The sequence below is a fragment of the Trematomus bernacchii genome, unplaced genomic scaffold (assembly GCF_902827165.1).
Source record: "Trematomus bernacchii unplaced genomic scaffold, fTreBer1.1, whole genome shotgun sequence".
NCBI classification, from domain to species: Eukaryota; Metazoa; Chordata; class Actinopteri; order Perciformes; family Nototheniidae; genus Trematomus; species Trematomus bernacchii.
In genome coordinates, this window is record NW_022987851.1 from 4645660 (window position 1) to 4933403 (window position 287744).

The 287744-nt window shown below is 41.8% G+C and overlaps 15 protein-coding genes and 12 non-coding genes across 35 annotated transcripts; 13 read left to right on the forward strand and 14 right to left on the reverse strand.

Annotated features, from left to right (window-relative positions):
* Positions 1 to 3541: 3541 nt before the first annotated feature.
* Positions 3542 to 8366, reverse strand: LOC117468991 (serine/threonine-protein kinase pim-2-like). The gene is made up of 8 exons (XM_034113382.1): positions 8351 to 8366; positions 5154 to 5558; positions 4799 to 4893; positions 4662 to 4709; positions 4312 to 4533; positions 4041 to 4218; positions 3769 to 3942; positions 3542 to 3633 (listed from the first exon to the last, which is right to left on the reverse strand). The coding sequence occupies exons 1-8, from the start codon at positions 8364 to 8366 to the stop codon at positions 3542 to 3544; spliced, it is 1230 nt and encodes a 409-aa protein (XP_033969273.1).
* Positions 8367 to 13869: 5503 nt separating this feature from the next.
* LOC117469049 lies at positions 13870 to 13988 on the forward strand. Its single transcript, XR_004554530.1, has one exon. It is a non-coding gene; the product is annotated as a 5S ribosomal RNA (ribosomal RNA).
* Positions 13989 to 14352: 364 nt separating this feature from the next.
* On the reverse strand, positions 14353 to 14471 carry LOC117469056. The gene has a single exon (XR_004554537.1). It is a non-coding gene; the product is annotated as a 5S ribosomal RNA (ribosomal RNA).
* A 593-nt stretch (positions 14472 to 15064) lies between these two features.
* LOC117469057 lies at positions 15065 to 15183 on the forward strand. The gene has a single exon (XR_004554538.1). It is a non-coding gene; the product is annotated as a 5S ribosomal RNA (ribosomal RNA).
* Positions 15184 to 15757: 574 nt separating this feature from the next.
* LOC117469058 lies at positions 15758 to 15876 on the reverse strand. Its single transcript, XR_004554539.1, has one exon. It is a non-coding gene; the product is annotated as a 5S ribosomal RNA (ribosomal RNA).
* Positions 15877 to 16469: 593 nt separating this feature from the next.
* Positions 16470 to 16588, forward strand: LOC117469059. Its single transcript, XR_004554540.1, has one exon. It is a non-coding gene; the product is annotated as a 5S ribosomal RNA (ribosomal RNA).
* A 363-nt stretch (positions 16589 to 16951) lies between these two features.
* Positions 16952 to 17070, reverse strand: LOC117469050. Its single transcript, XR_004554531.1, has one exon. It is a non-coding gene; the product is annotated as a 5S ribosomal RNA (ribosomal RNA).
* Positions 17071 to 17664: 594 nt separating this feature from the next.
* LOC117469051 lies at positions 17665 to 17783 on the forward strand. Its single transcript, XR_004554532.1, has one exon. It is a non-coding gene; the product is annotated as a 5S ribosomal RNA (ribosomal RNA).
* A 567-nt stretch (positions 17784 to 18350) lies between these two features.
* Positions 18351 to 18469, reverse strand: LOC117469052. The gene has a single exon (XR_004554533.1). It is a non-coding gene; the product is annotated as a 5S ribosomal RNA (ribosomal RNA).
* Positions 18470 to 19063: 594 nt separating this feature from the next.
* Positions 19064 to 19182, forward strand: LOC117469053. The gene has a single exon (XR_004554534.1). It is a non-coding gene; the product is annotated as a 5S ribosomal RNA (ribosomal RNA).
* A 363-nt stretch (positions 19183 to 19545) lies between these two features.
* LOC117469054 lies at positions 19546 to 19664 on the reverse strand. The gene has a single exon (XR_004554535.1). It is a non-coding gene; the product is annotated as a 5S ribosomal RNA (ribosomal RNA).
* A 580-nt stretch (positions 19665 to 20244) lies between these two features.
* Positions 20245 to 38519, forward strand: LOC117468794 (uncharacterized transmembrane protein DDB_G0289901-like). 2 transcript variants are annotated; one of them, XM_034113085.1, is made up of 3 exons: positions 20245 to 21229; positions 37552 to 37641; positions 38217 to 38519. In XM_034113085.1, exons 1-2 carry the CDS (start codon positions 20484 to 20486, stop codon positions 37610 to 37612), a joined length of 807 nt encoding a protein of 268 aa, XP_033968976.1. In that variant the 5' UTR covers positions 20245 to 20483; the 3' UTR covers positions 37613 to 37641; positions 38217 to 38519. The 2 variants fall into 2 exon arrangements, 1 of the variants encoding a protein (XP_033968976.1); XR_004554517.1 differs by having other exon boundaries at positions 20246 to 21254.
* Positions 26303 to 26421, reverse strand: LOC117469055. The gene has a single exon (XR_004554536.1). It is a non-coding gene; the product is annotated as a 5S ribosomal RNA (ribosomal RNA).
* A 25334-nt stretch (positions 38520 to 63853) lies between the features above and the next one.
* Positions 63854 to 68678, forward strand: bckdha (branched chain keto acid dehydrogenase E1 subunit alpha). Its single transcript, XM_034113029.1, has 8 exons — positions 63854 to 64176; positions 65229 to 65405; positions 65503 to 65589; positions 65662 to 65770; positions 65957 to 66118; positions 66210 to 66416; positions 66510 to 66651; positions 67703 to 68678. Exons 1-8 carry the CDS (start codon positions 64063 to 64065, stop codon positions 68058 to 68060), a joined length of 1356 nt encoding a protein of 451 aa, XP_033968920.1. The 5' UTR covers positions 63854 to 64062; the 3' UTR covers positions 68061 to 68678.
* Position 68679: 1 nt separating this feature from the next.
* Positions 68680 to 72378, reverse strand: b3gnt2l (UDP-GlcNAc:betaGal beta-1,3-N-acetylglucosaminyltransferase 2, like). 2 transcript variants are annotated; one of them, XM_034113030.1, is made up of 2 exons: positions 72096 to 72378; positions 68680 to 70202 (listed from the first exon to the last, which is right to left on the reverse strand). In XM_034113030.1, the coding sequence occupies exon 2, from the start codon at positions 70084 to 70086 to the stop codon at positions 68830 to 68832; it is 1257 nt and encodes a 418-aa protein (XP_033968921.1). In that variant the 5' UTR covers positions 70087 to 70202; positions 72096 to 72378; the 3' UTR covers positions 68680 to 68829. The 2 variants fall into 2 exon arrangements, with proteins under 2 accessions (XP_033968921.1, XP_033968922.1); XM_034113031.1 differs by having other exon boundaries at positions 68680 to 70206; positions 72096 to 72269.
* Positions 72379 to 72418: 40 nt separating this feature from the next.
* napab (N-ethylmaleimide-sensitive factor attachment protein, alpha b) lies at positions 72419 to 79767 on the reverse strand. The gene is made up of 11 exons (XM_034113032.1): positions 79552 to 79767; positions 78096 to 78178; positions 77872 to 77988; positions 77500 to 77546; positions 77318 to 77395; positions 77152 to 77207; positions 76595 to 76679; positions 76394 to 76498; positions 76246 to 76314; positions 74351 to 74401; positions 72419 to 73591 (listed from the first exon to the last, which is right to left on the reverse strand). Exons 1-11 carry the CDS (start codon positions 79647 to 79649, stop codon positions 73490 to 73492), a joined length of 891 nt encoding a protein of 296 aa, XP_033968923.1. The 5' UTR covers positions 79650 to 79767; the 3' UTR covers positions 72419 to 73489.
* A 1736-nt stretch (positions 79768 to 81503) lies between these two features.
* Positions 81504 to 96388, forward strand: bicra (BRD4 interacting chromatin remodeling complex associated protein). 3 transcript variants are annotated; one of them, XM_034113033.1, is made up of 14 exons: positions 81504 to 81583; positions 85007 to 85052; positions 85150 to 85195; positions 86015 to 88069; positions 88270 to 88458; positions 89564 to 90175; positions 91497 to 91689; positions 91783 to 91880; positions 92361 to 92495; positions 92608 to 92657; positions 92752 to 92900; positions 92990 to 93084; positions 93179 to 93284; positions 93377 to 96388. In XM_034113033.1, the coding sequence occupies exons 2-14, from the start codon at positions 85012 to 85014 to the stop codon at positions 95170 to 95172; spliced, it is 5565 nt and encodes a 1854-aa protein (XP_033968924.1). In that variant the 5' UTR covers positions 81504 to 81583; positions 85007 to 85011; the 3' UTR covers positions 95173 to 96388. The 3 variants fall into 3 exon arrangements, with proteins under 3 accessions (XP_033968924.1, XP_033968925.1, XP_033968926.1); XM_034113034.1 differs by having other exon boundaries at positions 93182 to 93284; XM_034113035.1 differs by lacking the exon at positions 88270 to 88458 and having other exon boundaries at positions 93377 to 95172.
* Positions 96389 to 96837: 449 nt separating this feature from the next.
* Positions 96838 to 104406, forward strand: ehd2b (EH-domain containing 2b). 2 transcript variants are annotated; one of them, XM_034113036.1, is made up of 7 exons: positions 96838 to 97219; positions 98193 to 98639; positions 98734 to 98910; positions 99859 to 99974; positions 101749 to 102161; positions 102252 to 102416; positions 103052 to 104406. In XM_034113036.1, exons 2-7 carry the CDS (start codon positions 98419 to 98421, stop codon positions 103598 to 103600), a joined length of 1641 nt encoding a protein of 546 aa, XP_033968927.1. In that variant the 5' UTR covers positions 96838 to 97219; positions 98193 to 98418; the 3' UTR covers positions 103601 to 104406. The 2 variants fall into 2 exon arrangements, with proteins under 2 accessions (XP_033968927.1, XP_033968928.1); XM_034113037.1 differs by having other exon boundaries at positions 99859 to 99956.
* A 2206-nt stretch (positions 104407 to 106612) lies between these two features.
* Positions 106613 to 109286, reverse strand: nup88 (nucleoporin 88). Its single transcript, XM_034113038.1, has one exon. The coding sequence runs from the start codon at positions 109233 to 109235 to the stop codon at positions 107019 to 107021; it is 2217 nt and encodes a 738-aa protein (XP_033968929.1). The 5' UTR covers positions 109236 to 109286; the 3' UTR covers positions 106613 to 107018.
* Positions 109191 to 113068, forward strand: psmd8 (proteasome 26S subunit, non-ATPase 8). Its single transcript, XM_034113039.1, has 7 exons — positions 109191 to 109385; positions 110285 to 110357; positions 110490 to 110592; positions 110685 to 110850; positions 111452 to 111552; positions 111973 to 112084; positions 112340 to 113068. Exons 1-7 carry the CDS (start codon positions 109206 to 109208, stop codon positions 112475 to 112477), a joined length of 873 nt encoding a protein of 290 aa, XP_033968930.1. The 5' UTR covers positions 109191 to 109205; the 3' UTR covers positions 112478 to 113068.
* Positions 113069 to 118606: 5538 nt separating this feature from the next.
* On the reverse strand, positions 118607 to 118678 carry trnap-agg. Its single transcript has one exon. It is a non-coding gene; the product is annotated as a tRNA-Pro (tRNA).
* Positions 118679 to 120605: 1927 nt separating this feature from the next.
* Positions 120606 to 125375, forward strand: spred3 (sprouty related EVH1 domain containing 3). The gene is made up of 6 exons (XM_034113316.1): positions 120606 to 120890; positions 122754 to 122919; positions 123046 to 123214; positions 123314 to 123375; positions 123485 to 123643; positions 124365 to 125375. The coding sequence occupies exons 1-6, from the start codon at positions 120880 to 120882 to the stop codon at positions 125373 to 125375; spliced, it is 1578 nt and encodes a 525-aa protein (XP_033969207.1). The 5' UTR covers positions 120606 to 120879.
* A 3668-nt stretch (positions 125376 to 129043) lies between these two features.
* dhx34 (DEAH (Asp-Glu-Ala-His) box polypeptide 34) lies at positions 129044 to 143132 on the reverse strand. Its single transcript, XM_034113347.1, is given in 17 exon segments — positions 129044 to 129346; positions 129473 to 129617; positions 132074 to 132250; positions 134171 to 134431; positions 135599 to 135705; positions 136640 to 136742; positions 136818 to 136991; positions 137763 to 138020; positions 138111 to 138212; positions 138538 to 138731; positions 139117 to 139150; positions 139152 to 139292; positions 139380 to 139597; positions 140234 to 140336; positions 140432 to 140686; positions 141228 to 141539; positions 142129 to 143132. Coding segments are annotated over 17 exon segments (3420 nt in total). The 5' UTR covers positions 142813 to 143132; the 3' UTR covers positions 129044 to 129194.
* A 538-nt stretch (positions 143133 to 143670) lies between these two features.
* st14a (suppression of tumorigenicity 14a) lies at positions 143671 to 157105 on the reverse strand. The gene is given in 20 exon segments (XM_034113159.1): positions 143671 to 144609; positions 144957 to 145093; positions 145500 to 145771; positions 147103 to 147286; positions 147457 to 147579; positions 148090 to 148206; positions 148306 to 148402; positions 148404 to 148414; positions 148503 to 148607; positions 148690 to 148823; positions 148908 to 149020; positions 149115 to 149218; positions 149847 to 149989; positions 150598 to 150832; positions 151375 to 151410; positions 151579 to 151745; positions 152631 to 152701; positions 152815 to 152945; positions 153683 to 153842; positions 156685 to 157105. Coding segments are annotated over 20 exon segments (2541 nt in total). The 5' UTR covers positions 156727 to 157105; the 3' UTR covers positions 143671 to 144450.
* A 1078-nt stretch (positions 157106 to 158183) lies between these two features.
* aplp2 (amyloid beta (A4) precursor-like protein 2) lies at positions 158184 to 216829 on the reverse strand. Of its 3 annotated transcripts, XM_034113322.1 has the most exons (18): positions 216531 to 216829; positions 187026 to 187199; positions 184534 to 184663; positions 178693 to 178805; positions 176194 to 176414; positions 175765 to 175970; positions 175242 to 175409; positions 173339 to 173472; positions 172388 to 172462; positions 171957 to 172115; positions 170395 to 170523; positions 167455 to 167554; positions 166602 to 166784; positions 165904 to 165939; positions 163639 to 163721; positions 162694 to 162771; positions 161124 to 161279; positions 158184 to 160226 (listed from the first exon to the last, which is right to left on the reverse strand). In XM_034113322.1, exons 1-18 carry the CDS (start codon positions 216600 to 216602, stop codon positions 160125 to 160127), a joined length of 2319 nt encoding a protein of 772 aa, XP_033969213.1. In that variant the 5' UTR covers positions 216603 to 216829; the 3' UTR covers positions 158184 to 160124. The 3 variants fall into 3 exon arrangements, with proteins under 3 accessions (XP_033969213.1, XP_033969216.1, XP_033969215.1); XM_034113325.1 differs by lacking the exon at positions 175242 to 175409; XM_034113324.1 differs by lacking the exon at positions 165904 to 165939.
* Positions 216830 to 228828: 11999 nt separating this feature from the next.
* On the forward strand, positions 228829 to 248038 carry prdm10 (PR domain containing 10). Its single transcript, XM_034113326.1, has 23 exons — positions 228829 to 229167; positions 230314 to 230448; positions 231299 to 231460; positions 231555 to 231614; positions 231703 to 231807; positions 233715 to 233889; positions 234358 to 234599; positions 235112 to 235312; positions 236368 to 236440; positions 236542 to 236659; positions 237532 to 237646; positions 237732 to 238004; positions 238837 to 239181; positions 240628 to 240783; positions 242191 to 242370; positions 242451 to 242561; positions 243154 to 243354; positions 243443 to 243586; positions 243677 to 243847; positions 244277 to 244414; positions 244968 to 245172; positions 245280 to 245377; positions 246433 to 248038. The coding sequence occupies exons 2-23, from the start codon at positions 230374 to 230376 to the stop codon at positions 246619 to 246621; spliced, it is 3537 nt and encodes a 1178-aa protein (XP_033969217.1). The 5' UTR covers positions 228829 to 229167; positions 230314 to 230373; the 3' UTR covers positions 246622 to 248038.
* A 620-nt stretch (positions 248039 to 248658) lies between these two features.
* Positions 248659 to 256253, forward strand: si:ch211-151h10.2 (uncharacterized protein LOC567699 homolog). Of its 2 annotated transcripts, none has more exons than XM_034112955.1 (9): positions 248659 to 248893; positions 249885 to 250137; positions 250229 to 250293; positions 251870 to 252008; positions 252993 to 253096; positions 253182 to 253356; positions 254927 to 255010; positions 255101 to 255196; positions 255272 to 256253. In XM_034112955.1, the coding sequence occupies exons 1-9, from the start codon at positions 248769 to 248771 to the stop codon at positions 255599 to 255601; spliced, it is 1371 nt and encodes a 456-aa protein (XP_033968846.1). In that variant the 5' UTR covers positions 248659 to 248768; the 3' UTR covers positions 255602 to 256253. The 2 variants fall into 2 exon arrangements, with proteins under 2 accessions (XP_033968846.1, XP_033968845.1); XM_034112954.1 differs by having other exon boundaries at positions 248661 to 248893; positions 249882 to 250137.
* The last annotated feature ends 31491 nt before the right edge of the window (positions 256254 to 287744 follow it).

Here is a 287744-nt window from a genome sequence, read left to right on the forward strand (position 1 = left end):
AGCACTGTATTCGCCATGATACAGACAGTCTGTGGTTTGTACTTGTTTAACTTTTGTCTAGTTTCTGAACAGATATGAGGAGCTGTGAGCTTGAGTGCTAACAGCTAACGGCTGATGTTGTTTTTCTGTGGTTCTCATTGAAGATGACGTGACGGCTCCGCCTACACTGCGTTACTATAGTTACTGCCCCAGCTACTAAACTGTAATGGAAACGCAGAATAAAGTGAGCCAGTCCTCATCCCGAGCAGTCGCTGTCCATGTACGGCAGGGATATCCTCTCCCGCATGGACCACATCATGGCCAGCATCACCTCCACATTTGGTTCCATCTTAAAGATGGACTCAACCAAAAAGGTAATATATAATGTGACTGTGTATTTGATTTCCATGTTTGTTATACTCTCCTATAAACAATAGCATTACATATATAGTTTTTATTATAAATGTGTTCGATTATAAATCTATAAACATTAACTGCTATAGATAATTTCTAATAAATGCCTACACTTAAACATTGCTGTTGTCACATTCCAGATCAAAAGGCATCAAAGCAAGGTGGAGCAGCTCTTCCCTGCTCAACCCTCTGGCCCTCAGATGGAGCTGCAGCTCTTCCCTGCTTCACCTTTGGGCTCCATGATATTTACTCCAGTGACCTCACAGGTTCCTGTCCTGGTCGCTGTTCCACCGGTTCTGAATGCCAGCCTCTCTCTGCTTTTCCTGCTCCTAGTCCTGCTCCTGCTCCATACTGTGTGGAGCAGGAGTTAGTGTTAGTTTTAGTGTTAGTAGTATTAGTGTTAGTTTTTGGCTGTATGAACAGCCAAAAACTAACCCGCAAAGTACTGCACAACACGTGCAGAAAGTGTGGGAGGTTTGGGACAGCGGATACTGGACACAGCCAGTACTACATTGTGCCAAAGGAAATACAAAAATGTATATCCCCCCACCAGAGGCATGGACACTGGACACTTATTTATGTATATAGTTTGGTGTATAGTTTGATATTTATTTATATATATGATATGTATTTTAAGTTTATGATAATGCTTATTATGTTAAAACTCATTTAGAGTGTTATTTTAATTATTTTTGTTATACTGCACCTTACTTACTTTTAAGGGTTGTTTTACATTTTATTATGTTGAACTAATTTAAAATAAAGGTTTGGTTCTTTCAAGTACCTAGTTACTGTCCAATAATTCAGTTGAGTGCTATGTTTAGAATTTCTAAAGGTTTTCTCTGTTTAAAAAAACCAATACCTTCTTATTGCAAATTTAATGTAATGGGTATGGCTTAATTATTTATCCACAGCACAAAAACCATGAGCTTCAATACAGGTCCATATTGGTTACTTAAAAACTATCCCTGATGGAAAAAAAGAAAATGTGTAAACTTGAAAGAAGTAGATAAGTTTGATTTAATATTTATTAGAAATATATATCATAGAAAATTGTAGTAGGAGGAATGCACAAACCAAAACAATGGTGTACTCTTTTGGCAGATAATATGGACTGCATCTTAAGGCCCGGACACACCAGTCCGATTTTGGGAGTCAGAGGCCGTCAGAGGCCGTCAGAGGCAGTCGGGCATTCGCGGCGCCCTACTCAGGTTTGTGTGTCCCGCACCGTCGTCTCTTTACGGCACCTTTTCACACTTCCGGACGCCTCCCGCGGCCGATTCAACATGTTGAATCGGCCGCGGGAGGCGTCCGGAAAGTCATGTACATTTTGCAAGAAGAGGCCATTATTCAGATAGTGTTTCTGTCTGCCCCTCTATTCTTTCTCCCATTATCCTCCACAATCTGCCTAGAAGTATTTTAACGTTGTAGCTGTTCAAGATGGTCATTTTAAAATGTGTTAAAAATATACTGTTAGTAGTTAAACCAATAATAATGTGCGGCTGCTACTGGCAGTTATGTAGGCACATTTTTTATTTTTTATTATCGCTGTGTGATTAAAAGAATAAACACAAATAGCAGGATAGGCAATACAAAACTTTATTTCGTACCTTGATACTACAGCCATTGATAACACAGCATTAGACATATTTGGCAAACTCTTTTTTTATTGTATTACACACTATTTTTATCGTATTGTAGTCGATTGTTGACATTGTACAGTTCTTTAGACATATTTGCTATATCTTATCCCACTGAAAAGGCACTGCACCGACACCGTTAAAATATTGGCATAGTTCATCCCTGTGCTGCTTGGCTCGAGCTGGATTATTGGTGGTGTGTGGCAGGGTGGCCTGCCGTAGTTCAGGGTCTTGTCTCCATCTTCCTGGGACAGTGCCATGATCGGGTCCTTCCTGGTCAACAAATCCCGCCATGGATGCGCTACAGTTCTCTGTGCGCAGGAAGTTGTGCAGACCACAGCAAGCCAAAACAATGGCCTCCACTTTGGCAGTGTCTTGAATGTTTATGGTGGTGAGAAAGACCCGAAAACAGTTGGAAATGGCTCATCTGCCACAATGGAGTAACAAACCGCCTGGCCAGACGCTGTGTTTGTTTGTTTGTTTATATCACTCAGTCTGTTCTTCTTCTCTTGGTGTATAAAAGGCAGTCTGTCTTCCGGTTGTTGCCTCTTTTGAATGACGAATACACACTACCGCTGCCTGCTGGTAAGGACAGTTATTGCCACTCGTCGACTGAAGTATTTGCGGTGTGTTCGTAGGCTTTTACGTCGACGAAGCTGACGTAAAAGTCGGGACGCCTTCGGTACGCGTTCTTTGGTCTCAGGTGGGTGTGTAGCGGCCTTTAAAGATTTGAAAAAATTGGGAATGGGATTTTTTTCATTGGATTTTAGAATATTGCTGAAAATAAAATCTATGTTGAACACATGTTTACATTACTTGCATGTTTTGTTCACCAGGAAAATCTCCACCGCTTCATTATTTTTTTATCATAAACGCAAAAGGGAAAAGATAAGCTCAGTCTATAAAGAAACTCCATCAAGGTTGCCTGGTTGAGCGTCACCACAGCTAAGCTAAGGACTCGGTGCGATGATTTATTTAATTTTTTATAGAAGGCTTCGTTTTTATGACACATAGAAGCTTTGGAAATTCAGCAGTGGGGTATTTACTGACGTGTTATGTCATAGAACAAAATGTGAACATCTTTTCAGCTAGTATTAAATACAGACCTTATTTTGGGCGTCTTAAAACTAATACAAAAAGCCTTTCACTTCGAGACGTTGGAAATGGAAGTAGTAAAAGGCTAACTGATTTATAGGTTTTAGGACTCATTCCTGCACTACTCTTTTTCTTTTGTGTGCTCGAGTTGGTGCTGCTCTATTCTTAGTTCTCTGGACTGAGGTTAGACTGAGCTAGAACGATACTTTCATATCCAACCTTTAAGGTTTGTTTTAAGCTGAAATGCTGATGTAAAAAATATGTTTGTTTTATATTTTTGAAGCATTATTAAAGATACAATTCTGGAGGTGAGATGAATGAAAATACATACTGATTTTTAATATATATATATATATTTAATATATTTCGCGGCCCATCTGTGTTCCAGGACAAGCCCAAGCGGTGGTGGAGGATTATTTGAACCACGGGTGCGCCTGAATCTGCTTAAGGGTGGCACGCTCCTTCGGGTTCACTGCCAAGCACATTTTCATTAAATCCTGGCAGTCTGAGAGAGAAGAAGGAAGTTAATATACAAGGTTAGGTTGAATTGGCTAATGATCTAATGGACCCTGGAAGGAAAACAATGTGAGCAGTATAAGAACCAAAACTCAGATACTGTGTTGACAGGGCATCATCCTACCTTGGGACAGCTCCTGGTTGAGTTCAATTTTGTCACAAAGATATTCAGAGGTGGTGAACTGTTTGTCCCCATCCAGAAGCTCAAACAGGACCGCGCCCAGTTGCCAGACTGTGGTGGGGCCTGCCTTGTATTTCCCCTTAATGAAGAGCTCTGGAGGAGCGTAGGCAGAGGTTCCTACAATACACAGACAAAGGGTGAGGAGAAGATTTAGATAAGTCATCATCCAGATCACCAGCTGAATTCAGGACGAGAGCAGAAGCCAGACGTCGTACCAGAGAATGAGCTGAAAGGCGTTTTCCTCACACGGCAGCCACAACCAAAATCTATGATCCTCACTCGGGGTTCATCGGATCGAGTCTCAATCAGAATGTTCTCTGTTTTGATGTCCCGATGAAAGACTCCGACAGAGAGCATTTGAATGGATGCCTCCACCAGCTGCTTCATGATGTTCTGGTTAAGAAATTCAGAGACACAGTAGGTTAGCACAGCTTGAAGGGAACACCGTAAACTGAGACAGTAATATACACCGCTCAGCTTAAGTACCTTAGCCTGGTCCTCGCTCAGGGCACCACCGTTGTCATTAAGGTGGTTCCAAAGGTCCACAGAAGAGACTGGTCTCTCCATGATGAGAAGAACCTCCTCATCAAAACTGTACCAGTCGAGTAAAGAGACGGCAGCGGATTTCCCCACTGTCCCTGGTCCATCTCCAGCTCTCAACATGAGGAGCACCTCCTTGGGGATCATGTAAATCTTCCCATTTAGGATCTGAAATACACAACATTCAAGTCAGGAATCGTTCCCGTTGAAAACTGGTTTGAAGTGGTCTAATTACTTGGAATGAATGCTCCACTGCGACTAACAAGAACGTTCAACATTGACTTCAAACCACTCACCGTTGGTTGAGTCTCCACATCAGCTTTGGGGATGTGTTTGATTGCAACCTATGGGACAGAGTTACCAGTACTTTGGTTAGTGCAGGAAGGAATGACTGTTTGTATGTGTGATGGGAAAATATGTATGGCAAACTTACTTGAAAATGATCAGTTCTCCTGTTCCCAGCATAAACAGAACCAAAGCCTCCTTTTCCAAGCAATCCAAGTTGCTCGTACTTGGCTTCAAAATTGGCTACACACACAAATATAGATGTAAGTCTTGCTATACTGTACATGGAGAAAACATCTTACTTTAGCCCATCGTTTAAACTAAAGCCAGGCGCTATGGTTGTAGACAGTGGATGTTAACCTGGTGGTTAGTTAATCTTTATTCCTAACATGTTAAATCTTATTTTGTTTAGTGAGAAGTTATGTGACTATTTATTGACCAAATGTCAGCCAGGATTGATATACTGTACACCAATTTACTTTCTTTCACACCATCTAGCTTACCTCTGATGTTGTTGACGAATTGGGGCGTGCTCCCATTGTGTTGTTGGGAGGTTGAAGAGCTGCTGGGACTGGGGGAGACTTCAGAGCCGATCTCCCTTCTCCTTGTATCTGGAGTCTGTGATGCTGGCAGCTGCTCAGCACTGGCCCTCTCCAAACTCTTCTCCACTACCACCTTGGTGGGTTTACCAGAGTTAGAGTCAGTGTTTCTACCCTTCTGCCTTTTGTTGGGGATCACTACTCTACTGCTGGCCTTTCTCTTGGTCACATGGACCTCAACAGCTTTGCTGGCACCACGCCTTTTTGTGGATGACTTTGAGGGTTTTTCGCTGACTTTTCTCTTTTTGGCTTTAACCCTATAGTCTTCCCCAAGGCAGTTTTTGGTTTTAGTCCTGTCGCCATTGCTCTCTACAAAGATACAAACCCATATAACATCCACTTAATGTTGATATTGGACAATAGAGAACCGCAGTGACGCGTCCTAAAACCCGGAAGTAAACTCCTTCCGGTTCCTTCATCAAAAACGCAATTCAATTTCTCCATAGGATTTTGGAAAATAGCTCGAAATAAGGTCTGTGGTTGACACACATTTAAGAGACGGATCACGTTTTGTGCAGCCGGATAATATCCACATGTCTACCCTACTTTTATAATTTCGAATCATAAATCTAGTCGCCAGAAGCAAAATGCTAACGTTATGCTATAAACGAACTACAGCAGGGTCGCTGCTTCAACGTCACGCCAACTTAAGATCCATATTCAAACATACAGATTCTAAATGGTACAAGTTGGTTCAAGCAGAACAGGGCAAACAAACTTAGCGGGAGTGTTTTACGTGTTCGGTGTAATGACGTAAAACGGCCTGGACAACTTCTGTAGTCCTATTCAGCCACATGTTAACAACCATCGTTTTTCAGACACGTAAACTCTTCAAAAATCACCAGCGGGGTCACTGCTGATGTATTTAATGTCGTAGAACAAAACGTGATCTGTCTCTTCAATTTGTGTCAAACACAGACCTTATTTCAAACTATTTTCCAAAATCCTATGGAGAAATTGCATTGCTTTTTGTCGAAGGAGCCGGACGTGGTAAAAATGCTAACTTACTTCCGGGTTTTAGGACGCGTCACTGCGGTTCTCTATTACAACAACTAATGTAATGTTAAGGTGAATTGAGCAAAAGTTAAAAAAATGTGAATTGAGTGGACAAAACATGAAGTCTGATCTTCTGTATGTCTGCAAGGTAGATTCTCTTCCTGTCCATCACGTTGACCTCTACGCCTTACCAGTGGTGGTTAAATACTTTTCTTTTTACTCTATATTTATTCAAATACTAAAGTCTTTAGTATCTTTGCAAATTGCGATTGTGCATTTCAAGTATTCAGGTGTGACATTACAATCATGCTTACCTGTAAATGTAACAGTTATGATATCACAGTAACATAAAATGTAGTATAACATAATCCCCCCACACTGCAAAAAAAGCTGATCAAGTCATTTCTGTGTATAATTAAGTCATAAAAAATGTGTTTTAAATAAGTGAATAGGTGTGACTGAAGAATATTGTAATAACATCAACTTGTTTCAAGATGTATCTTAACACACATCTGTATCTTATAACAAGACAGATTAATTAAGACAGATTTCAAGCAAAACTAACTTTATTCCTACAATATAAAGTGTTTCTAGTTATTAATTTTCTGTACACTGGCACGTTTTCTAAGTTGTTTCAAGGAAGACACAATAAACTAAAGAAAAAATGACTCTAAAATCTGGCAGTGCATTAAATCAGGATGTCAAACTCACTTAGATCATTCTCTGAGTGCAGAGAACGATTCGTTTTTAACCTCTTAGGCCTCATTTTGTTTTGCGAAGCTGGATGAAAACTAATATTCTGCTGTGGATACTGAGAAGTTGTGTTTCTCTACTGATCTGGTGTGTGTGAGTGAAGGTAGAACTCTGGGTGTTCTGAGGCCATGTGTTGGCATTCTGAGAGCCGGGTTCCGTCATCACCATGACAATACATAATGAATTCTACTGAGACAAGCAATTCTTTCTTTTCAAAATATTTTTATTAATTTTCTTGTTCAACACAGAATTCCCACAGATGGGCCGAAACAGTATCACAATGCAGTGAGTTGTGCAAACATGTAGCATTACATTAAAAAAAGTAAAGACATTTTATAGAAAATAAAAAAATTAGAAAAGCAATTCTAAAAACTATTAGTTGCCAAAAATAGAAAAGTTGAAAAAAACTAATTAATAATTTGTGTTGGGTCCAACCAAAGATATCAAAATAGCAGTGAATCCTCCAAAACACAAAATCCATGAGATAACAACGGACACATTGAGACGATAAGACTTCAATGTAAATATTCTGTAAGGTTTTTATTTAAATTTGAGCAGCAGCAAAACAAATTAAACACAACATTGACCCTATTTTGGGATTTGTGCTGGTAAACTATTGCCTTATTACACTCCAGCAGACAAAGGAGTTAAGTCTAAAACCAGAATTGCCACGTAAATTCTGAAGAACTCTACACCACACCCATGTATTTAGCTAGTTCAGAGAGAATAATCAACATTGTGCATAACAAGATAGAATCATAACACCTCTATCAGCTGATATGGTGATTACGGTATGGCCGTAAACAAAAATTGGACCGGCACTAAATCATAATCACGATTATTTGGGTCAATAATTGATATCACGATTATTAAATACTATTATTCATTGACTTTAAAACAAATACAAATAATATTTTGAACAGTATCTTTTTAACTGTTGATTACCCTGAACGTATAATTCAACTGAAAAGCCAATACAAAAATAAATAAAATAAATGATACATTTAAATATATAATATCAAAATAAATACAAATATTTTGGAGCGCACTTCCACAAGCTACTAAACATATATAAATATGATAAATACAAATAAATGAGACCAAAATTAATTAGATCAAATATGTTGCAGTGCACTGTCACAACCTAGCAAAGCAAAATAATTGTTTTTTTCGATTATGTTGTTTTCGTAATTGTGGCAGGCCAAAATCGTAATTGCGATTAGAATACGATTAATTGCACAGCCCTAACCGGCACACATGTTATTTATAGCTGCTCAAACGCCGCTGATAACCCTCAACCTTCTCAGCTACAGCTAAAGTACAATCGATGCTCTTTTACTACTGTCAATCACCTGTTTGGAGCCCCATGTTTGCAAAAAACTGAAAGTTGCCCATTACCTCTTGAATCATGACTTTTATCAACAATGCATTCATATAAAATAGAGCGTCTCAGTCTTGGTGTGAATGCTTGTTTGGTGTCTGGCTGAAAGTTCAATTCAAGCTTTTTTTTGCAAAGTGCTGGAATCGGCTGCCATTTAAGTAAGATCTGCCCAAACCATGGTCCGTTCTGAAAGGGGGAACTAAGCTAACGACTTTTAATCCGTTTCTATGACAGTTTTGCTCCGTTTATTGATTTTGGTTGTACTTTAATAAAACTTGTCTGGACTTCAAATCATCATATTTCAAATCTTTCTCCTCGCTTTCTCTTGCCCGTAGTTTAGGCTCCAAGCTTGAGTAAAAGAGGATAGATTGTATTTTAGCTGTAGAAGAAGGCTGCGTTATCAGCGGTGTTGAAGCTGCTATATGTGTGCCGGTTCAATTTTCGTTTACGGCCATACCACCCTGAATAAGGTAGATGCAGAGATAGGGAGAGATTTAGGAAATTATATTAGATTAAAAGAAGAGCTGGGTGAGATAGAAATGGGGAAGTGCATGGGGGCAATTATAAGGAGTAGGGCGAAGTACTTGGTGGAAGGGGAGAAATGTACAGGCTTCTTCCTGGGCATGGAGAAGAGGAAGCAAGGGAGCAATTATATTAAACAGTTAGAGGGGAAAGGGGGGGAGATGATAACGGATTTGGTAGGGATAGCTAGTAGGGTAGAGGAATTCTACAGTGATTTGTTTAAAGAGGAGGTGGCTGATAAGAGGAGTATGGAAGCAGCAATAGGTAGCATGGAAAGGAGCCTGAGTGATGAGGGGAGGGACATGTGTGAGGGGGAAATAGGGATAGGGGAGATAGAGCTTGCGATTAAAGGGTTAGGTAGGAATAAAAGTCCAGGGCTGGATGGACTGACAGCAGAATTCTACGTTGAGTTTAAAGAGGTTCTGGTTCCTATTCTGCACGAGCTGTTTAAGCAGCTGGGAGAGAGGGAGGAATTGCCGGCTGACATATCAACGGGGATGATTAGCATTTTATACAAGAAGGGAAATAGAGATAAGTTGGAAAACTATAGGCCACTGAGCATGTTAAATACAGACTACAAAATTCTGGCACGGGTGTTGTCGAACAGAATTAAGAGGGTGATTGGGACAGTAGTGGGGTGCACACAGGCATATAGCATACCAGGGAGGGACATTAGTGACACGGTGAGTAGCTTAAGGGACACTATTGAGCACATGAAGGGAGGGAAGGGTGGAATAGTCGTCAGCTTAGATCTTAATAAAGCTTTTGATAGAGTGAACCACTCCAGGGTTTTAGAGAGAGCGGGTTTTGGGAAAGGGCTAATAGGGTGGATTAAAAGGATATATGCAGGGGCGGCAAGTTGTGTTAAAGTTAATGGGGTGATAACAAATGTATTCAGATTAGGGAGGTCAGTCCGGCAAGGGTGCCCTCTCTCTGCCATGCTCTATGCCTTGTCAGCAGAACCGCTTGCAGCTTTATTGCAGAAAAATAAAGAGATAAGAGGAATAGAGGTGCCAGAAGGAAAGATGAGTCTCCTGTTTCAGTACGCAGATGATACGACAGTAACGGTGAGGGATGAAGAGAGTATGAGAGGGATTTTTGATAGTTTAGAGGTATATGGTGGGGCGTCAGGGGCAAAGGTAAACATAGAAAAGTCAGAGTTTATGGTGCTAGGGAGGGTGAACGTAGGGAGAATAGATTTGGGGCTTAAAGAAAATAAGGATTATTTTAAAGTGCTGGGGATACATTTAGGGATAAAGGACAGGGAGGGCAGGGATATTCAGTTTGAAGGAATAATGGAGCATAAGGAAAACGATGACCTTTTGGAGAAGAAGGAAGCTAAAATTGAGAGGGAAAATTATAGTAGTGAACGGGTTAATAATGAGCAAACTAATTTATGTATTGAACGTTCTGGATGTTCCTGAGAGGGTGCTGAAAGAAATAGACAAAATAATAAGTGAGTTCTTATGGGATGGAAAGGGAGTGAAGATAGCAAAGGAGGTTTTGGAGAATGGATATAAAGATGGGGGATTGAAGCTAATTAACTTAGAAAGGAAGACAAAAGCAATAAGAATAAAGATGATGATAAGATACCTGAGCGTCAAGAATGACAACCTATGGAAGGTCTTTCTAAGGGATGCTCCTATAAGTATCTTGGTGTCCATCTAGATCAGGGGTTTTCAAAGTGTGGGAAGGTGAGCCTCCCCTCAGAGAACATAAGAACAGCCGCACCATATTATTGTTGTTGCTATAATGCAGGGGTATTATTATCCAGTGGAATGCCCTTACCTACTGGCCTAGTTAAATCAAAGTGGTTACTTATTTTTGTCTGGGCAGTGTAGTTTTACACACCATCTTATTTGACTTTCTCAGGGCAGACCCCCACAAAGAAAAAAATATATGTACACACGTAAGGTCATCATCTTAACAGTTTTTTATGCTCGAGTCATCGGTGAGCAGAGCATCAAGTTGGCATGCCTATTACAGCTGAATGCGGCGATTACCATCTTGTTCAGCAAAACGCCTCACAAACGTATTAAGATCCAAAGCTTTAGTGCGTTTTGATTCAATGCTGAGTACAGCCAAACTTGACAGTCTCTTCTCTGTCATTGTAGACCGCAAATACCTTATTCCTTCCGTGTACTTGGGTCCGAATGCTTCTCGTTTTCTGCCGCCCGTTCAATTGAAATCGCCGCCAATCACATTTCCTCGCTCGCGCCAGGGTTACAAGGCTCGCGTCTTGTGCTGCATTCACTTGCACTCGGACATCAGGGATTTTCTCTGATAAATGTCCGATGAGCCACAACTTTTATTTCAAAACAAAGCTGCCAACTGGGGTGGCCAGACGCTGTCTCCTCTCTCACTTTAGGTAACTTCACTAAAAATCGATCCATGTTGCCGCTCGCATAAAGTTAGCTGAAGTTAACAAGCTAGATTTCACTGTTTCTCTTTATTTTTTTCTCACGCTGCGCCTCCCCTGAAGCTCTCTGGCGCCCCCCAGGGGAGGCGCGCCTCACACTTTGAAAACCGCTGATCTAGATAATACACTCAGCTGGAAGGCGCATGTTCAAGGTCTGTGCTCTAGACTTCAGCAGCGGTTGTACTTTCTGCGTCGACTCCGGGCTTTCGGAGTCGACCAGAAGTTCATGTTACTGTTCTATCATGCAGTGTTGGAGAGCATCATTAGGTATGGTATCACTGCCTGGTATGGTAACTTGACAGTGCAGTCAAAGTCACAGATCGCTCGCCTAGTACAGACTGCTATGAAGATTATGGGGGTTAAAAAACACCCATCTCTCCAAAACCTATACAAGCAGTCGATTATCAGACAGGCAAAACAAATTGTGTCTGATCCCACCCACATACTCCACCCAGAATTCCAGCTCCTACCTTCTGGTAGAAGATTCAGGGTTCCCAGGAGCAGGCTGAACCGCTATAAGCACTCATTCCTACCTATGTCGATTAAGCTTCTTAACATTCACATGAAATGATATGTAGTCAAATGTAATGAAATGTACTTTTTTTAATGTTGGCCATGAGGGTTGTGCAATAGGTCGCCATTGTCAGTATGTACGTGTGTGTATTGTGTTTGTTCAAACGGTGTATGACTGATGATATGTGTATGTCTCTTAATGTCCACTATGTTTGTATATGTACATGGATGCACTGCAGGACGGAGTCCAGAACAAATTTCCTTACAGGGACAATAAAGTATATCGTATCGTATCGTAAGCAAGTGTGGCGGATGTGGTGAAAGTATGATTTTTATGAAGATGGGGAAAGGGAGGATGAATGAGTGAGTTTCAAAAGGAGGTTTTGAGTGCATGGGGAGAGTTTTTGGTAAATGTGGGGTATGACTGCGTGAATGTAAGGCAAGTGTGGCAGCAGCCAATCTTCCTCAATCCTAGGATTAAGGATGAGAAAGGTTCTATCTTCAATTTGCCAATGTGGAGGGTGGGATTCAGACTGGTGAAGGATTTGGTTTACGAGTATGTTCCTGGGTTCATGAGGTCGCAGGTCATTGTGGATGAGGTGAGGGAAAGAGATTTGGTGATGGGTTTGAGGACTGCTGAGAATGTGATGGACAGTATAAAAGAGGGGATGCCGGATGAATGGAGAAGGATGGTTGTGTGGGAGCAGGCGGGAAGAGATGAGAGCAGGGTTGAATTATATGTAGGCACGGGGGAAAAAAGGATCACCCTGGGGAAAATGAAAACGAAAGGAATCTATGAGATGATGAGGAAAGAGTGTGTAAGGAGACCAGCCGCTGAGAAAGTGTGGGAGAAAATAATGTTGAGATGGAGGTGAGGAAAATATGGTGGAACTTAAGGGTAAAGGGAAATAGCCCTGAGTGTGAGAATTTTGATTTTATGCTAAGACACAATAGAGTTTATAATAACTTAATTGTGAGCATGTTTGACAGTGGAGTGAAGAGGGAATGTGATGTGTGTAAAGTAGGTGTAGAGAACTGTATGCATGAGTTTGTGGAATGTAGTGAATTGAGGGGTTCATTCGAAAGAATGAAAGAGATGTTATACAGATGCTGGGATGAAAAGGAAATAAAGAATATGGACTGGAAGGAACTGTGGTTGTTTGGATGGACGGGGAAAATGTGTGGCCATAATGTAAATGTTAACCTGCTGAACCTTGTATTGAGCCACGCCAGATATGCAGTAAAGCTAAGGAGGAATGTGGCGCATTATGAGGGAAAAGTAGTCAGTGTCTGGGACCTGATGGTGAAGACTATGAAGAGAGACATCAAACTGTTGTACATACAAATGGGAAAAGAGGAGTTTGTGGGAGAATATGTGGAGGGATGTTCATTGATAGAAGAGGAGGAAGGGAAGTTAAAATTCAATTTTGAGATGCAATAAAGAAAATGTTTTATTGTTTTGGTTTTGGATGATGATGGATTCCTGTAAAAGGGGATCCTTGTTGTTTTAAAAAGAAAATGTGATAAAGTGTAATATGTATTTTAATAATAAAAGATAAAAAAAAAAAAAACACGCCCGATCACGCCCGATCTCGGAAGCTAAGCAGGGTCGGGCTGGGTCAGTACTTGGATGGGAGACCGCCTGGGAATACCCGGTGCCGTAAGCTTTTTTATTTTCTTCCTTCTGGCTGAAAGTTCAATTCAAGCTTTTTTTTGCAAAGTGCTGGAATCGGCTGCCATTTAAGTAAGATCTGCCCAAACCATGGTCCGTTCTGAAAGGGGGAACTAAGCTAACGACTTTTAATCCGTTTCCATGGCAGTTTTGCTCCGTTTATTGATTTTGGTTGTACTTTAATAAAACTTGGCTGGACTTCAAATCATCACATTTCAAATCTTTCTCCTCGCTTTCTCTTGCCCGTAGTTTAGGCTCCAAGCTTGAGTAAAAGAGGATAGATTGTATTTTAGCTGTAGAAGAAGGCTGTGTTATCAGCGGTGATGAAGCTGCTATAAACAGCATGTGTGCCGGTTCAATTTTCGTTTACGGCCATACCACCCTGAACACGCCCGATCTCGTCCGATCTCGGAAGCTAAGCAGGGTCGGGCCGGGTCAGTACTTGGATGGGAGACCGCCTGGGAATACCCGGTGCCGTAAGCTTTTTATTTTCTTCCTTCATCGGCAGAGGTCCCTGCACATTCTTTTGAGGGTTAGCCAATCTCCAATCTATCATCCAATCGTGATATTCCATTTCCATTGTGAGATTGGACCTAAGCCAATCACGTCACGGTATCGCAATGGACAGAGCCACTCACGGCACTGCTTCTCTCCGAACCCGCCCCCTACGCCCTGTTGATTGACAGTGGTCCTTTTTTTTGTTTGGCTTTTAAATAGTTATTAAAATATCAATATTTGAGCAAATTGTTTATCAGAGCAATAGTTAACTTTGCATTGCCCTCAGTCTGTTTACAGCTGTAGTCAATTGAAAGGGCAGCGCCGTCTGCTGACCAAGGAATAAAGTAAAAGCTTACGGCACCGGGTATTCCCAGGCGGTCTCCCATCCAAGTACTGACCCGGCCCGACCCTGCTTAGCTTCCGAGATCGGACGAGATCGGGCGTGTTCAGGGTGGTATGGCCGTAAACGAAAATTGAATCGGCACACATGCTATTTATGGCTGCTCAAACGTCGCTGATAACCCTCAACCTTCTCAGCTCCAGCTAAAGTACAATCTATGCTCTTTTACTACTGTCAATCACCTGTTTGGAGCCCCATGTTTGCAAAAAACTGAAAGTTGCCCATTACCTCTTGAATCATGACTTTTATCAACAATGCATTCATATAAAATAGAGCGTCTCAGTCTTGGTGTGAATGCTTGTTTGGTGTCTGGCTGAAAGTTCAATTCAAGCTTTTTTTTGCAAAGTGCTGGAATCGGCTGCCATTTAAGTAAGATCTGCCCAAACCATGGTCCGTTCTGAAAGGGGGAACTAAGCTAATGACTTTTAATCCGTTTCCATGGCAGTTTTGCTCCGTTTATTGATTTTGGTTGTACTTTAATAAAACTTGGCTGGACTTCAAATCATCACATTTCAAATCTTTCTCCTCGCTTTCTCTTGCCCGTAGTTTAGGCTCCAAGCTTGAGTAAAAGAGGATAGATTGTATTTTAGCTGTAGAAGAAGGCTGCGTTATCAGCGGTGATGAAGCTGCTATAAATAGCATGTGTGCCGGTTCAATTTTCGTTTACGGCCATACCACCCTGAACACGCCCGATCTCGTCCGATCTCGGAAGCTAAGCAGGGTCGGGCCGGGTCAGTACTTGGATGGGAGACCGCCTGGGAATACCCGGTGCCGTAAGCTTTTTATTTTCTTCCTTCATCGGCAGAGGTCCCTGCACATTCTTTTGAGGGTTAGCCAATCTCCAATCTATCATCCAATCGTGATATTCCATTTCCATTGTGAGATTGGACCTAAGCCAATCACGTCACGGTATCGCAATGGACAGAGCCACTCACGGCACTGCTTCTCTCCGAACCCGCCCCCTACGCCCTGTTGATTGACAGTGGTCCTTTTTTTGTTTATTTTGTTTGGCTTTTAAATAGTTATTAAAATATCAATATTTGAGCAAATTGTTTATCAGAGCAATAGTTAACTTTGCATTGCCCTCAGTCTGTTTACAGCTGTGTCAATTGAAAGGGCAGCATCGCAATGGACAGAGCCACTCACGGCACTGCTTCTCTCCGAACCCGCCCCCTACGCCCTGTTGATTGACAGTGGTCCTTTTTTTTGTTTGGCTTTTAAATAGTTATTAAAATATCAATATTTGAGCAAATTGTTTATCAGAGCAATAGTTAACTTTGCATTGCCCTCAGTCTGTTTACAGCTGTGTCAATTGAAAGGGCAGCGCCGTCTGCTGACCAAGGAATAAAGTAAAAGCTTACGGCACCGGGTATTCCCAGGCGGTCTCCCATCCAAGTACTGACCCGGCCCGACCCTGCTTAGCTTCCGAGATCGGACGAGATCGGGCGTGTTCAGGGTGGTATGGCCGTAAACGAAAATTGAACCGGCACACATGCTATTTATGGCTGCTCAAACGTCGCTGATAACCCTCAACCTTCTCAGCTCCAGCTAAAGTACAATCTATGCTCTTTTACTACTGTCAATCACCTGTTTGGAGCCCCATGTTTGCAAAAAACTGAAAGTTGCCCATTACCTCTTGAATCATGACTTTTATCAACAATGCATTCATATAAAATAGAGCGTCTCAGTCTTGGTGTGAATGCTTGTTTGGTGTCTGGCTGAAAGTTCAATTCAAGCTTTTTTTTGCAAAGTGCTGGAATCGGCTGCCATTTAAGTAAGATCTGCCCAAACCATGGTCCGTTCTGAAAGGGGGAACTAAGCTAACGACTTTTAATCCGTTTCCATGGCAGTTTTGCTCCGTTTATTGATTTTGGTTGTACTTTAATAAAACTTGGCTGGACTTCAAATCATCACATTTCAAATCTTTCTCCTCGCTTTCTCTTGCCCGTAGTTTAGGCTCCAAGCTTGAGTAAAAGAGGATAGATTGTATTTTAGCTGTAGAAGAAGGCTGCGTTATCAGCGGTGATGAAGCTGCTATAAATAGCATGTGTGCCAGTTCAATTTTCGTTTACGGCCATACCACCCTGAACACGCCCGATCTCGTCCGATCTCGGAAGCTAAGCAGGGTCGGGCCGGGTCAGTACTTGGATGGGAGACCGCCTGGGAATACCCGGTGCCGTAAGCTTTTTATTTTCTTCCTTCATCGGCAGAGGTCCCTGCACATTCTTTTGAGGGTTAGCCAATCTCCAATCTATCATCCAATCGTGATATTCCATTTCCATTGTGAGATTGGACCTAAGCCAATCACGTCACGGTATCGCAATGGACAGAGCCACTCACGGCACTGCTTCTCTCCGAACCCGCCCCCTACGCCCTGTTGATTGACAGTGGTCCTTTTTTTTGTTTGGCTTTTAAATAGTTATTAAAATATCAATATTTGAGCAAATTGTTTATCAGAGCAATAGTTAACTTTGCATTGCCCTCAGTCTGTTTACAGCTGTATCAATTGAAAGGGCAGCGCCGTCTGCTGACCAAGGAATAAAGTAAAAGCTTACGGCACCGGGTATTCCCAGGCGGTCTCCCATCCAAGTACTGACCCGGCCCGACCCTGCTTAGCTTCCGAGATCGGACGAGATCGGGCGTGTTCAGGGTGGTATGGCCGTAAACGAAAATTCAACCGGCACACATGCTATTTATGGCTGCTCAAACGCCGCTGATAACCCTCAACCTTCTCAGCTCCAGCTAAAGTACAATCTATGCTCTTTTACTACTGTCAATCACCTGTTTGGAGCCCCATGTTTGCAAAAAACTGAAAGTTGCCCATTACCTCTTGAATCATGACTTTTATCAACAATGCATTCATATAAAATAGAGCGTCTCAGTCTTGGTGTGAATGCTTGTTTGGTGTCTGGCTGAAAGTTCAATTCAAGCTTTTTTTTTGCAAAGTGCTGGAATCGGCTGCCATTTAAGTAAGATCTGCCCAAACCATGGTCCGTTCTGAAAGGGGGAACTAAGCTAACGACTTTTAATCCGTTTCCATGGCAGTTTTGCTCCGTTTATTGATTTTGGTTGTACTTTAATAAAACTTGGCTGGACTTCAAATCATCACATTTCAAATCTTTCTCCTCGCTTTCTCTTGCCCGTAGTTTAGGCTCCAAGCTTGAGTAAAAGAGGATAGATTGTATTTTAGCTGTAGAAGAAGGCTGCGTTATCAGCGGTGATGAAGCTGCTATAAATAGCATGTGTGCCAGTTCAATTTTCGTTTACGGCCATACCACCCTGAACACGCCCGATCTCGTCCGATCTCGGAAGCTAAGCAGGGTCGGGCCGGGTCAGTACTTGGATGGGAGACCGCCTGGGAATACCCGGTGCCGTAAGCTTTTTATTTTCTTCCTTCATCGGCAGAGGTCCCTGCACATTCTTTTGAGGGTTAGCCAATCTCCAATCTATCATCCAATCGTGATATTCCATTTCCATTGTGAGATTGGACCTAAGCCAATCACGTCACGGTATCGCAATGGACAGAGCCACTCACGGCACTGCTTCTCTCCGAACCCGCCCCCTACGCCCTGTTGATTGACAGTGGTCCTTTTTTTTGTTTGGCTTTTAAATAGTTATTAAAATATCAATATTTGAGCAAATTGTTTATCAGAGCAATAGTTAACTTTGCATTGCCCTCAGTCTGTTTACAGCTGTGTCAATTGAAAGGGCAGCATCGCAATGGACAGAGCCACTCACGGCACTGCTTCTCTCCGAACCCGCCCCCTACGCCCTGTTGATTGACAGTGGTCCTTTTTTTTGTTTGGCTTTTAAATAGTTATTAAAATATCAATATTTGAGCAAATTGTTTATCAGAGCAATAGTTAACTTTGCATTGCCCTCAGTCTGTTTACAGCTGTATTCAATTGAAAGGGCAGCGCCGTCTGCTGACCAAGGAATAAAGTAAAAGCTTACGGCACCGGGTATTCCCAGGCGGTCTCCCATCCAAGTACTGACCCGGCCCGACCCTGCTTAGCTTCCGAGATCGGACGAGATCGGGCGTGTTCAGGGTGGTATGGCCGTAAACGAAAATTGAACCGGCACACATGCTATTTATGGCTGCTCAAACGCCGCTGATAACCCTCAACCTTCTCAGCTCCAGCTAAAGTACAATCGATGCTCTTTTACTACTGTCAATCACCTGTTTGGAGCCCCATGTTTGCAAAAAACTGAAAGTTGCCCATTACCTCTTGAATCATGACTTTTATCAACAATGCATTCATATAAAATAGAGCGTCTCAGTCTTGGTGTGAATGCTTGTTTGGTGTCTGGCTGAAAGTTCAATTCAAGCTTTTTTTTGCAAAGTGCTGGAATCGGCTGCCATTTAAGTAAGATCTGCCCAAACCATGGTCCGTTCTGAAAGGGGGAACTAAGCTAACGACTTTTAATCCGTTTCCATGGCAGTTTTGCTCCGTTTATTGATTTTGGTTGTACTTTAATAAAACTTGGCTGGACTTCAAATCATCACATTTCAAATCTTTCTCCTCGCTTTCTCTTGCCCGTAGTTTAGGCTCCAAGCTTGAGTAAAAGAGGATAGATTGTATTTTAGCTGTAGAAGAAGGCTGCGTTATCAGCGGTGATGAAGCTGCTATAAATAGCATGTGTGCTAGGTTCAATTTTCGTTTACGGCCATACCACCCTGAACACGCCCGATCTCGTCCGATCTCGGAAGCTAAGCAGGGTCGGGCCGGGTCAGTACTTGGATGGGAGACCGCCTGGGAATACCCGGTGCCGTAAGCTTTTTATTTTCTTCCTTCATCGGCAGAGGTCCCTGCACATTCTTTTGAGGGTTAGCCAATCTCCAATCTATCATCCAATCGTGATATTCCATTTCCATTGTGAGATTGGACCTAAGCCAATCACGTCACGGTATCGCAATGGACAGAGCCACTCACGGCACTGCTTCTCTCCGAACCCGCCCCCTACGCCCTGTTGATTGACAGTGGTCCTTTTTTTTGTTTGGCTTTTAAATAGTTATTAAAATATCAATATTTGAGCAAATTGTTTATCAGAGCAATAGTTAACTTTGCATTGCCCTCAGTCTGTTTACAGCTGTGTCAATTGAAAGGGCAGCGCCGTCTGCTGACCAAGGAATAAAGTAAAAGCTTACGGCACCGGGTATTCCCAGGCGGTCTCCCATCCAAGTACTGACCCGGCCCGACCCTGCTTAGCTTCCGAGATCGGACGAGATCGGGCGTGTTCAGGGTGGTATGGCCGTAAACGAAAATTCAACCGGCACACATGCTATTTATGGCTGCTCAAACGCCGCTGATAACCCTCAACCTTCTCAGCTCCAGCTAAAGTACAATCTATGCTCTTTTACTACTGTCAATCACCTGTTTGGAGCCCCATGTTTGCAAAAAACTGAAAGTTGCCCATTACCTCTTGAATCATGACTTTTATCAACAATGCATTCATATAAAATAGAGCGTCTCAGTCTTGGTGTGAATGCTTGTTTGGTGTCTGGCTGAAAGTTCAATTCAAGCTTTTTTTTGCAAAGTGCTGGAATCGGCTGCCATTTAAGTAAGATCTGCCCAAACCATGGTCCGTTCTGAAAGGGGGAACTAAGCTAACGACTTTTAATCCGTTTCCATGGCAGTTTTGCTCCGTTTATTGATTTTGGTTGTACTTTAATAAAACTTGGCTGGACTTCAAATCATCACATTTCAAATCTTTCTCCTCGCTTTCTCTTGCCCGTAGTTTAGGCTCCAAGCTTGAGTAAAAGAGGATAGATTGTATTTTAGCTGTAGAAGAAGGCTGCGTTATCAGCGGTGATGAAGCTGCTATAAATAGCATGTGTGCCGGTTCAATTTTCGTTTACGGCCATACCACCCTGAACACGCCCGGTGTCGCATGTGTGGGAGCGGGAGAGAAATGTTTGGTGGAGAACCGAGTGAAAAAGTGAATTAGCGAAGGATTTCGCGGAGGATTTTGTGCTGCAGACCCCCCCAAACAGCATAGCTGTCGGGGGGGACCATTCCCGAGAGAATACGAGGTCTGAAATCGAAGATATACGGAAGAGGAGCAACGTGAATTCTGGAATGCGGGCGTCACGCAGCCGGAATGCGGAAATAGAAACGGAGAACAAAACGGCGGTGGAAAACACTAAATCGGCGGTGGAAAATAGAAATGAAGGTAGCAAAGAGAAGATGAAGATAACTGTGGAGGAAAAAGTTGTAAAAGTTGCAAGTGGAAAGAGTTTGTGGACAAAAGAGGTGGCGGGTCCCGCTGATCACGGCACAGCTGTGTTGGAAGCTAACGAGAGGAGCGGGAACGACAAAGCAAAGATGAATACTGAAAAAGAGGAGTTGGACGGGGGGAAAGGAGGTGATTCAAGAGAGAATGTGACGAGGAAGACACTGACGGAGACGGAATTTGCTAAAAACAAAAGAGAAGAAGATCCCAAGAGTAAGGAGGGGGCGGGGCTGGCTGTCTCCGGTGGTGCAACTGATGCAGCTACGATAGCTAAAATGAGTAGCAGAGAAGATGACGGAGGAGAAGAAGCGTCAGCAGGGAGGAAAACTGATAGGAAGATAAAGCACTGCACGGAGGAGAAGGAAGAAGCCACGAAAGGAGACGGAGGTAGCAGCGGTGGGGTGACGGCTGGTGAGGAGAGGACGGGAAGAGGTGACACGGGGGAGAAGAAGGGAATCATTGTTGGAGCTGGTGGAGTACATGGGGGTGGTGGGGCTGACGGAGGAAACACTGATGGAGATGTCGGAATATATGGGGGTGATGAGGGAAACACTGATGGAGCAAGAAAGGACAAAAGGAAGAAGAAGAGAAAGTAAGGAAGAGGAGGATATCGGCGGGTGAGCTATATTTGCAAGAGCTAACTGTGAAAGTTTCTGTGGAAGGTGGAGTCAAAAATCTGACGGTGATGGACATGTTGGTGGGGATACAAAAGATGTGTGGGGTAATTTTGGGGTGCAGGGAGAAGGGGGGGAGGGAATACGAGATTACTATGAAAGCGAGGGAGGGAATGGAGAGTCTTTTGGAGGGGGTGAGGGTCAGGGGTGTACTGGTGAGTGCAAGGGAGCTGCTACGAAACGAGGTCACTGTTTCCTTTATGAACCTGCCAGTTTATATTGAGGATGATGCTATCCTACTGAAACTGAACAACTGGGGTGTGAAGCCTGCCTCGAGAATAATAAGGCGATGTGTACCGGGGACTAAAATTGCAGATGGTACCAGACACTTGAGGGTGGTGTTCAGCGGGGATGTACACTCACTCCCGTACTCTACAAAGTTTGAAGTTGCGGGAGGGGAGGAATGAGAAGGGACAGGAGCCCCAATAGGATGGAGATGCGCTCTCATTCTCAGAGGGGACGGGCGAGAAATATGAAAAAAAATGAGAAAAAAAAGGGAAAAAATAAGAAATAGAGTTTAATTTGTTATTTCTCCTCCTTTATGTATATGCTATGGTGACTTTCTGCTCCTTTAAAGGAAGAGGACTGAAAACAAAGGACAGAAGGGACCGAGCTTTATTGCTATGTGCAACTGACATTATATGCCTACAAGAGACACATTGGGATGAAAGGTGTGTGGATGATGTGAAGAAGGGTTGGATGGGTGATGTTTATGTGAATAATGGGGGGTTTGAATGCTAGAGGGGTTGCGATTTTAATTAAAACTGGGGTAGTAGAGAATGTGAGGAAGGTTGATGATGATGGTGAGGGGAGAATGATTGTTGTAGAGTTTGATTATATGGGGGAAATGTTTAAATTAATTAATGTACATGCACCGAATGAGGAGAAGGAAAGGAAGGTGTTTTTTGAAGGTCTGGATGGGAAATGTGGGGGAAATTGTATGGTGGTGGGTGATTTCAATGTGTGGTGTGGAAAGAATGATGTGGCTGGGGGGATGCGGTTTAAAAATGATGCTTCAAGACGTGCGCTTGAAAAGATGATGGGGGAGAATGGGTTAAGGGATTTGTGGAGGGAGAGAAACATGGATGAAAGGGTGTTCACAAGGAAACAGGTGGTGGGAGGTGTATTGAAGCAAAGTAGGATAGATTTGGTGTTATGTAAGGGGAGTATGGGTAGTCAAATTGGGGAGTTCAAGCATGGGATAAATAGTTTAAGTGATCATGTTATTCTTAGGTTTAGTTTGGATGATGGGTGTAGGGGGAGGGGTGTGGTGTTTGAATGCAATGTTGTTAAAGGATGAGAGTTATAAAGGTATGGTGTATGAATGGATAAATAAGCAAGGAAGTATGGATGGAGAGGATGAGGGGGAGTGGTGGGAGGATTTGAAAGAAAAGATTAAGAAAATGAGTATTAAGTTTAGTTGTAGGAGGAACAAAAAAGGGAGAGAGAGGGAGGAAAAGTTGAAGGAGGAACTGGTTAGAGAGACAGAAAGGATAGAGGAAGAGATAGGGAGAGATTTAGGGGTATATAATAGTTTAAAGGATGAGTTGGGGGTAATAGAAAGGGAGAAATGTATGGGAGCGATAGTTAGGAGTAGGGCTAGATATTTGGTAGAAGGGGAGAAGTGCACAGGTTTTTTTTTGGGGATGGAAAAAAGGAAACAGGGGAATAATTATATTAAACAGATAGAGGGTAAAGGGGGAGAGGTGATATCAGATTTAGTGGGGATAGTGAAAAGGGTGGAAGAATTTTATAGGGATTTATTTAAGGAGGAGGGGATTGATAATGAGTGTCTAGAGAAGGCACTGGATAGCATGGAAGCGGTGTTGACTGAAGAGGGAAAGGATTTATGTGAAGGAGAAATAACAAAGGAGGAGATAGAAGCAGCAATTGACGGCATGGGGAGGAATAAAAGCCCTGGGTTAGACGGTCTAACTGCTGAATTTTATGTGGAGTTTAAGGGCATATTAGTGCCGATATTGCAAAAGCTTTTCAAATGCTTTGAAGAGAGGGACGAACTGCCGGACGGTTTGTCAACAGGGGTGATTAGTATTTTGTTTAAGAAGGGGAGTAGGGATAAGCTAGGGAACTATAGACCTTTGAGTATGTTAAATAATGATTATAAGATTTTAGCACGGGTGTTGTCTAACAGGTTGAAGAGGGTAATTGGTGTAGTCGTGGGGAGCACACAAGCTTATAGCATACCGGGGAGAGATATTAGTGACACTATTTGTAGTATAAGGGATATTATTAATTATATGAAGGGGGGGATAGGTGGGGTGTTGATTAGTTTGGATTTAAATAAGGCTTTTGATAGGGTAAATCACGATTATTTATTTAGGGTTTTAGAGAAAGCGGGGTTTGGGAGGCGTTTTATTGGGTGGATTAGGAGGATTTATAGGAAGGCGGTGAGTTGTGTTAAGGTTAATGGAATTGTCACTAATGTTTTTAAGTTAGGGAGGTCAGTCCGGCAGGGGTGCCCTCTCTCGGCAATGCTTTATGCTTTGTCAGCAGAGCCGTTTGCGACATTGCTGAAAAAAAATGAGAAAGTGAAGGGGGTGGAGGTGCCAGGGGGGGGGGGTGAGTGTAGTTTACCAGTATGCGGATGACACAACAATCACGGTTAGGGATATGGAGAGTGTGAAAGGGGTATTTGAGAGTGTAGAAGTGTATGGAAGGGCATCAGGGGCAAAAATTAATATAGAAAAGTCAGAGTTTATGGTGTTAGGGACAGGTATAGTGTAGGGAGAGCAGAGGTGAAGTTGAGGGAAAATAAGGATTATTTTAGGGTTTTGGGTATTAATTTGGGTTTGAAAGATAGAGAGGGGAGGGATGTGCAATATGAGGGTGTTTTGGGAAGCATTAGGAAAACGTTGAGGTTTTGGAAACTGAGGAAATTGAAATTGAGAGGCAAGGTTATGGTGGTAAATGGGTTAATTATGAGTAAGTTAGTTTATATTATGAATGTGTTAGATGTGCCTGAGAGGATAGTTAGAGAAATAAATAAAATAGTAAGTGAATTTATCTGGGATGGGGAGGGGAGTAAGGATAACAAGGGAGGTGTTAGAAAATGAGTATAAGGATGGGGGGTTGAAGTTAATAAATATAGAGAGGAAGTTAAAAACAATGAGGGTCAAAACAATGATCAAATATTTAAATAAAAAAGATGATCATGTGTGGAAAGTGTTTTTGAGGGATAGTAAAGGTGGGGGGTGTGGGGATAGTGGAATGTGTTTCAAGAAAGGGTGGATGAGTGGGATGAGTGATTTTCAAAGGGAAGTGATGAGTGCATGGGGAGAGTTTTTGGTGAATGTTAGGTATGATTGTGTGAACAGGAAACAGGTATGGGTGCAGCCGATATTTCAAAATAAAATTATAATGAAGGAAGGGAAGGTAATGTTCAATTTGCCAATGTGGAGGGCGGGATTTAGGGTTGTAAGGGATTTAGTATATGAATATGTTCCGGGTTTTATGAGGGCACAGGTGATTATTGATGAGGTGAGAGGGGGGGATTTGTTAATGGGGAAAGGGACAGCAGAGACTTTATTAGAGAGTATAAAGGAAGGAATGCCGGGGGAGTGGAGGAGAATGATTGAAAGTGAAAATGTGGGGAGTGTGGAAGGTGATGTGGTGTTGTATGTGGGTGAAGGGATGAAACTGGAGGATTTGAGTGCAAAAGGAATTTATAAAATGTTTGGGTTGGGAAGTGTGAGGAGACCAGCATCGGAGAAAGTGTGGGAAAAAGTGGTGGGTGGAATGGATGTGAGAAAGATATGGTTGAATCTGAGAGTGAAAGGTAATAGTATAGAATGTGAGCAGTTTGATTTTCTTTTAAGACATAATAGGGTTTTTAATAATTTGATAATAAGTATGTTTGACAAAGAGGTGAGGAGAGAATGTGATGTATGTAGAGTGGAAGTGGAGAATTGTATGCATGAGTTTTTTGAGTGTAGAGAATGAAAGGGTTTTTTTGGGAAATTGAAAGAAATGATATGCAGATGTTGGGATATAAGGGTGTTAAAATGTTTGGAATGGAAGGAGCTGTGGCTATTTGGTATGAATGGGAAAATGGATGGATATAATGTTGGTTTGTTGAATATGTGTCTAAGTCAGGCTAGATATGCGGTGAAGATAAGGAGAAATGCCGCCCATTATGAAGGAAGAATTGACAAAGTGTGGAATATTATGAAGAGGAATATTAAGAGGGATTTGGGAATGTTATTATTACATAAAGGGAAAGATGTTTTTGTGGTGGAGTTTGTGGAAGGAAGTGATTTAATTCAAGTAGATGATGATAAGCTAACATATCATTTTGATGAATGATGGTATGGTGTTTTGTTTTTGTTTATTTTGAGAAAGAGTGTTTACAGTGATTTGTATGAAATTTTGTTTTGATGGAAATGTTGTGGTGGTTTTTGTTTGGATATTAGTTTAAAGCATTGGGGTCCTTTCTTTTTTTGGGGATCAGTGATGTGATTTGAATGTAAAGTGCAAACTTTTATAATAAAAGATAAAAAAAAAAAAAAAAAAAACACACCTGATCTCGTCTGATCTCGGAAGCTAAGCAGGGTCGGGCCGGGTCAGTACTTGGATGGGAGACCGCCTGGGAATACCCGGTGCCGTAAGCTTTTTATTTTCTTCCTTCATCGGCAGAGGTCCTTGCACATTCTTTTGAGGGTTAGCCAATCTCCAATCTATCATCCAATCATGATGTTCCATTTCCATTGTTAGATTGGACCTAAGCCAATCACGTCACGGCATCGCAATGGACAGAGCCACTCACGGCACTGCTTCTCTCCGAACCCGCCCCCTACACCCTGTTGATTGACAGTGGTCCTTTTTTTTGTTTGGCTTTTAAATAGTTATTGAAATATCAATATTTGAGCAAATTGTTTATCAGAGCAATAGTTAACTTTGCATTGCCCTCAGTCTGTTTACAGCTGTATCAATTGAAAGGGCAGCGACGTCTGCTGACCAAGGAATAAAGTAAAAGCTTACGGCACCGGGTATTCCCAGGCGGTCTCCCATCCAAGTACTGACCCGGCCCGACCCTGCTTAGCTTCCGAGATCGGACGAGATCGGGCGTGTTCAGGGTGGTATGGCCGTAAACGAAAATTGAACCGGCACACATGCTATTTATGACTGCTCAAACGCCGCTGATAACCCTCAACCTTCTCAGCTCCAGCTAAAGTACAATCTATCCTCTTTTACTACTGTCAATCACCTGTTTGGAGCCCCATGTTTGCAAAAAACTGAAAGTTGCCCATTACCTCTTGAATCATGACTTTTATCAACAATGCATTCATATAAAATAGAGCATCTCAGTCTTGGTGTGAATGCTTGTTTGGTGTCTGGCTGAAAGTTCAATTCAAGCTTTTTTTTGCAAAGTGCTGGAATCGGCTGCCATTTAAGTAAGATCTGCCCAAACCATGGTCCGTTCTGAAAGGGGGAACTAAGCTAACGACTTTTAATCCGTTTCCATGGCAGTTTTGCTCCGTTTATTGATTTTGGTTGTACTTTAATAAAACTTGTCTGGACTTCAAATCATCACATTTCAAATCTTTCTCCTCGCTTTCTCTTGCCCGTAGTTTAGGCTCCAAGCTTGAGTAAAAGAGGATAGATTGTATTTTAGCTGTAGAAGAAGGCTGCGTTATCAGCTGTGTTGAAGCTGCTATAAATAGCATGTGTGCCAGTGTTATGCCGTAGATTGAAGCCCTGTTCGCGGGGAAGAGCAAAGGTGACGTCATCGCCTGTATTGAGCGTTCGCCTAGTTTTCTAAGCGGAAAAACGAAAGATACTATTTACTTTCTCTCTTTTGAATGATATATTTCCCATCAGATTAAACAGCAAACGGCTGAATAAATAATGTGCATACAATTGCGTGGAGGCTCGTTTTAAGGACACTTTTCAGATCTGTCACAATCTTCGTATTGGAACAAACTTCCGTTTTTGAGTCCACTCTGTTATGTTCCTCCTTCCTACAGAACAGACAATGACAGGATAATATGTCATTTGTCAGTATAGTCCTATTTTTTAAAACCTTCTCTGTTGTTTAAGTGTCTGATAACCACGAATAGTAAGCAATGATATAACAGTAATTATATAACATATGTCAGACACTGTGTTATTTTCAATCAAGCCTAAAAGATGATAATGTGTTCAAACTGGCTTCACTCGCTTGAATTGCTCCTTTGAATGTAATTTTCCTCTGTGCTTTCCTACTCAACACATGTTTGTATTGTAATGCCACTCATATTTTATTTTTTATTGTATTTTAAGGTGACATTGAATGCTTTGAAAGGTGCCCTAAAATAAAGTGTATTATTGATCTTATATCTGTGCCTATATCACACTATTAATGTTCCTTATTTTAGACTAGGTTAATCCTGGTGTCAATAGGGAAGATCTGCCTGGCCCTCCCTGGCCCTCCCACGGCGCCGGGCATGATGGGGTAGAGGAGTTCTATAGGGATTTATTTAAAGAGGAGGAGGCCGATAAGCGGAGCTTGGAAATGACCATAGGCAGCATGGAAAAGAGCCCGAGTAATGAGGGTAGAGAAATGTGTGAGGGGGAAAGGGGAGGTTGAACTTGACATAAAAGGGATAGGGAGAAATAAAAGTCCAGGGCTGGATGGATTGACAGCGGAATTTTATATTGAGTTCAAGGAAGTTCTGGTTCCCATACTCTATGAGCTGTTTAAGCAGCTGGGAGAGAGGGAGGAATTGCCGGCTGACCTATCAACAGGGGTGATCAGTATTCTATATGAGAAGGGAAGTAGGGACAAATTGGAGAACTATAGGCCTCTGAGCATGCTAAACACGGATTACAAAATTCTGGCACGGGTGTTATCGAACAGGTTAAAGAAGGTTATTGGGACGGTAGTGGGGTGCACACAGGCCTACAGCATACCAGGGAGGGATATTAGCGACACAGTGAGCAGTATAAGGGACACTATTGCGCACATGAAGGGGGGGAAAGGTGGGATAGTTGTCAGTTTAGATCTAAACAAAGCGTTTGACGGGGTGAATCATTCATATTTATTTAAGGAGTTAGAGAGAGCGGGTTTCGGGAAGGGGTTTGTTGGGTGGATAAAGAGGATATATGCAGGGGCTGTCAGTTGTGTCTAAGTTAATGGGATAATTACAAACGTTTTCAAATTGGGGAGGTCAGTTCGGCAAGGGTGCCCTCTCTCTGCCATGCTTTATGCGTTATCAGCAGAGCCGCTTGCAGCTTTGTTACAGAAAAATAAGGAAGTAAGAGGAATAGAAGTACCAGGAGGGAGGATGAGTCTGTTGTATCAGTATGCTGACGACACTACATTAACAGTGAAGGACATGGAGAGCATAAAGGGGATTCTTGAAAGCTTACAAATATATGGAGGGGCGTCAGGGGCAAAGGTCAATGTAGAGAAGTCTGAGTACATGGTTCTAGGAGGGGTGACCGTAGGAAGAATAGATTTGGGGCTAAAAGAAAACAAGGAATATTTCAGAGTGCTGGGGATACATTTAGGGATAAAGGACAGGGAGGGCAGAGACATCCAGTATGAAAGAATCACAGAGAGCATAAGGAAAACGCTGACCTTTTGGAAAAGAAGGAAGCTAAAATTGAGAGGAAAAATTATAGTAGTGAACGGGTTAATAATGAGCAAACTTATCTGTGTTGAACGTTCTGGATGTTCCTGAGAGGGTGCTGAAAGAAATGGATACAATAATAAGTGAGTTCTTATGGGATGGGAGGGGAGTGAAGATAGCAAAGGAGGTTTTGGAGAATGGATATAAAGATGGGGGATTGAAGCTAATGAATTTAGACAGGAAGAGAAAAGCAAGTAGGATCAAGATGATGATAAGATACCTGAGCGTCAAGAATGACCACCTATGGAAGGTCTTTCTAGGGGATGCTCTGAGCAAGTGTGGCGGGTGTGGTGACAGTGTGATTTTTATGAAGATGGGGAAAAGGAGGACGAATGAGTGAGTTTCAAAAGGAGGTATTGAGTGCATGAGGAGAGTTTTTGGTAAATGTGGGGTACGACTGCGTGAATGTAAGGCAAGTGTGGCAGCAGCCAATCTTCCTCAATCCTAGGATTGAGGGTGAGAAAGGTTCTATCTTCAATTTGCCAATGTGGAGGGTGGGATTCAGACTGGTGAAGGATTTGGTTTACGAGTATGTTCCTGGGTTCATGAGGTCGCAGGTCATTGTGGATGAGGTGAGGGAGAGAGATTTGGTGATGGGTTTGAGGACTGCTGAGAATGTGATCAGCATGATGTGATGGATAGCATAAAGGAGGGGATGCCGGATGAATGGAGAAGGATGATTGAGGGGGAGCAGGCGGGAAGAGATGTGAGCAGGGTTGAATTATATGTAGGCACGGGGGAAAAAAGGATCACCCTGGGGAAAATTACAACGAAAGGTATCTATGAGATGATGAGGAAAGAGTGTGTAAGGAGACCAGCCGCTGAGAAAGTGTGGGAGAAAGTCGTGTGTGAGATGGATGTGAGGAAAATATGGTGGAACTTAAGGGTAAAGGGAAATAGCCCTGAGTGTGAGAATTTTGACTTTCTATTAAGACACAATAGAGTTTTTAATAACTTAATTGTGAGCATGTTTGACAGTGGAGTGAAGAGGGAATGTGATGTGTGTAAAGTAGGTGTAGAGAACTGTATGCATGAGTTTGTGGAATGTAGTGAATTGAGGGGTTTCTTTGAAAGAATGAAAGAGATGTTATACAGATGCTGGGATGAAAAGGAAATAAAGACGATGGACTGGAAGGAACTGTGGTTGTTTGGATGGAGGGGGAAAATGTGTGGCCACAATGTTAACCTGCTGAACCTCGTATTGATATATTACACAGATATGCTGTAAAGCTAAGAAGGAATAGGTGCGTTCACACCGGAGTACTTTGGTGTACTTTTCCCACAATAGTTCATCAGAACTACGATATATTTGCGTTCACACCAAAAAGCCCCAGGAACTAAAGTAGCTCAACTTAGTTCGCGAGACTCGCTTTTCAGTCCCTGCCACAGAGCAGGGTCTTTCGTGGGAGAAAGTAGTTCGTACGTCTGATTGGCTGTGCGGAATGCAAACCACGCCCGTTTGACTCAGAATTTTTTGTTGTAAGCGGCCATTGTATTTCCTCGCTTCGCAGCACACACGAAGAGATTCCTTTTGTGAAAGCAGTTATTATAGCAACACTAAATAAATCAATTGGAGCGGTGGAGTGATGAGGATGAGGATGTGTCTGCGCTTCTGGCGATTGACTCGTAGGACGCGAAGCGCCACATTCCGAAGCTTCTACTGAATGCAGTTTCTGTGGCTCTGCAAAGTTAGCAGACCTGGCAAAGTCATGTCGGGACGACTACCAAGGTAAAATAAAATACATGCACTGCACTGTTTTAATCTGCACAATACTGGTCTTAGATGTACTTTTATTTGCTCAGTAGATCGAGGTAGCCATGGTAGAACTTGCTAACGTTAGGTCCAAGCCGGCTAATAACATCTAGCTAGCTAGCTATTCTCATCCATGCCCGCTATGAACACGTTTTGACTTGTGAATAAGTGTGCAATGTTCTGTAATTTGCTTCACTAACTCATGGCACTAATCGTGTGTTTCAGGCGAGGTGTTTCTCTCAGGATTAGAAACTAGTAGAAGTAAAAAGTGATCAGAAAAATAAGTAGTGGAATGTACTTAAGTACAGTAACGAGGTATTTGTACTCCGCTACTTCCTACGTCTGACCAACGTGTATCTCTATATTCAGAGCACCCAGTATAAGACGGTGGAGCGGGTGGTGCAGACTCTGAAGAACCTGTGCTGTGCTCTGGACGAGACGGAGACCCAGGCCATCACTGAGGCCGTCAAAAGGCTGAAACACTCCGTCAACTTACCCCAGACACGCTCCCCCAAGGTGGGCTAACACTCTGCTTCACACGTTCATACAGAGCGTTGTTTACATGTTAGGAAGTGTTTGTAAGATCAACTTGTTTTGCTTTGCAGATGGGGTCCACATCGTCTGGTCAATCGTCAAATGGTACGTACACACAGTCACACTCCACCTCCACTTATTTAATTTAAATGTGATTGTTGCAGCTTATCATGTCAATGTGGTGCAAAGATGCATTACAGACAGAAATAACTTTTAAATAAAGTCACTGTCAAGTGTCTAAGGCTATTTAAAGACTATGTGGCTTATTCTATTACGGTATGAATCATTCAAAGCTTCATAGCATCATTAATGCTTGCATTAAAATTGTAAAACGTTTAATTTGTATCTATTTGTCCCTATCATGTCCTGAGAGCCCTCCATCCCCCAATTGCTAGTGCCTTCACCATTTAAAATGTTAATAGTCAAATCAAAGGTGTTCCCTGTGTTCCTCCTGTTGTGTGCCTGCAGAGACAGATTTGGACAATGTTGTGTCGTTGTTGCGATTAAACTGATCTTGTATCTTGCATATTTCACCTTAGGAAAGTGGGCACGCGATGACAGCTTCCTTGACACCATCATGGCGATGGCCCGCCGTGCCATGGTCAGCAAGGAGAATGAGGACCTGCGTGCCAAGGAGATGCACGACGAACGGCTGCTGCATTCACACAAGGCCCAGGAATCGAGGTGGAGCAACAAAATACCTTTCAGGCTGGGCTTCTGGCAGTGCTAAGCGAGCTGATTAAATCCAACAGGCCTTCAATACAAAAATTAAGAAAAACTTGTCGTTGATAAACTGTACAATGACTTGTTGGGAGGCATGTGGTGCAGTGCTCTGGTGCGTTGGTGTTCGGATCAGGGGAGCACAGGTTCAAACCCCACTGCAGTCAGGATGTCGTTGTGTCCCTGGGCAAGACACTTCACCCCAAATTGCCTACACCTGGGAGAGTTCATTTTGTATTATTGTGATTATATATATATATGCCACTGTTATTAATACTGACACTTCACTTTGCACTAAGGTGTGTGCTGCTGAGCCTATCTATTGTTATTATATATATATATATATATTGCCACTGTTATTATATTGTTTTGATACTGACACTTATTGATCTGCTGCTGATAAATAAAAGAGAACCTACATTGCGATTAAACAGAAAATGTATCTTGCTTATTTCTCCTGACACTTTATCTTTATGGTGACCTGTGTAGCATCCTATACATCACATGTAAGTGATTATTCTGATACCATCATGACACCATGAAACTGGCGAAGCTTTATTTATTGTGTCCCACCCCATATATGTGTCTTTGAAAAAGATCATTCAATTGTATTTCAAAATGGCGTCCATCAACACAAACACTATTTATAGAAAGATAAATGGTTAAGTTTGTAATTAACAGTGTTGTGAGTTCAATATTTTAATTAATTATAGTAAGGGAACATAGGAGGATATATAATAAAGGTGTTAACTGCTGAGCCTATTTACTGTGCAATACTACAGACATGTTAGTGGTATTATTTCTTATCTAACTCTTTCCTATGGTCAGACAAATCAGAAGTCATTTAAACAATTTGAGATTGTTCTTTTTGTTTCTCAATTGATTTTCCAGAATATGCACCACCTAGGCAGACTTTATATCACAAATAAATGAATGACATGTACTACAGTAATTGATTATATTGATATTGCCTACTCAGATATAAATGTGTATAAAATGAAATCAATTCAAAGTTTCTTGCTGCTTTTAATGCAATTCATGGCTGCAGGGCAAACGTCCAAAATCCTTATTCTACAATCATTTAATCAAGACACTTGTGTATATTTTACTTTAATTTGTAATAAACAAAAAAATATGAATGGTTGTCATCAAGCTGGGTCGCCGGTAAGGCAGTCCATTCCTCCCTGTACTCATCACCACGACGCTCACACAGGTTATGCAATACGCAACATGCTGCCACCTGGATTTTGATATTGTCCATGTTGCAGTCGTTTCGCTTCAAGCACCGCATATCTGGAACACATACAAAGACACAAATTAGCCCGACATAACTCCATAAATCCTACATTAGATAGTATTAATGTGATTTACTGAACGTACCATTGCTGTTCTTTGGGCGTGATAACGGTCATCATCCTCAGCTGACGAAACATGTCCATAGCGTGTGCTTGTCGCCGTCCAGTCCTTTTGTTAAGGCTTCTTAACCGCGATCTGTATTTGTGGCTGAGTTATTGGCTTAAATAACTCAGCACCAAAACCACAACTTCAGTCAACTCCATAGCGTGTCTGACTGAGGTCGGAAGGTAAACAGAAGCATACAGCGGAAGCGGAAGTTTTCTTTCTTCTTCTCTCGGTTTTTTGGCGGATTGCAACTTTAAGGTGCATACCGCCACCTACTGTACTCGCCGTGAAGTTGTTTGCAGCCTGCCAGGAAAAGCTAAGCAGAAGAAGAAGAAGTGACGTCAGCGGCTCATTTGCCTAATCCCCCCCCAGGAACTCATTTTGGTGTGAACGCGATCTGCTTTAGTTCATCAGAACTAAAAGAACTCTCATGAACTAAAGTTCTCAGGAACTACTGTGGGAAAAGTACTTGGTGTGAACGCGCCTAATGTGGCTCATTTTGAGGGGAAAATAGTCAGTGTCTGGGACCTGATGGTGAGGACAATAAAGAGAGACTTAAGACTTCTGTCCATACACATGGGAAAAGAGGAGTTTGTGGGAGAATATGTGGAGGGATGTTCATTGATTGAAGAGGAGGAAGGAAAGTTAAAATTCAACTTTGAGATGCAATAAAGAGTATGTTTATTTTTGTTTTGGATGATGCTGGATCCCTGTAAAAGGGGATCTTTGTTGTAAAAAGAAAATGTGATAAAGTGTAAATATGTGATTTCTATAATAAAAGATTAAAAAAACACGCCCGATCTCATCCGATCTCGGAAGCTAAGGAGGGTCGGGCCGGGTCAGCACTTGGATGGGAGACCGCCTGGGAATACCCGGTGCAGTAAGCTTTTTATTTTCTTCCTTCATCGGCAGAGGTCCCTGCACATTCTTTTGAGGGTTAGCCAATCTCCAATCTATCATCCAATCATGATATTCCATTTCCATTGTGAGATTGGATCTAAGCCAATCACGTCACAGCATCGCAATGGACGGAGCCACTCACGTCACTGCTTCTCTCCGAACCCGCCCCCTACACCCTGTTGATTGACAGTGGTCCTTTTTTTTGTTTGGCTTTTAAATAGTTATTAAAATATCAATATTTGAGCAAATTGTTTATCAGAGCAATAGTTAACTTTGCATTGCTCTCAGTCTGTTTACAGCTGACTATGTTTTAAAAATGCGCTTATCCAGAAAAGCCTGGTTTGGACACTTTACGGGCAGAAGAAACATTTCTATTAAAGAAAGAATTATACATTTCTGTACATTTATGCCTATAATAGCTACTAACTTGAATTTTTATTAAAATTAATTAATCAATTATTTTTTATATTTTATTGTAATGTAGAGACAAGGCTTTTAGTGATATGTAAAAAAAAAAAGAAGAAGTCTAAATATGATATTTGGCCTCAAATCATCTGAGGCCTGGCGCCCCCCCTGCGATCTTTGGCGCCCCCCAGGTTGGGAACCACTGCCATAGACTGTATGTTTGTACACTGTACAGCAGGGGTGGGGAACCTCCGGCCTCCGGGCCGTATACGGACCGCGAGACCATTTGGTACGGCCCTCGAGGTAATTTATAAATACTTGCAAAAAAGAAAATAATTAAATAAATCTAGACCGCAAAATAATTAAACAAGCGAGTGCCTTTTTTTCCGGGCCAGGTCAGGGTCCTTGAACACAACACAAGCCTAACGTGTCATCACGTGGTATATGTCTCGTCTGACAGGGGTGTAGTTCTGCCGGAGAGCACCAGAATGCCGCTCCGGTGTTGTGTCAAATTATGCACCCCCTGGCCTGTCAAAAAAGCACCCCCCTAAAAAATATGCTTCTATTAATCCCACCCTCAAGCACTTTGGAGGGTATATTTGTAGGACTAGTACCAACTAGAGAATGCAATTCCTGAAGAAATTGCTAGTGGGAATGCTTTGTGCTGAAAAGCTGACGCTAAACTGCTATGCTGAAATGTAATGTGTAAGAAGAAAGTGAAGAATTTAGATAGAAATGATACATGAACACTGGGGGCTTGAATGTGTGATGAGAGAAGAAAAGAAAGTAAAAAGGCTTGGTAAAGCAGCAGAATATTTGAACTGCAAACTTTTGAACTAAGTTGATGGCGAATGATCTGTCGCCATGCCAACGGCATTTGATGACATCCCATAATACACTTAGATGCGTTGATGGCTGCATCATTACCAAACCTGTGAAGTTTTGGGCCGTTTGGAGCATTTTCACTGAAGTTATGAGAAAACCATGTTTCATGGCAAGCATTGTGTTGCCACGGCAACGGCATTTGAAGAAATCTCAAAACTGTCCCGTAGATGTCTTCACGGCTGGACTGTTAGCACACGTGAAGTTTGAGCACTTTTTGAACATTTTCATAGGAGTTATAGCGACATCGTGTTTTATGGCGAGATCTCAGATTTGGTGTCAAGCTTAAAACGGCATATGATGACACCCCATAATTGACGTAGAGCTGTTGAGGGCAGGACCATTAACCATTATCTGAAGTCTGCTGATCTGAGCATGTCAGTTGGAGTTATGACATCATCGTGTTCCATGACACAGGTGTTTATATTTGAGCTAACGACTGTCCAGAGATCAAAGGTTTCCATGGTGATGTGCAGTAATCAGTGAGAGGAGAGCATTTTCATTGTTCTGAATAATAATAATAATAATAATAGATTTATTTTGTTAGCGCTTTTACAGGTGCTCAAAGACGCTTTACAGATGTAGTGAAAATAAAAGAATAAATATACATAGTTAAAGTTAAAGTCAAATAATACAAAAACAATCACACATTAAAAGCCAGATTCTGTGAGTTTTCGTGAGTTTTTTGAAGGTGGTGAGGTCAGTGCAGTCTCTGATGGGTTGTGGGAGTGAGTTCCAGAGGGAGGGGGCAGCGACGGAGAAGGCTATGTCCCCCCCAGGTCCGGTGATTGGTGCGGGTGGGGATGGATAGGAGATTGGCTTCTGATGAGCGGAGGCAGCGGGAAGGGGTGTGGTGGTGCAGCAGGTCTGTGAGGTAGGGGGGGGCCTGATTGTTGAGGGCTTTGTAAGTAATCAGGAGGATTTTGAAGTCGATTCTTTGACGGACGGGGAGCCAGTGGAGGTTCTGGAGGACGGGAGTGATGTGGTCTCGGGAGCGGGTGTGGGTGAGGAGGCGGCAACAGAGTTCTGGATATGTTGGAGTTTATTGAGGAGGTTGGATGGTATGCCGTAGAGCAGTGGTTCCCAACCTGGGGGGCGCCAAAGATCACAGGGGGGGGCGCCAGGCCTCAGATGATTTGAGGCCAAATATCATATTTCTACATTTTTTTTGGCTTCTGTGTGAGGTTGGTAAAATAAGGTCATCCTTGTACGTTAGATAGTTAGTTTGCTAGTTAGGTTACTGTATGCATTGTTAAGGTTAATTTAAATTCGCTATGCTCTACTATAGCATAAAATAGACTAGCTAACGTCAACGTATTGTTGAAGAGAGGCTTAGTGTATATTAAATCAACCTCATAATGAAATGTGTGTATCTTTAAAATATGAACGTCACATTTCAAGATGGTCCAGAAATAACGCTCCCTTAGATATTGTAATATGGTTTGTTGAAATGGAGTTATTTATTGCAGCTAACCGCCTATCCGACGAACGACCCAAACATTGTTGTTTTTAATATTAGTACCAATGCCTCTTTTCATTTTATTATCATCACACTTGAGAAACAGCCTTATCTGTAGAACGGAACATGTAACTTAATGCCTGCATTTGATGAATAGCGTAGTCAATGCTTTAGTGACAAGGAAATGATTTGTTTAAATATTAGATATGACGTTATCTGTGACTTCAGTGAAAATTAAGCTTATCCATTGCATTGCATTTGTTAAATAGGTTTGTGTCTTACCCTTACGTGTGTGATACATATGAATATGGCATATGAAAACAAATGAATTTGACTGACTCATGAAAAACTCATCCAAAGTAACAGTAAAATAAAAAGGACCTACACAATAATACTCAATCAAACTGATAAGATACAGTATAAGGACTGTGATATCCCGCCATTTCTTAAGTATAACAATACGATTATGACCTGTTTTTAAAAGAAGATAAAAAGTTGTTTGCATGTAAAGAAGTCTGTAACCCACGCATGTAACTTTACATCTGTTTGTTAAAGTGTCCTTAAGGTGATCCAGACATGCTGGACCAGAGGAGGAGAGACAGATCTGGACTCCTAACAGCAGAGAACTTCAGCACGGATTCCAAGGTACATATACCTTTTTCATAATTTACAAAGAATGCATAAAGTTATTGGTTTTAAAAAATAAAGTAATGACTCAAATACACTGATATACATGCCATTAAACATGACTAAATACTAGATCACCTACACATCAGTGATGTTGAATGTACTTTCTTAGCAAAAGGTTACATTTACACTTTACAACATCACTTTTTTGTTCAACTTTCACATTTCAATGTATTTAAGGCAAATATTATTGAACATAGTGAAAGCGGCGACCCTTTGTCTCTGCATATTGACTGTAAAAAACATGTTAAAAGTGATTCTTTCAGTGAGACAACCGAAAATAGCAAGCTTCTACAGTTGCACTAAGTTTTGATAACAGTTAAATATTATTTTAATAATACATTTATTTCAATGTTGATGAATTTAGAACGGTTTATTCATAACCTGATTGTTCATTCATTACACTGTTGAATTTAAAAAACACATTCAAATAAAAAAATCGTTATATTTATAGCCCCTGAACAAACAAACACACCTCTTTCTTAAATAACACACTTGGTCTGCAATAATATGTTTTTTGATATTTCTGTTAGGAAAGGACATGCCTGAGAGACAGGACTGCTTCACCATTTTCTCTTTCTCCGAGGGTCCAGAAGAACATCCAAGAGGGAAAGGAAAAGCTGATGTCATGAGATTTAAGACCAGTACAGGACATTCACTAAGAGACACTTATATTGTAACACAAAGACCTGCACACTGAATAGTTTTGTAGTCTAACAAATAAAACTTGATTTGATTTGAACAGGAACTTAATTTTTGTGTTGTTTTGTGTTTTACGTTGCACCTCAGAGACAGTGTGATTATTGTCAGGCCTATAAAGTTTGGCAAAAAAAAAAGTCAGCTGATCAAATGCATTTGCCTCACTTTATGAGCTTCACAATACTTGTGCCTTGTACCACAGAGTTTGCAACGTCACAAATAAATGGTGCCAATCTTCAGTCAGATGTGAATGTGTAATTTAACATTTTCAGTAAGATTAACGGACAAAAGGAGTACATATACAATGTGAACTAAAAGTTATCAAGCATGAACCATCACAATTTTTTTAAATAAAACGAAATAATATACATAAGTTACACTAAATGTTAATCTGTTAATTGATTAAGTAAACACATTTGGTCAAATAAAGTGACAGGCTAGGCCTGTGCAGGTGGTAACAGCTGTGCCCAGCATGGGCTAAGTTCTGTAGGTGCAGCTGGTGCAGGTCCTCCTCCCTCAGGCCTGGTCCTCCTCGCAGGGAAAGACCCTCAGCCCTCTCTGGCCAAACCAACAGACAGGACGTTCATAAAGCTGAGGTTTCCCCCAAAGTCTCTAATCACCCATCCTGTGAATATGAGAGGGGAACAAATAGTGTAATAGATGCTTTGGACAATAAGAAATATAAAGTTAACTGTTGAGTTGCTCAGATTTTAAGATTGACAATGCTACTACTGTATTACTAATATCTCACATCTGAGGGTTTAATAATACAAAAAAAAGGAGAGGCACCGTAAAATAAAGATTGGTCTTTCAATAAATTGTGTTGATTTTGTCTTTTGAATTGTTTGTCTAAAGTCAAGTAGCTAGAACTGTTACTTATAGTTTGAATGATAGTCTGGTTATAATGTTTGGAGGAGGCATCACAGGTAAGAGCACCATTTGTTGTGTTGCATCCACAACAAATGCACACAGATTGATGTGTGTGTATTTATTTATCTACTATTTCTTGAATCATTACTGTCAGTCCAAAACAAGAGATTTTGTTTTAGTAACTTGTTTTTAAAACATTATCTCTTTTCCACTACACTATCTTGAATATTTTAGTTTTTACATCACTACATTTATCTAACAGCTTTAACATTGTAAAGGTGTCACTTCGGACTCTGGGTAATTATGACAGCATGTCCTACTATTTTGAGAGTTTGAACAAACCAGACCTTCATCTATTAATGTAGAAAATAATCAGCACATTAAAGGTGGGGTACACTGTAAAAAAAAAACTCGTAAAAAAACGGTCAAAGTACTGGCAGCAGCGGCTGCCAAACAAAAACCCTTAAATTAAAGTAAAATACTTTAACTGAAATAAAGTGAATAAGCCATTAATTTACGGGAATTGTCCTTAAATATTTTACAGGAAAACACTGTAATTTTACAGATTTATCCTCTCTTTTTACAGTCAATAACCTTTAATAAAAGTACATTACTAATACTTTAACGTACAAATACTCTAATTTTACAGATTTATCCTCTCTTTTTACAGTCAATAACCTTTAATAAAAGTACATTACTAATACTTTAACGTGCAAATACTCTAATTTTACAGATTTATCCTCTCTTTTTACAGTCAATAACCTTTAATAAAAGTACAGCACTAAATCTTCTACGGGCAAAAAACACGTAAAAAAACGGTCAAATGACTGGCAGCAGTGGCTGCCAAACAAAAACCATAAAATTAAAGTAAAAATACTTTAACTCAAATAAAGTGCAAAAGCAATTAATATACAGAAATTGTCCTTAACGATTTTACAGGAAACTTTCCTCTCTTTTCAAAATCCATTGTCTTAAAATGTTACATTCAAATACCTTAAATAAAGTTCGGATGAGAAAAACTGTTTTTTACATTTTTTTTTATTAGATTTGTATGATCAAACACTAAAATAAATACAGAACCTAAAGTTCTACAGGTAGAATACTGTTATTTTACAGCTTTTTTCTAACATTTTCCAATCAAAGACATTCAATGAAAAGACATCACAAAATGTTCTGTCGGAAACAATTACTCTGAAAACTTAAAATATGAAAACTAATGAATACAGCATTTCATATTTAAACATCATACTTATAAACAGTAGAAACAAAAAGTAAGTTGAATTTTTTTAAGAGTACTTTGAAACATTCTCAACTGAAAATAACAGAAATTACAAAATGGCAACATATGTTCACATTGTCAATTTGAAGGAGCAGTGTGCAGGATTTAGTACGTCTAACAATGGGGATGTAGGTTCCAACAAATGGATAACTTGTTCACTCACCCTCCTATCCCAAGTTTGTAGAATGTATATTGGCTGCAAAAAACTTGAGGCCCAATCATGTTTCCTCTGTCCATTCTGCGCTACTGTAGACGTGGCAGTGCAACCTAGAGGACAAAAAGATCAGAATCAGAAACAGGTTTTTCACACGTATGAGGAATTTGACTAGGTGTCGTACATACACATATAAATAAAAAAAATTAAATAAAAAAAAGTACACAGATAGCGAACTATATTAAGAACACTGTAATAAAAATATAGTAAGATAGCAATAAAATAAAGCAGTAATATACATCGAAATAGAATGCAATAAATTATAGAATATAAAATATGTGCACTAAGCAATATTTAAACATTGCATTATTTACCATCCTGTGATCTCCATTATGTAATGCATAGAGTCTGCGTTGTGGATGAGGTAAAGTGTCAGTGGGGGGGCCTTGTTGAGGTGGCGAGAGGTTTTGGTCCTGGTGGCGAGAGGTTTTGGTCCTGGTGGCGAGAGGTTTTGGTCCTGATGGAGAGAGGTTCTGGTCCTGATGGAGAGAGGTTCTGGTCCTGATGGAGAGGTTTTGGTCCTGATGGAGAGAGGTTTTGGTCCTGATGGAGAGAGGTTCTGGTCCTGATGGAGAGAGGTTCTGGTCCTGATGGAGAGAGGTTCTGGTCCTGATGGAGAGAGGTTCTGGTCCTGATGGAGAGAGGTTCTGGTCCTGATGGAGAGAGGTTTTGGTCCTGATGGAGAGAGGTTCTGGTCCTGATGGAGAGAGGTTTTGGTCCTGATGGAGAGAGGTTTTGGTCCTGATGGAGCGCAGCCTCCTGCCAGAGGGGAGGGGGGTGAACAGTTTGTGTCCAGGGTGGGAGGGATCGGCCACTATCTTTCCTGCCCGCCTCAGGGTCCTGGAGGCATGCAGGTCGTGGAGGGATGGCAGATTGCAGCCTATCACCTTCTCTGCAGAGCGGATGACACGCTGCAGCCTGCCCTTATCCTTGGCTGTGGCTGCAGCGTACCAGATGGTGATGGAGGAGGGGAGGATGGACTCCATGATGGAGGTGTAGAAGTTCACCATCATCGTCTTTGGCAGGTTGAATTTCTTCAGCTGCCTCAGGAAGAACATCCTCTGCTGGGCTTTTTTGATGAGGGAGCTGCTGTTCTGCTCCCATTTGAGGTCCTGGGCGATGATGGTGCCCAGGAAGCGGAAAGACTCCACAGCAGTGACTGGGGAGTCACACAGAGTGATGGGGAGTCATACAGAGTGATGGTGAGCCACACAGAGTGATGGGGGCGGGCGGGGCTGCGTTCTTCCTAAAGTCCACAACCATCTCCACTGTCTTGAGAGCGTTGAACTCCAGGTGGTTTTCCCCACACCAGGTCACCAGATGGTCCATCTCCCACCTGTAGGCAGACTCGTCCCCACCAGAGATGAGTCCGATGAGCGTGGTGTCGTCTGAACTTCAGGAGCTTGACAGACTGGTGACTGGAGGTGCAGCTGTTGGTGTACAGGGAGAAGAGCAGAGGGGAAAGAACGCAGCCTTGAGGGGTACCGGTGCTGATGGTCAGAGACGCGTTTCCCCAGCCTCACGTGCTGCTTCCTGTCTGTGATCCACCTGCAGCTGGGAGAGCTTGTCCTGCAGCAGAGCTGGGATGATGGTGTTGAAGGCAGAGCTGAAGTCCACAAACAGGATCCTGGCGTAGGTTCCTGCTGTGTCCAGGTGCTGGAGGAGGAAGTGAAGTGATAACTATTAGTAAACCATAATGATGGATGTTATTATCAGCAGCTGCCAATAGATCCCCTAAATCTTGTATGATGGACACATGGACACACACACACACACACACACACACACACACACACACACACACACACACACACACACACACACACACACACACACACACACACACACACACACACACACACACACACACACACACACACACACACACACACCACACACACACACACACACACACACACACACACACACACACACACACACAACACACACACACACACACACACACACACACACACACACACACACACACACACACACACACACACACACACACACACACACACACACACACACACACACACACACACACACACACACACACACACACACACACACACACACACACACACACACACACACACACCAGAGTTCCCGTTAGCCGGTAATTACCGGACAATGACCGGTAAAATATGCTGAAGTCCGGCAAATCTAAATCTCTCCGGTCAAAATGTCCGGTCAAAATAATTTTCCCTTAGCGCAATACCGCATCAGTTGCGCCACTTATGTGACAGACAAGAATAGTATGTGACAGACAAAAGAGTATGTGACAGACAAAAATTGTCAATTCTAATGTCTAACACTTAATGTGGAGAAAGAGATGTCCTGTATGGGTTGATTGTGCGTTGATCTGTTGGTAATGCCTCGGGGTTCCGGTGGGCATGTAAACAAATGCATAATGCTGCGCTATACTTTGTGGCCTCATCCGGTTGCATAGCGACGCTTATTGTTTAGGTGTCTTTTAACAAGCAGGTAGTCATATCATTAGCTAGAACTAGCTAGATCTGATCGATATGGACATAAATGCGAGTAAAGTCTAATCTGACAGGAGAGAGAGATCGGCTGCTGCTGACGAGTCGACACGCAGCTCTGCATGATCCCCTGCAGCGGCGAGCAGAGCAAAACACACTTCAGGTTAGAAAATCACACGTAGCTATTTTAATTACCTCTCAAACTACCTAAACTAGTTATAGATATGTTTAGTTTTACTGTCGGGGTCACTCATTACTGGATCCGCGAGCTGCATGATACTGACGGGCTGTCAGGAGAAGGAGAGAGCGCTCCGTTTATTATTCCCGCGTTTTTGTAAATTACTGTACACTTTTGAATAATGTAGTTAATCTACTATAATTAGTTTGTTTAATGTCGAATCATATCAATTTGTTTTAAAGCTCAATAAATAACAAGAAGACCTTTAACCGGCACTTATCTAATTTTGTCCGGAAGATTTCAACTTTAAACGGACATGTTGACCGGCAAAAAAATATTCTAACGGGAACTCTGACACACAGCGGCCACACACACACAAACACCACACACACAACACACACCACACACACACACACACACACACACACACACACACACACACACACCCACACACACACCACACACACACACACACACACACACACACACACACACACACACACACACACACACACACACACCACACACACACACACACACACACACACACACACACACACACACACACACACACACACACACACACACACACACACACACACACACACACACACACACACACACACACACACACACACACACACACACACACACACACACACACACTTGAGAGCATCCCAAGGGCATTGATTATTTCATAAGTTTAGAAGGGGGGAACATAGTCTGACAACAGTTAGCTTTTGTTAATTTTACCTCGAGCCAAACTTGTGATACTTGTTTCTGAAATCCCTTTCTCTTAAAGTGAATAAAAAAACAAAAAAAACAATGGAGCTTACCCTAAAACTAACCACTGGATTGCTTGTCTAACATGACCTAGTCCATGTTAGCGAAGTACAACTGGGATTTCGAGGGGGAAGATATGCTTGGTTGATTCTAATTTTTACTTTCTTACTTTTTGAATACAAATCATGTTTGTATCACTACACTTCTCGTATTCTTTTGCTATGTTATTTCATGCATGGCTGAGTGTTTATTTACTATACATTTTCAAAAATAATTAATTTTAGCAGTGATTTGGACCAAGCATGTATGATGTAGTAATACAACAAGTATTTTAGTTCATACAGTGTGACATTAGCTAGTCATGTTAGCTTGTAATATATAGAGCAGAGCTAACTAGCAAGTTAGCCGAACGTTAGCGGTTAGCTGTTTATGCTATGCTAGCAGTTGGCTACTGAACATTAACAAACTGGATTCCGCTGTAAGAAAGCTGTGAAACTTTACATTAAACTTGGCGACAACACTGTGACGCCCCGCTGCATGTTTATGTGTAATTCTCCCGTGTTGGAGACGAGAGGGTGGAGCGGCAGCACTGCAATAAGCTGTAAGCTAACGTTAGCAGCCACCTTGTTAAACCAGGTTTGGGCGCAACATCTTGCAAGAAACAGCATCTCAGGGCTTCTTAACATTTAACAACCTATTAATGATGCAAACTCAGCTAACTAGAAGAAGAAACGTAACCTTAAATAAAAAATAAAACATTCACAAACTAAGGATTATCTAAATACATGTTTAACTCCATTACAGTTGCAGGACTCACCAGATCTCAAGTCTTCTGTTCTTTGTTGACGTCCCGATGCTCATATTTAACGTGTAGATGTAAAACGATCCCGATATTAATCCATTAATCCATAAACTCCTGCAGCTCCGAGCCGGAGCTGGAAAAGCGCCGGTGTGAAAGGGGCAGACAGCTGTAGCTCCGTCCGCAGGAGGAGACCCGCTCTAACTGACGTGAATGTTTCAAATGTGAACAACAGGCGCGGGCAGTTCTCATTTGCAGGTTTCTTCGATGACGTTTATATTAACCAATCAGGAGTGTTGTGGACTCATTCCAAACATGCCTGACTTGTCTGCCGTGTTATGGCTTAATTCCAATTCAAGTGCCGTAGCTCTGGCTGTCGGCCAGAATCCGAAAACCATGCACATTATACTGCATGAAAGACTAAGGCTTATTACTGTATATTGACCAATGGGAAAAAAAAACACAGCAACAGAACACATAAATAAAACAAGGATAACTGTGACTTATTGTTGAGTAAATAACATAATAACATAATAAAGTGTGTGTGTTAAACCTGGGTCCTCCCTGCAGAGATTTCTCCACTTTCTAAGATTTTTATTTTTTTTAATGATATTGTCAACTGTAGATGTTTACAATATAGTAAGTTAGGAATTTAATGAAAACATATTTATTTACTTTTGTTTCAACATTGGATATTTTGTGTTTGTGGTGGATTCAATCGAATATTGAGAAAATGATTTATGTAAAAATGTTTTTTTTGTTTGACGCTTTTTTTTACAGTTTTATGTTTACCTTAAAATTACAAAGAAATATCTTAAAGTCTTATAATAGTAATACACTTTTATATTACGAGTTACATATTTAATTACAGATAATACTTTTTATTTTACGTACATCTGCATGTATTTTCTGAAAGTGCAAAAACACTGTAAATATTATATAGTAAATTTACTGTAAAAAAAAATGAAATAATCGTTATTTGTTGTTATTGTCAAAATACTTAAAATAATGTTTTGGGTTGTTAATTTATAGTTAATATCTGTCATTTTACAGGATTTTGCAAGTTATTTAAAAAAACATGATAATTACTATAAAAATTTACAGTTATTTCCTGTAAAATTACGATCTTTTTTTACAGTGTAGGAAAGTTTGAGAAACCGGCTCAAGATACACTTTTTGTTATATTCCATGGAATGCTCTTAACATCCCGATAGCAATGAATATCTTAAGTGCTTTGACAAAAAATCCATAAAAAAATGTCATCTGTGGAAGCCGTAGTACTGTAAAAAAAGCACGACCAATCATTTTAGCTGGCCCGGCTAAAATAACTAGATGGCCTACCTGCCTGTCAGCCTTCCATCTGTGCACAAACTTATCTCGTGCCCTCATTGGTCATGTGTGCGTTCGTGTGTGTTGGAGGAGGGGCTCTGTAAGGAAGTGGCAGATTTTCTCCGGTTGTGTATTTTCAAATTCTTGCGATCTCGAGCCGGTTTCTCAAACTTACCACCTTTAAACCATTATGAAAGTAATCATTAGTTAGCTCATTGTTCAAAATGAGCTCCAACTACACACAGTTAAGTCAACTCTTGCATCGGTAATAACAATAAAACAAATGATATAATATAATAGTATAACTTGTGTCTACTTTAAATACTTTAACAACACTTTCCTGATTATACTAGCATACTTTTACTAAAGTAACATTAACATGTTTAAATGCAGGGCTTTTGTAAGAGAGTATTTGTATAGTGTAGCATGGTCTACTTTTACTGAAGTAAATTATCTGAAAACTACATTAATTAGCGCATTTTAATTAAGCCTAGTTAACGCCTAATTTGCATATCAATGTGGCGATTGTGATGACGTTATTAGATACACATTGTACTGTATTCACTTTAAGTGTCTCCCCTTAAGTACAGTACATTAGCCTGTATGCCCATGATAAATTGTCTTAGCTAAACCTTGACCTAACTTATCCATTAGCTAGCCTACCTTAGTTAACTATATTTGTTATTGTTTGTTTGTTTGTTTATTTATTTAAAGGACAGTGCACATTAATCCACATTGCTGTAAATGAGCCAGTATTAGCCAGCAGGCTAATTTCCAACTGTTGTCCATTGTCTTTTAGCTAATTAGCTGTAAACTCGAGGCACTGGCAGTTTAGTCATTTGTTCATCACCACTCACCTTCAAACAAGCCAAGAAAAGCCGGCATAAGATGGCACAGTAAAGTGGGAGGCGCTGCTACCTGTCTGTCTGAAGTGACTGCCGATGTCCGCACCGCTGTGCAGGAGACGTGGAGGGAGGGAGGGAGGGTAGAGAGAGCATCGGAGCTTCACAGTCTAATCTCCCGACCTGATATTTAAATGTTGTATTCAATCAATATATTTTTGGAAAGGGAAACTGTGTGCAAACAGCAGTAGATATATATTCATTTATAAAAATTAACAAAAGGGGAAAAAAATGGCACTTTCTCTGGAGGAAGAAAAAGGGCAGGGGCTCAAGCCCACTTTGATGTCTATAGGCGCGTTCACACTGCAGTACTTTTCCCACTTTATTTCCGATATAGTTCCGAAATGGTAAATGTAGTTTTCAGATAATTTACTGAAGTAAATTATCTGAAAACTACATTAACCACGATTACTTCTCACAACTTATGGATGTTCTTACACCCACTTTATCCAAGTCAATTTGACTTATCTAACCGAAGTGATCGTAACGTTACTTTGCAAACCGTCACCCCCCCACACACACACAAAAGGACACGGTAACGTTGTGATTCATTTAAATTAATGATAACTACGGAGCTTGCTAACAGCAAGGCACAAGGCTACATCACTCATTTAGCTAGCTAATGTAAGATACAAATGCTGTCGAACCCTCCCTCACTGCTTGTAAAATAAAGAGCACAAACTGACTACTTATTCGAGCCCCGCTGTTCTCCGTCATTTTTCTCCCGGGTTGTTGTGATCACATGACTGACAAAGCTGTGCTCTGATAGGCCAGAAGTCGGTTCGATTGCATTCAGGCTCGATTGCTTATCCTGTCTGGGTAGCCCGGATGATTTGCATCGCAATTTTGGACGTCGAATTTTAAACACCGAAATTGTGCATTCGAATTTTTTTTACTTGAATTTTTGGGATCTGAATTTGAACATTCGAATTTTTTTAACTTGAATTTTTACATTTTTATTTCACATAGGTAAATTCGGAGCAAAAAAATTCAGATTCATAATTTTCAAAGTAATTATTTTCAATGCTATAAATTCGGTGTCTGATAAAATTCAAATACTTCTGTCTCTTGTTTGCTTCCATACTATTACAGGCATAAAAAGACAGAAATGTATAATTCTTTCTTTAATAGAAATGTTTCTTCTGCCCGTAAAGTGTCCAAACCAGGCTTTTCTGGATAAGCGCATTTTTAAAACATAGTCATTGTCCATGCCGGTTTCAGATTATTTGTCACAGTTGCTCCGATCAGATCGGTTTCCTCCATTTTGTAGATTATTTACGACTTTTGAATCCACATAAACACATCGGCAAAATCCGGCTTACTTTGAGCATGAGTTTTAAACAGTTTAATCCCTTTGTGAATTGTTTCCACTTGCGACGTCCTTTAATTTCTTCATACAGTGGGAATCCAAATTAATTAATCCTGAGTCCAATAACCATCAAAGTCACTCCAATAGTGCTCCTTAATTACGCTTTCATCCTCCTTTAACAAAATACTTCCCATTCATCCAGTTTGTGACAGTAGTTGTAGCATTTTGGAGACTTTTAAACTTTAATTACCGCTGTTGCGCCCCCCCCCCCCCCCCCCCCCCCCCCTTGTGTGTGTGTGGGGGGGGGGGGGGGCGCAACTTCCAACAGGAGTCATTTGGGGGGGCTCTTGGGAAAAAAGGTTGGGAACCCCTGCCGTAAAGAATGCTATTGCAGTAGTCGAGTCGTGATGTGATGAATGCATGAATCAGGGTTTCAGCAGCAGAGGAGGAGAGTGATGGGCGGAGACGGGCAATGTTTTTGAGGTGGAAAAAGGCGGTCCTGGTGATGTGATTGATGTGGTGATTGAATTTGAGCTGACTGTCGAAGATGACTCCGAGGTTGCGGATGTGAGGGGGGGAGATAGAGTGTGGCTGTCAATGGTGAAGTTGAAATTCTGGATGGCTTTGGTACGGGATGGGGGGGCGATGATGTCTGATTTGGCACTGTTCAGTTGGAGATAGTTTGTTTGTATCCATGCTTTTATTTCTGAGAGACAGTTGGTGAGAGTGGAGTGTGTTGTGGGGGTGATGGTATTTGTTGAGATATAAAGTTGGATGTCATCGGCGTAGCAGTGAAATTGAAGGTTGTGGCGACAAATTATTTTGCCAAGGGGGAGCATGTAGAGGATGAAGAGGAGGGGGCCAAGCACCGAACCCTGGGGGACGCCTTGGGACAGAGGAGCAGTGGACGAGGTGCAGTTGTTGATGTTGATAAACTGATGTCTGTCAGTGAGGTAGGATTTCAGCCAGGAGAGTGCAGTGTCGGTGATGTTGAGTGATGTTTCGAGGAGGGACAGCAGGATGGTGTGGTTGATGGTGTTGAATGCTGCGGTGAGGTCGAGGAGGATGAGGATGTTCAGGTTGCCGGAGTCAGAGGAGAGGAGGAGGTCGTTTGTGATTTTCAGAAGAGCTGTTTCGGTGCTGTGTTTTGATCGGAAACCGCATTGAAATGGCTCAAAGAGGTCATTGGAGCTGAGGTGGGATTTAAGTTGTGAGGCAATGACAGGTTCAAGTATTTTTGACAGAAAGGGGAGATTTGAGATGGGCCGGAAGTTGGACATGATGTCAGGTGTGAGTCCAGGTATTTTGAGAATGGGTGTGACAGCAGCCAGTTTGAGAGAGGGGGGGAACTGATCCAGATCTGAGGGAGGAGTTAATGATAGTGGCGATGAGTTGGGAGATGGCAGGGAGGCTCTCTTTAACAAATTTGGAGGGCATTGGGTCAAGTGTGCAGGTGGAGTTAATTCCAGTCATGAAGTCGGACAGTTGCATGGGGGTCACAGGGGAGAAGTGGGACAGGGGCTGTGAGGTGAAGGGGGGGGGGGAGCCAGAAGGGGAGGTGGGGGGTGCTGATGAGGGTGTCAGATTGCTGTAAATGTTGCTGATTTTGGTTTGGAAAAACGAGAGGAAGGAGTTGCACTGTTTGGTGGTGAAGGATGAGGTGGCATTGTCACAGGGTTTGAGAAGTTTGCTGATGGTGGAGAACAGACGCTTGGGGTTGCTGGAGCCAGACTGAATGAGTTGTGAGTAGTAATTAGACCGGGCTGCTTTGAGTGCATTACTGTACTGCTGGAGATAGTCTTTGTAGATTTGAAGATGGACTGTTAGTGTGGTTTTCTTGTGTTGGCGTTCAAGTTGACGTTTCCTTGATTTCATTTGGCGGAGTTCGGGGGTATACCAGGGGGCGGAGTGTATGAAAGAGACATTTGTTGTTTTTGTGGGGGCCCCAGTTCATTGAGACAGAAGGAGAGGGTGCTGTTATAATAGTCCACAAGTTCAGATGGGTCTTCAGAAAGTGGGGGGGGGGGGGGGGGGGGAGACAGACATCTTGCAGGTAATGGAGGCAGTGATTGCTGAAGGTGAGATGGATTTGAGATTTCTGTAGGTTATTGTGCGTTTTTGCTTTTGGGCGGGGATGGGGATGTTGATGTCCATGATGATGGCCAGGTGATCAGAGATGTGGAGATTGAGACTCAAATCAAATCAAATCAGGTTTTATTTATATAGCACATTTAAAAGCGATTTTTGGTCGAGCCAAAGTGCTGTACATGTAATAAAAACACATTACTACAATCACAATGAAAGACAATAAATTACAACAGATATATATAAAAAATAAAATGAAAAAAAACACAAGGAAAAGTCAGGAGTCGTGCTCCGCTCTAACTAGAAAGCCAGAGAGAAGAAGTGTGTTTTTAGTGTAGATTTAAAAACCCCTAGGGTCTGGGCCGACCTCACATGGAGGGGCAGAGTGTTCCAGAGCCTAGGGCCAGCTGCTGCGAAGGCTCGGTGCCCTCGGGTTTTAAGCCTGGTCTTGGGCACTACCAGCAGCAGCTGGTCAGCAGACCTTAAAGCTCTGGCTGGGGTGTAGCGCTGGAGGAGTTCAGCTATATAGGCCGGAGCCAGCCCATTTAGTGCTTTAAAAACAAATAAAAGGATTTTAAAATCAATTCTGAACCGAACTGGAAGCCAGTGTAGTGAGGCCAGAATAGGGGTGATGTGGTCACGCTTTTTGTGGCCAGTCAGCAAACGTGCAGTTGCGTTTTGGACAACCCGGTATCACGGCAAGACGTGAACATGTGACGATCTACCATGCTGGGAGACGTGAATATGTCACGGTTTCGTCCCTTCAAACGTGACAGTTACACAGTATTGTTAACATGGCCCAACCAGTGGAGAAATACCCGGAAGTGCCAAGCAAATGGTCTACCACGCCTATTGGTCGGTTTTTATTGTCAAAATGAGATGTTTTTAATTTATTTTTTAATCGTCACACTTGATTTCGCCGATTTTCTTGTTGCCCTAGCTGGTCGACACCTCTTTTAGCAGAAACAAAGGCTACATTAATGTATTAAATCGATGTTAATCCATGTGTGTGGATCATAGACTGGTGTGGATGTGGAATTAACGGACGTGACGTTGTGTGATTGCGTTGCCAGGCAACGCAATTTACAAACTCTTCAACTACAACCCTAATTATATTTTAAAACATTTTAGAATGCCTCACGAAATACTTTAATGTAAATTAAAATGTAAATGTGAAGGGATGTGTGTAATGTGATGATTGACATTATTCACCCACGGATCTATGGGTTGGGGGTATTGTTCCGCACGGACATTTTAGTTAACCGGACTTACTGTTGATGTGAAATCCGAAAATAAATACGTTCTACACCATAACGGTGCACAGCTGATATAAAAGGACTTGTCGTTTTTAAAGATATTACTGATTTTCTTTGAATATAAGAATGTAAATACTGAGTTGAGAGAATAGTCAGGGGATTTGGGTGATGGGAGACACATCTATGGATTCAGAATTCCAATATCTTACTGTTAAATGACGGATATACCTTTCTGTCTGTGATGTTTTACAAATCAGATATTATAAGTAAAACATGTGAAATAATATAGCAATATCCTGTACAATTATGTGAAAACGTGAATAAAACTACACATCTTCAGATGTTATACATACACAAGTGTCCTACACTAATAATACAAAGTTATTATGGCTGTGTGTACCTTGTGTGCACCGCCTAGTGGTTAAAGCACGTTATTGAATTAGTTGTGTATATGATATGTCAATGAACCTTAGAAAATCTTGAAAGGGATATGCAAAATAGCCATCATATACAGTCTTTAATTAACTATTAGTAGAGAATAACGAGTAATGAATATACTTTATAGGGATCTGCAGATAAATGTTTAGTCTTCTCAAGCAGCAACTATCAAATATCTCTCCTGATTGTTGGCACTTGACAATCACCTTTCCCTGAATTTTACTCAGGTGTAACTAAAGCATACCTGCCAACCCTACCGATTTGGGCGGTAGTCTACCGCTTTTGACATGTTTCTACCGCCTACCGACTTAGCTGACTCTCCCTACCGATTTTCAATCTTCCCAAACTATAACAAATAAAAATGACACTACATAGACACTGGACTCGACTTTTGGCGGACACCGTTTGCAGCGTGTCTGTGATCCCATCATACAAACAGTCCTCTGTGTTTCAGTCGATCGCGAGATGTGTCTAAAAATAGAACAACAATATTCTGTTTTATCGTTAATGTCCTAAAACATAATCTTCCTGTGCCAGAATAATGCACTTGAACGCATCAAAGCTTTGTGATTGGCGTGACCCCATGTATCGGGCGTGGCTGGTAGGCAGTGGGCACTAGTTTGCTGTGCAGTCCGCACACACAAGACCACAATTATGGCAGAAGCAAAAGAGCCCAAAATATATAATTTTCACTCTGAGTGGGGGGGAGGATGATTATTTTTGTATCTATTCCAATTCAAAGTCTATCTGTCTCATCTGCAATGCGAGCGTGGCTTTATCGAAGAAGGGTAATTTAGGAGCGGCATTTCAAAACAGTGCACAAACGCTACGAGACGGAATTCCCTCCTAATTCTGCCCTACGCTCCCAAAAGGTGAGGGACCTGAAAGGACAGCTAAATGCACAGCAGTCCATTTTCAGCAGGCCCAACAACAAGAGCAAGGCTGCTACCATAGCATCTTATCGTGTCAGTCACGTTCTGCCAAACACATGAAGTCTTTCAAAGACGGCGAGGTTGTGAAAGAAGCATTCCTGGAGGCTGCCGACGCGCTTTTTGGGGACAGTACAAATAACAGTAGCATTTCAACAGGTTTTTGATATAATAAAAACTCAAGTTAGATTTTAGTTTTTAGTTTGTTTGAACTTATTCATTATAATTATTGTACAAAATGGTATAAGAATGCAAACTTTAAGATCTGTTCTGTTTAAATTGATTATAGTCTATTATCAATTCAGGTTAAGAAACTAGTGTTGCTTGCATCCTATTTTAAAGGCATTTCTTTTTATACTCTACTAAAATGCAAAAAAAAGAAAAGGGTTTGATTCTATTAATTTTGTCTTTTTTATTGCACTTTGGCAGCAGATTCCTGTGTAGCTTCAGATCTGAGTTGTCTTATTAGTAAAACTAATTTATACTTTTGTAGCAACACTATTTTTATATAATGGCAAAGAAAGGGTTCAGAGTCTTTTCTTTTTTTCCTGTGTCATATGTGGCAGCACTGTTCAATGTTTCTTGAAAACATTACCCACTGTAGTATGTGACGTGTGAATAAACTCCAACTCTGTATCAACAACACTGTTGTGTAACTTCAGTTAAATACTTGTGTGTGTGTTGATTAGAAAGAGGTAAGATAAAGGATCTGCAGTATTTTATGAAGTATTAATCGTACAAAGGTCAGTTTTATACAAGTAGAAGTGTGTATTTACCTGGTAGTCGGCTGTCAGTAATGGCTACGCCTCTCTATTTGGACTGGTAGATCTCGGCAGACTGGCCACTTTAAAAGTAGCTCTCGGTTCAAAAAAGGTTGGGCACCCCTGATCTACACTGTCAAGGTTCAAGGTTCTTTATTGTCAAACTAACATAGCTACAGAGTAATTATGTCGTTGAAAATCTTATGTCACAGGCTTCTCCAACAATGCAACTGAAAGAGGACCAGAAACACATTAAAAATATAATAAAATGTGGAGACTTTGGGATATTTATCTCCCATTCTTTTACTTTTCGGGCATTTTACAGACCAAACATGTCGTTGATGTCACTGTTTAGTGTTTACCAAACTACCACTTTTTCTGAAAAATGCATAAAATGATGCAATATATGTTAAATACATGGTTTATACATGTAATTACTGGGGTTCTGATTACCTAATTTGGGCGTGCACATTTGCCACGCGCAAACCTACCTCTTTTGGATTTGGAAAGGTTGGCATGTATGTTATTGTTTCAAAGGCATGGCCAAAGGTTTGCCTTCTGGACTCTGGAGGCCAGAAGCTTGCTCGAGGGAACCCTTCAGCCAGTGTTCAGAGTGCCACGACAGAGTGCCAGAATGGATATCTCCCAGGAGAAGGTGGTCAACAGCAGACCAACAGCAGATTGAAGAATCCACAGTGTGGAAATTGTGCCCAATAAATGTATTCTGCACTGAAATGCCTCTCGGTCAAATTGCATGTTTATCTTTTGCAGCCTGGTGCATAAACACACTAACAGTTGTTTTTCAGTAATCTAGCACCTCTTCAAAGACACATTTGATTTGATTTATTTTAAACGTGTCTACATGTACATACAATATACATTTACAATTATAAATAGATGATATCATTATTACTACAATATATATATATTTACGTTGTATGTCAAATTTGATAAGACAAATATAAAAGACTATCTTTTTACATCTGACATACAAAATACATTTGATATTAACAACAAATTGTTGTTGTAAAAAATAAATAAAATAAACAATAATAAATATAATAATAATAATAAAAACATATTTTCATGCATGTAAATGTCTACTTTTGCGATTTTCATGCATTTTTAGATGGTTAATAACAAGCATTACAATGTCTACTTTTGCGGTCATCCAATCCGCTAGGCGGCGATGTTGCAAAACAACTAGGGTCCTGGGAGTGCGGTCCTGAGAGTGCGGTCCTGAGAGTGCAGCCTCCGACGCTGCAGCTTCATACTATTGCCCACACGAGCCGCGGAGTTAGGGTGGAGTTAGGGTGGAGTTGGGGTGGAGTTAGGGTGGAGACAGAAATGTTAGCTCAGCAGACTTTGGGGAGCATCTAGGTAGCAGCCTGCTAGGTCCGATAATGCTAGCTAGCTAGCGGGCTAGGGACCGGTGAGCAGGAAAGAGCCAGCAGGTAGGAGATGACAACACAAAGATCTGTGTCGATTCGATGATCTGGACTAAAGAACAAGATTTGGGGCGGAGGAGCGGCGAACAAACAACGCCAGCACCCTCGGCGACCCGGGAAAACATCGATGAGACATCGTGAATGAGAGATAAACTTCTTACATGTGAACGTTTTGTTGAAGAACCGTAACAGATATCGGTGAAATTTCAAAGCGTGAAGCATGTCAAGGAACTTGAGCATCTGAAGTGTACTTTTTGTGTACTTTCGGGTTAATAGTGTGGCCTTTTTGGCAGATTAACTAAAGGTGTGGGGCTGAATTTACAATGGGGTTTAATGGAGACATGTTGAACGTTTTTGTCACTTCATGCCCTCAAGAGGCATTTTTTTTAATTTTTCAAGATACGAGATGTTTTCCTACGTTTCTCATGAAAAATTATGTCTCAGGAATGTAGGGTTTGGGAATTATGGCAGGTTTAACCTGTTCCACTCTGAGCCTGTTTTTCAGGTCTCAGGCTCGAAAATGACATTCCCAGAACAAATGACCATATCTTCCCTTCTAAAAGGGTTAAATTAATAATCTTTTCTCAAAGTAATGATAAACCTGTGAGTTGGATGTAGAAGTGTCAGAATCAATATAAATGTTTTTTATTTTAAAGAAAATTCAGATTTTACATAGTAAAAAACTGTAAATTATAGTGTCCGTCCAAAAATTATTTTTTACAGATAGTGAAAACTACCCTTGGATGATGGGTTAGTAGACTAAAAGCTTTAGGAATCCAAAGTACAACATATAATAAGTACCCTGTATCAAGATTGATGCAAAACAAGTGAAATTTGACCTTTTTAGAGAGATTTAGCCAAAAACTGGGCCATCTGGGGTCATTTGGGTGGATTTGACCTATCTCTGGCCCCCCTTGCTCGATCTGGTTGGTTGACATACCCTTGTGACCGTTAGAGCCAATAGAATCGAAGGAGGATACTCACATAGACACACATTGTAAAGAAAAAATGTTGCCGCTTCGCGTGTGGAAAGCGAAACTAAACTGGAGGAATGTCTCCTTCTGGAGTTTGGAAACTAAAACGCAGTTGTATTGCTTATGGATTATCAGAAATAATTTCAAAGAAGGCACAGACACATAGGATGAACCTATGGATTAACTGCAGCATCGTTTTTTTATCGTTTTAATGCCATTGAAGACCACTTTTGACCAAGGTAAGATATATTTACGTGTTTAGCTTCTTAGCTCCACATGTGATGATGTACGCTTTCGTTGATAGCGTCGCGAATGTTTATCACTGAGTGTTGAGGTGGGCACCGTTAGATTCAGTGTCTCCAGGACACCAAAAAATAGTGTTTGGTTGTGCATCTAGGATAAGTAATAAGGGAGTTCTGAGTGAGTTTATGTGCCTTTGTCGGTCCCGTTTTTTCGATCGAGGCTAATTCAGAGGCTGAGTGCTAGCATTGTGGGTTTTTTTTGAAAAAAAAAAATTAAAAAGATCAGTTAGCTGAGTTTCTTCCCGTTACATGGATATAACACATTCATAGTTTTATTCAATATTAAGATTCCTTAGACGTTGTTTCCTGCAAATGACGCGTTTATCCGCCCGGTACCGGGGGGAAGGCGTGAAACAAATATGAAGGCAAAATTAAATCTGTCCTCCACTCTAGCTGTGACATCACGCACTCTAAAATCTGAAGAAGGCCTCAAGGTCTGAACAATGTTTAATATCTCTAAATGTACGAATCAAATTTAAAAGTTGTGTTACACGAATAATGTCAGAAAGATGTGTAACATTTTAAAGTTGGAATGAGGTTTCTGAGTGAAAGTATGAATTAGCAGTTGAAGAAGGAGCAGTTGAATTGTTGAAGTCTGAAGAGTTTCTCCATTGACTTCCATGTTAAAAATGTGATGAATTATGGGATGTATCTCTGGAATTATGAAAGTTATGAATGATAAAAGTAATAGCCATCGATTCCCGACCGAGCTGAACGTTTTGATGTTTGAACGGAGTTTCTGCGATGTTCAATGTAAGAAGAGGCGCAAAATAAAGAATTTTGTGCGTAGCATAACAGATAGTTTGAATGCTGTGTCAGCATTCCCACTAAATAAATACATTTGTATTGATTTTAAGATCTTTTGATAGTTCATACAATCATACGTATTGGGATCATTTGTATTAATGTAGACCGGAGGGAGAGGGTGACGAGCATAAGTTTCACTTTCCTTTTTTATTTAAATTCCAACTTTGGTCATGAAGAATATGTTTCTCTGTTGTCCACGTTCATAAAGCATAAAACAACAGCATCAGAGCACGGTGCAGAGTCTCTAGATGAGTTTACAGTAGTCCGTCGTTCTTATTATACATCCATTGTTGTAGTCCGCTGTATAGAAAACTGTAGGTTCCATAGTTTCCCCACAGCAGCAGACGCACATTTATGACGTCCGCTGGCGCATCATAAACACGTCGGATAGTGAAAGTGCAGTCGGATTCTCTAAAGTACCGCAGTCTCTTCTCCTAAATCCTTTTGAATTCTCCTATCCACTATCCCTTAACCCCGTGACGTTTCACACAGAGGTCAAGGGATAGACGATAGGGATAGACGTTAGGAGCTGATTGTTGGACTATTCGACTGCAACCCTGCTCTTTTTCGTTTCTTCCCCTTTCTTCCCTGCAGGTAATCAGCAGTTGATCAGTACGCCTGTGCACCTCAGACTGAGGCTGATTGGATCCCCTCACCCTCAGCTGGCCATCAGCAGCCAGGGCCAGTCATAAAGGAGGCAATGGAAACCTTTCCTCTCTCAGACCTGGGCCTGCTACTGACTCCAGAGCCTTTTGTGATCTTGTTGGATTTGTTGATTATTCTGTGACCTTGTTTCAGTATTGTTAAATGAGTGTGTGGAGGGAGGTGCGGGATTTAGGTACGTTTGGGGTACCCTCCACATCTCATGTTGTATAGGTAAAATGTGTTAGACACACTAGGTTAGTAGATTGTAGCCAACCCTGTAATTGTTTTGTTTCCTTGTAGTAGACCGATAGTGAGGGCTTTTTCTTTGAGTTTTGTTTCAAAGAGAACATTTAGAGATGGGCCTGGTTTCGTTATATTATTTCATTTGGCACAATCTCCTTTGTCTCCTCCTCCCCCTCACCTAACTTGCATGTTTTGGGGGTAAGAATAAATACACTTGTGTTCACTTTCACCCTGACCCTCTCAATTGTATTGGTTGTTGTTACTGTCTCCATTCCCCCCCCCCTAGAGTTATTGAGGAAGGTAACATTCATAAACAATCTAGAAAAATAATGAAAATGCACAGAACGATAGAAAAAGTTAAGGTGGTTGTCTCCCTCTGGTGCTCTTGATATGTCATAGCAGGCACGTGCACACATAAGGTGCTTTCACACCGCAGTACTTTTCCCACAAAGGTTCATCAGAACTTAGTTCATCAGAACTCTTTAGTTCTGATGAACTAAGTACAGATCGCGTTCACACCGGAATAAGTCCCTGGGGGAGGATTAGGCAAATGAAGCCGCTGACGTCACTTCTTCTTCTGCTTTGGGTTTACTGGCAGGCCGCAAACAACTTCACGGCGTATACTGCAGCCCAAAGTCCCCGGAGTTAGGGACTGCTGCTGGGAGCTTCTACTGAAGCCTTCCGAGTAAATCGCCAGAACGCCGACACCTCATCTCCACCGCTCCCATGTTTTCTTTTGTGTTGCCATAAGTTAGTCTCTCTGTGTTTCTGCGCTGGGCTAATGCTAATAATGCTAATGCGAGGATAATAAAATGGCGGCTTCACAAAACTTTTTGGGAGTTTTACGGGGCGTGGTTTGCATTCCGCCCAGCCAATCAGACATAGGAACCTTTTTCTCCCACGAAAGTACCTGCTCTCTAGCAGGGACGGAAAACTGACGGAAAAGGGGGTAAAAAGGTTCTCATGAACTAATTTTAGTTCCGGCTCTTTTTGGTGTGAACGCGACATTTCGGAACTATATCGGAAATAAAGTGGGAAAAGTACTGCAGTGTGAACGCGCCTATAGACATCAAAGTGGGCTTGAGCCCCTGCCCTTTTTCTTCCTCCAGAGAAAGTGCCCTTTTTTTCCCCTTTTGTTAATTTTTATAAATGAATATATATCTACTGCTGTTTGCACACAGTTTCCCTTTCCAAAAATATATTGATTGAATACAACATTTAAATATCAGGTCGGGAGATTAGACTGTGAAGCTCCGATGCTCTCTCTACCCTCCCTCCCTCCCTCCACGTCTCCTGCACAGCGGTGCGGACATCGGCAGTCACTTCAGACAGACAGGTAGCAGCGCCTCCCACTTTACTGTGCCATCTTATGCCGGCTTTTCTTGGCTTGTTTGAAGGTGAGTGGTGATGAACAAATGACTAAACTGCCAGTGCCTCGAGTTTACAGCTAATTAGCTAAAAGACAATGGACAACAGTTGGAAATTAGCCTGCTGGCTAATACTGGCTCATTTACAGCAATGTGGATTAATGTGCACTGTCCTTTAAATAAATAAACAAACAAACAAACAATAACAAATATAGTTAACTAAGGTAGGCTAGCTAATGGATAAGTTAGGTCAAGGTTTAGCTAAGACAATTTATCATGGGCATACAAGCTAATGTACTGTACTTAAGGGGAGACACTTAAAGTGAATACAGTACAATGTGTATCTAATAACGTCATCACAATCGCCACATTGATATGCAAATTAGGAGTTAACTAGGCTTAATTAAAATGCGCTAATTTGCATGCAGTTACCAAGGCATTGCAGGTGAAAAGGATAAAACAAAAAAACATATCACCTCACAACTTCCCCAGATAGTTACTTACAGTACGTCAAGTCAGTATTTTCCCCTGAAATGTTATGTTTAAATGCAGATTAGCTTTAAATCTATAGATGAATTCAGACATGGTAGTAAAACGAACACCATTTATATGTGTTTCTTGGAAGTTTTATTTCCATTAGAGTGAAAGAAAACATGGAAGCAAAATAGACCAAAATAACAAGTACATGAAAAAACGATATTTTTGCCTGTAATGTCCTTAAACAGTAACTTCATAATTTTGATTGTTGGCTGCTCATTTAATAACTATTAATTGTTTGTTGTCTGCTCTTGTGCTTAGTGAATAATAAAGAAGGCCATTGTCTCTGTGTTAGCTGATTATTTTGTAGAATTCTGTTGAGTATTAAACAATTGTGTGAGTGTGAGGGTATTAAAATTAATTGGTCAGTAAGTCAGAGATGTGCAACTATATTTAACTTTTTGTTTTAAAACACTTTTTTATAAATGATTATGGGAAGTGCCCTTTTTCTCACTTGAGCACCCGCCCCCCAAAATGTCTGTGCACGTCCCTGTGTTATTGAGCTCTGTGACTTATTGGTTCTACAATAGTTCAGATAAAAAGTAGTGGCATTTAGAAAAACATTCCGTGGTCGATGTAGGCCTACTGTGAATCTTTGAGTAAAGGACAATAGTTAAGGTTCGAGATAGAAAAACACTGGACAGCGCCCGTGGTTTCGATCCCGCGGAGGGACAGAGAGCAGTTTCAGATAGAAAGTTGTTCGAAGTAACCACTGAGCTAAACCAGTGCGAATGAATCAGCAGGAAATAAGCATTATGAAGCTGACTCTTGTCTTGTGATGTTTCCGCGGTGTTTCCCCGGAAATTATTACATTTGCATTCCCCTTTTAACTTATTTTTAAACATTTGATCCGAATCTTAACCTTAAGCGAGATACATGTTAAAAGGACACATTAAGTGTTGGTTTTGCTCTTCTCAACTCCGACACGATCAGGCTTAGCCTATGCCTTTATTTAACGGATACAACCACTTTTGTATGTTACTGCTCTTGATTTGTCAAAGTATTATGCTGTGACTTATTGGTTCTACAATAGCTAAGCAAGAAGTACTGGCATTTAGAAAATCATTCTGTGGTCGATGTAGGCCTACTGTGAATCTTGAGCGTAAATGGCAATAGTTAAGGTCAGAGAAAGAAAAACACTGGACAGCGCCCGTGGATTCGATCCTGCGGAGGGACAGCAATTCGAGAGAGTTTGTTCGTAAGTAACAAGTAACCACTGAGCTAAACCAGCGCGAGTGTTACTGTAGGAAACAAGCTATAAAAAGGACTCTCGCGATGTTTCCGCTGTGTTTCCCCGGAAAGTATTAGATTTGCATTTATTTAATGAACCTTTTACATTAAAAACATACAAGCCGTGTTTAGTATAGCCTACAAAGCCGACAAGACCAGGGATCATAATCGTCATCCTTTATACTCCCACTGGTTATAGCTCAGTGGTTACTTCGCACCATAAATCTTCAGATTTCGGTTCTGTCCCTCCATGGGATCAAACCCCGGGCGCAGTTCAGTGTTTTTTCTCCTCCTCAACTTCTGTCTTTCGTTTTGTTAAAAGATTATCCGTGCATCGGCCTGAGATCACTCTTCCCGGCTACGACTACTTGCGGAACCACTAAATCACAGAGCAGCCCGTCAGCCGCAATGTTATGACTGTAACAGGGCACTCATATCTTGCAGTGGATATTATCAGATGACCACCAGAAAGAAAAGCTGGGTCTTTCAGTGAAAGAGGTGATGGTGATGTGTGTAAACTGGCTCTTCATGCAACCACACATATTGTATTATTACAGAACTTCATGCTACTGGACAGGAAGTCAGAGATCAAAGGTTTAATTGATTCCCACAGACTTTATTTGCAGTCTTCTATATATGCTCTTCTTTCACTATTCCTGTGCAAATGTAAGCAGCTCAGCTTTGATTGGTGGCTTGTCATCCCTCTTTTTGTTGATGACATTGCAGAGGTTTTTAATTGTGTATAATCCATTTAATCAACAACTGTAGGATGGCATAAAGTCAACTCACTACTAGTAGGTGAAGTACATGGGGCAGAGCTGAAGTTGTGCAAAGATAGACCTCAGCTAGTATTTTCTTTATTCTGATCACATTGCAGCAAGGAGCATGTTTGACCCACCCTCGCTCCCTCAACCCAAGCTGCCATTATGACTTGAGTTGTTGAGTGACATGAAGACCTCTACTATGTGATCAATATAAAGAGGGATGAATGAAGTCATCAAACATCAGGACTACTATATTTTCTTCACCAGGAGTGACGTAAAGTCACCCAACAGCAATGAGACAAATAAAGCTGTGATTGGAAATCAGTGTATCTCCCTAAGGAATTCTGTAAATGACAATATTTGCATTAGAAATTTGGAAGGAATAATGTAAGTACTTAATAGAATAATGAAAATGTTCAAATGGACTCAAACACGTTAAACCAGTGATAGCCAATTACCTGTTGCTCATACTCTTAATGCAGTAATCAGTAGTTTTCACCACAATATATCTTAAATTCTATAGGGTGTCGAAGTAACATACAGTTGCTGGTTTAGCAACATTGTTCACGAGTAGTATAATTATTGGTACTATAATCAGTTCATTACTGATGCATAAATTATTCTAATTCAAATATATCATATAATTGTGAAATATGCCATTTTGCAGAATGAGAACTGTCAATTTTGTATTTTAAAAACATTTTGAATGCATGACTGTTACTTGTAACAGTTCCCGCTTTTTTAGAAGGTCCAAAGATGAGCTGTCTTCTTAACAGACAAAGCAATGCGGAAAAGATGATCAGGTATAATACCTAAAAAAACCTGTTTGACTGCTTCAGGAAACAAGCAATTCCTTGATAAGACAAGTAGTAGGATTAACACCAAAATAGATCTGCCTTTCCTTCTAAGAGATAAAACTGTAAAGGCAACTTCAACTAATTTGGTGTGCATGTAAGCCATTAGGCCTCTATACTGGCAAAGCATGACCCAGAAAAAAAACGTTTATTAATTAAGCTCTTTTCAGTACTAAACATTACAAAGAAAAAGAGTGGAATGTAACTAAGAACATAAATTATGCACTGTACTTAGTGCAGTAGTTTTGACATAATTGTGCTTTTCTCGAGTATTATCATATCATGTTCTTTATAGTCAATTATTACTACATTATATTTTTTTCACAACTTTGGATATTTGTTACTTCTTACACTAAAGCTTTGTGGTGTTTATATGACCACATCACTTATTATAATAAAAAAAAACACAATATAGGCCTACATTAATACTGAATGGGTCATTCTGCATGAGTACTTTTATTTAGGGCTTTTATAATATGTTGATGCTTATATTAAGTACTTTTACTTCAATAATATCTTTAACGAACAACGTTTACTTGTACAGAGTATTTCTAAACTTTGGTTGTTTCAATTATCTGAGTACCTTTCCACCAAAGCCCTACGGCGCTGCTTTCCACCTGTGTCGGTTCCCCTGTTAAAAGCATTTTGGTGTTGTTGTTTTTTTTGGTCCCGTTGACTTTTAATTTGAAGGTGAGACCGGAAGTCAAGGTTGACTCGAAACGGCCGTGTAACAATTTGACCTGGCTTGTGTGGTTGTGGATGTGAATAGCAGCGCAGCAGACTAAAAAGGGGTCAAACCTGTCTAGTTTTGTTGCACTGCTCTCATATATTTACTGTAGAGTTTGGCATTCCTGAAAAACTAGCGCACAAGCTAACAGCTGTGGACTGATGGCGGCTGTGAAGAGTATGAACAAACTGTATGGAGTCTGTGTCCATGCTGCTCGTCGGACGGCAGGACTGAAGGCATCCCGTCTGCTTCAACACAGAGCCTTCAGAGTCGGTGTAAGTATACAAAACAATGCTTTATTGTCGTGTAAGGGAGCGGGCGTTAGCTTAATAACAGGAAAGGTCGCTTTAGCAACCACAGGATTGTCGGAAGAAGGGATCTCATTTTAGCTAAAAAGGTCAAACAGACGATGCTAAGTTAATATATCACCCACGAAATATCTAAATCTAAGTAAAACGTCTGAAGTTGTTATGTTTGGGTTAGGATTTGAGCTGTTTGACTAGAGTTGGGGAATGCATCAAGGATTCACCAAACGACTAGCGTGACTTTTTCAGTTATCGCGAGACGTTGTGTGGCAGCTTACTTTAGCTTAGCTGACAACCTTGCAGGAACTAACAGTGCGTTAATTATACGCAGTGTTATATAACGTTACTGTGTCTTCAACGCAGTCTTACGAGGTCAAACTAAAGGGTGTCCGCATTTATCTGGGTTAAAATGTAATCAGCAGCTTGACTGGGATGGTGTTTGTTGTTGTGACTTTAAAGCTGCTAGCCAGATACCTAGCTGGATAGCTTGGGCTAGCTGCATTCTTATTGGTGGAGCAAAGGGGAGTGAGGAGAGAGCTTCCGTCATCAAGATCAACTAGAAGTAGAAATATATGTTATTACAACTGGTATTGTCAGCTCCCATGGAATACAAAAAAAACATTTACTGGTCTTATGTGTGCTGAATCTGCTCTATCTATGCCCATACCCATGTCAATAACTTTTTAATTTTCGATTTCTGACGATCTGATTTATTAACAAAAACATTTTATCTTGTCAACAGTTACTTAAGTATTCAAATCAAACCTGGGTACCACTACTATACTAGATTAAAACAGGACATTTAGCTATTTCCAATTAAGTCACTTTGCATCATCTTCACATCATGCACAAATCAGTTTCCTCAACAAAGTCACAACAAAGCAGCTCCTTTTTCCAGCTGGAAGACATTATTAAGAGAAATATAAATCCCCTTTTGTGGTTTCTATTTTAAAGAGGGCCTTGCTTTGCCACATACTTAGTGATGTTTTTTTAATAAATATGGCTTGTGTTCACTCTTTCAGGCCGTGCAACGACAGCAGCCCTTTGACTCATCACCGGAAAAACCACAGTTCCCTGGGGCCTCAGCAGAGTTTGTGGATCATCTTGAGTTCATCCAGCCCAATGTCATCTCCGGGATCCCAGTGTACCGGGTGATGGACAGGCAGGGCAACATCATCGACCCCTCTCAAGACCCTCAGGTACAGTCAGCCTGCCTACAATCCTGGCTAATAAAAATGGCACTGTGACCTCCACTTCGTTAACTGTTGGTTCTTTGTGTACTTCTTCCCAACTCAGCTCTCCAAAGAGCAAGTTCTGAACTTTTATCAGAAGATGACTCTGCTGAACACGATGGACCGCATTCTTTATGAGTCCCAGAGACAGGTAAGCGTTTCCTCTTACATTTCCTCATGGAACAGCGGAAGAACATTTTTGTTGATTTTATTTCTCTTACAGGGTAGGATTTCTTTCTACATGACCAACTATGGAGAGGAGGGGACACATATTGGTAGTGCTGCTGCACTTGACCCAGAGGACATAGTCTTCGGTCAATACAGAGAAGCTGGTAAGAATCAGACATCATTAAAAAAAGATATATAATAGTATTTTTAAGATAAAGGTTAACTTTTTTTTAAAGATTTGAGAGATCATAGCAATCACCTTTTGCATGTTCTTATGCTAGTAATACTAAAGTTATGTTTTTTTCTGGTCTTGCGAGTAACAGTGTTATAACTCCTCTTCTGCCCTGCAGGAGTGCTGATGTACCGTGGTTTTCCTCTGGATATGTTCATGGCTCAGTGCTACGCCAATGCTGATGACCTTGGCAAGGGCCGTCAGATGCCTGTCCACTACGGCTCTAAAGACCTGAACTTCGTCACCATCTCCTCTCCTCTGGCCACTCAGATTCCACAGGGTGAGCTCTCTACACCTGTTCAACCTCTCTTGTCTGTTAGTGCATACATACACCTGTACATGTTTATTAATGCTGGACGTTTCCGTTTCAGCGGCCGGAGCTGCATACGCTCTAAAGAGGGAAAACATGAACCGTGCTGTCATCTGTTATTTTGGTGAGGGAGCGGCCAGCGAAGGGGACGCACATGCAGGCTTCAATTTCTCCGCCACCCTAGAGTGCCCAATAATATTCTTCTGTCGCAACAACGGCTACGCAATCTCTACCCCCACCAACGAGCAGTACAGGGGAGATGGCATCGGTACGAAGCCTTGATGTGATTAACTGAGTCATCCGATTTGAATTACTGGGGGGGCTCTCATGTAAATACGTTTTATTCTTTCTGTTTGACCAGCTGGCCGTGGTCCGGGTTATGGCATGCTTTCCATCCGTGTCGATGGCAACGATGTGTTTGCTGTGTACAATGCTACAAAAGAGGCGCGCCGTAGGGCTGTGGCTGAGAACCAGCCCTTCCTCATCGAGGCAATGACCTACAGGTTAGTTATTGTTGGAACTATCTGAAACCATTCTGTATTTTTAGACTGTCTCATGAAGTGACTTAAGCCGACAGCTCATGATTCTGACTGAGTTATGATTTTGAGGTTTGTCATTACTGTGGTTATTAGAAATGTTTTATTTGCTACTTTAATATGTAGGTAATGCTGAATTTACACATTTTACAAAAGATGTACAATATTTCTAAAATATATATGTATTTAAGTTGGCTTCTTTCTTTTTTTTACAAAAACAGAAATCACATTTGTCTCTTTATTCCATGCATTCTTTATCCATGTAAATAACCCGGTGCCTGCATTACCCACAATACACTACTGCCGTTTGATTGGAATTTTGGGTGTGTTCAGTTCAGTGACAATTTCTGTAGCCTTATGCTAGCTTGAAGGAGAAATGAGGTTACAGATGTTTGGAAAACATACTTCTAAGCTCCCTCTGGTGCCACAAAAGGCTTTATAAAGTGCATTTCACACATGCAGTTTGTTACCCTCTAATACCTGTTAACACACAGCACAATGTGTTGAGCTGCCAGTGAATACACAAACTTACAGAAGTTGAGGAATCATAGGCAAGTAGAAAATATCTTTATAACTGTTCAAAGACATTATTTATTTTTCAAATTGAGACAAAACAAGAAAACACAGTAACCTGTTGAATCCTCACCTCAACCAAATACATGACTTTATAGAATAGGGAAAACAAAATTGCGGTTATGGAAATACATTGACAATCGGTGTATAGATTTAATATTTAAAAACAGGTTGTTGGTTTTTTCTGCATTACAGCAGTAACTTTCTGCCATGATTTCTTAATCTTTAGCTTACTGATTATATTACATTTTAATTATATTTGAGTTTCATTAATTTCCACAATACCAAAACATAATGAAAAGTAATGTTCGATAAACCAGTGTTTAAATATGTATGAAGAGAAACATTTTAAAACCTTACATCTTTTTCTGTAGGGCTTGAATATATAAAACATACACACCCATTAAATGCTAATAAAAGCTGATATACTTGTTTGCCCCCTCAGAATCGGCCACCACAGCACCAGCGACGACAGCTCAGCTTACCGCTCTGTGGACGAGGTGAACTACTGGGACAAGCAGGACCATCCCATCTCCAGGCTGAGGCATTACATGACGGCCAGAAACTGGTGGAGCGAGGACGACGAGAAGAGCTGGAGGAAGCAGTCCCGCAAGACGGTGATGGTGGCCTTCGAGAAGGCCGAGAAACGCCTGAAGCCGAACATTGAGCTGATGTTCACCGACGTGTACCAGGAGATGACGCCCAATCTGAACAAGCAGAGAGATGCCATGTGGAGGCACATGAAGCAGTACAAAGAGCACTACCCCTTTGAGCTGTTTGATAAAGAACCAATTTCACAGTAAGGATGGTGTGATATATTGTTGGAGTGGGTGAGGACTGGGATAAACCAATGCACACCTTCTACTGTATTCATGAAATTATAGATTTGAGGTGTAATTTCTATCTGCACAAATAAGGAAAAAGATTGTGTTTTAAAACTAAATTGTACTTCATGCCTCTGGGTTTGGTGCCTTAAGTTAATAGATGTACTGCCGGTAGTAAAGCTCTTCTATAAATGCTAATCACACTTTTGTTTCAGTTATTCTTCGGTCACCTATGTACTATTTAAAAAGTGCAGCAAAAACACCTGGTGCAGTTTGAATGCTAAAAAAACATTCAAATCGAGCAATAAACAGTTTAAAAGTTTAACCCCTGTTGTTTTCACTCTCCTGTTACAGTTTTTTCCAGTGATCAATGTATTTACCATGTTTTCTTCTGTATCATTGTGGTGACTTGACTAACTTGTGTTAAACAATTCCTATTTCAATGTTTTTTTTTTTTTTTTTTTTGTTTTTTTTGTGTACACACCCAAGTTTTAGATGGGTTTGAATGCTGTAATGCTGTTACACACTATACTAAATCCTAGAACTGTAAACTCATGTTTGGTGTTATGCGCAAAATAAACTAAGTAACTTTCAAAAGTCTTTGTTGATTTGTTTTATTTAACTTCAATGGCACAATAGGGACATTTAGTTAAAGACACAATTAGAAAGTGTTCATTTTGACTCAAATGTCGCTGCAGTCAATGTTTCCTCTCTTTGGGCCTATATTCCTGTTACTCATCATTCCTGTTCAACAAGTCAACAACGGGCTGTGAATGCCCTTCCACAGCTTCTTTATCTGCTGTGGGGAGCGCTGGTGAATGAGAAACAGATCTTTATGAACACACAGATTCTCGCGATCCTGCTCCTTGATGTCGAATGTCTGAAAGCGCTTGTTTGCCTCTGGAGAAACCCCCAAAGCTTTAAAGCACATCCCAGCGTAGACGTCGTCGATGGGGAAAAAAGGGATGATGCGTGAAACTGCATGTAGGGGTTTCATCAACGCTCCAGAGATAAGAAAACCGCCTCCGCCGGCGTAAGCAGGGTATGGGCCATCATAGAAGCTCAGAGGAATGTAGTATTTGCTTTTGGGGTCCCTGAGGGGATTTGCTGTGCTTATAACATGTCCAACATACAACCGAGAGGCCTTGGACGGCTCCAGTGACTGCATGTAGCCGATTAACCCTGGCGTGTTGACGAATACATCGTCATCCCCGCTGAAGACGAAGGAGGCATTAGGACAGTATTTCAGTGTCCATTGGAAAAGCAGGTTCAATTTGAGCGTCAGGTTCAAGAGGGATTCATGGAAGTCCCACTGCACAACGTCCCCAAAGTGCCTTGCTTCAAACGACAGCAGTTGGCTGAGGTCAGGGTCATCCAGAGGGGAGCTGCCCAGCAGAAACACAGTGCGCACCCTCGGTCCACCCTTGAGCTTCCCCTCTCGGCCCCAGGTCTCCCGCACCGCCTGCCTCTGCTCAAAGTTTCCAAGATTCGATTTAATAGCAAAAAGCAGGAAGGTCTGGTTGTCCTCACCAGAGGGGCACTTGTTGGGTTGATTGAGAAGGACAGGGGGTGTCCTGCAGTTCATGGCCTGCAAAAAGTCCTGGAATAAGACTGGGTAGGAGGTGAAGTCGTGCACATTGGTTTGCAGAAGCTCTTGATTTGTCTCCCTGCAGCGAGACCAATCGAGGTCATGGCTGATGGGGGTTTCTCGCTTGTCCAGATTCCTGAGGGCTGACCACAGCAGGCGGTTCCAGTACGCTGCGTTCTGAGGGACGCTTTTTCTGAAGTCTTTATAGACAGATACATTATAGGCATTTGGTTGAGGTGTGTTGGAGTGTTGTGTTTTCACATCCCTTTCATGGACATGGAGGCTGGGATGCGTGAGGAGTTCCTCTGGTGCAGCCCTGCGACTGTAGGTCGTCTCCAGGTGTAGGGTTGAGTAGAAGAAGATCAGAAATAAAGAGACGAGGAGGACCATAGCACTGAAGGTTTGAATGCGTCTCATTGACGCGAGTAAACAAAGCTTAAATGGTGTTTTGTTCCTAGAATTGGATCATCTTTCAAGGGAGATGTTTCCGGGCTTGGGGTGTTATTGTGTTCAGGTTACACAGCAGGTGCCACCTGCCAACAGAACACCAGACAACAACATAATGTTAATGTACACGTCAAACATTACAGCCTCAGTAGAAATTAACAAGTAACTTCAATAAGTATGGTATTAAGGAAATTACTTCTGGATGTTCCAATTGGTAAAAATCACACTTAAAGGTGGGGTATGTAATTTTGGAGAAACCAGCTCGAGTGCGCTAGAATTTGAAAATACACAACCGGAAAAAATCTGCCACTTCCTTACAGAGCCCCTCCTCCAACACACACGAACGCGCACATGACCAATGAGGGCACGAGATAAGTTTGTGCACAGATGGAAGGCTGACAGGCGGGTAGGCCATCCAGTTATTTTAGCCGGGCCGGCTAAAATGATTGGTTGTGCTTTTCAGCGCTACGGCTTCCACAGATTACATTTTTTTATGTATTTATTGTCAAAGCATTTAATATATTCATTGCTATCGGGATGTTAAGAGCATTCCATGGAATATAACAAAAAGTGTTTCTGAAATAGATTACATACCCCACCTTTAAAGATCTGATATAATGAATAAATCACTGTTGGCAAATTATAAAAATTGTTAAGAGAATGTTTTAGAGTCCATTACCCCTGACTTACCTCCATTTTAAATGTTGAGAAAATAATTTAAAAAAATCTCCATAATCAAGTAACATGCCTAAAAAGATTGATCCAATTATTTGGGATTGCATTGGTTGCAAGACTGACTTAACTGCGCAATAACTGGCATTTATACTGTACATTTAATTTTATATTTAAACTATTTCCAGAATTAATTATTGACAATGTTATACTAATTCGTATATTCCCAGATTGTAGTACAATGTACATATTTTTGCATAATTATTTCCGATAAGTCTATATTTATATGCAGAGGTGGGAGAAGTACTCAGATCTTGTAATTAAGTAGAAGTACCAGAGTGTAGGAATACTCTGTGAGAAGTAAAAGTATTAGCATCAAAATGAACTTAAAGTACAACAAATAAATGTACTATATTCATTCTTAAATGAAGTAATTGTAAAGCAACACAATTTCCCCAGGGTATCAATTAGTAATTCGGATTTTATTATTATTATTCAAGTGAGCTGGTGTGAGAGGATAAATAAAGCTTCGAACACTTTTTCAATAAAATGACATGCCTTCGCTACCGATGTGTGCAGTTTGTTTAAAGGTCTGGCAGAAAGGGAGCCCGAACACTTGAGTATTTCCATTGTATGCTACTTTGTACTTCTACTCCACTACAATTCAGAGGTAAAGCGTTTACTGTTACACCATTACATTTATTTAATACCTTTAGTTACTTTGCAGATTTGGATTATTGATGTGAAATCAACACTTAGATCAGACTTTAGTTACACCTTGAGTAAATTCACAAGCTACCCTGAGGTATACAAAGTAACTAGCTGCACCTTTACCAGCTTTGATATAAATAATTATATTCAAAACATGATATATTATTCTGAAATGGGACAATCGGCATAATGAGTATACTTTTGGTACTGTAAGTATATTTCATGCTAATACTTTTACTTGAGTAACACTTTGAATGCAGGACTTTGACTTGTACCAGAGTATTCCTTCTCCCACCTGAACACACCTGTGTCCCCAGAGTCTAATTAGGAACAGACCAACCTTGAACAAACAACACCTCGGTTAAATCCTTAGTGGGCTTCTTTCTTTAAACAGCATCACAGTAAATTACAAAACTGACCTGTAATTTAAGACATAAAATGCATAAGGATAACTTATTGAATCGTTTTGTTTGAGGCGTAAGACTCCAATCAATGGAAAAAACACAAAGTAACAAAGGTTTGATAAATAGGGGAGAACCTTTGAACTGCAGATAAAACAGCAAGTGATTTTTCAACATTGTTTGTAAAATACTTACTTAATCCAAGATGAAAGGCCACCGAGCAGAAACTGAAGCATGAGTCTGAAGCGGCAGAAGAACAAATATTATCCAGGAGCCGTCAGGTCCTACCGACAGGTACAGACAAACATCATTTAGCTTCCCGCCGCATGTTTTCACTAAAGGAGTTTACACGTGCGTTGACGCTTCGCGGTGGGCGTGTCCGAAGCTTGGGGAACTGGGCCAGCGATGCACGCGCATGCAGGTGTAGCTCTCTACCGCAGACTGTGGGAAAAGCTCTGTTCATAGGTCAGGTGATCACTTCACGGTCCACAGCATGCATTAGGAGGCCACGCCCAGTGCGTCTGAGACAGGTTTATTCAAACGTTTGACAGGAAACACGATGTACAAATGATTTAAGACCAATTGTCTCTTGACAAAATCACCAGGAGGGTACATGAGCACAGTGTTCAGATCAGTAAAGCTCCTGTTTCTTTAATGTATTGCATCTCGTGCAGGCCTTTTTCCCCCAGCCAGGTTAGTTATGACAGAAAAAATAATAATAAACACAAATCAGACAATCACAGAAAATAGAAAAAAAAAAGACAAATAACTCCTATACAATGGAAAAGGCCTGTTTTTTTTTCATTTGCAAACCATGCAAATGTGATGAGCTTTGTTTTTTAGATAAAAGCACTTTACATGGAAATGAAAAAAAAACAATCATCAAATTAATGGATAAAGCTTCCAAAGCATGATTTTTGTTGTCGTCCTGAGTACTTTGCGATATAAGGCAAAGTGGGTATTTGCCGTGGCTCAACCTCAGAAACTCTTGGCCTCTCTGCTCGGAGAGGAGCTCTGCAGCTGAGATTTAGTGCTGTTTAATTAGAGGTGCCCTGATATGACCTATACTCGAGCACTCAAAAATACCAAAAACCAATGTGTGTACTTCTTGGCTTTTTGGTCAACTAAGTTTATTCCAAAGCATTTTCTGGAAAAGATTATTTGTAGATCAAAGTTAATAAATTGGTATCCTCTCATCCATTTCATAACAAAAGAAACAAAAAGAAAACCTTTATTATATAAGTGTGCTGGTATGAGTTTTTAGTATTGCAGCCCATTATGGTTATTAATATTAGGCCAATACCAAAACAACAACGGTATACAAGCAACATAAAGTGTGCATAGCGCACACCGGGAAAATAGTCTTCATAGCTATGAAGAGCATCATTTTTAAAGCATTGACTTGAGCGGTAAAAGGCAAGAACAAATACTGCAGATCTGTCGGAAAGAGCACAGAATCTGCGAGGGGATATAAGGGTCTAGAGGTAAAACAATTAAGATTGCTGCTAGAATGGAAGTGAGAGGCTCAAGGCAAAAAGGAGGATGCAAGTCGGCTGCTGAAGGTTCGACGTCCCGAGCGGGGAGGGGAGTCAGCGGAGGTCGCTCTCATCGTCCTGTATGGTCTTCTTGATGCGCAGAAGCATGGTGGTGAGCCACTGGTCCAGCCGGGAAATGGTGTCGAATTCCTTCACCTGAGAACATGAGCAGGAAATATACTTATTTAATGCAAATCATATTATATATTTTGCATCCCATGCATGCACTCTATCATATATTTGTTGTTATTGTTATACTGTCTAACAATATCATATACTATATTATACTTCTATTGAGTTGCTATACAAACAACACTAAGTATCATCTCTTAATCACAGGAAAAAGTTTTCGATGTGCTCGTGCTGCAGCTTGAAGTTGGAGTGAGTCTATGCCCGCATTTACAGTAGCATAAGGGGTGTAAAACATGCCATGAAAATGTTATAGCCTTAATGAATTTTAGACTGATTAAATGTGTAACGTTTAGGAAGGAATTGCATTACCGCCACCTACTGGACTGATGTGGAGCAGTAGCTTGGCAGAAAAAAAAAAATTCTCAAAGATTTTAGAGTTGCTCTTAAATTAAAATTGTGTTTGATTTAATTCTGCGTGACTTTATCTTTATTTCTCTTCCACGTGCGTATTTCTGAATATTGTATAGATGCTTTCATATGTCCTTCAGGCCACAGTATTCTTGCAAAGTTTTGCGTATATAGTCCTTTATGATCGTTATAACACCTAACACTATTTGTATGTCAGTTAAATGTTGTTTTACTGATTTACTTAATCAGTGCGTCTACCTGGTTATTTCCTTTTAAATGAGCAGGAACCCAAAGGAATGAAATTCAATGCCTTCAATGCCTATATGACGGACAATTTATCGAAAAAGAAGACATTGAGAGACTACTTGCACTCACCGAATCAGTATAGGCTTCCAGGTTCTGTTCTTCATAGGCATCTAGAAGTTTCTGGTTGGATAAAAACAATAATGAACATCAGGAAGGCTGCTTGAACACAGAAATACACACTGGGGGTAAAAGAAACTGAGATGCTAAGAAACAGGCTACAATTCACTGTCTGCATTACACAATAGATTTATGACTCATACGCCAAATAGCATTTATTTCCCCAAAAACTTTTGCAGGGCAGGCTGGTGCTTTTGTTTTACCATGCTAGGGGCGTAAAACGTTTTTGAGGCAGATTTAGAATGAGGACCATTACAATCCAACTTTTGTTTTGGATATCTAATAATAATAATAATAATAGCTTGGATTTATATAGCGCCTTTCATGAGACCCAATGTCGCTTTACAGAGAAGAACAGGGCAAAACAAACATAACAAAACAAAAGGCAGTCAGACAACCAGTCAGACAGATAAAACAACACATATACCCCTTTCACACCAACGGTGTTTCAGGGCCGGTTCGGTGCTGGTGCTTGAAAAGCACCGGGTTTTCCTGTTCACACCGCAGCGGAGCAGCGTCATAGCTCCGGAATCCGGTTCGTTTCGAGCACCAAAAAGTTGTCCGTCTAGAAGCAAGAACCGCATACGTCACGCTTACGTCGGAGGGGGGCGAGATTAACCTGAGCTAACACTTAAGGCGAGTACGGCAAATAAAAGTTGTAACAAGCAGTAGTGCTGAGCAAAGTGACTAGAACGCAACCACACACTTGTTAAAAAAAACACACTTTATAAAGTCAAGCAACACTAACCAGGCTTCGTGTGATTCTGTTTATTTGTACCTTACTTTGACCATCCGTTCGCTGTTATTGATCATTGTGGAGAGCAGGCAGACGTTTTGTTTGTTATTATAGCAGCTATCGGATGGAATCAATACATGGGCTGCACAGGTTGTCATGTCCGACTATCACAAGTAGAATCATAATGAAAAATACGTCGGTAAAAAGTGCCTGTAGAAAACTGCTTAGCAAGTAGTCAGTTTAGCTTCGGTTGCTATGCTAACATCACCCATGTTATACAAGAGAAACTTTCATAACAGCGTTGTGATGCCAAACAGCGTCAATTCAGACTGACACACATTCACTTAAGGGGAACTGGGGATATGTATCAGCTGCTTGTGTGACAGTCAGACAGTGAATACTTTAGAGCCGTGTGAGCTAACCCGGAGCTAACGGGAGAATACACTCGTGGAAGAGCAGCCGGCCAGCACTGCAGCGGTCGGTAAATGCCGCTGAAACACATTAATAAACAATGAACCACGGCACTCTGGAGAAAAGTATAAGGTTGGAGAAGTCGTTATTTAATTTAATCTGGCTTCGTATGATTAAAAGCAACGCAGTCCCCGGCCCGTTGTTGTTGTGAGGTGAGCTCCGGCGTTGGGGAGAAACTCAGCGACGTAAACTGTGACGTCATGACGCAGCAGCGGCAGCACCAGTCGGGCTCTGAGCGGTGTGAAAAGAGCCGGCGCTAAACCGAAGAACCGGTTCTGAACCAGAAAAGCTCTAGCACGGAGCTTGAACCGGAGTTGCGTTGGTGTGAAAGGGGCAATAGATTAGGGGCCAAAGGCCTTAGTAAACAGATGGGTCTTGAGGGCCCTTTTGAAGGCGTCAAGCGTGGGGATGTTGCGGATCTCCGCAGGGAGAGCGTTCCAGAGGGTGGGGGCTGCCACACTGAAGGCTCTGTCCCCGAAGGTTAGTTAATACCATAGAACTTAGTTAATACCATAGAACTTAGTAAATCATCTTCTTCGTATAGTTGTAAGGTTTATCTCAGCTCTTAATCCCCTTTGCCTCTGTATATCTAGATGTTTTTGTTTGTGAGTTTTAAAGACTTAATAACATCAAAGCCTACCTTCAACAGTTTGCATTCTCTAGCGTCTGAGAAAGCCGGGAACATCTCTTCATACTTCTGCACGGCGAGCTGGGTGACAAAGAGCATAATTATTAAGCTCGTGTTACACCAGGTATTGATGTAAACAGGTTCTACTGCTTCTGCTTACTTTTGCATTAAACATGTCTACGCAGAAGTGACAGAGCGCTGCCTTGAAGAAGTGGTCCTTGGCACTGTATTTCAGGAGCGTACTGTCCATCGCGTGGGTTCCGACCTGAAATCACAACAGCACAACTCATGTTTGTTGTTGTCAATAAAAGCGAGTAAAATCATGTTAAGATAATAGTTCTGGTGCTGAGTGTTTTCTCACCTGTTCATAGATCTCGATGGCTTTCGGGTACTGCTCCAGCTGAGCTGCGTACGTTGCTACTTTCAGAAGGCACTTGTTTGCTGAGCTGAAAAAGGAAAATGTATGTATTTAGGCCTAGTGTATTTGCGGACATCACGACTCAAAGACCACCATTTTACTGAACTTGTAATCGTAAAAGTTTATTTTATTTTATTTTTGTATACATTTATTCTACTATTTCAATATTAGTACAGACAATTTATGAATCTGACAAACAAACAAAATGTGTAGAAGCGGGAGGGCAGAAAGCATAGCTTATACAGAAAATAGCCCTCCCGTTATTCATCCAGTTGCAGGATAAAGAAAAAAGATTCAATCCGTAATTAAATACGCACACAAATAAACAAAATTCTATATATACACACATACACATACATATGTACACATATACATACACCCATTTACGTAGATGCAACATTCAAATGTAATGCTTTCATTAGGGGGAAATAACTTTAAACCATTACACCCTAAAATTAGCCAAGAGAAAACATCTGAAATAGTGCTGATCTGACACTCACCTGGTGGATTCTTCCCCCTTGTAATAATCTGCCGCCTGTTCGTAATGAGCAATGGCCTGGAATAGAAAATGGACATAGTTGTTATGAAAATAAGAAGTAAGAATCTACCCAGGAATTAATACAATAAAGGTAATAAAGGTAATAAAGGTGAAGACTGATATCTGACCTTGTCTATGTCCACCATCTCAGTCTCATATATTTCAGCTATGGTGATGTGATGCTTGGCTGCGATGGTGAAGCGGCCCTAAAGCCCCGGATAAAAAAACACAACAAAGAAGAGATCGAAGGGTCATGTTAAGTAAATATTAGGAATAATTTAAAGAAACAAAGAAGAGTTTGCACACTCACCATGTCAGTGTAAATCTCAATAGCTCTGTTTAGGCAGTTTATTGCCTCTGTTGAGAAAAATAATAATATTTAAAACACAATTATTTAGTGAATTTACATCAATAAAAAATTACTTTTTGTTAAATTAACAAAATGATTAGCCACCAGCTGTACGATATGCAAGGTTCAAGGCTACAGTCAACTGCTTTCATCCTTCCACAATCCCATTTTCTCACAGTGGGAAGCGGCGTGAATGTAGCTGTTAAAGCTCTTCGCCTTGAAGATCTTAATGACATCAGCTGACTTCATGGACATGGTCCACTGGTACAGCAGCCTTTATGTGAGCTGAGCACTCATATACTCCTGAGGGTGGTGAGGATGAATAATGATTACCTTGAGGATCTGCTTTTTTGAAGGCGTTTCCAGCATCTATGAAGTTAGTCGCTGCGTCGTGTTTGCTCTGCATCTGGAGGTGGAGGTTAGCGGCTTGGGAGAACGCATTTCCTGCAGCTGAAAAGAAAATATTACATGTTGGTAGGATTGAAAGACGTCACAGACCTAAACAGGGAGAGAAGCAATCAATACATTTTCATTCAATCTGAAATAATGATTCTTACCACACCAATTCTTGGCCATTTTGTACATGTTGGCTGCCCTCACGAACATGTCACAGGCCTCTTCCAGCTTGGAGGATCCCCCCCTGTGGGTCAACAACACATGTTCAGTTAGGCAACACTCACACTGAGTATGACTGGGTGACATTGGCAATATCAAGTGCTGTAATAGTTTATTACTAGATATTAATAACAAAGATACTTATTAAACGTATAGTTTCGTTCCTTGATTATGATTGGCTAAGCCGTGTTCAAGGTTTTGTAAAAGCGTTATAAACAAACAGCTGTGACTTCATTATGAAAGTAAGTGTGAGATAACCACTCACTGTTAATTCAGTTAAAAACTGTCAAAAGACGTTCAGAAAAGTCATACTGAAAGTATTACAATTAAACATAATGATGTTGTTATTTGTTTTCAAAAAGACGCTGTTGAAATTATTAATTCGGAACAATTCTTTATCATTAAAAAATTGTTATAAACATATTGGAATAAGAAAAAAATGTATGATCAATACCTTGATATCCATTGAAATCGAATTATGCATACAGAACCATTTTATCATAACACACACACTTTACTAAACATTGTTTTTGTTATTATTTGTATTATTATTTTAAGCTATATCTGCACTGTACCATACTATTTTATATTAAAATGTTATAATACTGTCTTACTATGTTATATTTCTAATATGTTGCTATATTGATACAGCAAATACAGACAGCAATAAGTATCATTATCAAATCACATTATATATTATTCTGTTTTACAATACTGACTTTTTATGTACCTGCACTAATTTCTGTCTGCAACACCTGCATTTCCCCTCTGGGGGGCTCATTCTTTTTTCTACCTGAATGCATGTAAGTTTCTGAGTAAACAGAGCCTCACTTTAATATTTTAAGCTGATTTGGATTGTTACATCCATCCTCTGATATGTTAGTGGGTAAGGGTTTCATTTGTTTGAGATGCACTCACAACTCCGTCCCAATCTGTTATTGTAAACAAACGTGATGAACATGTGATCTGCACCTACAGACTGAGTGGCATTGCAAGATGTTCCCTGTAGATTACGCTATAGCAGCAATATTACAATAATAATCAGTGTAAATGTGAATTACTTAAAATGCTACACGGATGACTTTGATCAAAGCGCCTGATATAGTACAAACGTGTCATTGTGTAACTAAGTGTCATCCACTGCTGTACACAGCTACATGTTAGCCTCACTTCTTCTTTGTTTAACAGTGATCTGAACGAAGATAAGGCTACATATTCAGCTAGACTGCAGCGTTAACACCACTTGAATCACATTGACCACAACAGCTTATTTTGAGATAAAACCAGCCCAAGTGTTGCAGTGGTGTTGATTTGTTTAAGTCCAGCCTTCTACAGCCTTCTTCCGCTTAGCCGGCCTTTAGCTTTGACAGGTTAGCAGAAGCTAGCTGAAAAACTCACCCAAACATCGCTCCGAAAAACGACTGCGTGGATTTCATCTTCTTCTCAGCCTCGGCCATCAAAGCCGTGGCTTCTTTTTCTTTCCCGCTATTGTCCATTTTTCGTGTCACTGCTCTGTGCTGAGGGAAGAGTGAGGAATTGCGAAAATCAACAGACTTGCTATGAGAGCTAAGAGCAGCGGGTTTGCCTCATTTGCCTCTGTCACGTCACCTGCCGCAAAGTAAACCCTGTCAGAGGAATGTGAGCTGCTGCGTTCAGGTGCTCTGAAAAAAAATCTGGCTTCCATCTATCTCAGATTCACAGTCGTGGAAAAAGTGAGATATTCTTAGATGAACTGAGAAAAAATACTTAGCGAAAAGGTATTAGTATGATGATAATGGCTAAGTGTGCAAAAAGTCCGTGCATAACGTCCCATTTCAGAATAATGTATAGCCTTTTATATTATTGCATTATCATAAGTAATGCATTGTTGTGTACACAAATTCAAATTGGTAAAAAAAAGGGCCTGGTTTCAAATACTTTATCTACTGCTAGGTAGCTTGTTGACATACATCATTATTTATTGTTGGTAATATTACACATTATTAATCTGAATCTGAAAAGCAACCTGTAAATATAGTTAGGAAATAACCATAGTGCAAAAATCTAAATTTGCCTCTGAATATTGTGGATAAGAAATATACAACGGCGTAAAGTGGAAATATTTAGGTAAAGTAGGAGAGTGGAGTGTTAACATTGTATAAGTACAGTACTTACTTTCCACTACTGATAATATAGCATTGAATAAATAATATGAGCATGTGTTCATGTGTAGTTACCAGTTTAAGACTTTTTTTTATTAAAAGAGATTAATAATGTAGCTGGTTAAGATGGAGTTATTTTTAAATACTCAATATACTGCTGGGTAGCTAATGTATAATGAGATAATTCGATGATTTTTCTATTTTGTGTTTAATATCAAAATCTGCAGTAACTAGTAAGGCTACTAAAAAAAATTGATTACAAAGTGAAATATTTGCCTCTGAGATGTGATGGGGTGGAGTTTGGAAGTATACAACTACAATTGTAATAGGCAACTTTATATTATCCAGTATAAACTCTGGATCGAGATGTCCTGATCATAGAAATGGTTTCTACCAGACAAAGGACAGTCTCTTAGTTTTTAGATGATTTGAAGCATTAGCATTTAAAGCTTTTATGTGCGCTGCTCCTCTAGCTTGGAACACTATGCAAAACAAATTGAAACTGAGCAGTTTGGTTCCCTTGCATCATTTTAAAGCGCGGCTGGATGAAATGTTATTAGATACCTGTCACTGTGAATAGGTTGCTAATTTATACCCCTGTAATTATGTTGTATGATGTCCTTTTAGTTTTCTGTTGTTTTTATGTGTAACCAATGTACTGCAGGTCTCCCTTGAAAAAGAGATCGCTGATCTCAATGGGATTTTTCACCTGGTTAAATAAAGGCTACAAACAAACAATTAGCTTGACAGTCATTATGAGGAAAAGTCCCCAGATTTCCAACGTCCCAAAATGTGTCCAATTTGACAGGTACTCTTAAAAACTGTGCAAGCCTTTTGTCCAATGTACTGTATGTGGAAGTTTTATCTACTTATACAGCAGTAACAATTCAACACATCAATGCAGCAATAATAATTATCTTGAGACTTCATGAATAATAGTAAAAAACTGAAAGGGAACATTTTACTGCATACTGAACACTTTTACTTTTGACGAAGTAGAAGTAGCCTATAAATCTTTAGCCTAAATACGTTTACTTAAGTAAGGTGTTGAGTGCGGGACTTTTAGTCAAGTGCTTTGCTATTGTGGTATTTGTACGATAAGTAAGTGATTTATCTCAGCAACACTGAAAAACGTAGGGGTACATGTCGACGAGGCACTCAGACGAGGCACGGATTTCATTCAGGCAAAACGGAAGTCTCCTGTTTCCTGTCTCTAGTTGGGTCCTGTACAGCAGCCCGTGCGAGGCTGTCCTGGAGACCCCGCGCTGCCTGCACCTCTATCGTCTCGGGTGAGTTTGTTACAAATGTAGAGATTTCTCTATTTATCCCAATAACCGTATCAACGCTGCAATATTCGGGTTCTACAGCGAATCCGCTAACTGCACAGCTATCGCAACCCAAACGCCACATGGCTGCACGGCCCGGCAAACATGGTCATTTTCCACCGAATTCCCAAGCATACCCCCTTCATCCCAGAGTATTCCAACATTTACTCATATTTTGCTTGGAAGCAGAGATAGATAGCTCGTTACGCAATTGCGTCCACACTTCTGAGCAAACAGTACTTTAAGGTCTCGGTCGAGTTGACCTGCCGCTGTGCAATGTTAGTGTTAAAATAATGTCACTCGGTGGTTTGTTTTGAATGTCAAAGGCTCAAGCTAGCTGTGCGTCTGAATATTGTTGATAGCTGGGTTGGCTTAGCAAGCTAGCTAGCTAGGCTAACGAAATTCAACCCAGATGCATCAAAATGCTGGAAATGTAGTCTGAACGAGGTTTTGAAATCACACGTTTTATTAAATTAGAGTGTTAAGTAAGTCGCGTTGCTGTTTAATGCTGTGCAATGTTACGAATCGACAAATTATGCATGCAAAAGCTCTTTGAAAACAGCAGCTAGCATGTAGCAAGCCGCTTGCAGTGTCTCCATTCATATCCTGCGCACTGGCTGCTCTGACCGAGCAATGGCTACGATCCGCTGCCTTTAGAGCGGCAACTGGGGATGTGTTGCTCTCATAGCCACGGTTAAATGGACATTTTGTTGACTTGTTGTTATGGTGTTACTACAAGTGCTATGCACAGTTGTTTAGACTTGTTGGTAATTTAAGCGATAGTCCGCACTCCTAATCTTTCCAGGCTATGTGAAAACCGCGCGTTTTCAGTTTGTTGTCTATTGCAATCCTTTTTGCTGTGTTGCAAACACAATTGCGGCTTGATCTCATGAGTTCACAACAACAGGTTTGTTTAGAATGTTTCTTGTTGAGTGAAAATATGAAAACATGACTTGTTACAACTGATGATGAAGATGGGTTTATGTTAACAATCGAAACTTTTGTTTTCTTTTTAAAGTAAACAATATTTCTTAATATAAAAATATTTTTACTTTCCCCAAAAGACCCACTGCAAGCTCCAAGTATGACAGCAATACGTGATGTCATATTTTGAGTCATTACTCACCATTTAAAAGTGTAAAACCGCAGACATTGTGAGATAAAACAAAAAGTATTCAACCTTGGCAATGATTTTTTTAACACACATTTATAGGATAACATACAACTTTATTTAAACTCAGGAAAATTGTTGTGTACACTTTTCAGTCAGTAGTGTTGATAGCGCAAGTAAAGAGATAATCATATTGCACATCATTTTGGACCATTATTATAACCATATCTGTGTACATAAAGCTCAAGCAAAATCTTAAAGTTATGCTCCACATCCATTTGGCTTAGATGGTGCACACAAACGCTTGGGTGCTGCACTTAAGCCCTAGGTAGAAAAACATTGGGAGACATGTAGACAAGCTAGAAGAACTACATGTGTCTATATTGGGACCCTGGTTGAGTTTGTTTGAACAATTATTATTTAAACTAAAAAACCTATTTCATAGCAAATGCAACCTTGATTTAGAACGATTTATCTAGCACGTTTTTTGCCATGGCTCATGAGCCAGGTAACGCATGTACATCTAATATAATTCAAAGAATAATTAAGAAGTTCCGATAAAAAAATATTTTATTACCAGATAAACATGATATACATGATAAAAAGCTGTTATAATAATAATAATAATAATAATAATAATGTGCAGAACTGAACTGTGCTGAAATATTCCAACAAATGTCATTTCGATTTTTGACTTCAAAATGACAATTGATCATGTTTAACCACAGTAAAATTGTCCTTGACACACTGAATAAGAGGAGCATTTGAAAAAGGTCATGCCGTTTTATTGTGGATCATCATCTGACCTGGCGAGCTCCTGTCAAAATACAGCTATAAATCAGCTTGTATCACCCATAACAACCAAATAACTAAATAGGGAGCCAGAATATCACAGAATATTGTATAAAAATAACAATATAATAGAAATGTATCTGTTAACACTAGGGCTGTGCATCTTCACTGGTCTCACGATTCGATTACGATTATCCTGTCAACGATTCGATTCGATATCCCGATGCATCACGATTCATACCAATGCGTTGCCTCCTCAATTTTCTATATTACTGCACATGGCTTCTTTTTCATCAATGAATACATGCAGTAAATACATATGAACTCTCTTTTTACTATTTCGAAAGTGCTTCAGAAATCAATAACATAAATGTCTTGACATTAATTTATAAACCAAAATCAATCAATTGTATAGCACTAGCATCCCTATACAGTATCTGAGTGTGAAATTGTTCCATCCTCAAAAACGAATACTTCTGCAGTCTTCCTGCAGCTTCTAGCAACGGCCTTCTGTTAAGAAAAGGACACTGAATGTCCTGAATGTGGCATCACAAACATGACTTGAGTCTGAACACAGCAGACAACAGGAGTATTTACAACAGCATATAAAAACAAAAATACTGCATGTGGGTGCACACTTACATTCTCTCTCTTACTGTTACATAAATCCCATGATTGTAGGAGTTTAAGTTAGCTTCATCATATCTCAATCAGTGATTAAGTGAATAATAAAGTTTCTATCAGGTCACTATCAGCCTGTCACTCATTATTTTCAGGGAGGGGGCGGGGTTTGGAGGAACGGAGAGGAGACGGTGATCGCGGAAGCTTTTTTCCTCCTGCCTTCACAAACTTTACACACCAAACACACGTATAATATCGTCTGAAAATAGCAAGAGGACATTCATACTCTGCAATCCAAGACTTAATTAAATCCACAAAAAACCTGACATGATTGTAACGCGAGTATTTTTAAAAACATAAATCCTTGTGTCTCTGAGCCGCAGCGACACGGACTGATTCAGAGCGGGTCCTTCTGCTGTTGGTTCTGGACTGGTGTTCTTGTGTTGGTGGATAAAGCAGACTGCTCCGTGTTTGGTGTTGCTGTGCAGCTATGCCGCTGTCACGTCTGTTCCCTGATCTCTGCGTCACCAACCGATTTGATATTAAAGTGACAGAAAAAAAAAAACGTTATTGTAAAGCCGCGGCCAGAAAATCAGGAAGCAACGTTACTACGCTATAATCGATTATGTTCTGTCACTGCATCGATGCAGAATCGTCCACGTCCGCATCGTAGAAACGATTAATTTCAACACCCCTAGTTAACACATAGTTCAAAAATATTATTGCATTCGTAAAAGGGTTCTTTTAATTGACTTCTTAAAATGCACTTCTTAAAAAACTAATAATATTTTTAAGTATATATAATATATATTGTCAAGTATTTAGACTTTACTGGACTTTAAAAACGTTTTCATCTTTAACAGTTGTCATGGATGATGAAGATGGCAGGTGCCTTCTAGATGTAATCTGGTAAGTCATCACCAACACATTGCAAGATCAGTTTTAGCTGTCATATTTCTTACATTTTGTCTTGAACTGTTGTGAATAACATTGTTTTCTCCTGCAGTGACCCAGAAGCTCTCAATGACTTTCTTCATGGATCTGAGACCCATGTGAGTATGAGAAACCCACATATTTTGGATGGTGATAAAGATCAAGAAAAAGGGGTTTGTAGTTGATGAGATGAGGATTCTTAGTTGTGTGCATCTTAGTTGGCGCTCTCATGACTGTGTACGCAAGTCACTTTCTGATTACACATCTATGCACCCTGAAACCCTGGTCCCTCACTGCTTTCATTTATCCCTTTAATGGCTTCCTCTGCTCAATGGATGCCCTTGCTTTTTGATTGCACCATTTATGGTTTCAGCCTGCCTTCCCTTTGTATAAGGCTTATTCACAAATTGAGAAATGCTAATACTAACGCTTCCCAACTCTGTGTTATTCCTATCATTTTGCCCTCTGTCACTTATCTTTTCGCTGGTTCTTTTCAATCTGGGTTTTTCTGGACTGTCCTTTCCTTGCCCTCCTCCTCTGTTTGATGGTCTGTATGTTTCTCTGTCCTGGTGGCTTTTGCCTGCTGGTTTGGGTGCCTTTGGTTTCTGTCTGTCCTATCCTGGGTGGGTGTGTCTGTAGTTGGACACTGACGACCTATTGGATGGTTCGAGTGACCCCTCCAGCTCGTTCTTCTCTGCCACTGGGGTGAGTAAAACCCCCCAATCCTCCTCCTTCTGTTTCCTATCCATCTATGTAGCATGCATCTCCAAATACCCTCCCTTTCCACTAACATATCTACACTCTACAAGCTTTGATTTGCTGCAACAACATGTTCCTGTGGGGTTTTCAATTCAGCATTTCTGTGTCAACTCAGTTAAAGTCCTCGCCATCGATTGTATCTATCGCCTGGTTTCACTTCTTTCCTGATTTCCTTCAAGGGCCATGTTCCAGAGGTCCAGCCTGCAGTCCAGCTGTCGGCCAATGAGCCGACAGGCCTACCCAGAGTCAGTGTTGACCTGGACTTCCTGGAGGATGATGACATCTTGGGAGGATCCCCAGGTGGTGACGGTGGCAGCAATGGCATTGGGACAAATCACGAGCCATGTGACATCCTGCAGCAGAGCTTGGCTGAAGCCAACATCACAGAGCAAAGCTTACAGGAGGCAGAGGGTGAGCTGGACCTGGGCTCCTTTGGGATTCCAGGCCTTACGCAGGTGGTGCAGACACTACCTGATGCCGGCCTCTCCGGGGCCGGAGGGGCTGCTGTTGGTGTAGGCATAGGTGTTGGGGGAGCAGCAGCGATTTTTCCTGGGTCAGCCCCTAGCACCACTGCTACACCTCCCAATGCTACAGCTGACATGCTGGGGTCAGTGCTTGCTCAGCAGGGCCTTCAACTCCAATCCCAAGTCATGAACAAGGCCATTAGTGTTCAGCCATTTATGCAGCCTGTTGGCCTGGGAAATGTAACGCTTCAACCCATTTCAAGTCTCCAAACTCTTCCTAATGGGAGCCAGCCTGGACATTTGGGTATCGGACAGATTCAGGTTGTGGGTCAGCCCACAGTCATGACTATCAATCAGTCTGGGCAGCCTATCCTGGCTAAAGCCATGGGTGGTTACCAGCTGCACCAGTCTGGGCAAGAGGTTTCAGGTGCTGGTTCTCAGCCCGGGCTTGGAGGCTCTGGGGGTGGACTTCTGATCCACGGCAACAAAGCTGCTTTGGGATCTTCAGCTTTAAATGGACCGGCTGTTTGTGTCAGCACCACAAACAGCAGCAGTGGCGGTGCTATGACTGCTCCTGCTGGGCTTCTGGGCTTCGGCAGCACCACTCTTAGTTCAGGAATTGGTCCCCATACGCAAAATCAAGGCCCAATCATGCAGAACGTGATCATCCAGCGCACACCGACACCCATTCAGCCTAAACCCCCTCAGGGGGGAGCCATCCAACCGAAACTTTTCAAACAACAGCAGCAGCAGCAGCAGCCAGTTCCCCAATCCCTGCAAAATGATGCTCACAAGGCTCTCGGGCTTCAGCAAATTCCAGTTACTTCTGCTCAGAATGTTGCCTTTCTAACGGGGAAGCATGGCTCGAATGTTGTCCTTAGTACTCAAACCACAACACAAGGCTCTCAGTTTCAACAAACCCTATTCAAGCAACAGGCAGCACAACAATCTGGCAAGCCCCTTAGCTTACACTTGTTAAACCAACAAGGCAGCATCGTTATTCCCTCTCAGACTGTTCTGCAAGGTCAGAACCACCAGTTTCTCCTGCCACAACTACAGGCAGGCGGGCAGATCCTGACTCAGCACCCTGGGGGGCACATCATAACCAGCCAGGGCCCCGGTGGACAGCTTATTGCAAACCAGATTTTAACTTCAAACCAGAACATAAACTTGGGTCAGATGTTGACTTCACAGGGCCATCCTGGGGCCCACATCCTCTCTGGATCCATTCAGCTCCAGTCGGGCCAGATGGGCACACCCACCCTCTTTCAGATGCCTGTCTCATTGGCTCAGAGCGGCCATACGCAGACCCACACTGTCTCTGGTCATGGCCAGACAGTCATACAGGGCATGCCAATCCAGAACTCCCTGACCATGCTCAGTCAGGTGGAGGGGCTGAGCCCCGCGGTCAGCCTTCAGCCGGCCCTGCAGCCTCAGCCGGGGGGGGTCCCGAGCAGCGCCGGAGCAGCAACCATGGCTCAGGGCCAGCCTGGAGAGTGTGTTACTCTGCTTGGTAGCTCCACAGACCAGGCGGCTCATCCCACTCAGCAGCATGCAACGCAATCCTCCATCCTCGCCATGCAACCGGTTTCCTCCACAGTAACCACAGTACCCTCTTCTCCGTCCATGTCCGTGTCCACCTCTTCCCCCGTCACAGCTATGGGGCTGGTCCCCCATCAGGCTCAGCACAGTCCAGGGAGGTTACTGTTCACCAACCAGGGCTCCAGTATGATCCTGAGCCAGGAGTCCCTGCAGATGTTCCTGCAACAGGTCAGTGTTCCACTCTTTACACGTTGCTCTTCGAAAAGTTAACATTGTGTTAAAGAATAAATAACATGCACGGCGTGATATCCTGGTGTGACCTCTTTGGTTTACTATTTTACCCCCCCTTCCCTCCAATCCCCTTCCTCCCTCCCTCCCTCCCCCCTCCCCCCTCCTTCGTCCTGAAATGGTAAATGTACTCCTATCAGGAGCAGCACCTCCAAACTGAAAATGAGTCAACCCCCTCTGTGGGCGTACCAGCGTCCGTTATCGTCAGCAGCAACAGCGTCACTGCTCCGGCCCCCGCTGTCCATGACAGCCAATTAACTGACTCATGGGTGGGTCAGAGCCACAGCCCTTCCCCCGGCCCCTCCCACATGACAGCAGTGGTAAAGCAGGTAGAAATGCCCCTATATGTTAAGCCCCACCCACTTGTTGCTGCTGCTGCCGCCACAGTGTTAGGGTCTCTTCCCTTTCCCCGTCACTGCTCTGTGTTCCTCTTTTGCATTACTCATCGCTTCCATGGCTCTCACAGTTGCAATGCATTTACTAAGCTCCACAAATGACTTGCTTGCCGCCTCTGTGTGTTTCTAACAATCGCTTCATTTAATGTAAAGGCATGATCATTCCATTTGTCCATTTGTATTGTGTGTCAGCCACTGTTTTTTTTTAATATTAATGCATTATGCACCTCTAAAGATTGTGGGACTGACAAAAGAGACATTTTTCTTCCCATCTACATTTGTTCAACTAATTTGGTATGTTTCTCATCCATTCTACCTTGTGTATTTTGCAACAGAATACAAAATCTATGCTCATGTTTTTATCAGAAGACCAAGGTGCCAGGTGCCCTTGTTCACCTCTTTACTAACACTTAACTAGAATCAACAAACTCACCTTCATCTGCTGCATTACTGACCAATTAAAACCATCTCTCCACCCTGCACTTATCCTTAGACCCTCATGTGCTTACAGTGTCACTACCCCTTGTTACCCGCAGTCTGACCAGTGTAATGACACCCACACGATAATTCATGCTCCCCAGACCCCAGTCCCTGAAGTGTTCAGATCACCTCCTACTCCTCCATCACAGGCCCGCAAATCTAGACTCCTTGCTTCTTGTCAACTGTTTCCTTTTTGCCTCGCCAAATGATCATTGCTCCTTTTTTATGTTTAATTTTCCTTAAGCGCTAGAAAAAACCTGTAGGCTTTTACTACTTTTAATTCACCAACTACTAGATTTTTTTATGTCCAGCTCTTTGCTTTTGTATCGTTTGATGTTGTTTTACCCATGTTTGTAAAATGTTCTATCGGGGTTGGGCGAAACATTTATCTTTTTGTAAATTTTAAATGGAATAGCACTAGAGTGATATTTGCTATATTCTGTGTGCATGCAGAACTTTGTGTGTGTGATGTTTGTGCTTGATTTCCTGGTTTCCTTCTGTGTAAGTGCCTTATTGATTTAAATAAGCATATCCAAATGTTTTGATCCCACTTCTTCAGGTACCCTCCAGTGGACACCAGCAGTCCCTGAAGATACAGGGCATGTGCCCCTCACCGACTTTGACCACTCACGTCACAGCGCCCCCCATGGCAGTCAGCCCCCAGCCTTCCCACTCTCCTCTCACTCTGAGCCAGCAGATCCAGTCACCGCACCACCAACAGCAGCAGTCACGCCCTCCCTCCCAGCCTCACCCCCAGTCTCTAACACCCTCCCGCTCGTGCACACCCTCAGCTCACCCTCAGCTCTTTATCGTCCACAACCAAATGGCAGAGTCCCCCCAACCGGCTCAGCAAGGCCAGCAGACACACATTCAAATTCAGCTCCAGCCTCAGCCCCGACCTGCCTCTCAGCCCGCCCCCTATCAACAAGATATGCCTCCCCTGTCACAGTCACCCAAGCCTCCTCCTCCCGCACCACCTGCACAGCACCAGTTTACGGCTCTTCCTGTCAGCACTTCTGCCCCTGCTGTAGTTAAAGCCCAGGTTCCTATCCAGGGCCTGACAGCGGAGCAGCAGCACCATCTGCAATTAGTCGGAGCGCAGATTCAGACCCTGTCAGGCATCGCCCAGCCCTCACCTCAGCAGAAACAGCTGCTGGACAAACTACACCAGGTATTTTTCTAGTCTCTCGCCACCTTCTGCTTATGAAAGGAAGTAATGGAATTTGCATGTTAAATTGTGCATTTTTGCTACTTTTTCTTACCCTCATGTAGAAAATGTGCACCTTAAAAAGTGTAAGCTTGTTTGCAGAATTTAGAACATTTACTTTGTAGGGTTTTTATAGTAGAATGTTATACAATTTTAAAGGGGACCTATCATGCAAAATGCACTTTTGTACGTCTTTTATACATGAATATGTGTCCCCGGTGTTCCAGGGAACTCACCAAGTGTCAGAAAACACAACCCTCTCTATTTTCCTCCATACCCAAATCTCTAAAAAAGGGGCTGCAACGGATCTGATAAAAACTGATCCAGATTTGAACACTGTCCTGACATCAGGAAAGTGGCGCTACGGCTATTGGGCCAACTCTCCACCTATCAGGGGAATGTGGGGTTGGGCCACGGCCGGCCATTGTCGCTCGAAAGCGCTGGAGACGCTGTAGTACATATGCCAGGCCTGTAAGTGGCGCTGTAGTCTGCCACAAAAGCAGCGAAGAAGACTTCCCGCCCATAGTTACCATGGTTACCCTTCTGTTTATTCTCCGCTGTGGCTTTTTTTCTCCCTCCCCGAGGCAAGTGTTTGCTCCCGCTGCTTTAATTCAATGCAAACCCTCCCCGTCGAGGCAAGCACTGTAATTCTCTCCGGTTAGTCCACCAGCAGATGACAAACACCCGCCTCTTCCAAGGAACGAGGGGACCGTGCGGCAGAGTTTCAGTTAGGTTTTCTTTCGCCGGTCAAGATGTCCGTTAAAGTTTAAATCTTCCAGACAAAATTAGAAAAGTGCCGGTCAAAGGTCTTCTTTGTTATTTATTGAGCTTTAAAACAAATGAATAACGACTCTTTATAATAAAACACGGCGGACGGAGATCTATTTTTCTCCCCCTCTTCTGACAGCCCAGCAGCTGATCAGAGCACGTCTCCCCTCTCCTGCAGGGGGGCGTGGTCAGCAGAATCAGACCCGTAGACAGCAAACAGCACATAGAGCGAAATGAGGCATGGCTAAAATGCATGATCTGTTTGGTATTTTGAAAACAGAAACTTATAAATATACCTTATATAGGTATGGCCCTACAATATATCATTTAAATATAGCATGATAGGTCCACTTTAATATATTGAAAGAGGGCTAAAATGTCCAATAAGTTGCTGCTTACTAGGTGAGTACATCTGATATGTTTTCAGGCTCTTTCGCACTGTTTGTCCGACTCCACTTTGGGAACCAAACAGGTTTATCTAGACACGTGGAAGATAATTGTCCTGATGTGATTTCAGGTGCAGCAGAACATCCTGCTGCAGGCCAAGCAGGCTGCTCAGTCCCAGTCCCAAGCCAGCAGTCAGTTCAGCTCCCAGCAAGATGTGCCTGTCGACAAAGTGGTGATTGCGCCATCAGCCGGCACCGGTTCCCCGGCTCAGCTGCTATCAGTGCTGCAGCCGACATCGGTTCTTGTCAAAACTCCTGCTACAGGTTAGAACAATTGACACTAGTGACACACAGGACCCAGAACACAACACCAAGTTTTTTCCCTTATGTAACAATGTTGTTTTTTTCTTCTTTTAGCATCAAGTGACTTACAGGTATTCTCAGGAGCCCAAGGGCCAGCTGGAGCAATGGTGAATCAGACTGTCACTCCTGCCAGCCTTACCCAGCCTGCACAGGTACAACCATCCAACTTAAAGGGGCCCTATTTTCCATTTGGGGTTTTCTCTTTCATATAGTGTGTTATATAGGTTTTTCTGCATTTAAATGGTCTTCAAAGGCTAAAATCTCAAAGTTCTTTTCTCCCCACACACTCGCCCCCCCCCTGCCTGAAACGCCTCCATAGGACTCCTTTGTTTACTTCCATAACACCCATGCTTATATTGGCTAGCGCTCAAACACATTGAACGTTATAGGCCAATCACAACAGAGCCAGCCATCTAACCAATCAGAGCAGACTGGGCTCTGGTTTCAGACAGAGGGTGAAAAGAGGTGTTACAGCACAGGCAGCAAGTAATCATGTCAAAGTTATCCAGGGACATGCATGGTGTTAATTTTGCATCATGTGCTTGCCCTTTCGCAACTTCCCAGCAATAAATATTGAATTGAAAAATGTGTACTCTCTCTGTGTCTAACCCTCCTTCTGGTTTCCCCCTCAGGTTCAGCCAAAGCCGGGGGTGATCAGCTCAGTTGGAGGGATGACTCTTGGGAAAGGTGGGATGCAGATCCAGGTGTTAGGAACTAGTCTGACTCAAATGACTGCTCCACAGCACCTAGCTCCGGTACAAACTCAGGTAAAGGTCAAGAGTCACTGCATGTTAGTGGAGTCCTAACAGACTGCCTCTAATATTTAAGCTTCAGCTTGGAGGCTAATCTGTTTTTTCTAAATGTTTATTCACATTGCAGACACCAACAATGAATATGCCTTTCAGTGCAGAGCCCAGCAAAGAAGCAAGGTGTGTGCCGCATGCGTTTTAACGACTTATTGTCACTGTCTCATAATGCAATTTATTTTTAAATATTGTTTCTTTTATACACACCTGTCTGCAGGATGCTAGAACAGCTGAGGAAACAGCAGGGTTCAGTGCTTCACCCAAACTACAGTGCTGCTTTCCACTCCTTTGAGGACACACTGCACAGCCTGCTGCCTTACCATCTCTACCAGGGAACCGCCAATTCGTCTCAAGACTATCAGAAAGGTACCACACTCTTAATAGATGCAGTGTACAGTTTTGTACCTTTATCTCAATTTCATGAACTTCACACGCGTGTTGCTTCTCCTGCACAGTGGATGATGAGTTTGAGACGGTCTCCTGCACTCTCCTGAAGAGGACCCAGGCTATGCTGGATAAGTATCGCAGCCTGCTCTTCGCGGAGTCAAAAGTACGTTTATAAACCATTATCCTCACCATATGCCCTCTTGCCGCCTCTTTGTCATGGATTGATGCTGAACTGATTTCTGGCATTTCAACCCGAGCAGAGACTGGGCCCCTCGGCAGAGATGGTCATGATTGACCGGATGTTCATCCAGGAGGAGAAGATCGCGCTGAGTCAGGACAGGATTTTGGCCAAGGAGCGACCAGGTACCCTCCCACTGTCATGGTCAAATATCATGGTTGCATTGATGTAACTGAAGTGTTTTCTAATGATATCATACTTTTTTACTTCATTGCAGAGGAGTTTGTGGCAAACGCGCGCATGTTGGAGAGTGTAGTTTCATCCCAACAGAAATCATCATCTTCGGCTCAGACCACGTCAGCGAGTGGAGGTGTAGCAGCAGCTGTCCCGGCTCCAGCACCTGCAGCTCCTGCCCTTCTGCCAAACATCACCCCGAACCCCCCGCCTGCACCCATCCTAGCTCCTGCTTCCGCTCCAGTTCCTGCTCCAATTCCAGCACCCCTTCCCGCCCCTTCTGCCAGCCCTTTCCCCCCTACCAAATTAGTTATAAAGCATGGTGGAGGGGGAGCGTCCGTGTCCTGGTCCAGCAGCTGCCCCACACCCCAAGCTGCAAAAAGCAGGCTGTCTGAACCCATCGGCCACAGCTCCTCCTTCAGCCGCGCCCACACAGCATCATCCTCTTTTTCCTCTTCGTCCTCCAACACTAAAGCGGCCGACGACGACGACGACGCCCTCCCGCAGAGAACCAGCAAGCCGCCGATGAAGACTTATGAGGCTCGCAGGAAGATCGGCTTGAAGCTGAAGATCAAGCAGGATCAGACGGGGTTCAGTAAGGTGGTCCACAACACTGCCTTAGACCCCGTGCACACACCTCCACCCAAGCAGAGCAGCCTGTCCACATCCCAGCCGCAGACTAAGCCCCAAGTCGAGGCTGCTGTTCCCCACCCAAAGCCCAATCCTGTATCTACTCCCCCTACTTCAGTCATCAAAACTCAGCCTCCCGTATGCACTGCTTCAACTGCCTCATCGGTCACCCCATCAACCACTCAGTGTAACCCCCTGAGAGGTAACGTTCCCCCCAACGCAGCCTCATTTTCCTCTACGTCTTCCTCTCATACTTGGTCGTCGTCAACTTCCTCCTCCTCCACCTCCTCGGCCCCTCAAATGAACGGTACGTTGGATAACCACGACCAGGGGCGGGTCAAACACAATTCTGCCTCCACTGCCACTCCCTCACAGACAACATGCCGTCTTCCCCTTCGAAAAACATACCGGGAAAACATTAGTCCCCGAGTCCGACCCGGCGTCCCAGGGGGAGGAGACGAGAACTTGTCCTACCCCAAACCCACGCCTTCACCCCCGAGGCACGAGGCCTCATCCCCTCCCTCAGAGCGGACAGTAATAGCCAGTGTGAAGGTAGAGAAAAGAGGCAGGGAGGCCTCGCACCCTCACACAGAGTCGAGCCACGACACAGGCCGTTTAGGTAGTGCAATGCAGGGGCTGGAGGAAATGGACGAGGTGTTTAACCGCAGTATCAAAACGCAGCACCATCACCTCCAGTCGCCCCTGGACAGAGAGGGGGCGAAGGAGAGAGGGGATGAGCACACAGACCAAGAGACTGATGTAAGTAAATACAAGAGGGCGAGTGGGAAAAATAGACATAGGGCAGGCGGGACGTTCAGAATGGACCAGCATGCCCCTGGGCCTCCCTCCCCAGAGTCCTCCTTTACACGGGACTCTTTGCTCCCTGCCAAGCGCTGCAAGTCGGACTCCCCCGACATGGACAACGCCAGTTTCTCCAGCGGCAGCCCCCCGGACGACTCTCTGAACGAGCACCTGCAGTGTGCCATCGACAGCATCCTCAACCTGCAGCAGGAGCCCACTGCCCGCATTAAAGGGGGGGGCAGCAGGTCACATCAAAGCCAGCGCCCGGGGGGCTCGGCAGCCTCGTCCCACAGACCCTCAGTACCACCCTCCTCCTCCGCCTCCTCGTCCTCCTCCTTGGCCCAGCACCCTCAGGTCGGTGGCCGCGGTCACAATGGCAGCCTGGTGCCGCAGACTCACAGCAGATAACAGCCCCTCAGCCCCAGGCCAGGCTGACGGGGGATGGGGGGCGGGACTGAGAGAAAGATTTGGAGGCAGTGGAAGCGGGGCACTGTGAAAACAGTATCACTGTTCTACTCTGCCATGCTGTGTTTGCTTTGTTCGCCCATCTGAATTGTCCAGACATTTCTTTGTCATTTACTGCCCAGTGTAGCGTGTGGTCAAAGGTAAAACTGCTCTCTGTGAACTGAAGGCGCCTGGTATTTTGTACGTGTTATCTCAGCTCTCGAGCTTGAGTAACAAGATGAATTTGTCACAGGATGATGTTCTCTATTTCTCCCTCTCCTTTTACACTTCAGATCTTTTCTTTTTTCTCATTCAGTATTCATACATTCCTTTCATATGGCCTGAGCACCAGTCTCTGATTCACACAGTTCATCTCCTGGTTTGAAAGGTGTCTCAAGCAGCTCATTGAAACAGTTAGAAAGTCATCAACTCTTTTCACCTTGAACATTGAGTACATACTTAAAAAATCGTCAAAATATGTGCAGTATGTTCAATTACTAACCAAATTGGACTCCTTATCAGAAAGATAATGTTGCCCTGCAGATGCAAACAGCACATGGTGAATTGATACAGACCACCTCTATTCAAAATACATTTCCTTATACACAAGGCAACTACTCTTATCTGGAAAAATCAATTGGCCTCCTATCCTCCATTTAAAGTCAATGTTATAAAATGTGTTATTATTTTGACTCCCCTTGGGTACAGTAAGACTGAAGATGTTTATGAAATGTTGTAAGGAAACTTTTTTTCTGTTTCTGATGCCAGATGATTTTTTGGGTTCTTGTTGTTAGAACACACCTCCACACACACCTGCCTCCCTGTGGCTGTGGTTCAGACTTTATGCATTTCAGTCAGCAGGGGGCGGGCCAGTTTTAAATGTTGGTTTTCTGTCTTCTCAGCCAGTCTGTTCCATCTCTCTGCCACTGTATCCCTGCCTCCCATCTGTTTGTCTTATTTTCTTTTAAGCCTGGTGGACAATTCCAACGCAAACACAGCACAAGCATTGAAACGGAAAAAAAGGAACAATAATAATGTACAAAAAGACCGTAAGAGAATTTGAAGTATAGTATTACAGATTAATTTTGTATTGTATTTATTGTGTATAATGACACTTTTTAAAAAGAAATGTACATTTAGTAAAACTGTAAATTAAACCTTGCTTCTTTTATGAAACATTGCAACTTCTCCAGTCATTTGTCCAGCTATCAGGGTGCTTTGCATGACTAATGATGACTGAGCGGTGTTGTAGGATGGAGATGGTGGTGTTATCCATCAGGCAGCCAGCAGGCGGTGCACAGAAGTGGAAAAGTAGCACTGGTTTGTGTGCTTCATCGCCTCAAGGGTTCAAAGAATTTGGGAGGAGCGAGAGGGGTTAGGCTGATGAGAGGAAAAACTATCACATCTGTAAACTTATGACATGTTACAGTAGATCGACTAGGAAAAGGGAATGAAGGAGTTAAGAGAGGTGCAGCACCAGGTTGTGATTATCAGGCAAAGTATGCATAGGGACACCGAGGCTATGTCATGTTCTGTAAAAAAAAAAGACTCCACCCAAATAATTTATTCACAGCCCCCTCCTCCAGGTCCACGCCCTCTGACCACAGCTCCGCTCATCCCTGCCCCGAGCCTAGTGTTGCCCACAGTGTTGCCAGGCATCCCTGCAAGAGGAGGTGCACTCAAACTTGTGGAAGCAAAGCAGGGGGAGAGAGGACAATTGTGTGTCTCACTGTCTGACTTGTGCTCCTACAGCACGCAGAGTGAGGAACCTTTGCCAGATCTGGAGCTCATCTGAAACACATCAAAGCCAGGAGAAGAATGATTCCTCTGTAATCTAGCTGCGTTGACGCTCCACCGAGGGCTCCTATTCGCTGTCAGAGCTACACCCATACATGTAGCAGCAGCTCCTCAGCAAAAGACTGTTTTTGTCTCCTTACATATTTTCCAATCTCCAGAGGGCAAGACTGCAGAGGGAGATCAAGACGCTGGAAGAAGTCTCCATAAAAACTTGGTAAATACTTCTTTTTTCTTCTTATAACATGACTTTAATGATTCACTTTTATTTAAACTCCAATACATTCAGATTGTGGTACAGTAGTGGAAACTTAGTCGTGGTGGCATTTGAGTGCAATATCACAACTTCGCTGCGTAATTGGTAACATAGGAAACCTTTTGAACAACTTTTTCCATTGCTCCATTAGGATGTTGAAGTACGACTCCCCTGATAATTGTTGCTGCTGCATGTTACATTTCCAAAACTGTGTTGCAATTGTGGTGCCCAAACCCACAAGGCATTTTCCACCATCCCTAAACTTTAGAAATTGGTCCCAGACCCTTAAACCAAGCCTTTAATTCTGTAAAGCAACTTTTACTCAGTTCTTTTGTGTGTAATGGCGGTCAAATCACATTTTTAATGTCTCTCCTGATGATCTCCAGGGTTCGCCATTTTGACAAGAAGTTTTTTCCACACTGGTCTTGTGACATGTCAGGACTGTATTCTCCTCTGGGCACTTAATTTTTTTTCTAGTTTGAATAGGATTAGGGAGAAGATCTCTACAGATGAGTGAACGTCTGCTGACACGTGTCTTATCTTTGCTTTTGATAATAAGTAGTGCCTTCAGCTTCTAACACAGTGTCTCTGTTTATATAGACTAAAAGGAAAAAAAGTGACCTAAATGTTTCCTTATATAGACCTCCCTGTGAGATTTGTTTCCTTAACATAGCCATGCGCAGGGAGATAAAAGGAATGTCTTACTCATTTCACTGTGAAGAAAATGATGTGGGCCTATGCAAATCCTGACGCAGGGCTGGGTTTCCAAGTTTTCCAGCCTGAACACTAACTTTTTCCAGGCATGCACTGACAATGCTTGGCAGACTCCTGTTGGGCTGAAGCTCCCTCCAGATGCTCACTCCAGGCGGTGGCACACTTACATCACCAGGTGCAAAGAAGACTGGATTCATCTTTTCTTCTGTCCACATTACAGGCACTCAAAGTTATCGGTGTGGGCCACAGGGGAAGATACTGACTTCAAACGACATATCAGCCCTATCGTTCCTCTGGACGTGTGCAGAGGAGGTTTCAAGGCCAAGTGAGCACTGTTCACATAAATACAGGAAGCACCTGAAGTTCTTTCCAAGGTTCAGGAAAGACGACAACGGACACAGTTGCGCATATTTTTGTACGAATCATCTAGTTGGTCAATAAACGAAATGTCACGCTGGGGGAGGAAAAATGTGAAAAAGGCTCCTGAGGTGATCCGCACGGTGACAGAAGGCCTCAAGTCCTTGTATCGTAAGAAGCTGCTGCCTCTGGAGGAGTACTATGGTTTCCATGACTTCCACTCTCTCAGTCTGGAGGATGCCGATTTCGATAATAAGCCCATGGTGCTGGTGGTGGGGCAGTACTCCACTGGAAAGACAACCTTCATCAAGTAAGACGTTACGGCTCTGCATCAAACACTTTTAAATTGTGTGTGCGTTCGTTTTCCAGTACTGATAATGACAAGTTACATGTGTGATTGACAGGTATCTTCTGGAGCAGGATATCCCAGGGAGCAGGGTGGGACCTGAACCCACCACCGACTGCTTCACTGCGGTCATGCACGGGGAGGTGGAGGGCGTCATCCCCGGGAATGCCCTTATCGTAGACCCCAACAAGCCTTTCCGCAAACTCAACCCTTTTGGAAACACCTTCCTCAACAGGTGAGAGTGGGGGGGTTTGTTCACACTGTTGTGTAATGTTTCCACTGAGGGAGCCAGATAGATATCAGCACTAAATGGATAGACTGTGAGAGAACCCGGGGAAGGAAAGATAACAGAAAGATTTTAGGCTTTATGGAATTTCAAGCCCTCGTGCCAAATTTTAGAGCAGGGAGGCACTTTCCTTATTTGTGGAAAAACGGAGAAAGGGAGCGACATCACTGGAGAGGGTGATGAAAGCTAATGTACTCAGACAGGAACTGATATGTACGCAAGTTCAGAGTCGAGGTCAGAGGGCTCCATAGCCCCTCGGGGCAAAGATAAATAAATAAAGTAACAGTTTGTGTGAGGCCCAGGGAACCTGTAAGAGCAAGCTTACGTTCTTTCCAATACTCTGTTTACCGTCTGGGCTGCCAGATTTGTGTGTCTTTTTCCAAGATTGAAGTCACATGTTTCACAATTAAGTGCTGTATGAAACGCATACAGTCGTACTATTGATGGTTCTTTTACGTGAAAGCTCTGATGCCAGTTTTCCGGAGTCCCCCTCTCCCTCTGCAGGGTGTGTTTGTGAACGTATTTGCGTCTCCACTTGTGCTTTAACTTCCCGTTCTGGGACCGGTGGGCTCGTTAGTTCCATGAGCCGCAGGAAGTGGTGTTGTTGTTCTAAGCCTAACATCGTTAGCGGGCCTTATTGTTTGATTCTGGCAGTGGTGGTAATTTTCCTTCAGGAAGCCCACAGCAATGAGAGGCCTGCTTGAACACAATGGTCTGCACAGGGAGGGTTGGGGGGGGGGTTGAGAGGGCTGCTTCCAATCTGCAACTTAGATCACGTTGGCTTCTTTGATAAGAGTTAACCATTTTTCACATGATTTAGATTCTATCCTTCTGCTCTAAACAAAACCGACCTCTGAACTTCTGGTTGTTTATGTCTGCTGATAAAATGTAACACAGGTTCCAGTGCGCGCAGATGCCCAACCAGGTCCTGGAGAGTATCAGCATTATTGACACACCAGGGATCCTGTCCGGTGCTAAGCAGAGAGTGAGCCGAGGTGAGGGGCCTTACAAAGGTGAGGAGAGGGGATATGGGGGTCCTGCAAAGACGCACTTCCCTGAACGTCAGCTCATAAACTCATCTCCTTGGCACGCCTCACCTAACTCATGGGACCAGTTTACTCTGTCACAATAACTCTTGGCTGCAGGGCGAGGACACATCTTAGCAGTACGCCGAGCAGCCAAAACAACATAATCAGGAACAGAGATGGTACAGACAAATATTCTGTCAGCACATCTGCAGGAATGTACCGTTGAGAAATCATCATCATCATCATCATCATCATCATCTATTCATCCACGCTTTAAGTAACCCCTTATATCAAGTCAATCTGCATGAGCAACTAACAAGTTTCAACGATCAGTGCATCCAAATTGTGAAAAACACATTTCCTCACTTATAACTGTTGGTGTTTTGTTTTATATGCTGAGGAACATCTATGGGATTTCTAGTTCCACCTTATAAAGGGGCCCTTTTATGCTTTTAAAAAGCAAAAGAAAGAAAAAGAATGTCTCTCCTACACTCCTTCCCCCCCTGCCTGAAACGCCTCAATTGTAGTCCTTTCTACTTCCGTAACATAGTGACAACCCTACGTAACACTGGCTCTTCTATTGGCTAGCGCTCCAACACAATGTACGTGATAGGCGAAGGGGCTGGACATCTCTTAGGGTTGACCAGTCAACAGAGCCGGCCAGCTAACCAATCAGAGCAGACTTGGCTCTGGTTTCAGACAGAGGGTGAAAAGAGGTGCTGCAGCACAAGCAGTATGAAAAAAATAACAAGGATAAAGCATGGAAACATGTCACCGTACAGACAAAACATAAATGTGAACCTGGAAATGAGCATCATAGGGCCCCTTTAAGGACAATGGAGATGAATGGAATGTTGCTTGTGGTGCTCACAGCTCTGCAAAATAAAAAAATCAGTTTGAGTTTCTCTGAATAATCCAAACTATTTGTTTGGTAAGCAGGAGGAGTTCCAACAACAACTTATCACAGTGAAGATTGTGGGTTATTCAGGGTCACTGGGACAAAGATGATACTGTTCTGAGCACCACAAACAGTAGTCACATTGAACGAAAACTCAGAGATAGATAACTTAACACCATAAAAACCAAAAATGGCTATACCATAGTGAGAAAATATGCATTTTTGTAATTTGGGTGAACTGACCCTTTTAGTTTGATTGTGTTGATAACTCAAAAATATGAACATTGGTTGCGATACACTTTTAGAGTGGTTATAGAATGATGTATTTTAATTTAGCAAAAGTAGCAAAACCAATGTTAAGATGAACACCATTACAAGTGAAAGTCCTGTATTCAAAATCTTACTAAAATAAAAGACCAAAAGCATCCAAATATAGGAAGAATTCAGAGGTACATATGCAGAATGGGCCATTTCAGAATTCAGATATATTTTGTATTCAAAATCTGAATATGTAAGTTAATTAGTAGCTGCAAATAAATGTAGTAAAAGGTACTTTATTACCTAGCATAGAACAACAAGTAAAGTACGGGTAGCTCCAAATTATACTTGCTTGAGTAAAGTTCTTAGTAACTTGCCACCACTGGACTTTTAAAGATTTCTCCATGTTAAAAGCCAAATAATTATTTTTAAATCGTGGTATGTTGCATACACTGACGCCCTGGTGTCTGCACATACAGATAGGAGGTGTGAAGGGTTGGTGTCTGAGTGGACCTTCTTCCCTCTCCTGTTCTTTTTTTGTTCAGCTCATACCACTTAGGTTCCCAAATATCTAAGTTATTAAACAATTTTCTATCTGAACAGGCTATGACTTCCCAGCCGTGCTGCGCTGGTTCGCGGAGCGCGTCGACCGCATCATCCTGCTTTTTGACGCCCATAAACTGGAGATCTCTGACGAGTTCTCCGAGGCCATCGGGGCCCTGAAGGGCAACGAGGACAAGCTGCGAGTGGTTCTCAACAAAGCCGACATGGTGGGCACCCAGCAGCTGATGAGAGTGTACGGTGCTCTCATGTGGTCCCTGGGGAAGGTGTTCGGGACCCCTGAGGTTCTGCGAGTCTACATTGGCTCCTTCTGGTCAGAGCCGCTGATGGTGACGGACAACAGGAAGCTGTTTGAGCTGGAGGAGGAGGATCTGTTCAACGACATCCAGAACCTTCCTCGCAACGCAGCCTTACGCAAGCTCAATGACCTGGTGAAGAGGGCACGTCTGGTCCGGGTGAGTTTTGTTGGCTTGTCAACACGTGTTTGCTACATGATTACTGACTTGTTAGGGTTGTTCCAATCTTGTGTTTTTTCTTAATCCCAGGTCCATGCCCACATCATCAGCTACCTGAAGCAGGAGATGCCCTCCGTTTTCAGGAAGGACAATAAGAAGAAAAATCTGATCTACCAGCTGCCAGTGATTTTCTCCAAGATCCAGCTGCAGCACAACATTTCTGCGGGAGACTTTCCAGATTGTACTAAAATGCAGGTTAGTCTCTACTGGGCACATCTGTACGACCAAATGAAGACTTTGCTTTAAAGGTCCCCTATTATACTGTTTTTCATCAATATATTATAGGTCTCAGATATATACAAAACATGTCTCTGAAGTGTTTGGCTCGAAATACCAAACAGATCATGCATTGTAGCATCCCATAACCCCCTCTGTTTCAGCCCTGTTTCAAAAGTGCTGATTCTCTGTCTGTTACTTTAGATGAAAATAAGGAGCCACTCCCCACGCCCCTCTGAGAGATATTTGGTTAAAAAAAAACACAATGTTGCTCAAGGAGGAGATTCAGGTGATAAGGTGGGGGGGGGGGGGTTACCTTGGTTGGTTATTAGCTAATGGTTACACAAGCCAAAAAAACGTTATGACATCATAAAGTGGCCAAAATCTGATCAGCTCATTTTCAGACAGGTTTTTATATAAATGGATCAGGACAAAAAGTGAGAGAATCTATTTTACTGAAACTTTCAGAATCTCTTTACACAGAGGGGACACATGGTTATGTGTAAAAGACATGAAAAGTTGATTTTACATAATAGGTGACCTTTAACTACTTAGTTGCTTTTAATCCAATTTGAAATCCCTTGCCTTACATCTTTATCATTCCCCTTTTGAAGGAGCAACTGATGGTCCATGATTTCAACAAGTTCAAAACCTTGAAGCCCAACCTGATGACAGCCTTGGATGAGCTTCTCTCCTCCGACATAGCCAAACTGATGCCCCTCCTGCGGCAGGAGGAGCTGGAAGCAGGCGACCAGCTCGGCGTTCAGGGTGGAGCCTTCATCGGGAGCCGCGCTGGACCCTTCGGAGAGGGCGACCCCTTCGCCTTGGAGAACGGAGAGGGCGGCGACGAGGAGGAAGACTGGGTGGTGACCAAAGATAAACCCAAATATGATGAAATCTTCTACAACCTCGCTCCCAACGAGGGGAAACTGAGCGGCCACAAGGCCAAGGACTGGATGGAGAGCTCCCGCCTGCCCAACTCGGTGCTGGGTCGCATCTGGAAGCTGTCGGACGTGGACCACGACGGCATGCTGGATGATGAAGAGTTCGCCCTGGCCAGCCACCTGATTGAGGTCAAGCTGGAGGGCCACGGTCTGCCCCCCGAGCTGCCCCAACGCCTCATCCCCCCTTCCAAACGCAGGCAGAAGGGTTCTGATATATAGAACCCGGAGCTGAGAGAGACTCTTCTCTATTCGCTGTGCTACTGTTTGTTTTTGCTCTTATTTCCCCCCCAGACCCAAGTCAAAATGTTTGTATGTAATTTGTTCAACTTTTCCTCTGATTTGGGTCTTGCACAATGGAACATACTGTATTAAAGTGTGAGTCAATCCTTTGAGACTAAGGGCTAACTGCAGAAGATTGTGTATTAAGAAGTCACACGGGTCTGGGTGCTTCTTCTTCCCTTAAGTTGCCTTTTTATCATGAGCTTTTAAAATATATCTACTTCTGTTTGCAGAGCAGAAGTCGGCCTCTAAGTGAGCTGTGTTGAGCATATATTTGGCAGCATACAGAGCTAAAATGTTCTGTAAAGTATCCTTTAAATGTAACATTCCTGCGTCGACTAGATTTGAGTGGCACAGTGTTATCTTGGTAATAATTTCTAAGATTATGCCATTTATTTGTCATGTCTGGTATATCTGATGAGGGGAACTGTTTTTACAAAGACTTATATTGCTCCTATGATTTGTTTATAGCATTTTTAACTCAAACTGGCATCACACATCTATGAATAACCTGAATGCTTTTCACTTTTCCTGCTTTACATGCCACCATTTTGTGCATAAACTTTATATATTATTTTTGTAATTGTTGCTGTTTTGTATGTGCAGACCTCGGTTTTGATAAAAGAACATGACACGCTGAGATAAACTTTGGATTATTGATATATTTTCTGACTACTGTACACAGCTCCACCAACGGTTCTTATGTTAACGTTATTGTAACCGAATAAAAAAAACCCTTGACTGTGTTTTGTCTCTATGGTGACCCTTTTGTGCATCGAAAAAATAGACCAAGCTTGAAAGAGTTAGTAGAAAATGAGTCATTACAAATGCCTACAATTAAGCACAACTATGCGATACAGAGTTAGTGGTTAAGTGTTGTACTCTTTTAACAAGATTTCCTTTCTATTTGGTCTCTCAGTGACGGGCCAGATAAACAGTGAGTCACACTCTCCACTGCCAAGTCCTCATACCACCATTTTCCGAGGCTCTCCCCCCCTCGTATTCCCTCCATCTGAAGCTTTTTTCTCTCTTTAAAACACACATATGTTTAAATACACCATCCCTGTCGAATACCACATTCACTCCCTCAGTAGCCTCCCTGTGAATGTCTTCAGGTTTAGTGCACTATGCGGTATGAGCACAAATATGTGTTTCACATAAGGCTTTCAAGGTTCGAAGAAGAAGAAGAAGAAGGGGTGGACTCCCTGCCTCCCTGTTCCACTCCTCCATGGAAAGAAACACAAATGAGAACCAGAGGCAGCCCTTTCCTCGCTGCTCTCTGGCTCACAGGCTCACAGTGACTCACATGTGAAGAATGTGGTGGGTTGGCCAAAGAGTTATTAATATCTCCTTTCCTAGGGTCCGCTAAGTTTCCTCAGGCTCATACACAGGATCTAGACACTGTACCTTTATGAAAGACTTTAACAACATCCCCCTATTAGGAGAATTCCTCAGCTAGACCTGCGGCGCACCACACCCTCTCCTGTGTGTTTGGGGGTGTGTGGGGGTGTGTGAGAGAGGCAGAGGGAGGTGATGGGTGGAAATAAGTCAAGTGAGGTGACACAATTCAACAGAGATGTTCTTATCGACGTAGATTTTTGACTAGTAAGAACTTGGGATTGCTTCTTGTGTATTTTCAAGAGTCAGAAAATCCTCATAGCAGTTCAAATAATGTCTGCCTGTTAGAAAATGTGCTTGTGCTGAGTCATAAACCATATTGAACTTGTTTACTCGAATGAAGTTACCACAGCAATGGGGTGAGGCTTGCAGCTGCAGCTCAGAGCCCCCACCAACATCAGGAGTCCCCAACAATGGAGCTTGCTCAACAAAACCGGGGTCTCCTCTATACGTCACTCAGTGTTTACGTGGGGAATTCCTCACTAGCAAACCTGCCTGTTAAAAAAATAAGGTCACCAGTTCTGGAGAGGGCTGACACCTGGTGGATTCCTGACAGCCGTACACTGGAACTGTGCACAGCAGTGAACAACTGTAGAGGGCAGACTGAAGTGCATTAAAGCACTGGGTCACGGCCCCCTTTTTTATCAATGAGTAAACTGACTGACCGCTGACTTGATGTTACATATTTTTAGGAGAAGCTACAACGTTTCATATTGTATTCAAGGCTTAATTTAATAGTGGAGAACAAATGATAATCTGTGTAGTTAAGCCAAATTGTGCCAATAATATCTGCATGTAAAAGAAACCATGTGGAGGATTTTTTATCAGATTATTTCATGATTTTCCTTTAATTAATACAAAATGTTCTGTGTTTTTTTAAATATTTAGTTTAAATTGTCAGACATACTTATTTGTATGCTTCTTACTGGCTGTTGTGTTATTCCCTCTCTTATGTGGTATATGATTACTTTCACAATGCCAGACAAAGATGTTTATCAGAGAGGGAATATAGATAACGTTCAGGTCTGCACCATCTTACATAATGGACAAAACTTTTTAAATAATATTTACGTTGGTTTTGGTTGACTTACAGTTTTTCTAACAGTAAAATCAAGAAGGCCTCGCAAGGCCCCCCCATAAGGCCTTGACTACCCCCAGATTGGCACTAAATTATATTTACTTTCACATTTCCCCCCCAAGTTTGCATTATGAATCAGTTAACTGTTCCTCTTGTCCATGCAGCCTGTAAAGTGATCAATGCTGTGGATACAAATCCAAAGTCCTTCTTTCAACTTAAAGATTTGGTTTGAACTGAATTTAGGAATTCATTTATAATACCCACAACTGGACTAAGAGTTGCATTTAAAAAGGGATTTATGTCTGAGGATTCATTACAGCAACGAATTACTTCCAATTTACATAGTGAGAATTGTAGAGGAATAGACCTAAAATGTGAACCTATATTTTTACCCATCTTTTTAGAATCATGTCTTTAACTTGTACAATTTCAATTAACTGATATAATGTGTTACAAATGACTAAAGACGGTACGGACAACTTTTATATTTTTTTATTAATCCAAAATGGAATCAAAATATGCTCAATAGTTCAAAAAATATTTCCCATTTTTCTTGTCTGAATAACATTTTCTGCTCTAAACAACCGACTTGAACCTTAACATTATGAAACATTGACGTTAGAATTATGACTATCTTATTTAAGACATTAAGGCAAACTTATCACATCCCTAAGAGACAAACAACATGTAGTATCAAAGGTAAAGTTATATGAGCGTATATAAAATATATTTCAATTCAAATACCCATTCCACACATTGCACATTCACTCATGACAAAAGCAGCTTCTAATGTCACAAAAAAGCCAATTTCATTTTTAGTAGATGAACAAGCATTTGACTTATTTTCCCCATTCGTTAGCAATACATATTTTTCTGTAGCGCTTAGAAACTAAAATGGCTTTTGATGTCTTTCATTTGTTTCATCATGTCACCGATTTGCTGTCCCTGTTCTCTGAGGACGTCCTGAACCACCTTCTTCTGCTGGGCGTTGAGCGAGACCGTCGTCCTGTCCGCCGGCACGTCTTTGTCCACCTGTCTCTTCTGGTACTCCATCTTCATGTTCACCTGTTTGATGCAGTTGTCCAGGTGCTTCAGTTGATCGCCGATGGTTCTTAGCTCCTTCTTCATTTCCTTCTCGCTGTTTGACAGTATGGGCAGCTGGCTTTGCAGGCTGCCCAGCACTTTCTTAACCCTGTTCATGATGGTCTCCTGTCGATACTTGGCGTCCTCGTACTTGTCCGCCAACCTCTCCGCCGCCTCCCTCAGACTCTTCCTCTCCTCCCTGCACAGAGTCATCTCATCCAGCTGCTTGTTCTTCTGGCTTGTCAGGAGTTTCACCCTCCTCTGCAGCTCTTCACGGGCCATGTCCTGCTTGAGAATGTACTCCTCGCGAAAGACCTGCGTGGCCCTGCTGAGAAGCTGCAGGCACTCTGGAGGCGGCAGTGATGTCTCCTTGTCCCCGGCCTTGAGAACGAGAGGATTGGTGGAGCTACGAGCCAGGATGTTGCGGATGTGCTGCTCGAAGGAGTCGTTGGCCAGCCCGCGCAGAGGGGAGCTACCAGAGCCTGGGCCCGGGTGTGAACAGAGCAGGGGAGGGGAGGGGGGGCGAATGGAGCTCAACAGGGGCAACAGGATGCACTCGTAGGTGCTGGTGATGCAGATCATGGTGGCGCCCAAGGAGAGGTCGGACACGATCAAAAAGCCGAGAACTGGAGACGACTGACTGGTCTGGAGGGGTCTGGTACAAAGAATGTGCTCCACAATACAGCGCTTCTCAGCAGCCAGCTCCTGCAGACTGTCCTTATCCTCCTCGCCCGAACGAAGGAAGTTCTGCAGCTTGTTGACCCAGATTAGCCCCACACTGTGCACTCCTGCTTCATGGGTGCAGTGGTACCTGTGCTGGCATAGGGGGTCTCTGTGCAGTCTGATAGGACAGGTGAAATCTAACTCCTGGGGCTCCTCATCTTCTGCTGTGGCTACTTTGAGGGTGAGCTCCAACTCAACACACTCAAACACGTAGAGAGCCGGGACAGCACCTGGGCCTCGGATCCATTTCTCCACCGCCCCCGCCTCCTCCTCTTCTTCAGACTCCAGCACCACACAGTGGTACAGCGTGCCCGTTTCTGTGGCAATGACCAGGATGCTGGGCACACATGGCAGGCAGAGGATGGCACAAGCATCATAGCCATAGTTATCCTCTGCTGCGGGGTACATGGGGAGGGGTCCAGCAGGTTTAGTTAGACTCAACCCGTTTACCTGGCTCGTGTAGCTCACATAGGTCTCCCCATTTTCATAGAGGATGTAGAGAGGGTAGACCAGCTGGTCTTTTGAGCCATGTGAATGCCGAAGGGGAGATGAAATCGGCCCGAAGTCAAACGCCACCGCTATCTCGCCGAGAGATGCTGCGTAGGAGCGGACGGGACGGTGGCTGGCGCTGTCATCTTCAGACTGCGACACTGACAGGACTTTGGTTGGAGTCTGGGGCGACTTCAAGCCGTAAAACCGGATGGCGTTGTCGGATGTGAGCAGCACCAGGTGGGGCTCGTCGGCCTCGCTAGGGTACCACGCCGCCTGCCGCAGACTCACCGACGCGGAGCTGGTGAAGAAGCGCTCCGCCACCGGGATGGTCTTGCAGTTAACTTCGCTCCGCCCCCCCTCAAACTCGGACCTCTTGCCCCACCGCTGAGGGAGCTCCAGCACCGAGACCCCTCGCTGCCCAATGAGCGCCACGTGGTGCTGGGTAGGACTGACTAGCACCTGGCACAGGTCAAAGAGAGGAGGGTTGATGCACAGCAGGGACTGGTGGTTCCCGCTGCCGCGTCCCTCATCCGTGTTCAGCTGTCGCAAGTTGGTGGTGTAAAACACGCGGTCTATGTCGTCCCACACGAACAAGTCCGCACCCAAACAAAATGTCAGGTTTTTAGCTATCCCTCTTTCATTTGAGAAAGGATCTGAATCCAACTTCCCCCTTATTTTTTGGAAAATAGCATGATTTGGTAGCTCATTCAACCAGCGCTCAGTGCCGAATGCCGCCATCTTGATCTGCCGTCTGTAACGGAAAAAAAGTCCATGGCAACAAGAGTGATTCACGACAGTCATTTAACGTATTACGGCGGCCGGTGTCGTACATTTTGCAGAATCACCATGGCGCTGAAAGAGACTGCTGGGCTATATGATCATCTAAAAGCAGAGTGGAATAAGAAGAACCCCAGCCTGAGTAAATGTGGAGATCTTCTGACCAAACTCAAGGTAAAGTCGCACATATGTTTGTCTGTTTTTAAGTCTGTTTCTATGAGTCAAATGAGGAACACAGCTTATTTTGAAGCGTCGGCGTTGTTAGCATATGTAGCTAAGTTTGCTAACCTGGGCTAGCTAGGCTGACGTTGTTTTTGAGTTTTCTATTATGTTAGCTTTAGACACACATAGTTATATTGTCTGTGTGGTGAAAACACTGCGTTTCTATTTCGTAACTATATGTTAGTGTTTGGCTGATAAGGCAATAAAATATTGTTCTGTTTCTAGAGTCAGGAAACGGTGTGTGTTGCTAACGCAAACCTAGTGTTGGCTGATTCATTGTCAAAGTAGTTCCATCCAAAATAAACATTTGAACAAAAATACATTTAGGACGACATTACGCTTTGTTTATTTTATCGGTTGCTTTTTCTTGTTAAAAGTTAGGTTGCAACTCCTCGGTTGAAATTGTATTAATTTAGATGTGTAAGTTAGCTGTAGGGAAAACACATATGGAAATTACTGATATTTTGGTTAAAAGCCATTTATTTTAAGTGTATTAAAAGTAAAGGTCCTGCTTTAAACTCTTACGTAAAAGTACACAACTATAAGCGTCAAAATATACCTTGTGTGTCAAAAGTAAAATTACTCATTATAAAGAATGGCTTATTTCAGAATCATATGGATTATTTTCCTCGATTATAATTAGTGATGCTGTTTATATTGGGGCTAATTCTAACAATTTATACATACGGCTGGGTAGCCTATTTTCTAATATTATATCTTAATAATTATATTTAGTTGCCAATAATGAAAGGTTAATGACATGATCCGAAACTATTATAAACAATTTGATTAAGACCGAGTCCATGATATGACCTTGAGTACAAAATGACACCAAACTTCTTTTTTTACAGGTTTCATTACTGGAGCTGAACTTCTTACCTACCACTGGGTCTGCGCTCACCAAGCAGCAGCTCATTTTAGCTCGTGAGTATTGATGGCAAACAAGCGGACAGACAACATTTGATATTACTCAAGAATTACTTTTTGTCATAGTACTAAACCAGTTCTTAAGGAGATCTACCTAATAATAGAGGAATATTTGTGTGTGTCTTTCAGGTGATGTCCTTGAAATCGGAGCCTTGTGGAGCATCCTCAAGAAGGACATCCCATCCTTCGAGAGATACATGGCCCAGCTCAAATGTTACTACTTTGATTACAAGTAATGTCACTTTTCCTTTTTTTTATTGGTACGTTGCTACATTGTACAAATGGTGTTTTTTTTCTAAATGTTCTCTTCTTCTACTCATTAAGGGAGGAACTGCCCGAGGCTGCCTACATGCACCAGTTACTGGGACTGAACCTGCTCTTCCTGCTCTCACAGAACCGCGTGTCTGAGTTTCACACAGAACTTGAGAGACTGAGCGCTCGAGACATTCAGACCAACGTATACATCAGACACCCGGTGTCCCTAGAGCAGGTGCTGCAATTTACTCCTAGGACATCGCTTTGTTGTTCTGCCCTGACTCGGTGTTCAGGCTGAAATGTTATAATTTCTGCTACAATCAGTAATCTTGTACCCTCAAATCAATATTTTTTACATTATTATTTGTGGGTTGTCCATTCAATTAGGAAGGAACACACGTAGGTTAATTGACAGGATAACAGCTGTGTTTTGTTTCAGTTGTACCCTCAAATTACTAAGTTTATTCCCTTGTTATATTCACTCCTGTAGTCATTGTCTCCTCAACATTGTCAGTCTGTTATAGTAGGAAATACAACATTGTCATATTACATTAGACCAAAAATTAAGCCATGTTTACTTTTGGCTGGCTAAGTTTGACTGCTACCTGCAGACATGCTTACTTCGTGCTTTTCAAAAATGATTGGCCAAAACTTATCGTAGACATAGATTTCTTACAGTTTAATTTTGGCCTGAGACACATTGATTTGATATCTGTGATTGTTGCACTCACACATTATGAACTCAAACTAATCACATATAATATGAAGCTTGTCTCAATAATAACCTGCATGTTAACCCCACTGTTTTGATTGTTATCCTCCTCTGACCTTCTCAGTACTTGATGGAAGGAAGCTACAACAAGGTCTTTCTAGCCAAAGGCAATATCCCTGCAGAGAGCTACACCTTTTTTATAGACATTCTGCTCGACACAATTCGGTAAGCATCAATATGGTAATCCAGCCTGTAATACTTTCTACACCTTTTCAATGATGTAGTCCTAAACACTTGATTTAGGACCATATCTGTTGTTTTTGCTGCAAAATGAAGTTTTATATTTCGGTTCAGTTCCTAATGATGTATTGGTTTAGAACTGTTACCATGGCTGTGAAAAAAGTGGCATACGTTATCATTAAAAAACATTTAGCATAGTAAGGGTCAGCAAAAACATCTACATTTGTGATATATTACGCTGTAGGTGAATACACCAACATCAAAGATCTATCATTTATGCTATCTTACTAGGTTACTCAACACAAAACATATTACAATTGTGTGACAATTGAAATGCATGACAATGTCTTTTAAATGTGTGTTCAACTAAAACGCTGATCTATTTTTTTTATTTTTTTATTCCAGTGATGAGATCGCAGGTTGCATAGAGAAAGCATACGAGCAGATCCAGTTCAACGAAGCCACGCGTGTGCTTTTCTTCAGCTCCCCGAAAAAGATGACAGACTATGCCAAGAAGGTGTGTAAAATTTCATTTGGGAATTAACTTAAACCATATGTCGGATTTAAGGTTGTATACAAAAAGGACAAGATGACTTAATAAAGAGGCTAATCGTGGGCTGGCACCTTAAACACACCAAGACACATATCATGTAAAAAGTTGATTTCTTGGTCATTTAATTCCTCAAATTGAAACACAATTCCCTCTTAGATTCTTGCTTCCAATGAATGAAATGACCAAACAGCCCAAACTGATTGTTCCTTGTCTTTTCAGAGGGGATGGAGTTTGAGCGCAGACGGCTACTACTCGTTCAGCAGCCAGCAGCAGCGGACAGAGGAGGTGACCATCCCCTCCACAGAGCTGGCACAACAGGTCATCGAATACGCACGACAGCTGGAAATGATTGTGTAATCCGCCCCCAGGAACACACTCAGACATGTACAAACACACATGTACAAACACACTCAGAAACACAAGCCGCTGATCCAGTACACCCAGTCAAATGCTCAAACGCAGTTTCCCTGAGGGATAAGACTTCATTGGGGGGTTGATTTGTTGACCATACTCCTTAAAAAAATATTTTTCTGTATTTGAGTTATCAGCAGCTCATCCTGTCTTGAGGTTCTATTTTAAATATGGGGAAACAGAAAGGATCACAGGTGTATTGCTACACATCTTCCGTTACATTAAACAACATTAAAACAGAGCTTTTATTGGGTTATTCCAAACTGGTCACCTCTGGGACTCTATTACAAAACAAAAAATGTTCCCATAAATTTAAGCCAACTTTTTTTTGGTATACAACGTTTTTCCTTAGTAGAGCTCACGGATATGTGTTGCCCTTGCCTTGTATCCTAGCAACTAACAGAATCGCCATTGCAGTTTGAGTGTTTTCTAAATGGTAACGCCCGTTCCTCCCTACATGGTTTGTAATCCAGTTGATATTACAATGCAAAACTTTCTCTGCAATAAACGATTCCGAAAATAAACTTTCTGAAATACTGCGTGTTTTATTTATATTTTTTACACTTCAAGTCTTCCTTATTAAAATGCTGGTTAAGATGACATATTTTGAATGTCAGGAATCTTCATCCTACTCTGTTTGTCTCAGTGCTATGCAAGCTGCGAGTCTCACTGTGGTGATCCAAGGCGGCTCACAGGTGGTTTGGGCATTCATAATACCTGTGGAAGTATAGCTTGAGGTTATTTTCTGATTCTTGAAATTGTGATTAACATTAAAAAGGAAGTTAATGAGATTTCAAATTGACGCTGACAAACTAGCTTAAATTGTAGCTCACCACTTCTGGACATTTGATGGCAAACCGATCCCCTTGATGACAGCGCACCTTGTGGGAGCAGGACTGATTCACTGTAAACGGGGGCCATCGACCTCCAGTACGAACTGACCCAGGAGCTGCTTCAGAGGGGATGGCTGCTTTCTGTTCTTCGGTTTGAACCTGATACTTCTCCCCATTCACATCTCCTTTTGTATCCCCATGCTTTTCTTTCTCAGGGACCTTTCCTGTATGATTGCGTTTAATGTTTTTTACTGCTTTGCATCTATTCTTTGGCTTAACAGCAGGATCTTGAGGTTCCTGCTGGAGTCCGGTGCTTTTCTCTGGAGCTGCAGTTGTGGGGTTATGAGTGGCAGCTGTCCCTTCAACTCCTGGGACCTTTAACGCTTGAGCGTTCGTTTTTTTATTTTGTATTAAAGTGTTTCTGTTGGGGTTTGTTTTTGTATTGTGTGTCTTGGTTGTGTTTCCTTCCACGGCCTGCTGCTGTGAACTCTCCTGCAGCGGATTGACAGCTGATCCAGCTGCTTTCTGGTTGCATCTAACACCATCTAGCTCTTTTTTCTTAACTAGCTTCCTTCTTAGCCGCATTTTGGCAGCAACGGCACGACTCCTTTCTGAATTCACACCTAAGCGATACTTGAGGTCCTCTTCTTCTTCGGTGACACTTTTGGAGTTTGCTTCTTTTTCCTTTTTGTCGACCTGAGCTTCTGCTTGCTTTTGTCCTGTTGCAGGGCATTGTAACTCGGAGCTTCCTGTGTTCACACGAGAGCCAAATAAACTGGACTTTTGAGCTGCTGATTGGCTGATCTCTGTTTCGGTTTGTGCCACTGCTTTTTTGCTTTGTAGGTTGGCTGTAAGTAAACGTCTGACCACCCTCTTGTATATACGCTGCACAGGTTCTGGCTTTTTAGCGTCCGGAACTTGAAGCGGTATATCTGTTGGCTCTTTACTCCCAAAGCTGGTAAGGGGAGATACAAGTTCATATGTTACCAATAGCAGTGCAAATAGTTCTAAAGACGTGGAGGACTACACTGAATATGTCAGGTTCACTTATGACATTCGCCAATGTCATAATTCTATTGTTTTACATACAACATTAGTGTGTAATGTTTATAATATACCATTTAACATGAAGTCAACTCACCTCCATTCCATAGGTGGCGTCACTTGGGATGAGGCCGGTGCTGTGTGTAGTGGAACCGCTGTGATTTCCTTCGCTGTAGATTCATTATGGTGAGTTTCTCCAAACACCACCGGTCTGTTTCCCCGGTGCTGCACAGGTTTTGTCTGTTTCACTTGTGATTCTGAAGGTCTTGACTGCTGCGGGCATAATGTACCGAGGAAACCAAGTCGCAGTGCTAGGCCTTTCTTCAAAGCCTCTGTCCAATTCAGAGCATTGGTCTTACTATCCTTAGGTTCTGCAAGCGATGTGTGTTGTTGAGTCACTGGGTCAGCTTTGGAAATAAATGGGATATATTTGACTGGGTCAGCATCCTGTGAAATGTTCTTAGCCTTGCTTTGTTCTCCGTTTGGAAGAGCATAAGCAGGAAATTGTTGCATCCATGAGAGCATTGCTTCAGCTCCACGGCTGGGATCCATCTGATGAAGTTGAGAAGGGACTTGACTGGTGTTGGCAGAGCTGCTGAGGTCTCCAGATAAATCATTCTCCTCTTTGGCAGTTTCTTCTTTTGAGGTCTCATTTTGTGTGTCCTTATTGTATGGGTGTTTTTCACTTTGTCTCATCTCTTTTGACTCAGAAATACCCATACTGTTAATTTTTACCTTGCTGAAAAAAAGAAGAAGTGATTTGATCAGAATACTCAAGTCACGTCTGTAGATATTCCGTTTTATGGTCCGCAAAGTTTACGAAAACTACAAAACACATTTGAACTGATCCTACTACCAAGTACGGTCGGTCAAAAGCTTGATATTTGTCTGCCACAGATCTCCATTTTGAAATACATTTTTAAAACACATCAGCCACAGGTGACATGTCATGTATTGCAACATACTACAGCCACTGCTGCTTATTTTGGTTAAAGTAGTACTAGTTTTAAACTACAGTGTCCAGCTATTTAATACAAAAAGAATTCCATATGTTTCTGTTCTTTTTTTTAAAGAAAAACAATACTGTCTTGATTTTGGATTTACTTTAAATTTAATAAAAATGTATTTACCATAAATCCTGTTGTGGAAAGTAAATAAGTACATTTACTCAAGTATGTACTGTACTTGAGTACTTTTTGGACATATTTGTACTTTACTTGAGTATTTCCATGTATTGCTACTTCATACTTCTACTCCACTACATTTTAAAGGGGAACATTGTACTTTTTACTTACTACAGTGACTAGTGTTTTACATATAAAAACACATGATATGCTTATATGGTACAATGCAGTACTGTACTTCTAATCTCCTTCTAGTTCTTAAATACTCTTACATGTATGAAAAGAGGATAAAATGATAACAATAATAATATAATACTGTGAAAATATCCATTCTGCATAACAAGTACTTTTACTTTTGATACTTGAAGTACATTTAGCTTATAATACTGCTGTACTTTATATTTGTCTGAAACGGGTCATTGTGCAGAATGAGTACGTAAGTAAGTATATTTAGTTGCTAATACTTTTGTACTTTAATTTAAGTAACATTTACACATTTCACTTGTAGTGGAGTCTTTTAATATTATAGTATTTGTACTTTTACTAAAAATAAAGGATCTGAGTACTTATTTGAACACTCTTAATGACTAAGCTCATGATGGTTATATAAGGCAAAAAAGGTTTTAAATGTATCATACATCACAAACAAGTGCTGCCTATCAACAGTTAGCGTGTATCAATAAGTGTTATCTTATCTAACAAAGGTTTTCAATTCATTTTACTGACTAAATGCCAGCAGTAACATAAGTTGTGTTCAGTTGCTCGCTTAGAAAACCACTTTGATTTGGTTAGACGTTGTAGGTTTACATATTTCAGATACACGAAATAGCCATTCAATAGTTAAAGTAGCGTAATTACTTCCGTGAGAAAAGGCGGATAAAGAAAACTAACCTGCGGCTGGGCTGCCGGTCTGCAGGGATGGTTATCAGAGGGAAGGACACATTCACAAACATATTTTCATTTGAAAAGTTCAAATGTTTGGTCGTCAGTTCTAAAGAAACGACCAGTACAAACGGTCGATAAGTTATGTAGTTTAATTGGTTCCATCAATGAACTGTATGGCAAAGTAGGCAACTTTCCCACAGTCCCCAAACGCTTCACAAGTCTGACGCTTGCCAGTTGATTTGATGTCTACGTTATTAGCTAAGATGTGCTCCACACTACCCTATGTGGGACTAAAAACCCAAATTATTTATTTTGTTAATGTTTTGCATCATGCCAAATTAAATGTTACTTTACCAGATTGCTTCAAAGTCATATGTAAAGCCAGGTGGGGTCAGGTGATAATTCAATACTTTTGTAAATGTACCTATAAATGAAATCGAACTGCCATGGTTATTCTACTGTGTGCTGCGTTGATGGGAAATTGTAGGTGAGAGGGTAAACTTGTGTATTTAAGCAATAGCTCACGACAGGCCTGAAGTGAGCTATTGCTTTTATAAAACGGTTACCAAGTGTGGCAATATGAAAGAAAAATACACACTCTAATTTAAATAGTTTTTATTAGTAAATAATGATTTTCAAAATAAAATAGTCCCTCTGTTGCCTTCTGCACGAAACATAGTGCGAGGTGGTTGCTATGCAACAACACTAACAACAGCTAGCGAACATATTAGACAGAGAGCGTTGATCCATTATTTGGCTATTTATTTACATTAATGTGTATGTTGCCGTTTATTGTGCACCCACTGAAAAACTGTCCAGCATCAGTAGCATGGCTTACGTGGTTACTTGTATAGGCTGAGGTTGTTCTAGGCTGTTGCTTGGTGTGGCGAGAATATTGCTCCACTTTCTCCGGTCCCCGAGATTCGGCTTCCAGTAGCTCTGGAGAGAGCTTTCGCACCTGTGGCCACTAACGGTCATAATTTCTCTGCTTTGTTTCAAGACCCGCATCAGAAAGCTTTTGAATGGTGATACTTTTCCAGTTGGTCGACCTGCTCTTCACGTCGCTCTACATGTCGTCGTTTAGGTGCTTTTTGTTCTGGAGATAGGCACTCCTCAATCCACTCCTCCATAGTAAGACACCCCCCCCCCCCCCCCCCCGGAGGTCGAAGTTAATCTTAAATGTTTTTGCGGACCTTTTTGATTACAGATTTGAAAACATCGTTGCTCGCTTTAAAAGTAGCACAATTCATTATGTCAAACCTTGGAAAGTATCTAAATATCCCTGCCCTAATGCCAAAGGAACTGCACACTGAATATGTTTTTGCCGTTTGATGTCTATGTCTGAACCGTTGCGTAAAAAGGAGGGTTTCTGCTCCGTTACTTCTCCGCTGCTTTCTTGTTCCAGTTTGAAAATACACAGCCCAACTGTATACTGTTTATCTCAGACGCGGAGGGATACTGAGTTGTTGTGAAAAGTAATTTACAATTCTACCCGTGGTATACGCTCAGTATACCACGGCTAAGAACCAATCAGATTGCTTGATTTTACTTGTCCGTTTTATAATCTGATATAAGGGCTACAATAACATATGTTTGGTCAATGTGGTCATTAGTTGTTTTCATTGATAATTCGTTAGTTTAAACAATTCTAATGGGTCGCACCCTCAATGATAATTTTGTAAAATAGCTTTAATATATAATGTAGTGCATATTATTATTAATTGACAATACTTTTCGTATGCATGTTGGAATATTATTATGTGCTACCATGTAACAAAATATCATAATGTTGATATATTTTCTGTCAATAATCTAAAAGTAAGCTTTTTGTCAGTGAATTTGCCAAACGCTGTCCTTGGTGCTGAAATAAAGGTGGCCTTTTGTCCTCTTATTAATATGAGAGGCTATGTTATTTATCAGTTTAACAACGTAATTACCTTACTTTCACAACGGGGTTGAATAAAGCACAAGGTGGTATTTTGTTGATCCACGTAAGGGATCTTTTCTGTGATTTGTTTCGCCCATGGTCCAAGCCTGGGAGCAGCACCCGGAACTGGATCTGGAGTTTTCCGGTACGTGGCAACTATCTCATTTGATAATTTACAGGGGCACCATGTGCAAAGTGTCACTGCAATGTGTCAGTGCAATACAATTCTTGGAATGTTATGTTGGCCCTTGTTTCAAAATCTGGGCTCGTCCGGGATTTGAACCCGGGACCTCTCGCACCCTAAGCGAGAATCATACCCCTAGACCAACGAACCATATGAATGAGCCCCAGGCTGCAAAGCTTTAACACAATGAATAACTAAGTAAAGCTGAAGTTTGAGCATTTACTTTGTACGACTTTTATTTTAACCCGTTGTGAAACATAAAATATCATTCTGTGTTGTAGCACTGTGTAGCTATGTCTACGTTTACACTGTATCCTGCTACAAATATGTGTAATGTCTCGAAATATGAAAGATCAGGGTCGGTATTTTTTTTTAATTAAGTGACCACAAAGTAACATATGATAAGTTAGTCAACTGTTTTATTGTGTACAAGCCTTAATTATATAAATGAAACGTCAGATCTCGTTTCTTATAAGCAGGGTGTCGCTGTCCATGGTGCTAACGACTAAAAGCTGCCAACGCAACGATCCTAATAGTGGTGTAAAGTAACTAAATACTTTACTTAACTACAATTTTGAGATATACTTGAGTACTTTACTTGAGTAGTTTAATTGTTTGCTACTTTGTACTTCTACCTCGATACAATTCAAAAGTTAAATAGTGCATTTTAACTCCAGTACATTTATATAATACTTTAATTACTTTGCAGATTTGGATTAATGATATGAAATATAATCAACACTTAAATAATATTGTAGTTACACATGGAGTAACATCCACAAGCTATCATACAGCATTACAATTGTAAAATTAGCTGCAGCTTTACCAGCTGTGATTAACACATAAATGCATCAATAATTATAATAATAACATATATATATAATATTAGAAAATGGGCCATTCTGCATAATGCATACTTTCGGTACATAAAGTATATTTAGATGCTAATACTTTTGTACTTTCACTTTAGTAACAATTGTAATGCAGGACTTTTACTTGAGTATAGGATATCAGTCATTCTTATACCTCTGACCTTAATATACTTATTTAGGCTACTTTTTAAGAATATTCTAAGCATAGCAACAACACAATTATCCATTAGTATGTGGCTTGAAAAAGAAGTACTCAGAATGTGTACTTAAGTCAAAGTAGAAATACCAGAGTGTAATACTCTGCGATTACTTACGTAAAGGTACAAAAGTATTAGCATCAAAATATACTTAAAGTACCAAAAGTAAAAGTACCCATTAGGCCATTTCAGAATTATTTATATAATATGTTTTGATTATAATTATTGATGCAATACTGTGTTTATTACAGCTGGTAAAGGTGCAGCTAGTTTTAATAACTGTGTATACTGCAGGGTAGTTTGTGGATTTACTCCAGGTGTAACTAGTCTTATTTAAAGGTTGGTTGTATTTCATATAATTCATCCACATTTTCAAAGTAACTAAAGGTACCAAATAAATACACTCCAACAAAATTGAAACCTGAACTTAAATAAATATATTCTGTCAACAGATTACACACACTTGTATTAGGTTGGTTGAAAGCAATACTATTAACTTTAAATAAAAAACAATAGGTTCAACTTAATACTATTGCTTTCAATTAACCTTATATAATAATAAGGAACCTGTAGACAGAATACATTTAATTAAAGTCACTGTTTAATTGTTTCAGTGTAAAGTCACAAGTGGATTACAAGTAGGCCTACATCTGATTTGTAGTGTGGTAGAAGGAACGTAACAACCAATTGAAATACTCAAGTAAAGTACAAGTCTCTCAAAATGTTACTTAAGTACAGTACTTGAGTAAATGTACTTGGTTACTTTACACTACTGGTCAAACCCTATGGGCCACCTAAAGCCAGGATGCTGTCAATGATTAGTGCAGATGTGTTGGCACAGGGCAGGTAGAGAGAGAGAAGAGAGAGAGAGAGAGGAGAGAGAGAGAGAGAGAAGAGAGAGAGAGAGGAGAGAGAGAGAGAGAGAGAGAGAGAGAGAGAGAGAGAGATTTGGAGAGAGATTTGGAGCGAGAGAGAGAGATTCGGAGCGAGAGAGAGAGAGGAGGGAGGGAGGGAGAGAGAGAGGGAGGATGCTGCCAGCGGAAAATGGCTGCTGCAACCTCAAGCCTATCCTAATACACCGAAACGACATCAAGGTGGAGAGAGAGAGTGCGAGAGGAAGAGAGAGGGGAGGAAGAGAGAGGAAGATTAGGAAAATGAGAGCAGATAGAGAGAGAGAGGATGTGAGCGAGCCTGAGAGTGTTTCCTGAAAGGAGGATAAAAAAAGAGAGAGAGAGGAGAGACCCTGGGGTGGGCTGCTGCAAGCGGCGGGCAACACCGAGCCATGGAGGGCGAGTAAGTCCTTACATTTTCATTTTTAACATTGCACACACACATATATATATATATACAGCCAGAAATATAGATGATAGAGAGAAAACGCCACCGCCATCAATGTTACACCAAGCCAGCATCATGCACTCTTATCACAATCGGTGCTCTACAATTTAGCAGGCTAGAATAAAAACACCATTACGTAGTCTTGAATCAACAGCATACACCCCATTTCCGATATGCCAATATGTGATAAATGTGAAGCCACCTACATGTGGACCTGTGCTTTTAAAACGGCTGGCACACAACCTACAACATGACACTGGAATAATAATGTAAAGCATATTAAACAAATAGCTGTGCAACAATTCTGAATTAAATGCGTGGTTTCGCGGTTGGTAAAAACAGTCACGAAATGTGTAATATGTATGGGGGGGGGGGGAGGCGAAATATGGCGAGTTTGGGGCCAGCATCGCGTCATTCAAGACATGGCTACATTGAAACGAGGGAGGGATGGAGGCGTTGTGATTTTTATCAACGTGTCTCGGGGTTTCATTATGATTTTTTAAAGCCAAACTTTATGAATGAAATGTGATTTTTTTTTCTCCCTCGCTCGCTCTCACTCTTCCTCACCCCTCCTCTCCTCCTTCCCTTTTTTCTAATCGGCCCCCTCCCCCCATTTCTCGTTTCCTCTCCATCCTCTCACCCACTCGTTCCTTTTGCCTTCCCTTTTTTCACACGCGATCGCATTGTATTTTAGGCCTTGTGCATCTTCCGGGCGAAATATCCGAGGCACAGTGAAGCCAGACTGGCTGTATCCCATTCATAAAAATAAATAAAACCTTATATCGGGGTGTGTTAATGAGTGCGTGCAGCAGGGGCGGAATGGAGGAAAGGAGCGTCTGTGAAACCCATTTCAACACTTGTACTTTGGTGTGATTTGAGAATCACCAAAAGAAACAACGGCTGAGAACGCATTACATTCACATTTCGAGCTGCGGTGCTGAATTATTCAGCCGACTGGCGAGGGCTGAGCTTATTTTTGCAAGAATGCCGGGGCCTCTGATGGCGAATGGGTGCGTTCATTGATACATCTATCTGGGAAACACTCATTCTTCCTCCTCCCTCCTCCCATTTGGCCATGTCTCTCCTCCTCAACGCTGGCTTTCTCTCTATCCACACTTCCTTTATTCTCAGCGCATGTAGCCTAGTCAGCAGGCCCAGTTTTATTTCTCAGTATCCTCCAGATATGTTTAAATTAAGGCAAAACCACACATAGTTCGTGATGTTTTACTTTGGTTTACCGTCACCACATGCTAATTAAATCCGATTTACCTCAATCACGTGATCATGGATTGATAACAAACACTACCCTGGCTATAACTGTGTGATTTGAGCTGTCATGTTGCAACACCAGCTGGCAATTCTGTCTTCATCATGAAATCTCAGTTCACCGGAGTTGGAAACAGTTGCCTTAGCATCATCCTAGTACCCTATTTTTGTTTTTTTATTCAATTGAATGAATGTGCTCATCTTGGCTTGCATGTTTGCAGGTTTTGGTGTGAGTCTGTGTATATCATTGATCATTGATATGTGTATATCATTCATGAATTAAGATGGCGTGCATTTACCTGCACATTGGTCACTGGCAACATTCTCTTTTTTTTATTTCTGTTATGTTCTTCCTGCACCATTTGTTATTGTTTATATCTTATATATATTTATGTTGCATTGTTGAAGGAGCCTGGGACTTAAGATTTGCATTGCCATACCTACGCTGTAGCTACTGTACAGATGACAATCTTGAATCTTGAATCTAAATCTTGAATCTTGCGTTGTTTAATCAGCCTAGGCCTCTGCTCACTCTCTTGGCTTCCCTGACAGTGTGCGTGTTCGTGCAGTGGTGATGACACGTGATGACTCCAGTGGCGGTTGGGTGCCCCTTGGAGGTGGCGGCCTCAGTCATGTGGTCATATGTAAAGGGCGGAGTCAAGACGGCAGGGGGCGGAGAGAATACATCATACGTGGAGAGCGGCTGCGAGATCGAGCAGTGAGTGTGTGCGTGTGTGTAAAGACTGTAACCACCCGAAGACTGTACATCATGTTATGTAGGAACAGGAAACGATACATCCTGGTGAGGGAACTAACTTCCTGGGTTTGCCATTTGTGTCTTTAGCCGGTGTTGGAGTGTGCAGTGCAAAGGGGGTTAGTGTACAACAAGGTGAACCCCATCTTCCATCACTGGCGAGTAGAAGATCGAAAGTTTGGCCTTACGTTCCAGAGTCCTGCCGACGCCATCTCCTTCGAGAAAGGGCTCCAGACTGTCATAGACAAGCTGGACAGAGGTACATATGAGTCATATGTTAAAACTCTCATCAGCTGTGCTCGAAGAGGCTTTAGAAAGTATCTAACAGGACTAAATCCTCTCTATCCATGTCATCAAGGCTCTGACTCGCCCTCGTCCTCCACACCAGAAGAGGCCGACACCGAGGATGATGGACAAGCTGTGAGTATCTGAGCAGTTGATCAGTTGAGCATTTACTCTCTAAGTTATTGTCGTTACCATTGGGCACCTTATGCAGTTATTGGTGTGTCTGACATGTAGCCTCTGCCAGTCTCATACAGGAAGTGAGTCGTCGTCCAACAGCAGAAAGGAGATGCTTCCCAAACCCCTCACCATAGTGACGAGCGAGTCGTCGTCTACCTGCTTCGTTCTGTCGGAAGAGTTTAGTTTTGGATCCAGCCATGCAGTCACCACTCAGACGCCTGCTCAGGTAACATCGTCTGCTCAAAGTCCATCACATGTACTTTGTTGGGATAACACAATGCTTCAATGAACACAAGTTTATGTAATCTTAAATGATTTCTCTGTATGTGTTCTGGTCACACTTGGGGGCAAAAGAGCTTAAAGAGTGCTCTTACTTAGATCCAAATTAGAGGTCATTTGAAAAGGACATATCACGAAAAACAAGCCATGTAGATTTGGCTCCCTTTCTTATGTCACACCTATAGGCTCATTAGAACAAACCGCCCCTATCTGAATTTTTCTCATGAGCCAATCAGAGCAGACTTTTTTGAAAGTGTATCTTGAAGAGACAGGTGCCTAAACAGAGCGTTTCAGGCACAGGATGCATATAGGTACACTCAGACAGACGGTATGAGAACAATAATGTGTTTCTTAAACATTAAAGCATGTAAACATGTTCTAGTAGACACTGGAAATGCAAGTACGGACCTAAAAAGTGACACAATGTGTCCTCTTTAAATCCAATATTAGATATTAGAGCTAAAAAACACAGAAGGTGGACTGGTTGATTCCCTCCTTGTTTCTCCATACTTAAGTCCACATCTGCAGACATAAATGGATAGGTGAAATGAAAACCCCCCTCGACTGACTGAAGGGTCTTGATCATCTGTTTGAGATGCCCTCAGGATGATTGCCTCCTGTAACACCCTGTTCCTGACTCCCTCTGTAACTCTACCCCCTCTCCACAGATCCACACCAGGCCGGGACAGCTCTCACAAATGACGACTGTGTTGAATCCCGCCATCGCCATCCGGCCCCCGCCTCCTGCTCCGCCTACTCCTCCTATGGGTCCCACGGCCTCATCTCCTCTGTCCCCCCTCTCACCCACCATCTCTCTGCTGGAGGAGGGAGACCTGCACAGTGTGGACCCTTGCAAAGACCTGTGGGGTTCTCGAGGTTACGAGGACTACCGGCGGGCGGGGGCCACTAGGACTATGGTCGGGGGGCTGACCGGGGGTGTGGTTGTCGGTGGAGGAGTGAGTGTCCAGGACAAGTCGGAGCTGTGCGTTGTTCGCTTTGAGAAGGATCTGGCAGGGGTGGGGACGGCGGGCTGCGACGTGACGGTGCCTCTGGACAGTAAAGCTGCTCAGAGGCTGTCCTCGTCGTCGCCCACCTGCATGTCCATGCCCAACGCCGTGTCAGGCGTGTCCTCACCCGCCGGGTCCCCCCAGGAGACCTGCAAAGGCTCGCCCTCCCCCTGCTGCATCCACACCTCACTTGGCACGCCCCGGTCGCGGACACGTAAGAGAGGAGGAGGAGGAGGAGGGGCCAGTGGTGGTGGTGACCCAGGGGTGATCTCCCCTGACGACGACAGCCCGTGTCCTCAGGGTTCATCTTCATGCTCATCACGTTGTGTGTACTGCCGCTCTGTTTTCAGCACTTCGGAGAACGGGCGGGGCCGCTGCAGAGACGCCCCGGACCCCGCCCTGCACTGCCTGCGCCAGTGGACCTGTGTGTGGTGCGCAGAGAGTCTGCTCTACCACTGCATGTCGGACTCTGAGGGGGAGTTCTGGGAGCCTTGCTCGTGTGAAGACTCGCTGGGGGGCCACCCACACCCCCTGTGCTGTGCCCGCTGGTTGGCCCTCGTGGCCCTGTCCCTCTTCGTGCCCTGCATGTGCTGCTACCTGCCTTTGCACGCCTGCCTGCGGTGTGGGGAGAGGTGTGGCTGCTGTGGGGGAAAGCACAAGGCGGTCCGATGAGGCCAGGCTAGGGGGTGGGGGGGGTTCCCTGGACCAAGGAGGTTTGGGTGTTCGGAGGAGAGAGCATCTGTGGGGACGGAGGAGGTAGAGTAAAGCAGGTGGAGTTAAGCAGGTGGTACAGCTCTCTCAGGAGACCCAGACCTCTGACGTGACCCCCCAAAGCCCCGCGGCCTTCCACTGCATTCCGCTCTTTCTCTTTTTCAACCCGAGGCCTTCCTCACTGGCCCCTGCCTATTGGGGGCACACCGCACTCAGACCAGGCTCTGTGGGAGTCATCTGGAGCCTTCGTAGTGGATTTACTGAGGGTCGGCTGATCTAGAATCAGCGTCGGAGACTTTATCGCAGGAAGAGAGTGGCATAGGCTAAGATGATGTGTACACTGTTTCAAATGTCTGTTTTTTTTTTATTTAGAAAGGAAAAACACAAAAAACGAAAGATGTTTATATATATGATTGTTATCATTTGAATTGGTATATTTTATTAAATGTAAAACATATTGACAGAATCCCCCGATGGCACACACTATCACGTATTCACAGACATGAGATCTTCTTGGGGAAGTTATTTGTTTCATGTTGGCCTGTTTATCAGTCAGATGAGCAGATGTCACCCTTTACCTCTAATTTTACCTCAGATGTTACTCAGCCCTTGTTCAGGAATGAAAAGAGAATGGGAGGGGGTCGAGCAAAAGTGCAGTCTTCAAGAAAGTGTGAACATCTGAGACCACTGGTGTTGGTTAACGTAGGAGACCACAGTGGAGGAAAGGTTATTAAATGCAAAGGGTCAATTCATGTTAAGGGAAGTTGCAATGACAACCACAAAGACTTAAAAGTCATAATGATCCATAATGGTCCTTTGTAACCAAACACAAGGTTCTTTTTGTTTTATAAAAAAAGTAGAAAAAAAGAAAATCAAGAGAATGTGTGTCGAACATTAAAAACACGCTCACTTTACACATATTTTTTCATCTTTCCGTGTATTTTCCAATATTAACCATAGAGGACATCACATCCCAACCACTGTACTTGTTGAATCAGTCAAGGTGCTTACAACTGAGGCCTCTGCGCGAGTCTATTCTACCTAATGTACACGTACCGTCCCCAAAGAGAAAGGAAAACAGGACCCCACGCTAACCGATCCGCAGACGTGTCTAGGCCTTCGAATGAGACGCCACCAAAAACATTAAGTGCAATGAACAATGTATTGAAAGAGTATTTTTGTACCCGTCGCTCACGTTAGGAAAATCTAAAAAGTGTTGGAACTGAAAACTGTAGTGTGTTATTGTGTTCCATATGGAGCAGAAATGATAAAACTGCAGCACGTAGCTCACAGGTGCGTTGCAGACTGTCGACCCTGTGATGAGGAAAGAGGCACATTATGTTGAAAAAAGAAGAATGGCGGTCGGTCTTCGTTTGGGCACAGGGGGAGATGTGTTTGCTGAATGTTGCTTTAATTATGAAGATAGAAAAAGCTGCTATTTTAATTCCTGTCCTAATCCTATTTAAATTTCCCGCCGTCTCTTAACAATCGATGAGGTGTCGCGGCAGAGTAAAAACAATCCTTATCAAAGTTCTTATCCTACTCAAGGTGCTGAGGAAGTGACATAGTGTACGTTTTTGAGTTTATAGTTAGGTTTAAAGATAAATTAAACTCAAGACATTTAAAATGGAAACGCTATCGGGGATGAATCTTGCATTTCTGTGTCTATTCTGCTGATTGGCTGTATATTTTTATACTTACAGTGTTTTGCTGGCCATGGTAGTTTAAAAGCTACGGACACATTTTGTCAAGCAGAAATCTTAATATGTCAACGAATCAATGAACTCACTAGTGTTGAACTATCATGCAAGGACATATATATTATAAGAGGTAGAGACACTTGTTACCCTACAGAAGTGAGCCTCTTGCAACCAAATTGCAAAGATAACATTATTTTGTAGAACTGAAAAACGGAGGCACTATTATACCTTGAACTGTTCAAATTGGTCTCCTCACCAAAATCAAGAACTAACTTATTTTCTGAGTTTTGGAACGTTTTCTTGAAGGCTAGATGTTGATTCGAAGGTTGTGTAAAAATAGGGAACACTGACATATAGATTACAACAAATCATCTCAAAATAAATCACAAAATGCTCTGAGCATCCAGAATGATGAAATCCTAACAGTGTGAGGGGATCATGAATTATGGCAGAATGAACCTTTCAGAAGCTTCACCAGATTATTTACATTTTTAGGTTTAGCCAAGAACTTTTATCCAAAGTGACTTAAAGTGAGTGAACAGGCAGTAAAGAGGGTTCAGAGACAGGACACACACCTGCTGATGAACGTGACCCCTGACCTCTCGGTTATGGGACGCTCATTGTTCCAAAAATAAAGGACATGCAACCCTAATCCTAACACACACAGTCCGTCACTAGACTGCCATTCCCTGATCCTAACCCCCTTTGTCCCCCCCTCACACACAATCCTCACAGATCTGCGATGCATAGACCCGCACACACACGTTCACTCGATGGTGCAGACACACAGAACTAGTGAAGCCATTGCACACAGTTTGCTACTTCTGGTTCAGAAATGGTGTTAGAGTACAGTACTGACAGTCATGCGGTCACAATGTTCAGGCCCCATTCTTACATCTTAATAAATGTGCCTTTTGATTTGAGTAATCAATAACTTATGATTTCTAAGTAACTCTGTGTTAAGTACTATTTTACTTTTTTGGGTTATTGATTTCTGCCAATGTGCATATTTTCAAATGTACGTATTTATTAGTTTCAAAGTAATTAATGAGATATTACCTGTTTATTTATTTATTGAGATATTTATTCTGATTCTTTATTTTTTTGAGACAGGTTTTTATCTTCCGTGCTGTCTTACTTCTGACTTTGTGCCAATGTGCTGCTTTGAGGTGTTACATATCGTGGGTTTGTATCATTATTAAACCCTCACTCTATATTTTAAAATCAGTGTCTACTTCTCTCTTTCTCATGTGTCCTTAACTTCTCAGAAACATTGGAGGGAAGTTATGTTAACACAAATATCCTTAAAGGGGCCTTATTATTTTTTGGGGGTTTTACATTTCCTGTAGTGTTATATAGGTTTGTTTGTGTTCATAATGGTCTCAAAGGCCTGTGTTCCCTCTATAGGGGGTTTCTCTCCCACACACTCCCCCCCCCCCCCCCCCTGCCTGAAACTCCTCCATTGGACTCCTTTGTTTACTTGTGTAACTTAGTGACATCATTACGTAACACTTGTATTGGCTAGCGCTCCAACACATTTGACGTACTAGGCTAAGGGATGGGACATCTTTTAGCGGTTGACCAATCAAAACAGAGCTAACCAATCAGAGCAGACTGGGCTCTGGTTTCAGACAGAGGGTGAAAAGAGGTGCTGCAGCACAGGCAGTATGAGAAAAATAAAGAGCTTTTTGAACATTAAAGCATGAAGACGTGTCACAGAAGAGACACAAAATACAAATCTGTACCTGGACATTTGCATAATAGGGCCCTTGAATGTTATCTAAGGAATTTGCAGAAGCATCAATCCTATAACTATGTTATTTGTTATTTTACATTTCAGTCATTTTGTGCAGTTCAATTCTGCAATCTAGATATCTGGTATTGCAACAGAACTAGGCAGAGGGCTACAGAAAATACACACAGAGGCTGTTAAAGGGAAGGAATAGCAGTTTAATGAAATTCCTCGAGTAAAAAAGGGAAGAAAAATAGTGACACAAACATAACAACTTCATTCTATAAACTCAAATATGTCCTTGACAGAATAGACCCGTTGTGATTAGTTGTTGTCCTTAGGAAGCTGCTACTTGGTAGAATACATGTGCTGCCTTTTATGTTTGAGGATCTCAGTGGAGGTGAGGGTCAGATCTTCATCGCAGACGTCACAGTGATAAACTCTGGTGAGACTGGACATGGAGGAGGAAGAGGAGGAGACTGCCTTTGCCCCTTCTGGCTCTGAAAACAAAACCCTCAGTTAGGCTCAAATGATTCATATCCTAACAAGACAGGTAAGGCATGTATTGAAGTCATCTAAAACCTACAGATACACAGACATAAATATGAACACAGGCAGTCGCTGACCTTCCTCTGACTGCTGCTGTTCCCCTGCCGGCCTGCAGGAGGCCTCGTGCTGCATGCGCTCCAGCGGAGTGAGAGGCATGTAGAGGTCACAGTTTGGACAGCCCCAGAAGGTGCGTAAACACTCGCTGTACAGGTCCTTAGAGTCCTGAAAATCACATCACAAAAACACACGGGTCAATGACACGTAAATATGAGTTCTGTAAAGGAGTGGTGAGCGGTGTATTTCATGTAAGAGGAGTTTAACAAGGAAGGCTGAAAGATTTAGTTACAATCTTGAAAATGTCCCTATAAAGAATGTCATAGTATAGTTAGTTTTCTACATTTTATTATAAAAAGTAATAAAATATTAGAGTAGTGTGCAATTAAAAGTCAAGGTAAAAGTATAATATGTGGTGGAGTGGGGGCTTTCTATTTGAGGTCCTTAAGAGGTTCAGCCTCGGATCCAAATGTGTGTCCTGGATAGCATTGTTATACTCTTCACCCAAGGCTTCAGTGAGTACTAACGGGATGACTTCTCAATATTTTACACTAGGTAGAGGTACTCGCCAGGGTTGCCCTCTAAGCCTGTTACTATTCGCCATGGCGATCGAACCCCTATCAATTGCGCTTAAATCTGCCAGCTTTACACAAGGAATGACCAGATATGGGAGGCGTGTGGTACAGTGGGTTGAGTGTTGGTGTTGGGATCAGGGGGTCACAGGTTCAAACCCCACTGCAGTCAGCATGTCGTTGTGTCCCTGAGACACTTCACCCCAAATTGCTCCTGTGGGGATTGTCCACAGTATTGAGTATGTAAGACGCTTTGGATAAAAGCGTCTAACAAGTGACATGTAATGTAATGTAATGTAATATGGTTCAGAACACATACTCTCGTTATACGCTGACTATTTACTATTGTTCATTTCTAACCCTAGATCTACCATTCCTCAGATAATAGATGTGTTAACTCGATTCGGAACCTTCTCAGGGTACAAGCTCAACTTTTCCAAGAGTGAGTGCTTCCCTGTAAATGACCTGGCCCTCCAGATCCCCGATAGACTCATCCCCTTCAAGATGTCTAGGAGTCATTTTAAGTACTTAGGCGTGAATATAAGTGGAAAACTCTCAGACCTTTAAAAGCTCAAATCTGATTTGGAAAGGTGGAATAATTTACATTTAACTTTCGCTGGGAGGGTGAACTGTATCAAAATGAACGTTCTCCCTCGCTTCCTGTACCTCTTTCAATGTCTGCCAGTCTTCCTACCCAAATCACTTTTTTATAAAATAGACACACTAATCTCCTCTTGTTTATGGCAAGGGAAGACTCCTAGAATTAGGAGAGCTTCTACAAAGGCACAGATCTACAGGAGGATTGGCGCTTCCAAACAGAAGACACTACTGGGCAGCCAATATCCACAAAGTAATTCTATGGACTAAGGAACCAACATTGAGTTGGTGTGAGCTTGAAGCCAAATCCTGTCCTAATACCTCACTTTTGGCTTTGCTTACATCTACACTACCCAGCCGGCCGACTCAATATTCAAATAACCCGATTGTTGTTTCCACCCTAAGAATATGGTCCCAATTTAGAAAGGCTCATGGACTTTATGGATCCTCTATTCATAGTCCCATTCGCAACAACCATCTCTTTCTCCCCCCTCACACTGATGGGGCCTTCTCTACGTGGCAGAGATTAGGTCTTATCAGAGTAAGACACCTTTACATCAACAATGTTTTCGGTAGCTTTAGCCAACTCTCTGACACATGTCGTCTCCCAGGCTCTCATCTATTTCGCTACTTCCAGGTCCGTAACTGGGTTAAACTAAATAACCCTTCCTTCCCCAATATCCCTCCGGATTCAATAATTGACTCAATTCTGGACACTCTAACAACCGAAAAAGGTTTGGTTTCAAGAATTTACAATTCCATCTCCCGTCTCACAGAAACATCTCTTGGTAAAATCAAACAAGATTGGGAAGAGGAACTAGTCCAAGCAATAGATGATGAGGTCTGGGATGGCGCATTAGCGAGAGTGAACAACAGTACGTCCTGTTCCAGGCAGGAAGGGAAAGATAATGACTGTATAAATGTAAATGTGCCTGACTCAATAAAAACTAAATTGAATATATATAAAAGTATAATATGTGATAAAAATGTAAAAATTCTCATAGAATAGTATTCCATCAAAAAAACTCCTCGTGTGGTTTATCATAAAATATTTCAGGAAAAGAATTTCCGAAAAGTAAAGCATACCATAAATAAAATACAGTTGTTAAAATGCCATAAGAAGGCATAGTATAGTATCCCATTCAAATGCATACTACATTAAATGTTATGTATGTTATTTCATCAAAAAGTCAAATACGAATTATAGTACAACGTGAGAAAAACAACAAATTCATAATAAATAACGTTTTAAAAAATCTAATAAAAGGTTAAATGAAATGTCATTAAAAAACATTTGGTTCCCGGTAAAGTTCACCTAAAGTGACCTTTTCAAATGTCTGATAAATGAACATACATATATTTAACAAACATGGGATGATTTTGCCAGCAGTTATTTTCATCCATTTGTGACGTTAACAGAATGCTGGTCATAGACTGCCACTCTTTCAGACTCACAGTGAGGCAGTTGTAGGTGAAGAAGCTGGTGACGCGCAGGCCTCCTTTGATGGGGTCCGGCTTGGCCTCCACCCCTGGGAACAGAGGGTTCCCCTCTGGGGCCGGCTCCTGAGGCCGGGGGCCCACGTACAGGTTCTGAGTCTGGAAGGCTGTGAGGCGCCGCAGGCTGTACGTGATCTGGGGGGGGGGGGGGGGGCATCACAGGAATAGTCAATTGTTACTTGGAAAGTGTTTTAGCAATAAGCCTTTGAGATGAACCATCTTGTTATTGAAGTGGTCCTCAACGCAATATGACCATAATTAGATATATAACACTAATAATTATATATTAAACATGTGACAAAATAAATAATCAGATCATAGCAGAGAATGAACATTGAGTATTCATTCATGATTTATAGAGAAGTATTTCAATGATAGCATCACAGCATCGTTGATAGCAACGTTATCATTAGGTCATGTATTATGCAAAATCCACTTTTTCATGTCTTTTACACATAAACACGTGTCCCCTCTGTGTTAAGAGATTCAGGAAAAAAGATTCTCTCTCTTTTTGTCCTGATCCATTTATATAAAACATTTTTTTTTAAATGTTGAAGTGAAATGCATCAATCTGGTGCACTTTGAGCACAACATGAATTGATGGAAACAGCTCTCAACACTCAGATGAAAGGGAGCTGTATACTTTTCAATAATCCAAACATCTTTAGAATATGATCACCACCAATAACAAATCATTTAAACTTGTTTATTCTTATCTTATGTTACCTAGTTAGCATTCTTTCTTTTTATTTATGCATATTTTACTAATCACTCCCCTTTTAAACTGTTTTACTGTCCTATAGTACACATTGGAATGATTTCTTACTTTATTTTTTACAACTAGGCTATATTAAATAGATAAAGGTGTGCTCTCTCTCTCTCTCTCTGTCTCGCTCGCTCACAGAGGCTGTGTGCTCCTCCGTGGCGATGACGGCTTGCGTTAAAAAATTATAATAAACATAGGCCTATTTGTAAAGTGGGGGGACACAAACGGGATTTCGAAAAGTGTCACGGTTAAACTCCTTATGAAGTGGTGAGGTGCCGCTCCACATTGCTTTACTTCCTGACTGCAACGCTGGTGTGTGTGTGTGTGTGTGTGTGTGTGTGTGTGTGTGTGTGTGTGTGTGTGTGTGTGTGTGTGTGTGTGTGTGTGTGTGTGTGTGTGTGTGTGTGTGTGTGTGTGTGTGTGTGTGTGTGTGTGTGTGTGTGTGTGTGTGTGTGAGAGAGCGATTCACATGTGTGTATGAGAGATTTTTACATATGTCTGTAAATGATTTTGGTTTCAGTTGTGTGTGTGTGAGCAGGCTCGGATTCGGGACTTTTCCCGGTGGGCTGCTGCCTTCGGTGGGCCGCTGGCTCTGGCATAGGTGGGCAGTGGTCTTTCACAGCGTCGCTGCACTAGTACCGCACCCGCCGCCGCAAACAGCGGTCCGGCGCTGTGAAAGACCACCGTCGTTGCGAGTCTCCGGCTGTAACAGTCCACTACCGCCCGCGAGGACCAAGGTTTGGTTTCAAGAATTTACAATTCCATCTCCCGTCTCACAGAAACATCTCTTGGTAAAATCAAACAAGATTGGGAAGAGGAACTAGTCCAAGCAATAGATGATGAGGTCTGAGGTCCAAAATATTAATATAAAAAATAATAATAATCTCCCGTTCATCGCGTCCATTCGCGACCCACCTATCACATCTCTGCGTCCCACCAGTGCGGCGCGCCCCACACTTTGAGAAACACTGGTTTATGGGATGCTACAATGTCTGATTTGTTTGGTATTTCAAGCCAAACACTTCAGAGACATGTTTTGTATATATCTGAGACCTATAATATATTGTTGAAAAATAGTATAATAGGGGACCTTTAAAATGTTATATAATTATAGAGGTGATATTATAGAAATGTTCAACTGATACTATTATAAGAAGAAGGGTCTTTTTTGAGTGGAAATTGGAAAATATGATTTGAGCATCTGGAAAGTAAAAATAAACAAAACAATAAATTATAATTTGCATCAAGAGTATGTGTTTGAGATACTTAATGTTTTGGGAGCACCCTACCTCAGTGTAGAGCAGGAAGCGGACCAGGCCCTCGCTCAGCTTCTCCAGGACTTTGCGGGAGACCCCCTGCTCTGGCTCCATGGTGCTCTGCCCCAGCTGGGCCAGCAGGAGGCGCTCCCACTCCCCCCGGAGGGTGAGGGCGGTGGACAGCACCTTCAGGGCCTCCTCCGCCTCCCTCAGCTCCAGCTCCAGCCAGCCGTCCACCACCAGCCGCGTGCAGTCAGCGTTACTGTCCACACTGTTGGCCACCAGCAGCAGAGCCTGGGAGCACATGCACACACACAGAGGTAACAGTGATGCATGATGGGTAAAGGGACCCCAGCTGGGTAGAATACAAATGTTGGCCACAATCAACAGGTGGGACTTTTCATAATATAGAAATATGTGAATTTGTGTAAAAGGTTTTTACAACTAATTAATACAAAAAGTATGCCTTAATTGCATTTTTGTTTATCTGTGTAAAGTACCTGTTTCATGGAAAAACTATTTCTAAGAGGAACCATTATTTATGTTATTCTCCATTATCACATACATTTCTGAAATGAATGCTTTTTAATCTGTGAATAATAATAATTAGCAAACCATTTAAAAAAAAAACGAACCCAGTGATCCGCATGTTTTATCAGAACTGTGTACAGATGTATTAATATTGCAATACTTGAACCAGTGAATTGAAAATGCATCACACTATTTAAATATTTTCCAATTCTACAACTGAGTTAGGAATCACATCCACCCGTAAACTGGATCATCGTGGAGCCCGACGCGAAGAGGAGGGATCTTGATCATTCTGAACGGTGTTCTTTTCCCAATACACATTATCCTGCTTATTACACGGCCACATACTAAACAAACTAATTACTTGACTCCCAATATTAATTGAAATGTTTTTTGTTTTACCTGAAAATTATCATATTGTTTCCGCTAAGAACATAAAACCCTGTTCTACCACGCACCAATGGCTGGAACTCCGACAACAACTTAAATTAAAATGAAAACCACTCTGATGGATGTTTTCTGTGACTGTCCAAGTGTGTTCACAGTCTTTTCCCACTAAAACGTCCTTAAACACTGCAGAGCCCACACTGTGACCCTGTTAGTGTTTACTTCCTGTCTGCCTGCTTCTGGTGATTTATCTGACGTCCAGCGCTCCGTCTTTTAACCTCTTTTCCTTTCTCTCTCTTGATCCTCCTTAGCAACGGTCATTATAGTGCTTAACAGCGATCTGTACTACCGTCATATTCATCTCTGAAATGTCAGAATTGACCAATCAGAATCGAGTATTCAACTAAGCCATGTAATAAATGGGTTTATAGGTCAACCATGACTCTGGTAGCTTACTTTAATATAACAAAGAAACGTTTTAAACTAATCAGGAGATGTTTTTTTAAATGTAATTCTCAGGGGCCTCCCACAGGTGGTACTCACCTGCAGAGCTGGTACCCGCACACAGTTGGACACATACGGCTTGTTGGTCTCCAACAGAGTGACGAAGGCTAGCAGCTGGTGTCTGCTGCTGTCCCTCCGCTCAGGCCCTTAAGGGAGGAGACACATGAGACATGGTGAGAGACATGCACAACAAAAAGAGAGGAAAGAAGAGACATGAGGACAAAATGAGGGCAACAATACGTTCTTTGGGGGAACTGGCCGGAGCTTTTAGGAACATTATCACAAATAACAGATGTTGTCTTTTCTAGATTTAAAAGTCAGTTCCAGAACGACACACTTTTATCTTGATAGTTTTCTTTGTTTCTCTTTATGTACTTTCAATCTCTTATCATGCTATTTTTAGGCATATATTATGGGTCTCAGATATATACAAATATATAAAAAACATGTCTATGATGTGTTTTGCTCAAAATACCAAACAGATCATGCATTTTAGACATCCCTCATATCCCTCTGTTTCAGCCCTGTTAGAGAAGTGCAGGTTCGGGGTCCTTAGCTTGAAAAAGAGAGGAGGGGGAGCTTGTGCCTGCTCAGAATTCTACGAGATACAGCTAAATGCTGCCGTGATTAAATGCCATATCATGTTCCAAACCACATCAAGGATTATTTCTGAGCTCAAATACTTTCTCTCTTGCGGGTTTACCACAAGGTGAGTTCCTTTTTTTATTTCCTGCTTCTTTACACACTCTCCAGTACAGCGTTAGCTCTGAGTGTTAGCGATGCTTGCTAATGTAAACAAAGACCATATTACTTCCAAAACACGTCGGGCATTGTTTCTGATAGCAACGTTTCTGATTGTGCCGTGGATCCACATTTTCGATATTACGTCATATCGGACGCAAATCTGGATCAGCTCCGTTGTAGCCCCGTTTTTAGAGATTTGGGTACGGAGGAAACGAGAGAGGGTTTTGTTTTCTGACACTTTGTGAGTTCCCACCGAGATGACATATTTATGTATAAAAGACATTAAAAACTGCATTTTGCATGATAGGAGACCTTTAAAATAAGTTATTTGTTTACCCATGTCTCCGTCCCCCTCAGGCACTTGTAACACCTCGGGGTCGGTGGCGAACACACTGGTCGGGTGGATCACCACTCCCTGCTTATTCCTTGTGTGGAACACCTAAACAAATGTGGAAGTCAGTAGTGATTTTCCTCTATTGTGTTGTTAAAATGTTTGAACTGGGGTGCAGCCCACCTGCTCCGAGTCCTTGCGGGTGGAGTTGTGTTCATCGGGCAGAGCGAGCTGAGGGTAGAGGCCGCGGCAGAGCAGCAGCTTGAGGAGAGCTTGCTGACGGGAGGACATGTCCTGACTGACGCTCGCCGCCTCCTGCAGCTCCGACACGTTGTGACGCAACTTGAACTTCACCTCCTGTTACAGCAGCACACAGAGAGAGATCAGGGAGGGAGTGACACATACAGAGATACAGACACACCCGTCTCTGTGAAGAGAAATAGCGTGATGCAATATGTAACGCCCTTTTGCCCTTTTAAATATCATTCTTGTTGATTACCTAGTTAATTGCTGCCACAAACTAAAACGCTTTGTTCCTGTAAATTGCTGCAGTCAGCCAAAATATCTGACACACTTCCTTCAATAAAAAGAAATGTTGAAGTTATAACTTTTAAGTATTGCAGTAAAAAGGAAACTCAATTAAAGAAAATATTGAATTGTACTTTGACTTCACCTGTATGAAGGCATGTCGTGATGAGATTTATATATATATATATTTCTGGGATAACATATATATACAATATACATATATATATATATATATTGTATATATATGTTATCCCAGAAATAGTTGCGATAAATGATATATATAAACTTTTTTATGTTACTGATACAAGGAAATGTTAATCTAAAGCATAATAACGCAAGTACCCCCGTTTAAAGAGTATTTTTAAACTTTCATTCTTAAGAATATTCAGAAATTGGAAATAGAATGAGATTTTTTAAATATTCTAATGATTAAACATAAATTAAATAATGACAGCAAAGAATAAAATAGACTTTTCAATTATGTCCACGAAAAGTGCAATGTCTGCCCAACGTTTAAGTCTTATAGTGGTAGGGTAAACACTGCTGTTTATTCTGGCATCATTGAACAAGTTCAAAACATGCTTTTTTTTACAGGCCTACCTGTATGTCCACGTTCTGTCCTGCCTGGTCGTCCTTCTTGCCCCTGCCGGCCCCCTCTGTGTCGGACCCCGAGCTGAACTCCTCCTGCCCCTCCTCCAGCCTCAGGACTTTGCGTCGGCCGCTCTCCTGCTGCTCGTGGTCTCTCTTCATCTGATGCAGCTTCTTCCTCTCAGTGAGCCTCTGCCTGCGCTGCACGCGGTCTCCACCAGAGGGAGCGCTGCTCTGAGACTCCAGCAGGCCGTGGCTCCTCAGCAGCTCCTGGTAACCATAGAAGAAGATCATATTGTAGAACTGTTTTCACACATCAAAAACATCTTTTAAATGTTTGAGCTTCTGCGTATAGCCTGCCTTGAACTGTCTCCGTAAGTTGACCATCTCATAGAGCCGCTGCTCCTCCAGGCCTCTCCTCCTGCACCACTTCCTGGAGCCTCCACCTCTTTCTCCTTTCACCTGTTGGACAGTTTTACAGTTGTGGTCAAAAGTTGACATACATGTAGCAGATTTGATCACATTTTCAGAAGACTCACATTATAAATTCACAAAAGAACCAAACTTCATGATTTTTGTTTTGTGACAAAGTAGTATGTGCTCCAATCAATCTATCACAGAAAAACAAGAGTTGTATAAATGATTGAAAAGTCAAGACTCTCATGAAATACATGTTCTTTACAAGTGGATGTAAACTTTTGACCACAAATGTATGTATAATGGAGACCGTCTTATATCCAATGCGAACATATTAAATAGGTAGAGTCATAATATTTCCACTACTGACCTCCACCCAGGCGTTGAAGGTGTTGAGCAGGGTGAAGGGGTCTCCGTGGTTGCTGTGCAGGGGCTGGCGGGCGGTGGTGCAGTCTGGGTTGTGCTGGGCGCTGCGCAGGAAGGGCGACTGAACGCTGAGGGCCGCCGCCACCGTCAACACGGGGTCCACCAGGTTAAACAGAGAGCCCAGCACCAGCATCTTCCCTACACACACACACACACACACACACACACACACACACACACACACACACACACACACACACACACACACACACACACACACACACACACACACACACACACACACACACACACACACACACACACACACACACACACACACACACACACACCACACACACACACACACACACACACACACACACACACACACACACACACACACACACACACACACACACACACACACCACACACACACCACACCACACACACACCCACACACACAACCACGACAGCAATCACACACTTATCTAGCTGCTACTGAATGTGCAGCACCTTCAAACTTTTCAAAATATAAGAAACAATAAAACTCCACCAAGGTTTGTGGTATGGGACAATCTTACCTATGCCACAATCCACGGGCAGTTGTGCCAGCAGTTGTACCGATAGAGGTCAGGTCAGACCGGCTGTCCAGTGCCCCCTGCTCTTTCAGGTAAGTAACTGCAGTCTGGATACTAGCAGCAGGGGGAGGATCAATGAAGACGAAAGAAAGTGGATCTCCAAGACTCATGCTCTTCATCTAAGGGAACAGAAAATAGCATAAATAAAGTTAGAACTGGAATTAAAAAGAGGATGTGCTCTCCTGCTTTCCTCAGGATGTTGTTACCTGAAGGATGAGCGAGTCCAGAGCCACTCTGTGGATTTCAGGCACAGGATAAGGAGCGAATGCGTCGTAGTCAGACTCTGCGTACAGGCGGTAGCAAACTCCTGGACCTGTGCGCCCGGCTCGACCTTTCCTCTGCTCAGAGCTGGCTCTGCTGATCCAGAACTCCTGCAGGTGCTGCATCTTGGCCTTAGGGTCAAAACTCATCTCCTTAACCTTCCCTGTAAAAGAATGAACAACAAAACAATCATTTATATGATGTTTGTTCTTTGTACTCCTCAAATGTCCTCAAAGTTAGAAAACATTGACAGATTTTAGAATCTTTTGGATCCTCCAAGAGACTATGTATGAGCTTTTGTGACTTTTATGTGTTAATGGGTTAAGGGCTTTTAATTGTGCTGCAAGTGTCCCTATGTGTTTACAGTCTGCTCATGTGCTTTTGCCTGTGATTATTTATTTACAGATTTTTATCTTCACGGTCAATCTTCGTATCTTCTATTTTGAGATGTTTATATTGTATACTTGTTTAAAAAAAAAAAAAAAAACGTTTCTAATTGTGTGCAATACGTTGTTTTACATGGTGCTGCAACGAAAACATTTGTTTCCCAAATTTGGGATCAATAAAGTATATCTTATTTTAATCTTAAATGAAATGATCCTCTATGGCTAAATCTGGCACATTTACATGATGGACTCCAGTGTTTGTGTTAATTAATGTGCATAGTCCCTTCTTAAATAAATTAATACAAATACAAAAGAGAGAGAGACATTTTGAACAAACTTGGCCGCACCAAATAAGGTTTGTAAGTATTTAAAAAAGTGAATCCCAATCTATGAGGGTACTCCCAGTGCCATACCCGAGTCTACAACGAAGCGAACTCCATCTATGGTAACGGACGTCTCAGCAATATTGGTGGAGATGATGCACTTTCTCACCCCAGGAGGAGAAATGTCAAACACCTGAAGAATTACACGACAAAGAATTAGAACTGATTAGCTAACATATCACATTCAAACGTATTATATCCACTGTAATCCAAAGGAAGGTGACGTGCCTTGTCCTGCTGGGCCAGAGAGAGCGTGCTGTGCAGCGGCAGGACGATCCAGCGGCGTGTGTGTGTGGCCAGAACCTGACAAGCCTCCTGGACGGTGGAGATCTCCTGGACCCCGCTCAGGAAGATGAGCAGGTCGCCGCGCTCCTCGGGGGGGTAGCGCTGATCGATGCCCTGCAGGATGCGCAGGTAAGGTCTGGGATCCAGTTTCTCCGAACGAGAGGGCTGCTCGTCAGGGGGAATGGGCTGGTATAACACCTTAATACATAAACAAAACAAAAAGTATGTGTTAAAGAAAATAACTAAAAACTTTACAAACCCTGACTACGATAGAAATATTACTTTTGGGACATCATTTCCTAATAAATTGTTTCTTATATGTATTGCAGGCAGAAATTGTTATAATAAGGCCTTGTGCGGAATGCTTTGGCAATACTATGTTTAACATGTGGTCATGCCAATAAAACCCCTTTGTATAGTATTGTATTGTTATAAGACACCAACCACCAGGCCATTACAAATATGAAGGTAACAGATTTATATTTTGCAAGAGTATATATATTTATACTATTTTAAAAAGTGTTTTTGTAAGTGTCCAGAGCTCTCAAATGTACTAATAGTAATTGATACATTACTTTTGATTCTTTGTGGATGCATTTAAAATGAAGCCTAGTTTGAACCAGTTACTTCAAGTACAGATAAGTCTCTAGTGCAATTATGCGTTCAAACATCAAGGCCTAGGACACAAATGTAATCTAGTGGCTTGTATATTATTTGTACATCTGTGTTCTCTGCTCACCTGTATAGGAAACAGCCGGCCTGGTACCTGCAGCACAGGAGCGCCGCTGAAGTAGTCAGAGAACAGTTTGATGTTGATGGTGGCGGACATGAGGATGAGACGCATTTCTGGGGTTTCTGCCAGCAGAGAGCGCAGGACCCCCAGGAGGAAGTCGCAGTGGAGGTGTCTCTCATGGACCTCGTCCACGATCAACACCTGGTACTGAGAGAGGGACCGGTCCTGCTGGATCTGCCGGAGCAGCAGCCCCTCTGTCAGGAACAGCAGTTTGGTGGACGGGGTCTTCGTGGTCTCGAAGCGGATCTGGTACCCCACCTGCAGAACATGACAGCATTTTGTCAGCTTTTTATATACAGGATCCAATTAAAGAAACACTCTTTTGCAGACAGTTTCCTTGAGTTTGCATGTGCAAAATCTGCTTTTATAACAACAGTTATGATTCATTGGCATTCCCAACAATGTGTAGAGCTGGTGAAGACTCTTGGATGAATGGAAAAAGTATCAGCATCAGGACAAAGACCGCCAGATTCAGAGACAGTTTCATCCCACAGGCCATAAAAGTACACCTGAGCTTGCACTATTTTTATTTTTACTGACTATTTTATTCTTATAAAAATGTATGTGTTTTTGTGTAATTGCACTGTTGCGGAACCTGTGACCTAAGCTTTTCATTCATATACATAACTACACTGTAGTTATGTATATGAAATGACAATAAATCTTTGAATCTTGAATTGAATCTTAAATCTATCTTAGGTCCAGTACTTCTATTCTATTCTAAACTGTGTGTTACTGTTGAGTGTTTGATACATGTGCATAGACAAGTCAATACTGTGTTTTTAACATGCTTGACTAGTCTTTGTTCTAGCTGGTGCTTCAGCTGAAGGTACTTGTGATGACAAACCTTAGAGCCGTACTGATTGAGACTTTCAAAGCTGACCCTCTTGGCGAGGGATATACAGGCAATCCGTCGAGGCTGAGTGCAGGCAATGTGGTTGAAGCCAGCTGCAAGAAGATACTGAGGGACTTGGGTGGATTTCCCACAGCCTGTGTCCCCTGCCACCACCAACACAGGGCTCTGTCGCACCAGCTCCACGATCCGGTCCCGGTACTGGAAGATGGGAAGGTTCTTCTGCTCCCGGCGGAGCTTGGCCAGCTTTCCAAAACTCTGTCTCTGACTGAAGTCCAGGAAGTGCAGCAGAGCCAGGCGGCAGTCTGAGATCTCCTGACTGCCTGGTCCTGAGGATCTCTGGCTGCCTCGGTGCTCTGACTTCCCCAGGCGCTCCTCCACATCCAGGGTGCACACAGACACATTAATCCTGTACCGGGCATCATACTCTTTAGGGAGGCCGAGGTCTACCTTTCCAGAGCCAGACTTACTCCTGTCCTCTTTGGCTCCTGACCCAGACATTTCCTTCCTTGTTTTAAACCTCTGGAAACGGTCAAAGAAAGCCCAGAACTCCCTGTGCTCCGTGCTGCCGGCCTGGATGTAGTCATGCCGGCGGAAAAAGACCTCATCCAGCTGGGCTCTGCACTGCGGGCTGTCCCAGTCCCAGCTCCGGCTGTCCCTCCGCCTGTCTGAGGCCATGTTTACTGGAAGCTGTTTTACGTTTTTACTCCTCCACAAAAACCAAAATGCATCACTACTAATACATTAAATTCACCTGTTTAAGGCTTTACAGTTTCATAAACATGTTACATTTAAATTGGATAAACTACAGACTATCTAAGAAGTACCCGTGCATTTTCAATGGTTTAAAGACGAGCTCACACATTGTTTTTAACTGTTATATCTGAGATTATTGATTAAATAATGCGTTACGACTGTTAGCAAATTGAGAAATTCATTAAAACCGAATAAATAGAGGTTTCCCTGCTGCGAACACCAATGCATGTATAAAGAGAGCACCAGGGGAACAATAACACGGTGGGACCGTTTCCGGTTTGCTCCCTGTTAAATATCTTCCGGTGAAGGTTAGGTCCGTTCTGTTCCGTTTCTTTGTTCCGGCATTAAAAAAAGAAGAAGAACAAAGCTAAACATTTAAAAGAGAAATTACTCATACTGTATTTTAATATTGCACTGCGAAAAATTGGAAGACAAATATAATTATAAAATATACACATATGTTCTTCTCAGATTGCACATCCTGGTTTACCAGTTATGTTTTTCATACGTGAAATGCCCTATAAGAAACTTTTCAAAGATGAACATGGGGAAATATAAATAGCACTAGATCTGGACCAGAATTTGCATTACCTTATGACATCCCAAATGTCTCTATTTTGGATAAGCTATATACTAAAACAATAACATTATATATACAAAACATTTTCTATAAAAGGTGAAAGGAAATAATAACAAATATAAACATTTGAAATTAAATGTCATTCAAAAATTATAGATGAAATGCAAGTCAGACCATGAAAATAAAAAATGCAAAGAATGTCAGGTTGTATAAGAAATATTTTATTAAATATTTGCAATAAAACTCACATTTACAAAGATTTGAAACATTATAAATTGGCAACATTGTGGTTTATGAAATAGATGTCACATAATATCAAACATGAAAGAATAAACTGCTGCTGTTATGTTGATGTGTTTTATGCAGATAGAAAAGCAATTCACAGCTGTAACAATGAAATGCTATTCAACATGAGAAGGGAAATGCTTGTGAAAGGGAACAATCACATCACTAACCTTCGGGGATTTCCTAAAAGTCTATAACAAAATGTGTAATATACCAAGCCATAGGAGGTAAGATGGAATGAGCTTGCTGTTATTTTGTTTTTAATTTATAAAATTCAGAACAAAGACAACAAGGAAAAAGGTGGGAAATTCTAATGATATCTACCGATAAAACACCAGACAGTGCACAAGGAGGCACAACTCATGTGTAACAATCACGCTTAAAATCTGTTTCTTGTGCAGCACATAACAATGTTCTCCATCAAAACACGCTAAAACCACAGCATAAAAAAACCACAAAAATAAAACTTATATTTACATTTAAAAACATTTCATCAACCCCACCCTCATAAAATCACAGTGGACATAACATTGTGTTGCAATTGCTCTTCAAGCAAACAGTGCTTTTTCCACTGCAGCTGCGACAGGGAGTCAAGGCCACTACACCAGAGTGGTGAAGCAAAGATCCACACTGTGCCCCCTGTCATCAGTCCGTGTTCATGTCAATATGGCCTTGTTTCGCCATTTTGAATGCATCTACACTCCTGTCTTTTCTTTGATCCAGCCACGGAATTTGGTGACTGTTGTGTAGATGCCAGGTTTGTTCCTGCGGGCACAGCCGTCCCCCCAACTCACCACCCCCGCCAGGAAATTGCGACTGCCGGACGGACTGGTCAGAGGGCCGCCAGAGTCGCCCTAACAGAGACAAATGGGTACATGTGTTAGGAAAGTAAACCGGGCATCATGTATATTTTTCACATCTTTTCTTGTCTCTCTGCTTTTTCCCCCCAATCTTTCCTCCAACAACTTATCTTTAACTTCTTCATTTTTCAGACAAGACAATGCAAATGCTTTTCTTAACTAAACAAGCCCAACACTCTTACCAATATCCTTAATCAGCACAGTATAACTAGCTAATTTCTAGCTAAATTAGCCTATCAATAAAATATTTGTGTCCCTTGTTTTAAGGAAATTGTGTGAGATGGCTGTTTTTCAGAGAGAAAGAAAGCAGGGCAGCTTGGGGTTGAAGTGTCTTTTATTACCTGACAAGCATCGACTCCTCCGGTCAGCACTCCGGCACAAAACATCCGAGACGTGATCTGCCCTGCCATCAGGTCGTTACACACCGAGTGGTTGATGATGCGGACCTGGGCTTTTTGGAGAATTGTTGCAGCAGATCCTGAAGCACAAACGCACACAAGAGGACACCATTACGTTTATGTTTATCTCCAACTGTCATTTCATCAGCTCGAAGCTCTAAAAGTCATTAGGTAGACCCTCATCAGAGGAAAAAAGCAATTTTTCTATTGAAAGGACCTCAGTAAAATTTGTATTGTGTGTATTGGCAACTACATGATGATCTGTAGGCTAATATGTAGCTACTATAATTAAAACATATTAGCATATAATGAAATACTGGACCAATTGCTAAAAAGTGCTGTCCCAATTAGTGACGTAGACACAATCATATGGGTAAATAGTTTGGAAAATTAAGGTTAAAAAAAGTTGGGTCCTTAGCAAAATAATGTTTCAGTCTTTACCTAAATAAAAATTAAAGGGTTGTCTCTGAAAAAGTGAAAACTCACCTCCTTCTCGAGTTGCGCCCCACCCGGTGATCCACACAGTGTTACCCGTTGGAAAATCGTGTGTGGAAGACGGCAGGCAGATGGGCTGGATGTAATCGGAAAAGGTGACAGGACTGTCCAGCTCCATCAGGGCGATATCGTTGTCGAAGGTGTATGCGTTGTAGTTGGGGTGGGATATGATCCGCTTCAGGTTCTTCTTCACCACGGAACTGCCAATCTTCCGCTGGGTGTGAAGGCCGAGGTACACCTCCCAAGTGCCGGGCAGGGAGTAGCTGAGGAAACACACAAGGACAGATCGATAAGGTCATTCTCATTGTAGGATCATTATTAATTAAGCACATCATGTGGCAAAAGCATCTCTCTTAGAAAATATGTTTGCAACATGTTTTACTGTGTTAGGGGTAACACTAAAACCTCTAAAACACTGAGGGCCGGTAAAGGTTTCATGCCAGTAAATGATTCACGCACACACCCAAGCATTAAGTTGTGAGTAATAACACAGAGCTCTTAGTTCCGCTTTGCATGTGACAAACTGTTTACAATGTATTTAAAAAGTCAAACCACTGAATTGCGCAAGATATTTTGTTCTCAATTCAAAGAATTTAAAAGCAGTTGAGGCATTTCAAAGAACTATGGAGTATCACACCCATTGTTTTTGTGTAAACACTCTATTGAACTGTTTTTGAATCTATTAAAACGTCATGAATAACGATACAATATTTGGGGACAACAAACTTTTATTTGTTGCATTCTGCAATGTCTTAAAAATAATGTTACCAGTGATATAATAAAATGATAGAAGACTTTAAAGAATTCTAAAGAGTGCTATTTATATATATTTATTGTTTTGCCCTTTAAAAAAAAAAAAAATCGTGTTTATGTATGTATACACACACATATGTATATCTTTTTTATATATTATTTTATCTTTGGGGCGGTGGGAAACGGCATTTCGGTCTCCCTGTTTATACAACACTCAGAGATATTGATAATAAAGTTGACATTGACTTTAAAGGTGGGGTAGGTAATTTTGGAGAAACCAGCTGGAATGCGCTAGAATTTGAAAATACACAACCGGAAAAAATCTGCCACTTCCTTACAGAGCCCCTCCTCCAACACACACAAACGCGCACATGACCAATGAGGGCACGAGATAAGTTTGTGCACAGATGGAAGGCTGACAGGCAGGTAGGCCATCCAGTTATTTTAGCCGGGCCGGCTAAAATGATTGTGCGTGCTTTTTACAGTACTACGGCTTCCACAGATGACATTTTGTTATGGATTTTTTGTCAAAGCACTTAAGATATTCATTGCTATTGGGATGTTAAGAGCATTCCATGGAATATAACAAACAGTGTATCTCGAGCCGGTTTCTCAAACTTACCTACCCCACCTTTAATGGCATTCTGTATTTGCACTTATTTATTTTCTCTAAGTGCATGTGCTAAATAAATGCTATTCAAAAATGTAATCATCACCAGTCATCTAAAGGTGGAGAGCTGCAAATCAATCTCTCCACCTTACCTATTTAAAAGCTAAAATAATTGTCACGTTTTCAGAAAAGGTTTCTAGTTAGGAGTGAGAACTAGAAGCGAAATGCTACCTTGTCGAGCCGTCATCCTGCACGCAGTGGGCCGCAGTGACCAGCCAGCGTGGACTGATGATGGTCGCTCCGCACACGTGACCGTAATTCTTGATGTGCAGGCTGACCTGCCAGGGATACTCCCCTTCCTCTGTGTCCTGACCACCCACGATACGCGACGTCTTGAACTTACTCCTCCCGCAGTCTGCAAAGTAAACAATCAGTCACCGGGCTGACATGTGGCAACTCGTTGTTGTAGTGCCCTGAAGCGGAAGTTTACATCTGTTTTGTCATGCAAAACTAATCAATGCAGGTTTTGATAATAACACGTCATTTAATCTGACCAACCAAACTGAGGTTTTGATTGAGACATACCGCAGTTCTCCTCGTCCGATCCGTCTTCGCAGTCTGCTGTCCCGTCACATTCTGGGTTCACTTTACTGATGCATTTATTGTTTTTACATTTATATGTGAGTTCAGTGCAGCGACTGTCAGTACCTGCAGAGAGAGAAGGAAAGAAAAATGCAGTTGAAACTTCTTTACGTGCAAACATTTTAAACTCACACAATAACTAATAAGGGGCGGGGCATTTCTAAGCAGTTGAAAAAAAAAATCACAATAACCAATCAGAGCAGACTGGGCTCTGGTTTCAGACAGAGGGTGAAAAGAGGTGCTGCAGCACAGGCAGTATGAGGAAAATAAAGAGCTTTTTGAACATTAAAGCATGGAGACATGTCCCAGTAGAGGCACAGAATACAAATATGAACCTGAAAATTATCATAATAAGGGCCCTTTAAGTCATTAGTAAATGTGCTGTAGAACCAAAGTAGTATGTAAAGATTCCAATAGGACATAAAATACATTAAATATGTGGCAGTGCTCAAGTCCAGTTGCATTTAATTCCTCTAATTTGGAGAAAAACAACATTTCAAATACATGAGAAAACATTAAATTCAGTGACATACGGCTGGTGAAATGTTTTAAAAAAAAAAAAAAAAAAAGTCTTACTTCTGCCACAGTCGAGCTCGTCGGACCCGTCTCCGCAGTCGTCCCTGCCGTCACAGCGATTCTTCTCAGAAACACATTTTTTGTTCCTACATGTTACTTGTCCAGATTTGCACCCGCCTTGGAAAACAGAAGAAACAGAACGGCATTAGAAAACCGACTGAAAGCCTTTCAGTGCATGTGTCAAAATAATCCTCCACCAGCATCAGCAGGACTCACCACAGCCCAGCTCATCGGTTCCGTCTCCACAGTCATTCACGCCGTCACATTTCCAGAACATGGGCTTACACAGGCCATTTTTACATGAGATATCCTTTTGCATTGCACTCTGGAGAAAAACACATTGATGTAGAGTGTAATTTGACTTCTAATTTTGACTACTCTTTTGGAGTATAATCTGAGTAGATAGTACTTACTGCAATTCAGTTCCTCACTCATGTCCCCGCAGTCATTCCAGCCGTCACACTTGAGCTCTGTTTTGATGCAGCGCTGGTTTCTGCACATGAACTGCTTTGGACAAGCTGTGGACGATAGGGTAAACATGAGCTACACTCGCATTTTGTTAATAATTAATCGTTATCTGGGAGAAACTGAGTCCCTTACGGTCTTTGGCGTCGATGGCCTCATAGGTGGCTTCGAAACCTCGGTCCACATACGAGTTGTCGGAGGAGAACACCACGCTCATGCTGTTGGTGATGCTGGTTTCTGTCGTTGCTTCCGGTTGTTCTCCGCAGAGCCTGAGGAAGAGACGCCCAAGTAGTGACATGTCTGATCTGTTGTGTAATACAATGTGATTTTAAGACATACACGCACTGACTCACTTTTTTTTGTTGACCTCCACGTAGTCTTTGCGACAGTCTTTACTTTTTTCCTGCCCCGGCTCAGACAAGAAGAACTTTTTGAGCGTCAACTTCACCGCCTTACCAGTAGGGACCTTCACAATTGACAGAGACGAGTAGAAACAAATTTAAAATGTTGACATGTGCCCCAAAAACCTGTGTGATCTGACTGTGTAACAGATGTCTCACCGTGATGGACCACTGACATGAGGTCCGAGTAGGATAGTAATTTGGGAAGTTGGGAGAAGAAAAGGTGCCTTTTTCACCCGTCAGATGCCCACCGCATGTTGTACCTTTAAACATGATGTTAAAAAGTATGTTAATACATTTCTGGCAGTGTTGGCTCAGAGCTAACGGTGCTAGTGTCGGTGACAGTGCCTGCAAACATATCAACTCCGCTGCTGAATGACATTTCTACGCTTTAGTCTGCGGTTTTTGTCTTTTGATGTTTCTGTTTGTTGTTTGTTTTGTAAGGGAGCTGTATGCATGTTCTTCTCTTGTGTTATATCAGTTTATCATACCATACTGTTCTGGGTTTATGCCTAAATGAGTAAATCACACATTTGATCATTAAAAAATGCACATGTTATTGTAAACATTTGCAAAAAGGCTAAACCATTCCGTAAATCGAATATGTCCTTGAATGTCCTAAAAACGAGAAAAAATAAATCAAAGAGAGTATAACAGAATCAAGAAATCTCCAGTTAAAAAGGACAGAGTTTATGCAACAACAAGTGATGCCCAAAGCGGATCCTGAACGACACAGAATATAATTTGGAAATGTACTACACAGCCCCATAGTGAAAGTTCACTGAAGATAAACATCATTAAAGCTGAAGGCATATAGTTAACTAAAAGACGGTATATGTGTGGGTTAATGAGACTAAATATGAATAAATTGATAGAACATGTAGTTCCTACCTTTACTTCCACGTTTGACTTGTGAGACTTTTGCTCTGAATCCAGGGAAGTTCTTCTTGTCGTTGGAGGCCATCGTCACCAGCATGACATTTCCAGAAGACAGAAAGGTCAATGGTTCACTGGGAGAGTAGTACCCGCACATCCTGTAGGAGAAAAACAACATTATTAAATGCACTGCTCACCGATGTGATGGTTACAATAAAAAAAAATTCAAATAGCCTGTTGATTATACATCAACTAATTCCACAACAACGTATTGTCATTGGATCCACCACCCATTAGGTTTTTACTGCAAGCATGGATTTAACCTTTGACCAAAGCACATCATAATACACTCCTACAATGCTGATTCCTTTTTCTTTTTTTTATAAATCAAGAGGCATTTTATCTCTTGCGTGCAATAATGGCACTTGGTTTTGTTCGATTTTACTATGCACACATGAACATTTTGCCTGCAGAGCTCCTGCTGGCTTTCCGACTGTTCTTCTGGTTAGGAAAGTGCATCTCTCAAACAGTTGTATCTGAATTGGTCCCAGATGTAGACTTAACTACCATTGCTAGTGCTATTTGTCTGGCATGTAACTTAACACAGTGCAGTATAAGAGTCCACCAGATTTACAGAGACTGGCCAGCAGAGGGCTTACTTACAGTTCTCTTTATCCAAAGTATGAACAATCTGGCTCTGCATGAAAATAAGTGCAGAAGGCATTGAAGTTATTTCTCAGCTTGAATCGGTATTTAAATAACTCACTCTGCCATAACGCGGCTCTCAATAGCCACCAGAGAGTCGTAGATCTTGACAAAGTCATTCTTGCAGTTCTCTTCCAGATTCATCGTATCGAATTCAAGCTTGATGACGTAGTTGGGGTCTGCTCTCAGCTGCCACTGGATGAAGGTGTTGGGGGGGTACGGTTTGTTAGGGAAGCCAGGGGACTGGATCTGCCCCACTTGATTGGACTTTGTGTGTTCTGCATACTTAAAAAATCCTGAGACCGAAACAATGACTTTTAGTGTTCACATTTAACTTTCACGGCACAGCAGTTAAACTATATACTTGAATAACTGTGTTAATCTGCACTAAAGTACATTAGATGTTCTGGATATGATGAAACACAGAAAATAACGATGATTCATTTGCAAACATAAAGACTACAAATTGCCTTTATTAAGAATAATTAAGGAAAACAACAACAAACATGCACATATAAATATGGCTAGAGTGCATGACTATCACAAAATGGTATAACATGTTAACATATCTTTTGAAAAGATGATCAGTTAAATTATTCTTCATTCTTGCTGGATGACCTAAACTGCCAACAAAATCCTATTAGCTGTCAGCAAACTGTATGTAGAAACAAATTGTAATGGAAAAAGTGACAATAATCTATAATAGTTTCAGGTATGATAACATGTTTTAAACACCATGAACTATGTGTTGAACATGACTTCTGTTTCCTATTTATACAGATGAGTTGTCAAAGATAACTGTACTAAAATAAATGATGAATGAAAATTGAGCACTTACTGCTGAATGATGTTGATAACAGACGATCATCGAGGGCTGCGAGAGGAAACACAAGACAGATCACTTAGAGGGGGATATTGACAGCAAAACAGAGAGTAGGTCCACACCCAGAGAGAACTTGGCCTTCTAACACAAACCACAAGCACAACAGCATGATGGAGGATGGAGTGAATCACGTGTGGCATGTAGCTGCTTTGACTCTACCTGAAGACACCACGTCCGCCACCACCAGAGAGTTGCTGGGTCGTTTCCCGGAGCGCTGAAGGTTCTCCACCAGCTTATCCATCGTAGCCATGGCGTGATCCACAGACGCCTCCTGGCCTGCAGGGACTTTGAACTCTGACAGGTAGTAGGCAATAACACTGCCTTCACTGAGAGCAAAGAGGCAACAATTAGACAGTGTGGGGGTAGAGTAAAGTTAAGGGGGTCCTATTATGCTTTTTGGTCATTGACAGTGAAACACTCCCCCCTGCCTGAAACGCCTCCATTGGACTCCTTTGTGTACTTATTTGACATGGTGACAATATGGTGACACGACAACACTATGTAACACTTGCATTTTCTTTGGCTAGCGCTCCAACACATTGTACATTATAAGCTAAGGGGCGAGACATCTCTAAGAAGTTGAACAATCACAACAGAAATAGTCAGAGCAGACTGGGCTCTGGTTTCAGACAGAGGGTGAAAAGAGGTGCTGCAGCACAGGCAGAGTGAGACAAATAAAGAGCTTTTTGGACATTAAAGCCTGGAAATAGTAGAGGAACAAAATACAAATATGAAACAGAAAATCTTCATAATACGGGCCCTTCAATCAAGAATTGGAATATCTTCACACTTATTACACGATTTAAAAAAAACATATGATTTATGTTTTTTTATATGTTTTTGTATTGGTACTACAGCTTTATGGCGAAATTGCCCTCTGGGAATATGGAGCAGACTGAAACAATTTTGAACTGAATTGATAAGAAAACATTTTCGCCATGGAAATCTTCTTAAAAGCAACATCACTGGCATTCAAAAGCATAATGTACATTCCTCTGAACTGGCCATTTCAATAACAGAAAATGCTTAGAGACTGGTGTGTTTAAATGTTGGTGCTATTAGATCTGCATGCATGCACACTAAAAACAAACACTGGTTCTCAAATGTCAACTTAATCCGTTTGTGAGATCCTCTGGTAACCAACACACAGACACAAGGAAAGGAAGCATGAGGCTCTTGGTAGAGCTAATAATAAAAAGTCTGGTCTGTACCTGAAAGCCTGAATGTTGGATCCAACGTAGTATTTTGACAACTTTGGACTTTTGGAATAGATGGATTTAAGCTGAAAGAGACCAAAATTACGACGGAACATTAATAAATGCCGCTTGAAAACAACAGAAAAATGACTTTATAAACGCAGATTAATTGAAATGTTAGCTCGAGCAGCAGTCTCACCTGTGAGGTCACCTGTTTCGCCAGTGCTTTGAACTCGGAGCTGTTGGAGTTCTCGTAGGCGTCTTCGAACACCTGGTTGGTGATCCGCATGGAGCCGCTGTACATCCTCTTGAGACGCACATCTTTACGGACTGCGGGAGGAAGCACACAACACTGATGAAGCACACACCCACCATTTGACAGCAATAGAGTTTACACACATTCACTTTTCTGCTTGTCACTTTTTTGTTTCCCCTTGTTTTTAAGTTTTAAGCTCTTAGGTGTATTTGTTCCAAGTGACGTTGCTTTAATCTCTCCTTCTAATTTTCAATCATTTGAACGTGCAAACAATCACGAGACAGAATGAACAGCTTTAAGCTCTAACTTGCCTATGAACGTTTCATTATATATCAAAAATGTGTATGCTTATGCATTTATGGATATAACAGCAAATACACACATTCACTTCCTTTTAATACATATAAATATATTATATTATATCTCCACAAAAAGATATTTGTATTGGATCTATTTGTTTGTTTATAACATATCACAATAATTACTGCAGATTTCAATGAAAAACAGAGGAATTTTAAAGGGGAGGAAAAGAAAGAAGTCCTTTAATGTATAATCCTTGAAGAATGTTCTTAACAATGTGCAAAAAGGACTTTTGAACTATTGTCTCATCATTTACTAAACTTGCTTAAATGAAAGCAATCTGGCACATCCAAGTGCTCTGTAAAAAGAACTAAATCACCATATGTCAAAAGCAGGATTATCCAATTCTTTGTCATTGAGATTAGGTTACTTCAATGTTACACCCTTTTTTATTTACTGCTTGCTATTGTGTTTTATCAATCAAATCAAATAGTAAGGAAGGAGATCTTACAGTGGAAATGCCAGACCAGCAGTCCGGTCATAAGCGCGATAACGGCTGCAAAGATCACCACACCGATCACAGCCCCGACCTTCCCCGGACCCTTTTTCTTCTCAAGCTTCTTGTTATCCGATGCTGGCAGGAACTGGACCGAGGTGTCCCAGTCTTTGTCCTACAAGACACACAGACAATTGTTTAGGTGAATGAATGGTCAATAGATAGAACTCAATGGCCTATTAAAAAATAAAAACCTCATAGTGATAACGACCACCATTTCACAGGAGTGTGAATACATTTCTTGACGAACGGTTGTGAAAGTGTTTCCCCCAGGATGTTCCTTGAGTGACATTGTAAAATGTTAAGAACACAATAGAAGTCGCTGTGTTTTCTTTGCCCAAGTAGATAATCAACTGAAGATAGGTGACAGCAGCAGACAGCATGTAGGTACTTGATTATTTGAGGAATGTGGTGACCTATAGAACCAGATAACTATGCTCTGAAATATGACTTAATGCTTTGCTTTGACTGGAGGTATTTTAAGGTAAAGACATCTGGACATGTTTCATTGGAATAAACCCCATAAAACACAGAAAGGACCGTAAAACTTGGTGCATGAGTCACGGCCCTGTGGTTAACCTAAAGAGGTGAGTAGGACGGGGGGAGGAGTACAAAGGTTTCACCATGCAGAATCCTGTCAAACCTGTTGGGAGCAAGGCACTCGCAGACCTGAAGAGGAACACAACAAGTTTCTGTGCATGCTCACTGTACTGCAGTGGTGATTTAAAAAGGTAGCTGAAAACAGGGAAGCTTCACAAACAAACAAAATATCAGTTTAAAACATGTGTGCTGTTTAAAGATAGTAAAAAAAAAGATACCCATGACTCTGATTTACAAGGTGCTCACTGGACGATCGGCTGCAGCGTCAAACCACAACTCCATGAACTGTTTTTATGAAACAACAAACTATTTGTTTACGCCTGTGTAAACTTGATACTCCGGCTGGATGAGTAGGATTGATTGTACTGCACCTATGAGGGCACGCGTTTATTTCTAAAAAACAAGTTTGACATATGTCATAATAAAATCCCAGTTAAAAGGCTCATTACAGAGACTGTTGAACAGATATGCATGGCTCTGTTGTGTTTGTTAACAAAATAGAGATCACACATTTACTGCCCGAGGTGTTTTAAGCTACAGAATAAAAAACGAGTCTTAACTAAGAAACAGAGAGAACGTGTTACAACACCCCGTCTCTTAAAAAATAATAATTCACCAAGCTACTTAATAAAGATTTCCAGGCTGCAATTCCTTTTTGAAAATAACCCAACTGTCCACTTTAATAAGGCCTACAATGTAGGGATACATTTTGTTTTAGCTTGTAAACAGTTTCATGTTCTAATTAATGTAAGTCTAGTAACAAAAGACCATGAAATATTCTGATATATTCCTTAAAAATGTAAATACCTGAATTGTCTGCTTTCTGAGTTATTACCCAGCCTCACTGTCAATGACCAGAACATGCTTACTGAATACTACTCAGATCTGTGTACTTCTTTCTAAGACTGAAGGGCATAACGCTGTGTGTTGTTTAGCACCATACTGTGATGTTAAAGAGTGATATTAGACCAGCTGTTAGTGTACAGAAGAGAAGGACTGCAGTGAACAAGTCACAACAGGGCGGAGGAACCCGGAGGAATTCAGGCGTAAATGGCTGACTTGCTTTCTGAGGATCTTCGCTGATGAAGATCAACAGAGATTAATCACCATTTTAGAAACATTTTAACCAACATTTTGAAGCGGTTTCATTTACTGTATGCAGCAGGGAAGAAGAGGCCTCTATACGTTTTTTCAATGTGCTAACTTCTTGGAAATGTGTCAGCGGGATCATCAACAAACCTGCAACCTTTTCAAGGAAGTTTGTGTGCCACAGAACATGACAGCATTTCTATGTTGTTCTCATGAACTACTGCTCTTACTTGAATGACAAAAGAATAATTCTGACATATATCTTATATCTGTTTATCACAATGAGATTAATTCTTATTCAGATGCAGATCAGAGATTTTCTCACATGAAAATAACACATTGTGCAGCCCAAGTAGAGCTATTTATCATCATAAATCTAAATAGAGGAAAAATGTGGTCTTTTTAGTAATTTTTTTCTACATGGGAATAACACATGTAAAACTTCTAATCAGTAGGGAACAAGCAGGTTTTCAAAGGAATGAAAGCAGGACTGCTGGATTTCTTTTTCATCTGGTAACATGTTTGTCTTTAGGCTTAACAGTGTTTTTGAGGTAAAACAAACAGGTAGGGTTGAATACAGTGACATCCTTTCAAAGTGTTGTACTGTAAGCATGTGTGGAATGAAAACACAAGTGACCTACTACTTCATGTGTGACAGGTTTGCTATGGGAAGGTTCATAGCTCAAAATAACTTTATCTTTAACTCTGCATCACTTCCCAAGATTGATATATAGATAGGAAATTATTTTGTTACAGCAGTAATGTGTTCAGGCATTCCAATATTTAAGAGGTGAATTACACCAAATATATACATATGGTACAAAATACATGTTATATCACAAGAATACACCATATAACATTCTGGATCAATTGGAATGTTCTATCAAATACTAATATACAACAGCAACAGAAATATAAACATAAACTACAGTAGAAGAAACATACAACTCTTGAAAAAATCAAGAGACCACTTGATTCAGTTTCTCTGGTTTTACTATTTATAGTTATGTTTTTAGTAAAAAAAATGTTTTATTTATTTTTATTCATTAAACTACTGACAACATTTGTGTTGGAATTCAACAGACACTGGAATGGAATGGCTGCCATACATGAAGAGATTGAGATTTAAGAATAATGTTGAGTGGTCTCTTAATTTTTTCCAGAGCTGTATATTCATAGTATTTAAATTACAGTTGTGCAAGGCAGCTGTCGTTTGTAAAAAACACATACAAAAACATTAAAAAGTTGCATGCCTGTGTGTTTCTTACCGACTTTGGGGTGTATCTCGGTCCACTATCCATGTAGTCCATTAGGAGTGAACACCTGGACTAACTGCTAAAATAAAATAAAACGACCTTACAGCTCCTGAACTATTTACTATCTCCTTAAATTATCCTTTTCTTGTTGCTTTCTTGAACTGAAGGTGGTTTCCGAGGTGAACCTGCAGGCCCAGTCGCCAAGAGACGACTCAACGAATTCAACCTGCTGCGAGCAACACTGAATAAATATAAGCTACGTAACAGAGACACAGGTTACCACGACGAAATGTAAGGTGGTCTCTTTAAAAATAAAAGCTCTTCTCGGGTGGAGATGTTCACAAACGTCCTTGTGGTCTGAATATGTCGGTCTGCGACGGAGGGAAACTAGACGACACACAAAAAAAAGTTTTTCCGGGAGCTTCGGGTTTCTGCGGGCGTATCCCCGCACCTGCAGCGACTTCCTGTTTACCTGCCACAGGTAGGACAAGTGTGTTTTTGTTTCTACTGTTCAAAAGCAACTACACATTATACTTAAGTGGGCTAATGTGTATAAGTTGTTGTATTTACATTTAAATTCAAACACTGTATCTATTTAAAAAAATTGATATGGGGAAGCTTTCATGCGGTCTATTTTTAGTATCAGTCATGTGATTTTGCCGCGCATCTGCCTTCTGTTTTTGGGCAATGATGACTCACTTTTGAATCACCAGATTATTTTTTCCATTCATGATGAGCCATACATTTCATGTTGAGTAAACGGAACCCCAGAATTCCGCCTAACCTGTAATTAAAAACACGAGTCAAAAATACAATTTTCAAAAAGTAGGACAAAAGTATTCTAAATATACTTAAAGTACCAACAGTAAAAGTACTCATTATGCAGATTGGCCCATTTCAGAATAATATATATTATATGTTTTGATTATAATGATTGATGCATTAAAGTGTTATCACAGCTGGTAAAGCTGCAGCTAGTTTTAATGACTTTGTATACTGTAAGGTAGATCTGTAAAAGTAACTAAACGTATTCAATAAATGTAGTGGAGTAAAAGTAGACGATTTACTGATTTAATTGTACTGGAGTATTAGTACAAAGTAGGCTACCATAAAATGGAAATACTCAAGTAATACAAGTAAATTGTGTTTACAATTTTAATGCAAACACACATGCAGTTAAAATAATGAAACGATTAATTGTAAGTAAATAAACAGTACACTAATTAAAAACTGTTTTGATAATCATTCTAGTCATGACTCCAGTTCCTTGAATGTGAATTGTCTTGTTCGATACTTGATACATATTTTACGGTTTTGGGATTGTCCAGCTACAACATTTAATATAAATATGTCTTTAATTAATTAAAGAAAATTGACAATGTAATTAAATGTTATGCAAATGTTCTTCAGCCCTAAATTAATGTGTACCTTAATTTGTCTTGGTCCATTAAATAATACAATAATTGAACATTTTGAAAATTCTATCAATCCATCAATGAAAAGACGACACGTTCATATGGAAGTTGTGAGTTTATTGATGTGTATCCCCCCTGTAACCATAAGTCTGTTTCCATTGGTGTCAATCACATTTATTTTTAAAATCACTAATATACACATTAGTTCCCAGTCCCTTCCCACAATCAAGCAGGCAGTTACAAGATTGAAGCCGTTTGGGTGCATAGTGAGACAGTCACATACAGAGATACTGTCACAGGAAGAGGAAAAAATAGAAAACAAGAAAACAAACTTAAAAATATATATCATATCATTTCATATAAGAACAATGCACACCACAGGTAATCCTCCGGAAAAAAGCCATGATTGCAACATCAACTATACAGGCATACAAAGACAATACTAAGAGAGAGAGAAAAGAGGATTCTAGGATTCAGTTTACTTGTCTGTGTCATTCTCTACCTGTAAAAACACACAAGTTAGCCTTTTTATTTTGTTTGTAAAAACCAGCTCTCCAAGCCTTGTCTTTCTGTGTGTCTCTGTCTGCCTGCACAGCCCTCCAGCTCCAAGTTGTCTTCAATTGGCTTTGATCCAGGGCCGGCACAAGCTTTTCTGTCTACCCAACTGAACATCGAGATTATTTAAGTCCCCAAAATATTAAATAAACTATCCACCAGAATTATTTTCTAACAATCCCCAAATGTGTATATTCAGGGTCAGAAAACTTCGTATAAGCTACATTCTCTCTCATTGGGGGCCCCCTGGTGGCAGATGGGCCCTCTCTGTGGTGCTCCTTGTATTGTTAGTGCCCCTAGACCGGCCCTGTGTTGATCTATCAGACTGTTACGCTTTATGACCAGCAAAGCCAACAGCTGCTCCAAAATGTGTGTATACATCATACCTAAATTAGTTTTTTATTAAGTCATTTTTCTGGTGCTTGGTTTTTGCTACAGATAATTTGTGCAAAAAACAAAAACAAACAAATGTCATCGCCCGCTGTCACTAAATCAAAGCCACATAGTATGGAAAAAAAAGCTTCCAGGATACATTCAACTATGTAACACATGTCAATATTTAATCTACCAATGTTTGCTGTTTCTCTATTGATAAATGGTTGTGTTTGTGTGTTTGTAGGGGGGGAAATGTTATCACATTCACTTAGTAAGGGTTTAGAGTAGGTTTTGTGTGATGTGTTTGAGCTGGGGGTCTGTGCACACCTCCCCCCTCCCCGACTCTTTCTCACAGTGTGCCTGCAAACACGACTCATGACCGCTAAGCTAAGAACCCCAAACTGACTCTTCCCTGGGAAAACAAAAGGTGAATTAAAAACATCTATTCTTATATATATATATATTTAAACTGTATATGTATATTTTGTCTGTTATCATAACAAAGAACGGAAAGTAAATAATTCATGATTTCATTTTTTTCTCATTTGTTGTTTCACTATACATTTTAATCGGTACAAAGAACCTTCATATACAGGCAATCTATTGAGAGGAAAAAAGAAACAAAATAAAAACACCAATTCTTTTTTGAGAGAAACCATCAGAAACTGCATGAAGGACACCGGCATGATGAAAATTAGTACTGTAGTGTCTGGTATGCCGGTTCGATGATGGCCACTCAAATACATTTAAATGTTGTTTGATTTGCCTTTTACTTACAAAAAAAGAAAGAAATAAAACGTCTGAAGAATTGTTATACATCTTGATCTGAAGGGAGTTGTATTGATAATTACAGAGAAATCTGCAGAATTACATTTTCCGTAATGCAAAAATGGCAGATACATCACCTTTTGAAAAGAAATATGATCAAAAAGAGCTCTATAGTACAATATTAGCAGTAGTAGAAGTAGTAGCAATATTTAAGGATTGTTTCGAACAAACCAGTAAATGGAGTTTGGATGTACGCAAATGATTTTAACAATAGCATATGTTATTGGTCAGTAGTATGTTCCCCCTCTGTGACTCCACAGCGCCCCCTGTAGGCTCTTGTTAGATCTGCATCTGCTCCAGGTATTTGTAGGTGGGGTTCTCGTAGCCGTGGTTCTGCATCTTGCTGAGGTGGCGTTCCTCTGGTGTCAGCATGGGGTCAACCTGTGAGACAAGCACAGTGTTAATGGCTGACCTAAACAGGGGCACCATCACACCATGCCATCTTTTTAAAAGGGGCCCTATTATGCTATTTCAAATGTTCCCTTTTCCCTGTAATGTGTGATATCGTTTTTTGGGCATGTAAATGCTCTGCAAAGGCTAAAATAGCAACTTCTATTGGCTAGCAGACCTACACACTGTAGGCTAAGGGGCAGGACATCTCTAAGTGGTTGACTAATCACAACAGAGCCGGCCAGCTAACCAATCAGAGCAGACTTTGTTCTGGTTTTAAGACAGAGGGTAAAAAGAGGTTGAGCACAGGCCATATGAGAAAAATAAAGAGCTTTTTTTTAACTTTAAAGCATGGAAACATGTCTCAATAGAGACCCAAAATACAAATATGAAGCTGCAAATTAGCATAATATGTCCTCTTTAATTTACAGTCTTTCTGTCCATATTTGTCTTTGTTATATTGTTATCTTTATTTGTTCTTTCCGTTTTAAAATATATAAATATTGTAGTAATGATATAGTTTGAATGAAAGAGTTGACGTAAATGTTCTTAGATAATATTCTTTCATGCTAAAATGTTTATATATTTTTCAATAGGAAAAAAAGTGATAGTAAAGTATCACTATCAATAATATAGACATTGCAGGAACAGATGAACAAAAGCATGTGTAAGCAAATGTAAATTTATGTTAACTCCTGCACTCAAACAAGGTCAGAGTGCACTTACAACATGCTGTGTGGATCGTATGCAAATGCTGCAGGGACAATGATCTGATTTGCTTGACATCGACCCATACCCCCTTTACATAACCCCTGACGATTCTATTGAAATCTGACACCAGGAATAAGACTGATCGCACTTCTATGATCCAGGTCACAGGTGCCTTACCTCCACAATGCCGTGACTGATGGTGCCGTATTGCCTCTTCCTCAAAAGCACCAGACTGATCATAATCACGGTTGCTATGGCCACCGCGATCACCAGCAGGCCGATCAGCGCAGTGCTGCCGAAGCTGAAGTCCTCTCCCAGGGGGTGGTAGGTCTCCTGAGGGGAAACAGGTGGGAGAGCAACAACAATACTGTCAGACACAGCAGAGGTACAAATTAAGACATTGTACACATATACTAGTTATCTTGATCAGGTATTTTTTCATATGCTGAATAGATTTTCAAATTCTTGTTATCATGCTGCTATATGACAATTTTGAATAAAGCTCCCGCCCAGACACCTCAAAATGTATTTCAAGTCTGACTCTCATATTCATTTTTTCTATTATGACCAATGATCATAAACACATTAATATCCACTTTTACTATTTGTACTATTGCACAACTCCATATTATCTTGATTATGATCAAATTATGCTTCAATCTCAAATGGCACTAAAACATAATTGGAATCACTTTACCCTACATTATGTTAAGAAAAAAAACGTTTTATTGCATCACACATAAAGCACATAATGAGGCATTTTTAAATCAGGTTTTCTTTTCCATTTTCTTTTATGAAAGCAAGCTAGACAGCTTGTGCGAGTAATTCCTGAGGATATCCATAATTATCCCAAAAATGGATATTCCTTATATTCAATTTATTTCAAGGATTTATATATTCTCCTCCCCAGCTGACGCATATTATCTTTTTGTGTTTGCTGCTTATTTTCTAACATGCACAAAGTGGATTTGCAATGCTGCGTAGGTTACTTCAATAGCTACAGTAAATGTATTTCAAATGCACGCCTGTCTTTGTTTACTTTCAGTCCGACTCAAAGAGAAGTTTGATTGTTGCGGTGGGCTCCTCGGGCGGATCAATAGTGTTCTTGCTTGAATCTGTGTTTCCAAATATCTACAGCGAAGGCTATGAGTAAACTGTTCTCAGGATCAATAGTCATAATAGAACAAACATAAGAGCAGCTCTACACGTACAAGAATTTCCCTTTAAAATATAAGCCAATGTAAGACATGACTGACTCGTGATAGTGTGTACACATGCATGAAATGTGTCTTTGTGGAAGATTATTTTCCAATTCAGTATAAACACACAACCACAGTCACCTACACTCACAATGTAATCTGGCACATATGACACAAACTAATCATATGTGAAGCCACTGGGGGGTCTTTTCTTACTGCTCATTCTCACACATAAACCGAGCACACTCAGTTTGTGTGGATTCACATTCATCATAATCACTTGAGATATTCAATGTGTACATTCCAATACAGTCACATAACAAACATGCACTCATGCAGAAATAACCAAAACATATTAGCCTATATAGAAAAAAAAAAGTGGATTTGGGATCTTTTCCAAAGCTGTGTCTTTTTTTAAATTATTTTTTATTCAGCTGCAGTACCGGTATATTTGCACACTCCCACACTCCCTCCTTCTTTCATCTTCTCCCCACTACTCGTAACTACAGTTCCCCAGAGAGCCCTGTGGAGGGCACCGCTATACTCACCAGCTCATCATCATGCATAACTCTGACTCTCTCTGCGCTGTAAATCACTTCCTTAACATCCAGAGACTCATCAATCACCTGTCAACACAGACAGGGGAGCCCAGGTTACGCAAAGTGTGTGAGAGATCGTATGTGTGTGAGATAGATAGTGAGAGAAAGAGAGGGAGAGATAGGCAGGCGGAGAGCAAGAGGGTGTGAATGTGGAGCGAAGTAAACTGTAGAGATTATCTGTGTTTGTGTGATGATACACTCGGAGCTGTCTTGTACAAACTGGGAGGAGAGAGAGGGGGGGGGGGGGGGTTTGCAGGCATCAACAACAGACTTTCCCCTCGGCACACAGTTTACTTTCATTATTGAGAGCTCTAGTCTAAAGAAGAAGCGCTGTGAGTGGAAGTGGGTGTGTTCAGGAGGCAGAAACAAAATCTGCTGTTTGTAGAGACAGAGCAGTCCAGAGTCCCACGGGAAAAAAGGATGGCGTTTAGTCGCCATTTGTTATTTTTAAAACCTCAGATTGCTCCGTCTTAGAGGACTTAAAAAAAGAAAAAAAAGAAACACGCACGCATTCAAAAACTGGCATATTTACACATACAAGTACACAGCTTTGCAGTTGGTGTTGGATTAGCATGCGAAACACAGCATTCTGCAGCCAAGCAACGATAACAAAAACACACAAGAAAGAAAGGCGTGTCTGGCAAATAAAAAACGTAGCATGCGATGATGACAAAGTGTGGCGATAATCTGGATAAGGGTTGGTTTGCAGAGGCCAAAGATAAACATGCAAAAGCACTGTGTACTTTTTTAAACTGTAATGATATTTAACACAGGGAATACATTTGAATATTTAACACTATTTCTCCTGCTTTGACAATTCTGCTCTCAGTTTGCGTGTTGTAGAAAAAGCTTTGAAGCACAAACAGAACGATGAAGCGGCAGCGAGGCTCTTACCACATTGTTGCTGATCTTGGGTTTGCTGTTGATGATTCTCTCCTCAGCACCTATCAGACCATCTAAACCAGACATGGCGGAGCCTGCGGGAGGTAAAGGAGCACCGTCAATAACAGCAGAGCAGCACAAACAAACAAACTAACACACACACACAGGGATGGGTACTGATGGTGGACAGCTGCACATAGATATCCAGCTCTATTCCTCACCACTGTCACCACAGTCTCCTCACTGCACTGCTGACAACAAAGCCCTTTCTTCCATTCAGCACAGTGTGAGCACTGTGACGCCAACACCACACTGACCATACTTTTTCTACAAAGGCCCCCTCAAAGTAGTGCTTAGCATGCTCTATAAACATCCATTGACTTATTAAAGAGGCCCTATTCTGCTCATTTTCAGGTTCATATTTGTATTGTGTGCCTCTACTGTGACATGTCTCCATGCTTTAATGTTCAAAAAGGTCTTTATTGTTCTCACACTGCCTGTGCTGCAGCACCTCTTTTCACCCTCTGTCTGAAACCAGAGCGTAGTCTGCTCTGATTGGTTAGCTGGCCGGCTCTGTTGTGATTGGTCAACTGCTTAGAGATGTCCCGCCCCTTAGCCTATCACGTACAATGTGTTGGAGCACTAGCCAATAGAAGCGCTAGTACTAAATAGTGATATCACTATGTTAAGGAAGTAAACAATGGCTTTTCAGGCAGGAGTGTGTGGAAGAGAAACTAGCTCTGGAAGGAAATTTGGGGATTTGAGTCTTTGGAGACCATTTACATGCACACAAATCTATATAACACACTACAGGAAAGGGAAAAGCACAATAGGGCCCCTTTAAATAAGACTGTTCTTAACAATTGACATCCTGGATTTTAATACCCTTCACTTATCTCCAATTTTATGGCCAAAACTCAGCATCAATGTAGTTTCTCATCAAAAGATCCCTTGAGTTTTGACAGATGATCATTCAAAAACTGGGCCGGATAGTGGAATATGCTTGTTGGACTGATGGTTTCGAAATAGGCAAAGGATCTATTAATATACACACTAGATATGCCATGAATAAATCAGGAAGTGAGAGAAAAAGCGGGGCAGTGAGGGCAGCGTCCAGAGCGATGTACAGCAGGGAGGACTCCACCGTCTGCTAGTCAGCCAACGCCAAACACTAAAGATTGGTACAATTGCCTTTGGATTAAGTGAGGAACAATGGTGTGCGGTTACGAATGGTTACTCAAGCTGGAGTGACGTCTGCAGCTCCGGCAGGTTATCAGATGGTACAGCAGTGTGCACACAATACCACACAGCACAATGGGTGTGACCTCTATGAGAGCAATGACTTCTCCTCTGCATGTCAGTATTCGCTGTGTCCGAATGTTGAAATTCTTGCTGATTTTCTTTCTTATTTTTCTATACTAGTACTGGGATCACATAGTAGAAAAAAACTACTAATACTGTATCAATTTAAAACAGCTATATTTAAATCATGCAGTGTAGTGACTTTCAAGTTTAAAAGGGCCATATTATTCCCATTTAGTTTTCAATGCTACTGATGTAGGTCTCTGTATGCTTTTGGTACAACAGTGCTGTCAGCAGGGAAGGGTGTGCATCCATTTAAAAAAAAAAAAAAAAAAAAAAAAAATCCATATATATTTTAGATTCAACTATTAGATTAAGGTGTCTTTGTGTTCACTGAGTAAGGCCACAAGGTTAAGTCCGGATCAGACAAAACAGGTGATGTCACCAAGCCGCCGTCTCAGATCTTGGAGGACAAATTGGGCCAAATTTAGATGGGGCTGTAGGTCAGCGGCAGGAACACGGAGCCGCAGACAGGGCCACTAAATCACACAGCTCCCGTCAGAAAGAGGGCGACTGATGAGGGGAATGAGTCTGAGGGAGGAGGAATAATTAAGAGGTGGTTTGACAAATGTATACTGAGGACAGGCTGACAGCCAACACGTGACTGAAGTGACTCTGAGAGGAGGCTGGAACCAAATCGACCAGACTTTAGATGTCACTGCTTGACTTTTCAGCATGAGGTGATAATCCCAGTATGATGAAAAGCATAAGAGCAACTGAAAAACCCAAACACGCAGCCAGTATGAGTCAGCGAAAAAAGAGAAAATGAACTACCAGATGGCATTTGATAAAATATAAATGGTGGTAGAGAGAGGGAGGATACCAGAGCACCAAGGGAGAGGAGAAGAGTGGAACAAAATAGTGAATGAGGAATGAGGAGTAGGTGGAAAAACAAGACGCAACAGAGGCACCAACCTTTCTTGAAGGCACGTGGGGAGTCTGATAGATCGCCTTGGCATTAGAAATGAGCAACAGAAAAAAAAGAAAAGGGGGAAAGGAGAGAAGAGAGTTAACTTAGGTGAGAAGAGAAAAGGATTATCAAGCTGTGTTAATTGATTTAGGAAGAGAGTTCAGCAGGGAAGTGTCCGACATTTTTTTGTTGAGAGAAAGTCAAAAAAATGGAGCCATTTCAAAACTGTCTGGCGTTGTCTGAGCCCTCTGGGGTGTTGGCATGTATATGAAATGTTCCTCTGGGATTGACTGGTAATGTGCCTTCCATAATGCTGGAAGCTTTCCACCCATCACTTTTTTCTCTCCTTGAGGATTCATCTTTTGTTTGGCACAAATGTGACAAAGAGAGCCATAACTGCTCATTTTCTTTCCTAAGCTTTTGGCTCCAGCTCAGCACCAAAGCCTGAGGCATTGTGCATTTATCTGAGTTTCAGTAGTGCTGCGTTGAAGGCAAGGCCACGGGGAACTGTGCAGGCACAGATAAACACCATGGCTCCACAGCACATTTGCATCGCCATAAAACACATTGTAAACCTCACTGTGCGACAGTTCTGGCGTGCTTTGTCGCCAATGTCCTTCAGACTGACTTATGTGTAGGGGCTTTTGTCCTGCACACGGAGCTGTTCACCATGCTGCCTGTGTCTGAGGCTGGAGCCGCTCACCTTCTGGTTCTGGACGGGAGCCCAGGGATTTGACCTGGATGGGCCGGTAGGGTTTCCCCTCGGACACGGGGACCTCCACGCTCTCCTCTTCCTCCTCCGACGACACGGTGACATCTGGCTGCCACTCAGAGATGGACGACAGGAACTGGTCCATGTCGGCTTTCTGCTCCTGGAGAAGCTCGTCTGCAGAAAAAAAGGGACATTAGTATGAGACGCCTTGGCACATGTGAAACACCTGTAACCCTGGGACATGGCAGCAGAACCAGTTTCACTAAATTATTGTTGCTGGAGACGTCGGTTCCCATTCCTGCTAACGGCTAATTACTAATATTCGGAGAGCTATCAACTCCCAACAGGAGGCTGCCATGGTGACCCAGTTCTGTCACTGCACCCGCTCTGCTTTAATCTGCTCTGCAGCAAACAAAAACAGACTTGTAGCACTGGAAATACATATATATATATATATATATATATCAAATACAGGTTCCAGACCAGCTAGTAAAAACTAGAGCTGGCGAGGTGAGAATTCTAAAAACAAAAGAGTATTACATCTCCTTGCACAAACTCATACTGAGATAAAAAAAACATTAGACTCTGATAATTGGTTTAGAGACGGCACTAAAGCCCTTCTACCTATATTTGTGTGTCATTCTGAACAAAGAGAAAACTCCTTTTTGTCTGTTTGCACCAAATATAAGAAAAAAATATCACTGAGAGTCAGAGGAAATGTAATATATTGGCTTTATCTGTCTGGCACATGTGTGAATTTCATCAGTGTTTTCATTTCACTTTATTCTTATAACACCCTTCCTCCTCAAAGCTGCCTCTGGGCTTTCGACTGAACACGACTCACCAATTTCATCCTGAATCTCCTCGGCAACATAAGGTACTTTGTAGAGGAGAGATAGACTCTGGTTCATCCGCTCATCGATCACACGCAGGTGGGTCGTCACCTGGGCTCGTGAAAACAGACAACCAGGAAGTTATGTAACCAAAGGAGGACATCAAAGTGAAAGTACTTTCCTGTATGGGAATGATGTTGGATAATTCAAAGAAAAATAAAGAAATCAAGACTTTTAATGACAATTGTGCCATTTACTTCCAGAACAGAGGAGATTTATTGTCATTTACGAAAACACTTTTATAATTGAGTCTATATAATGCCATAAAACAAGGTCAATTGTCCATTTAAGCTCCTAAAACCCAGGGAGTTGTCTTGATAAACACATTTTAATTATGTTTTTAATGATATGAGTTTGAAAAAATCCTTACATTGGAGACACAGGAATTGTTTTGATTAAATACTTTAAATGAAAAGTCATTCATTCAAATTGATGGATCATTTTATAGCGTTTGACAAATCCATTAAACTGGAAAAACGTTTAGACACTAATCCAGTGACAACTAATTACAGAGTGATTTGGTCTCAAATGTTCATCCCGACAGTATTTATTCACAAGCTTACATGAATGAAGCAGAACATACACCCTTATCCCGGAAAATCCCCCTGAAATTCTCTCGAGTTTATTGATTTACTGCCGAGGTTCTATCGCAGAATAAAGTCTGGGCTCCTCTGTTTGGAGAAAGGGAGGCAGGAACAGCGTGGTGGTGCGGTGAGATAATAGAAGTGAGAAGAAGAAGATCAAGAAGATAAGAAGAGGTATTGTGTCTAGAAGCTTAATATAGTAAACAACATGTCATGATGCATGTGCAAAACAACTATAAATCAGTATAAATAGACTGTATAATTGCATAAATGTAATAAATTATTATAGTAGACATTTTGTGGAGGCAGCTAGCCCCGAAAATAAATGTTCTAAAGGAAGAGAGTTGTTCTTCTTCTCAGATGTAAACAGAAGTGTCAGAAATGTGCTTTCTACTACTTTTCTAAAAATGAACTCGCGTACGAACACACACACACACACACACACACACACACACACACACACACACACACACACACACACACACACACACACACACACACACACACACACCACACACACACACACACACACACACACACACACACACACACACACACACACACACACACACACACACACACACACACACACACACACACACACACACACACACACACACACACACACACACACACACACACACACACACACACACACACACACACACACACACACACACACACACACACACACACACACACACACACACACACACACACACACACACACACACACACACACACACACACACACACACACACACACACACACACACACACACACACACACACACACACACACACAGCCATCTTGCAGACATAAAACAAGTTGCTGCATGTAATATTCAAATCAGTGTTGAAGCTCTGAACCGCCGTGACAGGATCCACTGCCTGTCAGCTCCAATGACTACCACCACATCACACGTTGGGTAAAGCAACACACTCTTTTCCATCCAATAACTTCCCACATTTCTCCAGTCTCTTTAACCGTTTCTGTGAGGTTTAGAGACTTTATTTCCACATTCCGTTGCCGAAGTGGTTGGTAGAATAAAACAACTGGCAGCCACTAAAAGCTCACCAGCTTTTGGAAGGTTACTGGTGTTTATTTCAAAACCAACCAATGACTGACTGTGTTTTGATCTGCCTACACATAGCTGCAGTGCACCAGAGCCAGCAACAGATGGCAATAACGCACCTTTCAAAATGAAAAGCATTACGCAGCCCCTGTGGCACCTTCGTGTTGATGTTTGACAAACAATCCTGATTTTAAAAACGACATGTGGTTGGAGTATATATTTTTATTGTATCAAGGAACCTCGCTCAGAGAGATGAGGCTTTAAATACATATTTATAATCCCAGCAACTGTTACATAAAGCACAGCCTCCTGTTTACAAATCATTATTTTGTAAAAGAAGTCAAATCCACAAACAGTTGCAAATACTACATAGAGATTTGAACGTGCTGCAGGACTGGCTGAGTGAAGAAACACAGAGGAACTAGGCTGCACAAATAAACATCGTGAGAGCACAACAATAGAGATTTGTTTCCCATGACTGAGCAGAGAGGCTCTCCACCTCCCAGATCCCACCATTCATCTAAATAGTAACCCTCCAGGTCCTCTCCCTCCCTCACTATGTTGTTTCATCCATCTGTAATGTCGGAGGATGGCTTTAAACGGTGTCGGAGGGCACAAACAGGAGAGTACATCTAACAGAGCAGCTTCCAGCCAAATCCCTGAGTCCGGCGTTACACAAGACCTGCGCAATGTTAATCTTCGGCTGGGGCTTAAGTGAATGAAACAAGCCGCCCTCCCTCTCCGTCAGACGAGCCAGCTTACTCACTCCTCCCGGGCTTCAACTCAGAGAAACACACTCTTTCTACCTCCTACACACTTAGAAGACAGGGCAGCGAGGAGCAGGCTGAGACATCATTAGGCTGAGACATCACTCCCTGTCTGAGTGTGAGATCTCACAGAATGAGGTTTCATATTTACTGGCAGTAATGCTCAGAACGGATGCAAAACCTCAAATTATTGACAGGTAGCAATTAACCACATTGATTATACAGAGCTAAAGGACCTCAAAGTGGATAATCAATAAATGGTACAAATCTGAGATAATGTATTCCAACAGAAATGTCAAACATTTGCTGGTTTCAGATTCTTAGATGTGGATGTAAATGGAATATATTGGGTGTTTTGATGGTTGATTGGACAAAACTAGCAATGGGACTCCTTGGGCACTAGAAGCCTATGATTTGTATTTTCACCATTGTCAAATCCGGCTCATTGGTATCACAACACTGACCTGGGACTTCATCTGAGCAGCCTTCTCAGGATCCACAGCCAGGACGTGCTGGTAGTGGCGGATGGTGTGCTGGCGGTCTTTGTTCTCGGCGCGCACGTAGCGTCTCAGGGCCTGCAGGATGCGGTGGGGCTGAGCGGGACATGGAGTGGGAGGACCAGCGGTTATTAGAAGTGTCGGGTGGTGAAACAGCCTCATAACCATTTCTGTGTACCATGATAGATGGATCTGATGAAATAATCCTGTCTTGTGTTGGTATAATTTACATGACAGCAATTTCTTCTTGTGTCAATCCCTTCAGATTTGTTATTTTATTCCAATCATGGCAATTTATTATGAAACCAAACATGTAGACTTTAAGCAGTTTTTGCAGGCCATGATGGAAAGGAGTAGGGTACATTTTCAATCACAGCTGCATACTTAAAATAACATGAAACTAAAAACACTATCAAAGCTCAACACAACAATCGACCATCAGCGAAAAAGGTTACCTCCTGACATCTTCATGCTGTCTAATTATTCTTTCTTTATATATGTTCATCCAGGCCTTTAAATCATTTGGTAAAGGCTTCACCGGTTTAACTACAGAGAAACACATCTGCTTTAAAGAAGTCCGTGCAAACTGATGCTCATCCTGTGAATTTAAAATAATATTTTTGGTATATTTTCTGGTATTTTGCTTTATGCACAACTAAATAAGTCTGTAATTCAATTAATCTTTACACTTTAACAGCCTTGACTCATTTAAGAGTGTATTGGTTGGTTCTCGGGGATGTGCATTATGCAAATTCTCACTGCTTATTACTTTAGTGTAAATAAAGGTTTAAAGTTACTCATATATGTGTTGCCTCACATCAACACAGTCATTTAAATATGGCAAAATCAATCAATCTATTTTATAGTTATCAATCCATTTTCTTTCTATTATTATATCAGTCCCAGCTTCAGTAAACCATTAAATGATGAAACAATATGACCCAAAAACTGAAGATAAAAATATGTGTTATGTTTCCCAAATCCTTCACATATCTTAGCTTTCATTGCATATGACATGCCATTAAACCTTCTGCAGCACCTTCTGAAATAGCACCACAGATGATGCAATGACCAATTTCCGAGGTGTAACAGAAGCAGGATTAGAAATGACTGCTCTCAGTTCAGGTTATAAAACATATGTAAATCTTCCTGTTTGGGGGACAAGAGAAGCCAGCAGCACCCAGTGCCAAATTCTGTGCTGGCTAAGGATAACAAGACAATTAGATAAGAGGAATACAAAAAACCAACATAGGGTTTGTCAAATATGATTGACATAGTGCTCATGGAGGATTTTGAGATGTGTGTTTTCCTGACTAGGGTAATCCATTCTCCACATGGTGAATTGCAAGTTGACAGAGGGTCTTTTGACAGCATATGAGATTATCTACAGGCCATGAGTAGAGTAGGGTTTGAGCGTGGTCTGACAGAGATGTGTGTGTTTGACTTAGGCAAGATAGAAGCAGTACACAGATGGAGAGAGGTGAGGAGGGGATAGAAGATGCTCTCAGAGGCCAGTGTGTGCTGTTTACCCTGGGGGGGTCGGCCTGCAGGGCAGCCAGGTAGTTCTCCAGGGCCAGACGGCGCCGGTCGTTCAGCATGGCCTCCACCCGGGCCAGGTGAGTCTCCACCAGCTGCTGCTTCTCGCTGGCTGCCTCCTCCTCCAGGGACTCCACCATGGCTTGGAAGTGCTACAAACATAAACTAATGTTTATATGCAACAGTACGGCACAGCTCCTTCAACCTCTCAGTTACACTCCTGTCGCCTCTCAGGCTTGACTCATTTAGAAGTCTCCCCATTCAGACAGTGCCCTAATTTAGCCTCAGTGATAAGGATAGAGCAGCCAGGGAAAAGAGATATTTAATGGCACGGGGAGTGAGGGACCCGAGGCAGTAAGCCATCATATCTCACCCAAACAAGGAGACAAAGGGGGACTCCCCGGGGGACGGATCAGCGACTTACCTGAATCAATGTCTGCCGCTCAGCCTTGGGCAGGTTCTTAGCCTGACGATCAGCTTCCTCCCACTCTTTCCTCACCTGCAGGGAGAGAAACGGAAATGAAGAGAAATGTAAGACAGTCAGTCGAAGCGAGTCAAACAGCAATTCTTTACACTTCGACCTAATCCAATGCACAAAGGTAAATTATCCTTGAAGTATGACTTTGCTTCTTTTTGGCGAAAATTCAGAAATACCAACATTCACAATCATCCATTTTAGGATCTGCAGCCCATTTGCGCGTCCTCTCAGCTGAACCCCAACAACTTCTATTGAATTCGTTTTCCAGTCCAGAAAAGTGCAAGTGATCTCCAATTATTATTGGGGTCAAAATATTTGTAATACTTTTTCTTTTGGCCCACTGCAGTATACTCATTGGTTGAAACTGGGTTGGTATTCCAATAGTGATAACCTGAGATTAATGTTCTATTTACATTTTCTGGAACGCCTCTTTTGTTTACCTCATTATGTAATACAAGCGCTTCTATTGGCTAGCACTGCAACACATTGTACATGATAGGCTAAGGGGCGGGACATCTCTAAGCAGTTGACCAATCACAACAGAGCCAACCAGCCGACCAATCAGAGCAGACTGGGTTCTGGTTTCAGACAGAGGGTGAGAAGAAATATTAACATAATAATATCTCTTTCAGGCAACATTTTGCACTTGATTCTAAAAAAAAGAAATCTGCACACATTTTGATGCTAAGTTTCCAGTTTATTTGACCAATGACGTCGGATCTTTAATGTTCTTATTCATTTGTCTGGTTAAACTAATGTACAGCATTTCATTTTAATTGTAGTACAAAACAAACACATACATTCTGAAATATAGAGAAGTCTTTTGCAAGTTTGTAAATTAGTACTAATTCCTATTTAATAAGCAGTGTTGTGTCCCGACTGGACCTGGTAACTCACCCTCTCCATGCGGTTGCGGTGCCTGATCTCCAGCTGCTCCTTGGCCCTCTGGAAGCGACTGTGCTCCTTGTCGTCAGCGGGGGTCTCAAAGTAGATGTCCACATCATCAGTGGGCTGAGGGGTTGGTGACATGGCTGCAAATTCAGAAACAAACGGTGAGTGGACGATGCTGCAAACTGACAACCAGGCGAACAGACAGACAGACGAGGCGGACAGGGTTAGCCAGAGAGACAAAGACTGACAGGGAACTGGACACAGAGCGAGATCGAGCTGAAAGGCGGATTGAAGCTGGACCAAAATCCTCACAGAAGCACTCCTCTCATTGGCGTTCCTCCACCCTCAGTAACTCTGATACATTTAACAGAATCTGACAGTCTTTCCTTTCGAATTCCTTTCATCTTCCCATCGGCTTTCTGCTGACAAGTCGCGTCTCCAACACTAATGGAAATGTCTCTTCGTTTGACGGCTGGGTCATCTGGGGCGAGGCCAGAGGGCTCCGTTCTGGCGTTCCTCGGTTTACAGTCACGCAGGACTCACTCCCTCGCAAAAACAATAACGCTCCAAGCTCGCAAACCGGAAGAGACCTCATCGTCAAGAACAGGAGGTTAACTTTGCTGCTTCAGCTCTTAAAATCTTTTTTATTTAGCAAAATGTCAAAGAAAAAGTCAATTGGTTATGATGACCATGGACTGCGTTTGAACTGATGAAATGTGAGTCATTCTAAGGTGCAAAAAATATGCTTGCTGATATATGCTGGGGAGGTTCGGGCAAAATGAGTGGCAGTGCTCTGTGAGAGACAGACAGACAGACAGACAGACAGACAGACAGACAGACAGACAGACAGACAGACAGACAGACAGACAGACGAACAAATGGCGGGAGTAAACACTGACATGCAAACAAAGAAGAAAGAAAACTCAAGTGTGTTGGAAGATGCATGCATATGACTAAACACTATATAAAGGAAAAATAGGAATGTTGTGTATATTTTATTTGGTATCTTTGGGAATTTATCTTTGACTTTTGTATACCAATCAAAAACGTATTCGGCTTTTTAAGGACAGTTGATTGTTTTATTATTTAGTATTAGTTCCAATACAGAGATGTTGGGACCAAAACCACACTCATTTTGTTGTATATCTTTGAGTAAAATATAAAGTTTTACTATAAAAGTCCTTCCTGAATTTAAGAAACAAAGCAAAATGTCTTACATTTTAAACATTGTCCAAACACAAGACATTGGCCTAAAGAACATCCAGACCAAACATGGCAGAATTATGATTTAAATAACGTTTAAATAAATAATAAGTAGAGCAGATTATGAATTTGAGCAAGAATTTCATAAAACACTGGAATGTTCCAACTGTTCCCTCAAATATAGGTATGTTGTTATAAGTAATTTAATTATTTGTATTACCAAGATAACCTAAAATGAGTCAACTTTTTTCTGAAAGATAAAGTAGTTATTGAATATTTTAAATAAATAATAAATGAAATCATTAAGATCTATTAGTGAACATTTTGATTTGATTTTTCAAGCAAAAATACCAAATAAACTCTGTTCTAAGCTTATTCAATGAATAAAATGTCAAATTATTTAATTAAAAAAAACAATATTATAATAATAAAACAATTGTCAGTTGCAACACTTAACATATCAGTGGTATAATAAAAGAAAAGATAAGATGTTGCGTGAATAGTGATTGTTGTGTTGAAAGGAGATATGACAATAACAGCTGTGTGATGAGTGACAGCTACAGGCTGCAGAACAGGTGTTCTGCTTGAAGTCAGGCGCAGACTACAACTATATTATCCTAGTGTTCTCTAGTTGTCTGCAGCAAAGACAGAAACAGAAAGAGAGGAGGGGGTGCTGTCGGACCAGCCTCGGTCTGGTGAGACTTACTCAGGCGCTTGCACACGGCCATGCAGTACTCCTCTGAGTCGAAATTGTTGCGGTTGCCGGCACAGCCCCCGTAAATGAAGCGCACACACTTCCTCTGGCTCAAGTCGAAGTGCCAGCGGGGCATGGAGGCTCGGCAGGGGCCGGTCTCAGCCTCCAGGGTGCACACCGCTGCCAGGGGACAGCTGGTTAGATCATCCGGCCACTAGGGGCAGCACTTAATTCCAGTCTCAATAACAAACACAAACATTTGAGCAAATCCTAAAGCAAATGGCAGCAGTTTGGCTACAAAGGAGGCAGGATGATTTGTACTCTGATACTGCAGAACAGAAGTGCTGCGAGCTGAGGAAAGGGCATTGCTGATGCATACACTTATCTAATTACAGTCTGACTTAGATTTACGCATAACTGCCTATAGTGTAAAAGTTAAAAAGGTTTGATTATATTTAAGTGGTGGGCAAAGAGCCAATAAGGGAGAGGGGGAGTTCGAAGGATGCATTATAATTTAAAACAGCTCATTACAAACCTTTCACTTCCTGCAGAGTCTTGTCCTCGTCCTCGTCCTGGCTCTCTGGCATTTTGCGGCTCTCCTTCTTCTCATACTCGTCCTCCTTGTCTGCCTCCTCGTCCTCATAGACGTAGTGGTACTCCTCCTCGTCCTCGTCTTCCTCGTCTTCGTCGTCGCCCAGCGGCTCCTCCTTCTGTGTGGGCTGCTCCTCAGCCGGTGCCTCACTGAGGAAGAGGAAGAAGAGGGAGGGCGGAGGTGATTGAGTGAAGGGGGAGGAAGCCAGGAAGGGGAGTGATTTATCAAACAAGGCAGGAGCAGCTGCCATAGGTCAATGTCACGGCGCTTTAATTCATCCAGGTGGCCAGTAATACCTGCCCTTCGTGGATATTGGGCTAGTAATATTTCAAAGACATGCCACGATGGTGCACACAACCCCAGACTGCTCACCTGTCCTCTACGGCGTAGTCTTCTTCCAGGTCGGTCTCGTCAATCTCCTCATCCTCCACCTGCTCCTCTACATCGTCCTCCTCGGTGGGCATGGCAGGTGGAGCAGCCTCCCCGGAGCGGGATGAGGGGCAGCACACATACTCGGTGCCGTGGAACTTGTCAACGCCGCAGGGCAGCAGCATGCCGTAGCTGTGCAGCATCATGGAGCTCTTGGAGCAGGCCTGACGGAGCAGAAGGAGGAGAGTTGGAGATGAAGAAGCAGCCTCTAGGCCTCTTTAGAGGTTCAACTTAGACAAGATGACATTAGTTTGACCTTCATTCATCAAAGTTAAGAACTACATTGACAATGAGGCCCATGCCAGATGGAGGAGCATGCTAGTCGCAGTGGGAGAAAATAATATTGTTGACATGCTGCAGTAAGGTTGATAGATTTATTTTAATATACCTGCCAACATTTAAATACAAATTAGATTTTCACATTTTTTTTATGTCTCCACAAATCCAAATATTTTTGTGTTCTCTGCGGCAAAAAGGTAATATTGATTTCCTCTTATCCCTTTTAGCGATGAATGCACAACAAAAATAACTTTTTCCAAAAAAGTATTACAATTATTCAAGAAGATATTCAAAATCAACACATAAAAATAAATAATGTAATGATATTGAGCATATTCCAGTTTGTACAGCAAGCCTGTTGAGATTTGACATTAATGTGGTCCTTAGTTTTAGGAACATTTTAAATTTCGGCCAGCCTTATTTGACTATCAAAGTGGTAGGAACATATAAAAAGAAATGAGTTTATGACATAATGACTGAATTGTTTATTGTGCCTGTATATGACTTTCAAATGTAATTGTGTAATACTTCTATCATGTATGATCTTATACTAAGACAGCATCTGTTATACTTTATTTCACCAATCTTGTCAGGTGTATAAAAGGCCTAGATGTGAAACCAGTTTTTACTTTAAGACTTCGAGGAGCCCCTGCATCTATCCCCCTACAGAATATAGCCATATTGATTTGAGATCTAGCTCTCTTGTCACATACGGACTAACATGATGAATGGGCCACACTTCGAAAAAGTCACGCAGTCCTTTTACTGATGTGCTATTTCTCAACAATGCTGTGCTTCACATAGCAGCTCGGAGGTATGGAGTCATTTCAGAGTAACTGATGTCTGCTATGAAACTCCAGCGGAGCAGCAAGGATTATCCGCCCTGCTTAACAACATCTCAGTGGCAGTTGGTGAGATCACTTTTTGAGTAATTTCTCTTACCCAGATTTTCCCACTGGTGAGATTCATTACTGCTTGGCTGTAACACATTTCATATTGAATGTGGGTTGTTTGCGCCTCGGGATGTCACACTATCTGTGTCTGCGAATGAAACTCTGATTCGAGCGTTTGTGATGCGTGTGGGGAGAGAGTAAGAGTTATGAGGCAGGAGCAGACGGTTGATGTGATCCATGAGCTGCTACTGTCGTGGTCAGAGTGGCCCCCGAGGGCCGGCTCTGGAGCTGCCTAGGGGGGATTAGCTGCATTACGGCCGCAACACTGATTAGCAGCTGAGATGTGAGGGCTCCCAGCCAGCCTGTGATCTGAGGGCCTCAGAGACTCCCAGAGACAGGTGGAGGGATATAAGGGAGCGGAGATTGGATTATGGTAATAAAAGGTGACCAGTATGACAGGGAGAGGGCATGAAACATTTGTTAAAGGTCTCCTATTATACTATTTTAAGAAATATATTATAGGTCTCGGATATATAAAAATATATAAAAAACATGTCTATGAAGTGTTTTGCTCAAAATACCAAACAGATCACCCATTCTAGCCATGCCTCATACCCCTCTATCTCAGGCCTGGGGGGGGGGGAATTCTGAGCTTATGCCTGCTCAGAATTCTAACCTGATATACTCGGCTAAATGCTGCCGTGATGAAACGCCATATCATGTTCAAAACCACTTCAAGGATTATTTCTGAAACAGTATGGAGCTCAAATACTTTTTCTCTTGCGGGTTTACCACAAGGTGAGTTCCTTTTTATATCCTGCATTTGTACACATGCTCTCTCCAGTACAGGTTAGCTCTGAGCGTTAGCGATGCTTGTTAATGTAAACAAAGACCATATTACTTCCAAAACACGTTGCGCTTTGTTTCTGATATCGACGTTTCTGATCGGGCCGTGGGTGTCAAGCCAGCCCACATTTCCAATATTACGTCTTACGGACGCAAATCTGGATCAGCTCCGTTGTACCCCCGTTTTTAGAGATTTGGGTACGGAGGAAAAGAGAGAGGGTTTTGTTTTCTGACACTTTGTGAGTTCCCTTACACACCGGGGACACATATTTATGTATAAAAGACATCAAAAAGTGCATTTAGCATGATAGGAGACCTTTAAATGAATGATTAAGACTTCCTATTTCGCTCCCACATGATTTTCCCTTTGCTATCTCGCGGATACAGCCTACCACTGTTTCCTGTGAAGTCATTCCTTCCTTACCTCCTTGGCCACTCCGTGCCACTGCTGATGGCTGACGCACATGTCCATACGCTCCTTGTGGAAGAACTTGCACTTCTCTGGAACCAGAAGCACGTCACTCACAAACTCGCCCACTGTAACATCAAATCACACGGACCAATGCGCCTGTTAGTCACACCTCAAATCTATCTACAAAGAAAAAGGTCACTGCTCAACAAAACAGGCAGGGTTAGGAACAATACATCAACTAGAGGGACTAAAAAAGGAATAGCTGATGAGATGAGGGAGAGAAATTCATGCGTCAATAATTCATAGCTGCCAGGTCCTTTACATTTCATGACAGCGGTATAACCGAAAGGCCATTTGACACTGGAACATCTGCCTGTGCACCTGATCCCCAAACAGCTTCTGTAACTCTTTAATGCAATCAAAATGGCAGTGCAGAAAATCCGGTTTCACACTGTGACTCTTTTAAGGCATCCCGACACTTCCTGCAGGTCAATGATATCATTTGCAAGATGAATTCAGTTCAAAGGATGTTTTATTCATAGGACGGGGTGATAAAAAGCAGATCTGGGGGAAATAAATGACATGAAAGGCATCTTGAAAATTCCTATGAATAGTCGCAGGTGGAAAAGCCATGAGCCTGTAAGCATATGGTGCGGGGGTCATAAGAATGATTAAGAAGGACAGTGACTGCTGATTGGCTGGCAGTGTGACGAGTCGCTCAGGTAGAAACGCTGCTGTCAGAAGCAGATGGAAAGCCAGGAGGAGAGAAGGAGGGATGAATAGAGGGTTTAAGTCCACATCAGAGTGGCTGAGGAATGGGAAAACGACAATGAAGGTGTAAAGGTTTCACGACCAGGGCTGGGAGTCGTCCTATAACCGGTCGTTTAGCGGTTTGTCACGACCTCGGCCTGAGGCAGAGCTGCTGGAGGGCTTCATATGAGCCAGGCAGGCAGAGGGGGGGGAAGCAGTGTTTTGGAAAATGAGAGGGTAGGATAGGAAGAGGAGAGGCTTGAAATAGCAGAGGACTCTGCAGCTGCTTCTCATCTCCGCCCAGGAGATACAGTAACACCCCCTCACACAACCCCCCCCATCCCTCCAGACCCCCATTCTGCTGCTTCCCTGATTTGTGCAAACCACCCGGGAAAATTACTAAATAAATGTACTTAAGTTCTATACATATACCCCTTTTTCAACAAAATTAAGAATGTATATTCTGATTTTTTACACCTTTGATGGCCTTTGTTACCTTAAACCAGAGTAAGTTGAGGCTTTTTTGCAATAATCAGCGTGTTACTGTCAAGACTGATGGTAGCCGGAAAAGGTGTGTTTAGCTAGTAGAGTTTCCAATGTTATCATTACAGTGAAAATGCTTAACATTAATTTGATTTCTCAAATTCTCATTTTGGACTATAAAGGTCCTCTTGGGATCAAGGAAATTGTAATTGATGTTTTTTCTAACAATTTAGAGAATAAACACTCAAGTTATTATTTAACTACTTTGTTTAATTCACAACATTTAGGAGAGTAATACAGTATTTATTACAATAGCTTCTTTGCAGATTTTGAAATATACTTCAGATGTAACCTGCCTTTAAAATATAAAGCATTGTTATTATAGCCTGCCTTAAACCCTTAAGAAGTTGAAATCACCTCCATCTTGACTAGATGGGACAGAATAATGGAATAAAATAACACTCTTAAAGTGGCTATTTGAGTGCTTTCACTTTTTATACTTTACTAGATTTTGCTTTTTATATTTCTTTACTTTTACATAAGTGACATTTTAATGCACAGCTTACTTTGTAATATATTTATTTTTCATTGGGGTATTGCTACTTCAGTAACGCCTCTCCATCTAAAGTCTTCCTCTCTTCACATCAAGAGAAACTGAGAGACAGACTCAGTAATCTTCAGCTCTATAGCCTGCACACAGGAAGCTAAGTGCACACATTCGCTCACACACTCCCTCTTCATTTCATCTTTCTCTCTGTCTCGTTCTCTCACACTCACAGGTTGGTTGCGGGGTAGGGTGGGTTTGGAGGGGACGCCTTTACAGTCACACTGCAGTGGGTGATGGATGGTGGTGTGTGGAGAGCAGCTGCGCCTCGCAACCACTCCTGCTCAGTGTGTTTCTGTGTGTGTGTACCTGTATGTGTGTGTGTGTGTGTGTGTGTGTGTGTGTGTGTGTGTGTGTGTGTGAAAGTATACACTCCTCTTTCTCTGTAACCTCCTCTCACGTACTCTATTCATCCGACTTTTCTTTAACCTCCAGTCTATCAGACACCCTGGCTCACACTCTCCAGTCCCCGGACAGTGTGAAGGTAAGAGTACACCAATGATACTTTCAGCCCTGGGAGGTGGTGAATTAAATTAAGCACCAACCAAGATGTGCTCCTTGAAGGCAAGGCTATTGTGTTTCAAGGACTTTCCAAAGAAAGGCTGCTGTAATGACATTTAGTGTAATCAATGTGAGATCTGAAAATTACATTTTCACAGCGATAAATGATTAAATCTTGAATTTATTATATTAAAGGTGCCCTATAATGCTATATTGGGGTTTACCTTTCCTGTAGTGTGTTGCATAGGTTTTGGTGCATGTAAATGGTCTTCAGAGGCAAAAATCCCTAAGTTCCCTCTAATAGAAGTTCCCCCCCACCCTGCCTGAAGCACCTTTGTTTACTTCGGTGTTTACTTCGGTAAACAAAGGTGTTTATACACAATGAAAACTATCAGGTAGGGCTGCTCAATTAATCGTATTTTAATCGCAATTACGATTTTGGCTTGCAAACGATTATGAAAACAACATAATCGAAATAAAACGATTATTTTTCTTTTATTATTATTATTTATTTATTTTTGACTTTTTTTTTAATTATTTTTTTATTGGTTTTTCAGTTGAATTATACTTAAAGTTCATGGTAATCAACTGTTAAAAACATAAATTGATGTTTTCAAAGTAAATGGATAATTGTTTTTAACAATCGTGATATCAATTATTGACCCAAATAATCGAGATTATGATTTTTGCCATCGAGCAGCCCTACTATCAGGTTCCACTGTTGTGCTTTGATTTTTTGGCAACCCTTTTGTTTACATTTGCATCGTGCCTTTTAAGTGGAAGAAATCTGATCTGCCATGAAAGGATTACATGAGGGAGACACGACTAAAGCCAGGAGGCAGCTGGTGGTTTAACTTACATAATGGAGATAACATTTGCTTGTATCTCATGGTTTTTCGGCAACAGTTTAATATTGCGAAACTTTCACCTTAACCAATTCTGTATCACTTGACTATAAGTGTTAAGTATAGACTCATGTGTAAAACATTCCCAGAAGCAATAAAGTTCATAGAGGCAGGGGAGTGGTGCTCGGAAACAAGCCTGAATTTGTATCTTTTATCAACTTATTGACCACAAGAATCAGCCCCTTTCATGATATCAGGAGTCGTCATGGTGTGCCGTTCCCTTTGGTGAATAAACAGAATTACTCAACAGGAAAGGCAAAGTATGTGTCATGTCTGTAAATGTTACTAATTCAAATCCACTTCTCGTCAAAACACGTCCTCAAAATACTTCCATGCGGTAGAAAGTAGCTCAGAATAAGCCTTAACATGCCTCAAATAAATGTAAAAGCTACCTTGAGCAATAGTCGTTAAAGAAGTGTATATAAAGCGACATCAATTAAATGTGAATATGCCTTTAGTAAGATCTACATCAATCGGTGTTTACACAGAAAATACTTTCTTTGGAAACATGTTATTTTTCATCTCGAAGCCTGCGTTGTAGCAGCTGAATTCCCTCCCACATTTAGGTCTTGTGTAACAGATACTCTGCCATGCACACTCACCAACACCACAGCCACACATCTGCCACTGACTGTTCTCACCACCCCAGACATAATAATACAAAAGTCTCTAAAATAATCCTCTGCTGTTCGACAAAGACATCATGCTGCAGGGATTACAGTGCCATGGTACAAACAGCACATTCATTTGCAAAGCCATTGTTTGGGGACGGGAAACATGGAGGGATTGTGGCTCTGTGGCTGAGCCTCTGCGTGGAGCGATGGGATACAGCATAACCCATCCCTCTCTTTCTACACTGAGCTCCTTCCTTTTGCACTTGCATTATTCATATCAACCTATTAACTTGACATGGGTTCTTCTGGCCCTTTTAATCACATCCTTCCAAGATATAGCCCACCCCCCTTTGGTCTATTTCATTGCTTTTTGCTTGGACCATAATTAATGTACGCTGATGATTATAAGGCAGAGCCTCTGATGTCCATTTTTCTGGAACACTATGTGAACATCACAAACAATGAATAATTCAAAGGCGCTCTTCATTGCACTTAATATGATCGAGAGGCCTGGCAAACACTGGGCTGGAGAGGTGAGGCGAGGCGAGGTGCAGGAGGCATGCCGTGGCTCGTAGCATATGATCAGAGTCCTCCAATTAAGGTCCTAACATGCTCCATTACATAATCAAGCAGAAGCCCTCTCAATAGCTTCCTTTTGCCAACACCTTATGTCTATCTCCCCTTCTCCATCTGTCTTCCCCGTTCAGACTCCTCATTTGCAAGCCAGCAGAGCAGCAGAGACGGCCTTTGTAATTTGATGAGGCATGAGTGCGCAGACCTTTAACTATGATGACAAAAAATGTGCATGAACAAGCGGTGCAGCTATTTAATTATTCTAGAAGAGGTAATGGGATTGTTTTTAATTAAATGGCACTGTTGCTGAATCACAAAGAGAGCTTTTGGGATGTAGCTAGACGCAACAGCCTGCCAGAGTGTAGAAAAGGAGGACAGAGGCCATCGAGTGCGGCAGGTAGTCAGAGGGAAACAGCCTCAGGATGAGAGCAGAAACATTTTGGAGATTGATTCTGCATGTGAAGCTCTCTCATCTGTATTCCTGTCTCAGCCACAGAGCAGCCCACTCCAGTTGTGGTGTTTGCTGTCCCATGAATTTCCCAAAAGCCTCCTCTCTGCAATTGCCAAAAATGCTCTTGAATGGTCGCCCATTTCACAGTCCAGTGCGACTGCTAATGGCTTTTTCATCCCGGGAAAGCGACACAACTCAATCAGCAAGAGGCTTTCGGACATAGGAATGGTGTCCGGGAGGTGTTTGCGGCATAGAGGAAGGTATTCTCTTCCTTCCTGACATATCTGGACAAGCACAGAGAGGAGACTTGTTTCAGTACTGTATTGCTCTGTTATTGCAATCCTCAGAGGCAGCAGGAGCATGCTGTGGTTTTGTAAGCTTGGGGAGCTCAGAGACATGTGGCCTGCTTAGTCTGCGGCTCCATCTGACATTTAATAAACCAGAATACAGCCATGTTGCCTCTGCTGATTACAGTGATGCTGCAGGAGACAAAGGAGCGAGAGAGGTGTGGATGACGGCACAGGCGAATGGAGAAATGGGGAGTAATAAAGCCGGCCTCCCCACAGCCCTCCCTCTCACTGACCCTGTGTGTCTGTGTGAGTTTATGGCCACTGTCTGAGGGGGGAAATAAGATTGTGCTTTATTGCTCAACAAGCCTCCCCAGCAATAATAGCTTCCCCCCTTGAGCCATCCGTTCTGAGAGACATTAGCTCCCATCCAGCCTGGATCTGCTCTATCCCCAGCTCAAGGCCAGGATTAGTCAACTGAATCAGACTCTGATATTGCTCTATGTCACCACTGCCTACAGCAAATATGTATCATAATCTCTCCTTTCTCTACGATAAATGGAGGACCAATTTGGAAGAGGGTAGGGGGTGGGGGCAGTGGAGAGCATCTGATATGGAAGGCCATTTACTGTCCTCTAAGTGATTTCCCCAAGCCCTTCAAGTCGTTATTAGAGCACAAGCTTACCTAAGCATTTGTAAGGCACCACAATGTGGGCGTGCCCTTTGCACACCTTCTTCTCCGTCTTGCACCAGTTCTCGATGCGAATTGGCTGGTTGCCTTCCACCACGTTTGTGATTTGAAGCTCGGGATACATCTGTTGGAAGAAGAAGCAAAAAATGTGTATGCTGTGTGTGCGGGAGAGAGAAGGTGGGATAAGTGGAGCTTCAATGGGAGCCTTTAATCCACACTGTATGCTCTCTAGATACCATCTGCTCAACCATGAAAGAGCACGCCACTTACTTTCCCCAAATGCCATCGAAATGTCATCAATAAATGCAACTGAAGCTTGTGGGGAAGGCTGCTCTAGAACGTACAGTCTGCTTTTTCTTGTACAGCCACATAATAAACCATGGCAATATTACCAGCAGCATCTTTGCTTATGAGATATAGTAGTAGGAAGAAGTAAATGAGAGAGAGGTTATCCATGTCTGGAAAAAAACATGCCCTTATGTAGAGACACAACACAGTCTCACGGCATTTCGTGTTATAGTCACGAAATGAATCTATTGATTCGTGTTCACCAACACGATTTCGCCTTTTTTTTCGTGTCACACAGAACGATTTTAAAAGCAATGTAAATAATAACAAATTAGAAGGAAAAAGACATTTAAAAAAAATACAGATTTCAGTATTCTGACACAGAACGATTTTAGAAGCAATGTATTTATATTGGTAGTATGTTTCGTGCCTGCACCAAATAATAACAAATTAGAAGGAAAAAAAGATGACATAAAATACAGATGTCAGTATTCTGAGGCTCTGAGCCATTTATTTTCCTCACTGACGGCAAAAAAACTCAGACATTATACAATTTAAAATAAAAGGGATAGGGTTAGGCTTAGGGTAAGATATTGAGTAAGAAAATGTTTTTATGAACCACACAGCTTCTGGTCTTCCAAGACCCGACCGGACAAAAAGACGTGGTGCAGGCACGAAACATACTACCAATAGAAATACATTGCTTTTAAAATCGTTCTGTGTGACACGAAAAAAATGTGAAAATCGTGTTGGTGAACACGAATCAATAGATTAAATTAATTTCGTGACTATAACACGAAATGCCGTGCTGGGTTGAGAGACAGCTAGCAGCTAGAGCCTGCTAATTAAAATGCCACCCACTGCACTGTAAGTAATCTCTGTCTCTCAAGAACAGTTCAATAGCCTCTCCAATGATGAATAGGCCTACCGGTGAAATTAAAACTGAATTTTCAAACTTAGTAGACAATTCATCTCAATATAACTTGTTCACTTTATCTGAAGCCACCATTGTTTTTTTTTAGCACAAAAGCAGCTAGCCTAGCTTGACTAAATGTAACTAAATGTTCCTGCTAGCACCTCTCAAGTTTTAACATAATATCCACTTTATTCAATATAGTAGTTATTTAACTAGGGGATGTGGCGCTACTTCAGCAAGGGTCTTGAATATGAATATAATTCATGTGTTGTCATAAACCACCAAAGGTGCCCTGCTGCTAGCAAGGCTATCATGCTATCTCTTTTTCAATTAAGGTCAGCTTTGTTTAAATAGTAGTTCTAGCATTATAGTTAATAAATAACAACAAATATATATTATTTTTGTGGGGAGTGAAATTAATAAATATGTATTAGCTTCTGAAGTAGGGAATTACTAGAAAAGTTTGCTAACCAATGTTTTGCTATACAGCTTTTTTTTAGCTTGCAGAAAAAGAGTTACATATATTTTCTTATTTAACTCTGTAAGTGTATCTCCCAACATGTCATTCTAAAGTCAATTGCATGTATAACACTTCCTTAGCGATGGCTCTGGTTTGAAGGGCCTTTGTTAGCATGATTAGCTAGAAAAGTAGCAAGCTACTGAGTGGAGTAAGGACTATGAACAGCAGCACATAGCCAGTGCAACCACAGAATAAGGGTCTTTACATTTCAAACTCAACTAGATTGAAATATATTACATATTTTTCAATGGTTTTGTATTTCAGTTTGTTTATGAATGTATTCTGCTGCCTTCGTCTTTGCATTTGCTTCACCTGCTCATTGTGATTGTCTTTATGCCATTCGGTTAGCTTTCCAGCATTGCCCCTTTGTTTCTGATCCTGATCCAGTTTTTTTTATTTATATTTGACCTTGCCTTTGTATTATGGATTCAGCATCTGCCTAACCCTATGGCACTTTGTTTGTCTTCATAGATTGTTGTATCCTTGAACACTGTTTTTAAACCTACGGTTCATGCTCTTGGATTCTATTTGTATTTGAACCATGACAAAAGCTACTAATATAATAAAATAAACCAATGATAATGGTACATCTGTATAGGCCTATAGTGAGGACTTCCTGCCTTAGTCCTCCCTAAATTAGTTGTATTGGTTGTACATATGATAACAACCCACTTTTCCCCCCCCTTCCTGACTTTGGTGCTTGAATCACCATTCCTCTGAAACTGATATGATGGACATTAGAAATGTTTCACAGTGACTCACCTCCTGGCAGTACTGCAGCACGCCTTCTTTGGTTCCTACGCAGCTCTTGGTCCCGGATGTGTCTGGCTCCCAGCGGCCGGTCTGAATGTTCACATGCATGTTGAGCTTCCCGCAGAACATGGCCACCTGTGGCTCGGCCACTGCAAACCCTGTGCCTGCATTGGCTGCTAGCGCCTGTGGAAAGAGAGAGAGAGGGAGAGAAATAGGGTTTAATACAGTCAATCATTAAAGAGCCCATAAAGCATTGTGGAGTGTTGTGGCTGACTTGACATGAGACACTCGCTTTTTTCCCCATAAACTTCGGTATAAGGCTGACTCAGTAGTCTGACCACATTTCAGCTCATGTACTGCAATGGATACTAGGTGTGATGGAGCAAAATCAGAAGCACCTGTCAATGCTTGGCTGCTTTTGTGACTCCACGCTGCAGTGCTGAGAGAGCAGAGGGGCTCGGACAGGAGACAAATTAAATGCATGTGGCTCGGTTGATGGTTAAACGAGTAGGGGTTTGATTGGATTTGTGCACAAGTTTATTTTGCTCTGGTGCCCATTGAGTGACTGAGAGGCTGCCCACAGAGAGCAGGAGAGGAGAAACAACCTGCAGTCCGTCATGCCTCACAAACCAGGACAAACCAGCTCATCCAGGACTCATGGGACCAACATCTTTCAACAAAAAACGGATCATTTATTTCTCAAGCACAACATGTGTGCTGTAAAGACGCATTGGTTAGGTAAACAATGTGATTCTCCCCTCTTTGTTTACTTCACAACCCGACAGGAAATCTGCTATCTGTCCACTGAGTTGTCCTTCCTGCAGTTCCTTTAGAGAGCAGGCACACCCAGTTTGCCTGTCCTTGACTCGAAAACATACTACCACTCTTCATAGAAAATGGACACCGACTGTCTAAATCTACTGTGTAATCAGCTCTCACATGATTGCCTTTCAAATGACACGGCGTAGTGCTAGCTTCAGTCAACTCATCAGCTCCTCATTGAAACAATAAGTCACGGCGCGCTAACACTCGCCTGATGCTAGGGGAGTCACATCACGGGGAGACTCTAATGAATCAGTGAGGCGATGTAGCTGTGCATGCCAAACTATCCAAAAACACACCAAGGAGCCTCCAGACAGGAAGTGGAACGGAACTGATCCCCTCTTGATTGTCATAATGTCATCAGTCTGGGTAAACAGGCTTGAGCCCCAGAGAGAGATCAAGGGAATGAGCAAGCAATCGTTTGACTCTAATGTCTGACCGTTTGCTGGGTCCTCAGTCCCGGCAGAGGTGTCCTCTGCAGCGGGGAGCCAAGGAGAAAACAGCTGAAGAGGGAAACTTGAGTCGCAGTGTGTTAGACAAAGCTCTCTAATTCTGCGCAGGCTCCCGGGCTGATAATGGGTGCAGAACAGAGTAGAGCGAAGACAAAACAAGTGCTGTGTAATCAGCAGTTGGCTGTAGCGTGTGATGAGCCGCAGAGCCAGCCATAGCTGAGTCTGCACACAAACTCAATACAGCACTAGCCACATGCATATATTCAGCAGCACATTAACGCCCACACAAACACGCCATCATAAAACACACACAAAGATGAAAACCGTCACACAGGCAAGCAAACACACTGGACTGTCATGATTTGGTCCTAGAGGCATAACAGCCTCAGATTGAACCTCATTTCCCCTACTTCCTCCATCTCCATGTCTTTGTGCTTCACTCCTCCCTCTCTGCACCACCACAGGCTTGTTTGCTCTCCTCCCTCTCATTCCTTTGTGAGATTGGCTCAGGGTGTATGAGTAGCAGGGAGGTGGGGAGGAAATGAGGGACGCAGAGGAGCAGTTAGGGAGGAAGACAAGGGAGCTAGTGACAGCCTGACCACAACTAAACTCTGCGGCTGCAGAAAAACAAGTCATGTGGCCTCCTCTACGCCCCTTTGACTCCACTAAAGGGATAAAGCCTGTGTGTCTTTGATTCTTCAAGTGCAACAATCAAAGTGGACACAGAGTTTTTATACCACTGCCTTAAATCTGCAGTCACATGCCTGTTAGAACTAAAGAAAGGAGCTTCTCTGGCACGGACTTTCACAAAAAAGTGCCAAGGGGGGAAGCAGAGAGCACTATGAATGAGACCAAGGGCTAGAGGGGTCAAGCAGTGCAGAATACATTTGTCCAATCAGTGGTTCCCGTCTTATCCCCAGCTCTACCTTTACCAAAAGAATGACTGGCCTCGGGTAAACAAACTGGACAGTCACTTCTGCTCACTGTGACACCTCTTATAATCTCACCCTGCTGGAAGGAGAGATAATCACCTGTGGTTGTGAGTTTGTTCCTTGATCATGACTCAGTCTCAGACAGCCCTGATGTAAATGTATTTCAAGAGCAGTTGAGAATACAACTGAAGTGTCATTGTCACAATTTGTTACATCATCTGAGTCCAATTTATTTCGTTGGCCTAGTCTGTTGATGAAATGAAAAATGAAAGGAAATAGAAGTTACTCTTTTGACACATTTTCACTGCATGGTTCTTCCAAACTCTGCCCGTTTTGATAGCACCTTGTCTCAAGTATGTCCAGTTTCCCCTTAGCTTATATGAGAGGACAGAGTGAAAAGCCTGCAGACCACTGTTTGGTCGGACACAGACAGTTAGGCCCCGGCTCCACGAGGACGAAAACGGGTTGAATCCGCATATTTCTCATGCGTATAGCCCTCTAAGCTCCACGACGCCGTAAGGGAAACGTAGAAACAGACCCGCAAACGACAACGGGTCCAAAGGTGGATAGATCTGGGAACGGAGCGCTCTGGGGGTTCCAACGGGGCCGTGGAGTCGCCTATACGGTCGTTCGTTTTCATAGCCCCGCCTCTCCCCCGCAGGGTTGCTATCGTGCTCCAGTCGCTACTGACCATGCTACAGTTCTTTGTGCAACATCTACAGGAGCTCCTCCTTGAATTCAGATTATTTATCTTTATCTCGATATGGACATAAACGCGAGTGAAGTCTAATCTGACAGGACGGAGACACGCAGCTCCTGCCGCTGTGATGCAGCGGGAGCAAAACACACACTTCAAGTCAGATCATCACCCTTAGCTATTTTAATTACCTCTCAAACTACCTAAACTAGTTATAAATATGTTCATTTTTACTGTCGGGTCACTCATTACAGGATCAGCTGCTGCATGAGACAGACACTGACGCTGTCAGAAGAGAGGAAAAAGAGACAGGCTCCGTGTATTTGATGATTATATATCATTATATAGTCGTTATTCATTTGTTTTAAAGCTCAATAAATAACAATGAAGACCTTTGACCGGCACTTTTATAATTTTGTCCGGAAGATTTAAACTTTAACACACGCCGACCGGCGAAAAACTCTGCCCGGTTCTGTCGGCCCCCACCGCGGAGAATACACAGAAGTGCAGCCATGACAACCATTCTTCTTCGCTGCTTTTGTGGAGGAAGTTGCTGCTTTTGTGGAGGAAGTTACAGCGCCACGTACAGGTTCGGCATATGTACTGCAGCTTTTCCAGCGTTTGGATGTAAACGGAGCCGTCTCGTGGAGCTTGACACAATCCGGTGTATATTGCGTGGGGACGGAAGGTTTTTTGCGGTTGCATTTGCGTTACTCCGATGCGTTTTGCCGTATTTGTCCTCGTGGAGCCGGGGCCTTACAAGAGTCATCGCTAAGGTTACAGGACTGCACAAACTCGTTTTTTGGTATTGTTTCTCTTGACCCAGATTGTTTTTAAAAGGCAGCATGCCAAACTATGCTGTATATACAATTGATCAAGTGGAGGGGTTTGTTTGTTTGGTTGCAGATTAAAGGATTCTACAAGTGTGACGTTGTTACGGTCGCTAAGGGGATCATCAGATCAACCCGCTTACACTCAAGGGGTAGCCAACTATCCGCAGTGTGAAACAAAATACACAGGAGCAACTGGGGAAATAAATAGGTGTATCATGCAGTAAAAACACACCAATATATATTAGAATGGATCTGTGCTTATGATCAGAGTTTTGGGTCTTTTTTTCTTTTCACTGTGATTTAATTTCATCTGAACTCTTCCTTAAAGGGCACAAGAGAAATCTTTGACAGTCATTTGCAGAAACAGAGGTTAAGGGCAGGACTAGATGCCAAGAGTGACTTTATTTTAAAGTTCAAAAGTAGATAGGCGAAGACTGAAAAACTAAAACTGAGGGTCACTTGTGTTCTCAGACTGCCACAACGCTAAAAGATCCTTCTGTGCAGCTGGTGCCCTTTTCATGTTTGTCACCCCGACCCCTCAAACAGCCCGAGTCCACCGCTGCTAATGCAACCCAATGCTAGCCCTTGAGGATAACTTGTCTTATTATTTGTTGTATTAGTTCTAGTACTGAAAGCTGTTGATCACATCTATGATCCTGGGGCAAACCAACGCCCAGATACACACCTTAACTCATGTAACTGCTAGTGCCGATCCAGCTTAAAGGTCTTATGTGACGGGAAGGGATGGCTGGATCGCCTTAAAATCTGTTATCACATTTTACTAACTGGGATCAAAAAGTTGAGTCATCAACAACATGATGAAAGGTTACAGGGGAGAGCAGCGTGAGGAAGGGTGGATGTGTCTTTTGAAATGTATTCAACAGATAATTATAGCTCTAAGAGTCATAGCCTAATAACAGGGTCTTTGTTGTCCCCTTATAAGACTCTTCCACCACATAAACCACATGTTGAATTGTATTGTACCAAAATATCCAAGGTTTTCTGTTGATTTACTGACTGGATCAAATCTGGCGCTGCTCTGGAATGCAGCACGGATACACAAAAACACACATTAACTGGAAAAATATGCCGCCACACCTCACAAGCGTACGCATCCATCTCTCATTACTGACTCACCGGGAGCTGCTATATTACGTGGAAGTGTGAACACCTGCCGCTATGTGGAGATTTTAGCAAGAGAGAGGGAGTGGAAGTCAGGAAAAGGGAGAGGCGGAGAGACAGAGGAAAAGCACAGACGAATACAGTAAATAGAAAACGGCAGCAGGGTACGAGCGCTGATTGGCTTACGTCCCAGCTTGACATATTATTCTCAAATGAACGCAGACTGTAATGCAATAAAGAACAGGCGAGAGGCGGCGGGAACGCAGGAGAGACAGGCCTGCCACCACCAGAAGCTTGTCAAAAGCAGTGTGGGCTGAGGATCATTTAGCTCGTATTCACCCTTTACTGCAAACACACCAAACACACACCAGCCTGCCTCCAGCACACAAACATGTTTTATTAGCCTGCTCTGTGTTGCAAGCCAAGCTTCACATAAAAACAAGCTGAGACACGATAGTGAAAAAAAAACCACATGGAACATCTCATGCACACACAAACTAACACTCCCTTTTAACCTCGTAACAGATACATGTAGCTTATAAGTCTGGATGTCTAATGAGAAACACACACATACACATTAGAGGTAAATCTGTCTTCATTTCCAGTGGAAAGCATTACCAAGTGATGTTATTTTGAGTTACAGCTCGTTTACGGTCTACATCTTGTCTACATTACACCTCCAAGCATACGTGTGACACGTTTATATATATTTAACTTGTCTTTTGTTGTTGCAATCTAAACCTCTACAGTGTCAAACCCAATTAGAAAATATATAGGCTGCATGTGAGAGGAAGGCTTCATTTTCTGCTGGATTATTTCCCAGTTACTCTCATTTCCTGCTGTGGGTGATTGGCAGTGAGCAGTGCGTAACTTAACGCATTCATATGAGAACGCTGAACGTCTGCAGAGTAGCTTTGACAAAACCAAATTATGGCTTTACATTTACAGTGATAGATTGTTTAGCTCAGGCAATTTCCAAAGCTGTGAAAGCAGTTTTGTTCTTTAAGAATAAAAAGCTGAAATTGAGATTGGATAGTGTGCAAAAGAAGCCTGGTGTCTTCAATAATGCTGACTGTTTGCAGACACTGGCAGAAAAAAATTGAAAATAACTAAGAGTACTTGCTTGAACTTACAAACACAACACAGATAATGAGTTTTGAGAAAGTTCCCCCTGGACCGGTACGGGTCAGTTATTACATGACCTTACCACACTGCATCTTGGCAAGATCCAAAGAAGCTAATCCAATCTGTGTATTTGTGTGTGTATGAGCATGTAAGTGTGTGTGTGTGTGTGGTCTCAGGTCAACCACTCAGGGCAGCATGAGCAGCAGTGTGTGGACACATTACAAGAGGGTAGTGGGGAAAGTAAAACATTGAAAAGGGGAGAGAGTCCTCGTGATGATCCTCCAACACAAACACTCAGAAACAGCCAAAACAAACTGTACCCAGAATGCCTCTGTGACAGTCTAATGAACAGGTTAGTTGGATATGCTTGGCTGACATATCTGACAAACATAATTTCTGGTAACTGGCCCACATTACATACAACAGCAGCTTGACTGTCTAGAAACAGATCAGGCCTCACTGAGCAATGGCAACTAGTCTAATTTTGGCAGAGGTATGGTGGAGCCATCCTCACAGTCTGGCCTTTATAAAAACAGCTCCAGAATGAGGCTCCGGTCAGGAGGACACGTGGGTTCCCAGCATGCTTAGTGTCCATGTGACTGTGCGGAGAAATGCCTGGCACCGTTAATCCACCTAATCCTTCCCTGTGGTGATTTATATACTTACACAAGACAGGCAGTGGTGAGACAGCCACATACACAGGCGCTCCTTCGTCTCATTTATATATACAATATTTAGGGACATAAAATCAACATTGATTTCCTTTTCTTATTGCATGCAATAAAAAGTGTTGTATAAGGGAAGCCGTGGTTATGACAATAACAGTGTTGTGCTAATCTGGAGGGGAGCAATTACAGCATTTGTATGTCTTTATTAGCTTTTATTATAGCGTATAAGAGTGTGTTCTTGTTTATTTTGAAAGAAAGAAATAAACTGAATATGTGATGTTTTCAAGTGTTCAAAATAGAAGATGGTGAAAAGCAGATATTTTATACGCTTTAATAGCATCATTACAGTCAGTAATTCCATTGCAGAAGAATTGGGGCAGCCTTCAGCAAATGTTTCCTATAAAGTAAATGTACAGACTTGAGTGTTTCTCACGTTGAAGAATGTAGAGAGCAGCTTAAGCTGCATTGATTGCATCGTCAGTGTTGAAATGAAATCTGGTATGTTGTCGCTACACAGAAACAAGCTATTTCCCACAACTTATGCTCCATCAGGACCGACACCTCTCGCCACCTGAACAGTTTCTTCCCCTCCGCTACCGGCCTCTTAAACAAGGCCTGGCCCCCCCACTGACACTTTACCTCTGCCACATCATATCATAGACTATATGCATTACATTAATGCACACAATGTTCATACCCCTTACTGCACATATTCTTATTTCACATTTCATAGTTTATATTCTAAAATTCATTCATAGCATTCTATTTCCATGTAAATTACTGCTTTATATTTATTTGTATTGCTATTTAACTATATTTTATTACGGTGTAAAAGATTTTTTGTGTTATATTAGATTTCTTGTTTTTTATATTTTATGTATGCACCATGACATCAAGTCAAATTCCTAGTATGTGCTAACCTACCTGGCAATAAACCTGTTTCTGATTCTGATTATATCCATGATGCTTTTTTCCAAACACAGCCCATTCATTTGATATCCTTTGTGATGAATGTGGCACAGACTAGAATCACTAAAACAGACAGATAGATTTTAAATACTGATGACTAGGGCTGTGCGATTATGGCAAAAATCATAATCACGATTATTTTGGTCAATAATTGATATCACGATTATTAAAAACGATTATCCATTTACTTTGAAAACATCCATATATTAAAAAAAAACATTTGAACAGTATGTTTTTAACAGTTGATTACCCTGAACTTTAAGTATAATTCAACAGAAAAACCAAAAAAAAAAAAAAAAAAAAAAAAATTACATTTATTTATTTTTTAATAAAAATAATAATCGTTTTATTTCGATTACATTGTTTTCGTAATCGTTGCAAGCCAAAATCGTAATCGAGATTAAAATACGATTAATTGCACAGCCCTACTGATGACCATTCAAGCTCAAATCAAGTTTTGCTTATTTGTGGGTCCGAAAAACTGAGGAGACAGGTAAAAATCAAAGTACAAATATATAATGTGTCAAAGAGATAGGGGTATAAAATGTATATATGAATGATAGCTGGTAATTGATCCACCAAAATAAGTTTCTCTATCTTGGTTTTCATCTGTGGTCATCTTGGTTTTATGGAACCAGAATTGACATGAGAGGGTTCAGTACAACTGAATGCTAAACAAAACATTTGTAGGCGTCCAAATGTCACAATTAACTTTCATTATCTGAAAACACACTGTTAAACAGTAAAAGATGTTAGTCAATAATACGGACAACACCCAAATCGATCAACCCCATGATGGCAACCTGTCAATCACAAGGTTGCCCCGCCTCCAAGCATATGCTGTTAGTGTTGTCTGTTTTACTCCAAGTGGAACGATGGATTACAAAACAAACATTAAGCTGTATTGGAAAAGATTCAAAACAAGTGATTGTAATTTATCAGGGAATTGTTTATGAGATAATAAAAACAAGTGAGAAGTAGAGCCATTTTTTTCATAGACTTCTATGCAATCTGATTTTATTTTTGGAATTGCTTTAAGCCATTTGAAATAATTCACTTCTGCATTGGCTTTACATTTTAGACCCAGAGGTTGCCCCATTATATTTACCAGTCTATTGGTCTTGTCATTCAGTGTCAATGCTAAATCTATATAATCTTTTTGACTACATCATTTCTATAATCATGTTTATTAGAGACCATCATAGACGTTTCCCTGCTCAGTGATGGAGGTCTGTAACACTGCCTCAATACCTAACACCCTTTTATATGTCTATCAATACTCATAAACACACACACATGCCAAATTAGGTAGTGTGACATTGTTGTGAATCCTCCCAGAGGTGAAGCCATCACCACATTCACAGTTCAACAGATGAGAGGGGGAGGGGGACATTCTGCGACGGAGGGACAGTGAATGACATTTCCTGCTAACAAAACACCTCCACCACCTCCAACCCTCCAAAGGGCAGGCAATGAAAAACAGAATAATAAAAAGAAAAAGGTGTCATGTTCTTAGAATCTGAATCAAAAGGGCAACCTCTCACTGCAATGCAAATGAGCTCCTCTGTCTCAGTGAAATGTCCTTTTGTCTACCCCATTTCAAGTGTCCTGGGACTACACTGGAATTGCCCTATGAGTCACCACTCCTACAGATTAGCAAACAGTGGGGTCCAGTCAGTGCCACTTTCCCTCCAAAGGAAACAACTTAAATCTGTGAAATTTACAGTGTCACATAAACTCTGTGGCATCTCTCACTCCTTCTCAGAAGGCTGTCTCTTCTCTTAAAGCGGTTACTGAGTACTTTATTCCCGTATGGAACATTTTAGTACAGTTATTTGTTCAAAAACAAGACGTCAGAGATGGAAGAAGAACTCAAATCCTTTACTTGAGTAAAAGTAGAAATACTATGTTCTTAAAATACACCTTTATAAGTAGAAGTCTGAAGTATGAAATGTTACTTTAGTAGAAGTACAGAAGTAATATCAGCTTAATATACTTACAGTATCAAAAGTAAAAGTACTCAATGTGCATAATGGCGCACTTTCACAAAATTATATTCTTTGTATAGTATTATATTATCCTGTTTTTATCACTTACAAATACATATCACGGTATTTTAATGTTTTTGTCAATGGGAAGCCAACATTTGTTAATATTAAAATACTTTGTTTTATTTATGTATTTTGGTAGTGCAGTACTGCTTCCAAAAGGTGGTGGGGTGGAAGTATAAAGTATGATAAAATGAAAATACTCAAGTAAAGTACATGTCGGAATAGTACTTTAGTATTGTACTTGAGTAAATGTACTTAGTTGCTCCCCACCACTGCTTGACGTGTTCAAAGAAACCATTGTAATTGTAAGGTCGTGTGTTGGCTATAGTTTGATGTGACAGGAAGATGCTCCACAGAAAGCCGAACATGATGTTTCTCTTCTGTAGCGGCCACCTCTGCCTGACTCATTAACCTCCCATCATTCATAGCAAGACGTGACCGGACGGGAGACGAAAGTTCGCTGTTCATCTGCCCCGAACTGTCACAGGGGAGCGGAAAAACACTGTCGCCACACACCCAACGCCCACCCCGTCGACAATGGCACGGCCATGACACGCCAGTACCAGCCCGGTTCAGACTGTAAGCCTATTTGTAATCCTTTCCGCTCAACCTGTGCTTGATTGAACATGCCTTTGTTAATGAGACTGTGTGGAGCTGTTCCAAAGTGCGAAATACTGGCTAGACCATTGACGCCGCCGTGTCCTATATTCTCCTTTTATGTCTCAAGGCACACAAATTAAAAAGAGGATAGGAGTTGATCAAGCCTGAGTACTTCAAAGTGATGAAAGATCTGAGGGAAACTCAAGACATTTCTACCTGTTTGACAACTGATATCAGTAGCTTGTGTTTACATTAGCCTGCGCCATTCCCAGTACCTCATTCTGAGTTTGGTATTGTTTGATTTGAACTGTACTGCTCTTAAGTGCACATTTATTTGACCAGATATTGATGTATGCATGGATAGGTCTCCATTGTTAAACTAAAAAGGACCAAATGCATTTAAAGTGCCATTGGTGATGTTGTCAGTATTACAACAAACACAACTACCGCAATAAAAATTAATAGTATTATTATTCTTATAAGAGATAAGAATAAGAGATAACATTGAGGTTACAACTCTAATGTTAAAGAGGCCCTATTTTCCTCATTTTCAGGGAAACCAGAGCTCAGTCGGCTCTGATTGGTTAGCTGGCAGAGTCGGCCCCTTAGCCTATCACGTACAATGTGTTGCAAAGCTAGTCAATAGAAGCACGAGTGTTACGTAATGATGTCACTAGGTTACGGAAGTAAACAAAGGAGTCCATTTACATGCACAAAACTATATATCACACTACAGAAAAGGGACAACCCCAAAAAAGCATAATAGGACCTCTTTAAATATACAAACAAATTATAAAAAATACACAAATTTGATTAAAATTGTGAATTTGAAAAAACTTTCCAATAAATATACACTCTCAAAGGAGGTTGTTAGTATTAAGAGAAGTAGCTTAAAAGTCCTGTACTCAGTAAATGAAAATGGAGGGTTGTGCAAAGTCAAATTGCATCCTGTTGTAGTGGTAATTATTTACTGGTGTTAATATTCTACATGTTTCACCTTGAAACAAACCTCACTTAAAGTTTCATGGGCAAACAAATATAAAATGCATTTTATTCTCACTGAGTGTGGCCCAGACGTCGCCCTGCTCAGCGAAGGCAGTTGAACGAAAGCGAGACGTGTTCGTAATTAAGCTCCAGCTAAAAGACGCGCAGCAGCTCGCTGGTTGCAGGGTAACAGTTGCGGAGATTGAGTGGCGTAGGTCGAGCTGTGTGCCAGGGGGAGATAACGTGGCCTCTCGCTAGCTTATAGCGAGCAGACGTGAATGACAACTTCTTCAAATGGCCCGTCACTATGGAAACCTTCTACAAAAGCATCCCAGCTATTCACAAAGAGGAACACTGAGGCAGTGGGGAGACAGAGAGAAGAGGGGAAAACGCGAGGGCATGAGAGAGAAACAGATTGAAGAAGTGGAGCAGGGAAGAGCGAGGGGGAGGAGGGAGAAGAAAGACAGATAATAAGAAGCTCACAGCGACAGAGTGGGAAGACAGGAAGGAGAGGCAATTCAAGAAAGAGAGAGAAAAAAAATAATGGAGAACAGGGGAATGAGGCCAGAGTTGTGAGAGACTGGCATATGAGGCTGTGTGTGTGACAGTGAGAAAACATCACTCACTATAACAGCTCCGGCCTGTGTGGTGCATCCGACAACACACTGTCCTTGTGTGCAAACACCAAAGTGACCCTCAGCGCCATAGGACTTCACATATGTCCCCTCTCACACACACACATAGCAGACATACAGTACACAGAGCTATGTCTGTGCTCAGTCCCCTCCAGATCATAAAAAAACACCCGTTGAAAAGCCATCGCCATGGCAGTGAGCATCAGTGTGTTCAGCAATGTTGCTCCCCATGACGAGCAGACACTGCACCAACTGTCGCTTCTTTCTTTTTAAATATTTACAAGACAGTAAGTCACAGCTTGACTTCTGAGAGGAATTATGATCACGGAAAAATGGAACGCACCAGTGGTTTTTGGGATGTGTTACGGCAGGTTAGTGAATCCCAGGTGGAACGGCCTGAGTCTGGGTGACAGTCACTGCTTCTGCAACTTCATTTAAGAAGATTAGGAGGTGAAGGATTGTGGGAAGTAGGGCTGTGCAATTAATCGTATTTTAATCTCGATTACGATTTTGGCTTGCAACGATTACAAAAACTACGTAATTGAAATAAAACGATTAATATTTTTATTAAAAAAAAAAAAAATGTAATTATTATTTAAAATTTTTTTTTTTATTGGTTTTTCAGTTGAATTACACTTAAGGTTCAGGGTAATCAACTGTTAAAAACATACTGTTCACATTTTTTTTTCAATAAATGGATGTTTTCAAAGTAAATGGATAATTGTTTTTAATAATCGTGATATCAATTATTGACCAAAATAATCGTGATTAGGATTTTTGCCATAATCGCACAGCCCAAGTGGGAAGTATTGGGTTTAATGTAAGGCTAGGGTTTCATGAACTCACAATATATCTTCCAAAGTTAAACTATATAAAAAAAAAGTGTTCACCTTTCACAATAAGGATCTTGCTTAAAAAGGACTATATCCTAAACTATATCAAAATGTTCATAAAGATAAGAATAAAATGCAGAATGAAGATGTCCTTATTAAGAGATCAAATGTCTGACCTAGATTCAAAATACCCAATATCCTTAGCCATCCTTATGTTACATTATTAACCTTGAAGTAAAAATGTATTCTGAAGCAACTAACTACAAAACCACTTCTGCAGTAAATGTTTACAATCAAAATAAATGCAGCCTTCTTTTTGAGGTTACAGAGAACACAATATATCATCTTCACAACCTACATTATCATATTGTTAACATCGTATTGTTACAATTCTACTTTAAAGGTGAGATATGAGGGTATACAAATATACTTATCCCTATAAAAAGACTAAGAGCTGCAATGGGCACAAGAGCTCAATTCTACTTTGTCAGTTATCTTGCATCTAGCACATAGAGAAAACTAGCTGTCCTGATTCAAATGTGTTTATATTCTACTTTTCATGAGCAAGTATTGCAGTTTACTTTGAATACAATTTACAAAAAGCTTGCAGATAGTGTAGCACCATCAAGCAGCAGGGGTCTTGTGGACCTTCACAGTCACTCCACATATGCAGCAAAGCTTGCAAATTCATATCTTCAAAAAGAACCTCGTCCCCCTCACACTGCTCAATCATATCCTCTCTCCCTATTTTTTTTTCCTCCCTGCTATTAAATGCTGTCACAAAAAAACATGTCTCCTTAGCTCAGTTTCTTCCCTTCTTTTTAACAAGCACTGTATTATAACTGGCACTCCTTACTGTCGGCTGCCTGTAAAGTTGAAATCTCGTAATTGTTCATTTTATACAAGTAGCTTGAGTGTCAACTAAAATCCTGTGGAAATATACTAGGCTAAGAGAATAGAAAAACAGTGTTAATTAGAGCAACTAGCTAACTGCCTTTCCCCCGGAGAGAAGGTGTGTCCGGGCTATTTTTAAGCTCCAATTGGGGGGCCGGTGGGGTCTTGTCTTCCAGGCCTGCCCTTGCCAGTAGAGCTTGTTCAGAGCTAGAAATAAAACCCCCGAAACCATGAGGATAACGCTACTTTTTTAAGTGGTATGATCCTAATTAAAACCATATTTCATCTGAAGAGGTTTTGAAAATGAGAGCTCAGACGGGATTTAAGGCATAATAGATCTAAAGGTAATATACTCCATTTTCATAATGGGAAATTCTCTCAGAGACTTATTAAAAAAAAGTTAATAACCTGCTCGTGTGGCAATTTCTCATTTTCAGTGTCAAATGAGAGATTCAAAGAAAGGGATTCTGATAGGAAATGGTATTATGTTACAGTGGGTTAACACTGTGGGTCATATCATGGATAGTACAATAATATTATGACATGAACTCCTACTAATTAAAAAGTGGAACGCATGTTTTGCACCCATCAAAGTGCAGATATGGGGGGTGTGTCCCACTGTTACAACCACTTCTTTTCACCTGCCAGTGATACAGTTTAGGAGGCGTTTACACCTAAAGCAGCCTGGTAAAACAAAGCAAGGGGGTTTATTGGTGGGAGTGTGTTGCTTCAGGGATCCTTGACATGAAATACGATCCAATTTAAGACCAAGACCATTGAGTTGAAGGTTTGTCGATACTACTTTAGAAACATTTATTGTAACTTTTAGAGTAAACAGTCAAATTAAGAAGCAAGGAATGTGCGCTGCATGTATTTGGCCACCGTAGATCTTTCCCAAATGATGTCACCTTGCAGTCCTTCAAGAATTAAGACTGGTTTGACTATTTCTTTGTTGCCGGAGCAACAGCAGCCCCCACCTGTTACCCACACAATCATTGCATTTGTTGAGAAACACAAGCAGTGAAGAGGAGCCTCTGAGAAAGAGCTAACGGAGCTTAGTGGTTGATTGAGAAAAGTGCACGTTTGTTTACAAGCCACACACCAGCAGAGTGTCCTTGGTCACTCAGCTCTGACATAAATAAAGAAAATGACTTCAGGGTTGCTGATTTGATTGTTTTGCTTCCACTGCAAATACACAGTTGGGTTATTAAAGAAAGCATTTGTGGAGACTTCTTGGAGAATCGCTATGTTCCTTGGAAGTGGAAGTGAGGTTGTCCTGCAGTGTTTTTACAGACAAACAAAAGAACCCATGCGAAGTGCATCTTACATAAGTATAATGTAGGTCCGTATGACCTGAAGGGCATGCATTGCTGGGAAACAAACAACATCAGTTGCACAGATAGCTAAGCCACTCTCTGCTCTGTCATCGCAGGGCAAAGGTCCTCACTTTCCTCATGCTAATCCTTCCCCCTCCCTCACATCACACACTGTTGCCCTCTGACACATATCCTCACACACCCATGTTGTCAATACTGTGTGGTCTCCGTCTCAGCTGTTATCTCCGGCACCTCTGAAAGACAGGTGCTGTTCAGACTGCTTGTGTACTGACGGAAGACATCGGGATGCAAGCTTCCTCCTGTGTTTCATTACTTTTTTATTTTGCAGACAGGGGGATGAAGAGAGAAAAGCAGAGCCATTTCCCCTAAGGCCCCTCTTGATACAGATTTCCCCCATCTCCTTGGAATATTACTCCTCCGAGTCTATCTCTACAGCCCTATCAACCACAGCCCTATCAACCACAGCCTTAAGGGGTCATACACAGCCATCATAATATTGGATTTGGTTGGATTCAGTAGATACAGAGTTGGATATAGCTAGCTGAATAGCAGGAGGAAGAGAGGAGAGGGGATGAAGACGAGGAAGAGGCAAGGGAACATGTTTGTTTTGAGTATGATCGGAGTGCACTATTTCCAGTATACAGTATGCTGCTTGATTATGGCAAAAATCATAATCTCGATTATTTAGGGTCAATAATTGATATCACGATTATTAAAAAACGATTATCCATTTACTTTGAAAACGTCAATTTATTTAAAAAAAAAAAAAAAAAGGTGTAGTATGTTTGATTGAATACCCTGAACTTTAAGTATAATTCAATTGAAAAACCAATAAAAAAAATAATATATATATATTTTTTAAATAAATAATAATAATTTTTTTTTTTTTTTTTTTTTTTTTAAATCGTTTTATTTCGATTATGTTGTTTTCATAATTGTTGCAAGCCAAAATCGTAATTGCGATTAAAATACGATTAATTGAGCAGCCCTACAGTATGCTGCATCATTTGGGAAGAGCCATGTCAAGTGATAGCAAAGGCTTGACTTCAGCTTCCTTGTTAGTCCAATCATTGTTAAATCCTGATGGCAAACGACAACATATACAAAACTAGAATATGGGACTGAGTGTAGAGGCAGGGCAGGTGATTATGACTTTAACCCAATAAAACATGAACTCCTTAATCTATCGCTGAACTATCTTAAAATGATTTATCATGATGATGATCTGCTTCTCCTTCTTGTTGGGCGTGAGCGATGAGTTGTCACAACAGCTGTTAAAAGAGAAAGAAAGAAAGCGTAAGGCTCTATAAATTGTTAATAGCTACTGTGGCTCCCCGAGGGGTTTATTAAAAGGGGTTATTGAATTTGAGCCAATATCAAACGATATGGAAATACAATGAAGAGGGTAAAAACTTGAGGTGTGTTTGCAAAGAAGGTTAGGCATTAAAGTCAGTCAATGGAGACATAAATGATAACTCTGAGCTGCTGTGATAAAGAGATAATTACACGGAGGGTTTTACCCAGAGCTTGTTGTTTAGTTGCTAAGCTACGCAGGTGCAAGTTTGCAAAAATAAAGCCCCGGAGTGTACAAAAGTATATCTTGCAGGAAGAAGATAATTGCTTTTCATTTCGCGTTAATGACCCGAGGACTGTGATGATTGAGGTCCATTTTTAGGAGATTTTTCTTGCAGCAGTATAGGTGTGCTTACAATATGTTTGACCATGCCTGCATCTTCCTCAGGCTGCTGTCAATACAATCACACATTGTTCCCTTCTGCCCACTAAAAGCTCTCTGCATGAGCAACCCCTCCATATCCCTCCTTTCATCTTGATTCTCTTTGAGCAGTAAACTCTTTGTGCTCCCATCTCCTCGTGCTATCTCTATACATTTACCTCTCTGTACTCTCCGTCTGTATGGAGCCATGTGAGCAGGCGACCCCCTCAGCCCTCTCTATCCGGGCTTACCGTCCACGTGGCCTAGAGCGGATTACATTCTTGACATCACTGTGCCAGATGTGTATGACTAAAATAGCTGGAACAACTAGCCAAGTTGCCACTAAGTGCAAACAATGCATTTAGCATCAAATTGACATCGCATTTCCCCATTTATGCCTCGGATCATTAGGCAAAAGACTCGCTTTGCCTAATGATCTCCCCTGTTTCCTTTGTCTCTCTTTGCTTGGAATCAGAGCTGCTGTCTTCATTACCTGGATCACAAGACTAAATTGTCTAGTTTTCTCTAGTTTTCACTTCATCGCTTCCTTTCCCCCCCTTTTTCCCATTCTTCCTCCTGCAGCGTCTGCTTCCAGCCAGCGGATATGGAGATCAGATATCCGATAGGCCGCCCACTGTAACATATACATTAGCATGATTAAATTGGCCATTGCCTGTCCCATTTATTAAAAGACTCTTTGCACTGGGTGGGAGGTCTATAGCCGGGAGGAGAGGGATAGGCTTTATTTGTGTGTGTGTACATGGTGTGTATCGCTGTTGTTGCCTAGCTTTACTACAGCAGAGAAGCTAATGAGGGTTGCAGGGGTGTTTGTGACACAGTGCTGGCTTCCTGTGGGGGGATTTCAGGTGATGTGTCTGTTGGGAAGCGATAGCTGGGCGGGAAAAATGTGGCGGTGGGCTCGGCTCTGTCGTTGGCTACACAGGAGATTTAAGGGCTTAGGCGATGGTTAGCCGGGGCTCAGTTTGTTTTGAACTATGGGCCTGTGTTTTCTGCCGGGCGCTTTATGTGGACGCCGACTCTTCCCCCCACTTTGTACTGCACTCTCAGCAGTTTAAAAGAGGAGGATTAGAGACCGGAGTGTGCCTCTCTCTGGTCGGCCGGAGAGCACAGACGCCTAATCTCTCGCGCTGACGAGAGGGGATTTGGAAGGAATGACCTGGGCTCACTTCTCTCTCGCTCATACCCGCTAGAGGTGGGAAAAGTACTCAAATATTGTACTTAAATAAAAGGTACTAGAATGAAGGAATACTCTGTCACAAGTAAAAGTCCTGTATTCAAAATGTTACTCAAGTTAAAGTAGAAAAGTATTTGCATCAAAATCTACTTAAAGTACCTAAAGTAAAAGTACTCGTTAGTGCAGATTGGCCCATTTCAAAAGAATATATATCATATGTTCTGATTATAAATATTTCGGCATTAAAGCAGGTAAAGGTGAAGCTAATTTGAATCACTTTGTATACTGTAAGGTTATCAATGTTTAATTGAAATCTGCAAAGTAACTAATTAAATTATTACATTTAGTGGAGTAAAAGTAAACGAGTTACCTCTGACTTGTAGTGGAGTAGAAGTACAAAGTAGCACAATTAAAATACTCAAATAAAGCACAAGTACCTCAAAATTGTACTTAAGTCTAGAACTTGAGTAAATCTACTTAGTTACTCGACACCACTGGTACCCGCCAAGTTGAGTGAAAACACATTGCCGCATCCTTCCTTCCTCCCGCCACTCCCTGCTGTATGACTCTCATCAGCATGCAGCACCACGCCGCCGCTCCTCAGGACCAGGCGGGCTGGCAGACTTGTCAATAAAAGGGACAATAGTAACAGGGAACCTCGGCGAGGCCCCCAGCCCTGTCACTGACGTCTCTCTCAGCCCCACAGACTCCCTCACTTAATAAGCACGTAATTGTTGAGCAAGCAAAAGAGAAATTAGGGAAGCGAGGAGGGAGAGAGGTGAGAGGTGTAATAGAGAGATAGTGGAGTGATAGGAGACAGAGGTGAGGGAATCACAAGGACAGAGTGTTCCAGTGAACAAACGAAGACATAATATAGACATTTGGTCCTAAAGTGTGTGCTGCAGTAGAGTCAGCTGCATGAGAAGAGGAGAGGAAGCACACTGTGTCTAAATTGGAGGGACTGTGGGGGGATATGCTGCTCAGTAGGAGCTGACATTGAGAGCAGGCGGGGGAAAGCAGTTTCAAGGACACTGGAAAATATCACATGCAGTCGCTACAAGGCAGCCATGAGTTGTGGCGAGGGCACGCTAGAGCAGCAGAGCAGCCAGAGAACTGCAGGACAGAGGAGGGGATCAAGGACAAGCAATGTTTCCATGATCTGCCAACATGAAATGATAGTAGGTGACAGATGTACTGCGTAGGATCGCTGAAAGAGAGGACGAAGTTGTTGACCTTACTATCGATGATACGATACCAGGGGGTTGACTTTGATGCCGGAACTCATTTTAACATCTTTGGACTCGATGCTACCAAACCAACAAAGTCAAGCAGCCACATTATACTCGGACATATCTGAGAGTAATGATGCACCATTAGTCCAAAGATTTATGGACAAGATATTAATTGACAATTTGGGTAATTTCCTCCTTCAAGGAGATCATATTTTTTAATTCTGACAGCATGATTATGGATAAATTACTGGCCCCGATTTACATGCAATTTTGGGAAATAACCCAGGATATACCTATTGGTTTTGTTAGGATTGCTGGATTTGCATGTGATGCATTCAGTGCTGCTAAATAATCTGAAACAAATAGTTTTCCACTAGGTAGTTTTGCAAAAACAGCTAAGTGTTGAATATTATGAGCAATAAAAAAACAATATGGCTTCTTTGTAGTGTCCTTGTGATTTCATGATAACTAATTAAAGCTCATGAACAAACCAAAGTCCGGAGAAAAACCACCCAACCCTGGGAATGGGAACACCAAAATGCAGGTGAGTGCCGCATTGACCTAGGAAGTCTTCTGTTTTTGGGTGCCATTCTAGTTGTCAGGCAAAAACAAATAATGTTGACCGATTTCCCCAATTTAAAACCCTGACAATCTTTAAAATCTGAATCTTTTTGTCAAGCCAGTGAGATTGCTTTTATCATTCACATTTTCCAATTCACATGCCCTATCGAGATGATGTTAACAAAAAAATCCCTTTTCATCACCCTCGTACAAGGTTGAATTACAATTTCCCTGAACCTGACACTGATTACCACTTGGAAGTAAGTTATGGAGGGCAGCTGAGTTTGACTGCGTGCGGTGCCACTCTCCTATGACCACCCAAGCTGATTTTAAATGAATCTGCGCTCTGATTGCAGAGCTCCCTGCTCCTTCCTTCCCCCCTGCAGACATCGAGCAGTGGAGCAGAGACGCAGCCCACGTGTCTGCATTAGCCTGCGAGGCTCGCGGCGATGCAAGGGAGGCCATCTTTACCAGGGGAAGATGATGGATGTAATGTAGATATGCTTATCTGTCATTAATCCGGGCTCTTCCCTCCCTTTGCTTCTCTTCTGGGGGAGGGCAGAGGGATTTCATCAGACTAGTGAGGAGTATAACTCTAGTGAGACATGCTGAGGCCGACAGCTAATCAGTCATGTCTCTACGGAGAGAAGACACAGACTTCACAGCAGGAGGATCCACCTCTGAGCCTCACTGCTACAATCCCTTTTTGTCAATCGATTGACCTTGCTCCCCCACCTCCTGTGTCTTTCCCTAAAGTGTTCAGCACAAGTCGGACCCCGCTGCTGCTTCCTTCTAGATCCCAAATCCAAACCAGCACGTCGACAGGCAGACAAATCCCCGCGCCCTCGCATGACTGGGCTGCCTGTCAGCTTCCGTGCTTCAATAATAGCGCAGTGGAGCTAAATAGGCTCCTGAAACATAAGGACGGGATGTGATGAACACTGAAGGGAGCGGTTAGAGGGTAGGTGGGGAACGGTAGGGGGTGGAGTCCGGTGAAGGCGGCTCGCTGCTCAGAAGGCTCTATAATTAGCCGCAGAAGATCAAATGACTTTTAATGGGTTTGTCTGAAAACAGCAGACTATTTCAGATTTGCGCTCGGAGCGATATTCCTATCTCATCAAACTAATGGAATCCTCCCGAGTGCTTGATTGGTTTTTATCTCAGATCATAATGGCTTATAGAGGTGCACAGCTGCAGCATTCCTGAGCTGCGGCTTTGTTGAAAAAAGTGCTTCTATAATGTTAAATGGAAATGGCTGTAAGAAGGAATTCGCACATGAAGTCAAATGACATGGGTAGTCCTTCAGCTCACGATCTGACAGCGCTTTCAAGGTTTGGTGCACAACAGTTGTTGCTCTAGGATTCTGTTCCAACGGATGTTACAGTGCTAATGGCTTATAATAAATTCTCGGGATACATAATGGAAACCTCTACTGGTCATTAGTTTCAGAATTAATTAAAAAAAAAGAAAAAGATAAGGACACTAATATCAGGGTCATAGCTCAGCCATTGCCTGATCTGGGTGAAGGGGGGTCTGGTGCAGAATGCTAAATATGTTGCCTACCATTACAGTCCCTTGAGCGTACAGAGCACACAAATACACTCAATGTGATATGTGTGGGAAACATTACAGTGCAGAAAGTATTTATTTGAAAGATTAGTCAATCAACAGACAATAGCTGGTCATTTTGAGTTATTTATTAAGCAATAAAAGCCAAATATTAGCCGGTTACAGCTTCTTAATAGGGATGCTCCGATCGCCAATTTTGGGGCCGATCGCCGGAATCAGTATCGGCCTATACCGATCGCCGATCCGATCGAGTGGGTGGGGGCTATGGGGATCTGCCATTTAAAGTGATGTTTCAAACTCAGTTAATGGGGCTCATTCGCTGGCGCTTCCACAAACAACAACCAACATAATTATTACATTCAAATGAAGTACATTATTCAAGTTTACATTAACTTGGGATAATAACACGGGAGAAATTAGCGGAAGCGCTTTCTTTTCCTCTCCCCCTCTCTCTCTCTCCTGACAGCCCGTCAGTATCTCCTGCAGTTCACTGATCCAGTAATGAGTGACCCGACAGTGAAGAATAAATATATTTATAACTAGTTTAGCTTGTTCCAGAGGTAGATAAAATAGCTAAGTGTGTTAGGTCTAACTCTTACGGCCCGTCCACACAGCGGCGTGCGTTGAAGCTTCACGCCGTTAGTGTGTGTTTTGCTCCGCTCACCGGTCCGTCACAGCGGGTGGAGCTGCAGGATTTCTGCTTCACACACGTTGCATACCGCTATTTTATTGTCATTTTCGGACATCTTATAATACTGCCAGACTGGTGAAGCCATTTTGGCGAGCTTGTTTTGCCGCGCACAGAGAAAAGTGTCCTGTATTTCACGTCATGTGATCGGCTCTCCTGATCGGCCTTTATAGAGAGCACCGACCGATCGGCAGAGAGTGAATATCGGCCGATAACGATCGGCGGCCGATCGATCGTAGCATCCCTACTTCTTAAACATGAGCTTGAGGATTTAATGCTATTCTCGGTTGTTATCATGAATGGAATATCCTTGGGTTCTGAAATGTTAAAACAAAACAAGGAACCTGAAGAAATCATTTTGGGCTCAATAAGACCAAACTAATGCTAGCTTGCAATTAGTTAAAAGGGCCCTATTATGCTCATTTTCAGGTTCATATTTGTATTTTATGTCTCTACTGTGACATGTCTCCATGCTCTAATGTTAAAAAATAGCTTTATTTTTCTCATACTGCCTGTACTGCAGCACCTCTTTTCACCCTCTGTCTGAAACCAGAGCCCAGTCTGCTCTGATTGGTTAGCTGGAATGCTCTGTTGTGATTGGTCAACCACTTAAAGATGTCCCGCTCCTTAACCTATCACGTACAATGTGTTGGAGCGCTAGCCAATAGAAGTGAGAGTGTTACATGTCACTATGTTACCGATGAAAACAAAGGATTCCAATTTTCAATTAAAACTGCATTCCTGAAGACGTACAGTATGTACAGTTGATGCAAGGGCTGCAGACTGAGGCAGCATAGGGAGTTGCTGCATATGATTATGTGAAATGATACAATGTGTGTCACAGTCTGTTTGTATGTATGAGCGTCCTTTATTTCCCAGGGTTTCCTGCTAGCATTCAAGCTACATTAATTTCACCCACTCAGTCATCGGGGGCATTCTATTTTAGACCGAGGAAATTATGTCCGATGAATTCCAGCCGGGCTCTCACTCTCATTTACATGTTTGCCTTCTCCTTAAAGTATACAATGCACAAGCCTTCTTCCTGTTATTGCTTCTGAGGGATCTGAAGGCTCTTCATCATGCATCAACACCTCTCATTGAATGAATTACAGTGCATGGAGGTAAGAGCTTAAAGATGAGTAGGGGGTAGACTCAAAGGAAAATCAATTTTTTTCCTCAGACGTTCAAGGTGAAACGCTAGCGTCTCCCTCCATCGAAGGTGAAGTCCCCTCCTTGATCTGTCTGTGTCCCAAGTGGAGCCCACTACAGAGCTGCGGTTTGTCCTTGGCCACCTTCTCCTTGAGAAAATGCTGTATCAGACAGGCTGCTAACAGGCCGTCACATTGCTTGAGTACCAGCGGCAGCAGCACAGGCCTCTCGCTGGGGGTATATAGTTACACTGCACTGCTTCTATCTCTTACTGCTCTGACATTTTCATTTCCCCCTACTCTCTTGAGGGGAAAAGGATCAACTTTAGGGGGGGAAAAAGAAACAGGATGGACTGGACTTCATGCTTCTGTTGGTTCCAGTCTGGATGATACCATTTCCACTACAGGCAGGGGGGTAAACAGAGCAGGGATAAGAAGGAAGCTCGGTAAGAAAGGGAGGAAGCATGCTCTGTTTTCCCTGGCAGGGTGAGGCGTATTTGTGCAGTGTTGCTCAGCAAAACAGAGCACCATAACAGTCAGACAGCCTGCCAGCACCGCCTCCTTTCCCCATTCTCCTTAGCTATAAAACTATGGCAAGCTTTGATTATACCTGTGCATGCAGATAAGTAATGAGAAGGACTTCTAACTGCTCTCAAAACACCACAAAAACAGAAACTGTGGCTCTGACAGTCCTCAATCACGCCCCAGAGCACCCTTAGCATGACGCCAAGACACCAAAAAAAAACTCCTTCCAGCGTGCATTCTAAAAAGAAATCAGCACAGCTAGACACACAGACTCATCCAGCACTCACACAGCAAAGGGACAAATAATTCAACAAAGCGCTACGAAAAAAACATATCAATTATAAGTGAAGATTGTGAAACTGGGTCGGATTCGAATGCTCTTGTACGACAAGACAGATAAATCCAGTGGAAGACGGGTTCAAACACGAGTAAAAACAGCCATTGAGTAATTTATGCTCTTAGATGTTCTGGTGCAGGAAACAACGCCTGGCTCACAGTTAAACTGACTCTTTGATTTTGTAGCTGCCGTCCTCCATTCTCTTTTATTTTGTGCAGGGGAAAGAAACGCAGACAAATCAGTGCACAAGCTGCGCCGGAGCCTGCGTGTGACTCACTGATCTAACAAAAGGGAGAGCTACACACCTGAGTAAGAAAAGGGGGGGGACAGTAGACGGTCCATATGGAGCGACAGGGACTGAGGAAGAGACATAAACAGAGGTGCAAGTGCAGTATAACTCATAGATAGCACAGCAGATATTTTATTCATGGGAAGAAAAACCCAAGCAGCAAGAGTGACTCACTGAGCCACAGGGACGCACACACGCACACTGAGAAGGGGGGGGGGGGGGTGACAGGGTTTAACCCACCTACGTTGACTGTCTTCTCATTCTCAAACAGAAAGCACATTAAAAAATAAAGTCTGAAATGCCAGGGCTCCTCTCAAAGGGATTAAAGGGGATGTTTTCGTACTGAATTCGTGTACAGTCCCTCTTTCGCGCTATAACAGGGAGGGAGCAGCACAATACAGCGAGCCGTTTGCACTTCGGGCTATGCATTCCTGGGCACTGTGGCATATAAACCGACAAAAGGAATTCTCATGCAGCCGTGCTGAGCCAAGCTATTGTCAACGAAAAAACACAGACTCAGGTGTAGTGGCGCTCACATTGGCTGCGCACACACGGGAGGATTGTGGAGGCTGTGCAGATTGGCCTACATATGGCGGGAGGCCTGGTGTAACTTTAGCGCTGTGCAGTCATGAGTGTGTCGTTTTGAACCCACTCACTCCAAGTCCCAGCCGCCTAGGATTGCTCAGCGAGAAAAAACTGACTAAATATGTGATGAGCTTAGCTGCACGAGGATTCAGACACACACACATTGAATAGGCAGACACACGAAGATTTCCAGTTGCGAAAAAGAAGTAGGCAACTCCGGCTCACGTGCGATAATTAGAGCCTGGGAGACAAAGCCTAGCATCGTGAGAACAAGGCCCGCTTGATGAGGCCTCTCTATTTAAATCCCAGGGATGAGCCGAGAGTGTGTCGGTTGATGGAATCGCTCCAGGAGACATGCAACGGCTTGGAAGGAAGAAACAGCCATGGCATTGAAAAGAAAACGGAGAAACAGACGGAAGAAGGGCACATGAACCGAGTAGTGGGAAGGTGTCTTTGAGGAAATGAAAGCAATCAGAAAACCCTTCCTACACTGGAAAAAATGAACCGTTGACTTTAAATGTATTATATCAACAGATGACACATAATTGTATTAGGTTAGTTGAAAGCAATAATGCTAAGTTGGACATAATATTTCTTATTTAAAACGTAATATTATTGCTTTCAACTAACCTAATACAATTATCGGTTGAGTCAACGCTTCCATTTTTTCACTATACTGTTAGTCATAGAGACTTCAATATTGAGCGAACACCACTGATATTTTTTATTGAAGTCATTTTCCCTCTGCAGGGCTTGGAAATGAAGGTTTGACTGAGAGAGTGGGGGTGTAAGTGTGTGTATTAGCAGCCGGAGAAAAAGGTAGGGCTCTAGGATTAGTACCTTTCCCTGCGCAGATCTATAAGCACCCAGTGTTTCTTGTCGCTAAGAGGATTCACAGGGATACGGGGCTGTCCCAACAATTGAAAGCGCGACTTTAGACACTAATCTACGATTTCAAGGGCGGGCGACGCTGATTCTAAGCTGATGGGGCACGTGCTGCTGCCTTCAACTTGATTGACACGGCACAACGTGGAAGTCAAAGAGGCTATCTGTGCATCTAGAGGCGAGTGGAAACAACCTCCGCCACACACAACAATGAATTGAGAGATCATTATCAAACGCAAGTGCTTCTCCTTGTTGTTTTGGGGTTTTTTCAGGCGTGAAAAGACCAACAACGACAGACCAACTGTCTGTCGTTGCCCAGTATCTTGATCACCTCTGTATTGTAGCGACGCCCTGGGTTGTCCCGGCTATTCAGGGCCACACAAAAGGCCCTCATAGGGAATCATTCAGCCTTGCTAACGGACAGCCAGATAGCACCCGCCCCGACAATCACAGCCACCTCTGGGAATTCATTTTTGCAATTGTTCACTATCAGCCCATATCCAGAGCAAATACACACAGCAGCTCACTTTAATATCAACGCTCACCTTCAAGCAAGCACAGCACGAACACAGACTTAAGATGATAAGAGGAAAAACTCTACTGCAAGAGGACTGAAACCAGAGACCAATAAGTGGCTCTAAAATACATTTGGTGTGTTTGTTCTCCTTCTCCCTGTGCACAAGTAGGATTTCTGCACTTCAGGTGATTGGATCTGCTTTTCCATTTCTCAAGAGCCACTTTGAATCGCTTATATTTGCAAAGAAACCCTATAAAGTCAGTCCTCCAGCATAAAGTCAGATCCATACAAGCTCCAGTGTGTTTACATAACTTGACACAAACATTTTTTTGGGATGTTATGACAGGCACAAATATCTGATGTTGTGTTCGTAATGCTCTGACGTTTTCATACTGTTTTGGTCAGGACTGTGGTAATCTCTTGTGCTTAAATCAGCAGAGAATAACATGTACTGAATGCATTAACTGTTCCAGATATTCTGTATTTCATTAATCCAGTGAGAGTCATTTGAGCAAATGCCTCAGAATGATGCAATTCCCCGGGTAAACCTGCTGTGGGGTTCTACCCTGCGCCACATTTCTGAATAACACAGCTGCTCACCATGGATGTTCCTCAAGTGAGTGACATTCAAATAAAACATTTGCTTTGGAGGGATATGAAATGTAGTGGTGAGCTAAGGCAAAAACCTCTTGAAGCCATTGCATACTATAAAGCCTATGATACAGAGATGCTCAGATGAGATGGGGGGGAACACAGCTGAAGAAACAAATGCTCACTATCTGGAAATCTCACAAGTATCCGACAAAATAAGTGCGTTTACACAGCTGAAGTAGCCGCAGAAGGCTTGAAAAAAGGAGAAACAAGAGGGCCGCTCTGGTCCAATGACACCTCAACAATCGCAGTGCACAAAGAGATGAGGAACAATGAGAGGAGAGAGGTGGAGGAGAGGGAATAAACCATCCCTGACCACCAGCCAGCGTCTCGCAGGAGCTCTCACCGGCTCGTAAATTCAAGCTCAAGGTCCAGAGGAGTGCGTTCAGTCTGCGTGTCACCACAGAAATGTCTAACTCAGTCCGCACACACCAGCAGCTTCACTGACAACAACAGTATCTGGCTGTCCAGTCGTGACATGGTTCAAAACAAATGAGAACTACACAGGACAGAGAAACACAGCATTGGTGTCTTGTTGGGTTTAACTTGATGCTTGAATGAAGTAGCACTTTGTGAATGTGTAACCCTTTAATAAGTTAAAAGGAATACTTCACCCACAAAGACCATTTGTATTTGTATTTGTATTTGTGACCTTGAATTGGTGAAGAACATGTCTCATGCTTTAATGGTGAAGAAACAACCAAAATCGAGAAATATTTCAAGAGTCAATTGAGGACACTAAAGCTTTAGTGTTTTAAACAGTCTAGCACTTGCAAAGGCGCACTGCTCGTCCATGCAGTGTGTGTTTGAAATGGCACGATTTGAGAGAAAATCCATGCCCTTGAGAAGTAGTGAGTATACAACTAGATAAATGAGACTTGGATGACACGGCAAGTGCTGTCTGAGAGATGTAAACTGATGTTTTGTTTGCCGTTTAAATGGGCCCCAATTTACTCAACTTCAACAAGACTTTTCTTATTCTGATTCATCGTCCAAGAACAGGCATTCAAGAACAACAAAGTTTTGATCAATAATTCAAAATAACGCAGGATGAGTTATCGATATACACATGGTAATTTTAGGTGAAGTTGTGCTAAGATGTCCGTATGTTAGATGTAACCTAAAATAAAGTCTGCTTTGGATTTGTTTTTCTTTGATCCAGCTCAGTTGTGTTCATATTTGTCTACCTTACAGATGCTAATGGTTCTACTTTTCAACATGAGCATCTAGGCCTCAGTTTCCTGTGGTTCATTTGGAGGCAAATGAGGCTGCTGCAAGAAAAAGGGAATATCCATATTCTATGCAAATAAAAATGCCATATCAAACAAAGAAAGCCCTGTCCTGCAGGTCAGCCATTGACTAAAGCCACAGGAATCCTCAGCATGCGCCCTAAAGTCATGGCGCACAGCAGCCACCATACACTTCTCCATTTAATCTGGGTGACTGATCAGGAAAAAGCATTGATTTCATCATTCAATCATCTCAGGAGAGTCTGTCCAGTGTCGATCTGAACATCTGTGCAGCAGAGGCTCCCTGCAGAGGGGACAGGTCCTTTTTTAGAGACTGAGTGCAGCTGCAGCATGGATTTGTTGAGGACATAATACCATTATTTCCCCCCCAACACAACGGCAGCCAATACTGCCTCAAAATGGCCGAGGCTTTTGTCGCAAATGCAGGAGAGGGAGAAACATTCCCTGATAAGCACTTTGCACAACAGTGGCAGGGAGACGTCTTGTTAAAGTGTTTTGTCATGGGTGCTTCAGCTGTGTGCAGGAACACTTGTGTTTACTCTCTGGGAGGTGGCAGTGGTGGTGGTGGTAGTGGTGGGGGGGGTTTGTTTGCTCTGAAAATGGGTGCATTGTTACCCGATGACACACATGTCTGACACTGCAGGCAAAAGGACAATAACTGGTGAGCCAGCAGGGAAATAGGACATCAGGTTAGAAAGGAGTGTGTATCTGACAAATGTCAAATTGTAATAAGGACTACAAATAAATCACAATTAAGTATGAAAAAGGGGTCTGCCTGCATCACAGGGGGGCCAACCTGTTGACATACAAAAAACTGGAGTATGAAAATGCATAAATAAAGAATTTCCTCCTCTTTGTTCTGAGAATAAATTATACACACACATGATGGACCCCACTGTAACACACAGCAGGAAGTATCGGCTCCAGTTGTGATCCAGTGCAGGAGTCCTGTGTGTCCCCAAAGGCCTGACAAAGCGCCTGCTGTCTTTCATTTGATCTCTGCAGCAAACCCTGCTGTAATTCTTCCTACAGCACCTTCAGACCGCTCCAATCACATCAACAAACTGCAAATCAGAGCTGAAGAATGACCTGAAAGCAAGCCCATTAATATTTAACTGCATCTCCGATATGATGCCAGCCTTAAGGAACACGTTTGAACCCTTTGAACAATACAGTCAAAGTATTATGTAAATAATTTCATTATTATTCTGAGTAACAGAAATCAATCTGATCCCTCAATATTATTTTACTCTAGTGTGGGAAACATCAAGCGAGATAAAACTGTTATTTCCACAGAGCTTATGCCTCATGGGGATAAATCCAGGCCAAACAGATTTGCTTTTGAATGCAACACTGGCGTTTTGATCCGAGTCAGGATAGCCTGGCACAGAATGGATCAGAAAGCTGTACATACCTCAATGTAGCCGGCCAGCGCTGGAACCACAATGCCCAAAAGAAGGACTGATATCGCGGGGACTGGACCCATCTTCCAGGATCTCCGCTTCGCTGCTGTAAATAACTTGTATCCTGAGAGCGGAGTGTGAGCTGACGTCCCGGAGAATAGAGCGGGAACGCGTCCTGGTAATAATCTGATAATCTGTCCCGGAGAGCGGGACGGGTCCTGCTCCGCTTGTTTTGTTACCCGAGCTCGACAGAAACGTTGTCTGGCAGACTGGAGTCTTTGGGTCTCCTCTGGAACTGTGGGCTGAGAGTGTGGCGCCGCTGATCTGCCTCTATAAGCCCCCTCCCTCCGCTGCTTCGCTGCCCCCTCCCTCTGCCGGATCCACCGCAGAGAGCCACCGCGCCCCCCGGCGGCAGGACCGACGTAGTGACACAAGATTCAAGATTCAAGGCTTTTATTGTCATATGTAGCCTACATAGCTACAGTGTAGTTATGACAATTACATTCTTAGGTCACAGGCTCCTCCAACAGTGCAACACAATGACACAGATAATAGTGCAAGTAAATCAAATAACATAGAATATCATAGAAATTGTGCAGAATAGTCTTCACACAATGTAGGACTAATAATACTACTAATGCAAATATTTTATTAGTAGGCTACTAATAAAATATGTGCATTAGTATGAGCTCATACTAATGCAAAGGCTTTTATTAGTACTATTACTAGTAATACTGATGCAAAGGTTACTATTGGTACTTTTACTAATAGTTATACTAATACTTGTAGTAATACTAATACTAGTAGGCCTACTACTACTGCTCAAATCAACAGTAACAACAACAACAATAATAATATTAACTACTAGTACTACAACAACAACTACTACTACTACTGTACTAATAGTACTACTACTACTTCTACTACTACTACTACTACTACTACTACTACTACTACTACTACTACTACTACTACTACTACTACTACTACTACTACTACTAATGATAATAATAATATAACATAGAAATAATGTAAACAATTATAATCATAATCATAATAACAACAACAACAGTGAAATATGATAAACATAAACTACTAATAATACTCAAACTTAAAACAAAACCAATTGCAATAATGTTGGCTTACTACTTCTACTACTACTATACTGCAAATACTACTACTACTACTACTACTACTACTACTACTACTACTACTACTACTACTACTACTACTACTACTACTACTACTACTACTACTACTACTACTAATAATAATAATAATAATAATAATAATAACATAATGATAAATTATACTAATACAAATACTAATAGGCATACTACTGCCACTACTATATTAATAATAATACAAATATTATATTAAATGATTTAACACCAGTATAACCATAATTACAATAAGTGGTGAAAAGATTTAAGATACTTAAAGGTAGGGTAGGTAAGAATGGAGAAACCAGCTCGAGTGCGCTAGAATTTGAAAGTACACAACCGGAAAAAATCTGCCTCTTCCTTCAGACTTCCTTACAGAGCCCCTCCTTCAACATACACGAACGTGCACATGACCAATGAGGGCACGAGATAAGTTTGTGCACAGATGGAAGGCTGACAGGCAGGTAGGCCATCCAGTTATTTTAGCCGGGCCGGCATCAAAATGTGTGTAGGGCTATAGCGAGATAAAGTAGAAACAAAAGGATAACTTACTTACTTTGAATGGGTGCAGGCCAATATCATGCTTTTAAATGTGTACGACCATTTACATTTAGAGCTATAGCTAATAGATAGTTTGCACATCAAGAAAGTAACAATCCAAGACATCTATTCAAATAGCGAACACAAGTACAGTTATGAGGTATTCATACTTTACTTTTGGGGGGACATATTTGTGGGGGAAACTTCTGAAGCAATTGGAGTCAGGACTCAAAGAGACACGAGGAGAGCTGGAGCTTTGATGGCAAACACTGATTTGGAGCTTCGGCCGGAGAATTCACAAGACATGTCACGGGCCACGAGTTGACCACACGGTAGAGATGCCAAACAATAGGAGGCGTGTGGCGCAGTGGCTAGAGCGTTTGGTGTTCGGATCAAGGGGTCACAGGTTCAAAACCCCACTGCAGTCAGCATGTCGTTGTGTCCCTGGGCAAGACACTTCACCCCAAATTGGTACTGTGGGATTGCCCACAGTATTGAGTATGTAAGTCGCTTTGGATAAAAGCGTCTAACAAGTAACATGTAATGTAATCAATTCTAAAGAACTCCTTCTGTAGCTTGAGGTTTTAACTAGTTCGGAGTGTAATAATCAACATTCTTCATCAGCGAGACTAAACAAATATGGACCCTGAATCTAACTCGGCAGGTCTCCCTTGAAAAAGAGATCTATGATCTCAAGGGACCAATCTGGTTAAATAAAGGTTTGAAATTAAATTAAATGAACTAGAGCTCTCGTCCATAGGAAAGAATGTGCGCCAGGGAACCTACGTCCCTGAACAGTAAACTACCTCATGGCGACTTGTGCTCTGTCATAGACTGGCAACAACAATGCGCCCAAGCTGCTCCTCCTTAAGAGAGATAGCAGCAATACCCAAGGCCGTAGAACTATGCCATGGGAAAGGAGACAGTGAGAGAAGAAAATGATGAACTGTGTCAAAGGTTGAATACCTAAGCAAATTATTCCCCAACAGTTCCTCTCTTTTTATCAATTTTGATAACCTAAAAACCTATTTTAATAATAATTTGTTCAATACCATAATAAAAAAAGGGACACAAGGTCATCAATGTCTCTCTTTACCTTTGGCCTAATTGTAAAACAAATTAGTGGAAAAAATGTGGAACACTAATCCATCATCTTGAGAAATTTAGAATTAATTCAAATTAACATTAGAACTAAAGTCAGTCAAAATTGGACTTGCACGGATCAGAATCAATACACCATTTCCCCAGCTCTGTAATGAAAAGGATAACAAGATTAGGTACATTACAGGAGTGTTAAAACACCCAAACATGCACACGTATCTTATTCTAGTAGAGATTAGAGGACAGGTCTAATGTTGTGAACAAAATTATCAAGTCGAAGTTATTTATATATTTTATCTTATGTACCACATTTAATTTAAAGGGGACCTATCATGCAAAATGCACTTTTGTACATCTTTTATACATGAATATGTGTCCCCGGTGTTCCAGGGAACTCACCAAGTGCCAGAAAACACAACCCTCTCTATTTTCCTCCATACCCAAATCTCTAAAAAAGGGGCTGCAACGGATCTGATAAAAACTGATCCAGATTTGAACACTTCTATGACGTCACAGAAGTGGCGCTACGGCTATTGGGCCAACTCTCCACCTATCAGGGGAATGTGGGGTTGGGCCACGGCCGGCCATTGCCGCTCGAAAGCGCTGGAGACGCTGTAGTACATACAGGGGTTAAGTTGGGATTCGATATGTGGGGGGGCTCTGTATGGAGGTGCGAGAGGGGGGCGGAGGTCGAGGATCTCATTATTTGACCTTCAGGGATATAGGCCTACACTGTGGCCCTAAAGCAACTGCTCCATTATCTGTATCAAATGCACACATTGATGCCACCAAATGTCACAATAAAAATAGAAAGTACTACAAATAAACTGGAATTAATTTACATCTTAAATTATTAATATATATACACAAAAAAAGGTTTACAAATATCCAAAGTTCAAATTGCTTTTTTAAATCAACACTGCTCTGCACACTTGCTAAAGAACATTTGTGTGGAAATCTCAATTCATTTGTAGGGCTGCGTGAGTATGGCCAAAAGTATGGGAGTAAATCTCACTGTAAACTATTTAATCATCACCAAATTCTGTGTTATTATGACCGATCATAACTCAGCTTTATGCAGACATACATTTAGCATGGTGTACAGGGCCGGTTTTTGGCATAGGCGGTCGCCTAGGGCGCCAGATCTGGGGGGGGGAAAAAACCTTTTTGACTGTTTGCGCTCATCCTAATTTTCAGCCTTGATGTAACAACATTCATAATTAAGTAAATGTAACACCCTTTTCACCCCGGTTACACTTTTCATTTGCCCTGTACGATGGGCGCTGTAAGTGATGAAAGTGGGGGGTGTTGGCTTATCAGGCGTCCGCAGCTCACAGCCAAAGTGGGCGTGGGAGCGAGCAAGAGAGATAAATGCAATTTATGTAAACACACATTTCCAAGGCACTCCTTTATAATTATTTGGATAAACAGGTTTGAAATCATTCCAATGTATTCTATAGGACAGTAAACCAAAAATATCGTTTAAAACTTGAGAGATATAAAAATATGCATTTCTTCCTGGGGGGGAGGGGGTATACCCCCGGACCCCCCTACAGGATGTGACGTCCACACCCCAATTAAAACATGTTCATACAATACTGAATACATTTGAAGCCTTTTTGATGTATATTACCTATATGTCAATACGTTTCAGTTTTTGTAGTGTATTGGTCTTTTGAAGAGATTTTTCATTTATTCTTTATATATTCTATTGTGTATTGCTGGGATACTTTTATCTTTTCTACTGTACGATTGAAGTAAATGTGGGAAGCGTTTAACAACAGCCATTTACTTCAAAGATTTTTCTCAATGTTATTCTTATTTTTGTTAATCCTGGAAGAATGCCAGAAAAAAAGACATTCTCTTCAAGAATAAAAAAAAACATGACATTAGTAATTGTGATAACAAATTAAACAAGTTCTGGGGGCGCTGCGCTGGTAGCTCCGGGAGGGAAAAAAAACTTTTTGACTGTTTGTGCTCATCCTAATTTTCAGCCTTGATGTAACAACATTCATAATTAAGTAAATGTAACACCCTTTTCACCCCGGTTACACTTTTCATTTGCCCTGTACGATGGGCGCTGTAAGTGATGAAAGTGGGGGGTGTTGGCTTATCAGGCGTCCGCAGCTCACAGCTAAAGTGGGCGTGGGAGCGAGCAAGAGAGATAAATGCAATTTATGTAAACAAATATTTCCAAGGCACTCCTTTATAATTATTTGGATAAACAGGTTAGAATACATTTCAATGTATACTATAGGACGACAGTAAACCAAAAATATCGTTTAAAACTTGAGAGATATACAAATATGCATAAATAAATGTTAACTAGGTCAAATAAGATATGAATGAACAACAAAAATAAAAGTTACATTTATTTGTTATCGGCTATGGTAGGTTATTGGTTATGTTCACATATTTGATTATTAAAATGTAAACCAATCTTTTTCATATGGGTGTTTAGAGTTGTACCCCCTAATCTAGTCTCTATAGTAATGTGTGCCTAAAGTGCACCAGATTGAAGCATTTTACTTTACATTTTCAAACATTTCTTCACACACGCACACGCACACACACACACACACACACACACACACACACACACACACACACACACACACACACACACACACACACACACACACATACACACACACACACACACACACACACACACACACACACACACACACACACACACACACACACACACACACACACCACTGCAGACTCTGCACGAAGGAGCCGCGGTGCTGCAGCTCCTGATCGGAGCAGAGACACACGTTCACTAAGCGGAAAAACTATATCCTGTCACAGAGATCTGCTATTTTAAAGTAAAGTCAACACATATCGACCCTAAATAAAGTCTATATTAAGAACGAGAGATGTTTTAACATATGGCTTAAACAAATGACAAATGAGCGAGGGTGATGACGTCAGAGCAGAGTCCTATGTGCCGGGGCTGAGCCCCGGACAGCCCCGGCCCAATTTAACCCCTGAGTACATATGCCAGGCCTGTAAGTGGCGCTGTAGTCTGCCACAAAAGCAGCGAAGAAGACTTCCCGCCCATAGTTACCATGGTTACCCTTCTGTTTATTCTCCGCTGTGGCTTTTTTTCTCCCTCCCCGAGGCAAGCGTTTGCTCCCGCTGCTTTAATTCAATGCAATCCCTCCCCGTCGAGGCAAGCACTGTAATTCTCTCCGGTTAGTCCACCAGCAGATGACAAACACCCACCTCTCCGCCTCTTCCAAGGAACGAGGGGACCGTGCAGCAGAGTTTCAGTTTCCGTTTCTTTCGCCGGTCAAGATGTCCGTTAAAGTTGAAATCTTTCGGACAAAATTAGAAAAGTGCCGGTCAAAGGTCTTCTTTGTTATTTATTGAGCTTTAAAACAAATGAATAACGACTCTATAGGCCTATAATAATATAATAAAACCATAGACTGTATATATAAATAAAACACGGAGGACGGAGATCTTTTTTTCTCCCCCTCTTGACTTGATCAGAGCACGGCTTCCCTCTCCTGCAGGGGGGCGTGGTCAGCAGAATCAGACCTGTAGACAGCAAACAGCACATAGAGCGAAATGAGGCATGGCTAAAATGCATGATCTGTTTGGTATTTTGAAAACAGAAACGTATAAATATACCTTATATAGGTATGGCCCTACAATATATCATTTAAATATAGCATGATAGGTGTCCTTTAATAATTAATCTTGAATTACTAATAACTCTAAAGAAGGCAACAATTTACAATGTGGATAAGTTGAATACTTATCCAAAGTGTGGGTGGGTGTGCACTGTAAAAAAATCTGTAATCTAGGCAGTAAATTGCTGTATTACCCACAGTAATTTACTTTGAATTTGTAATACAGTGTGATACTGTACATTATGCTGCATTGTGGGAATATTATCCTTAGGCGGGAAATGTATACAGCACTTTAAAACCATACTGTAATATTACAGCAATACTGTAATGTTACTGTACAATGTACAGTAACATTACAGTATTGCTGCACTATGTACATAGTGCTGCTGCATTGTGGGAATATTATCCTTAGGCGGGAAATGTATACAGCATTTTAAAACCATACCGTATTATTACAGCAATACTGTAATGTTACTGTACAATGTACAGTAACATTACAGTATTGCTGCACATAGTGCTGCTGCATTGTGGGAATATTATCCTTTGGCGGGAAATGCATACAGCAATTAAAAAATGATACTGTAATATTACAGCAATACTGTAAATAGTGCTGTAATGTTACAGTATAATTTTGTTGTTACTGTACAATATTTCGGGGTGAAAATATCAGAAGCAAGAGGAGAGAACCGCTGTGACCTTTAACGGATTATTTAGGTTTATAAACGTTATTATTGCTGGTTTTTTTCCCCTAAAAGTTCGTATTTTATTTCGAGATTGAGTAGCAGTATTATATGGCTAAACAGCTTCAACAGTCAGCGGACCAAATGGAGGACAGAGATTCAGAATGTCCTCACCCAAATCGAGGAGGAATCCTCCAACCAAGATCTCTCTGCAATTCTGGTCATGATGGCACATTTCAAGGAAAAAGAAGAGGCTCTTTTCCTTTTGGCTGATGTAAGTGGAGTTATACATTATGATCTTGTGCAATGAAAATGTAATAATTTATGCCTTTCAAATATTACATTGTATTGTACATTAATTTGAACATATTATTGTGTGTGTGTGTGTGTGTGTGTGTGTGTGTGTGTGTGTGTGTGTGTGTAGGACTGCAACCAAGGATGAAATTGAGGCTCAACTGACCCCACCAGGCACACCAAGGCTCATCATGTTAGGTAAGGATTTGGTTTGACACTTTACTTTTGACATGTAAAGCTGAACATGTATTTTAATTCCACATGTTTTGTATGTGTGCTTCATACATGTATGATCTCTATAGTATTTAATTTTTCAGTTTTGAAGTAGAAAACATTTTCAATTATATGCTGCCTTTTCCATTTTGTCCCCTTCTCTTGCAGGGGACCCTTTTACTTTCACATAATTACAGAAGATTTACTGTTGTGATCTGATGTTGTGACCTCACTACTTGTGATTTTGTATTTTAATTGTTCTGTTGTATTTGAATCTGTCATAAACTGTTGTATTTATATCTGTCATGAACTGTTGTATTTATATCAGTTATGAACTGTTATATTTATATCTGTTATGAACTGTCCTATTTTACCATGTTTTTCATATTGAACTTAATATTGAAATGAAATCAATAAACATATTTTATTTAAATTGTATCCCAGTTTTTGTTTATCGTTTCAGGTAGCACCTATTGCAAATGAGACAAGGATCTAAAATTGGTTAAAGAGAAAACTGCAGTAATATACTGTTTTAATGCATACACTACTGTTAAATTATACTGTATACAGAACAGTAATGTATTGTTATTTCACAATACCAGTATTGTATAATCACAGTAAAATATTGTTTTTGAGATTACAGCAACATACAAAATTACAGTAATATACAGTAATATAAAAATACAGCACTGATTTTGATACTGTAAACAAAATACAAGATCGCTACTGTATAAAGTAAAAATACAGTAACTTTGCTGCCAGTAATTTACTGTAAAATCGCCAGTATTTATTTTTACAGTGTGTATGTGTGTGTGTGTGTGTGTGTGTGTGTGTGTGTGTGTGTGTGTGTGTGAGGTGCCTGTTATGAGAAAAAATGTGTTGCTTAGACTGAACTCGAAGGAAGCTCGACTGGAGAATGTAAAATAAATCAAAACACTTTAATTAATTAAATACATTTGACATTTAGCTTGAGCTGGGTTCAATACTTTCTTTATGGTATTTAAATTGGGCTCAAGTAGAACCTTTACATGGATTTGGCTTGCAACACAAAGTGATACTGATCTGTCTGTTATGATTTGGAAGTCTCATGATTTAAAGAGTAGGGCTGTGAAGGAGAGGCCCTTGGAACAACATCTATTTGTTTTAACTGTAATTACTTATTTTAAAGAGATTGCAACATTATACTTTTAAAGAATTGCTCAATTCATTTAACACTTTTATTATGCACACAATAAAAACTTCAACAAATATATCGATCCTGCCTGGCTTAACCAGCGACCTTTACTCTTTTGTTCATAAGCTTGGTTTCAGAAAACTTGTCAGTAGTTTAACAACTATTTGAATTTTAGTAATGTCTTCTATGGAGACCAAATTGGTTGATATGAGAAATAATTTGAAGCAGTTTAATAAAGAATGTTAAACTATATTTAAAACTGTAATTGAACTTCAACTTATATTAATTATCTGAATCCAGTGGCCAGTTGGAATAGATAATCAACAAAGTTTCCATTTTGCAGCAACAGCGCAAAATGTTTCTACAATAATTCGTATTATGTCTGAGTCTAGTTCTGTCTTATCAGCTTTGTTTCGGAATGTGTTCAATACATTACGTTTTTTTCATTATTACCATACAATACATAGATTTAAGAATAAATGAAACAAATAATACAACATTGACCTAAAAGAGCAGACAGATTTTGCAACCCTGACCTCCTCAGGCAGGTTGTTTACGACCAGCAGTGATGCCTCTGAGGGTCTCGGGGTGCAGGACGGGACATAGGGTTTATACAAGGTCACAAACATATCTTAACATACTAGCAATACAATTTAAGAATGTATTCTTAAAACAACATAATCTTCTTTTCTTCTTACACCTAAGCGCACATCCTGAACAGTGTGCTTCTTGTTTACATTTTCCTCTGCACACTCAGATGCAGGACATAAAAACACTCTTTTGCTATTTATTTTCATTGTGCAGCACATTTATACTACCAGAATTTTGCTTTACATCTTTATATTATGTATTTGTCTCAAGTCATTTACTTTTGGTGAGTTAACTAAAGTTTAGTTTATTTTACCCTGGCTATGGACTGATTCATTATTAGTTGTTACAAAACATACACAAGACGGCGGTTAGACAAACCAATATAGACCCCCGATACAAACAATCAGACAAACAAACATGAACTCGTAATAAACATCAGCGCGCCAGCAAAGCTCATCCAGCTCAATTTAGTCCGAATTAAGAGGTTTCAGAGGGGGTAGGGAATTATCTCTATGGGCTTCGGCAGGAGAATTCACAAGACATGTCACGGGCCACGAGTTGACCACACGGTAGAGGTGCCACAATCAATTTTGAAGAACTCCTTCTGTAGCTCAAGGTTTTAACTAGTTCGGAGTGTAATAATCAACATTCTTCATCAGCGAGACTAAACAAATATGGACCCTGAATCTAACTAGAGCTCTCGTCCATAGGAAAGAATGTGCGCCAGGGAACCTACGTTCCTGAACAGTAAATGGCGGCTTGTGCTCTGTCATAGACTGGCAACAACAATGCGCCCAAGCTGCTCCTCCTTAAGAGAGATAGCAGCAATACCCAAGGCCGTAGAACTATGCCATGGGAAAGGAGACAGTGAGAGAAGAAAATGATGAACTGTGTCAAAGGTTGAATACCTAAGCAAATTATTCCCCAAATATTGAAATTTTACTTCATTTATCTGCTATGTGGTTTCCTGAAACTTAAAAAGCGTAATACCATCAGATGCCAGTATATAATATGAAGCATTGTGAACTATGACATCAATTCAGAATTTTAAGTATTTAACAAATAGTTTTAATTAAATGTTAATCTTTAAAAATCTGTGAGTCCAAGTTTAAGCAGTCTGCTTGTTTTGATGGTATTTAAGAAATATAGCAGATTCAAACAGCTTCCATCAAAAAAAAGTAATTCGATATCTAATCCGCTCTTCTTAGGTTGGATAAACACAAACACATTCTGGATGTCATGAGTAGAAAGACTGAGCAAATTACCCAACCAGAGGGAACATTTTGTTTGTTCTGAAGGTAATGTGATGGACAAAGATTTAATTTTCTTTGTTCAATTGGTTGTAATAGGGACATTATACACCCACACAAACACACACAAGCACACGTACACCTACATTCACACATCATCAGCCTTTTATGATTTGATTATGTTGTACCCAACTCATTTCGGTTTTGTCCTAGATTGTCAGCTGTATTTCTCTCTGATGGCTTATTGAAAAACAGCATCAAGCAAATTTGATATTCGCTTCAGGCAAGGCACTCAGAGAGGTTATTAATTTTGAAACATGAGCCGGTAGACGTGTTTCAACGAGTTGAATTTGCACATGTAAAGTCTTATCTTGGGACGCGTTGATTTGATCCCAAGATATCTCTGTAAAAACGCCTCGGGAAAGAAATTAACAACGCAGAACAAAAATGTTCTGTTTAAGCTCCCCAGGTAATAAAGGTCCAGTGAAAACAGATTAAACTATTTTAGTCTTACCTCATCTTTTATTTGGCTATGGAACATTTCCTCAAATACTCAACATATCCTCAAAAGTACAACACACACATTATGTGATTAGTAAAGTATACATTAATATGATGGTTTTCACATTATCCGTTGTATGGGTGTAAAATAAAACGTGTCTCAGTTATGTAGTTATCAGTGTAGTCACATTTTTATTTATTTTTCTGCTTAATTTTCCATAAAAACTATTTCATAGATTGGTATCATGTGAGTGGTGCAGGCCTTGGAAAATTCAATTCAGTTAGGACAGCAAATGCTAAGGATAAAGTATCCATAATATGACTCCAAACAATCAAGGAAATTGTTTTTTTAGCAAATTGACTGAACCATAATGAAGATCTACCATACCCTTCCAATGGTGCAAAAAGTAACTACACTGTTTAATTTTTCTCGAACCAGAACTAATATTAGTTCTAGTTTGATGCTGGTGGGTAACTAACTGTTCGTTGAAATTTGCTTTTGAGAACAGTTACAATTATATATTCGTAGTTTACGTCTACCGGAAGTGGTACAATTCATGTCTGCATTGATGCCGCTTCATAAATATAGATTAAAACAACTGCACATGTATTATCACTTATCACGACTTGGCAATATTTTCTTTGTTAGCTCTCACCAAAAAGCATAATGAACAAATGATATTCTGATCGCTTGTTTTGCTGTATTTTGGAATTTTTCACCAGAAATGTTAGCTTGACTGCATACTATTTTGGCTATTACTTCCAACATAGTTATTTGTCCTCAAGGTCCTCTCAACATGAATAACAAATAGTTATATTAATAATGTACACAATCATTCCCTGGCGCTGGCCGAGTGGTGTAGTTTGGTCTGCTTGTTTCAGTTTGGTAAGTTTATTTTGAAAGTATTCAACGGAAGTCTTGGTACACTTACAGGTCTGCATTGGCGCTGGCTTGACCATACTAAAGTTACAATTCCTCTCTGTGACCACCAGAGGGCAGTAAACAAGCATGATTTACATTTTGGTCAGCTGTCATTGACTTTTATTTCCACCTTTACGGAAAATAATCACTTTAGATAAAAGTAAGATATATATAAAAGGACAAATAAATGCAGCACCAGTAACTGTTACGCTTACATTAGATACATTCAAGTAGGATAACATATAAGTAGATCAAATAACCCTTTATGATCACAGCTTTTTTTCAATTGGACACTTGCTGTTTCTATTTTTCTGATTGGCTTAACTACAAATGATCACTAGCTTTTAACCATGATTTTTTAAAACGTTGGCAGTACCATCCCTAATTGCTTCAAATATAATCTTTAAATGTCCACAAATATATAGGCTGTATCGTGAGGATAATGGTTTAAAATATAATACATTTCTTTCACTGCCGAGTACACAACCACCAATCAGAATCCACGCTCCAGCGTGTTGCTAGGCAGATTATGTTAATATATGCAATGCAGCCATCTCTGCAGCTACCATTCTGAGGTAAGAACAACTTGTACGCTTTACACTAAATGTAAGAAACTAGAGTTTGCTTCACGACTACTTCTTTAGCTCGATTGCTTGGTAGTCTTTCAGTTTATAAGCATTAAATGTGCGGGCTGTTTTAGCGCATTTGAACCGGTAGAAGATACACGATTTTTCTGTCGGTCTCTTCGGATGTGGTTGTTGTCGTTAGTCCCACCCAAAATGGAGCCCGTTCTTCCTTGTTCACAGCAGACTTGAAGGGCTGGGCTCAACTAGAACGGGGGGACGGGTGGTTCTAGACAAATAATGCCGGCTTTTAAACGCTTCAAAAACACTAGTGTTATGAATCGCATAATGCGATCTGTGTCCTGGGGCCTAACAAGTTATGTTTAGCTCCAAGGTCGGCCTTACATTGCGACTATATGACCGTAATGCTAATGTTGCGGTGCAGCATTGCCCGGGTTTCTATGGCGCTGGTTTGTGTGGTATAGTCCAGTTGGGACTGAGAACCTGCGGGGTTAAATAGGGGGGAATTTCACTTATTATTGATTATACCAAGTAGATTTCTGAGTGACTTTACACAGTTGTGATTTTTCACCGGGGCATTTGTGCAGACATACGGTTGTATTTAGACACCGTTTCACCGGCGGCCTCGTGAGCAAACGTTAACCGCGTTTTCCCTGGTCCCCCCGCTGTGAGCTCCCGTGTGAGCGCTCTGGACACGGAGTGACATGCTGCTTTATTTTGGCTTGCATGTCCTGTCAGACGAGCATGACTTGTGTCTGGAAACCCGAAGATCTGGGTTGCAGATTGCAAATGGGGTTGCATTCACAGCCACTTTGCCCAGATATGGCTGCTGCAGTGCCTCACTGTTGCAAACAGCTTCAATGTGTCTAGTGCACATATATGACTGATAAAGCTGCAATAATAAATGATCCATCATCCATTCATTAAATGACACCAGACCATATGCACATTTCAACAGAAAACCCACCTTTGCTTGAAATATCCTAATGTGCCATGATTATTTTAGATAATGCATCACCTGAACGTCTGTAATACATGATGAAATCCATCCATTCACTTTGGTTGTCGTCACCATGTTGCATTTTTTATTATAACATTAAAAATCATCCCCAATCCTTTTGTCTTTGTTCATTACAGGCGTCTTAAGAGCGAAGTGTTCGGTGACGTGATTGGCGACAGGCCTGGCACCGTGCTGCCATGGAGACCAAACAGGAGGAATCCTCTGCTGTGTGGAGTCAGACATCGAACAGTGATTCAGAAAATGGCACACAGGTCTGAACTGTCTCTAAAGTGCTCTATTCAGTCAGTCATAAGCAAAGATAAGGATGCAGAACACTTGATACATCATACATCAGAGAACCAAAAGGGAGAGTTTGAATTGTTCAAAGTGAGGCGGTATGAGGGAGTTATTGTCATATTCAGCTTTACTCTCGCCAAATCTACCAGACTTCATTGACAGAGGCAGTCGTTTTACCTCGCATAATGGTTTGTTTGTGTTATTGAGTGACTATGGTGAACCCAAACTAGCAACATCATACAATAACACGCACTAACCAATCAAGGCAGCAAGGACATTCAAATTTTAGTCTGTTGGCTTTGAATAGATCATAGATAACAGAGTCAGTTCCCGTTAGAAAAGGGGCTGTCTTATCCCAACTTAAATCAAATCAAATCAAGTTTTATTTATATAGCACATTTAAAAGCGATTTTTGGTCGAGCCAAAGTGCTTAAGCAGTGGAAATGTTATTTTAATTACGTACACTTACACTTGATTTTTGTAGTTTGCAACAGCCCCTGTGAGAAGCAGTACATTGCTTAGCTTCAGTGCAGTAGCTCCTGTCTTCTTATCCAAGCTCCTGGAGTGCTGCCATCTATTGTAAGTAATATGCTGACAATGGATAAGTACCTCAACAACCCTACTTCAAACTATCTGATGGGCATATTACAACCATGTCTTTTAAATAGTTTATGCCAAATCCTAGCAGGTGATTTTTCAAGCAGTGGTTTATTACCCTCCAAAATGACTTTAGGACAAACATAAATAATTATAAAGGAGGGTAGAGAGAATGTAATGATGTTGCAATTGGTGTAAAACATTTTGTCTGGTGCATGTGTGTGACAGGTGCATTTTGAAGGTGGCACGGTGGCCCAGATAGTGTACAGTGGCGATCAGGGGGACAGCGGACAGCAGCAGGTGGTCTATACAGCGGACGGGAACTCCTATACCTCTGTAGAGTCTGCAGAGCACACACTGGTTTACATACACCCTGCAGATGGCACTCAGGTAGGAATGATACTCACAATAGCTACATGCATTCATGGGCAGGTCGAGGCCCTGCAAGATTAACTCACACTTCTGTTTTAAACTTTTCTTTCAGAATGTATTCGCTGATCAGCCACAGGTGGCTTACATTCAGCAGGATGGCACCACACAACAGGTACGTTTACCAGGAACTGTGATGTCATTGCTCAGCTGTTTACTGTCTGGTTTATATTGACTTTAAAGCGATTTCATCTCATTCATAGGTCACAGTTTTGCTGCCGAGTGGACAGAACATGAATGCTGCCAACCTGCATGTTCTCAGTAATGTAGCAGAGGCTCCACAAGCAATGCTGGAGCAGGTTTCCCAGGTGAGGAGACTTTGTCACAAGTGCAAATACTTTATCTATATTAATTTGAACACACATTATGGCATATAGAAAGGGAGACATTATTTGTTTGTATTCCAAGTAAGTGGTTCTACTCTGAAGTAGGGCTGCACGATATTGGAAAAAACTGACATTGCGATATTTTATTCCCCTGCGATATATATTGCGATATGAAAAAATACAGGAATTGAAGAAAAGACAGTTCTTTTTGTCCGCAAACCATCCTTTCTTGAACTTTAATGCTATACAATTGGTATTTTATTAACGATATTTAACCGGATGAAGGATTTTAGTCACAGACTTCTGGATCTTAAGTTTTCAGAGCAACAAGCTCAGCTAGCTCGGTTATCCTGCTATGATCTGATCAAGAATGATTGTGATTGGTGGTTTGCTGTGCATGCAGAGCCTGCATGTCACTCACTCAAGTACCCCTGACATGAGAGCCGCGCGAGTTTTCCTTTTGTAGCAAGGAGCAAAATAATTGTAACATGACGTGTTTGAATTTGCCTACTTAAAGGAAACCTATCATGCTATATTTAAATGATATATTGTAGGGCCATACCTATATAAGGTATATTTATACGTTTCTGTTTTCAAAATACCAAACAGATCATGCATTTTAGCCATGCCTCATTTCGCTCTATGTGCTGTTTGCTGTCTACGGGGCTGATCTCTGTGAGGTGCAGCTGACTACGCCCCCCTGCAGGAGAGGGGAGACGTGCTCTGATCAGCTGCTGGGCTGTCAGAAGAGGGGGAGAAAAAGAGATCTCCGTGTTTTATTATATAGAGTCGTTATTCATTTGTTTTAAAGCTCAATAAATAACAAAGAAGACCTTTGACCGGCACTTTTCTAATTTTGTCCGGAAGATTTAAACTTTAACGGACATCTTGACCGGCGAAACAAACTGAAACTGAAACTCTGCCGCACGGTCCCCTCGTTCCTTGGAAGAGGCGGAGAGGTGGGTGTTTGTCATCTGCTGGTGGGCTAACCGGAGAGAATTACAGTGCTTGCCTCGACGGGGAGGGATTGCATTGCAGCGGGAGCAAACGCTTGCCTCGGGAGGGAGAAAGAAAGCCACAGCGGAGAATAAACAGAAGGGTAACCATGGTAACCAAGTCTTCTTCGCTGCTTTTGTGGCAGACTACAGCGCCACTTACAGGCCTGGCATATGTACTACAGCGTCTCCAGCGCTTTCGAACGGCAATGGCCGTGGCTGTCTCCTCCTGATTGGTGGAGTTGGCCCAATAGCCGTAGCGCCACCGTCCTGACGTCAGGACAGTGTTCAAATCTGGATCAGTTTTTATCAGATCCGTTGCAGCCCCTTTTTTAGAGATTTGGGTATGGAGGAAAATAGAGAGGGTTGTGTTTTCTGACACTTGGTGAGTTCCCTGGAACAGCGGGGACACATATTCATGTATAAAAGACGTACAAAAGTGCATTTTGCATGATAGGTCCCCTTTAATATCGCACGTCCTAAAAAAAAAAATAGTCCTGCGATGTGAATATTGCGCATGCGCATAACGCGATTATCGTCACGACACGATATATCGTGCAGCCCTACTCTGAAGTTCATATGTCATTTTTAGATATTTGCAGTGCAGATGTATACAGTTTAATAGCATCAGATGTATGATACACACAAATAATCTATCCTAAATATCACAGGTTATTATTTTGAAATGCTGATTAGTCCCTCAGAATTTTCTTTTTTTTAATTGCTTCTCGACTTAACAACCACAAATTATTTTCTACATGCACGGAATATCATAAGTAAATAATTTTCCTTTTTATATACATTGCTATCTCATTGTTACATGAACTTGCCAGTGTTTCTCACACAACAATACACAGAGCAATCTTACACTTCTCAATTCTCCAACCCAAACAGGAGCAGCTGTCTGTGGCCAATTCGCTCCCCTCCATGGCCGACATGGCGGACCCCCCCTCCAGCCCTCTCGGGGCCGAAGACTCCACAGAGGACTCGGATGAAGAGGAGGATGACGAGTCTGACATGGATGACTGGGAACCTCGTCAGCCTCAGTCCTTCAACCCTCACAGCCTCTGTGAGTGACCTCCACTCTCACACCGTCTGTCAGCAGTCACCATGTAGAGCCCACAGCAGAGGGTCTTTTTCTGCGTATTGACTGCATGAAATAATGATCAACAAATACACTCAGATCGCTGACTTGGCCATGACCTACTACTAGTAGTTTTTTGGTGGCATTTTTTTAAAAACATAAACCAAAAAACAACTCTATGAGATGTAATTTAGAAAATACAAGAAAACATAAAACACAAATGTAATTTGTCTGGCATTCCATTTATGCCCCACAAAATTGTATTTCTTGATATGCAATTTAATCTGTTGTGTTATAATCTTCCCTGAAGTCATTTCCTGTGGCAGTGGACACTTTTTTACTAGAGCAACACAAAGCAGGGCAAACAAATGAAGAATTATATCCCTTTTTTAAATACGTATTAATCTGTTGCTGTGCTGATTTGTGTCTTATTGTTCCCTTTTTTTCTCTCAGGGTGTGACGAGTGTAATAACGCCAACCCCTCTGTGTGTGGGAAGCACGGGCCCCTGCACCCCATCCCCAACCGGCCCGTGATGTCCAAGGCCCGGTCCAGCCTGCCTCTGGTCCTTTACATCGACCGCTTCCTGGGTGGCGTGTTCTCCAAGAGACGCATCCCAAAGCGCACCCAGTTTGGCCCTGTGGAGGCGCCCCTGCTTCCTCAGAGCGAGCTGCAGGACCACTACCTTCATCTGAAAGTAAGTCAGCACCATTTCTGTTTGACGGTTATTGAGCTCCCTTTACTTGTGGGGGTTGTATTTTAGCATTTAGCTGCATTTAGCTCTATGAGTTCTTGTCTCACTTCTAATTTTTGTGTTGTTTGTAGGGATGTTTCAGTCAACTAAAAAGTAATGATATGATGTGATCGTTAGGTATTTGGAAATAAGTCATTTAGCGTTAGACGTACTCAACTCAATAAATCTTAGTCTTCTATCATCAAAACTTCAATAAGTCGACTAATCAATTAACAGTTGGCAACCTTAGCTGTTTGAATAAGGTCTTCACAAAGAGCTATAACCAAAGAGGGCAATACTTATAATTATACTATCCTTACAATAAAACAAAAAAGGAAATATATTTTGCAATAAGAAGGTTTTATAGGAAAGTGTTGGGTAGGTAAGAAATGTGGAGAAAAATCATTCCGCCCACATTTAATCATGTATAAGCATGTTCAGAATCTGATCTCTGATATTTTTTCTGTTTTGCTTAGCTGTGCTCGCTGGACGCAGAGAAGGATGGAGAGAAGTCAGATGACCTGTGGTTGGACCTGTCTGATGAGGACAGCTGTAACTGGATGATGTTTGTGAGACCGGCTCAGAACCACCTGGAGCAGAACCTGGTGGCCTACCAGTACGGCTCGGAGATATTCTACACGTCCATCAAGAACATTCAACCCAAGCAAGAGCTCAAGGTCAGCCCGTGGGTTTGTGTGTTGTGTCGCATGTGTAGTGCACTCATTTTCCTGCTTACTTTGACACTGTGTGCACAAAGTAATACAACTATGGATCAACACTTTTATGCTATCTGTCCAGAACCAAATATCAGACAGGCTAAGTTAGTGACTAGCTGGGGAGGAAATCCAATTCAGTCAAACTTCCTTGTAAGTTATTTTTCTCAGGAGGTTGTGGAGACTAGCCAGAGTTTAAACAAGAGTAATTCAGTCTAAGTAAATAAACAATAAAAAAAACAATTTTTTTTAATTTATCAGTCTTTCATAACAGCACACATGTAAACGCCCAACCTCAACCCACAAATATTAATATTAAATAAAAACAATAATAAAAAGTTAAAGGTGGGGTAGGTAAGTTTGAGAAACCGGCTCGAGATACACTTTTTGTTATATTCCATGGAATGCTCTTAACATCCCGATAGCAATGAATATCTTAAGTGCTTTGACAAAAAATCCATAAAAAAATGTCATCTGTGGAAGCCGTAGTACTGTAAAAAGCACGACCAATCATTTTAGCCGGCCCGGCTAAAGTAACTGGATGGCCTACCTGCCTGTCAGCCTTCCATCTGTGCACAAACTTATCTCGTGCCCTCATTGGTCATGTGCGCGTTCGTGTGTGTTGGAGGAGGGGCTCTTTAAGGAAGTGGCAGATTTCTTCCGGCTGTGTATTTTCAAATTCTAGCGCACTCAAGCTGGTTTCTCCAAAATTACCTACCCCACCTTTAACATGTTGATAAGTACTGTTAGATTTGTTTTTACTGTTGATATATACATATATTTGCTGTTTTATGTTTATTTGTATTATATTTAATTTATAATAAGTGTGCAATGCCCTACATGCTGCTGTGACAAAATAATTTCTCAAACTGGGACCAATAAAAGTATATCTAATCTAATCTAACATAACATAATGATGATAATAACAAACAGATAAAATAATGAGAAGATGTCAATATTTTCTGATTTCTAAATAGGCAACTGTTATTTGTTTTTTTTAATAATACTTCCCTCTGCAGGTGTGGTATGCGGCGTCATATGCAGAGTTTGTCAATCAGAAGATCCACAATGTTACAGAAGAAGAGAGAAAAGGTGAGTCCCTGCACATTATACTTTATATTAACTCAGATCAACACAAACTAGTACAACACTGTCAGGGTTGTTGCTGTTCTCACTGTCTGCTGTTCCGTCAGTGCTGAGGGAGCAGGAGAAGAACTGGCCCTGTTACGAGTGCAACCGGCGATTTGTGAGCTCTGAACAGCTGCAGCAGCACCTCGACATGCACGACGACAAGTCAAACTCTGTGACCAGGTAAACACTTGTTTTATATCTCCTTATTTTATACATTCTCTTTCATTTCTATGGAGATCAAATCTATTTTATTTTACTTTATTTATATAGTGCTTTTCATACACAAAGGTAACTCAAAGTGCTTCACAAACCAAACACATACTGTAAACAATTTTTAAATAAGAACAGTGATATCGTTCTCTTACTAGGTGATAACCAGAGGTGTTAGAAGTATTCAGATCTTGTACTTAAGTAAAAGTAGAAGTACCAGAGTGTAGGAGTACTCTGTAACAAGTAAAAGTCCTGCAATCAAAATGTTACTCAAGTAAAAGTACAGGCACAAGTGTTAGCATCAAATTATACTTAAAGTACCACAAGTAAAAGTACTCATTATGCAGATTGGTCCATTTCAGAATAATATATATGATATGTTTTATAATGATTGATCATTAAAGTGTTATCAAAGCTGGTAAAGCTGCAGCTAGTTTGAATGACTTTGTATACTGCAGGGTAGCTTGTGAATTTACTCCAGGTGGAACTAAAGTCTGATTTAAGACTTGATTATATTTCACATCATTCATCCACATCTGTAAAGTAACTAAAGGTACTAAATAAATGTAGTGGAGTAAAAATACAATATTTACCTCTGAATTGTAGTGGGGTAGAAGTAAAAAGTAGCAAAAAATGTAAATACTCAATTAAAGTACTAGTACCTCAAAGTTGTACTTAAATACAGTACTTGAGTAAATGTGCTTAGTTACTTTACTTCACTGATCTTAACACATTTGTGATTAAAAAGAACACTTAATACCACATCAATAATGAAAATAAACAAAATAAGAATAAATGACGATGAAATAAATGACCCGTTAACGGTTTCTTTCCTCTGTTAGATCCAGAGGCCGGGGTCGAGGAAGAGGCAGGAGGAGATTTGGGACAGGAAGAAGGCCAGGACGCCCGCCTAAATTCATACGTTTGGATCCACCAGTAGACGGCGACAAGACAACAGTAAGGGACGCATTAATCCATAGCATGTTGATTCATGGGTTAGTCGATTGCCTCTGAGAAATTTGCAATCCACATTTTGAATCAGGAGATTCTGGAATTAACGGAGAAGCCTCTGGAGGAGCGAGTGGACGGAGCGCAGAACGGGATGAAGGTGGTGGAGATGGAGTCTGAGGCGGAGGCTGGGACTGAGGCAGAGGGCCAGATGACACCTGCTGCGGGGGGGGCGCTCCTCCCAGAGGCCAGCAGCCCCCCCTCCGGCACCGACCTGCCAGCTCCACTGAAGGAAGACCCGGCGCAGAGCAGCCAATCAGACACCCACCTCACCTCTCAGGACATGCGCCGTGCCAAGAGGATACGGGTAAGACTGCTGCATTCACTGAAATGCAATAGAGCTATTTTATTAGCCACGATTTGCTTTACAACAGTGTGTCTCTCTTCCTCAATGTTTGCTTCCCCTCCAAGATGGATGTGCAGGTATGTAGCAGCTGGAGGACGGCACCGAGACATTCACTTCAATGATTCCCATTGTCATTTTAGATGATGTTAAAGGTCACCTATTATGCAAAATCCACTTTTTCATGTCTTTTATACATAAACATGTGTCCCCTCTTTGTAAAGAGATTCTGAACGTTTCAGGAAAAAAGATCCGCTCACTTTTTGTCCTGATCCATTTATATAAAAACCTGTCTGAAAATGAGCTGATCAGATGTTGGCCACTTTGTGATGTCATAATGTTTATTTGGATTGTGTAATCATTAGCCAATAACCAACCAAGGTAACCCCCGCCCACCTTATCACCTGAATCTCCTCCTAGAGCACCATTGTGTTTTTTTTTAACCAAATATCTCTCAGAGAGGCGTGGCCAGCAACAGCTCATTAGCATTTAAAGCTACAGACACAGAATCAGCACTTTTGAAACAGGGCTGAAACAGAGGGGTTTATGGGATGCTACAATGCATGATCTGTTTGGTATATCGAGCCAAGCACTTCAGAGACATGTTTTGTATATAACTGAGAACTGTAATATATTGATGAAAAAGAGTATCATAGGGGACCTTTAATGCTTTTGTGACATTTGTGGATATTACCCTTTGCAAACCCCATTGACTCCATCAGCCTCTTCCCACCTCAGTGTCTGTAAACAATGTTGCTGTGGTCTGATAGTAGTTCTTCTCTCTCTTCCCTCCCAGAATGCAGCGCTGCAGCAGCTTTTCATCAGGAAGAGTTTCCGTCCCTTTAAATGCACACACTGTGGCAAGGCCTTCCGGGACAAAGACAAGCTGGACCAGCACCTGCGGGTCCACGGCCGGGACGCCTTCGCCTTCTCCTGCCACTATTGCAACAAGAGCTTCATCAGCGACTCGGCGCTGGACGACCACATGGTGCTGCACACGGAACAGCGCTCCTACTCCTGTCTCTTGTGCCCCGAAATCTTTGATAGGCTGGAAATGCTCAAAGAGCACGTGAAAGAGCACGCAGTAAACGGCTGCTTCACCTGTCCGTCCTGCAAGAAAACCTTCCCTGACTTCATCCAGGTTAGTTATCATAACTATTTTTATAGCACTCTTATAAAAAAGGTTACAAAGTACCAAATACCAAAAAAAGACCTGGAGCACTTTGATTTTTAAATGTGTTTGGGTTAGAGAATGTCCTTTAACATGGTGTAGTTAATATTATTTGATCAATGTTTAATGAAAAACACACCATAAACTAGGGCTGTGCGATTATGGCAAAAATCATAATCACGATTATTTGGGTCAATAATTGATATCACGATTATGAAATACGATTATTCATTGACTTTGAAAACATCCATTTATTGAACTTTAAAACAAATACAAATAATAATTTGAACAGTATCTTTTTAACTGTTGATTACCCTGAACGTATAATTCAACTGAAAAACCAATACAAAAATAAATAAAATAAATGATACATTTATATTTACATTTAAATAAATAATATCAAAATAATAAATACCAATAAACAAGATCAACAAATATTTTGGAGCGCACTCCAACAAGCTACTAAACATATATAAATATGATAAATACAAATAAATGAGACTAAAATAAATTAGATCAAATATGTTGCACTGTCACAACCAAGCAAAGCAAAATAATCGTTTTTTTCGATTATGTTGTTTTCGTAATTGTGGCAGGCCAAAATCGTAATTGCGATTAAAATACGATTAATTGCACAGCCCTACCATAAACATGTAATATATGTGTTTAGTGAAAAAAAAAATCGTATTTGGTGAGGAGGAATGATGAAGATTTTTTCAAAGTAGTATCATTATAGCGACAGCAGGAAACAAACAAAGTCGCTGAGAGGCTGAGGCCGGGCCTGTTTGATATTGTGTGACACGCTACAAAAGAGTACTTGCTGAGATCCAAAACTGTGTTGAAAAATAATGTGGTTTAATGAAATCTGGGATGATCAACTTATTTTCCTTGGACGTGTACATTGTTATATTAATCAAAGCAATCATTAAACTTGCGGTCAACAAAAAGTACAACGACCCTGTGTCACCCTCTCTTCCACACACACACCTCACGCAGGTGAACAGGATTATAATGAGTGCCGCCCATATCCATGTGACCCAAGCTAACCAATCAATAGTGATCAAACAAATATCTATATTAAACGAAAACGCATTACTATACACGTTTCATGGCTCTTACAATCATTATCCAACCTTAAAATTCTGGTATTGTGACAACCTTAATTACAAGGATAAAAACAATGGTAAGAACCAAACAAGTCATTGCCAGAGAGGCAAAAACCAAAGAAAAACTGTTAGCGTGACCCAACAAAAACATTTGAAATGTGTCAATGCAGTGTGCAAACAGGCATAAAAAAATACTTTATCTTAAAAAAAAAGAGATTTCATAATTAACAGGTACAATTGATTTATTACTGCTTGTTTCTTGCGCGGGTTTAGCCAAAAAGTGAATTGACACACTTTGTCTTCCTTCTAGGTGAAGAAGCATATCCGCTGCTTCCACTCAGATCGGGTCTTTCAGTGCCAAGACTGTGAGAAGATCTTCTGCCGGCCGGACAAGCTGCGCTTGCACATGTTACGCCACTCTGACCGCAAGGACTTCCTGTGCTCAACATGCGGCAAACAGTTCAAGGTGAGCATTGGAAGAGGACAGTTTTTGGGTGAGGGGAGATAGAGAGAGAGAGAGGTAGAAAAAAAGAGGAGAGAGAGAGAGATATATAGAGAGAGAGAGAGATAGAGAGAGAGAGAGATATAGAGAGAGATAGATAGAGAGAGAGATATAATGATTATAATATATTATAATGTATTATATATATTATTATAGATATATATAATATATATATATTATATATATATATATTATAATGATTATAATATATGTGTATGTATATATGTGTGTATATATATATATATATATGTATATATATATATATGTATATAATATATGTGTATGTGTATGTATATATGTGTGTATATATATATATATATATGTGTATTGATATAATATAGATATGTATATGTATATATATATGTATATGTATATGTATATATATATGTATATGTATATATATATGTATATATATGTATATATATATATATGTATATATGTATATATATATATATGTGTATGTGTATATATATATGTGTATGTGTATATATATATATGTATATATGTATATATATATGTATCTGTTATATATGTATATGTTATAATGTTTGTATGTATGTATTTCTATATGTTATCTGTATATATATGTGTATATATCTATATGTGTATGTGTAATATATATATGTCTATATGTATATATTATATATGTGTATGTGTTATATATCTATTATCTATGATATATGTATATGTATTAATATGTTATGTATATATGTATATATTATCTATGTATATGTTCTATGTATATGTATATTATATATATATATGTATATAGGATAGCTGTGTATTATATATATATAATATATATATATATATGTATATGTATTGTATATGTATCTATATATATATATTTATTGTATATGTGTTGTCTATGTTATGTGTATATATATATATATATATATATATATATATATATATATATGTATGTATATATATATATATATATATATATATATATCCGGCAGTGGCTCAGTCAGTAGGGGCTTGGACTGTGAGCCGTAGGGTCGCCGGTTCAAGTCCCCGACCAGACCTAAAATATGGAGTGTGGACTTCTACTTGGAGAGGTCCCAGTTCACCTCCTGCCCTGCCGTGGTGCCCTTGAGCAAGGCACCGGACATCCCCCTTCCCCCCCTCACTCCCATTGCTCCCCGGGCGCTGTACAATAGCTGCCCACTGCTCCTAGTACTAGACTCCTGGCACTAGGATGGGTTAAAAGCAGAGAACAAATTTCACTGTGTGTGTGCTGTGTGCTCTGCATGTGTGACCATTAAAGAGGGTTTCATCCCTCCCTATTCTATTCTATTCTATTCTTCTATATATATATATATATATATGTGAGCTGTTATGTGACAATGATTTTCCTGTGACATCCAGAGGAAAGATAAGCTGCGTGAGCACATGCATCGCATGCACAACCCCGACAGAGAGGCCAAGAAGTCGGACCGCATCCATCGCTCCAAAACCCTGAAGCTCAAGGTGCCCACCACCGACTTCGAGAGCTTCATGTTCAAATGCAGAGTGTGCATGATGGGATTCAGACGTAGAGGAATGCTGGTGAGCAACAACTCGCAGAGAAATGTATTTTGTTTTAGATTATATTCCATTATTCTTACTCACTTTTTTTCTGGTTACAGGTCAATCATTTGTCCAAGCGTCACCCAGAGATGCGTATTGATGACGTACCTGAGCTCACGCTGCCAATTATCAAGCCCAACAGGGACTACTTCTGCCAGTACTGTGACAAGGTTTGTTTCCCCCATCCAGTTGTGTGACTTTAGGACAAGATGTCTTATTGGTTTATTATTACAGGGCTTACTTGATTACTCGATTCTGACCGCTGTTAAGGTGAACAGACCGTTGGTTAGGAGGATCAAGGGACTATTTTCAGTCATATCAATCAGCAGAAAGAATTCAGGCCGATTTAGCGTCAGCTGTGGACAACAAACATACATCTTTTCATCAGAAAACACCAAGGAATACTTTTTGAATATTCATTTTTATCTATGTGGTGAGCACAAAACTTTGGAAGAAAAAGAGAAAGAGGTTAAAAGACAGACTATGGATGTCAGATAATTCAACAGAAGAAGACAGACAGGAAGTAAACACTGACGGGAACATGTATGGGCTGTATGGACGTGGACATAAATGATCGATCAGTGATGCTTGGCTTTGGGATCCTGATAACCATGTTGGTGTTTTTTTCATTAAAGGGGCCCTATTGTGCTGACTTTCATATTCAAATGTGTATTTTGTGCCTCTACTGTGACATATTTCCATGCTGTAGTCTCAAAATCTGAACCATAGCTTTCGGTATGATAACACATTGATCTCCTGCAGGTGTATAAGAGTGCCAGTAAGAGGAAAGCACACATCCTGAAGAACCACCCCGGGGCAGAGCTGCCTCCCAGCATCCGGAAGCTGCGTCCCGCTGCTCCTGGAGAGCCGGACCCCATGCTGAGCACACACACACAGCTGACCGGCACCATCGCCACGGCACCGGTGTGTTGCCCGCACTGTGCCAAACAGTACAGCAGCAAGGTCAGTGTGAAGATCCTTCAGAGGTCTTACTTTATCCTGTGTCCTGAACCGTACCATCTAATATGTCGTGTGTGTGCTCATTTCTCAGACTAAGATGGTTCAGCACATCAGGAAGAAGCATCCAGAGTTCGCCCAAATCGCCAACTCCATCCAGGCTCCTCTCACTACAGCTGTCATCAGCAGCACTCCTGCAGTCATCAGTGCGGACGGAACCACAGCAGAGGCCGTAGTGGTAAGAAGAAGTTAACAACGAAAGAAAGAAGAAAGTGTCACCTAATATACACCAGATGTCATAACGGTACGATATGTATTTTCTCCACAGACTACAGATTTGCTGACCCAGGCCATGACGGAGCTCTCTCAGACTCTGACCACAGACTACCGCACAGCGCAGGGAGACTACCAGAGGATCCAGTACATCCCAGTGTCTCAGGCGGGGGGGAACCTGTCGCAGCCGCAACACATCCAGCTGCAGGTGGTGCAGGTGGCTCCGGTAAGATCCAGGATCAGTTTGAGGATTGAGATCTGTTTTTGTAACTTCTTTTTTTCCCTGTAAAGCTGACCGAGCTACTCAAAGAAACCTACTATCAGTGATAAACCTTGACATCTGGGAGTTGCCTGGTATAAACACAACTTGAGATGCTCAAAATAGAAATATAGTATAATATAACTCAATTGTTCTTCAAGTTTTATTGGTGTATATATATATATATATATATATAATTTAAAATAACACCAGCTGCTTTTAAAAATAAAGATAATGACATCTTTGTTACATATACGTTTCAGCAGGTAAAGAACCCTCTACTTCATGCCGTATTCTAAACATTTAGTGTTCAGATGAAATTATGAATGTAGCTTCTTGCGTGGTGTATTGAGATGAATAAACCGTAACAAATAGATATTTCTCTCTGTTTCACAGGCTTCCTCCCCACATTCCCAGCACCCGACAGTGGATGTGAGCCAGCTGCACGACCCTCACGGCTACAGCCAGCACGCCATCCAGGTTCAACACATCCAGGTCAACGAGCCCTCAGGCGCCGGACAAGGGGCCGGACAGGTACATATTAATACTACTCTAGAGTAAAGTTGATGAGTCATTTATACAATTACAAATGTATGTCCCATGGAACAGTTCACCCCAAAAATATTAATAAAAACAAAGATTTGTCTTCTTACGTGTAGTGATATTGATCAATTTACACTGTTTTGAAGTTTAAGAAGTATCGACCATATAGAGCTCTATCGGATATACATATGGAACACATTTCTTTGGTGGAAAATGTGTTACTCAAGATAATCCACAGACCATGTTATGATATTTTTGTCATGCAGGCACTATTTTCTTTAGAACGTATCACTGCGCAGAAGGAAGTGTGCGAGAGACCATTTTTTTTTAGCACCACAAATCGAGTACTATCTAGTGCTACTATATCCAACAAAAGGCAGGCTTCTCTACGGCTGATACCAGCCACCACATGGCAACCCAATTTCGAAAAAATCTAGATTGAAACGTAGCACTTACAGTTAAAAGAAAAGTATCTAGATCTTGGTATAAAACCGTCCTTTCAGGCTAGATAAGAGAACACCTCTGTCTCTTCCCTCCTCTTCAGGTCAGCGGTCAGCCTCTCAGCCCCACCTCCCAGCAGCCCAGTCAGGAGCTGAGCCCCACCCAGCTGACCCCTGTGACCTTGGCTCAGAGCCACACCCTGCAGAGCAGCAGCAGCCAGCAGCAGCAGCAGCAGCAGCAGCAGCAGCAGCAGGGGGGGGCAGTGCAGCACGCATACATCCCCGGGAACTGGAACTACAGAGGCTACTGTGAGTCACACATGATCCCATATGATCAATTCTATACCTTTTTGATAGTTGTGTAGAGTTGCGGTGATTTTCTCTCCTGTTAATGTATTCATTTCTTACTCTGGCAGCCTCTGAGATCCAGATGATGGCTCTACCTCACGCCCAGTATGTGATAGCCGAGTCCACCACACCTGTATCCGGAGGCAACAGCAACCAGGTGAAAACGGTGAGTGATGGTGCCTGATTCCTGAAAGTGACTAGTACAACCTGCTGTTATATAAATAATCACTATTACAGTTTCATTTGTGTACACCCTTGTTCTTACTTAAAGACAACTATGCACATTGAGTCCTGCAGGAATTACCATGCATGTCCATTCCACACTCTTTAGGAGGAAACTAATTTGACCTCATTTACATAATGATTTTTGTTGGTTGGTGAACATTAAAAAAGACAACGTCTAACGAAGCTAACTAGACTATACATCAACCGATCAGACCCTTTTTTTTTTACCATTAGCATCAAATCAGAATATGATGCTAATGGTAGCTGTTGGTAATGGTCCAGTTCTATAACCAACCTTTAACGTAAACTAGTGCATATCAGACACAATTCCATCTTTATCGTATCCCAGCTCCCAAGGGATTCTAATCCATATATTGTCCTTTATTTGGTTGTAAATGTATCGACACATTCATGAGTGGTGCTCCATTTAGGCAGCAAGCTAGGTTTGACCTGGAGATCAGTGGCAGAAAATGATTGAATTGGTCAAACCTGTATTTCCACAGAAGTCAGGGTCTGCCTGAAGGTTCTGCATGGTTTTAAAAACATTTTTTATGAACGGATATTATTACAACTAATACTGAAAATTGCTCTGTGCCACATTGGTATATAGGTCAAAAAACGTCTTGAAGCTTGACATATAAACAGGACGTATATTTAAACACCCTTGATACAACACATATATCTCATATGGAAGAATGTATACTGAATACAACAACTTTGCTGCACCCTAGAATCTTCTTTACATTTATTTCAGCTTTTTGTATTCAGTGTATTAATCTTAAAACTATACTTACTGTAACTCTAAAGTCAAACTAGGGTATGTGTGTAGCTTTTAAACACATGATTTAGCTGTAGCATTGGTCTCCTTCTTTTGAGCTAGCCAGATGAAGGTATGCGAAATGTGTTGTTTGCTCTTCAAGTACTTGTAAGTAAATAAATAGGAAATAACATAAAAATCTGTATTGAACATTATCACTTGTCCTCCCTGTCCTGCAGACACACTACGTCATCTCTGAGGGTCAGACTGAGCTGGAGGCAAAGCAGAACGTTCCTCAGAACACAACCCAGGCCCACGCTGAACATCTGGAGCAGCAGCCGGCCCATCAGCAAGCCACAACACAGTACATCATCACCACGACAACCAATGGCAGCGGCACTAGTGAAGTCCACATCACGAAACCCTGAGCTGCACAGGGATAAACTCTGCGAACTTGGAAGAGTCCTGCATGTATACCTCAGCAGCTTGTATGCACATACCTGAACACACAGTCACATGGAGACTTTTATACAGAGGAGGATGGACTGATGAGCAGCACAGTTTTATGTGTCTGTGAAGTGTTTAATGAGCTGTGGAGATGCAAGCTGCCAGAACTTTGGGAGAAAATAAACTGAGAAATGCAAAGGTTTGATTTGAACCGATGATATAAAGGACAGAAACTGAACTTGTTTTAAATACACAGCCCTGGAGAACATTTTAAAATGAAACTGCTGAAAACAGGGACCTAAATGAAATTCAGTGTTCCTGTGCGCGTGGACAATAAACGCAACAAGAAGTCCTTCTGTGTGACCTACTGGAGTATGAAGTGGTGAAATAGGTTTGTTGTTCGGTCCTTGCACAGATTTGAGTGCCCATTAAACATATTTGTATCATTTAAAACATTTCAAGTATTTGTAGATAACAATTATGGAAGGATATACAGAACTGGAAAATATTGGCAACACTGAAACAGTCCTGCGTTTGGCCTTACATAACAGGTCATTGTCATTTTGCCCAACACACCATCTGTTGTATTGAGTGTAACCAACGTAATGCTGTTATCTGTGATTTGTCTATTAATTTGTTTTTGGTAAATGACTCAGATATCTGTTTTATTTAAATGCTGGATTGTCCTTTTCCCCCAAATATATATTTTCATTTGTCATGGTCACAACTACAACACCTGTGATTTTATAGTAAATATTCAAGAAGATATTATTATTGCTTTCCCAAGAATAAGTACATTTCGTTTTACAAAGCTAACAGGATAAAAAGAAGATAATCATCACAGAAATATGGCAAAAATCATGTAAGTACGTCCTGGAGAACACAAACACACCACTGCAGTAAGACAAGTTAGAACACTTTAGTTCACTTTCTTTTTCTTGATTCTTACAGTTCTCCATCGTTTCTTTGCATTGAGGATATGTTTAAACCAGAGCCACACAGCTGGTCATCTGTCCTAACGGGTGAACACAACCTTTTGTAGAAGCTTTTAGACAGACAAGTGAAAAATATTTGTGTTGTAAAAAATGGGGACAACTCAGAAGCTCAATAAGTTGCAGTATTTAAGGATAATAAAGGCCTATTCCACTCTATTAATCTATTCACCTACAACATATTGTAAGCACTTCACACACAAGTATGTGAGGGAATAAGTATTGGAGAACACAGGCTAAATGAAGGGCCATTGTAAAATAGAGTTAACGTGTTAAAGTTATTTATATCCGTCTATGACAATAGGCCGTGTACAATTTAAAAATATTGCAGGAATGTAATCGGTTTGATCAGGTAGAGCGATGATTTTGACCATGTGTTGAGAAATTAAATTATTTTATATCTGTACAATGTGTTTTCTGATGACTTCAATATGAATGTGTTTGCCTCAATAACCCAAACTATTCCAAGGTGTTTTCAGGTTCAAACTCAGTTTAAAGAGTCCCTATTATGCTTTTTGGAGTTTTCCCTTTCCTGTAGTGTGTTATATCCATTTTTGAGCATGTAAATGTTCTGCTAAGGCTAAAATCCTAAAGTTCCTCAAGAGGGAGTTTCTTTCTTTCCCCTCACTGCTAGATGGTGGTGTGGCCTCAAAATACAGAAACAAGTTCTACAGCATCTTACAATTAATTTAGAACATTGAACAGACAAACTTAATTAGGGTGTACATGATTTTGATTGGCTCTCTTCCATTTGTCAACATGTATTTTTAATAAATGTAATTTAAATTGTAAATGTAACTCTTCAGATCCCAACAGGTTGTTGATCACCTGACCTAAAAATAGCTCAGTGTTAGTGTGTGCCAGTGATTCACAGAACAGAAACTTGATTTTTTTGGAGGGGTTGGGTGCAGCAGGGCTTGTCCTGAACACAATTGTCATCAGTATGTCTAAACATTCCTTCATGGAAGGACGGTGGGAAAAGGAGAGAGCCACTACCTACTTAAAAACCAATCCTCCAGTAGAACCAGTTTATCAAGCTGGTCATGTCCCAGGACTAATAACATACCAGGAGGTGTGTATGTTTGATCTAATGGCTCTGGTGCACTTTCAGTCAGCATGTGTGTGTCTGTGGTGCCATGCCTCTGCTGACAGTGGTCCACTCTGAAGGTAAAGGTGGTACAGGACAGGGAGGGAGAGCAGATCGGGTCTGTAAATGGATGGAGCTCAAAGAGGACGAGGAGAGGAGGAAAACTCAGCAGAGGTAGGTTCCTGTGTGTTTCTGGCCTTTCCTTTGAATCAGCGTCTGAGTGGCAGGTCTCTGATTACCTTCTGCTACGGGGAGGAGAACATCTCTGTTGACAGCGTGTGTTTTTCTACTCTATTAGGAAGATGTCTCTCAACGTTACACCTCAGGGTCCTACTGTTTACCAGACATGAGCTAAAAGACCTGAAGTGTCTATCATACAGTACAGTGCTGGTGTAGGGAGAACCATCTGTTGCTCAGCTGATCCATCATTGTAAAAGATTGACCAAATGGTGTGAAGAGTGCAAAACAAATCTGTAACTTTCCTACTCATGGCATCTGTTGTTCCCTAATATCTTCCTAGATTTGCGAGAAATTAATGGGACATTTCAGGGACTTTCTTTAGTAACAATATGACTTTTAGAGTTTTATAATTAGATTTTTTTTTGTTGAGTAGGCTATGTTTGAAGTACACACAGTTGCATTGTCAGAAAATTATTATGTTTAGCATCAAGTGTAAGTATAAGTATGTCTTAGTAATCTAAAAGTATGTCTTAGTAATCTAAAAGAAAAGTACTTACTTGAGGCTAGCCGTTAAAAAATATTATTCTCATTATTGCAGTACCTCAGTAGATATACACAAAACAATCAACAGACACTTATAACAATCAATTTAGATGCAATACCATTACATAGTCACTATCTCTACATTTATAGAGACAAATCTACAAGCGAAGCACCTACCAACATATACATCCAGAAAAATCCTCCAGGGCAACTCTCAAATTACAACTCATAACAATTACAAAAAACAGCTGAATCATGGTCAAATCAATGTTGACAAGACTTGGTTGGTTGCTGAATATCATTTTGAATGTTTCCCATCATGGGAAAGAGTGGAACTGTGTGTAAGCTCAACAAAAAGCATACTCAGATGCCTATAGGTACAGCAAGTAAGCCCATTATTTAATTATCAATAAACCCGTTCTGTTTCCCCTTTCTTCAGCAGTTCACACCAAACCCCAGTTGTTGATCAGCCCCAGCACACAGGTTGGTCACAGACTCTGAAGACGCTGCGCCCCTGGAAAGGCTGCTCCCGTGTGGCTCCTGTGGTTGTAGTGTGGTCAGTGTGCCAGGTGGAGGCGCCGCTGCACCCCTCTCTACTGCTGCTGGATGTGTGCGGCAGGCTCCTGCTGGTGTGTCTGCTGTGGATGCTTCTGGGAGGCTGTGTCCATGCCCTGAAGTGCCGCCTGCGGCAAGGGGTGAGCGCAGAGGCCTGAGGGGAATCTCTCCTGACCGTGCTGCTGGATTTAATCATGTCATGCTTATTCAGTGTGTTTGCTTTTATTCAAGGGGGAGCCTCCACTGAGGATACAGCAGGAGGTTGTTATGGAACACAGGAATGACCAGTATTTATGGTGAGAATTAATTTTATTGTCTGATATTTTGGACAAAAAAGACCTTAGAGCCTATTTCAACACTGGTATTTCATGCCCCAAGTGCATAAACAGTTGCCCACAGCTTTAAAGGTCCCATGTCATGGCCATTTCTACTGATCATAATTCCATTGTTGAGGTCTACTAGAATAGATTTAAATTGTGCAATTTTCCAAACTCACATTGGTTTCTCATACAACATCTCTGTATAGTATGTGTATTCACTCTCTGTCCTAAACGGCTTGTTGGAGCTCCTGCCCCCCCCCCCCCCCCCCTCCCTGAGCCCAGTGTGCTCTGATTGGTCAGCTCGCCCACTCTGTTCTGATGAGTCCACCACCGTTACAGCGGAACATCAGTGATTATGTGTTACAATGGCGTTTGTTAGCAACCAGAAAATGACACCGGTAATGACAAACAGATGAGAATGCTGCGTGGGGTCTGGGTGCCGTGTTGGCGGGACGTTTTGCGGCCGGCAGGCGTGTCTGAAGCTCGACCAACAACCAATCACATGAATCTCCCGCCCCGGACACACAAGCACACGGTGTGATTGGCTACAGCTTGTACTGGCATATGATTTGATCGGCTGACGCTTCCGTCGAAGCTTGAAAAGTTTTCTCAACTTTTGAAGCGAGCAACGGAGGCAAAGCGAAGCGACGGAACCACAATGCAGTTCGGCAAAGCGTGACGTCACCCCATTCAAAGTGAATGGGAAGCTACGTCAACGCACGCCGCCGTGTGGACGGGCCGTAAGCACGCCACAGTTTTGCCGCTGCAAGGCTCCACTAGCACCACCAACCACCCCCCCCCCCCCCCCCCCCCCCCCCCCCCCCCCACAGGACCAATGGGTCCATTTGGGTAGGTATTGGCTTATGTCAATTTAAAGGATACATACAATGCTATTTTTTTTGTTCATATTTGTATTTTGGGATTCTACTGGAACACCTATTCATAGTTCATTGTTAAAAAAACTACATTATTCTTCTCATAATGTCTGTCTGTATACACCTGTATTCACCCTTCATCTGAAACGCTCTGTTTTAGCACCTGTCTCTTTAAGCCCAGTCTGCTCTGATTGGCTTTGAGAAAAATAGAGTGCACCTTTGTTAAGGTAGTTCCCACGTTGTTAGGTGGAATATTCCTATGAGCCTGCATGTGACATAGGAAGGGGAACTTAATCTGAACAGCTTCAGATGTCTTGAATCCCTCATCAAGACAATCTACAAACACTGACTGGGTTGTGTTATTCCAAATGTTGTGGACTAGGCACTCCAGATACCACTCGAGCATGTGCAAAAGCACTTAGAAATTGAGTTCACATGATATTTCCGTTTAAAAAATCTGCCTTATCCATATTTGCTATCAAATGCTTTATTTACCTATTTCTCAAAAAAGTAGTAGTCATGATCATGAGGCATGGCCAGATTTCTTAATTTAACCATATATTCATCGGATCAAACATCTGTAATTTGAAAAGCTATTTCCAACAGAATAAAAAAAAATCATAATCTTTTAAAACAAATCAACACACATGCTCACTGTCCTCTCATCATTTCTCCAGCATGTCCCCACCGGGGAGCCCGAGCCCTGACGCTGCTCTGGCCCTCGCCCTGGTTGACAGTCTGCTGCTGTGTGTGCTCCAGGAGCCGCTGCCAGACCCCGGCGTGCCACACATACAGGCTCTGCTCTCCAGGCTGGAGGTAAGAGGGAGAAAACCTCCCTGAAGAATCAAAAAACCCTCTCGCATACAGAGCAGCCTCCAGCAATACCTGTCATCTCCTGTGTTCTCAGCCTTTGTTGGTGATATTAGATCAGAGCTTGCACTCAGGCATTCACAGATATTCTAGCCCGGGGCAACACTCTCTGCTGCTGTCGTGTGAACTCAAACACGTTGGCAGAGGAGAACAATATTAATGCTATGTCTCCTTCTGTATTTCCTGTCTGCACATTTGCACATACTATGAATGTGTTCCATGATAGCAGTTAGCCTATTTGGCCATAATCCTAGCTTTCTAACCCCCAACAAGTCCAGTGGTACAGCTGTCATTTATGACTAAATATTTCAACAACTAATGATAGAATCAGGTTTTTTGTCATCTTAATTCTAACAATGTGCTTACATACTGGGGTAATTGGTCCCTCATTGTGGCACCAGCATCAGACTCATTGAATTTGCCAGGAGAATTACACCCTCTAAAGACCACCAGTAAAACTATTCACTTTTTTGACTCATTTTGATCATAATCCCCCCTCCAATGATTCTTTTCTGAGGTCATTTATTTCAAAATTGTCTTATATTATGGTTATTCTCTTGGGTGAACCTTTTTTTAATTAAATCTCAACTGTAGATTATTTTTGTCTGAAAATATGTCTTGAGACAGTTTCATGTGTACAGCAGATGTGAACGGATATAAAATGCAAGTAGATTCCTTGCACACATCTCCAAGAAATTTGTTTTGTAAAGCACTTTGAATTGTCGCGTACAGAAAAGTGCTATATAAATAAACTTGCCTTGCCTTGCCTTGCCTTATGTGAAAGCATTATGTACATACAAATTAAGTGACTTTAGCTTGATGTATTTATCCCGATCGCTGCAAAGCCACATGATGCATACATTTTAAGTGCCAAACCAGACAAACCCACAAACTAAACCCTAACCCTCTGAATCCTCCTTTTGGCTCTAGTCAGTGTCTCACACACTTGAGAAGGCTGATATCAGGTCTGAGTTGCACCAGGACTCTATTCTGGCAGACAAAGTGAAGATTATCCGCACCTACCTGCAGCAGAGGTGAGTTCAACATATAGTGTACATGCTGTCTGCTTCCTTGGAAACTTTGCTCAGTTGGATTAACATCTCCTCTCCCTTCTGTTAGGATGAGGTCACTGCGTAGACTCGTGCAGGTGCAGGGGGATTTTGAAGCCAGTGTGAAAGACATGCTGGAGGGTCTTGGAGGTCTCTGGGCTCAGCTGGAGGAGCTGCACACCGGGGTCACGCTCACCAAAGAGGGGATCCCTGGAGACCTGGCCTCGGCCCAGACAGACGCAGAGGTGAGCAGGTGTGAAGGTGTAGTTTTCCAAAGTTAAAGTGGAAGTATTATAAAAAAACTCACTTTTCACTGCACACACATTTGGGTATATGAAAGGCCTACTAACCCACTATATGTGAAATAAAAGCACCCTAACATTTCTTATAACCATATGAAAAATATGCGCTTGATTAAAGCATGTAAACATATACAGTAGAAACCCAAAATACAAATATGTCAAAAGAATCTGATAATCATTAGGTTCACAGGTGACTTTAAATAGCCAGTGACGTAAGGCAAGGCAAGGCAAGTTTATTTATATAGCACCTTTCAACACAAGGCAATTCAAAGTGCTTTACAAAAAATGAAAGACATTAAGAAAATGGCATTTAAAATCAGTCATTAAAAAGAAAAGATAATAAAAGAAACATTAAAAGAAAAAATACATGGATAAAAGTTACAGTGCAGTTTAAGATGTGAATAGTTCAATTAAAAGCAGCGACAAAAAGAAAAGTCTTCAGCCTGGATTTTAAAGTAGTAAGAGTTGCAGCGGACCTGCAGGTTTCTGGGAGTTTGTTCCAGATATTTGGAGCATAATAACTGAATGCTGCTTTACCATGTTTAGTTCTGACTCTGGGGACAGAAAGCTGGCCAGTCCCTGAAGACCTGAGGGTTCTGGATGGTTCATAATTTAGCAGAAAGTCAGAAATGTATTTTGGGCCTAAACCATTCAAAGCTTTATAAACCAGCAACAATATTTTGAAATCTATTCTTTGACACACAGGAAGCCAGTGTAAGGACTTCAGAACAGGAGTGATGTGATCCACTTTCTTAGTGTGAGTGAGGACTCGAGCAGCGGCGTTCTGAATTAGCTGAAGCTTTCTAATAGATTTTTTAGTGAGGCCTGTAAAGACACCATTGCAGTAGTCGAGTCTACTGAAGATAAAAGCATGGACAAGTTTTTCCAAATCCTGCTGTGACATTAGTCCTTTAATCCTAGATATGTTCTTTAGGTGATAGTAGGCTGATTTAGTAACTGTTTTAATGTGGCTGTTGAAACTCAGGTCAGAGTCCATGACTACACCTAGATTTCTGGCTTTATCTGTTGTTTTGAACATTGCAGACTGAAGCTCAGCGCTAACTTTTATTCGTTCCTCCTTGGCTCCAAAAATCATTACCTCAGTTTTATCTTTGTTTAATTGGAGAAAGTTCTGACACATCCAGTCATTGATTTGTTCAATGCACTTACTCAGTGTTTGAATTGGAGCATAATCTCCTGGTGAAATTGTTACGTAAATGTGTGTGTCATCCGCATAGCTATGGTAACTTATTTAGTTGTTTTTCATCAGACGTACACATACACACCTCTATAGAGGCGTGCATACAACTTCACACGACACACACACACCCACATTTACCAACAGTGACATAGTGACAAGCCTACAATCAAAACACATTCCTGCCCCTACTTGACCTTTAATTGTTCTCTACAACAAAAACAGCTGTCTTTTGTTTTCCATTTTCTTTTAAGAGCCATGAATTGTCCTCGCCTTTTTGTTGTTGTTTGTAATAATCTTGTGTCTCTGGCAAAGAATCTCTTTGCAATCTTGGGGCACTACAGGAACAGACTGCAATGCTGCCAGGCTCACCTGAAGGACAGCACACAGCTACTGCAGGTGAATTTCTCCTCATGTATAAAAAAAGAAATCCTCTTCGAATGTTTCCTCCTGTCTTCACTCAGAAATGTCCTCTGCCCTGTCCTCCAGGAGTTAGCCTGGAGTCACACTCATATAAGAAACAGCGTGAGCAGCCACAGCGAGTCAGTCTGGCCGGAGCTGCTGCTTCAGACAAACATTGAGCAGGTACACTGAAACTCAAACACTGTTCAGACATTTAAAATAACGACCCAGGACTAAAAACTCTCTTTTTCTTCGCAGTTTGACAAGGTGCAGGAGGGTTTCCTCTCCCTGGAACAACAGACCACTACGTTCCAGGCCCACCTGGAGGGACTCAGTAAGGAGAGCCAGGAGGGACATGCGGGGCCCCTCGCTGACGGGGCCCATTCACGCTCAGTGTCTCCACAGACTTCCCTACAGCTCCACAATGATACGGAGCGCAGGAACTCCACCTCTGCCTCCACCTCTGTCTCCTCTATGGATGTGGACACGGAAACAGAAATGGACGGTCCTCTGACACTCTTTGAGAGGTCAGCGCTGAAGTTCTCCTCCACCATCAGACGGCTGCGTAAATCTGGGAAGAGGAAGTGACTTTTTGTCGGACTTGGAACACTCACTAGAGCTTTTATAAAAAGAACGGTTTTAATTACCAAGTGGGAATATCTTCAAATGTTGATCATTTGCTAGTTGCCTAAACAATCGTATTTATTGCTTCCTGTGTTTACATTCTGTGGCTGTAACAGTTTTACTACTTCTGTTGCTTTTGTGTTTTTGCATTTCAAATACTCTTGGTAGGCAACAGCAGCCTTTTAATTTCAGAATAGTTCAAACACAAGGGGGCGCACTGTCACCAGATATTACCTTTGGTTGTTACAAGCATAAAGGACATCTCACATCACCTATTCCATGATACTGTCAGACCTATCATATACCATACAGCCATGTCAGCTCTGCATTGAGGGAATGTTTCCCAGACTTTTTATTTCAATCGACTCTTTAGGAGGAAATCGTTTGACATGTGGCCCATAAATGAGTTTCTGTAAGATCAGAGCAGTCAACCACAACTTGCGTCTGAAGAATTTCATAATGTGAAGAATGAGAATCAGCCATGTTTTTTACAGTAAATTATTTGCACGTACTGAGTTCATTAAGCATTTGTACTTAAACAGAATCATGTAATATGGGTGATTTATTTTTTCATTATTGTGGTTGTGAAGTCTCATCAAATGTCTCTTACAAGTCATTTATTTTGTGTATAATGATTTTATGTTATTCTATGTCCAGGAGGAATAGGTTACAGGTTAAGAAATCCCAGCTTTTCTTTTTGTACTGCCTCTCTCCATCAGACTGAGTGGCCGCGATGCCTTGAGCCCTTCAAAGCAGGGATTTCGGGGTGAGGGCAGAGGGGGGGAGAGGAAGGTGGAAGGGGGCAGTGGAGGTCAACGCCGGAAGCGTTTCTGTTATTACTAAAAACTGAGCAGCCCTCTAGACCTTTTTGAAAGACATGAATGTCTTTGATCCAAATTAAATTACCCTGCAGCTCCGCCACTGATGGCAGAGAAGTCGACATATTTTCCCCACCAGATTCCAGAGTTTTCTGACCGAGCCAAGGAAGATTTCTGATGAGTATTAATTCATTAATGTTTGCCATTAAAGGTACCCTATTATACTATTTTTCATCAATATATTATAGATCTCAGATATATACAAAACATGTCTCTGAAGTGTTTGGCTCGAAATACCAAACTGATCATGCATTGTAGCATCTCATAAACCCCTCTGTCTCAGCCCTGTTTCAAAAGTGCTGATTCTCTGTCTTTTACTTGAGATGAAAATAAGGAGCCACTCCCCACGCCCCTCTGAGAGACATTTGGTTAAAAAAACCACAATGGAGCTCTAGGAGGAGATTCAGGTGATAAAGTGGGCGGGGGTTACCTTGGTTGGTTATTGGCTAATGGTTAAACAAGCCAAAAAATCGTTATGACATCATAAAGTGGCCAAAATCTGATCAGCTCATTTTCAGACAGGTTTTTATATAAATGGATCAGGACAGAAAGTGAGCGAATCTTTTTTCCTGAAACTTTCAGAATCTCTTTACACAGAGGGGACACATGTTTATGTAGAAGAGACATGAACAAGTGGATTTGGCATAATAGGTGACCTTTAATGTTTGCTGTTAAGTGCTAATTGTAAAGAGGGATTATGTACAGCATGCCTGAGGTGGATGTCATTGGACCATGAACTTGCCTACCATCTGCCGGATCCTGCATCTGTCTGATTCCCTCACACTGGGGCAGTGATTGGGAGAGGTGAGGCGGACCCCTGGGGGATCTGGGATGAAAGGAATGCAAGCTGAACGCGGCAGGATCCGAGCTGTCACAACACCAAACACACCATGTCTGGACAGACGGAGGGGTGAGTAGACGTGAGGGAGGAGAGATGTTGTGTGTTTGGTCATCTTTAAATAAGTGAAAAAGCCTTGAGTAAATACAAAAAGGGAACATTTTATGACACGCCACATGAAAACTAAACACTTTCCACGAATCAGTCATGAAAACGCAGCAGTCTTAAATGCTCGCACACAATAACAATCATCACCACATTTACTTTGAGGTCCAACAGTCAAAAGACAACAGAAGATTTTGAACTGATTTAGTAAGTGCTTTGATGAATGACTAGAAGAGTTTATTCTGTGTGAATGAAAAACAGTGCTTCAAATACAAAACAAGCCCTGTGCAGATGGACCCATGCCTCACATTGCTGGCGTGTGATGTCACGGCCAGCAGAGGGATGGCGTCTCGGGGAGCAGAGGGCACTGGCTATCTGCTCGCTGAGAATGTAAGAGTGAGCTAATGAAATTACCATAGGCTTTGTTTAGTTACACTAAAAAGTTGATGACTAGCTTCCTCATGGGCCACTCCAGTCCTGGAGGAGAGGCTATTTCAAAGCTAGCTCAAGTGTGTGTTGTTTCAGAAAATATGGTTCATGGCAGAGGTCAATCCCTCGCCTTATCCTGACAATTACTCAAGATCGGGTTTCCCTGGTGTACACATTGCACACATTTGTGCTGATCCCTGCTCTGATGGCACTGAGAGACACCCTGCAGTCGTGTGGACGCCTGCTGTCTGATATAAACACACTTGAGAGCTTGTCAAAAAACGTTCATGCAGTAAACAACAACAACAACCTTAAACTCCCATTAAGGGTTTTGCACATTGTCAATGTGCATTATTAGATTAACCAAAATGGTTAGCAGGAAGTTAGTATGTAGACGAATGTAGTTAATGCAAAGCAACTTAATGTCCCTTGGCGATGAAAAAGGGTTTTCTTTTATAAAATGAACTGACTTTAATCTAAAAGTTAACACAGCTTCTCTTCTCTGTGTCATATGTATGCTGTAAATTAAGACAAGAACAATATTTGCATAATTTGGCTGTCTTTTGAAGAATGTATTCATATTTGAAGAATTTACAGAAAAAACAACCTGAATTGCAAGAAACCTTAATGTAGACAGATAGCAGAAAAAGTGAAAAAAGGCGAGTTTTCAAATGTACATATTTAACTTTAACAAATGTTTATATGTTCATTTATATTGTTTGTGTGGAGATTTTACGTCATCAATGTTTGACATTTTAAATAGCTTACACATTTAAAATGTATTAGTTGTTAGTCAAATGACCATATTTGACACCATTCCCTCAAAAGTGTGTGGATGGTGGTGGTCATGTTTCCCTTTGAACTTAATGGCATTTCCCAGGCTAAGTCATCAACAAAGCAGTTTTTTACAAAATGTCGAATTACAGACATTATTTTGAAGTAAATACACAAAAAAGGTTGCTTTTTACTTGGAACTGGCAGGAATACTGTACTTTTCCCCGTTGGCTGATGTTGTTGGATTTAAGGACTCAATAATGGACTTGTTGGAGACTTTGTAGCAGCCACGAACCACAAGTTGGGGCCATTGCCGGTTCCAGTTTGACTCGTGACAATAAATAAATAACACGCTGATGTAACATCAGCATGAAGAACAAAACTCTGGATACAGAAATACAATATGTTCCAACATTTGATACAAGTTGACCACGTTCTTTACTTAAAATGATTCATGTTGGTTTCAATGCTTGCTATTTATTTGTCTCCATTTTCCATCGTTTAAAGTGGCATGGCCCTCTGTTTGTGTCCAACCTGAACAGGCATTACTGCTGGCGAGTGTTCGCTTGTTATTAAAGTCTACATAAAACCATTGAATGGCTGGAGGCTTAATGTGCATATTTCCTTGTTTGATTTTAGCCAATAAATTAGCTAACTTTAAGACTTGGTACAAAAGGCAAGGTCCTCCTGGTGAATCACAAAGCACGTGCGCTGCTTCTATTTCAGGGCTGGACACAGATAACAGAGGGCCATGCCACTTTTAACCAGAGGCTGTTGGAAACGGAACGGACAGCTGCACATAGAGACAAAACATCAAAACACCAGCCACAGATGTACGCAATTAGCAACATGGTAGACATTTGGGGAGCAAAGGTCCATAAACTCGCAAGTTATTATGGTTGATCTAACATTGCTGGAGGGAAGTCTAAACTCAGCACCATTAATGGGCTTTTAGTTGGGGCTGAAACATTCCACCGTTTAATGTCAAAGTAGGCTTCTCAACAATCCTTTAATGCCAGTTTTCTATTGTGATACTACATTTGATTCCAAATCAGTGTATGTGTGTGGTATATGTAGCGCCCAGCGTGTTTCCAATCATTAGGAAATTCTAAGCTTCCTGTTTGTGTAAATATTTGTCTTATTTTGTTTTCCAAGAGAGCAGGGTAGAATAATCAAGCCTGACCTCTCTGCCCTCCTGTTTCCTGACGGTCACGTGCACGCGGCTCACCTTCTGCGTGGACGCGCCTGAGCCCAGAGGTAGCAGCCTGTTGTGACCCGTCTCTCGCTGGTGGGAGAGGTTAGCCAGGAATGGATGGATTCTCCAAAGGTCATGAGCAGCAGCCATCGATACCAATGCAGAACAGCTGTGGGGCGAGTTCAAACCCAGCATGGCCAACTTTGTAAACTTCACACAAAGACAAAAACACATAACTCATACTGTCAGATGTATTTTGATCGTTAACTTATTTCCCATTATTCCATGGATTGATAAGATTTACTTGGCAAATATATTTCAAAGAGTTCTACCAAGTTTGAAAGAAATAATCACAAAGCTTTTCCAGATCTAGCTGTCTGCTACTTTGAAATATAACATGATAAATCATTCAAGCCCAGTTTGTTTCGAAGCGTTTCGAACTGCTTAAAATCCTTCCTCACCTGCCTTTGATTCTGCCTTTCTTTTCTCATTTGGATTTGTCAGTATTCTTCTCTAAGAAATAATCTTTATTATACATATTCTGAGGCATCTCGACCCTAGATACTGTGGCTCTGAACTCTTAATTTCATTCTTTTAGTTGTTGAAAGTGTTTTGATAATGGGCCTGCACTTATCCTCACTCTGTGGTTAAAATAAATACTGGTTAAAAAGAGTTCGGAGTCACTTTCATCAAGAAATTGTTTGTTTATTGTTTGTCAAATTGGCGGAAATGTCCTTTCTACAAGGTTAGTTTCTTCTCCTCCTCTCAAAGCCCGAGCATGTTTCCTCAGTCCTCCGTACGAGGCACCGATGTGTGAAGCAGCTCTCTGAGGAAAGGCTAAACAAACAGGCTGGCCCAGGCACAAAGAGTCCGCCACTCAGAGACATGTGGCAGCAAAACCCTCTCAATCCACGTCCCCCCCCCTGCAAGCCACAACTCTGAATCCTCACACTGCTACCAGAGCCACACATACCCTGAGCATGGAGCCAAGAGAAGGAAAGATGGAGGAGGAGGGGGAGCGAATTCTGATTCCCATTCACTGAATGTCACCACCTCACAAAGGGGACCGCATGACACTGCCACTAAATCAGAGTTAATGGACTCCTTTCTCAGTCCCGCGAACATGACAGGGGGCGTGTGTGTGAGAGCGAGGGGGTGTGGGAGTGGGACGGGGGCTGGTGAGGGTGCCTGTTTGCCCCATTGAAGGGGGCACATGGGCCAATGAGCCTTGTGTGATATAGTGAGAGCAGATTGGTGAGGGGAAGTGTGTTTTCCAGGGGCATTAAACAGCCCGGCCAAACGGAAAGCCTCGTGTCCCATTCAACACTTATTTGTTTTGAGCAGGCCATAATTCACAGGATTTACTGGCTTGGTGCTTTCTCTAAATTTAAAAGAAAAAAAAGGTGACTGTTAATCATGCGGTTTGTTTGACTGTTCTGTCACCGCTCTCTCGGCACAGCTGATTCGCGTGTAAGAAGCAAAACAACATGACATCAATCACCGGCCACTTAAACAGTAAGCACAACGCTACACAAACCGTGTTGCTGCGTACATGCAATCCATCAAACCCCTAAAGTGAAATTTGGGGGGAGCGACGTCCATGGGGCGATTGTTGATTTGCATGTGAACACTTATTTGACAATGAGGAGCCAGACTGGGGGACAGCAATTTTGGAGCCGTTTGTTATCGTCCCAACAGGGCAGAAACTAATACGAGTAACCCCTTCCCACCGGGCAACATCGCTCCCCTGTCCCACCCTCAAAAGAGCGCAGCTTGGAGGCCGGGGGTGGAGATGAGTGAAGATGGCATTGGTGTCACTTGGCAGACATTCATGCCCCCCCCCGCATATGACCATGCAGAGGAGACGCGGGGAGACAGAGACACACAGACCCCAGGTACCGACCTCATTAGCAGATAAAAGCAACCTTTCCCCCTGACCCCTGACCCCGGAGGTTGCCATGGAGCCTCGGAGTCGAGAGCGAAGATGGAGCATGCTGGGCCGCTGTGAGAATTATTAAGACCCCCAACCCCCCCCCCCCCCCCCCCCTACTCGCTCATACACAAATCCATATTGGTCCGCTTCATGCCCCTCTGAAGTTACGCTGCAGCTCATGTGCTGTTCGCTTCCTGCTTTGTTTCTGCTCAGTCGTCTTAATACCAGTCAAACAGTTAAGCTCATTACATCCCAGAGTTCAGCTTTGATGTGCCTGGAGGGGAAACGTGTGATAGTTTACATAAGGAAAAAATGATAAGACTACCAGCAACTTTTCTCCGTTTAACATTAATGTGCTACTGATACAGTACATTAAACCCTGGTTCTTGTATCATCACCATGCTTTGTGCTTAAAGGTAAAGCCCATGGGACAGAGCATGCTACAGTTTGTGTGTTCATGTATGTATCTGTGTATGCGTGAGTATGTATGTGTAGTTGTAGGAGAAAGGGGGGGGGTTATATCTTGGTCATGCTGACTGAGTTTTATAAGCTGTGGCTAACCCAACTCCCCACAGCTGACTGAATATTAAATAAACAGAGCCAAGTGGACAACTTCAGCGGAGACAGTGCTCAGAGGCTGGAGAGGCACTGCTTCAGCCCCCCCCTCGTGAGGCCCCCACATCAGCCAGTCTTATTCTTGGCAGCTGCAGTGGAGAGAGGCAGCCTATGGGGTGGATGGGGTGTGTACGGGGTAGCAGGGGGAGTCACCTAAAGATGTGGGGAGTTTGGGGGTGGATGGGAGGGAAAGTTGGACTGAGTGAGGAAAGGGGGATGTGGGTAAAATAAAACTGGGAGCTGGTGTTTGTTGCCGCGCAGCTGTAGGATGAAAATCACTACCAGCAGCAGCAGAAATCGTAGCGTCATGTGTGTCGTCGCTGTCTAATTTTTCTTGCGGTTTTGTGGAGAGTTGTTGGAATCTGGGAACGTGCGGCAGTGTGTCGGTGTCAGTCAGTCAAACTATGAACAAGCGTCCTGCCAGGAACACATAATCTCAAATGGCTTCTCATATGTGATGTACATGTAGAGAAGACATTTCATATTTTTGGGATGTGTCTGATGATTACATGAATAGATGCTGAGCAGATTTGTACCTTCAATTCTTAGGTAATCTATATTGATCCCAAATTGGGAAATTATTTAAATGTCCCAATTTGGGATCAATACCTATCTATCTTATAAATATTTTTTTTAACAAATTGAATGTGAAAGAAGTATAATAATGAATTGCTCTTCTCTTGCAAGTACATTTAACTTTGTAGGTGAAGACAAACACTTGGACTGATATTGTTATAAAAAACAGGCATTTAAATTGATTTATTTATTTATTATTATCACTTTATTCTCCTGCAATGTAAAGTAATAAAGTCTACTGAGATAAAAGGCTTACAGCTCGAAAACAGCAGGCCTATTTTTTTATATTTGTAAAAGTCGCAGGTGTAAATAATAAAATGAGAGGTGGCTGAATTCCAATTTGCTCACGGCTTACAGGGACACTTGAATACAACAAAGCCATCGTTAATGTGATTAGTGTAAGAAATAAAATCAATGTTTATATTGCGTAATTTAGATTAAATACACTGTTTTAATTTAAAGCTGTTTTATTCTGAATACCGGAATTCACACAACGACTTCCGGTTTTGCGAGTAAATATTGTTAGCTTCAATTTAAGGTTAGCATTAGCATGTGGCTAAATTCTATGTTTTGAAACAGTGAATTTAAGGTGAAATTACATATAGTGTTGTACACTAAACACACTGTCTTTAACCCTCACTTATTGACACTGAAATACTTTTATTAGGGAATGTTTAAATAACCACAGACATTAGAATATTGTAAATTAACAACAGAAAAACGCCAGGAAGTGCCTTGGACCTGCTCCCGTCGAGACCGGCCAATAGGAGAAGACTACAGTTGATAACCCGTGATGGACAGAGGAAAACGCTCTCTTTCACCCGGCTGACCTCACGCGACCGGGACAGCTGATGAAAGCAGCCGCTCTTGCATATTCCATTTGTGTCACCGTATCATTTGTTTAATTAAATGCTGTTAACTTTTGAGAAAGCTTCCTTGGACTCTTTTCAGCTAATCCTACTCTCAGGTCTAAATCACCTAACATTAGCAACACCTGTGATTATCCTGGTATGACAGTCCAAATGTGTGCTGTTTAAAGGTGTTGTGCCATGTGGTTCATAGTTAGAAAACACAATTTATACCACATGTAAACATCAAATAGAAAAATAAATCATGAAATCATACTCCTACAGCTACATGGTGAACACAGCCAGTCTCGTACTCTCTACAGGGTTATGTCAAGGTAGTGGAAGTACTCAGATCTTGTACTTAAGTAGGAGAAGTGTACAAATACTCTGTTACAAGAAAAAGTACTGTATTCATAATGTTACTCAAGTAAAAGTTTGAACATTCTTAGCATAAAAATATACTTAAAGTACTCATTATCCAAATTGGCCCTGTTCAAATAATAATTGATGTATTCATGTGTTAATCACAGCTGATGAAGATGTAGCTAATTGTAATGACTTTGTATACTGCAGGGTATATTGTGAATTTTACTCCAGGTGTAACTAAAGTCTGATTTAAGTGTTGATTATATTTCACATCATTAATCCAAATCTGCAAAGTAACTAAAGGTCTTAGATAAATGTAGGGGAGTAACATTTAAAAAGTAGCTAAACATTGAAATACTCAGGTACAGTACAAGTCTGTCAATATTGTACTTGAGTACAGTACTTTAGTAAATGTACACACACACATGCACAGACACACACTACAATGGCCCGTCCACACGGCGGCGTGCGTTGAAGCTTCAACGCAGCTTCCCATTCACTTTGAATGGGGTGACGTCACGCTTTGCCGAACTGCATTGTGGTTCCGTCGCTTCGCTTTGCCTCCGTTGCTCGCTTCAAAAGTTGAGAAAAGTTCAACTTTTCAAGCTTCGACGGAAGCGTCAGCCAATCAAATCATATGCCAGTACAAGCTCTAGCCAATCAAACCGCGTGCTTGTGTGTCCGGGGCGGGAGATTCATGTGATTGGTTGTTGGTCGAGCTTCAGACACGCCCGCCGGCAAGCTTCAACGCATGCTGCCGTGTGGACGCTGCGTAACTGTCTGGAGCCCCCTCCCCCCCCCCCCCCCTCCCACCGCACTTCCCAAACATTACTGTCTCACACCCTTAAAAGTTTCCTCTGTTGAGTGTGTTTTAAAAAAAATCAGACAGTTCAAATTAGATCTATGGCTCAACCCCAGATTAACCCCCCAACACACACACGCACACACACACAAACACACTGGGTAGCTCCAAAACCGAGCATCCCAGACGGTGAGTTTTAGTCATTCCAGACAGTGAAGAAAAAGCATTTGATATGAAGCTCCTGCTTGATTTATAAGGCGCTCCCACATGAACGCTATCGAGTCTCAGAGAGCATCTGTGCAGGTCATGGGAGCCATTTTCTGGATGAAGTGAATCCGCCGGGCTCCAGCCTCCCACACCCTGCTTTATAAACACAGCTGTCAGTCTCGTGTCTCCTGTCATTACCAGCTCTGGCGTTTTATTCTCTCGTCTTCCACATCATGTGAGCTTTAGGGCTGAGCAGGCAGAGCGCTCCCTGTCAGCATCTTTCTCTGTAGCGGGAGAGTTTTGCTTACTTGCTGACTGAACTGATTACTCAGCAAAGAAATATATACTCAATATACTCCCACGTGTTTACAGAGCGATTTACGCCAGTAAAGTATATTACCTCAAAACGCCGGCCATCTCTAATGACTCACACCAAAAACCAGCGAAGTTCAGCTAATTGAAGCCAGCGGTTTTTTTTGACGAATTGTTGTCCTCTTCGTATCCCTCCCATAAGCGTCCTCTCACACTGTGCTTTAGACCTCCCACAGAACACCACAAACATACATCCACATGCACACATTCACACACTCAGCAGGGCAGGTAGGGGCTGTAGTCAGGGGAAATGGCGTTTCATCTTGACCCCAGGAAAGCAGAGGCACGAGTGCAGCTCATTGGTTTTCAAAGGGTGAATGAAAAAGGAAGTAGAAAGATTGAGATTTACAAAGAAGGAAAGAGTATTTGTGTGTGCGGTGGAGGAAGAAGAAGGAAGGAAACGGCGAGAGGTAGTAGGGACCTTCCTAGAAACTCTGTGTGGACTCCCCTCTGCTTCCCTCTCCTGCAGCCCCATGCAGGCCAGCGTTCCCCCAGCTCTCCTTGTGTGGTCCAGAACTCCAAGTCATTCCCAAACAATCGGCATTAATCCAGGGAGCGAGGGGCCCGGAGCACTGCGCTGCCAGACTGCCAGAGCACCCTCACCCTGGCCCGTACTGACGCATGCTACACTCGTTGTACAGACATAATCGACTCATGCAGCCTTTAATCAGAGTCGGTAGCGTGAAGAATGGCACAGCAGACTTTGTCTTAGCATGACCATCATACACCATCACAAACCTCCACGAGGAAATTGCAAGTCGATATGCAAAGATGTAAATGACCAATGGTTTTGCTGGTTGCCATCATTTTGTTCAGTTCAGTGTAATGATTCGAACTGGTGGTATGCGTCCACCTGCTTGATATTTATTGTCATTGTTCGCAATTGCAGATGTGTTTTGAGAGATGGGGTGTTTTTCATTTGAGTGACTTATTTTCATAAAGTTACATTTTGGCTACTTCATTAAAATCGTTTGTGTCTAGCGCGACTTGCAGGTTCGTTTGAACTATAGCCATTGTTTATCTAAAATGTAAGGACATTTTTTTTCCAAATAGGCTGCTATGTTGGTCTAGTTTAATGTCACCGAGCAGCATCCCCAATCAAAAGTGTTGCAAGCCCATCATGAAAACATGAACGCCCCTGTGAACATATACTATTCATCCTTACTGTATCATTTGTTCACTTTAGTTCTAAAAAAGTCAGGCATTATTCAGTTAACACCTCTTCTCTTTACAGGTGCACTTGCCGTTTCCTTTCATGGATAATCTTTTCTTAATCACCACAGCTCTATTCTGGCACATCAATCCAAGGGTTTATGGTTTGTTGTGCACTCATACTCCGTGAAGGACTCACATTGACCAGAACCTGCTCCACTCCCCTTCCCCTCATATGCAGGCCCAGGCATCTGGGATCAGCCAGCAGTGTGCTGCGGCCTGGAATGTATATTCCTGGCAGTGCTCAGGGTAAATTGCTGTAATCGGCCATTACTCTAATTCAGTCATTTACCTGACTTTACACATTCATCACTTTCATATAGTTCTAGGCACACAGATGATGAATTGGACTGTTTGTGCCCCCCCCTCCCTCGATCGCCCTGATGTAACAGCCCAGAAAACACGTCTCGCCAGGGGACCAAACGCAACCCCCCCCCCTCAGCCTCTAACAGCCTAATCACTCGCTCCGACCAGCCATTAGTCAGTCAGTTCAGACACCCTGACACCATGTCCGGTCCCCCAGCCTCCCCGCACCATGCTCCCCAGCACACAGGCCAGAAGGTGGGTGTGCTGCTGGGAGGTTAGCTAGATGGAGCTGTGGCGAGGAACCAGGTCACTAGCTCCCTTATGGCCATTACTGTAATTATAGTTGGCGTTGTTAATTGTTTTGTGTTGGGCCTAATGAGGTAGGGATGGGGGGGGGGGCTGGAGCAATGCAATTAGGGAGGCCGAAGGAGGCTGCGGGAGACAAGGGAGTTTTGGTTGAGACAGAGGGTGAGTGGGGAAGCCGGGATGGGAGGAGGGAGCAGGCGATGGAGTGCGGGATTGAATTGTCAGTCCAGGTTATGATTAGGAGGCGCAGATGCGGCCATGTGAGAAATGAATTTCATGCCTGTTGATTCTGCGATTTCTCCTGGAATGCAGGGGTTTCGCAGCAGAGAGAGAGAGAGCTCCTCAGACGGAGGACTAACGTAATGCTGTGCTCTGACGCAGAGAGATAGAGGGATAAGAGGCTGATAATTCTTCATGAGGAAAAGGCTTAATCATTCCCTTAAATGTCTTCTTTTGGTTAGAAGTGGTTATAAGGGGTGCAGAAAGAAATTAAATACCATTTCAATATCCAGTTATTTTAAGTATCAACTGTTTTTGTAAAGCACTATTATTTTAATAATTAATGAGTACAATTGGGGTGTCCTTAAAGAACCCCTGAGACAAAGCAGTTCTGTATTCTTAGCCATACGTGGGAAGAGAGGTTACTCCACGAGCTTGACCAGTTATGTCACAATTAATCAGTGAACGTCAGAGAAATATTCCGCAATGTTTTTGCAGGGATGCGTCAGTCTGGATTTCAGGGCTGAGTCTAAAGAAAAGACGAGAAGCATTATGTGGGAACAACAGAGCCTTATGTACACTTCTCTCCCCTTTGACACATGTTTTCCATTTCTGTTTGGAGTGTCAGCGAAACATGTCACACAAGGGGAGAGCGAGTGTCTGGGGAGGGTGTATGTGCGGAGATGGGCTGCCAGGAAGTGTTTTCTCTGGCCAGCACAAGTTGTGGATACCTGCCTGTAGCCGACTGCCAACCCAACTGCAGCTTCCCACCCCACGTTCCTCCACCACCCTGCTCACTCTCCTTAGCCAAAGTTGGATGTAGTCTGCAGGATTACTTTGACCAGACAAGCAGCGGAAATGCTGGCCAAGCGGACTCCACATCAGGAGAATTCAGGCCTCAATGTTCAGGTTTATTTGCCCTAGAAAAGAGAAATTATTGCCTTTCAGCATAAGGAGAAACAAAACATAAAAAACAATCCAATTGAGAGATACAGTTCATCATGGTGAAAGTGATTAGGACAGTTACAGTAATTCATAATTACAATGAATTTCCCCTTGTGGTGTTGGAATAAATTATGCTTGGGATTTTTTGTGCCGACCAGAGGAACCAGAGCGGAGAGGCTGGAATTAAAAGTGAAGGTTGAGAACGCTTTGGTTGAACTTAATGGCATGAATTTCCTCGCCTCTGCCTTTTTCCTGCAATTGCTCTCTAGTACACTGAAAAAACAAAACATGGTTGTCAAGCGTTTTAGAAATAAAAACATTGAATGACATAAAAACAGCAACAGGAAAAAAATAGAACATTAAGCAGCAATCTTTGTCAAAAAAATGCTCTTAATCTAAGCTAAGCTAATGTCCTGTTAGCCTTGTTCAGACTTGCTAGCAAGGGCAGGTATCAGTTAGCGCCTAGTTAGCGGGCACTTCTTTCAAACTGTACAGCTACAGGTGGGCTTTTTGATTCAAATATAAACACAGAAAACAATCAATTCTTCAGTTAATATGTTTAACGGGTTTACGGACAAACACCCTTCAGCTTGTTAACAAGCAAGTTCCTACTAAATCGAAAATACTCACGCTGTCACAAGCCTTCATCGTCCATTTTCCTTAAGTAGATGCACACTTCTATTTCTGACATTGCAATTGAGGATTTCGATTTCGATTTTCTTTTTGCTTTGAGCAACAAACATATACCTGAACAGCACAGGCCAAGTGCCATTGAGTTCCATTTTATTCGAGAGAAGGCCAACATCTTGACAAAATCTCCAACTCATGGCAACTCACACCAAAACTATCTACAGGTAAGAGGAAAAATATATATTTTTGATTTGGAGGTGAACTGTCCCGTTAAGTGGTAACTGTCCACTGGCCACATCATAACAAAGTGTATACAGGCTAATTATGCTTGAGTAGGAATAAAATGGTTTAAAAAAGTAGTCTATACATTTTTTTTAACAATTATATACTGCATTTGTAAGAAAATGTCTCTACTGACAGATCTCACCAACCTTCTGCTGGGTACTCTTGGTCCAGACGGCCAGGGGGTGGTGAGAGTCTGAGCAGCGGCTTCTTGAGCAGTGAGGTAGTGCACATGCTGTAATAGGGTGTCGCAGTGAGACGTAGTGTTGTGTCTGTCCGTTGGGGACATGGCATCATGGAAAACCGAGCACAGAGCCCAGCCTGTGCAGAGCTGGACATTTCGTGAAGTTTTCAGCGGCCTTGTCGGAAATGAGTCAACATGTATCCCGAAAGCGTTTGTCGCGCCCTCAGTCGTGTCTACACCTCCCAGTGTGGGAAAACGCACAGGTGCAGAGTGCTGTGTCCGTTTGAGCATGTGGCTGTTCACAGGGCACTGTTTGTACCCCCCCTGCTGGGTTTGTTAATGAAAGAGTCTAATTGGATTTTTGGGGTTGGTGCTGGGGCGTTCAGGAGAGGGCGGGACCGGTCCGAACCCCCTAAAGAGAGGGGAGATAAGGGGGGCACACCTGCAGGCTGGATTACCACTGTGCCTTTTTCTCTTTTGCCCGGTCTTCCCAGGGTAGGGGATTATTGTCCATATGAGCAGGGAGGCTGGAGAGAGAGTTCAGCTTGTTAAGATAAATGGCAGGTCATGTGAGGCTACATAAATTCAGCTTTTAACGTGTTTGGTAAATGGTCAGCTGTTATTTTCCAACCTCTATATCAGGGGTCGGCAACCCTAGGCACGTGTGCCACCATTGGCACGCGGTACCGTAACCAGTGGCACACTAGGAATAAGTGGAATAAGTGTGCAAAATATTAACATTTTATTTTCAGATCCTGAACGAGACCGCCGCCAGAGCGCGTCTCCCCGTTACCTGCAGAAGGAAGCCATCCACGCAACGCAGCGCAGGAGGATAACTTCTAGGCCCCGCTCTCTTTAACTCCAGTCGACTTTCTGCTGCTTTCCTCCGTGGTGAAGCGATCAGGGGTGTAGTGCTGCCGGAGCGCACCGGAACTTCACAAATTGCAGTACCCATAAGGAACTGTACACATGCCGCATCTTTTGCGTGGCTGTGTCTTTAGTTGAAAGCCCAGTGGCGATCTGCTCATCTGTCATCGAAAATAATATGCTGCACAGGAGTGGACTGGCCATCTGTGTGTTCTGGAGAATCACAGAATGGCTCGGTTCGCTGACGGCCGGCACCGCCCTTTATTTAAATGTGTTTAAACGGCATCACGTAAATTGCGCTGACAGACGAAATAGATCCACAGCTTCCCCGCAGCGAGGCTCCCCCCGCCCTCCTGTTGACAGTTCACAAGCGTCGAACTCTCCCCCCCCGTTGACAGTTCACGAACGTCGGCATTTTCTTTTTTAAAATGGCACTTCATATCAAAAAGGTTGCTGACCCCTGCTCTATATAAATCATATCCATGTACTTGTAAAGTTCATCTCAAAGGTAATTCTATGCTGGCTAAAAGATGGCTCATAAACGTAACAAATTAGATTTTTATGATATCAAACTTATGAAACACTTGCGTGACTAAAGTTCAGTACAGATGAATTAACCTTACATGGCTTGTTCATTCGCTGTACTGTTGACTACCATGCCCTTTTCCTGTTCAATGAACTAACTGAATAAAAAAATGGAGGTCGATGCCACGACAATGGTAAAGAGAGGAGGGAGGTTCCGTAGATTTATTTTTCACCAACAAAAGCAGTGAAACAGAGGGAGACATGGAGTGAGGGTGAATGCAGGTTGGCTGTCCCTCACACTCCTTCCCACCCTCCCTCGTTCCCTCTCCCTCCGCTGGGCTATTGTCCACTGTCCTCGACCTCCCCATCTTCCGGCTGGGACTGTAGTAGTTCCCGATGGCCGCAAACAGGATTAGGAGCACCCACGGCTCCGGTCATTCTCTGTGGATTTGGGAGTGTTACTGCAGCTTGGCTGGACTATGGTACTTTAATTACCCCACCACCAGGGGGCTCAGATCGGCCCAGCGGGAAACAAACGGAGAGCGGTGGAAAAACTTCTGTCTTTACATGGGAATAATCCCTGAGCCCCTCTCATCAGGGTCAACTTGTCCTAAGCACTGACAGCCATTTTTGACCCAAACTGCTTGGCTTAACGGCAACTGCAAGTTCGGAAATAGCATTTTAAATGGTTCAGAACTTTACAGGAAAACATTTTTACATAGTACACTTCAAGTCGGTAAATAACATTTGTTACATAACTTTGGGCGCTATCCACCCCATTAGCACACATGTTTTGCTGCAAAGTTGGTAGGTTAACGTTGTTTTAAAGAGGCTTCAGAGTGATGCTGTACACAAGTTACGATAAATCAAAATACAGTTCAATTACATTTATGACATTTATAAGGTGTGACACACACTTTAATGGCATATTTTTCCATCACTGGTAAGTCGTCTCCATGAGAGAACTCCTCCTTTCTGCCAACAGAAACAGGACAATATTTAATTTAATTAAATGTCGGTGTAATATTTTTAAGGCATCCATAATAGTCTATTTATGTTTTTGTGTGTAACATGGCAACGGTACCATAGGCTGTTTGTTTGTCTGTTGTCAAAGTGACAAGATCCAGGCTGCAGTGCTCAGTGCCAGAAAAAGGAATATACTGGATGTTTGTTTTCTACTACATGAGGGGTATGATAAGGTTTATCTTTGTGTGCCTGTAAGGTCCAGACCAGATTGGTTGCACCTGCTAATGATTGACAGACTTCATACGAACAGAAAATAAGATTCCTGTCTGTACAGCCAACAATGATGTCACACCATGGGAGCAGCTGTGAACATAACACATTTTATGCACTGTTTTTTGTGGTGATACACTAACATTTTTTATTATTAAAAAAATGCAGAGATTATACATTAAATGGTATCTATGAAATTATTTAGCATTTCATGGATACGACATATAGCTTGAGACCAAGTGGTTGACAGCAAAATGAGAAAATACGGTACAGTCTTAAAATGCCAACATCTGGACACGGCTAAATGTCACTGTTTGCTGTGTATGAGTGTATTTGAGAGTCAATGTGATGGCAGATACTGTGTGTGTGTCTGTGTGCTTGTGGGAGCAGGATCTGCCGAGAAGGAGGCAGAGCGGGCACAGACAAAGGTGGGCCTGTGTGCCCCTTCCACTGTCGACCTGTGGAAAATTCCCCGTCAGCGCTGTGCCAAGATGCCTGGTCCTGCGAGGCGGGACTCGGGAGGAATGTGAGAGGCAGACGTGACCAGGAGTGCCAGCATTTAACCAGAGCCAGAGAGGGTAGAGGGGGCACGTCCTGGAGGGGCGGTCAATTTCAATTCACAGGTTTCTCTTTGTGATGGAAAAAGGTGTGATGTTTTCATTTTGTGAAGTGAGAAGTTGGCGGGAATGGTATGATTTCAATCTAAGTCAATAGAGTAAAATCCCAGATAGCACATCATTTTTACACGCTCAGTGCTGCCACAGTTCTGGTTGCAAAAAGACATACTTCAACCGTCAGTGCTTGCACAATATAAAGTACTTCAGTTCGTTCTAATATATAGTAAGGAACCTGTCATGCTGGATCATGGGTGTTTCTGTTGGCTGGCAGAACTAATTCACAGGTCAAATTCACCCAATTTGAATTCCGTGAAAGAAAAAATTGTAAAATTAATACTGTTGTGTCTTGCACAATGTAAAGTAGTATCAATCCTGCTGATGAGCGGCCCATCTGGGGGTGTCCCGTTAGTGGGATTGTCACAGTTTATTCATTTGTTTGGCTAAAGATTAAAAGGATAGTACTAAAGGTCGAAAGGAGAACATTTAAATAATTAGCATCATTGTGTTTTGTGTCTTTAGTGGCAGGTAGAACCACAGTGTTTTCCTTTGCTGTCATTTGACTTAACAAACCCTACAAACAACAATCTGAGTTTGCTTATTCAAACAGCTCAAAATCTCAGATCACGTCTCTTTCTTTCAGGCAGCTGTCCTCAGGCGGTTCACCTGGTTTGCCTGGCCCCAAGGTGTCAATCTGGACCAGGTGTACATTTTTACCCATCACCCCTTTAGCCAGACATGTCTGACCTACAGGAAGTAGCCAACATATCACACCCCACCTGCACTAGAGGCCTGCATTTCCTCCAACTCCATCCCCTCCACCTCTGACGGCTGGAAGATACGCTACAGTGACTGCAAACTTCCAGGAACGGAACTGCTTAAATGTGCGACTCTGCTAATGAGCAAGAGTTATTGCCTTGGATGGACATTAATAATGAGTTATGAACCATTATTAGGGCAGTGGGGCCACATAGTGATTAGAGAGAGCGTCTTTCAAGCAGAAAGCCCTGAATCCAATCATGTTAGACATTGAGATCCCTTGGGGTGCCATTCTGTAGCTGATTTGGCGTGAGGTAAGCAAAATTACGAGATTCTTCCTCTTCTAGAATTTCACAAAAACGTGTAGGTGTTACTCGTATGTCCCTTTATGGTCTTCTAAGAGGTATATCTTTCCCAGAGAATCATGTGATCAGGTGCTGCTGTATTCATTGTGTTGTAAGGGGGTGCAGAGAGGAAATTGTCCCGTCTGCCAAGCCTCTGTGAATCCTGTCAGAGGCTCCGCTGGGGCTACCGAGACTCCTTCAATCAGGCCCAGGAGCCGCCAGGACCCTTGCATCTGGTCCTGCTTAGGGCAGCCCCCAGCCTCTCCCCAATAACATAACAATCATTTGCTTTTGCTCCAGTTTTCTACCACAGCGAAGCTGCAGAGAGGCGCTAAGAACCACTGCTGCGTATACTTCTCTGCCGTGCAACCAAAGCATGCGTGAAAACAGTCAGGGTTTGGAGGAAACACATGCGCAAATATATAAATAAACACACATATGGATACTCACATACACAATGGAGAGAGAAAAAGGTCAGCTCTGCCTTGCCCCCCTCCCTTGTAGACATTCCTTGAGCACCTGCACTCACTTAATATTTTGGCAGGAGTGGAAAAAAAAGCTCCTCTGCTCAGCGCCTGTCATGTTTGTTCACTGAAGGAAACAAGTTTGGTTTTAATTAGAGTCCCTGCCAAGAGTTGAGGTAATTGCCACTCCGAATGTCTTGCTTTCTTTTTTAAACTTTCTTTTCTCTCTTGTTTCCTCACAAGCTTTAAAACAGAGTTGAGTGGAGCTTGTGTTTGCAGAAAAAACTGCATTTGTCTGAGCAACATTTCAATCTGGTCTGTGAGTGCATCTATGCTGCAAATACACGAAAAACAGAAGGTCAGGAGCCCCTGAGTGTATCCAGGCCTGTATATTCATTGGTAATACAGGACAAACGGTATATGATAAGGAACATAATAATATGGAAAATAGCTGCGTTCATCCAAAATACATCTCCTTATGTCTGTATGTCTAAGTCTCTGGCTGGTTTTGGCCCAGAACAAGTTTTGTCCCATAGGGGTCTGGAGGTTCCGCTCTTACTTAACCCCCCTCCTATCACGACCTATACCGCCCCCCACCCCCACCCCTCCTTCTCCCACCTGTAACCCAGCTGTGGCCTTGTGCAGCTCATGAAAATTCCCACCAAATTATTCTGACAAAACACCAACATCTGCTGCTGGGAGACACCCCCTTTGTCACACACACACACACACACACACACACACACACACACACACACACACACACACACACACACGCACGCACGCACGCACGCACGCACGCACGCACGCACGCACGCACGCACACACACACACACACACACACACACACACACACACACACACACACACACACACACACACACACACACACACACACACACATGAAAGCATGCTCATTTACATACATAAGATCAACTCTGTTTGGAGTTATTGGTGCACACATGCTTACGTACCGAAGGTGGCCAAGAAAGCTAAACATTTGCGTTAAATTTCAACTTCAATGTGCTGTGTACAATTCAAAGTGTTTTTGTATTTTGCTGCACTACATGGGTTTCCTTCATTTGCTTATGTTGTATCTCTTTACTTGTGTTATTTAGTGGGAATGCTGATACAGCATTCGAACTATCTGTTATGCTATGCACAAAATTCTTTATTATTCCGCCGGGTTATTTTGCGCCTCTTCTTCTTCCACATTGAACATCGCAGAAACTCCGTTCAAACATCAAAACGTTCAGCTCGGTCGGGAATCGATGGCTATTACTTTTATCATTCATAACTTTCATAATTCCAGATATACATCCCATAATTCATCACATTTTTAACATGGAAGTCAATGGAGAAACTCTTCAGACTTGAACAATATTCATGCAACTTCAACTGCTAACTGCTCCTTCATACTTTCACTCAGAGACCTCATTCCAACTTTAAAATGTTACACATCTTTCTGACATTATTCGTGTAACACAACTTTTAAATCTGATTCTTGTTTTTAGAGATATTAAACATTGTTCAGACCTTGGTAAAGAGGCCTTCTTCAGATTTTAGAGTGTGTGATGTCACAGCTAGAGTGGAGGACAGATTTAATTTTTTTATTCATATTTTCTTTTAAACCTGCCATAATTCCCAAACCCTACATTCCTGAGACATAATCTTTCATGAGAAACGTAGGAAAACATCTCGTAGCTTGAAAAATTCAAAAACATTAAGCAAAATAATTAAACAAAATGCCTCTTGAGGGCATGAAGTGACAAAAACGTTCAACATGTCTCCATTGAACCCCATTGTAAGTTCAGCCTCATCGATCCCCACCACAGCAGCCGCACACCTTTAGTTAATCTGCTAAAAAGGCCACATTATTAACCCGAAAGTACACAAAAAGTACACTTCATATGCTCAAGTTCCTTGACATGCTTCACTCTTTGAGATTTCACCGATATCTGTTACGGTTCTTCAACAAAACGTTCACATGTAAGAGGTTTATCTCTCATTCAGAACAATGAAAATGCTCTCCTCTCACTGATCACCATGGAAACCTTTGATCTCTGGACACGTCGTTAGCTCAAATATAAACACCTGTGTCATGGAACACGATGATGTCATAACTCCAACTGACATGCTCAGAGCAGCAGACTTCAGATAATAATAATAATAATAATACATTACATTTATAAAGCGCTTTTCCTGGTGCTCAAAGCGCTTACAAGCAAGTAAAACTAAATAACAACAAAAGTAGAAAGTGCTAAGCTAGGTGGAATAAGGGCAAGGGGTTAGTTGATTAGGAGTTGAAGGCAAGAGTGAATAATAGTTAATGGTCCTGCCCTCAACAGCTCTACGTCAATTATGGGGTGTCATCATATGCCGTTTCCATGGAAACGCATCCCTCGCCATAAAAGACGATGTGGGATAGGTAAGTTTGAGAAACCAGCTCGAGATACACTTTTTGTTATATTCCATGGAATGCTCTTAACATCCCGATAGCAATGAATATCTTAAGTGCTTTGACAAAAAATCCCTAAAAAAATTTCATCTGTGGAAGCAGACCAATCATTTTAGCCGGCCTGGCTAAAATAACTGGATGGCCTACCTGCCTGTCAGCCTTCCATCTGTGCACAAACTTATCTCGTGCCCTCATTGGTCATGTGCACGTTCGTTTGTGTTGGAGGAGGGGCTCTGTAAGGAAGTGGCAGATTTTTTCCGGCTGTGTATTTTCAAATTCTAGCACACTCGAGCTGGTTTCTCCAAAATTACCTACCCCACCTTTAACTCCTATGAAAATGTTCAAAAAGTGCTCAAACTTTTGCGGTGAAGACATCTATGGGACAGTTTTGAGATTTCTTCAAATGCCGTTGCCATGGCAACACAATGCTCCATGAAACACAGTTTTCTCATAACTTCAGGCCCAACGGCCCAAAACTTCACAGGTTTGGTAACGATGCAGCCATCAACACATCTAAGCGTATTATGGGATGTCATCAAATGCCGTTGGCATGGCGACAGATCATTCGCCATCAAGTTAGTTCAAAAGTTTGCAGTTCAAATATTCTGCTGCTTTTCCAAGCCTTTTTCTTTTCTTCTCTCATCACACATTCAAGCCCCCAGTGTTCATGTATCATTTCAATCTGAATTATTCACTTTCTTCTTACACATTACATTTCAGCATAGCAGTTTAGCATCAGCTTTTCAGTATAAAGCATTCCCACTAGCAATTTCTTCAGGAATTGCATTCTCTAGTTGTAAGATGCAGTTCGTCAATCCTTCTCACTGGCACCCTTTTTGTCTGATTCATTGATAAAATGTGGACAAACGTTCAAAAATATGCTGCTCACTGTGTGTCATCATCACACCATAAGCTTCTGGTGACAGTGCTGAGATTGAGAGGGTGTGCTTCAGCCTGGAAGGCATTTTTGATTTGTCTGTCTGTCAATATGTGGATGGGAATCAGGGATGTATTTTCTTGACAGGGCCTCAAATGACTTGAGCACATGCTGGGCCTTTTTGGAGGGGCTTTTATTTTGATTTGCACCAGTGGGGAATGGAATGGAGCCTGCTTGGTCTCTCTCCATCCAAGCCCCTGAGGACCCATCAGAGCAGCGCTCCAGTCCAGAGATGAGACGCCACTACGCTGATTTACTATTCAGGGGTTATTCATCGCCTGTGGATAAAAAGACAATTGAATTATGTTGTTGGAACAGCCAAGGCTGGCCCAGAGCAGTTCGGGACAGATGATCTGAATGAACCGAGACGGAGAGACAAGAGAGAGAGGCAGATACAGAGAGATGTCTGATCCTTCTGATTGCTTCAGGCGACTTCCTGTTTCTCCTCTATGTGCCGAGGAAAAACAGAAATGGGAGTGCTGTTTGCAATCAAGGCCGCTGACATTCCCTGAAATATCTACAAAAAGCTAAAGGTCACATGTGAGACATAAGCATTGAGAACACAATTGAGTTCAGGTGTGTTTTTCAGGTTTAAAATGAGATGGAAATGTCCCAAAAAATGTATGGAATACTCCACTGAAGATATGCCTTTCAAGTGACCGATGTTCACACAGTTTTTCACTCCACAAGATAGTTAAACACACTACTTCCGTGCCGCAATCTCTTCATCACCTCTTCACGGCTTATATGCTACGCCAGGAGTAGCGTTAAGTATGAAGTGTTACGTTGCTATGCCATTGTTTGTTAGTGTCATGCCATTCTTCCAACACTTTTATTCCGAAAACCCCAAAAAGTGTCCCATATGTGAGAAGAAAAAAAGAAAATAAATGCACTCTGCAACGGCATGTCCCACCTTTCTCTGCCTCTGATTGACCCTTAAGTTCTTACCCTCAACTCAACCAATCTCACTTCTAATTGACTAACCCTAAACAATACGTAGGCAATGAATCAGAGGCACTGTAGCGCGTATCTTGCCTTGCCGTAGCAGCGTTCATTCTGCATAGTAATAGCCAAAAGTGAGTCTTTGTTTCAGGGAGTGTGTATTTTTAAAACAATGGGCATTTGGTATAATGGCTGCTTGTATTTGAGGTAACAGGCCTACAGTACTTAAGGACAATGTTCTGACTTTTGGGTTTTCTGTAAAATGGGCCAACAGAACAATGGGCAGTCCCTGTGAGTTATTGGCAAAGTGATTATTGTTTGCAATATGTTTGAGAAGTTTCTTTGGCCATATTAACATAGTGTTTGCCATGGTTGTGTCAATTAGGCTTTATTGCAACCTCTGTGAATCCAAGCAGAAAACAGCTGCCATCTTTATAGAGCCACCTCTTTCGCCTTTAAAATATTGGGCGGTTGATTTTGGAATAAATCCTTTAAGAACATAAAATACTTTGGCTGAAAGAGAGGCCTCTGTTTAGTCACGTATTGCTCCCTCTGCACACACACACTGAGCTTCATATTTATTGGACATCATGTCATATCTGTAAGATGTCCAACATATATACAGTTGCTGCTGCTGTAATGAGGCATGAATGCTGTCAAACTTAGGCCCCAGGCCCAGCAGTAAAATGGTGTCTTGGATGTTCTACTTCCTCGTCCTCAATGACGCCATGTTGGTAGCCTTGACCTGTAGTGAGTGCAGCACAACCTCAACTAAAACATTTTCCGCCATTTGCTGGAGATTAAACCCCCAGTCATGTCTCAGGTGGAATAAACCACAAGAGACGCCCTGTGGCCAAGTTCTCCATGTTTCCTATTCAATCGCTTATTAATCACTGCTGCAGAAATGTCTATGCCAGATGCACTGAGGTGTTGGCAGGACATCCCTCGATTTTGAAGGACAGGGATGTTTTACCCATTTCCCATCATCCATGTGTGGATTCACTGATATTAAATTGAAAATACACATTGAAATCCCGGGACACACACAAAATGCAGAAATGTCAAAACATCAACAAATGGAAAAAACATTTAACAACGCAAATCTCTGTATCCAGTAGTCCAGTCCGTTGGGTGGCCTTTGCTCAGGGGGTGGCCCACCGTGGCATGTTATGAGTGTTGATTGTATACAGTTTGTGTATCAATTGTAACACCCCCTCCTCTGTTCGCCAAGGGGAACATAGCTCCCTGTGCCCCTAACCTCCCAGGACAGAGAAGGTGCGCTGGACACCGGCCCAGATAAATGTGCCGCCTGTTCCAGCTGGGGTTGTGTCAGGATCTCCCGGGCGGCGTGGACAGGCCCGTCTTTGTCCAACAGAAGCTGCGTGTGGTTCAGTATCTTAAGAGAGTCATAATCACATCGCTGATCGGGGTGTTAACAGGCCCCCACAGCTGTCAGAAAGCAATGCACCCTGGGAATGCATGACCAAGGAACTGCTGGCCCTAGGCGCACGAGTCGCAGTATGCAAAGAAGTCCATACGCACACAGCATGCATATGTCTACTCATCTCGGCTCATTTCTTGTCTAAACATACCAACAGCTATGGCAGCACATCAACAGCTTCATCCTGTAATTACAGTGTCTTATGAAAAGCATCTGTTTGGGACGTTGTGTCAAGGCATTCTGAGCGTCGTCGGATATCTCTGAGTGAATGCCGAAACACTGTAAATGACTGGATTCAAAAATAAACATAACATGAAACAACAATATAATTTCAGAACCAAAAAAACCCACAAGACATCATCTGCTTTAAATCAACCCAAAGACATTCTCTCCACGCTGAAGAGACATTTGGAGGCCTTTTGATATGTGGAGAGGGACCCAAAAATAGCCTGGTGATTAGGCAAGGGGATCTATAGGGCATTGCAGAGAACTCTGTTCATGACCCATGCTCAAGTACCTCCTGTCTAGGAGCTGATTCATGAGCAGGGGTCATCCCTTCAGAGTATATATCAGGTTCTCAGTTTGTTGCTTTTAGCAGCTGTTATTGCATTTAAGAGACTAAGCTGCCCCTGCTAAATCACAGGCATGAGTGCAGGAAGGGGGGCTTTGCCCTCAAAGGGTCCCGACGTACAGGCAGAACAGGAGGCAGGACCGTAAAGATGACGATGCGGTACTACGGCCCGTCCATGCCAGGCTCTCTCCAGGCTGCCAGGCAAAGCAGCACAGGCTAGGTGGTCCGGTCCTGTTTACCCATTCAGCCACATGCACAGGCTTGTTTAAACAGTGGGTGCCTTCACAAGCTTCCCCGCAGCTCGTGGACGTCATCAGGCAGACGTGTGTTGATGTGGCCTTTCCCTGAAGCACCCTGGACTGTGTCCTCAAGAGAGGGAGGGAGATGTTGCCAGCTGCAAGACTCAGCCCACAGCAGCCCCTGTCCCAGTTGTTTGACCGTACAAATGTGGGCCAAAAAGATGGTGGAACGGCATGCAAATCTTGGCTCTGTAGCAGCCCCGATTAACATTTGGATCCCAAAGTTGAACTCTCCAGTCAAAATGTTTCCACTCCACACAACTGGCAGTTCTTTCTGTGATCACACACTCCATCACCTGTTGCCTGCTTCTTACAGGTGACCCTAGCTGAAGCCTTGATTGAAAGTGCAGTTAACTCTCAGCATGTTGATCATTATATTTTAAGGTGACAACTTAAACCTGTTAGTTTCATCGCAGGCATTTTATCAAAGAGATAAATGCATAACAAAAATCAAACAAACAAAAAGTGGTTAAGTGTCAAACCTAAAGGCTGACCTGCACAGGTGTTTTGTGTTGTCCCGATTGACCTCAATGTGACGTTAATTAGTGCTATACTGTTAAAAAAAAAAATGGGAATCACCAAACTTTACAATTTGGGAAGAATTAAGGTGTGAAATGTTCCACCTTCACAGAAAAGGTAAGGATATGTCAAAAAAACACTCTCCCGAAAAACACCTGTGTATGTGAATCAAGAGTTAGTAGGGCCTAAGATCAGCTGTCTTTGATGCAAGCCTACCACTGAGGAAGCATTACAAAGCCTTTAGTTTAACATGGTTTAAAAAAAATACATTCAGAGAAGAACATGTTCTTAATGGGGTAAACTACAGGTGAACAGCATATCATTATTTATTATAAATATCATATTTTTATTGTAATTCACGTTTTTTCAAATGTTATGTTTAAATACTCAAATAAGACATTATCTTAGTAAATGTGTCATCATTTGTAAACAATTATAACAGAAATCTGAACATTGGATAAAGCCAGGTTCAATTTTTCTTTTTACGACTTATCAGAGTGAGGAATGTTGGGTATGTCTTAAATGATACTGTTAACATTTTTTTTTTTTCCATTTCATTTGGAACAAGATGTAATATGAATCAGACTATGAATGAAATAAACAGAAACTCTCAGTAAAAACCTTCTGTATCGATATATAAATTATACTAGAAAGTGGTGTATGCTACTGAAGTGGAGATGTTGGGCTCAGAGAGATGTCTTTAAAGACGTTTTTTTTTTTTTTTTTTTACATAATGAAAGATTTGGGTCGAAAAAAATACCTATAGGCACAACCATGAAACTTCCCCAAATGATAACTTACTATTACTTGTAGTGTCTTGCCTTAAAGGTGATTCGAGGTGCTGGCATGTACTGTATCTCCAGACAGATGGTCTAATCAGCAGCACCATATGACCTGGTATTTTCCCTTGAAGATAGGATGCTGCTATCTAGTGATGCTGAAGCCTTTTTACTTTGGAATTTTAACAGGAGAACATCTCCTCTGGTGCACCACTGTCATAGATACCAGGCCACATCCATATCAGTCAAGAGCATTTGAATGACTCATTAGTAGCTGCCATGAAGGCCACTTGGCTGCTCACTTCATCATTAATCAAAGCACTGTGTCCCATAGTAGGACCAATGGAGTGTAACAACAAGCAGTGCTATCTGAGCGCTTTGATCAAGCATCAGCCTGTTCTCTATCACCCTGTTGGCCCCGGGTGGCCTTGTGTTGCCTTGTCCATGGGGACAGGGTTTAGAAAGGTGGCTATCTCAGATGTCCTCCCCCTCCTCCAGCCATTCTTCTGCACCCCCCCCCCACCCCCTGTTTCTCCAGCGCATGAAAGCTAAGAGAGGGCACACTGGTCTGATCTCAGCCGCTGACATGCATTTTTGATCAATGGCTGGTGCCTCTGAAGGACCTTTTCCAACACTGCTCTCCTCGCCAGCCTCTCCGCCCCTGATGGCAACCCCCCCCCCCCTCCCCTTTCCTCTCACTCTAAAGCTTGGGCAACTCCAAATGTCAATGATGTTAGTTTAGCCATTGTACACGGCTGGCCGCATCTGAATGGGTGACTTGTCCCCAGGCCAGCCCCCTACAATGGCCTCCTTTCTCACTCTGACTTGTTCTCAGCATTTTCCCCCCTCCATGAAGAGAGGGCTCTCTCTCTGGCTCTCTTAGCTCTTTGGCTCTGCTGAGAATCCTGGAGCTGGAGAAACTGGAAGAGAGGGAGCAGGAGATCAAGGGAGAAAGCCAGAGAGAGAGAAAGAGAGGGTGTGAAGGAAGGATGGAGGTTGGGAGGTCAGCGGGTGGACCGTGACAGAGCAGCAAGCAGTTTTATAACCAGAATTGTTACAGTGTGCTCTGCCAATAATTACCAGCATAGAGGAACGGCGGTAAATCTGGCTTTCACACACCGGCTAAGCTTGTTAGTGTGTTTAATCGGACAGGGAAAGAGTGTGTTGTAGCACTGAAAGCTTTGGGGACTGAGAAAATGTGCAACCGCTTCCCTAATGAAGAGTGACGAGAGGAGATGCGATGGGGAGGAGGTGGAAAGTCATACATGTATGGTGAATTTACAGATCAAGATGGGTTGAAATTCCTCATCTGTGAGAGAGCACAGCTCAAGCTCACTCTATGGACTGACAGCGATACGGAGAAAATATGGCAAGAAACAAGGTTGGAGCCCTTATTTGGGCCCCGTTTTTTGGGAGCCAGATAATGTGGCCAGTGGAGAACAGTTTTTCAAAACTTGCGGCAAGAACATGTCGAGTCAGTTGGACAGGTTCAAGCCAGCAGTGTTGACAAAGTAAACTTTCATCTTGCGTAATTCACTCGAACTTGACCACTGGACCATTTGCAGTCCTTGTTGATTTACCCCAAACAGCCATCAGCTGAACTGAACATGGGGTTTGGCTGTTATACTGTGTTTGTGTATCCTCTCAGCCAGCTTTATTTTCATGAAGCAAGTTGGACTTAAGTCAGTTTGAATTCACCATTAAGGCTTCACCATCAGCCTTAACGTTGGCACTTTCCTCACTGTTTACTGAATTATTATTATCATTTAAGGTTCAATGTGTAAGATATGGACCAAACTTTAGTTTTGAAACACTAAAAAGTGAACAAACATTGCCAAAAGAATGTGAAGAAGTAACCATTATGACGTCATGTCAAAAACATGCACGTATTGTGATGCAGAGATACTGAGATGCCATCTGACTAGAAATGGCCTGTCCTTTCTGCTAATACTCAAGTCAAAAGTGAGTTTCCAGTCCTCCCAAATGTCCCAATTTGGGATAAATAAAGTACATCTTATCTTTATCTTACACTACGCTACAGCACACTTGAACACTATAAGAGAGCAGTGTTCATTTCGGCTTTCAGTTTCAGGCGTTTGGGTGAATTTCCCATATGTTTGGGTTAGGGGTTAGGGTTAGGGTGTTAGACTTAAAAAAACTACGAAAAACTGATGACTACATTTTAATTTGATGAATCAAGCTTTAGAGGTGAAATGCTGCCGTCTATTTCTTTGGAAAATGTGGCCAGGCATTACAAATTGTACCTTCAAGTATTGTCCCTCGTTCCTCATGTGGAAGAGATTTATTTGAGCACGCTTAGAGAATAACAATGTGGATGTTAAATATTTTCTTGAACAGCTGCTAGCTGGGCCCATATTTTTGGAAAGGAAACACACTTAAACACACATGAAAACAAAAACTTACCCCCACTTTTTCTTCAATGAGGCTTTTACAGACACTGAACATCTGGAGCAGGAAGAGAAGTAATAAGTCACATATTGTCACTGACTTTTTTTTTTTTTTTTAATTAGTTCATCATCTTGGCTTGCATTATGATTATTTTATCATTTTTTCTGCTTTTATGCCTACTCATTCATTCAGTGGCTGTCATCTCATTAAAAGATGATTGACTTCAGTTTGTACACTGATAATCAGTCACACGTGTAAGAGCAAGCGTTACAAACAATATGGTTTTGTATAAACAATATGGAGATTTAGTTCCTAAACCAATTGTTTGTCAAACAGTTGCAGAAACACTTTACTTAAAAAAAAGAATTGCTCATTTTCTTTTCTGCATGAAATCTTTGTGTGCTGCCATCTACTGATGCCTTATTGAATTGTTTGGTGTTGTGCCGTCTGGGAGTCAGGTACTTCCACATCTGGAAGGCACATGCCTTCTGAGACAGATGTATGCGGGGTCAGGGGTCACCTGGGCCCTTTAAAGCAGATTAAAGAAGAAAAGTGAAGAACAACAGAGATGAACAAACCTCTGAAGTGGCTCCAAGGCTCTGTCAGACTCTGATGAGCATCACTCAGGTATGCATGTGATGACGGGCTGGTTGATTGCGCAAAAATGACAGGAAAGAGGCTCCAGAAACTGTCCAGCACTAAAAAACATGTACGTGTTTTTACATTAATAACACAGAGATTGGACATTTGCACCTTTTTTGGTTTTAAATCCATGTTTTTTGCAAATGTTTGAATTCTTTCCTACTTTACTGAGAACTTCTGTTGCTCTTTTAATATAATAATAATAATAATAAATTATATTTATATAGCGCTTTTCTCGGACTCAAAGACGCTTTACAGTGTGAGGGAGGGTAGACAAACAAGGACAGGCAAAAACAAACATAACAACAAAACAAAACAAAAACAATAAAATAAACAGAAAAGGCAGTCAAGAGGAAGTTATATAATATAGACGTGCTGCTTGTGTCGAGTCTTTGTTCCCTCGGCTCCTCTGCTCCTCGCTCTGCTCAGACATGTTTCTTTCTCCCCCCCTAAATTCCCTTCTTTCAGAGAGAGGTCAGAGGCCAGCGACTGCGACCTACCCTGGGGGTGGGTGAAGGTCTCACCCCTCCCTCTCATCCTTGAAAGATGGCCCATTCCTCCCCATCTCTTTATTTTGTATACACCTGAGTCCCTTATTCTCTCTTGGATCAACTGACAGAGTGTAGAAAGAGCGGCAGTATCCAGTTCCCGGCTCTATTTAGGATTGTTCGGGCGGATCAATAAGTGCTCCACAGGTTGTATGGGAGCATTGTGCTTGCAATGAAAGAGGGAAGAAACATGGAAAACTTTAGTGATCACGCAGCTTAAAATAAAGCAGTTTACAAATCCAATGGACATAATGACGCGTGTGTAGAAGTAAATTACGTCCATTTGTGTGCTTACGTTTTCCGAAATATGTTTCTTGTTAGCACTAATCTCTTTAAGTTTTCCACATCCTAAAAAGAGGTGTTCCCATCATTCAGGTTCAGGGAAGTTATTTCAGATGAAGTCAGTAACATCAGTGTATGATTGTCCTCCATGTGTTTTGATGTTGACCCTCCTCCCTCCTCCCGTACCCCCTGCCTCTCCCTTGGCACCGGTCCTGCATGTGTGTTGGCTTAGAGGAATACTTCACAGAGCCTTCGGGAGAAACGCGTTGCATTACACGCCACCGTCTCTGGCTCGCTGCGTCCAAAGCGAAGCGTCGCTGGCCTCTGTCTCTGCGTGTGCTTCTCGGAACACGTTTAAACAACTTGCCTCCTCAATGCCCCTCATTCCACATGTTGACAAGCCAGACAAGCAGTGTGTTTGGGATGAAGCTGGCCCCGTCTCAAGCTTGTGTCTCCAGTGATCTGGACAATTTTTACTCTCGTGCTCCGTACCCAAGAAATAAGATGTTTCTTATGTGCCTGCAGCCTGTTATCTACATTTCAAATGTGAAGGTTATACAACGGATCCAGTTCATTCTTTTTTTCGTATTGCTTTCATTACACATTTTTGACCACCTTCCATGTTTTATAACTGTGCAAAGAAAAGTCACCTTTATCGACTTCCTCCAATTCTTCGTTTTGTGATTTATTTCCTAACCAATAAACTAGACAGGTAGATTTTGCGGGTTAAAAGTCCCTGTAAACTGTTGAATGTATACATTTTGTGAGGTTTAACGAGCGGGATATGAGATTCTGCCCTTCAGCTGGTGGCATTCCTTTGCTCCTCAAATGCAATTATCTTTTCCCATTTGTCTGTTTTTGTTTGCCCCATCCTTCCCTCTTATACTCATTTCCTGTTTTGAGCTACACAAGGCTTTTAGCCCCCCCTGCCCCCTCAACCTTCCCCCTTCCCATAAGTATGAGAGCATATCTGTTATTTACAGCCCTCAGGGGCTACCTGTCATTCTCACCGCTCCTTTGTGATTGCCATGGTGACACCCAAATTCCACGGAGCGCAGGTCCCGACCCCCACTCGCTCCGCCATAAAGCTCTGACCCCTCACCTCCACACCTGGGGATGCAGGTCAGAAAACGAATTGCTGTTGATCAGGGAGTAAAGGTGGAGATGGAGCATAAAAGACGGGCAGACACAGATAGTTAAACCAATAGATATATAGTATATTTAGTTTGTTTACTTCTTTATTGTTTCCTGACTGGCTTTATTTGTGTTTCTCTTTTTATTATATTTGATTCATTTCACACAATAAGATACGAGATACTAGATTCATGACAAAATAATGGCCTTGGGAAGAAGTCAAACTCCATAAATTAAATTAATTATTCATTCTGTTTGCCAAGTTTACTTGTGACGCCTTGCTGATCAAAAAACGTGTTTTGTAATGTGAAAGAC

Coding starts and splice junctions, on each gene's coding strand:
- LOC117468991 (XM_034113382.1), bottom strand. Junction 4,894..5,153: donor ATTCGTCAACAACATCAGAG/GTAAGCTAGATG, acceptor TTGTGTGTGTAG/CCAATTTTGAAGCCAAGTAC. Junction 3,634..3,768: donor CAACCAGGAGCTGTCCCAAG/GTAGGATGATGC, acceptor CTTCTCTCTCAG/ACTGCCAGGATTTAATGAAA.
- ehd2b (XM_034113036.1), top strand. CDS start 98,419: ATGTCACGCTGGGGGAGGAAAAATGTGAAAAAGGCTCCTGAGGTGATC. Junction 98,911..99,858: donor GGAAACACCTTCCTCAACAG/GTGAGAGTGGGG, acceptor AATGTAACACAG/GTTCCAGTGCGCGCAGATGC. Junction 102,162..102,251: donor AGAGGGCACGTCTGGTCCGG/GTGAGTTTTGTT, acceptor TCTTAATCCCAG/GTCCATGCCCACATCATCAG.
- b3gnt2l (XM_034113030.1), bottom strand. CDS start 70,086: ATGAGACGCATTCAAACCTTCAGTGCTATGGTCCTCCTCGTCTCTTTA.
- si:ch211-151h10.2 (XM_034112954.1), top strand. CDS start 248,769: ATGCCTCTGCTGACAGTGGTCCACTCTGAAGGTAAAGGTGGTACAGGA. Junction 253,357..254,926: donor CGGCCCAGACAGACGCAGAG/GTGAGCAGGTGT, acceptor TCTCTGGCAAAG/AATCTCTTTGCAATCTTGGG. Junction 255,197..255,271: donor TTCAGACAAACATTGAGCAG/GTACACTGAAAC, acceptor TTTTCTTCGCAG/TTTGACAAGGTGCAGGAGGG.
- prdm10 (XM_034113326.1), top strand. CDS start 230,374: ATGGAGACCAAACAGGAGGAATCCTCTGCTGTGTGGAGTCAGACATCG. Junction 231,461..231,554: donor ACCCTGCAGATGGCACTCAG/GTAGGAATGATA, acceptor CTTTTCTTTCAG/AATGTATTCGCTGATCAGCC. Junction 243,355..243,442: donor CCAAACAGTACAGCAGCAAG/GTCAGTGTGAAG, acceptor CTCATTTCTCAG/ACTAAGATGGTTCAGCACAT.
- psmd8 (XM_034113039.1), top strand. CDS start 109,206: ATGGCAACAAGAGTGATTCACGACAGTCATTTAACGTATTACGGCGGC. Junction 111,553..111,972: donor ATTCTGCTCGACACAATTCG/GTAAGCATCAAT, acceptor TTTTTATTCCAG/TGATGAGATCGCAGGTTGCA. Junction 112,085..112,339: donor TGACAGACTATGCCAAGAAG/GTGTGTAAAATT, acceptor TTGTCTTTTCAG/AGGGGATGGAGTTTGAGCGC.
- spred3 (XM_034113316.1), top strand. Junction 122,920..123,045: donor AGCGGCTGCGAGATCGAGCA/GTGAGTGTGTGC, acceptor TTGTGTCTTTAG/CCGGTGTTGGAGTGTGCAGT. Junction 123,376..123,484: donor CCGAGGATGATGGACAAGCT/GTGAGTATCTGA, acceptor AGCCTCTGCCAG/TCTCATACAGGAAGTGAGTC.
- bckdha (XM_034113029.1), top strand. CDS start 64,063: ATGGCGGCTGTGAAGAGTATGAACAAACTGTATGGAGTCTGTGTCCAT. Junction 65,590..65,661: donor TTTATGAGTCCCAGAGACAG/GTAAGCGTTTCC, acceptor TTTCTCTTACAG/GGTAGGATTTCTTTCTACAT. Junction 65,771..65,956: donor CGGTCAATACAGAGAAGCTG/GTAAGAATCAGA, acceptor TCTGCCCTGCAG/GAGTGCTGATGTACCGTGGT.
- aplp2 (XM_034113322.1), bottom strand. CDS start 216,602: ATGGGTCCAGTCCCCGCGATATCAGTCCTTCTTTTGGGCATTGTGGTT. Junction 178,806..184,533: donor GGTGCCTTACAAATGCTTAG/GTAAGCTTGTGC, acceptor TTGATGTTACAG/TGGGCGAGTTTGTGAGTGAC. Junction 160,227..161,123: donor TCAGTCACGGCATTGTGGAG/GTAAGGCACCTG, acceptor CTTGTCTCACAG/GTTGACCCCATGCTGACACC.
- nup88 (XM_034113038.1), bottom strand. CDS start 109,235: ATGACTGTCGTGAATCACTCTTGTTGCCATGGACTTTTTTTCCGTTAC.
- LOC117468794 (XM_034113085.1), top strand. CDS start 20,484: ATGCGGGCGTCACGCAGCCGGAATGCGGAAATAGAAACGGAGAACAAA. Junction 21,230..37,551: donor AAAAGGAAGAAGAAGAGAAA/GTAAGGAAGAGG, acceptor TGTTTGTTAAAG/TGTCCTTAAGGTGATCCAGA.
- bicra (XM_034113033.1), top strand. CDS start 85,012: ATGGATGATGAAGATGGCAGGTGCCTTCTAGATGTAATCTG. Junction 91,690..91,782: donor TGTCAAAACTCCTGCTACAG/GTTAGAACAATT, acceptor TTCTTCTTTTAG/CATCAAGTGACTTACAGGTA. Junction 91,881..92,360: donor GCCTTACCCAGCCTGCACAG/GTACAACCATCC, acceptor TTTCCCCCTCAG/GTTCAGCCAAAGCCGGGGGT.
- napab (XM_034113032.1), bottom strand. CDS start 79,649: ATGGACAATAGCGGGAAAGAAAAAGAAGCCACGGCTTTGATGGCCGAG. Junction 77,208..77,317: donor AGATGGTGGACATAGACAAG/GTCAGATATCAG, acceptor TTTCTATTCCAG/GCCATTGCTCATTACGAACA. Junction 74,402..76,245: donor GAGAATGCAAACTGTTGAAG/GTAGGCTTTGAT, acceptor TTATCCAACCAG/AAACTTCTAGATGCCTATGA.